Here is a 288,358-nt window from a genome sequence, read left to right as displayed (position 1 = left end):
AATAAGATCCCCTAAAAATACTTGGTCGTGAATCCCTATCTCGCAATCCTTGGCCATCTCACTCCCCAACAATACCGTCCCTCCCGGTGTCGAAACAGACAAATCATATGGCTAGGGGTTACACGGAATCGGAATCTTATGCAACAGATGGGGTGCTATGAAAGAGTGGGTAGAATCTGTATCAAATAAGGCACGTACGTCATGGCCATGGAGAGAAAGTATACCTTGTACTGTGTCACTGCCCTCAGCTGCCTCGGCGGCTGTCACCGCAAACGCCTTCCCCTGCATTTGTACTCCCTCTGTAGGCCCTGGGCACTATACTACTAGTAGAGGTAATGGTGCTCCTAGACCCTGCGCCCTAGGTGTAGACTGTCTCTGAGCTAGTCTGGGCCCTACTCCTCCAGTCCGTAGCCCTCCAATCTGTGCTGGATGGGTACACACGTTCGCTCGATGGCCCCTCTGTCCATAGCGAAAATAAATGATATCCCACCCTGTGGCCGGTGTAGCTGGTGAGGCCGGTGTAGCCGGTCTAGGCCCCTGTGGACAGTCCTTCTTCAAATGTCCCGGCTGACCACAGCGATAACACATGTCCCGACGTACATCTCGGCACTGTCCCTGGTGTCTCTGCCCGCATTGTCGGCACGGTGGAAGCCCTGAACTCTTACTGCCCGCATCCCACTTTCTCTTCTTATTGTTGCTCCCTGCGCCCTTTATGACTAACTGATCTAATCGAGCCTCCAATCGGTCCCGCTCCACTGCGTGGGCCAGCTGAACAGCCGTAGGAAAGTCGGGTGCCTTGATACTAGCCATGGCGTGGAGAATCTCTGGTCGCAATCCCTTCTGAAACTTGCTGACTCTGCGAGACTCAGGGGTCACTAACTTTGGAGCATAACGAGATAACACCACGAACTCGGTCTTGTACTGTGTGACTGTCTTGCTCCCCTGTTGCAAGTCAATAAACTCGAACACCTTCTGCTCTCAGACCCAAGCCAGTACATAAGTCTCATTGAACACCGCAACAAACTGTGCCCACGTCGGGCCCTCATCATCATATCGCTATCTGGTGGTCTCCCACCATCGCTCGGCGTCACCTTGCAACAGAAAGGTCTCTAATCGCACTCTCTGGGCCTCCACACAGCCTATAAATCGCAAATGCTTCTCCACTGCCAATAGCCAGTCCTCAACCTTTGTTGCTTCGGCGCCTCCACTAAACTCTAGTGGACGTAGGGCCATAAAATCTTTAAGCAATGCAGCGCCAGAACTATCCCCTGCCCCCGGCGTACCTGAATGTGACGCCTGCGCCGTAGCGGTCCTACCATCATGACTGCGTTCCTGACGTAACTGTGATGCACCAGTACATCCACGGCCCGTAGAATACTCGCCAATGTCTCCTGCATGTCCGGAGGCCCTGACTGTCTCTCATCTCCTGTACCTGTCGTCGGTACCTCAGAGTAGGAACAAGGTGCCCTCTACCTCGCGTCGGCGATCTACCACGACCTTGTCCACGACGTGCGTCCATGAGTCCTACATAACCAAGATTAATTAGAAAGCATTTCGAAATTACAGACACGACCTAACACTCTAACTCTACCTAACAGCCTTGGTGTACAGTTACTTGTCCCCCAAATTGACTCAATGACGCTCTGATACCAACATTGTAAGCACCCCCACCCGAATATCCCAACCACCCGGTCTATCTGAACGAAAACGCTTACGTAAGAGAAGAGAAATAAACACAAGAAAAAAATACCCAGGCATGCATACATAAGAAAAATATAACAGCGGAAGCAAAACGATATACATGCATGCCCACAAGTACCCCGCTGGAATAGTGGTCACGAAATATATAAATATATACAGACCCTGTGCCAACAAATAGGAGATACAAGGAACAACCTGGCATAGTCAAAATAAGAAACAAAAATCCTATCAAAATATCAGAGATAATGGGGGCAAGCTAAATGTACACCCTACCGACACGGCTGGCTGCGAGGTGGAACGATCATCGCCCTCGGCCTTCGCTTTACCATTATCTGGAATGATGGAAAGCAAGGTGAGTCGCAAGACTCAGCAAGTTTATAAGAAAAATGGAGGCTATAAATTAAACAGATGAGGAGATCACCCCAACACAGTCCCGCACATATACGCAAGTCATGTGACGCAACAATACAATAATGCAACATAATAAAAGCACATATCGGTCCTTGGGGCCTACATATGACACCTGGCACCCAACCTGCCGCTGCCCTGAAAGGCAACATAGATTTCCAACAAACCTGCACACGTTGTCCCGAGTCGGTACTCCCATCACCCGTATCTATGTCGGTACTCCCGACACCCGAGCCATAGGCTCCCTCAGAACGGTACTCTCGTCCGAGAACTAAATACTATCAGTAACCATGCAATGCATATAACAATGTAATGGCGTAGTGAGCATCAACGTGATATATTGGCGCCCATACATCCAGGCATCAAGCCATGCTCCGCCCACATAGTAAACCACACGCGATGCATATGCCCGTGCTGAATACATCATAACCAAGCTAGGATGTCCACGACCAAGCATAACCAGATCATGAAAACCCCAACATGCAGCCCGTACCCATGTGCACACCAAAACGTGCAACAAGAAATAAATGATATCAGTCATGCTATAATCACATAACGGCAGAGCTAGTCAACAGTGCTTGGCACCGGTCAACAGTCAGTGGATAGGAGAGACTAGCCGACGGCCTAAGATAGACCATACGACAGTCACTCCGTCACCGAACAGCCGATCCTTGCCCCCACTGCACAACCGTTCTAGTCTATAAACAACCAAAATCCATAATAATACCCGAACAGCTAAGAACCTAGCCTCGAGTGAGTACGACATCATTCCCACAAGCTTGGGGGTGGCACAAACCCCCGTAGGAAACCAACAAATAACATCCTCGAGACCAGTTTAATAAATTAAATTTTAAAACAAACCGTTTAAAATTCCATAATTTATTAACAGTCGAAACAAACGAATGAAGGTCAAATAAATTGACAACGAAAGAATCGACGAGGAGTGTATAAAGAACTTGCCTTTACGAAGATATCCTTAGGCTTGATTTGACCCAACACAGTTAAATTTATACAAACTACAACACCCAAATTATTTGCCAAAATTAACAAAATCGGACTCTAAACGAAATTTTGACCGTACAGAATATTAATTACTAACTTCTCTACATACTTGGAAAATTAAATCCTTGATTAAACTTGATTTAATCCTGATTTCCCTCCAAAATCTTCCAATTTTTCTCCCGCGCGCACGCTGCTTTTCTCCCAAAATTTTGGTTGTTTCTATTGCAAAAGAAACGCCCGAAATTGGGCTTAAATTGAAGCAAAACGAGCGGTGGAGGCGCAGCCACATGGCAGTGCTGGAGCAGCCGTTGGGGAGGCCACTGCCTCACCGAAACGGCGTCGTTTCGGATTAAAAATCAGCCAAAATCCAGCCCTCGGGGGCCCAGCCCCCACGTTTTGAACCCGCATCTACTGCTTGGCCACCTCGCGCGTGACTACTCACGCCTGCACGCCACCTTCAACATATATACACCTTACATTATATTTAAGGTGACTTTTCGGGCCCTTCTAAAATTCGCACCAGCACCTTCCAACTTCCATTATTCACACACACACCCCCTTAATTAATTACACTAACGTCCGAAACTTCTAAAAATCTCACAATTTAATTTATTCCAATTTTTTTCTTATTCCAGAATATTCTAAAATAATTAATTAATTACCTTAATTTCTTATTTTCTTAAAATCACATAATCTAATATTATTTATAACAATAAATTATTTTAATATTCCTTTTAATTTAAATTAACTCAATAATTAAATTAATTTTCCATTTACGGGTCGCTACAATGGCCGTTCAAGAGGGGGGTAAATTGAGTGATTAATTTTTTTTTGAATTTTAATAAATATTTTTGATTAATGATTTTATTGAAAAATATATATTTGATAAATATAATAAATTATATTTGAGATTAATAATAAATGTAAGCTACAAGATATAAGAAAAATAAATAATATGAAGCACAACACAATTTATAGTGGTTCGCTGTTTTCACACACACCTAATCCACTCTCCCAAGGTCTAACTACTATTGAGGTTCCAGTAAATCAAAATTACCAAGGTTTCCACACTATCCCACCTTGGAAACTAGATATATACCAAGATTACAATGGATTCTAGGCAACCACTATACCAAGATTTTCTCCCTAACTTACCTTGGAAACTAGATTTACCTAGATTTTAACGGATGTAGGAAACCTATACAATACTCAATAATAATTTAAATGTTACAAATAATTTGTCCACACTAGATATACACCTAGATTATAATGGGTTCTAGGCAACCACTATACCAAGGTTTTCTCCCTAACTTACCTTGGAAACTAGATTCACCTAGATTTTAACGGATGTAGGAAACCTATACAATACTCAATAATAATTTAAATGTTACAAATAATTTGTCCACACTAGATATACACCTAGATTACAATGGGTTCTAGGAAACCACTATACCAAGGTTTTCTCCCTAACTTACCTTGGAAACTAGATTCACCTAGATTTTAACGGATCTAGGAAACCTATACAATACTCAATAATAATTTAAATGTTACAAATAATTTGTCCACACTCGGACACAAATAAGCAATTAAGAACAAATGATACAAGGTAATAATAATTAAATAAATAAATAAGTAGTGACCTTAGTTTGAAAGGAAAAGATCGGATTCGGCTTTGCGATCTATTTTTCTTCTTTTGCCTTGTGACTTTTTGGTAAATGAACAATGAATCTTTGAGAGCCTTGGAATTCTTGAAAATTAGCTTAAGATCTTTTGGGAGATTTGGATGTGCAATATGTGCAATGGATACTCAAAAAATGATTTTGAGGGGTATTTATAAGCATTTTAACCACTAAAGAAATAGTTAATATGAAATTTGAAATTCAAAAAATGTTTAGACTTTCTCAAACAATAAGAAAACATGTCTCATCTTTAATTCAAAATAAATTTAATTTTTGCATGAGAAATCAAAATTTGAAAATTCAAATATAAACTTTTGAGACATAAATGATTAAAACAAGAAAACATATCTAAAAGCAATCTCCTTTAATTCAAAATAAATTAACTTTTTGCATGAGTAAGAGAAAACAAGTTTAAAACCAATTTTCTTTAATTCAAAATAAATTTACTTTTTGTATGAGAAAGAGAAAACATGTCTAAAAGTAATTCTCATTTAATTCAAAATAAATATACTTTTTGCATAATTAATAAAAACTTTTATCAATAAATGAAAATTCAAATATAGACTTTTGAGACATAAATGATCAAAAGAAAAAATATGTTTAAAGATAATCCACCTTTAATTCAAAATAAATTTACTCTTTATACCCACTTTTAATTCAAAATAAATTTATTTTTTTATATGAGAAAGAAATACATTTATATCGTACGAATATTTTTGTTAATCATCAAAACTTAAGTAATATGAGCAAGTTAGCTTAACATTCTTTCTCATTTTGATGATGACAAAAAACTGATTTCTGAGGTGATTAATGTGATAAAAATAAAATTGAACTCCCCCTTAATTTTATACTATAAGCTCCCCATTTCAAAAATACTAATAGCATAAAAATATTTTGCATATAGCTTAATAGATAAAATAATTTTTAAGAGTTTTAAAAACCAAACCTGATTGCCAAATCTGATTGTCTCGATTGCACCTGCTTGATGTCCTATCTCTCATATATACTATTTCTTCATATACACGAAAAAATATCATAATACATTTTTGTTCCCTCATATGAAAATAATATACAATTTACACTCTCATACATACAATCTCTCATCTCATAACATCTTATTCTTCTCCCATTTTTGTCATAATTAAAAAGACATTGTTAACGAATAAAATAAAGATATATGAACAATATAGCTTATGAGAGAAATATATCGAGCATAATCCACAATATTGAGAATAATTCAAGATTACACAACATCAAAGAAAGTAATCATAGTATAGTCAAAGGATATAGTTGCATTACAAAATTTACAAAGTAGTAATCTAAGGCACCCACGTTGATATCTTTGGATTTAGATTTTGCCGATGCTCAATGTTGATGATGGTTGTCAAACACGACAGATCCAAGTTCATCTATATCACCTGGGAATGGCCATTGGCTGCTACTTGTTTTGATTAGATAAGATTGCAAACTAGCCTCTTGAAAATAAGGAAACGATACAATTTTTTCTTGAATGACTGGGTTTTCAAAATTCCAAATAGGGTTTGGATCATCCATGAGGAAAGATCCTTTGTTATAATATGGGTTTGAATTGGTTTCTAGGTGAAACCAATTTTGAACATTGAGAGGGTTTGCAAATAGTAATTACTCCAATAAAATTAGATGAAATTGAAGATCGACGATTTGCTGTTGGAGGGCAAAAATGTAAGATACATCGGCATAAATAGGATCTTGAAGCCTAGCTTGTGCTTCATACAAGAGTGTGACGACAACCCCATAACGGTCACTAACCGAAAGTTGGTCAAGTAGCTTTGAGGCATTACTGGCACAAAAAACCTTATGAATAGCTACAAAATCAGTAGGTTCTTCTTCATGGCAGAAGAAAGGGACAAAGACGAATGATTGGGTACATCTTCTTCTTAATACTTTGCAGGCATCACATGGCGAACCAGGTCCTGACATGATTTTCTAGTTTTTTTTTCAAAGACTGGGTAGATCTGGCCGGATCTAAATACTAGGTAGATCTAGGTAGATTTAGCTAGATTTGGGTACTCGATAGATCTAATTGGATCTAGGTAGTGATATTTCACTCTTAGTAATAAAATAGTTTTGATAATGACTATATGAAAATCAATTTCTACTATATGGATTATATGAATGAGAAAATGCATTTTTAGTATATGAGTCTTAAAGCAAGATATGAAATTTTGAGTATGGATGAAAGAATGATTGGTTTCAAATTATAACTTTTGATAATCTCAACTTGCTTGTCAAGATTGATTTGTTTCAAATTTTAACTTTTGATTAATTTGTTTCAAATTAAACTTTTGATCATCTCAACTTGCTTTAAAGATAATCAAAATGAGTTTCTAACAGAATCAATTAAGGATGTATTAAAAATTCAAGATTTTCTATAGAATAGTCGACTATCAGGATCTTTCTGTCGACTATGCTTCAAAATAGTCGACTGTTTTTAATGTTCTGTCGACTATTTAAGCATCTGTCGACTATTTCAGCAACTGTCGACTATCGAGTAAAAATAGTCGACTATGCATTCTGATCTGTCGACTATTTTTGTTCATGAAATTCAAAAATTTCTTCACATTTCAGCATCTGTCGACTATTCAAGTATGTCTGTCGACTATTGGATTTTTGTATTAAAAATAGTCGACTATCAGTATATGTCTGTCGACTATTCTTAGTTTTTCTTGTAAAAATAGTTGACTAATCTTTTCTTCTGTCGACTATTTTGTTTCACAGATTTTATAACGGCTAGTTTTTGGTGCATTAAATGCTCGCCAACCACCCACAACGGTCCAAATTTCAAACATACCCACCATCAACTATAAATAGGTGGTTGAAGATGCATTAAAGGCTGTTGAAAAACTATTGAATATCTTGAACGATCGTGCCTTCACTGTTACATCGATTTTTACTTCTTTTCTCTCTGTACTCTCATTTAAGAGGCTTTGATATATACTGTTCTATTTCCTTTAAGCCTCGTTTATTTATTTAAAGAGAGAAATCTGTAACTAAGAGTTGTACTCTTAGATTCTCTAATTCATTGTTTGTATTTCTTCCTAGCAGTAGCTAGAGGGCCCATTAAATTGGGAGGTTGTACATTGCCTAGTCAAGGACTAGAGGACCCACTCATATTGAGTAGGGGGTTGATAGTGATATTGATTTTAAAATCCTTAGTGTATAACTAAGGTAGTGGATTAAGCTTGGAAGGCTGAACCACTATAAATCTGTGTCTTCACTGCTCTTCATACTTTCTCCTTTAAGCTTGCATCGTTGCACTTTTTGACTTTGTGTAATCTTCAATAAGACCACATCATTATTCCTCTTTACAAAAAAAATATAAATACTTTCACTTTCCAAAAGAAATTTTTTTTACTTACCAATTCACCCCCCCTCTTGGTGGATATCACATCAGCTCAATTCTATCAATTGGTATTAGAGCGTGGTTCCCATTGTTTTCAATTAGGTCTAACAACCTAGGGTCAAGATCCACATAATGGCATACTTTCCTAGCTCCTCTCATCATGAAGGACAGAGTACTTCTCGTCCACCTTATTTTGATGGTACTAACTACAATTACTGGAAAGCTAGAATGAATATCTATCTTATGCAGGACTCAAGTCTTATGCAAGCTATTAAGAAAGGAGTCACCTTGGCTGACATGGAAAAGATGGACAAATGGACAGCTGAAGAGAGAATGAACATGGAGACAAATGCAAAAGCAATGAACACATTGATTTGTGCACTATGCCCAGAGGAATTCAACCGAATATCAACATGCAAAACAGCAAAGGAAATTTGGGATAAACTAGAGGTAACTCATGAGGGTACAAACCAGGTAAAAGAAACAAAAATAAATATTCTGGTTCATGACTATGAATTATTTACTATGAAAGAAGATGAATCTATTAAAGACATGTACACTAGATTTAATGATATTGTTTCAACTTTAGAGTCTCTAGGAAAAACTTTTACAAATGGTGAAAAAGTTAGGAAGATTCTAAGAAGCTTACCTAGATCATGGGATCCTAAAGTCACTGCTATTACTGAGGCAAAAGATTTAGACAAACTTGAATTTGATAATCTACTAGGATCACTAATGACTCATGAAATCATGATGAAACGAAGTGATAATGCTGAACCAAAGAAAGATAAGAATGTAGCCTTTAATGTTGAAAAAGAAGAAAAAGACTCTCAGGACAGTGAAGATGATGATTTTGCTCTGTTAGCTAGAAAATTTAAGAAATTTATGAAGAAAGGTAGGTTTAATCAAAGGAAGACATTTCGGAAAGAAAAAGATCAAAAAGAGTCTAATCCATCTAATGAGCTTCGATGTTTTGAATGTAAGAAGCTAGGTCACATTAGAAGTGACTGCCCCCAACTGAAAAAGATGGATCGCAAGGAAAGGAAAATGAAGAAAAAGGCTCTAGCTGCATGGGGTGAAGAAGATCTCTCATCAAGTGATGAGTCTCAAGATGATGAAGTTGCCAACATTTGCTTTATGGCCAATATTGAGGATGAGGTAAACTCTCAGCATCCTAATCTATCCTCTGACTTTACTTTTGAAGAACTTTATGATGCATTTAATGACTTGCTATGTGAATGTGAGCATATGAATGAGAAAAATATTGATTTAAGAAGAGAATTAAATTCCTTAGAAAATGAGGTAAATAATCTGAATGTTAAAATAGAACTGTTAGAAAATGAAAGAAACAGTTTAAGTGCTGAAAAGGAAAACCTTTTTAAAGAAAACAAAGACATGAAGGAATCGTTAGAAAAGTTGGTTGAAGGTAAAAATAAACTAGAAATGATACTTGGAGCTCAAAGAAATTTTGGAAATAAACAAGGAATTGGATTTGATCCATTCCAAGCAAGCTCTAGTAAAACAGTGTTTGTTAAAGCAGCAAACCAAAAATTTATTCAAAGAAAACCATTTTTCAAACCAAAGTTTTCAAAAAGAGGTATTACCTGTCACTACTGTGGAAAAGATGGTCACTCAATTAACAAATGTTTCATACGAAAGTTTCCTCAAAAATTCAAACAAGTTTGGGTTCCTAAAGATGTAGTATCTTCTAACAAGAATGGACCCAAGAAGATGTGGGTACCAAAGGGAACAACGTGAATGATTTCTTGTGTAGGCTGCATTGGTTTCAAATGATCCAAGGAGCAAGTGGTTCCTTGATAGTGGCTGCTCAAGGCACATGACAGGAGATCAAGATCTTCTCAGCAATATTGTTCTCAAGGAAGGAGGTAAGGTTTTCTATGGTGACAATTCTCAAGGTAAGATTATAGGTATGGGTTCTATTTCTTTTGAAAATATTACTTTAGAGAATGTGTTTCTTGTTGATGGTCTTAAACATAATTTGATTAGCATTAGTCAACTGTGTGATTTAAACTATGAAGTTTGTTTTGATGCTAACTCTTGTAAAGTTGTGTGCTCTAAGTCAAAAGAAATAAAATTAAAAGGAAATAGAGTAGGGAACATCTATCTCACATTCCTAGAATCTCCCAAAATGGAAAACTGTTTAGTTGCAAATTCATCTCAATATTCTTGGCTGTGGCATAATAGGTTAGGGCATGCTAGTATGAACCTAATAAACAAGTTAGTAAAACATGATCTTGTTATTGGATTGCCTAAGCTTAAATTTGAAAGAGATCACATTTGTGGCACTTGCATGAAAGGCAAACAAATCAGTATATCATTCAAACCAATAAATGAAGTATTAACATCTAGACCTCTAACACTACTTCACTTAGACTTATTTGGTCCAATGAGGACTCTAAGCTTAGGAGGTAAACAATATGTTTTAGTTATAGTAGATGATTATTCTAGATTCACATGGGTAATTTTTCTTGCATCTAAAAATGAAACATTTAAGTCATTTGAAATATTTAGTAAAAGAATTCAAAGAGAAAAAGGCTTTTGTATTTCAAAAATTAGAAGTGATCATGGAGGAGAATTTGAAAATGAATCATTCAAACTATTTTGTGAAGAAAATGGAATAGATCATAACTTTTCTTGTGCTAGGACTCCTCAACAAAATGGTGTAGTAGAAAGAAAGAATAGATCTTTACAAGAAATGGCTAGAACAATGCTTTGTGATAAAAACCTTCCTAAGTACTTTTGGGTAGAAGCTGTGCATACTGCCTGCCATATTTTAAATAGAGTTTCAATGAGGCCTTTATTGAAAAAGACTCCATATGAATTATTTAAAGGAAGAAAACCCAACATAAGTCATTTTCATGTGTTTGGTAGTACTTGCTATATTCTCAACAATGGAAAAGAATCTCTAAGTAAATTTGATGCTAAAAGTGATGAAGGTATATTCTTAGGTTATTCATCTCAAAGTAAAGGTTATAGGGTATTCAACAAAAGAACCCTAGTGGTAGAGGAAACAATCCAAGTTATAGTTGATGATATTAGCCTTGAGGTTCCAAAACCTAGAGAAGATGGTGAAAATAATGTAACTCAAAATTTTGAAAAACTTTCTATAAGACAAAGTGAGTCTAATGCTCAAGAAAACGTTTCATTTGAAGAAGATCAAGAATATCAATTTGAAAAAGAACCAACATTTCCAAGAGAAAGGAAATATGTTAAAATGAATGAAATCTTAGGAGATCCATCCAAAGGCATTAGAACTAGATCTTCCATTAGGAATGAATGCCAATGTGCTGCCTTCCTATCTCAAGTTGAACCCAAAAATATCAAAGAAGCTTTAGAAGATGAAAATTGGATTATTGCCATGCAAGAAGAACTAAATCAATTTGAAAGAAGTGAAGTTTGGAAACTAGTGCCAAGACCAAAGGATTATCCTATTATAGGCACAAAATGGGTATTTAGAAATAAGATGGATGAAAATGGAGTTGTAACTAGAAACAAAGCAAGGTTAGTGGCTCAAGGTTATAGTCAAGAAGAAGGTATAGATTATGATGAAACTTATGCCCCTGTTGCTAGGTTGGAAGCCATAAGAATGTTGTTAGCATTTGCTTGTTTCAAAAACTTCAAATTATATCAAATGGATGTTAAGAGTGCTTTCTTAAATGGGTATATAAATGAAGAAGTTTATGTAGAACAACCCCCGGGATTTGAAAATCACAAATATGAAGACCATGTGTTCAAATTGTCTAAAGCTTTATATGGTCTAAAACAAGCCCCTAGAGCATGGTATGAGAGACTTAGTAAATTTCTCTTAGAAAAAGGATTTAAAAGAGGCCAAATAGATACAACCTTATTTATAAGAAATCATGAAAAGGACATCTTATTAGTTCAAATATATGTAGATGACATCATCTTTGGACAACGGAGAGGCAACAAATGAAGGGACGATGGAGAGGCGATGAGGGTGACAAAAGAGAGAGAGATCGATTTCGGGAGACAGAGAGTGAGAGAGAAAGAGAAAGAACAGATGTGTGAGGACGACGACTTCTTCTCCCTTTTATTATTATTATTATTATTATATTATTATTATTTTTATTATATATATATATATTTTAAGAACATAAACGAAATTAGCACAAATTTTCCTATTTCAATATTCTAAGCTATCAAAAGAGATTTATTATCCCTAATTTCCTTCTAATTCATTCTTGTTAAAAATTCATTGTGTTCCAAATATAAAAAAAAAAAATCTTTTGCTTTTGGAACTAATTTTCAATCTTTAATTTTCTTTTACAACATTGATCCAAAATTCATCTTCTAAGGCTTGATCCATGCAAGTTGGCTCAATCATTAGATATGAAGACCACATTGTAAAACATATAGTCCTTACACTTTGACTTGGTTCTCCAATTATTTGATCTATTGGATCATCTTGCACAAATTCATAATTCTTGGGAAGCATACCTAAATCATCCTCGTCTTAGAGAGATAATTTTATCATCTAATTCTCTTAGCTTTCTTTCCAAACATTTGAAAATTTTTATCATTTGAAAACAAAATCACAACCAAGTAATCCAAGAGAAATTATCTATTATAACATATAATGTAAGCACCCCCGCTCGGATATCCCAACCACTCGGACTATCCGAACGGGAGCGTCTACGGAAGGGAAAAAGAATGGAACACAAGACCAAAACCACCCCGGCATGCATACACAAGACTTAAAACAACGGAAGCGAAACCATATATACATGCATGCACTACGGGTACCCCGCTAGCACAGCTGTCACCTGATAAATAAATAAACATAGACTCATGTGCCAACATACATGAGACACGAGAAAAGACCTGGCACAGTATAAAATAATAGAGTAAACCCTACTTAGACATCAGAGTTGACCGGGACAAACGAGACTGCCTGTACACCATACCGACTCTGCCGCTAAGAAATGACTCCTTTGCCATGGCCCACGCTGACACTACCTGGAATGATGGAAAGCAAGGTGAGTCGAGAGACTCAGCAAGCATAAGGAAAAGAAAGGCTGAAGGCTGTACAAATCCAATAAACTCTTCCTAAAATAAACCCCCAGGTACACATAAACCATGAGACGCTACAACAAAATAACATAGCCTAATAAAGGCACATATCGATCATTGGGGCCCACACAAGACATACGGCACCTAAGTCCCATACCAACCTGCCGCTGCCTTGAAAGGCAACATGTATCTACAACAAACCTGCGCGCGCTGTCCCGGGTCGGTATTCTCGTCACCCGTCCATGTCGGTACTCCCGACACCCGAGCCAGAGGCTCCCTCGGAACGGTACTCCCGTCCGAGAACTATATACTACCAGTAGCCATGCAATGCACATAAAAATGCAATGGCGTAGTGAGCATCAACGTGATACAAGGTGCCCATACATCCAGGCATTAGGCCATGCTCCGCCCACATAGTAAACCACACGCGATGCATATGCCCGTGCTGAATGCAACCTAACCAAGCTAGCATGTCCGTGATCAAGCATAACCAAATCATGATAATCCCAACATGCAGCCCGTACCCATGTGCATACCAAACCATGCAACAGTAATATAATGAATCTAAACGTGCAGTAAATCACATACTGGCAGAGCTAGTCAGCAGTGCCCGTCACCGGTCAACGGCCAGTGACTAGGAGTGTCCACCCGACGGTCCACTTCAGGCCCGTACAATAGTCTACCCCACTGTCACCAACAATCGACCCCTGCCCTACTGCTCGATAGCTCTAACCGAACCATAAATAAATCCAAGAAAATCATAAATAACTCGCACGTTTAGGAACCTAGTCCCCAGGCTGGGTCCAACATCATTCCCAAATGGAGTGGGGGCGGTACAAACCCCCGTAGGCTCACAACAAATAAAATTCTAAAAGTCTCGGATTTAATTTAAATTAAAGCAAATAAATAATAACTCAACAAATAAGGCTATGTACCGAATTAAAGTAAGGGAGATGTTAAAATACGAGAAATCACGGGGTCTTTGACGGGAATTGAAGAACACGAGAAGAGGGTTAAGAGCTTGCCTTTACACGGCTGTTTCTTGCATTTCTTGTACTCACGCTACGAAGTAAAACGTTTAATAACGATTAACAAAACCATGGCTCACATTAATTAAATCTAACCGTGTAATATAAATAATTTAACCGCCTAAAATCCCACGTAGGCACACCGTAAATAAAACCCCAACGAGTCTCATATTTAATTTAAATTAAATCACGCTAATAACATTCCCAATTTATATATAATTAATACGCGATACTGAAATGAGTTAAGGGAAGACAAGGGGTTTATAAAATGGAAAGAAATCGCAAGGGTAGATGAGACCTTGCCTGTATCTAGCCGTTTACAGCGTTTTCACGCTTAAACACCACTAAATTAATACACGCTATAATATAGAATAATTCCCAAAATTAATAAAATTAGGCCCAAAATGAAATTTCAACCGTACAGAATAATTATTACCTATTTATTTACTTACCTGATTAATTAAATCAGGATTAAACATAGTTTAATCTCCAATTTTTTCTCCAAAAATTGGCCCTTACGCGCGCTGCTTCTTCTTCATTTTCTTTCCTCAATTTCTGCTCTGATTTTTGCTCACGAAATGGTCGAAATCGGCCTTAAAAAACGAGGCTCAGCGGAGGGCCCAGCGTGCGCCACGTGGCGCGCTAGTAGCCGCACATGGCTGCCACCGCCTTGCCCAAAACGTTTTGGGCAAGGTTTTGGCTGAAAAATCAGCCAAAATTCTCCAGCGCGCGCGCACACCCGCGGGGGCTCGAACCCGCAACCTCACCCAGCACACGCGCACTCGCGACCGCCCGCGCTAGCCAACGCATTTAACCATATAATGCCTTCACTTATATTTAAGGTGATTTGTGGTCACTTCGGTAAATCACATTTCAGCACCCAGAACTTTCATTATTTGCACACACACCCCGGACTCCAATTTCCTTTATTGCACTTACACCCAAAAACTTTCAAAAATCCACTAAATTAATTTATTTTTCTTTTTTCCATAAATACTCCCAATTAAAGTAATTAAACCTAAATTTCATATTTCCTCAAACTTACATAAATACACATTTTACTTTAAATTAACCTAATAAATAATTATTTTCCTTAAACAATAAACACTCAATAATCACCAAAATAAAATTAAATCAATATTTCCTTTAAACCCACAAATATTCAATAATGTCCTCAAATACCACTTTGAATAATTATTTTCAAATTTTGGGATATTACATATAATGTTTTCCACCAAACATTTAGTTTACGTGGATCCAAATAGATTTAAGTGTAAAAGTTGTAAATGTTTACTGATTGATATTTCACTCATAGATTTAGGCTCTACTTTGCTTACTTTAATAGCAAGCATCATAGAAATTTCTTCACTGATTTTTATTTTAGGAAGCCCAACAACTAAATCAAAATTTTCTTCATTAGGTTTGGATTTGCATGACCTAATATATCTTTTATGCCGCAAAAAAAAAAAAATCCTTATTCTTTACTATTAGGTATTATTTCTAGAAAGTGACATACCTTATTTCTTTAGGAGTGAGATCTATATATCTCTTTCACTAGTCATGTGATGTGAGCATCCACTATCCATATACCATTTTGCTTCACATTGTGGTTCTCACGCACGTCTACATATTTGATGAGATCATGTTTTAGATTTGGGTACCCATCTATAGATGGGTCCCTTGAGTCTTTTTTCATTGGGATCAAATGATTTAATTATTCTTGATGTATGTGGATAAGGAGCAATATTTAAAATTTTATGATCTAACTTATTCATTATTTGTATTACCCCTTTTGGTATCCACATTTGCACTATATTACTTCTCTTAGGTTGAGGTGTCCATCTAGGTTGATTCCATTCTCTTTTAGGTGCTTTATACCTTGGTTTGAGTTTTTAATTTTTTTTTTTAAATTAGTGTGGCTAAACTTTTCTCTATGACTTTCTTTTTTACTAATAATTTATCATTTTGAGTTTTTTAATATTTTATTTTCTTCTTCAAGATTAATTAATTTATCTTCATTTTCTTTCTTTAGTTCTTGTGATTTTTCTTTTAAATTCTTTGTTTCACTATTTAGTTTTTCATTTTCTTCTTTATGATTCTTCTTGATTGTTTTTACTTATTTCTTAATAGATATATATTTTATATATAATTCTTCGTATACTTTTTGTAATTCTTCTAACTCTAAGTTATTTTCCTCTTTTTTATCTTCTTCCATAGCCAAAAAACATACATGTGTTTTTTCCTTGTTAGCTTGGAATGACTCAGTAGAATCATCAATATCTCATGTGGGAATGACATTTTTCTTTGATTTCTTGACTCTTTTTTCTTCCTTCTTCTTTTTCTTTCTCCTTTTACATTTGAATGCTAATGTTTTCTTTTCATTATACTCTTTAGCATCTTTATTCATTTTCCTTAGCATTCTAAAAAATTTGAGGATTTTTCGAACCATCTATTCAAATTATTAATTGTCTTACTAAGCCATGACTTACATCTTTGATATTGAGACATAAGAAAATTCATTTTAGAATTATTGGTTCTTTCATGAATTCTCTCTAATTCTTTCCATAATTCATGAGATGTGGAGTATGAAGATAATTTTTTACACTCACTAGGCATTAAAGAACTAAGAATTAAATACCTTGCTCTATGGTCAATTTCTATTTTTATTAGTTCTTCCTTTGACCATTCTTCCTCATATTAAGATGATAGATCAAATCCATCCCAAACAAGTCTTCATAAAAGATAACTTATGGAAATGATATAGGATTCCATCCTAATCTTCCAAAAAGCATAATCTTTTTTAATGAGCATTGGAGGACTAGAGGGATTGGCTAAAATAAGAGGCCATTATAAGATCTTATCCTAAGATTTGATATTGATAATCACAAATATTTTAGGGCCCACTTTGATACCAATTGTTGGTCCCTTTGGGTATGACCGCTTAAGAGGGGGGTGAATTGAGTGATTAAAATTTTTCTCAATTTTAATGAATATTATTGATTAATGATTTTATTGAAAAATAAATATTTTATAAATATAATAAATTATATTTGAGATTAATAATAAATGTAAGCTACAAGATATAGGAAAAATAAATAATATGAAGCATAACACAATTTATAGTGGTTAGGTATTTCTACACACACCTAATCCACTATCTCAATGTCTAACCACCCTTAGGGTTCCACTAAATCAAAATCACCAAGGTTTCCACACTAGCCCACTTTGAAAATTAGATACACGCCTAGATTACAATGGGTTCTAGACAACCACTACACCAAGGTTTTCTCCCTAGTTTACATTGGAAACTAGATTCACCTAGATTTTAACGGATCTAGGAAACATATACAATACTCAATAATAATTTAAATATTACAAATAATTTGTCCACACTTGGACACAAATAAGCAATTAAGAACAAATTATATAAAGTAATAATAAATAAATAAATAGGCGGTGACCTCAGCTTGAATGGAGAAGATCGGATTCGGCTTTGCGATCTCTTTTTCTCCTCTTGCCTTGTGACTCTTCGGTAGATGAACAATGAATCTTTGAGAGCCTTAGAATGCTTGAAAATTAACTTAAGAGCTTTTAAGAGATTTGGATGTGCAATATGTGCAATGTATACTCAAAAAATGAGTTTGGGGGTATTTATAAGCATTTTAGCCACTAAAGAAAAGGTTAATATAAAATCTGAAATTAAAAAATGTTTAGATTTTCTCAAATAATAAGAAAACATGTCTCATCTTTAATTCAAAATAAATTTACTTTTTGCATGAGAAATCAAGATTTGAAAATTCAAATATAAGTTTTTGAGACATAAATGATTAAAATAAGAAAACATGTCTAAAAATAATCTCCTTTAATTCAAAATAAATTTATTTTTTGCATGAGTAAGAGAAAACATGTTTAAAACTAATTCTCTTTAATTCAAAATAAATTTACTTTTTGTATGAGAAAAAAAACATTTCTAAAAGTAATTCTCTTTTAATTCAAAATAAATATATTTTTTGCATAAGTAATAAAAGTATTTATCAATAAATGAAAATTCAAACATAAACTTTGAGACATAAATGATCAAAAGAAGGAACATGTTTAATGACAATCCACCTTTAATTCAAAATAAATTTACTCTTTGTACCCACTTTTAATTCAAAATAAATTTATTTTTTTATATGAGAAAGAAATATATTTATATCATAAAAATATTTTTGTTAATCATCAAAACTTAATTAATATGAGCAAGTTGGCTTCACACACGTATATGGTGATGCGAGTAAAATTAAAAATTTATACATCAGATATACACAACGGAACACAAAAAACACACACCATACACAACTTAGATATTTAAGCAACACGTTATTTCATCACATGAAATACAATAAATGAATACTTGATGTCTAATATTAGGCAGGGGTACAGAAACGATTTATGTACTAAAACCAAATTTTACCTCATGTTGTGGTGGCCCTAGGCTATTCACAGCTAGCATATTATTCGATACTATTTCGGTTATCTCTTCTTGTGCTAAACTAAGATTTTCGTATCACCAGCATTTGTGTGTCAATTTCTACACACAACATTCACACACTTGTAATTTTAACGAAAGCATAATATAGAGAAAGCAAAGGAATTACAGGCAAAAACCTCTAGTCAAAAGCCTTTGTAAACTCCAATTTTGTGCCTCAAATTAATTTGCCGCCTCACCCCACCACCTCTCTAATTTGTTACTACGAGAATAGCACTACAGTTGGTTGGGCCTGTGCAAGAGTTGACTAGCGACCACCAAGAGTCGATTGTTGCAATAGTCGACTCTTTAAGTTAAGCAATTGACTCTCTTAAAAAATCTAGAAGATTATGCAGCCCAATCCACTAATTCTTAGCAAATTGAATACCCGAGACACGTTTGATGCTTGGTGTCAATACCAAACGCAACACCATATGGCGTGTGTGACGTTCTGAGTTCACTGTTTTCTATCAAACATATAACACAAAAACCTTTTTGGCACCAGCTAACACCTTGACTCATCACAAGAATCTCTACATATCCTGCTTGTTGAGCCAACTTGCTCATATTAATTAAGTTTTGATTAGTAATAAAAATATTTTTATGATATAAATATTTTCTCTTACACATGTAAAAAGTAAATTTATTTAGAATTAAAAGAGAATTGCTTTTAGACATGTTTTTTTTGTTTTAATCATTTATATCTCAAAAGTTTATATTTGAATTTTCAAATTTTGAATTAAATGAGAATTATTTTTAGACATGTTTTCTCTTACTCATACAAAAAGTAAATTTATTTTGAATTAAAGAAGATTACTTTTAAACATGTTTTCTTGTTTTAATCATTTATGTCTCAAAAGCTTATATTTGAATTTTCATATCTTGATTTCTCATGCAAAAAGTAAATTTATTTTGAATTAAAGGTGAGACATGTTTTTTTATTGTTTGGGAAATTTTAAATATTTTTAAATTTCAAACTTCATATTAACCCTTTCTTTAGTAGCTAAAATGCTTATAAATACCCTCAAACTCATTTTTTGAGTATTTATTGCACATATTGCACATCAAAAGCTCCCAAAAGCTCTCAAGCTAATTTTCAAGCATTCCAAGGTTCTCAAAGATTCATTATTCATCCACCGAAGAGCCACAATGCAAGAGAAGAAAAAGAGATCGCAAAGTCGAATCCGATATTCTCCATTTAAATTGAGGTCACCGTTTATTTATTTATTTAAATATTATTGTCTTGTATATTTTGTGCTTAATTGTTTATTTGTGTCCAAGTGTGGACAATTATTTGTAATCAATTAAATTATCATCGTGAATTGTATAGGTTCCTCAGAACCGTTAAAATCTAGGTGAATCTAGTTTTCTTGGTAAGTTAGGGAGAAATCCTTGGTGTTGGTGGTTTTCCTAGAATCCGCTGTAATCTAGGAGTGTATCTAGTTTCCATGATGAGATAGTGTGGAAACCTTGGTAAAATTATTTTAGTGGAACCCCAAGGGTGGTTAGACCTTGGGAGAGTTGACTAGGTGTGTGTGAAGAAACCGAACCACTATAAATTGTCTTGTGCCTCAATGTATTTATTTTTGTTATATCTTGTGGCTTACATTTATTATTTATCTCAAATATAATTTATTATATTTATCAAATATATATTTTTCAATAAAATCATTAATCAAGAAAATTTATTAAAATTGAAAAAAAATTAATCACTCAATTCACCCCCTCTTGAGTGGTCATACCCTAAGGGACCAACACTGGTGATGATTCGATAGTTTCTAAATAATGCCTAGTAGCGATTCAATACAATATAGGTGACAGTGAAATTTTACTTCAAATAAACTTATTATAGTTGACGATTATCATTTGCTATAATCCTTTCATCATCTAACATCCCAACTGAGCGAGAGTCATGAAGTGATAAACGCACAAACTCAGCAACTATGTGTCTGATCTTATTAGAGTGACTAGATGGCACCTAAGGAAACACATTTCCTAATAATCAATCTATCTTGGTCAGGGACGGTCATGTTACACTAACAGTAGATCACATTGGATTTTCACCTCATCAATAACAACAAGGGTGACAGATCCTATTCTCAACATTTATCTTCATTTACCAGCAATACGGAACCACATAGATAAAGCTCTCCACCTCACAATTATCCATTAACAAATCCCGCACACCGATACACAAAACAACAGTTCTGGTTCAAGTCTAAGAATCAACTATACTATTACAACTTAGACGACATGACCATTATCTACAATGTTGTGTCATTCATCAACGTCACATTCAGTAGATTGTTCCCCAACAACCACCCACAAATTTACTAGAGATATCTCCATGTCATATGGTGTGTGATATACCACTCTCCCATTAGTATCTTATATTGGACAAGGTTCATAGTAAACTCTGAGTTATTCCATACTTGACTAATCGAAATCCTCATCCGAAGAATCTAAGAACTAGGAATCATTTAAAAAGTCCAGTTACCAGATAATCTTGTCACACATTCTCAACATCTTGAGAATAGGACTCTCAAACAGGAGATCTAAGGACTTATTCATATATTAAACTCGAGAGTTTATGAATTAAGATAAACATACATTTTATTAATATATATAAAGATACAACAAATATATTAAATACAAGCTCGCTAAACATCATCCAAATCTAGTATTAAGGCACGCAACACTAACAGTAATTAATAAAATTATTTTAAAAAATTAATGTTATATATTAATATTTTTTTGTGAAGGCAAAATCAAGCAAGGGATAAAAGGAATAAGATGAAGATAAAGAAAAGCAATGAGAAGAAATCATTGACAAGAAATAGACCTGGATTGTTGAAGTTGTAAGAAATAGATCTGGGTGGGGAGAATAAAATTTTTATTTATTTGTTTTCTAATTTTATGAATTTCGTTACATATGCTATGAGTTAAATTTTTTAACTAGGGTTTTGATGAAGCCTAAATTATTAACAATTTAAATTTATTTGAATAGATTTTCTTTATCTATGCAAAGAATTTCTTATTATTTTTAAAGCTTTTAAATATTTGACTAGTTTTTAATTGATTTGTTATCATGAAATGAGACAGGATGGAATGTTTCAATATGTTATAAGTGATATTTAGTAGTATGTCATGGTTACCAAATTTAATGTGAAACGAGTATTGTGAACCTTTTACTATGATACCATGTAACATGATCCCTCTATCATTCTATATCCTGATAACATATGAGATCACGGCCACCAGGTCAAATCTCTTAATCTTGACATATGACCAAATCCAAAATTAATCTTGACTAATATGACTCAATCTTTATGGAACACACATTCCACCGTCATATTACCTCGGTCAAGGATTTATCGTCAAGTGATTACTGGATTGCATAGGATATCCTCCTCATACATCTCGAGATGATAGATTCTATGTCTGATGCACACATATCTCATGCATAACTGAACTAGGCACATATATACGTATGATCGTCTCTGATTAGAACAACCATATACTATTTTCGATATCCTAATCCACCAATGCACATATATTTATGTCATCTCATGTCTAAGGTGTTGAGCCAACTTAGTGTAACTAAAATTTATTTCAGTATTTTTTATGAATTACAAGAACGCTTAATGGTTGGATATGCAAATTAAGGCTCCTAAATGTTTCTAAAAATATTTCTTATATATATCATATTATAAAAAATTAATATGTCTATGAAATTAATATTGCAAGGAGTTTTCAAGTAAGTTAAATGTTTTCTTTCAAAAATTGGACCAATAAGTCGATTGAATCTTAGATAAGTCAACTCAGCAAAGTGTGTTTTTTGCAGATTTTGGTTAAGTCGACTCGGTTAAGAGGCATTTTCTACTAAGTGGACTTAATAATAAATAAGTCTACTTATTCTGAAATAAGTCGACTCACCGTGAGGTTAAGTCGACTTAATTTGTTCCGCAGCCTAATTTCCTTTTACGTTATGCAGGTCGCCCTACCTTTTATATATCTTTAATATGCAAATCAAGAGAGCCACTTATGTCGTTCTGAACATTCAAAGCAACAAGAAAAAGCTCTCTCAAAGATCCATTACTAATCAAGGCTCACACGTTCGAATCATAATCAACTAACGAGCCACTGTTGTTGAAGATCAAAGTGTTGAATACTCTATTGCTGCATTTATAGATCTAATGGTATATTTATTGCATTCAATTCTGTTTTGTAACCCTCGCATTTGTTGATTGGTTTGTTCTAGTAAGGACTAATCTTATAATCTTTAAACTCGTTTGTGACTTGTATTGGTTGCCTAGATCTGGGTATATATCTAGGCGTGTATGTTGAACTAGTTTCCAAGGTAAACTAAGGGAAAACCTTGGCATTGATTGGATTTAGTGGAACCCCAAGGGTGATTAGATCTTGGGGGAGTGAATTAGGTGTTTATGATACACTGAAGAACTATATATCGCAGTGTTCATCTTCTTTTACTGGCTTAGTATTTATTGTGTTGATTTCGATTCTGCAAGGCTCATTAAATAAATCGATTATGTTATATTAAGATTGATTAAATAGTAATTCGTTTGATCTAAACTGTAATATCCTAGTCTTTTGAGAATGATAATAATTAATTTTTTTATTTTAAACATCAATTAGAGATTATAATTGAAAAAAAAAATTAATGGGTTTAAAGTTAGTGGGCTAAGTTGGAAAAATAAAGACTAAGTAAATGGGCTTAGAGTTAGTGGGATAAATTGGAAAAATAAAGACTAAGTAAATGGGTTTAGAGTTAGTAGGTTAAGTTGAAAAAAAATAAAAGGTTAAGTAAATGGGCTAATTAGTAGGCTAAGAAAATAGGTTTAAAATTAATGAATTAAATAAAAGAATAATCTATTTAGAAGAAGATTTAATGAAAAATAATTAAGATGACAAAATAATTTAAGATAGTAGGTAAAATAATTGAGAAATGTGGGAGACAAAGTAGAGTGTAAACAAATAATTAAAGATTATGAGTGAGATTTAGTGAAAAATAATTAAAAAAGATGAAAAAATAATTAAAGATGATGGGTGAAATAATTGAGAAATGTGGGAGACAAATTAAGGTGTGGACAAATAATCAAAGATAATGAGTGAAATAATTGAGAAATATTGGAGACAAAATAGAGTGTGGACAAATAATTAAAGATTATGAGTGAGATTTAATGAAAAATAATTAAGAAAGATGACAAAATATTTAAAGATGATGGATGAAATAATTGAGAAATGTGGGAAACAAATTAAGGTGCGGATAAATAATCAAAGATAATGAGTGAAATAATTGAGAAATGTTGGAGATAAAGTAGAGTGTGGACAAATAATTAAAAATTATGAGTGAGATTTAGTGAAAAATAATTAAGAAAGATGACAAAATAATTAAAGATGATGGGTGAAATAATTGAGAAATGTGAGAGAAAAATTAAGGTGTGGACAAATAATCAAAGATAATAAATGAAATAATTGAGAAATGTTGGAGACAAAGTAGGGTGTGGACAAATAATTAAAGATTATGAGTGAGATTTAGTGGAAAATAATTAAGAAATATAACAAAATAATTAAAGATGATGAGTGAAATAATTGAGAAATGTGAGAGACAAAGTAATGTGTGGACAAATAATCAAAGATAATTGGTGAAATAATTGAGAAATGTGGGAGATAAAGTAAGGTGTGGATAAATAATTAAAGATTTCTAGTTAGATTTAGTGAAAAATAATTAAGAAATGTGATAAAATAATTAAATATAGTGGGACACTATAATTATGTTAAGCTTAATTCAACTTCCTATAAATAGAGAAAACTTGAAAGGTTTGAGAACTTAAATTAGAAGGAGAAAGTTTGAAAGAAAGATTTGAGAGTGAGAAAGAGATTTGAAAAAGAGAAAGAAAAAAAATAGAGAGAGAGAGAGAGAAAAACACCAAAAAAATTCATAGAAAAATCCTATAAGCTGGGTTTAGTAGTTTGTGTGAAAATTTATGATAGAAGGCGTTGTTGGATGCGCAAATCAAGACTTTGTCGCAATATAAATGAATACCAAATCACTACGTGGGAAGATGAGTTATCTTCAAAAATATGAGAATGATATTTTAGAATTTTGATCATGAAATTGGAAGATAAATGCATAATTGGTATTTATTATGAATTTTTGAGACAATAAATGCTTGAAAATCAAAAAGAAAATGAGAAATAAATAGAATATGGATTCTGAAAATTATAAGGAAATTTATGGAGCTTAGGAATATTATTTTAGGAATTATTGTGAAGAGAAATTGAGAAAATTTTATGAGAAGCTACTTATTTCATAATATGGAGTAAATAATAAGAGAAAATTGGAGAAATTAGGAAAATTAGAGAAAATTATAAATCTGATTTTCTTAAGTAATTATGATGTCCATGATACGTCAAGGTTCATAATTGAGTATGATTGGAAGTCCGACGCGAATTTTGAGATAAAATTATGTTAGGGGCAAAATTGTCTTTTTACAAGGTAAGTGGTACTTTCCAACTGAATTTAGCTTTATGAAAATACTTGGTTTGTAAGTGGTTCGATCCAAAACCTGATTTTACTTAAATGATTTTATCATGTTGTCATGCCTTGATGTGAGTATGTCATGTAGATTGCATTTACATGTTTAATTTATGAAATATGCATATGAGTATGATGAGATTCACGGTCATACGTTACATGGGTTCGGGATTAGGTACTGGCTCCGTTACTTTTCCAATGGTGCATCCATACACCTCGGTCTAACAGGGAGACTGGAAAAATGATGGGTAATCTTAAGGTGCAGTCGACCCAAACATGAGAGTTATGATGTTATGTGCATTGCATACATACATGAGCATTAAATGTTTTGTTCCCTTACTTAGATGATTCATCATCTAACTTGGGTTTTGCCCCTAGAATATTCAAACGTTCCAAATGAAAATTGTAGCAGAAACGAGGATGAATGAGGCATGTAATGGCACTTAGCAAAGTGCATGATGAGTGATATGATCAGTTGAATGTATGTTATGTAGCTCATGTATTTAAGTTCTACTACTTTGAATTCTGAACGTTTGAGAAATGATGATGTAGAACCCTATTTAGGGTTAATGTTAGTTGAGAACTTATGTTATGTATTAAGTCATGTTGAGAAATTTATGTTCCCGTGATGTAAGAGCTGATTTATGATTAATGTTATGATATTAGGTCCAATTCTAGCTTCCACATTTAATGTTTACAATGATTCTCCTTGGAGATAAATGAATGAAAATTTTGAGATGGATAAAAGTAATAATGTGATTTAGTCTTAGTTTTAGTAGTATAAAAAAAATTATCCCAGAATTATCCTGAATTATAACGCACTTGAAAAATGGGGCGTTACATAAACAATAAGGTGTAATAACATAAAGACTCAATAAATATCTTTTATTATTAATTTTCTTAAGAAATAAAGTAAATTGGGCGAAGTTCAAAAAGTTTTTAAATCACTCAATTCAGCCCCCCTCTTGAGTGGTCATACATTAAGGGACCAACATAAGGACTAGTTACACATTCGTAGTTAACATTAAATCATTGACCTATGAGATAAAACCAATGTGATTAAATGTTAATAATTTCGTTTAGTGAACTAGTTCCTATAACGAGCACCCCATCATCTTTCTTCTATATCTCAAACAGAATGGCACGTGACTCACCAATGTTATTTTTCAGTATCTCATACTGAATAAGAAGGAAAACGATGTGCTGGCTTTTGTGAGTTGCTAATATCCAGGTTAGGAATTCTATGGTCAGAAATATATTTACAGTATAACAAATTGTGGATTATCCGTCACGCATATTCTTAACACTTAAGAATGGTATTCACTCTTTATTATACAAAAGAATATATATATATGTGTTTAATTTAAATAAAACATAAACTTGTTATTTAAGTAACATTTAAAGAATTACACGATTGAGTTCCTTTGTGTCACTAGAATTGGTCTTAAAGGCTTATATCTAACAGAAACTCCAGAAGAACATAGTTAAAACAAAAGTAAAAAAGTTGACTTGTGTGAAATTATATTAAATAACCATTGATCGTAATGAATTGTTTGATATTTATTATTATTATTAGAAAATATATAATAAATATTGATCAATATATTTGGTATGATTTGGGAAAAAATATTAAATATTTTAGAATTGTTCAACGATTACATAATAATTAAGATTAGATTACCAATCAAATAACTAAATAGAATTGGTTGAAGTGAAATCAAAATATCCAAGTGTTTAATTAGTATTAGTTTTTCTTGTTATTCTTTCATTCGTTGAAATTAAATTAACTAGTTCTATTTTCTTTAAGTTTAGTTTAGTTACAACTTTTCTAAATAGTTTTAAATAATAATAGAGTTAACACAGTTTTGGTAGTTAGTATACAATTTCTATATTAACGATATCTTATTCATTACTTTATTATTTGAACGGTTTCATATACTTGCAAAATTGTCTATTAGATCCCTTCAGTTAAAACCTAAAAATTTACCCTCCAAGAGACCTTTCTCGTAGGGTATTCCTATGGTAAACACACAAACCATTACCTTCGCAACATTCTCCATGAAAGTTAGAACAATTAAACTCGAGATGAACGTATACTCTACCACCTGTACGAATTTAAGATAAAAATAAATCACAATCAAACCATCAAACACATAATCGAACACAAAATATTTACGTGAAAAATTGATGGAGGAAAATATTTTGACTCATTGATAGTGTCCAAGAATTGAAACTTGCATAGGATAGGTAGGTGTTACCCTTTGAATCTTCCCTCATGAAATATGTTTACTTGACTAATTGTTCAACAGAAATGATGTCCTTGAACTGTCTTGCTATCTATGTAAATGATAACATATCACACAGGAATCTTCCTAACATTGTTTAGTTCTCATGAGTATGTTCATTTTGGCTATGAATATCAGCGTAGTTCTGCAAGAGTTTCTAAAGAATTGATCCCGATACAATTCTCCTCTGAAGAGACCCCATTTCCCTCCCACATAGGTGATTACTTAATTCGGAGTAACTCGCTTACTCCACTCAAAATTTTTGAATTTAAGAATCATTAAAGCAAATATAGCTATCATTTTTCCTTACGGGTATCATTGTTTCATTATAGGAATGGACAAAAGGATAAACCCCCTACAATGACCTAATAAAATTTTTACAATTAGGTTGTCCCTTTGAACCTAGATATTGAGATCTCTAGTTAACTAGGTTGGGTTTCTATTGTATCAACTTATTCTTTTATGGGTTTGAGTCTCATTCCCTTTGATGGCTTTTCAACTAATTCTCTATTTAACCCTTTGGATAGCGGATCTGTAATATTATCCTTTGACTTCATTGTAGTTAATAGAGATCACTCTAGTTGAAAGTAGTTGTCTAATGGTATTATGTCTAGACTTACCATTATACATGTTACTTTGTGCCCTTCCAATCGCAGATTGACTATCACAATGTATACATATTGGATGCATAAGTTTTTGCCACATTCGAATATCCTCTAAGAAATAGCGTAGCCATTTACCTTTTCATGGCATTTGTTTAAGGCAATAAACTTAGATTCATAGTGGATCTAGCTATAACAGTTTGTTTAGAGGATTTCTAGGCCACAGTTGCATCTACAAGTGTGAATACATATCCTTCCTGTCAATCTTAAATTCAACATATTCTTGGTAGATTTAATCATCTTGTCATCACTACCAATAAAGAGTATATCAGACACAAAATGACATAACTATTTCTCGTGTCTTTAATATAAAAACATTTGTCACGCTTATTGATCTTAAATCCATTGGTTATCATTGCATTATCAAATTTTTCATGCCATTGTTTAGCCACTTGTTTTAAGTTATATAATAATTTTACCAATTTATAGACTCTCTTTTTTTACCCTAGAACCTGTTAAACACTGATTGTCTAATAAAGCATGGTTGTGCATCATCAAAAATTAAAATACCTCTTAGGTGTATCCTCGTCATCACTACCAATAATGAGTATATTAGACACAAAATGACATAACTATTTCTCATGTCTTTAATATAAAAACATTTGTCACTCTCATTGATCTTAAATCCATTGGTTATCATTGCATTATCAAATTTTTCATGCCATTGTTTAGCCACCTGTTTTATGTCATATAATGATTTTACCAATTTATAGACTCTCTTTTCTTGCCCTAGAACTTGTTAAACACTGATTGTCTAATAAAGCATGGTTGTGCATCATCAAAAATTAAAATACCTCTTACGTGAAGTCATCAAGTTGCACCACCATGAAGAATAACTCCCCCCCTCTATGGACCGATAGAGATAGCCACTTGTGAAGCCATACCCAATACACTATGGGTTACGGAGTTCATTACCTTAAAGTGGTTCCGACACGGCTCGACCTGCAGCCCTAATACCATCGCCATTCGTCCTACCATGAAATTGTGCGAGGCTTCATTATCCACCATCATACAATAGTCTTTTCCAATAACAAAAATTTATACATGGATCAAGCCACCTACAAGAGTAGAGGCTTATACTACACCAACTAGCACTTGGAGAGGGCTCACCCCAACCTGCTCCTCCTCACCATCTCCATTAAGGCCTTGCTTCCTGTCAACAACCAGAGCATTCAACCACTCCTGCCTTGGACAATCACGTTCCCTGTGCAGCACATCATAGATAAAGCACCCACCTATCTTGGGTTTGCTTGTATCACCCACTACAACTTTGCCTTTGCCCTTATAATTGCTTCTTTGTTTCAACTTGCGGTCTTTGTCCCTTCTTTTCCCTTTGAACTTGTTCTTGGACACTTCTCTTTTAGGTCCTAGCTTTAGCCCGGTCTGCCTCAACCTTTTTGGTGCCTCACAAGCCAACCACGAGCCATGTAAAGGCAAGAACTGTGCCTTCAATTCTACCTTCAACTCCTCACACGTCTAGATCTAGGGTTGGTCCTTGCTATCTGCCGCAACCCTGGTTCGCCACCATAGCTTGGCATCTCCAGCAAGGAACATGTTAGCGATATCCACATTTTCGCCATCAAGAATGTAGGCAGTCTTAAAGTACTGCTCCATATCCCATAAAAAGGTCTTGAGGGCCTTTGAATCTCGCACTCCTATGAAGGCCTTGGGCTTAGGTACCTTTAACTTTAGGGTTGCCTCACCACCACCAAAGGGTCCGCTCAGCATGACACGCTTGAGCAGGGCAACATCTCCTTCCAAATAGGTGAAATGATCCTTTAGTATTGCCTCAGTCCCTCTACTTGTAGGCACAAGTCTACCTTAAGCTTGGCATGTTGAGCAGTATTTAAACTGTGATGCCCTGAATTTACCTCAATTTCTTTCTAAACATGCTCTAATACCAATTATTGTGATGCCCCTAATTTCTTTCTCAACTTCTCGTTTAAACAAACTCTAATAATTATAGTGTTCCCATCACCAAAGACCCCGCATACGAGGAATCCGAGAAGGGTCCATCAGAAAAGATGGCATATATGAAAAACCCAATTAGAAGCATCACACATAATCTTTGCTATTAACAACGGAAGTCATACTCATACATTCTTACTCATAGACATACATACATTAGGGTCCACATACACACCATATCCTCTCAAGGGCACAAGCTAGAACATAAACAAAACATAACTTAGTATTACACATCACAAAACACCCCTCGAATGGCCTTTTGGTTGAGACGACTCTATACACACACTTCTACCCCTCTGCTTTATCTTCACTTGACTCGCCAACCTCTTTAGCGCTACCTTTACCTGGAATGATACAAGCAAATATAAACCACAAGGCCTAGCAAGCATAATTAAAGAAAGGTGAGCAAAAGATTCATGGGTATCGAGAGGCAATAGGAATCATGAACAACATTTAAGGCACTCGTGTCTCACCTTTATACATCACTCCACATGATAACAAGATGAAACATGCGTTCATGCTCATATGCAATCTTTTAAAAACATAATCATGGGACCGAAGTCCATGTTTGAGTTGAAGCTTTCTTTACAGATATATCTTGCGGACTCGCCCACTGCCCACATCATGAAGCCTTTACACATTTTAAAATCGTTTTCATGCACATGCTATATGCATCATCATTACTATGCATATTATAATGACTTATCGTATATGATTGACATACAATGACTCGGGGCAACATGCATGAGAGAATAGAACCCATGCAATGCAACATCAAACCCTTGCATGCCCTCAATAAAGCATTATTCCCAAGGAAATATAGGGTGATACAAAACCCTATTTGAGACTTAGTAGGTACAAATGAGAACCATGAAATAATTTACTAGAAAAGGGGAATAACTTGCAAAATGACTTCTAAAATAGAAGTATGAACTTGCAAATTAGAAAATTAAGCGATAGGAACTTGCAACTCAGAGAATTTAACAATAGGAACTTACCTTAAATATTTTTCCTTAACTCTTGTAACGTACCAGGGTCGCTGATGTCATCGCTTAAGCCTTTTTTTGATAAAATTAAGCCTACCCACACCACCAAAATCTTCCAAATCTCTCTTTGATATTCTCAAACCTTCACCATATATATATAGGCCATGGAACCTAATGGAGAAATGATGTAGAAGCAATGTGGAGGCAAGGGAAATCAAGTTCTGGTGGCAAAAAAGGCAAGTAGAGTTGGCAACCGCGTGGCTGCATAGCAGGGCCCTGCATGGCACGGCTTGGCTGCGCATGGGCACGCAGCGGCCTGTAATAGGGTCGCGTTGTAATGCCCCACTTTTCAAAGCGTGCGTTAACTAAGAATTTTGACGATATTTTTTTTTTCAACAATCATTCAACATATACTCAACATAATTTAAACCCCGACAATCCCGATCTACTATCTCAGCGTATCAATTTAAAGGAATAAGTTAAGACTAGTAATAACATCACATCAGTGGAAGCAGAATCAAAACCTCGATAATACAAAGCCATCATTCCATTATTCATAATATAGAATTCATACCATCGATGTTCAACATGACATCACCAAAATAATATGTTTATAGCTAAATACATAATAAAAACTACAAAAGATCTATTATGTCACTGTCAGCTACATCTCGATAACGCCATTTCCTTTAGTGCCGCTGCTTTCACCTGGAACGTTTGAATATTCCAGGGACATAGTCTAAATTAGATGCTAAATCATCTAAGTGAGAGTTCAAAAATGTTTTCTTGAATATATGCAAGACTATGAAAACAAACCGATATATCTTGACATTTCCAAGCCCAAGAGAATCCCATATAGCACTTAACCCTAACCGGAGAAAACACAATCTCTCTAAAAGCATGACAACCTCATCGACACATTGGCATAACACAATCCTGCTTAAGAGGGACAACCTCAGCGCATAAACCCAAGTATCACCCTTTGACGCAGCGTGTAGCGCGAGTGTAAAGAAAACACACCAAAATAAACACTTGAAAGAGCAAACTTCAATGGCCGAAGCTTGGCTTTCAAGAAGACGCAAAAACAATACTGTTTTGCTAAGAAAACCCAAATAGGTTGCTGAAATTTGATTGATTAAAACTTGATTACAAACTCTAGATTCTAGGCATATTTATAGTATTTGGCTAATCCAAATCCATCTAATATTTGGAAAACAAAATCTAATTAGAATTCTAATAGAAATAAATCCTAAATAAAATTTAACTAGAATCCTAATAAAAATAAAACTCTAATCAAACATGAAGTAGAATCCTAAATCAAGTAGAAACATGAAATAGAATCCTAAATCAAGTAGAAATATAAAGTAGAATCCTAAATCAAGTAGAATTCTAAAACTTAAGAAGTATTAAAATAACATTATGACACTACTATTTTGGTGATACTATTCCAGTTTAGTTGGGTCGGCCTTGGGCCGAGTCTTGATTGGTGACCGCATCATTCACCTTCACTTGAGAAAAATTCGACAAATCCACATCCGATAAGTACGAAGAGATATTAGCCACTTTGAATGTTTAGAAATACCCATATGATTAGGCAAATCCACAACATAAGCATTGTCATTGGTCTTCTTTGGAATCTTGTAAGGACCATACTTCTTTGGCTTGAACTTGTTATGCTTTCCTGTTGGAATTCGTTCCTTCTTCAAAAAGATCATAACTTCATCTCCAATCTCAAATACCTTGTGTTTCCTATGCTTGTCAGCTGTTGCCTTATATTTCTTATTTGTGCAACTTTTGCTTGACATCTTCCTAAACCGCTTGAACTTTTCTGCTAAGAGAACATGAGTAAAGACATTCCTCCCCTTCTTAGCCATATCAGCATTGGCATGGGTCCAATCATCACCATGTTTGTTGCCTTCTGCCTCCATTGCATTATTACTGTTAGATTGAGGATGTTGAACCTTCCATCTTGAGCGCTTCTCTAATCTGGTAGATCTTATTGCCTTCGATTCAACCATGCCAGAGCTTGAATGAACTGTAGAAGGATTTGCTACCATGACCTCTATCTCCTTTACAGTCGCAAGTCGATCAGAAGAAACACCACCATCCTTGGGTTGCGAAGCAATGCTTGAGCCATCGGGACTGGAAAATACCCCAGTATGAGTCAATAACCTTGGAGTTTCTGTCATGTTAGCAACATAAATAAGACCTGAGTTTGCAAACGTTGAGGTTGCTGGCACAACATAATCTTCGAAATCAAGCTCCACTTTATAAGCTTTGGTTTGATTCTTTTCCACTATGGGTAACAAAGTATAACGCACACCTTCTTTCTCAAGCTGATATGTGTTCTTCCTACCCGAGTGCGTAGCATCCACATCAAATTGCCAAGGCCTCCCAAATAAAATATGGCAAGCATCCATATCAACAATATCACAATAGACTTCATCGAAGTACTTACCAATAGAGAAAGGCACTCTGCAACGTTCATCCACATGTATGCCACAAACTTCTTTGATCCATCCAATCATGTAAGGGCTTGGATGTTTTTCAGGAATTAACTGCATCTTTGCCACCACATCTCTTCCTATGATGTTCTCTTGACTTCCACTATCAATAATCAACTCAAAGATTTTTCTTTTCACCGTACACCTCGTGCGAAAAAGCTTATGCCGTTGAGTAGTATCTTCATTCTTTTGAGATAGCATTAACTTCCTCACTACACAGGTATATTGCTCATGTCCATAATCTTCTTTGTCATCCTCCCCATCAGGCCCGCAATATACTTCCTCTTCAGCAACATCTTCCTCTTCCTTTTCTACAATGTTAACTCGAATGTTTCCCCCTGTTGTAGCCTTATTAGGGTTGACTGTATGGGGTGGATTGGAGGGTTGCGCTCCTTGAATCGACTTGCCTTTATCAAAAGCTGGTTGTTTATTTTCATTCCCACTATACCGACGATAGTTGTCATTACGAGATCTCTCACTCAACATTAACTCAGCCTTTAAAGCGAAGTTCCTTGCTTCTTGCACACTCAGAACCATTTGAACCCCAATTTTATCACGAATAGTAAGCTTCAATCCATTCAAGTAACGAGCTGCTTGTTGATTGTCACTTTCTGACAATTGGTTTCTCTCTGCCAATCGCAGAAACTCAGAGGTATATTCATTCACACTCTTCATTCCCTGTGCACATCTTTGATAAGTTTCAAACATATATTGTTCATAGTCAGGGGGCAAAAACCTACCTCTTAACAGCTGCTTCATTCGTCTCCATGTCTGAACTGGTTGTCGGCCTTCCCTCAATCTTGTTTCTCTTAATCGCTCCCACCAAACAGATGCACCGCCCTTCAATCTGTAAGCCACTAACTTTACTTGTCGTTCATCTGGGATCTCCATGTATTCGAAAAAACGGTCAACCTCAGTGATCCAATCCAGGAACCCCTCAATATCAAGATCTCCACTAAAGGTGGGAATATCAACTTTTAGTTTATACTCATCCTTGCCCCAGTGGTTGTGCTGTTGCGCATTCCTCCTAACCCCTCTACCACCAGGGTTAGCTATTGCTCGACCAAAATCATCCTCTTCATCGCTATCTTCAATCACTAGTCTTCTAGGATTAACAAGGACATGATTAATGGGTGGTCTTCCCGCTCCGGCTTGATTCACCCCATTATTCAGGTTCCTGTCATCATCAACTCGTAGTAAGGTGCCCAATTGGTTGTTATGTTGCTCCAATCGTTGCTGGATAGTACGAGTTACTTCCCGCTGTTCTTCGATTGCTCTCCAAACTGCGAACAACCCCTGATCACCGTCACGAGGCTGGTTGCTACCGTTACCTTCAAGATTGGCCATCTGATTGGTTGATTAACCGCTCTGATACCACCTGACGCAGCGTGTAGCGCGAGTGTGAAGAAAACACACCAAAATAAACACTTGAAAGAGCAAACTTCAATGGCCGAAGTTTGGCTTTCAAGAAGACGCAAAAACAATACTGTTTTGCTAAGAAAACCCAAATAGGTTGCTGAAATTTGATTGATTAAAACTTGATTACAAACTCTAGATTCTAGGCATATTTATAGTATTTGGCTAATCCAAATCCATCTAATATTTGGAAAACCAAATCCAATTAGAATTCTAATAGAAATAAATCCTAAATAAAATTTAACTAGAATCCTAATAAAAATAAAACTCTAATCAAACATGAAGTAGAATCCTAAATCAAGTAGAAACATGAAATAGAATCCTAAATCAAGTAGAAATATAAAGTAGAATCCTAAATCAAGTAGAATTCTAAAACTTAAGAAGTATTAAAATAACATTATGACACTACTATTTTGGTGATACTATTCCAGTTTAGTTGGGTCGGCCTTGGGCCGAATCTTGATTGGTGACCGCATCACCCTTATATCATGTTAGGCATTACGCTCCCACACAAAAGCATTCCGGATCTCCACACAACCCTGGCCGCAAGATGATCAACACTATCCCCGGAATCAACGTCCACCTAGGTAATAATGTTATTTCTCAAAGGCACCTGGGCTAGTGTCCACTCTCAGCCCTTGCCACTTGAGCTAACAACCAGTGTGGTGTTCACTCTCAGCCCTGCTACTTGAGTACCGTAGGGTGAAGTCCGTCTTAGCCCCATCCCAAGTGTGTCACATAGCATTAATCCTTGGCACGCATCCTGAGTGCTATCACTCAAGTGCCACACACAGGTTGACAACCCACATCTCACATGGACCGCGCATAAACATTCCAATGCCACAACACAAAACATTCATCATATAAACCCAACATTTCAAAGCATGAATTTATAACGCACAAAATTCAATACACATGCATAAAATAATTTGGGACAAACCTTTCACATGAAAGTAACCTTCCACTCGTTAAACTATTCACATGCAACAAATCGTTTCCTTGAAATCATAACACGATTAGGTTGAACAAAGATAAAATTTTTAGGGTAAGAACGCTCACAAATCAAACTATTTGTATAAACAAGCCAAGTTTTGGTAGTAAACTACTCACAAATAAACAAGTTTTTCGTAGGAACATTCAACTAGAACTTATCTCAAACACCTCGATTCTCATGTCGACCTCGATTCTCATGTCGACCTCAATTTTCGTGTCAAATCTCAAGTAATCACACTAATGCTCAACCTCAGGCCTCAACGATCCCTAAACATCATATTCATTCAACAGACTATCAATATCTAATTTTCTCAATTTTTCATAATTTTCTTCCTATTTTCCCCTTGAAAATTTTAAAATAAATACCTCCTCAAGGTTTTTCCCAAATGTTTCTTCACAATAATTCATAAAACAATGTTCCCAATTTTCTAGGATTTTTTTGGGAATTTTCTAGATTTTTATCCTATTTGTTCTTTAATTTCCATAATTCCTTTTTTCTTCAAAATTGAAAAATAAATATTTCCTTTAGTATTTACCAGAAATTTTTCTGACAATAATTTATAAAATAAAATCCTTGATTTTTTGAAAAATTTTGGAATTTTTTCTGATTTTTTTCTTTTTTTTCTTCATTTTCTTTCTTTTTCTATTTTTTTGTTATCTTTCCACACGCTGCCACGGGCCTAGCGCGTGAGTTTCATGCGCTGCCTCTGGTCTTCTTCCCCGACGAGACGCTCGCGCACCAGTAGCCTGGTTTCACCGCGAAACCTTGATTTCTTTCTTCACCCTTGCCGTCCTTGATGATCCCATCATGATGACATGCCTTGGAGCTCGAAAAGCCACCAGAAAAACCCTCAAACGGTCGGCCAAAAGCTTGGCCATGGCATCCGTCGTGATTCCAGCCACCTTCGATAGTGGCTTCAAATCAACCCGAAAACACCCCAAAATCTCCAGAAATGCTCATCTTTTCTTGGGGAACAAAATCCCCTTAATCTCACCTCCAAAAACTTTCCAAAATGAGAGAAATTGAAGCTTCAAACTTGTGAAAACTCACGGCCAAAATTTGGTTATTTATAGCCAAATCCGTCCGTTCTTTGACTAACCACGACCGGTTGCATAGTACATACTCTTCCTAGGACGGTGGTGGCCATGCTTTGACGAGAGATGGCTATCCCATCGCCAATTTCAGCTTCTGCGAACGGCGATCAGTAGGCCATGCCTTGTGCAAAACTTTCAGAAATTGTACTTTCAAATCGACCCGAAAACACCCCAAAATCTCCAGAAATGCTCATCTTTTCTTGGGGAACAAAATCCCCTTAATCTCACCTCCAAAAACTTTCCAAAATGAGAGAAATTGAAGCTTCAAACTTGTGAAAACTCACGGCCAAAATTTGGTTATTTATAGCCAAATCCGTCCGTTCTTTGACTAACCACGACCGGTTGCATAGCACATACTCTTCCTAGGACGGTGGTGGCCATGCTTTGACTAGAGATGGCTATCCCATCGCCAATTTCAGCTTCTGTGAATGGCGATCAGTAGGCCATGCCTTGTGCAAAACTTTCAGAAATTGTACTTTGGCCCCTAGCTCATTTCTTTTATCATTTTGGCCCTTTCCTTGAGCCCCTGAATTTTCTAACAATTCCATTAAGTCCCACATGTTCTAAAATCTTCATTTTGCCCTTGAAGCTTCAAAAAATCCATCGTTTTGACCACTCTCAGTCAAAATCAATAATTTGCACTTAGACCCGAATATATGTTTTAATTGAAAAGCCCTTTTGTTTTATTTCAAAACCACTTAAGGTTATTCTAATCACAAAATTAAAGCCTCTAAAGGATTTTGTTGACTTCCTGGAAATCTCCTACAGCCATTCAGTTTTTCAGCCCGAATCGTAGTTGTACCGAAAACTGTCTTGATTTTGATTTTTTTTTAATATCATAAATCTTATCTCGGAATGCTCTTCAATGTCATATTATTTTCCTTACTCATCAATGTCCCAGGGCACTCCTTGTAGCCGATTCAACAATTTATTTTACTATCAAACCCACTTTTCAATATTTTAATCTCCTCTAAATTATGTGGCACCCTTATGCCAATATCAGGTTTTACATGCGTGGCCGTGTGCATGGGCGCTAGGCGACGCCCTCAAACAGCGTCATTTGGCGCTTGGGCTGGGTTCAATTTATTATATGGTCGCGGGTTTAATCCTGCGACCTCCTCCAACTCCCTCCACGTGCGCGATCATCTTCCCTACCAGATCCCTCATTTAATATTGCGTGCAACTTATATTTAAAGTGATTCGACCACTAGTTTCCAAAATTATACTTAAACCCCAGAACTTCTGAACACTAGCACTTTCACCCCTACATTAATAATTACACTCTTACCCCTAAGAATTAACCAAATATCTTCCCATTTCCTCAAAACAATGCAAATTAATATTTTCATAAATACTACAAAATAAAATAATTAATTGTCTTAATTACCTATTTTCTCAAAATAACATAAATGATTATTTCTTCATAAATTCCCAACTATTCAATAATTACCTCAAATACCGAAATTAACATTTATTATTTATCTTTAAAATTTAGAGATGTTATGTAAACAAACAATACAACGGTATTGTTAGGGAATACAATACATCATGAAGGAAAAATAAATGCACAACAATATATGAAAATGAACCAAAATAGTGTAGGTATGAAAAATCGAGGCTTGTGTGACACATAGTGCCCTAAAACATATTCGCTTCCTCCCGAGAGTGTTTGAGGTTGGTTAGGCGTCTATCTCTCAAGGTACAAGGGTATACGAGTTATGAAGTTAGCATAAGAGCTTTAAAGCCTTACAGTGAATAAGAACAATGGTCGAACACTATTAGAATTGGGCAAAAAAATAAAATGAGGGAACTGTAACGACTCATTTGTAGTTCTAGAGTGTTTATTAAAATTTTATTTCATATGTCATATATATTTTAGGGGCATTGGAAGTTTTTCCTTTATAAAATTAAATGTTAGAAATATTTTGAGTGTTGAGTAAGAGGCCAAATTTAAGGGAAACATTATCATATGTGGGAAAAAAATATTATTTGTTAATAAAAAGGGGTTGTTAATGGGGCCTAAGCCCATATGTTATTGTTATGTGTTTAATTTAATGGATTGAGCTTTGATATTTGGGTTGAGGCTAAGTGTAAATTTTGTTATGTTTTATTTGAAGTGAAGTTGTAAAGCCTATTGGGCCTACGGATATGTTGGGGCCATTGAGTTGGGTTGGGAAAATCAGCATTGGGCCCATGTGCATAAATTTGTGTATTTTATTTAATAAAAAAAAGGATTATGAAAAGTCTAATGAGGGCTTGTGATTTATTTATTGTGTGTGAAAAGGCAAGGATAAAGTGGAAATTTCATAAATGAGTTGAATAAAGAAAAGAGAAAAGAAATGAAAAATGAAGCAAATTACCAATAAGGGCATGGATATTTGATTGTGTATGTGTGCATTAATGAGGGGCAAAATTGGAATTTGGGAGAAGGGATGGTTGGAGAATGGACCATCTCCCCATTCTCCCCCGTGCCTCTCTTTTCCTTCTAACTTCTTCTTTTTCTCTCCATCTCCTTGTTCCTTCTTAGTAGCTTTCTTCCATCTTGTTCATCATCATCTTCTTCCCTTCTTCTTCCATTTAGTAGTGGAATTAAGCTTTCAAAATGGGTAGATTTCAAGCTCTTGAAGTGCTTCTTCTTCTTTTTGAATTTTCTTCATCAAGGCAAGTTCTTCTTACACCCTTTTTTATTTGGTTGTGCAAGCTTTTCTTGACTCTCTCTATCTCTCTTCATTTGATGCAAGATTTTATCTTCTTCATTGTGTTGAAACCTCTTTCGATTAAATGGGTTTCTCTCTCAATTGGTTGTAAATATTGTATATTTATCTTGTAAATTGGATAGTCTTGTTGAGAGTCTCCTTGGGATTTGTTCACCCCATTTTTACTTCAAGGAATGGCATTTGTGAGTTAGGAAGCTAGTGGTGGTTGTTTTGGGGTGTTTGTCATTCGTGGGTCTTCATTTCATGTGAGTTTGATCAACTATTTGAGCTTAAGATTTCGAAACCTAACTCCTATATTTCAAAACTTGATCGAGCAGAAACTTTGATTTCGAAACATAATCTCTGTATTTCGAAACTTGCCCAAATAAAAACTTATATTTCAAAACCTACCCTTTATATTTCAAATTTTGATCAAACAAAAACTTATATTTTGAAACCTGCCATCTATATTTCAAAACTTGATCAAACAGAAACTTATATTCGAAATTTGCCCTCTATATTTTGAAACTTGCTCAAACAAAAACTTACATTACACACTTTGTACTCTTTAGAGTATAACTTTTTGTCCTGAGATCAGAATTAAGATCTTTTTTTTGTTGGAACCCTAACTCGATAAGCTTTAATTTGGTATAAGATTTGAACTATTTGGGAAAATATTGAGCCTGTGGTCTTCCTTTGAAAAGTATACTTTATTCATAACTTTCTCCTTCCTTAAAATTTCGTTCAATCTTAAATTCTAAAATCGAATACTTCCACCTTGACTCTATTATTAATATTATCAAATAATTACGCTTAATTGATGTGGTGGAACCTATTTAAATGTTGAATTATGTGAAATAACTAATAATCTTAGTGGCAAAAATTGAGGGTGCGTAAATGTTATTTATTATAACTTTGTTTGTGGTTGCGTCGTATTGCATTGTGTTACTATATTGCTTCACAATATGATGTTGGGTTATGGGTTGCATTCATTGAGGGGTCATACTTTGTATGTGTTGGGAGCATAAGCATTGGCATGACACGGTTGGCTTGTTGAGTGCTAACTTGGGTATGTTAGGCGAGCATATGCATTAGAGCATTTATGTGTATAAATTCTTATGTGTGTGTGGCATGGTTTGATGCTTGGCTTATGGGGGCTTGCCATCACGTTAATGCTACAAGAGCCATTGAATTTGTTATGTGTTGCATTGCATGGTGGTGTGCCACGTAATTATACTGCATAGTGGTAGTAGCGATGAAAATTGGCTTGTGATGGTATAGTGTAAGACTGTAGGTTAGAGTCTCACTGCATCTGTAATTTGTACCTCGTGATGTGTAAGGCTGGGTTTGAGTCCCACTGCATCTGTACCCCGTGATATGTAAGACTGTGGGTTAGAGTCCCTCAACGTCAGTCATTGTGATGCATAAGACTATGGGTTTAACTCCCATAACAGCTTATAACCTCGATGTAATAGTGAGTACTTCAGCACGTGATGATGATGGATGTGGATATGATATTGATGGATGTGATGTGAGAACCTTGGGCTCATGTCATTGATTTGGTAGCCCGTCCTTGGCTGCTGACAGCTTTGTATTCAAGGTCTTGGGCAACAGTGTATGCATTTTATGTGAGCCCAAAGGACCATATGTGTATATCTATGTATTTATGTTATGGTTGGATAACATGTTATATAACCACATGGCATGGATTGTGTCATTTATGTATATATGATGCATGTGATTAAAGGGGCCTTGGGTGCAAATCTGTTACATATCTACTTGGGTACCTTATGGGAATGAAAATGTGTTTTGATAAAATATAAAAAATTATATTTCTTTGAGGATGTTATTGTCAAGTGTAGAAGGCATGAATCCACTTGATGTATAGATGTCACGTAGTGATTTTTCCTTGGCTCTGAGTTATTCATGCTTTCATATATTGATCTATTGATGCTTCTCTTTGCTATTTACTTGTTGAGCCTTACGGCTTACCTTTGGTTATTTTATCATTTAGGAAAGGGAAAGATAATTATTTGGGACAAGTTCCGATTAGATGTGTATAGAGATGCCTCGGCCTCAAGATCCATTGATATAATTTTGAGGGCTGAGTAAAGTGTTTCAATTTGTATTTAAAGTTTTAGTGCTCTTTTATTTTGAAAATGTATAGGTGGTAAGTCCGAGATGATAATGTAAAGAATGTTGTAATATTTATTTTGGCCCTATTGATAGTGGACAAATATGGAAATGAAAAGAATTTTTTTTTTTTTTTTTTGGCAATTTTGAGTGATTTTTTTTATTTGTATCCATTTTGAATGGATATTTTCTCAGACTTCCTATGCTAGCGGGTAAATCTAGGAGCGGGCCCTGGCAAGAACTGTTAGTAAAAGGCACTGAATTGTTGGTCCTTTAGGGTATGGCTACTCAAGAAAAGAGGTGAATTGAGTAACTAAAATTTGATAAATATAATAAATTATGTTTTTTATTAATAATTAATGCAAGCAACAAGATATAAAAAAAAAAAAAATGACGCACGACATAATTTATAGTGATTCAGTGTTTCCACACACCTAGTCCACTCTTCTAAGGTCTAACCACCATTGGGGTTCCATTAGATCAATTTCATTAAGGTTTCCACATTAACTCACCTTAGAAATTAGATATATACCTAGATTACAACGGGTTTTAGGCAACCACTACACCAAAATTTTCATCCTATCTTACCTTGGAAACTAGATTCATCTAAATTTTAATAGTTACAGGAAACCTATACAATCCTCAATGATAATTTAAATATTTTCAAATAATTTTGTCCACACGAGGACACAAATAAACAATTAAGCACAAAAATATATAAGACAATAATAATTAAATAAATAAATAAATTAGTGACCTCAGAGAGATTCGAAATAGATTCGAAAATATTTTTCTCCTCTTGCCTTGTGACTCTTTGGGTGATGTGCAATAATACTTTGTGAGTCTCGGATTGTTTAAATGATAGCTTGAGAGCGTTTTAGATTTGCAATGGAAACACTTAATATCTCAAAGTGAGATTGAGGGGGTATTTATAGGCATTTTGAACACCTTTTAAACAATTAAAAATCTGACCATTACAGGCAAGAATAGTTTAGAATTATAAGTTAAACTTAATATGTGCGCTGATATAACTAAAGAAGTTTGTAGATTAGTTAGCACACGCGCGCAAAGAAGGCTTTGGTTGGCTGGAGGTCACGGGTTCGATTTAAGGGGCATGCGCGAACATAAGGAGAAAATGTTGGAATTAATTCTAGCCAAAGGACACCAAAACGATGTCATTTTGGAGGCCCAGCTACACACATCCCTTTTTTAATATATATGCTATGAAAATATTTAATAAATTAATCTAAAAAAATATTTTAATAGAAAATAATATTTTTGGTAATACATATGCTATAAAAATATTTTATAAATTAATCAAAAATAATTCAGTATTACAATTAATATATTTAAGAAAAATATTCTTTTTGTAAATCACCAAAAATACTATAATTTGTATATTGAAAATTCTCTTTTTGTTAATCATCAAAACTTAATTAATATGAGTAAATTGGTTCAACATGAATGGCATTGGATGTTATGGCATTCATAAGGCCTGGCAGTTACAAGGATTAAAACCAATTAAATTAGGCTATTGCAAGAGTTACAATCAATTAATTAGTAGTTGTCACTGCTTATTAAACCATCAGTTGTTTGGCATTTAGGGCGGTTTAAGAGACCTGTAATAGCTATGCATTTAATAATGCAATCTATAACGACCTCTTTTTTCAATTTTCTATAAAAGTTACAGACTTTGTGAATTTTGGGATAAAAGTAAGAAGAATTCATAACTAATACAAAACAAATTTACACAATCGTTTTTAACCATTCTTTTGAAAAAAAATCATTTTTAGCTACTTAAATAAATTAATTACACTCTATAACCACTCAAAAAAACTAATTACACTATAGCCACTTTTATTTTTTTATTTTTTTCAAGAACTGTACTTAATTAGAAATGTGACAGGGTTAAAACTGGAAAAGTAAATAAAAGGGAAATAGAAAAACGTAGCTCGGCCCGAGTGCTCATTTCGATATTGCATTCGTGTACGCAGGTCGCGTGCTTGGACACAAGTTCAATTCACTGGGCCTATATAAATATCAAGAGGCCATGTTATTTTCCCAACGTGTGAGAAAAGCATTCCGTCAATATTTTTCCAACTCAACGAGTATACTTTGAGTATCAATTTCTTATTCACCCATTTACTTTTCAAACACATAAATACACAAAATCAATCTCCTCATGACGGAGAATATGAATCCACTTCGACCCGGTTAAAATATTTACTGGGTCCCACTTAAAATTTAACCTTAATGTGACATGCCACAATGCTAATTTGTGCCAATTTTCCAATATGCTATCCATCCTAAAAGGAAGTAGCACTCAAGAAATGCTGGTAATAATGACAAAATTCTAAAGAAAATCAACTTTAACTCCTATATTTGTGACTTGCCAAGTGATGTCGGTATTAACATTAATGCCTTTATGTGGAAGATTTAACTTGACATCAAGGCCATGGTGATAAATTGCAACAGGATTTCATAGAAACTAGACTACCACTAGCTCCACGCTTGAAAGACAAAACAGCAGACACGGTTGATCATCAAGTGGTTTCAACATTTGAAGGTGGTGGTTACTAGAAGCATCTCATCAAATGAAGGAGGCGTCCATTGTTAGAACGCACTTGGATCAATGGCCAAGAATTCAAAAGGCTTGATTAGGGTTTTCACCACAGGTCTTGTGCTTCTAACTTAACGAAGCCGAGTTATCTCAAGTCAGGGAGAGATAATGGAGAGTGTCAGCAACAACCTCTAAAGAAACGTAAGAGGCATTGTAAAATAGGTTCCAAGGCTCAAACATTAACTTGGGATGTTTTGGATGAAGAAATGCGAGCCCTCTTTTGCGCTTTGTTAGGCTTACTTTTGATAAGTTTCCTAAAGCCTTTTTCTTTTTCGGTAACCCTAATGTGTTGGAATTCTATTTATAGTGTTTCCTTAATTTTATAACCAATAGTTTTGCAGTTTGTTTAGTTTCTCATGTAGGAAAAGGAAGGATTTCCATTTTGTTTAGTTTCCTAACAAGAATTAATTTCCTAATCCTAGTAAGAATAGGACTACTAAAACTCCATAAATACTATTGCAATATTTCATTCGCATTAGTGAATGAATAATTTCAAGTTTTTCTAAGCGAGATTTTTTCTTTGAATTGCAATAATGTAATTTTAAACCTAGAATTGATGCTTAGGAGATCTTTCTTGCTCACTCTCTCTATTCTTTCAATTCTAGACTCTGACTCTTGTAAACCTACTTCTAGCCTTATTCTTAGCTCCAAATCTTATGTTTTGAGCTATATTTTGTAGCTAAATTGATCGCCAACCTATTATGCTTACCTAAACCTAGCCTTTTCTACAATTTTCCTCTACATTTTAACCCTCATAATAAGTTAATGTTTATAAGGTTCCCAAATTTTCCTCTCATTTTTTTTTAAATAAAGGCATGTGAAACCAATCACATCTTTTCATTAAGCAGCTGAAGCCAATATAAACATTTACATTACCATTAATAGACATTCAATTTAGGGCCTAAACGTCCATACATATCAACATAAAGGGCAATAAAAGCTATATACAAAAGTTAAACTATTTTCTTTTTCCCTCGAAACAAACCCCCGAGGACCTTTTGGTCAGGATTGTTTTGTACACATCACTACCTAGAGAACAACAACGCCATAAGATCCATCGTTGAACATTAGCTTCCATACCTAGAATGATATTAAAACAAAGTGAGACACAAGGTTTAGCAAGCATAATAGAAATAAATAGGGCATAAAGATAAGTGGTGGAGACAAAATGAAATACACATGTATAACAACATAGCTATAAAAAGGCTCCCAACCTACGTCCCCACGCCATGTTACAGATTATCACACATAACTATTATGCTTTACGTCAAATGCCCCATGTTATGTTTCATATCAATCATGAAAAACACATGCCAATGCTCAACAATATACAAGTGGCCCTTAGGCTCATGCAATATCAATATGCTCAAACTACGAATACATCCATTAAGGCTTACACAATATCAATAAACAACATCGGGGTCCCCAAATACATATCAAATCACATCTGTAAATACATCATCTCAGTCTCACTGTGGTGCCTGTGTAGTACACGCCTACCTTGCTAAGCCGTCACCTGCAACAGTGATAATAATACCCTCACACATCATTTATCAATTGCATGGAGTCCTGGTGCTTGTGTAATACATCCCTACCCTGCCAAGCCGTCACCTGTAGAAGTGGTAGTAGTACCCTCACACATCACCTATCAATTGAAGAAGAAGACTAGGATTGACAACTCTTATTCGAACAAATGAAGGAAAAACTTGCACAAATAAAGAAGAAGAAGGAGGAAGAACTTGCTAATGAGCAACGCCATCATTAGGTGTACCAATGCAAGGGTTTAAGCCATTTTCAAAAACATAAAAGATAGCAACGAAAATAAGAACGAAATCACCTTACAAGACACGTTTCCAATGTCCATATGCATATCAAAACCAAACCATGCCATAGGCGGTTTAGTTATTTTACCTTTCAACGGTTGAAGGCTGATGTAAAGATGAAATCAACACGAGGCAGCAACACTTGCTCCAAAAAACAGCTCCCAAACTCTTTTTTGGTTAGACCGAAATCATCCCCTGAAGCTACAAAGGGCCTATCGGGTCCACACTCTAGTGAGATAGTGAATCCCTCTACTTCTCTTTGTGTTAGACAGAAAAGGTAAGAGAGATCAGGGCTGAAAAGAAATGGGTTCAATGTAAAGAAGTATTTTCACGCTTGATATTCTCACTATTAAGGGAAATGAGCTACAATAGCTAAGGAAGAATCAAAAGAGTAATGGCTTAGGGAGCTAGGGTTTCTGGAGGAAGAAGAATAGCAAGAATGATCAAGAGAAAACAAGCCAAGACTCACTCTAATTGTCCGTTCACAACACAAACACAAGCATATATATTTCTTCCAAATTTAAAACCTTAGGGCACACCTAAAAAGAGGGAAATTTGACAAAGGGATTAAGAGAGGATAAGGGAGAGAGAAGAAATCATACCAATAAGGCACATCGTCCTCCTCCAAGCCTCCCGTCATCCGTGTTATTGCACGCCCAACTTTCGATTACAGAAGACAACAAAACGGTCTTGTAATCTACCAGCGTGATCGATAAAAACTATCGATAGTTTGTAAGGAATTATCGACAATTTCCAAAAAGGCTATCGACAGTTTTGCCCTATTTTTTAGAAATAGCATCTAGGCCTGCTATTAACTCTTAATAGCACTTTCATTATCTCATAATGACACTAAGGCCCCCGTTAACTCTTAACAACATACCCGTCAACTCTTAACGATTGCTCCTTATTAATTTGATCATTGAACCCGATCCTTTAACTCTTAACATTAACGTCATTAACTCTTAATGATGGTTTAAGCCTTAATCGCTTAGTCAACTATTATACTCGAATATGCGTGTGACATTCTAAATTCACTATTAAGTAGCAATCAGGAAACGTTAACTCTTTAACATTGACCAAATATTTTGGTCTACAACGAGGATCTCTCTATCTTTTCGATGTACCTCGAAAGATCTTGAGTGATAACCACCATTATGTTGGGACGATCTTACCACTAATGAAGTCTTACTTCAAAATAAAACCTATTTGGGCTTTTGATTCTCGTATATTATAATCCCTTTATCAGTTATCATTCCGATCAAGTGAGAGTCATGGATTGGTCAAACTCACTAACTCAATGACTATGCCAGAACCAGTGTGGTGAGATTGAATTGACACATTGAAACTTTTTCCGACATTGGACCATTTTTCAATCAAGTGTACCCTAGCTAGGGGTTTCTACAATCAAGACCACAACTGATCGCATAGGGTGTCCACCTCACACCGGAGGTCGATGGATCCCATTCGCAATCACCTGCCTCCATATGCCACTACACAGGGACCACAAAGTGCATCTCCCACCTTGTAACATGATGGTTCTTAGCAACAACAAATCCTTGGCACCGATACACAAGACAACTGTGTTGCCTCCGGTCAAAGGACCAGTAACACAATCGAAGCCTGTGATAGACTATAAATCCTCTAAGCCATGTGATTTATCACATGCGTGACATTCAGTAAGTGTTCCACTAACACCTATCCACCTGTATACTATATTCATCGGATGGATTATGGTATGCGACTCACCATTCTTTATCATTAGCATCTCATACTAATCAAATGCAGTATCCCATGTGTTAGTCCATACTCAACTAATCATAGTCCCCTTCTGAGAAGTCTAAGAATTGAGAATTTATCATTAAGATATCCTTATTGCAAAGGTCAGTTGTCACATATTCTTAATACTTAAGAATAAGACTTTTAATAAGAAATATAGGGATTCATTCATATATAATAATTGAAGAATTATGAATGAAGATATGACCTCAAAATATGAAAACACATTTTGTTATATATATTGCAAAAATTACATCATTAGTCCCATAATTATAAATGCCAGATGCCATCTAAATCTAGTATTAGGGCACCAACACTAACACTTGCCTTGAGGAATTTGATGCTTGAACTGAAAGAGGAAAGAAGTAACGAATTGAAGCCTCTGTTGAATCGAAAAGCCACCTGCTGAAATTTGTAACCCCTTCCTTTCTTTCAAGATCCAAGATCAGTAAGAAGAAGGAGAAGAAATGGAAGAACGAGAGAGAAAATGAAAGAAGAAGAAGAAGAAGAAGATAAGGAATAGAGATAACTTGCATGACAAGCTCAATCTCAACCATCCCATTTTGCTATTTTCCATTATACCCTCATCATTATACATATATACACATAAAAATCTCCTTTTTTTTTTTTGACTTTTCAACCTTACTTGCAATTCCTCTCTTTTGATTTTTCCACATATTACATCTTCATAGATCTTGTTTTTTCAACCCATTTGACATTTCCTTCTTTGACTTTTTTGCACAAATATATTTCATTTATTCTTACTTCCCAATATACATCAAATTTTATTTAATTTGACTCTTCAACATAACACAAATAATTACTCATTCTTTTATATAGCGACGTCTTAGAAAGACGAACCCAGTAGAAAACGGTCGACAAATTGAAGGAAAATGAGTGACTGTTCACCATCGGTCGACATCTTCTTGCCATTGGTCAACAGCTTGCTATGCCTTCTTTTCGCTGTTTTCTCCCCTTTTATTTTCTTTGACTTTTCAAGTATCCCTACACCTCACACTTCATTTATTTTGACCTTTCGCACTTATTTGATTTTTAATTCCATGGATTAATTAATGACAAATATAGCTCACATAAAAATATCAACAAAATCTCCTAAACTCGCTAATGGGTCGTTACAATGTTACTTTGAGAAGAAAGGCATAAAATTAAAGCAAAAATGTGTTACACAGACGGCGAAGTAAATGTGTGTAGTTGCTTTGTCTCACCTAATTATTAAGAGTGATGAATTCTTCAATTCAACTATGTACTCATGAAAGAGAGAATCGGGGCGTCTGTAGCCAAATGTTGCTTGTCATCATATACCCTCTACATTCATGAGTTTTAGGAAGTGAAGAATCATCACCTCAGGCTCATTGGGAAATAAGTCTGGACTGAAGAGGGCCAGGATATCTTGCCTTTTGCTCTGTCCAAAGGTAGAACAGAATCCCACTCTAGATCAAAGATACCCACCCCAAAAAATAAAGGCTTTGAGGACTAATGAATGGTCAACCATTTGCACTTAACCAAATTGTACGCGTAAAGAAAATTATTTTTCAATGTAATAAAGCACATCATCCATAACCACAGCTTTACATCGACTGAAGCTCCCACCAAATTTTGAATAATGGCATGACCATAAGTCCTGAAGCAAATCATAGGCGTGTATGGGAAGGGAATGAGGAGTTGCAACAAGAATCCGATGTTTGGATGAATCTAAGACCATGAAGTACTCAAGAGAATTCTCAAAGGAATTAAGAGAAGGAGGATGAGGATTAGTCAAGGATGTCCAAGTATTCTTGTTTGGATCGAAAACCTCCCCAAAATGACCTTTACAAGAAGCACCCCCAAATACGTAAATCATACCTTGGTGAGCAAAAACACTAAGAGCTGGGCGAGCAATGCTCATTGGGTAAGTGTCTAACTTTCTCCACTCATTGCCTTTGCCGTTGGCTCAAATGAAACACATCTGTAAACACGTGTTAGCTAAATCATGGCAACAAGTGTCAGCAAAATGATGGCTACGGCTTATCATGATGACCCCAGCAATAGCCGTCGAGGACGTAGAAAGTTTTGGAGTCCACTGCCACACCAACAGATGCACTATGAGTAGATGTATACATCACCATCTTAAGAATCGGAATCGGATTATTGATTAGGAATTGGACAACCCCCTTTTCAGCTTGAGTTTCAATTTCTTTCAGATCTAGCTCGTACCAATCATGCCCATGATTCCTTAAAATGCGATTGTAAACTTTCTTCTCCTTCTCCTTGGACTTGGACTCTTCATTGAGGAGCATTTGTGTTTATTCTGCAGGTGCCACCATGTCTCTGACACTCTTGCCGTCATTCTCCATTGGCAGGGGGAATTGCCTCTTATTTGGAATTTCTCTTGCTTATTGTTTAGCCCCCTAGGCACAGGTCAAGTGGTTAGGCCACGATAAGTTGGGATTCACACCAGTAGATCGTGGGTTCGATAAATTGTCTTGTACAGTGAGGTAAAGTCTCCACTTGCAATTTATATTTTCTGCCGAAATTGAGTGCATGAACGGCGGGGGACCACGCAAGAGTGGTAATCCTAAGGACGAAATTGAAAAACAATGAGTAAAGCATAATTTCACTACTGCTGTAGAATTTAAAGGTCTATTCAATTATAGAAAAAATATATTTTTTTATTAAATACTTGTGTTGTTGTCCAACTAAAATAATAAATTTATAATGCGAAAGAGTGAGATGCAAGTGACCCAACAAGCTAGGTATGAGTCTTTTAAATCAAGTGATCCTACAAGTTGGGTAACAAGAGAGGTTGGAAGTGATAATAGAGTCCTAAAAGGTCAAGAGATCTATTGAAAAAGAAATCGCTTAGAGGTGTAAATGAGAGTCTTTATGTGAATCCTTTAATGCCTAAATCAGTCTCTAAGAACATCAATTGTTGGAGCATAAAGAAAGAGGTTTGCGTGCTATAGTAAGCATATCTTGAATGGTCCTATTTATAGAGGAAAAGAAACTAATATGTGGCCTGTGACCTAAGTTTTTCAATAGACACATGGGGTTAGTTTGACTTTTTCAACCATGATTCTTGGGTAGCATTTGTTTATATGACTCAAGTTACTTGATTATTAGGTTTCTCGAGTCACTCGATTATTAGACTTCCACCTAAGTCACTTGATTATTAGCCACCCACCCAAGTCACTCGGTTGTGTGGGACTTAAGCTATCTAACTCACTCTATTATGTGTTGTGTACATTTTAGCTACAAGCCTTATAATGTGAATTTTCAATTAAATAACAAATAAATTAATTTTTTTAAAAAAAAATATTAAAATTAAAATTAACAATTAAAACATGCTGTACGACTGAAGGAACGAACTCCAAGATTTTTTATTTTTCTTGGGGTAAATCTGACGCCGTTGAAATGTTATTTACAACCACAAAGGTCCCAAAAAGAAAACCTAATTGCAGAAAAAAAGGGGTGAGGGAAATGTGAGGATAATTTGCAGCGGACGTGGCTCTCTGTGGAGACAGTAGACGACGAAAGGGGAGAGCAGAGCTTGTTGAAGACAATGAACTGCAAAGCAGCGCATTTTCCTTCTCCAGCGTTAACAATGAGGCATCATCCTCATCCTCATCCTCTTTTCTCCTCTTCAACTGCTGCTTTTCGTCCACTGTAAGTCGCCTTCCCCACTCCTCATGATTTGTTTCCTTCATATGCTTTAAGTTATCCTTTTTGTTTCTTCCTTTCTGAATCTGACCGGCCATTACTGTTTGCAATTCTTACCAATTCCCTGCATTGCTTGAGCGCCCCATCTTTAATTTCTTTTTCTTTTCTGGCGGTCCTTGTAGTTATTGTCTTGTAGTTATAGGTTTGGATTTAGATTAAATATTTTCAGTAGATGGTCTTTCGAAGAAAAACTGATGGTCTAGCATCCTCACATCATTGCAATTCCCTTGCCTTTCTAAAAAGAAAAAATAAAACAACCAAAGGAAAAGTAAAGGCCTTTTCTTCTTGATTTTGCCTTATTTTTTATGACTTCAACAAATGAAAAGAAATAGGGGAATGTTCAATTCCTTTTTGACATGCTACCAGTTACCTCATCATGTGATTGGTGGTGGTGTGGCGTCCAAATTCCTTGTGTTGGATTTCCTGTTGCCTTTTACGTGGACTCTTTGACCCACTATCTAGGTTCATGGACTTATACGTCAAAAATGTTCGGAACAGCTACAGAGACAACTGTGGATATTTTTAACATGGTGTGTATTTTATGGAAGATGATGCATCATGAACGTGTACCTGAAATTAAATGAATTTCAGAGAAAAAAAACAGATTTCTGTCTTTTACCCATGTTGAAGTCTTAAAAATTTTCTTTAGTTTTAAATTTGAGATTCCATTTCTTCAAATGTTGTTGAAAGAATCAAAATATCCTATTTGATTTGGGCACAAGCGTTGAACATGCATCCAATATCCTTTACTTCATTTCTTTTAAGTTATGTAAAGGGAATGGAAGATTTCTTGTAAGACAACTCAGTATATTTATTCTTTTTTTCTTTTTCTTTTTCTATTTGAAAAAAGGTGCTATATTTATTCTTCTTTTCGTGTTTAGTTATCATGCTTTGTTTCCTTTGAGCTCCTTTCCACATTTTATTTTCTGAAAATAATCATATGCCATGCAACTATGCAATTCTTTATTGATTCTATATTTTTTAGCTGTGCTGCCAATTATCAATTTCACCCTCCCTTATCATAATTTTACAACTTTACGTTTATTGGCCTTTTTCTTATATTTTGTTACTGTGCATACCTGCTGCAGTTTGATGAGACCATTAAATTGTCTTTTGGAAGTGCGTGTGTATTCAGAGAAACCAGAGTTCTCCTACTTTAGTGTTGCTATCAGATGATTGACATACTGATTGTAAAATTGTTGTATTTCCGTTCCAATAATATATTTTTCTATGACATGTTGGAATAATATTTGAAATGATTTTTATGAGCTTTTATGTCTTTGTCTCATAGCCTATTGCCTTGGACAATGAGTGCATCACGGAGAATATACTGTTGCTATGGGCTGCAAACTGATGCTTGTGCTGTTTCCAATCTACCAAAAACACCCCTCATCAACAAAACCTCCACAGGGTGGCGTGGAACACAATCTTTATCTTTAAAGCAACCAATCAACAATTACTCAATGCCTTTGGGAGCATTATTGACATCTAAAACTCAAGATGTATGTACTATGCCTCTTACCGGTGATGAGAAGATAGGAGTCTTGTTGCTGAATCTTGGAGGTCCAGAGACTCTTGATGATGTGCAGCCCTTTTTGTTTAATCTTTTTGCTGACCCGGTAAATTACTCTTTTATGTGCTGTGCATTTCATGGTATTTGTTTGAGCTGCGATGGAAGATGAATTTTAGCATTTACCATGCCTCTTTCTATTCCTTTGTTTCACCATTTTCTTTCTGAAATCAGTTTGTATGAAAGAAAAATTTGTGCTCTTTGAACTTGCTTTACCTATGCATGCTTCTTTTTGTTCCCATGCCAAACTGTAGTTAAAAATTGGATGCTCATTGAGTGATTAAAGGGTGGCAATGACATTGCAATCTGGATGTTATGGGTGTCTCAAATAATAGGTAAATGAATTATATAATGAAACTGGACAAGAAGAGCATGTTAGAATGTTGCAATGCAGACTATTGTGTGGTTGTGAAGTAAATACCTCGGGCTGAATGCCTCCAACATGTAGCCTCACTAACTGAAACCTCAAAAGGATGGTTTTTATCAAGGATAATGCTAATCATAGCCAGACATGTTCTATATATTGGTATGTCTTATCGTAGAACCAATTCCTAATAGGATTGTGTCAAGAAAGATGTGGGAAAGCTGGTTTTCTCTCAATCTTATTCCCCTTTGACGGGCAGATAAAAAATATATACAGACTTTCTTCCTAACTTAGGAAGTTTCTAAGAAACTAAATAAGAAAGCTCCCAAATATGGTTTTGGAAACTTATACAATTTTAGAATACAACAACTAATGGAAAGATACAACTAATAACAGAAGGATACATTCTTTGTTTAGGAAACATACGATACTAATGTCAATCAACTCTGATTTGATCTTGTCCAAGAACAAGGACAAGATCTGGTCCTTCATTGTTGACACTCCCCCTCAAGATTGGGAGTGGATATCTTACATCCCAATCTTGCTCACCGTCATGTGGAACATAGTTGCAAGAAGTCCCTTAGTTAGTACATCCGCTAGTTGATCATTTGAAGAGACATAAGGAGTACAAATCAAGCCACTGTCCAATTTTTCCTTTATAAAATGTCTGTCCACTTCAACATGCTTTGTTCTATCATGTTGAAATGGATTGTGGGGTAATACTAATTGCTGATTTGTTATCACAATACAGTTTCATAGGTGTTGTGCTGTCCACTTAATCTTGAGATCATCTAACAATATTTTCAGCCATAGTAGTTCACACATCTCTAGGGCCATGGATCTAAATTCAGCCTCTGCACTTGACTAAGCAACCACACTTTATTTTTTTTTTCTCCATGTCACCAAATTACCTCATAACAAGGTACAGTAGCTTGATGTTGACCTCCTGTCCACTATGGATCCTACATAGTTAGCATTTGTGTAAGTCTCAAGAGTCATGACTTATCTTTTCTTGAATAAAATGCCTTTCCTGGGTGTTCCCTTCAAGTAGTGTAGGATCCTATACATTGCCCTTAGATGAGTCTCCCTTGAATTGTGTATACATTGTGTAACACCCCCTCTCCTGGACACCCCAACGCCTAGGGAGCCCTAGACAGAGAGCGTTACATGGGAGAATAGAAACCTAAACGTTCACATCATAACATGCATAAGGGATACTAAAATAAACATTAGACTTTACATAGCATTCATTGTACAACCCAAGTTATGCATGGGAACTTCCATCATTTAGCAAAACATACATCCTCAAAATACTACATTCACTTAGAGAAAGGAAAATTCTAAGGCACTAGCCTCCCAAAACACTCCCAAGACCCTTTTTTTGAGGGCACCCCGACACACATGATTCTACCCAATCACCTTACTTGGACTGACATCCGCTACATCCTTGCTCTTACCTGGAATGGTGAGGAATATAAGAGTGAGCCACAAGGCTCAACAAGTAATACATAAAAGAAAGCATAGCTGAAAATAAGGAACTGGTTTCGAAACATATGGGTTAGGTTTCGAAATAAAACTCTCTATTTTGCTATGTTTCGAAATCCCCATCCCCAAACGATTAACTACTCACCCACTCAACGCAAAAATGCTATGCAACATGCATACAAAAGCTCATAACACATTCATGGCCACCCGACCCATATAATAATCATAATACTCACTGGCCCCGTGACTGAAAACTTGCATCCAAAGGAACTGTAAAACTCTGGGATCATTGGTGCTATAACATCTGTGGCTATAGCTAATATATATATATATATACATATACTCTCGCCCGCGGTCGTCACCAACAGACGCACTCCCCAGTCGTCACCGAAGGAGCGAAAACCCCAGTCCAGCTAGTGCCCACTGGTTTTGGGGGATATATCCTAGCGGAATCCTCCGCACCGCGTGCAGTAATGCTCATGCAATGCAACAATTTTAGTAGCCACATTCAGATGCTCGTGCAACAGATAAAATCTATGCTCCATGCTCACTTATGTGTAAAAATGTGAAATGCTCACACAAATCATGTCCATGATGCACAATTACCACTTTTTCCAAATCATGCCATGCCAAAGCTTAGCACACATAAAATTAAAGACATCTACATTCCAACACCATGGCCACGTTTTCTTTCAAAATGTTCATTAGAAACTTGGGACATTTAGAATTATAAAAATGCGTACTCTAGCATAGGTTCGACGCATTTCCGATCATTCGGGGCCATTTATGACAAGTATACACAAACACAAGGCATGGGAGAAGACCAATTCTCTACCATGCTTAATTTCAAGAACACACCATTCCTTAGGAACCGTAGGGGGATACAAACCCCACTTTGGCTCATAATAAACTTGCCCAATAGTTAGAGACCATCAAAATTCAAGAATTAACCAACATAAAGCTAAAACCCCTCTTTACCTAAAACTTGATTTCCTTTCCCCAAAACCACTACCAACACTTAAACACCATTTCTTACAACTTTTACATGCCTTCAAATTCTCACTTCAAGGCCTCAAATTAGGGGATTTGACAATAACCTAAAACCCCCCAAATCTAACACCAAAAAGCAATTAAAATGATCATGGAGGAGATATGGGAAGAGGAACTTGCCTTAATTCTCTTCTAGTTTGGGCACTTGATGATTTTGGAGCCTTAAGAGAGAGAGATTTTGCTTCAAAATTGGAAGGAGAAACTTGAACTTTGAAGGAAGAGAGACCCACGAGAGTCCTTCACGGTTTGCTTCTCTCTTTCTCTTCAATTTTCAGATTTTCTATGCTTATATACTTCCCCCAATTTCCTTTTAATTCCCACCACATAAATTCCTTTAATTTTATTTATTTAATTCCCAACTTAAATCTCCAACCTAGCCTTTAAGTCTTGGACTTTTCTCTTCCCAAGTCCATGCTTCTAGAAGTCATCTTCTATTGCCTTTTTTTGCCTTTCTAGAACACCACTTCCTCCATCCCAATTTGGCCATTTTTTTTTTTGACTTTTCAACTCTCCTCATACTTGACTTTTCCATTTCCCTCATTCTTACACTTGACTTAGACTTTTCCTCCAAGCCCACCATTTACTTTGCTTTGAATTTTCAACCACAGTTAAACTAACTCCCAATTTTCTATTCCCACATTATACCCACATAATTTACATAATTTATTGGAAATGCATTAAACAAGAAATTTACCTACTCGGCTCTTCGGATAAAAATCACCAGTTTTTCCCTCGGGCAACCCGTCGCTAACTCTCAATACTTGACAATGATTAGATTAGGCTTATTAACCCAAATATTCTAATAATTAAATTACCAAAGGAAAATCGGGACATTACACATTGGCTAACTACTCCCACTGCATAGGCTATGTTTGGCCGAGTATGAGCCAAATAAATAAACTTCCCAACTAGCTTTTGGTAGGACCCCTTGTCAACCATACCATCTTCTAAGGCCTCTCCTAACTTGTGATTTGGTTCAATGGGAGTTTCGACTGCCTTGCAACCAAGCAATCTAGTGTTGTTGAGGAGATCTACTATATACTTTTGTTGTGAGGTGAAAATTCCCTATTTTAAATGAGCCACTTCTATTCCTAAAAAATATTTCAACCTCCCCAAATCTTTAATCTCAAACTCCCTGACCAAACACTCATTTAGCTTATTCATGCCTTCCTCATCATTGTTGATGACAACAATGTCATCAACGTACACTATGAGAACTGTCACTCCTCCTGTGGCTAAGTGATTAATGAAGCGGGTATAATCCCCTTGGCTCTGCCTATATCCCATGCTAAGCATCACACTTGTGAACTGGCCAAACCACTTGGGGACTATTTTAGTTCATACAAGGCCTTCCTCAGTTTGCATACTACATTTTCTTGTGTTGTTGGGTCATATCCTGGTGGTATCTCCATGTAAACCTCCTCCTCTAGATCCCCGTGCAAAAATGCATTTTTCACATCAAATTGTTGTAATGACCAGCCTAGGTTAGCAGCGAAAGGTAGGAGAATTCTGATTATATTTAACTTTGCAACTAGTGCAAAAGTATCTAGGTAGTCTACCCCATACACTTGAGTATACCCCTTGGCCACCATTCTTGCTTTATACTTATCCAATGACCCATTAGATTTCTACTTTACACCCTATACACCCACTAGATGTTTTCCTTTAGGCAATTGCACAAGTTCCCATGTTTGGTTCTTCTCTAGGGTTGCCATCTCAGCCTCTATGGCATTTTTCCAACTCTTATCCCCTATTGCTTTAGAAAAGTTTTTGGGTATAGGAATTGTGTGGAGATTGGTAAGGAAGGCCTTTTGGGTGGATGACAGCTTAGAATAGGAAAGGAATAGGTGCATGGGATGTTTGGTGTTGGTTCTAGTTCCCTTTCTAAGAGCAATAGGCCAATCAAGATCACTCTTAGAAATATCAAGTGTGGGTTCAGTAGGTTCAACAGGGCTATCATCATGTATTAAAGGATTGGCAAAGGAATTACCTGGTGATTGCTTAGAAGAGTTGGTTGAATTGTCAGTGCTGTCTGTATTAGGGCTAGTCGTGGATGCTGAGGCTTGCATAGGAGTAGGTTCTGGCCTTGTCCTTCTTGAATGCACCTGCAGTGGTCGAGGAGTTTCTGAAGTATGCTTCTTTGGTGTCATACCTAGTGAATCCTTCAAAATAGAGAGTAATCCCTATTAGATGAAGATAGGTTATGTTCCTGTGCATTAGAGTGTCTAAAATAGGAATCATTCTCAGAAAAAGTTACATTTGCTGACACAAAGAGTTTCTTGAAGGAGGATGATAGCATTGGTAACCTTTTTGAGTAGAAGAGTATCTAATGAACGAGGATATAATTTTCCTCTATTGATTGTAGGGATATGAACATAGGCTACACACTTGAATACGTTGGGGTTCCAGGGAAGTGTTTGGTTGGCAATTGAATTGGACTATGAGACTCAATAGTATTTGAGGGCAGTCTATTGATAAGGAAGGTGGCTGTTAGAGTTGCTTCTCCCCAATAATGTTTAGAAACATTATGTTGGAATAAGAGAGCCCTAATAACAGCTAGGAGGTGGCCATTCTTTCTCTCGGCCACTCCATTTTGTTGAGGAGTGTAAAGACAAGAAGACTCATGAATGATACCCTTACGTTGAAAGAAAATAGAGAGAGATTGGTTGAAAAAATCTCTAGCATTATCGAATCTAAATTAGCTTTATTTCTACCCCAAATTGATTCGTGATCATCTTGTAGAATATAGGGAACACGTTATTGACTTCAGACTTTGTTTTCAACAAATATAATCACACTGTCCTTGTACAATCATCTACAAAAATAACAAACCATCGTGCCCCAGAAATATTGGGGACATTTGATGGACCCCAAACATCACTATGTATTAGAGTAAAAGGAAACCCAGTTCTTTTATTAGATAGAGGAAAAGATATCCTTTTATGTTTTGCAAACTCACACACAACACAATGGAAATTCTTAATGTCTAGATCTTTAAATAATTTAGGAAACATCACCCCAAGAGTTAGGAAAGAAGGATGACCAAGCAATTGGTTTCTGTTGGATTGAGCTAAGTATGACATGAGAGGAGTGTTCTCCTTTTTGTTCTACTCACCCGGTTCCTTAAGATAGTAAAGTCCAACCCTAGCCCCTAGCAAGCCCAATCATCCTCTTCATGCCCTATTCCTGCAACTCACAGACGTTTGAATGAAAAATAACACTATAATTAGTGTCCTCAATGAGTTTCTGGATAGATATGAGATTGGTGAATAGTTTAGGAACATGTAGAACATTTTTGAGGGTGAGATGTTCATTAAGAAGAACATCTCCTTGGCTAGCAATAGTGGTTAGAGAACTATTTGCCATTGTGATCTTTTTGGAGCTAGGACAAAGATTATAGGTGATGAAAAAGTGTGAAAAAGGGGTCATACGATTTGAAACTCCAGAATCTAGGACCCAAGAATTGTGGTACACAATTTCTGAAGCATGTAGGGAAAAAGAAGAGAAAGAAGTACTTGGAAGGGCAAGAGAGCAGATACCTTTTTTCAGACTTCTTGTCGAGGGATCCCAAAAATCTCCTCAGTCTTTCGATCTCAGCCCTATTGAGCTCAAGGGCATCTCCTTGATCTGGAATTTTTGGTTCAGGTTGTTGGTGACTGCTAGCCATATATACTTGCTCTTGTCCTTGGTTTCTTAATGGTCCTCCTTTGGGTAGCCTTCCGTGGAGCTTCCAACACTTCTCTATGGTGTGCTTAGACTTTTGCAGTAGGTACACCATAGAGAGTCTCTATCCACAACTTTCTTTTCTTCTCTATTTGCTCTAATTATGAAAACCTTTGGGGAAGATTCTAGCATGACTCCTTTTCTCCCTTCTTCTACACATGCTAGAGAAATTACTTCATTCAAGGAAGGCAAATCCACCTTATCGAGGATTTGTACCCTTACCGCGTCAAACTCTATGTTAAGACCAGCTAGGAAGTCATATGTCCTTTCCTTTTCCACAAACTTTCTATGCAATGCAGCATTTTCACTACACTTCATCTTCAAGCATTGGTAGTGATCTAGTTCTTACCATAGAGTCTGCAATAGGTTTGCATACTCTGTGATAGACTTTGTACCTTGCTTGGTTGCTGCCATTTTAGTTCTTATCTCATAGATCTGGGTTACATCACGAACCTTGGAGCAGGTAAGGTTTATTGCTTCCCAAATGTCTTTGGTTGTTGTTAAGAACATTATTGTATCACTGATCTCTAGAACTATGGAGTTCCAGAGCCAGGACATCACCAAGGAATCTTCCTCATCCCATGCTGCAAATGCTGGATCCCCTTCCTTAGGACCGGTTCCTAATAAATGGCTGAGCTTTTCCTTTCCCTTTAGAAAGGTGCGGATCAGTTGAAACCACTTCAAATAGTTCTTACCATTCAATCGGTAAGCTGCTTGAAGGTTCTGCAACTCTCCTCATGAGCCCCCATTGTTAGTCCCAGCAAACAGAATTTCTGTTGTATTGCTGGAATCAATCGAGTTTGGTATAGGGTTTTGGGTACTAGACATGATGTCTTGTGAAGAAGATTGAAAAAGGCCATGGGAGTCACAAAGAAAATGGCTACTAAGATCCTATGGCTCTGATACCATGTCAAGAAAGATGTGGAAAAGTAGGTTTTCTTTCAATCTTATTCCCCTTTGACCGCAGATCAAAAATATATACAAACTTTCTTCCTAAATTAGGAAGTTCCTAAGAAACCAAATAAGAAAGCTTCCAAATATAGTTTTGGAAACTTATACAATTTTAGAATACAACAACTAATGGAAAGATACAACTAATAACAGAAAGATACAACAATCTAAATCTAGAAGATACATTCTCTGTTTAGGAAACATATGATACTAATGTCAATCAACACTGATTTGATCTTGTCCAAGAATAAGGACAAGATCTGGTCCTTCATTGTTGACAGATTGAAATAAGAACATAGTACAAAGTCAAGTTGGCCTATTGGCACTAAAATGTCTATTTGGATGATGAGCTACGATGAATCTTAGTTTCAAGCCTTGTGCCACATGATCTCATAATTCTCAGTTAGCTCATCTTTTGGTGTTTGATACCTTCGTTGCCTTGTCTTGAAAAAGAATGCTTATCTTGCACCATTGCTATCCCCGGCTAAGTCGTTTGGCTCACAAACTTCCTAGAACATTGGTTGTGTCCTTGATCCAATTTGGTTAACCTCCAAACCTTTATTTATTGCTTACTGATAAAAACACGTGTTGTAATTCACTACCACCCCTTTCAATCCCAACCATATAATGCTTTGAATAAATCCATGGGCAATCAAGTGTCTATAGATGTCATAGGTTCAAACTGCAGAAGCGACCTATTTGAATTGTTTACATTCAACCTCTATATTACAAGGAGTCCTATGAACTAGGTTGTATATCAAGTTTGTGATTTCACTAGAAATATGAAATTATGCATTTAAACTGTTTTCTTTATTTAAATATATTAATTTCAAAGAATTATTTAGTTGTTCAATAATAGCATAACTTTTATGCATATATTGATTATCAGTCCTTGGGTTCAAAGATAGGTATGGAACTTTGTGATCAATTCCAAGATTCTTGAATAGCATAAAGAGTAACAAAATCATTATAACATTTTTTGGGAATTCAAGGAAAATTCTCTATACTCAATTGTGTCAACTTACTTTCTTTGTTCTTTTCAACAAGAAATATTAAGTTAATTTGCATAAGGTCATTGATGTTTATATCAAAAAGTGGAGGAGAAAAAAAATGATATAGAAGGAACCCCATGAATATATGGTGGGATTAAAAGTAAAAACTAAGTTATTTTCGAAGAAAAAGTGTTGCAAAAGAGATTGGATTGTAGAAGAAACATGTGGATAACAATTTAGCACATAGAACACCAGCCAGATACATCAAAGACTTCACCATGATTGTGTTGCACTCTTAACTTCTAGACATTTGCTAAAATCATTTATGTCGATGATCTTATCAGAGAAGGCTAATCAAGTTTGAATTAATTTTCTAACGTGTGCTAGTAAATTGACGAGGAGAATACTAACATTCCTACACTTCTTCACAAAAAGATGTGATTGCTTCTATAACAATATCAAATCAAACTTCTTGTTGGTGTTCAAGAGCTTAAGAAGAATTATTAATTAATTTTCTTACCAAGCATTTCTTTAATATTCAATTCAATGGAAGGTTTGAGGTCTACTTTGGAAATCAATTAAAGCTCAACAACGAGCTTGAATATATATATATATATATATATGTTATGCATTTACACTCAAAACTCATATGTGTTTCAAAAAACTGAAACTCATGCTAAACAACTAGAATTTCTTTGTATGCTAGAATTTCTTTTATGTCTTTGTCTCATTTTTATTGCACCTAATATATGAAGATAGTGTGAAATGAAAGTATGCCTTAGTTGATTGTCATTGATTATTTGCATATTGTTTTTCGGATTTTTTTTCTTGAGATAACCTTCTATTCATTTGCCAAATTTCACCTACCTTTTTTTTATCCAAACAGGATATTATTCGATTGCCAAGAGTTTTTACTTTCCTTCAAAAGCCGTTAGCTCAACTTATCTCTGTTCTAAGAGCACCCAAGAGCAAGGAAGGTTATGCCTCAATAGGTGGTGGCTCTCCTCTTCGACAGATAACCGATGCACAGGTATGGGAAACTAATAGCAATTTTCTTTTTCATTGTTTATCCAATCATATACATTGACTTGGATGTTTTATTGCTTCAATTCTAAATAATGTGGTGACTTTTATTATATCAAATATCAATGATTAATTTTTTTTTTTCTTTTTCTTTTATTTCTTTATTATTTATTTATTCTTTTGCAACTTGGTCTTTTCACCAGAATACCTACTTTCTTCTGATATATAGATCAACTAATTTACAGTTTATTTGATTGTTTTACATATGCTGGATAGATAAGCACATCCTAAGGAAGCTTTAACTATTTTGTTGTTTGTTGTTAGCTTGAGTGATACCTCCTGCCACCTCTAGGATTGCAGCTTTGGCTTAAATTATTTTTGATTCGTGGGTTTTCTATTGTAAACAAAGCTGTAGTTGCTTTCTCGTATATTCATCGTAGGGCCACCCCATATACAAGTAAGGATTTACAAAGAAGGAAAGATTACAAGAAGGAAACTATCAGAGAAAGGAAACCTAATCAAATCTGTACAAAAAGTTAACAGATAATTATAGAAAGATTCCCACAACCAATCCCACAATCACAGGAGTTTGATTGGGTTGAATCCATCTGAATTGATTCTTCAACACTCCCCCTCAAACTGGAGAGTATACGTTAACCATTCCTAACTTGCATCCAATCTCTTGAAATCTTGCCAGTGGAAGACCTTTGGTTAGGATGTCTGCTAATTGGTTTTTTATTGCATGTAAGGAGTAATAATTAAGTTACTATCAGTGTTCAAAAACGCGCTAGGCGCTAGTCGGGCGCCAGGCTGGGGCCTAGCGCCTAGGGCGCCTAGGCGGGGCCTAGGCGGCGACTAGGAAAAATGATTTTTTTTTTTTTTTCTAAAAACCTTTTGATGTAATTTGATATTATTTTCAGGTAAATCAAAGTTGAAAAGACAAGTGAAATAATGGAATTAAGATTCAAAAAATAAACTATTATATTAGTTATAAGTTCAAGAAGGTAGAAGTAGCAATAATACAACATAAACCATATCCGAAGAATCTAAGTCTAACTATCTAATTGGTCTTCTTCCTCTCCATATTCTTCCAATACACGATCTTCATCGGACTCAAAATCAAATTCATTGATTTCTTGCTCATCTTCTTCTTCTGATTGAAAATCATCTTCATGAAGCTCTCTTATCCTAGAACTTCTTCGAGCTTGAAGCATCTCGTCTGCTCCCGATGCTTCACCAACCACTTCCCAAGTGAGCCCCATACCAGGCTCAACTTCTTCATCATCTTCTCCATCAACGATCCATCCTTGTGCATTACTAGCATCACTAGCAAGTAGCACATCAACATTCCTTTCCTTCTCCCTTTTGTGCTTGTTCATCAATTTCGCATTAAATTGAACATAGACTAGATTGTTCAATCGATTCACGTCTAGTCTATTTCTTTTCTTCGTATGTATCTACATAAATAAAATAAAAGCAATATCAATATAAATGATAACTGAATAAGGATAACTAATTGATAGTAAATAAATATAATTCATATATATACTAACCCCTTCAAAAGTGCTCCAATTTCTTTCACAACCGGATGAACTAGTAGTTAACGAGAGAATCTTTCTCGCCATTCGTTGCAAGTTTGGAGTTTGATTTCCATAAGTCATCCACCATGTAACTACATAGGTCAAACAAGTATAAAGTAAACAAATTTAATTTATACACTAATACACAATAGAAAGGATTAAAAGAATTTTATACCTGGATTATAATTGTCATCATTTTTCGCACACCCTTGAGTTGCCCACGATTTTCCAAAAGCTCCATCTTTACGAGTATACTTTGGCAACTCAACATTTATAACATGGCCTTGCAATTCACCATCATAATGATAAAACATCTCCACACAGTTAAAAAGTCCATCCATCACTTCATTATCAAGTTGTATATCCATATCCTCGAAAAAGTAGTAGGGATTCAAAAGGTAAGCTGCAAAATGTAGTGGACTATCTAGCCTATCTTTTACCCTTGCTTCAATAATCTCCATAATAGGCTTATAGTTCTTTTCAAGATTATTTAAGGCCTCCTTAATATCTTCCTTTGCTTGCTTAATCTCTCCACATAAAAAGCCCATAGAAGGCTTTCTATCCGCATCAACAATTCGAAGCACCTTCACCAAAGGTGCAAAAACTTTAAGGCATATAGTCACACCATTCCAAAAAGCAATGCTCATCACAGTAGCATAGGCTGCTTTCCCTTTAACAATCTTTGACCATTTGCACTCCTCCCATTCGGAGCTAGTAAACATTGTCCTCAATTGGGCCTTTTTCTCCATCAAACTCTGTAAAGTCAAGAAAGCAGAAGCGAATCTAGTAACTCCTGGTCTCACTATATCCCTCTTCTTCGTAAATGACCTCATTAAGGACAAGGTCTTATGGTGTGCATAAATGAAGATTGTGAAACTCTTGGCCAGATCAATGACTTTCTTATACTTCGGCAGTTTTCCAATACTTTCAAGCATCAAATTGATGGTGTGAGTAGCACATGAGGTCCAAAAGATATTTGGCCTCTTCACCTTCAATAATTTTGCCGCTCCCATATTATTGGCAGCATTGTCGGTTACTACTTGGATGACGTTTTGTGGCCCAACTTGCTCAATGCATTTATCCACATACTCAAAGATAAGTTCACTTGTATGTGCTTCATCTGAAGACTCTCTACAAGAAAGGAAAGCAGTACCTGCATTAGAATTAACACATAGGTTCATGATGCTCCTCCTTTTTCTATCTGTCCAAGCATCTGTCATAATGGAGCACCCAGTTCGTGCCCACTCTTCTTCATGCTTCTTCAATAACTCTTTTATTCTGTCAACTTCCCCCTTTAATAGTGGTTCCTTCAATTGGTATTGACTGGGAGGTTTGAAGCCCGGCCCAAATTGACCAACCGCCTCAACAAACAATTTGAGGCTATCATTGTCAATCGCATTGAAAGGTATACCAGCTTTATACACCCATCTAGCACAATATTCACGAACAGACTGTGTTCTCTCTTTAAATAGTGCTTCACTAATAGTTTGTTGCCTTTGGCTCATTCTCGCACTCAAACAAGTTTCAGGGCTGATGGAGCTTGCAAACTTATCGATAGGGCCAAGAGTACGGGACGTTTTTCTGCTACCTAACTCTTGCAATTCATCTTCATCATCCCCTTCCACTCTTTTGGAGATATTAACAGTTGATCTCATCAAATCTTCCTCCTTCTTCTTATTTTTCCTCTTATTCTTTGCCTCGGCAATAGCATTCTTACATTTGGCTTGATCAGTTGGAGAAGATTTTGGACATGCAGAAACATTTCCAGAAATGTGACCAATGTGTTCTTTTACTCTGTAAACACCTCCAGACATAATTTTAACACACAACTTACATTTAATTTTATCCATATTTTTCGGATCAATTAACATTTCATACTCCCATCCGACATCATTTGACTTCCTTTTAAGAATTGAGGAGGCCTCGGACGATGCTCCCGTACTTCCAGTCCTATCCGAATCATTCATTTCACTTCCTGACTCCTGTTTTTCCCTGAGTATTGAATAATTTCAATAATATACATTAAAATTTAACTAAAACTCATCAAATGAAATGAAATCAGCGGCTGCTTGAAGTAGCAAGCTTGCGTATTGCTTGCTTGCTGCTTCAACGAGCAGCAAGCAGCAGCAACTTGCTGCTAGCAAGCAGCAAGTTGCTGCTGCTTGCTGCTCGTTGAAGCAGCAAGCAAGCAATATGCAAGTGAGCCATGAGTAGCTTTGCGTTGCTGCTGAGTTACTGCAGAAAGGCAAGCTTGCGTTGGCGGAGGAAGATGGATGGTTGGATACATACCGCAGCAAGACGCGAACGGCGACGAGAGAGAACGACCAACAGGCAACAAGTGAGGTCGGCAACAACGAGAGAGCAAGACCAAGAGAAGAGATCAATGGCGGTGGCGAACAACCAAGAAGAGATCGAAGGCGAGAGAGAGAGATAGAGGAGCCGCGATGAACACAACCAGAGAGAGAAAGGGAAAGGGGATTGGGAAATAGAGAAAGGGAGGGGGAAAAAAGGTTGGCCCAAGACGCGCACGACCTAGGTGGCCCAAGTCGTGCGCGACCCAGGCGGCCGCCCAGGCGGTTAGGCGCCGCCTGGTCCGCTTAGGCGGCGCCGCGGACCGATTAGTCGGCCATGGCGCATAGGGCTACCGAGTAGCCCTAAATCGCTGCGGCCGGTTGCCGCTCAGCGCCTAGACGGCGCTTAGGCGGCCGCCTAGGCCGAATTTTCGAACACTAGTTACTATCCTGTTTTTCCTTGATGAAATGTTTGTCAACCTTTATATGTTTGGTGCGATAAAACTGCATTGGATCAAGGGCGAAGCCAAGTGAGGCCCGATGACCATTCCTAGCTTGCATGCAATCTCTTGAAATCTTACTGGTGGAAGACCTTTGGTTAGGATGTCTGCTAATTGGTTTTTTATTGCATATAAGGAGTAGTAATTAAGCTACTATCCTGTTTTTCCTTGATGAAATGTCTATCAACCTTTATATGTTTGGTGTGATCATACTGCACTGGATCAAGGGCGGAGCCAAGTTGCCCCCACTGGGCCATATCTTAATTTTTTTTATTTTATATTATTTTTAATTAAATCCAACTCCCAAAATCAATTCAAAATTATTGTATTAAAGCTTTGCCTAAATAGGTCAAATGGTCCAAATCCACTAAGTCCTAAGTCCTAATCCATTTCATTTCCAAATTTATCCTATTTCTTGCTTTATTTCCCAATACCCACCCAATTTTCTTTCTTTCAGTTGCTATTGCAACAATTGAAAGAGTATTTTCTGCAATGAACATTGTGAAGAATCAATTACGTAATAGGATTGAAGACCAATAGATGAATGATAGCTTAGTTGTGTATATTGAAAATGATGTATTTAATAAAATTGATAATGAAGTCATTATACGCCGTTATCGAAGTATAAAAAGTTGTAGGGAACAATTGTAAAAAGTTTTTGCATTTTAATATTATCATTATTGTCTTATTTTTGAAATTATATTTTTTGTATTCAAGTTCGCCCCCACTGAATCAAAATCCTGGCTCTGCCCCTGCCCCTGCACTGGATTGTGAGCAATGCATATAGCAAACTTGTTATCACAATACATTTTCATCATTTCTTTCGATTTGATCTTGAGGTCATTTAAGATAATTCTCATCCATAGAAGTTCACATACTCCATGAGCCATAGCTTTAACCTCTGCTTCGACACTTGATCTAGCAACCATACTTTGCTTTTTACTCCTCCATGTGACCAAGTTTCCTCCTAGAAACGTACAGTAGTCTGATGTTGATTGTCTATCCATAGGTGAACCTAGAGTCAACATCAAAATAGGCTTCGAGAGTCATACCCCCATTATTCCAAAACATGATTCCTTTTCTTGGAGTTGCCTTCAAGTAATGCAGGGTGCAGTTTACAGCTTGTAGGTGTTCTTCCCTTGGGTCATGCATAAATTGACTAACTTTTCCAAAGGAGTAGGTAATATTGGGCCTGGTATTAGACATATATATTAACTTGCCAACTAACCTTTGGTAATTGCCTTTATCGACTGTACTGCCGTCATCTCTTGACCATATTCTGTGATTTAGGTCAATGGGAGAGCTTGCTGCCTTGGTATTAAGTTGCCCTGTTTCCTTATGTCGGTCCAAAGTTGTAGAAAATAGATTAAAAGATGTAGGAAGAACAAAGAATTATATTACTCTCGATACTATGAACTTGAATATTACACTCTCTATTCTAGCAACACATTGACCACCTAAAGACTACCTTGGTCCTCAGATTCAATCAGTTGTTTATTAAGAAATCTAAGTGTGCCTTTGCACAGCCACAAGTGGAGTACTTGGGACATGTGATATCTAGTGTAGGGGTGAGCACTGATCCTAAGAAGGTGGCCGATATGATAGCCTGGCCAAGACCTACAAATGTAAAGGTCCTGAGGGGATTTTTGGGCTTGACAAGGTACTACAGGAGATTTGTGAGGGATTATGGGGTGATTAAGCAAGCCTCTAACTAACCTATTGAAGGAGGAGGGGTTTTCTTGGAATGAACAAGCAGAGGAGGCCTTTGTACAACCGAAACAGGAAATGAGTGAAGTGCCCACTCTTGGGCTGCCTGATTTCCTTAAACCATTCACCCTGGAAACTGGTGCAAGTAACACAGGGGTGGGGGTAGAATTCACACAGGAGGGGAGACCACTGGCCTTCATTAGCCAGGCCCTAAGTCCGAAACACCAAGGGTTGAGTGTGTACGATAAAGAGCTGTTAGCTGTGCTAATTGCAGTTGAAAAGTGGAGACATTACTTAGAAGGTGGGCAATTCATCATTAAGACGAATCACGAGAGCTTAAAATTCCTCTTGCAACAGAGGTTGCACACCCAACTCCAAAAGAAAGGGATGGCAAGGTTGATGGGACTTGATTATGCCTTCTAGTATCAGAAGGGAAGTGAGAATAAGGCAGCAAATGCCCTATCTCGTTGTACATAAGAGGGAATTATGGCATCCATCACTTTGGTTGTTCCTGATTGGTATTAGGAAGTCACCGCTAGCTATGAACAAGATGATTGGTCAAAGGGATTAATAAAGTACCTCATCCTAGACCCTGTAATACCCAGGAATTTTTTAAGGACATAAATGGAATTTTATGAAGGGTAAAATTGGAATTTTCAAAAGAATGAGACTTTAGGGTACACTATCGCAGTCTTAAGCAACCAAATCAATCGAAAGGAGTACCTCGGACCTTAGATAGCCAAAGAAGATGGTATAGCATCGACGAGAGATTCGAGTTATGATTTTTGGAGATGAAAGAAATTGGATCGGGAACAGTTTTCGGTACAACTGTCGATCAGGCTAAAAAAATCGAATCGACGTAGGGGACATCTGGAGAGTCAACAGAGCAAGCTAAGGACAAACATTTTATGTGTAGAACAACCCTTCAGTGAATTCAGGTTAAAATGAAGAGATTTAAGGTCAAAACGAGCAATTGGGCCAAAGTGTAATTTTCTAATTTTGCCCGAGAGAAGTCAAAAAGGTAATTTTTCAAAAGTTTTAAGGGTGAAATGAATAATACAAAACTTGTGGGCCGTAGTGGTATAGTTGGATTTAGCAGGGGTGTTATGGAAAGGGAATAAATGTCAATTGAAGAATCTGGGGGGTTGAAGTGCAAATTGTGAAAATTGCACAGTGTGAACGCAACAGCAAAAACGGCCGCCGCAAATGCATGCACGTGGAGACTGAATCTAGCTACGAGACGGCCGAGGGAGAGCTGGGGAAGGTGCTATACGGCGGTAGGAAGGCTTGGGGGCCAAGCTTGGCTGCTGATTGGCCGGATTTTGACCGGTTTTCAAGTATAAAAGGGAGGCTGAGGGTTTTGGTTTTTTGTCATCAAATCGGCCGTGCTTTTGGATGATTTCGAGAGAGTGAATAAGGGGGTTTTGATCTTTGCGTCAAGGAGAAGGGATTGGGAGCATTTTGAAGTGTTTTGGGGTACGTTTGGTGGCCATTCGAGCGTCAGCCGGAAACTGGAGGCGGTCCGTTTGCCGGACCTGCAACTGGCCTTTTGGAGGCCTTGCCAGTGTTGTTTCGGCCGGAAAAAGGTACCATTGTGATCGACGTTTAGAAGGCTTCAAGGGGGTATGCTCAGATCTGTGATCGGAGTAGTCGCTGGCATCGGAAAATTGGGGAAGATGATCAGCGCGCCTTCCTTCACGTGCAGCCACGCGCAGGGCGCGTGAGGGCGTGTGTGATAGGGGCAATTCGGTAATTTTCTTCCAGTATTTTTCTTAATTTATTTTAGGAATTATTATGTGGAAAAATTGGGAAACATGTTTGAGGAAATAATTATTTTTGAATTATCAAGGTGAAAAATGGGAGAAAAAGAGAGAAAATTATGGAAAAATTGAGGAAAAAGGATTTTAATGCTTCCTTAATTAAATATGGTGTTTAGGAAGTGTTGTTGCTCGAGGTTGAGTAAAAGTTCAAAGGTTTCCGATTTGGCACGCAAATCGAGGCGTTGCACGAAGATCGAGACATTCCAAATGCCTTCGAGGTGAGTGGTTTGACTCTAGTTTTACCATTGTTTTGGAAATGTCTTGGTGTGAGTGTAGTGAGTTCAGGTGAGCGGTCTTACCAGAACTCGGGATGCTATGCTTATGCGTTTTACTTATGTATTTGTGGAGTCATTTGCATATTGATCATGTGATATAATGCATCAATTGTTTTTACTTATAAAAGAGTCGGTGCATGGCGTGTGATTTTCATATCATCGGGGTGTTGGTTTTCGTGTCGTTGTGGGGTCCATATGGGATGGGATGAGGTCTTTTTGAGAATGGGACAAGGTTAGTTCAGGTGAACGAGTGACACGGTAGGGCACTCGAGAGATTAAGTATGTTGCGGCAAGGTCAACTCTAACGGTGTGTGGAATGGATTTTCCACATGAGGTTGAGTATGTCAGGGAGATTTCTCAAGATAAACGTGTTGTATGTTGTTGTCTTTGTATGCCATGCTCGTATGTCTTTAATGCATTATGTAAACTGTTTTATGCCATCACTTAGATGTTTTATCATGTAACTTGGGTTATGCCCCTGGAACATTCAATGTTCCAGCCAGGGACTGCTGCGAGGGCGAGGACGTGGCCGGTTGAGGCCCAATGGTGTTTGGTTTGATAGTCATTGTATCTTGCCGCAGGCTTTAGTAAGTAATTCGGTTTGTGTGAACAGTTGTAAGTTAATGATATTGTTATTTGGTAGTTTGTAGTACGTGGTTCGGTGTAGAAACATCTTGTATGGAACTCGTGGTAGGTCACGGTATTAATGTTAATATATTCGCTGCGTTATAAAATGTCTCGTTTAGTTGTTAAGATTATTGATCTTGTTAGTTAAACGGGCAAGATTGAGGTTCTCGGGATTCGATATCTGCATGTGAAGGTTGTTCTTGAAATCATCGCGCGTGATGAACTTGGAAAAAAAAAAAAGATTCCTGGAAATACCCTTATAGTGACACGCCCGGTGAAGCGGGGTGTTACAGACCCAAACAGCCGACCTAGGTTTACTTTGAACACTGGATGATGAGGTATCACGGAAGGTTGGTAATTGGGAATAGTGAGGTATTAAAGGAGAAAATATTGGATACTCTGCATGGATCACCATTGGGGGGCCATTCAGGTATGCAAAATACCCATTAGAGGGCTAAACGACTGTTCTATTGGCCAAAATTGAAGAAGGGGGTGGTTGACTATGTGATGAAGTGTGACACATGTAGGAGGTGTAACCATGAGATAGTAGTAGCTCCAAGGCTACTACAACCCCTCCCAACTCCTACTCAAGCTTGTTCCTTTGAAGTTGCTCTTTGTTGCAGTTTACACAATTTTCAAAAACTAGTCATGTTAAAAAAGGGTTAATGTTGACATGAAAGGGAAGGAAGGAAGAAAAGGCGGCAGTGCAACCTATATTGGAATGCTTTATTTAAGGAATGATTTATTTAAGATTTTATCTTGATTAGATTAGTTTCTTAAACAGATTAGGAATCTTTCCTAATCCTACTGTATCATAATCTGTCCTAAATGTGTTGTAATCATTCCTATTATAAACTTTCTATAGCTGTAATTTCCAACCTTATAACTAGGGCTGCACATAATGAATATTCAAGCTTTATGTTCAAAATCTTCATGGTATCAGAGCCACTTCCAATTGCCCTGTGATTTTTGGCCTTCATTGTCTTTTGTATTTCAATCCATTCCCCGGGCTTCATTGTCGATTCCTTGCTCTTCTTCCTTGACTGTTTATGGCCGATTGTTGCCATACTTTCAGTCGCTCAAGCCCCAAAATTCCTTCTTGTCTTTACCTTCATTGCTAGACATTTTCCTTTCTGATCATGTCAGAAATATAAAAAATAACGCTAGTTTCAACCATGACATCCGGTGAGAATAATGGAGTTGATGCTCCAACAGTAGGTTTTTCTTCCAACGATTTACCAAGGGTGCATCAGTCATACAGGCTGGACGACTTTCCTAAAGGGGAAGGAACATATTCGCCACTTGACAAAGCCTAGTCCACAGAAATCCGACCTAGGTTTTAATGCTTGGGATATAGAGGATTCCACGATCATGTCATGGCTATGGAACGCCATGCAACCAGAGGTTAGTAAAAATAATATGTTCTTGTCCTTTGCTAAAGATACATGGGAAACGCTTAGGTGTTCCTACTCTAAGATTCAAGATGCGTCAGTTATTTACGAGATTAAGATGAAGTTACATAGTACTAAGCAGGGGGTCTCAACAATCACTAAATATTACAACAAAATGAATGGTTTTTGGTCGGAACTTGACCACTACCAGAACATTAAAATGGAATGTGGGAAAGATGCAACCACTCTTCATTCAATTTTTGAAAGGGGTAGAGTTATAGAGTTCTTGGTTGGACTTAATAATGAGTATGATCAAGTTCGAGTGCAGATTCTTGGAAGGAAAAAACTTCCATCCCTTAATGAAGTGTTTTCAGTTGTTCGAAGTGAAGAAAATAGGAGGACAACAATGCTGGGTGATATGACTTCTGAAGGATTAGCAATGTTTACAAACAAAGGAGCAGGGTCCAGATTTAAATCACTGCAAGGAAGAGGCAATGTGCAGGGTAGGCTGCATGGAAAGGAAGGTATGTGGACTTATGGACAGAACACAACGCATAGAACAGAAGGATTATGGTGTTCCCATTGCAAGAGGCCGAGGCATACTCAAGAGACATGTTTTAAGTTGCATGGAAGGAGGCTTTGTTGCAGAAACTAGGGGGCTTCAATAATATGACCTCTTGAAATCAGGCATATTTTTCAAATAGGCAAGAAGAGCCAGTGGAAAAAACCGAGGCAGCACCCGAGTTGGAGCAGAATCAGCTGAAAGCTGATGAAATCAGCAAGCTTACTGATGAAGTTAGCAAACTCAAGATGTTCTTAAAAACTTTTTAGGATGGATCATGCTCTATTGCTCAGCAAGGTAATCAGCCAGGTAACAGTTTCCATTTGAGTTCTTTAACAGCCTCTAAAACCAATAGGAATGATATCTGGATTCTAGATTCAGGAGCTATAAACCATATGTCCTCTAATTCAAATGTTTTTGATACCTATCAGCCTCTTGTGACACCTAAACAGATTGTTATTGCTAATGAGACTTCTATTCCTATCAATGGTCAGGGACAAGTCACTCTTAGTCCTAAACTTTATGTTTAAAGAGTCTTGCATGTTCCTAATTTGTCCACTAACTTGATTTCGGTTCATCAACTCACTAAGGATCTAAATTGTCGAATCATTTTATCTCCTTATTTTTATGAGTTTCAGGAAATGGCTACTGGGAGGATGATTGGAGCTGCTGAGGAGAAACATGGGCTATATGTTTTGAGAAAGGAGACCTTGCAGTCTCATCACATTTAGTCCAGATTTCAGCCTAAATCAGCCTGCACCTCTCAGTCTTCTAGTAGTGACATTTGGCTTCATCACTACCGCTTCGGGCTTCCACCTTTTCCCTTACTCAAAGCTATGTTTCCTGTTTTATTTAAACATGTGTATCCTAGTGTTTTTCATTGTGATGTATGTGAACTTTCCAAACATCATCGTGTTTCCTATCCGATTAGTAATAAAAGATCCTCACGTCCTTTTGCTCTCATTCATTCGGATGTTTGGGGTCCATCTAGGATTCTCAATTGTTCTGGGGCTAGATGGTTTGTTACCTTCATAGATGATTGTACTAGAATAACGTGAGTTTTCCTTCTTAAGGATAAGGCTATTGTTAGCACTGTGTTACTGCACTTCTATTCCATGATTCTAACTCAATTTGGTACTCCTATTCAGAAATTTCGAATTGATAATTCAAGGGATTATTTTAATCAACACTTGCATAAGTTCTTTCAAGACAAAGGGGTTATTCATGAGTCTTCCTGCATCAACACTCCACAGCAAAATGGAGTGCCTGAGCGGAAGATGGGACACCTCCTCATACTCCGGACAAGTTGGAAGATGGGACACCTCTTCCTTTTAGGGTCTTTGGTTGTGTAGCCTTTGTTTATGTTCCATCTCATACTCCGGACAAGTTGGATCCTAGGGCACTTAGGTGTCTTTTCCTTGGTTATTCTCCTACACAAAAAAGCTATAAATGCTATAATCTGCCTACTCGAGAATTTCTTATTTCAAAAGATGTGACTTTTGTTGAGTCACAACCCTACTTCGGTTATTCTACTCTTGGTCTTCAGGGGAGAATCATAGGATTGAAGACCAAGTGTCCAATCTCCTTCCTAGTCTTGACCTTGGTCCACATTCTTCAACATCAACAGACCCTAAACATTCTATTCCTAATCCTATCTTGCATACTGGTTTTGTCTCCTTATCTTCGAGTGATCACTCTCTCACTGTCCCAAATGAGTACCCAAGCGCTAAGCAAACTCATCAACCTGGATTATCAACATCTCCAATAAGGTTCAAGCGCTCTCTTTTTGTGTATCACAAGAAACAACAGTTCATGTCTCATTCTCAGCATGAAACAAGATCCGATCCCCAACTAGATTCTGTGAAGGTTTGTTCCCTTGATCCTGTTCATTCATTTGCTATTGATTTGGATATTCCTATTGCCATTAGAAAAGATGTTAGAAGAAGCACTCAGCATCCTCTAACCAACTATCTCTCCTATCACAGGCTGTGCTTCTGACATATAAGTTTTTTGACCACTCTAGATACCATTGTTATTCCTAATTTGGTGGAAGAGGCTTTAAAGGATAAAAAATGGGAACTAGCCATGCAAGAGGAGAAGCGGGCATTAAAGAAAAACAACACATGGGATTTGGTACCTAAGCCAAAAGGAGTGGTTACAGTGGGCTGTAGGTGGGTGTTCAACCTAAAGTACAATGTAGACGGCCCATTGGAGAGGTATAAGGCTCGATTGGTGGCCAAAGGCTACACCCAAACATATAGAATTGATTACTTGGAGACTTTTGCTCCAATGGCCAAGATGACCACGATAAGAATCTCTTCTCCTTAGCAGCTCACTATGGATGGCAATTACACCAACTAGATGTGAAGAATGCTTTTCTTCATGGTGATTTAGAAGAAGAGGTCTTCATGGAGCAACCACTATGATTTAAGGAGGGAAAAGGAGATGAGGCGTGTAGACTTAAAAATGTACTATATGGCCTCAAGCAGTCACCAAGAGCTTAGTTTGACAGGTTCTCTAAAGCTATGTAGTGTATGGGGTATCACCAGAGTAGAGGAGACCATACTCTCTTCTTCAAGCACTCGGGAAAGGGAAAAATGACTGCATTGTTGGTTTATGTGGATGACATCATTGTGGCAGGAAATGATATGGATGAAAAGCGAGATCCGAGCAAATTGGCCCAACATTTTGAGATCAAAAACTCGGGATTACTCAAGTATTTTTTGGGAATAGAGGTAGCCTACTCTAAAGAAGGTATATTTCTATCCCAACGTAAGTATGTATTGGATCTTTTGAAGGAGGCAGATGTTATGTCCCCAGGAGGATTAGACGGGTAATATTGTGATAGGGATATAATAAATGGGTAATATTGTAATAAACTTATATTAGTTTGTTAGGAGATATTTGGTTGTTTGTTAGGAGCACATGGGTGCTGTTAGAAATTAGTTAAGCAGGTACTTGATGTGAACCCCACAAAGGAAGGTGAGATACGACGATCAAAAATGGTTCCTTTGCCAAGGATCATTCTAAAACAGATTCGTAATAAACAAACAAAGGACCTTGACCCGTTATCTATAAAGAGATAAGAACCAAAGGTATAAGAAGGTTAGGGTTGACGCCACACTCAAGATAGAAGAGAAGAGTTGTGAGTGATAAGTTAAGGATGAACGCCACAAGATGAAATCTTAATAAGTTCAAAGTAGTTCGTTGATGAACCAAAGAGAAAACTCTCACTATTAATATTGTCCAAAAACTAAATTCCTCTCGAGTTTCATTGGCTTATATAGCCGAACACAAATCCTAAAGTAGAAGGAAATAAATCAAATCCTAGGTATAGTAGGAATTGATTACAAGAAGGAAATAGCATAATCTGATAATAAAGAAACAAAAATTATCTAAAATAGAAAAGATTTAAAAACAAAGTAGGAAATAAGGGAAGTGGTCAAATATTCAACCATTCCTTTTTATGCGCCTAGATCTTATCAATCAATCATCCCCAAATCTTGCAAATCTTGTCACTCAATCAATCATCCATAAATCTTGCAAATCTTGTCAATCAATTAACCAATCAATCAATCAACCCCAAATCTTGTAATCTTGTCAATCAACCAATCAACCCCAAATCTTGCAATCTTGCAAATCTTCTCAATCAATCAACCCCAAATCTTGTCAATCAATTACTCATTCAATCAATCAACCCTAAATCTTGTAATCTTGCAAATTTTGTTATTGGGCCTCCATGAATGCTCAACAGATCTTGTGAGGCTTTAGTAACCTGATTCACATCACTACCTATGCCTATAAAAAGGCCCATTGTAAGAGGAGATGATTATGCTTGAATTGATTAATGAAACTCTCATTTTCCTCTCTAAATTTCTCTTCATTCTCCCTCTCATTTCTCTTAACTTTCTCCCTAATTCTATTCAATCTCCCCCTTCATTTCTTCTTTGTTCTTCCCCAAATTCCTTCCAATTCCTTCTAAGACCCTAGCTAAATCCTAGGGTCATGACAATTGGTATTAGAGCGGTCATTCCTCGGCCGTGAGTTCGGCAATCAAGTTAGTGTGTCTGACTTTTGAAGGTGAGTCCGACGAATACCGTTGAACATCCATAGCCTTCGCTTCTTATGTGTTTGCAAATTTCTACTATCTTAGCGGCAGAATTCAGAGAAGATAGTAGTGGTAGAACGAACACCAATCCACAATAGGTTTTGATGCTGACCAACGATTGGTGTCGAAAAGTAACAAGTCGTAGGAGGCGATTCCGGAAATAGCATAGTCGAACCATTTTGGTGGTGCATTTGGAGTCGATGCATTCAGGAGTCTGTTTTAGAAGCGACTCATAGAAGTAAAACCTGAGGCAGGAAGGTGATTGATGGTAGGTAAGTGGTTGCTTCCGATTTGATTTTGGAAGGAGTCGACGGGGAATACGATCGTTGAATTCACAACGATTGCGAGCAGAGTAGATCGAAGAAGGTGATCGAGGAGATGGTTTGACTTTTGGAGGCGAGAAAGAATCCGACTCTGTTATCAATCCCCAATGGTGATTTGCATTGGTGATTAGGTGAAGCAATTCCTATAAAGTACAAAACCAAGCCAGTGGTCGCGGCCAGTGGACGGTGATTGGGTGGGTCGCGATTGTTGCAAATTTGGCTTGACGGTGGATAGGTTGAGCTTCTGATCTGATCTGGAAAGTATCTATCGTGGCTGCAATTAGGTTCGGAGTCTGGAGAAGGACTTCGATGGCGAGCTAGCCAAGAGAATTCCAAACGGGTTACCGAATATTACTGCCGACGTGGTTAATTTCCAACAGGCGAGCAACCCAGGAATTTTCGGAAGACAATTTCGCTGATTCAAGAACTCTGTTAGTTTCAATTTGGTTCGGTACTGTAGGCGAGTAAGACCAACAGTTCTAATCGGATGTTGGAGTTGAACAAAGGAGGCGAAGTAGGTGTGCAAATCGAGATGAGATTTTTTGTGATTCAGAGTAGTAGAGTTGATTAATTTGATAGGCGATTCATAGCAGCGATTTAGTGTAATGGATTCAAGGTTGCTGAATTGAGAGGAGATCGATTCTTAATTAGGCGAAGGCATATCAACTATTTTGGAGTCAATTGATTTTCTGGATGTTGTTTATCCATTGTGTTAGTCGGCTTAAATTGGCAACTCAGTTGCAAATTAGAGTGGCGCAGTGGATTCGACGGATTCCGTGTGAGAAGTGGATTCTTCCAGCTTATCCAGCTTGTTGGTTGTTGGTGCTTGAGGCTGTGAGTAAAGGGAAACAAAGGTTAATTTTGGCTTTGCATTTTGAGTTAACTTGTTTGAAGAAGAACTTTATGTATATAGCTCTTTGGTCTTTAAAGTATGTTGCTGGTGAAAAGGCGGCCATGGGGAGCAGTGCATCTATGAGACCATTAGAGTCTCAATTGCAGCAAAAGAATGCTGCATTTTCAGTGGAAAATTTTGCTTGTGAATCCATGGAAGGTGGTGGAAGCATGAGGCAATTGGAGCCTCAATGGTAGCCAAAGAAGGCTGCATTTTCAGTGGGGTATCCTACTCGTGAAGCTAGGGGTGACAGTACATAAATGAAGCAGAATGCTTCATTTTCAGTTGGAATGGAGCCTTTATGGCAATCAAAGAAGGCTGCATTTTCAGTTGACCACAAGCATCAAACATGGAGAAAGGATTTTGAGAAGGAGATCAGCTAAGGGGACAAGAAAAAAAGAAGTGGGATTGATGAAAAGTGCGAGGAATTTGGCTATACGTTCCGCGAGAAGCTACAGGAGTTTGCAATGATACTAATCCAGAAGTATCATTACAACTTTTCCGTTGAATACTTCGATGATTATCGCGGGAGTTTTAACAAAGACGAATTCCCTAAAATAGAGCTGCTGAAGAAGAAATTGAGGAGGCGGGAAGCAGATTCATTGCTCACCTCCAATGTTGAGCAGAAGAAGTATACTGGTTTAGGCGAAATTGACAAGGAAGATGCCAACTCATTACCCTCGTTGGCTAGTGCATGGGCTGGAGGATTTGGGGGTGTTTTGGATCAGAAGTTTGTGGGAAATGGAATAGCATTGGATCAAGAAAATCTGACTAAAGGACCCCCAATTTACACAGATATTTGGGCTGGAATTCTTCTTCCTATTTTGGACCTACCAAAAGCTAAGGATTCTTTGGCTTGGGGTAAAATGGGTAGCGAGAAGGTGGAGAGGGCTGAGGAGTACATGAAAGAAGAGGGTGAGGAAGAGGAATTAGAGAATGACAGTCTCTCAAGCACTCTTACTAGTGCTGAGACACTTGATTCTATTGATTTCTGGAAGCAACAGAAGAAGGAGCCAGAAAAGCCTCTTCACCAAGTACTTGAGGAGAAGGAACAAGGGATTGCACCGGGCTCCTCGCTTGGAACATCTCACATGTATGTCATTGACACGAGCACACAAGACAAAGCAAAGGTAGCATTGCAACAAGAAGAGTTGGAGGATGGGGTTGTAGGGCTGACGGCACATTTGGAACCATTTTTAACGGCACTAAGGAAGAGGTAGATGGCTGAAATTGGTGTGGCAGCAAGACATAATGTTGTTGCTGCTGAGGAGAAAGAAAATAGAAGGCAAAAGAAAAGGGAAAAACTAGATAAAAAGAAGGAAAAGCGAAGAAGAAACCACTGGGTGAAGATGGACATTGGATAAAAAAGCAATGGCTAGGTGGTAATAAGTTTTGTGGGGACAAGAAACATTTCAGGGGGGGGGGGGGATTGTCATGTCCCTAGGAGGATTAGAAGGGTAATATTGTAATAGGGATATAATAAAGGGGTAATATTTTAATAGGCTTATATTAGTTTGTTAGGAGATATTTGGTTGTTTGTTAGGAGCACATGGGTGCTGTTAGAAATTAGTTAAGGAGCTACCTATGCCTATAAAAAGGCCCATTGTAAGAGGAGATGATTATGCTTGAATTGATTAATGAAATTCTCATTTTCCTCTCTAAATTTCTCTCCATTCTTCCTCTCATTTCTCTTAACTTTCTCCCTAATTCTGTTCAATCTCCCCCTTCATTTCTTCTTTGTTCTTCCCCAAATTCCTTCTAAGACCCTAGCTAAATCCTAGGGTCATGACAACAGGTTTATTGGGAAGCAAAGGAGTATGTACTCCAGTAGAGCCTAATGTGAAATTAGGAGAAGACACTAGCAATCCACCAGTGGATAAAGGCAGATACCAGAGGTTAGTAGGACGTTTGATTTACTAATCACACACTAGGCCAAATATAGCCTATGCAATGAATTTAGTAAGTCAATTTATGCATTGCCCGACAGAGAGTCATATGTAGGCTGTAAGGAGAATATTGTGTTACTTGAAAACACCCCAGGTAAAGGAATCTTATTTAGAGTGGGGGGTGTTTTGGATATACAGGGATATATAGATGCAGACTATGTTGGATGTATAAGTGATAGGAGATCTACTATAGGGTATTGCATGTTCTTAGGAGGGAACTTGGTCTCTTGGCGAAATAAGAAGCAGAGCATAGTGGTAAGGTCAAGGGCTGAAGCTGAGTTTAGGGTTATGACACTTAGCCTATGTGAGTTACTATGGATGAGGATTGTACTGGAAGATTTCAAGATTGATGTCAAGGAACCAATCAAGTTATTTTGTGACAACTAATTAACCATAAGCATTGCATATAATCCTATATAGCATGACAGAATCAAGTACATTAAGATTGATCGACATTTTATAAAGGAAAAGCTTGAAAAATGTATCATTCAAATTCCCTATGTTTCTTCTGAACAACAGGTAGCAGATTGTTTGACAAAAGAATTGGCAACTAGAAGATTTGAAGATCTAATATGCAAGTTAGGATTGATAGATATTTATTTACCAAGTTGAGGGGGAGTGTTGACATGAAAGGGAAGGAAAGAAGAAAAGGCGGCAGTGCAGCCTGTTTTGGAATGCTTTATTTAAGGGATGATTTATTTAAGATTTTATCTTGATTAGATTAGATTCTTAAATAGATTAGGAATATTTCCTAATTCCATTGTATCATAATCTTTCCTAAATGTGTTGTAATCCTTCTTATTGTAAACTTTCTATAGCTGTAATTTCCAGCCCTATAACTAGGGCTGCACATAACGAATATTCAAGCTTTCTGTTCGAAATCTTCAGTTGAGCTTGTCAAGCATGGTCAGTAATCAATGGTGATTAGTGACAAATGGTCATGCTACCAAGATGTTGATATGATTAAGGCAATATTTTTGAGGGACAATATTTTGGATGAACTTTGGTGGGACAGTGTTGATTATATACTTAATAGTTCACAATATTTAGATATGACATGCTTAGAACTTGTGACACACAGATAGACCTTGTCTTCATTTAGTTTACGAGATGTGGGGGTCTATGAATGAAAATGTGAAGGGTAATATATAGGCATGAAAAGCTAACTGAATTACCTATCTATGAGGTGGTGTATAACATACTCATTGATTGTTGGACAAAAAATAATACATCACTACATTGTTTGGCTCATTTTGCATCCAAGATTCCAAGCTAATTCTTTTTATAATTTTTTATTTTAATTTATATTAAGGTTTTGTTTTTATCATTCATATTCAAACTGATTTTAAATTTTTTTCCTTTTCACTGTATTTTTTACTAAAGGTTTATAGTGAAAAGTGGCTCCAAGAAGATCCAAATCAAGTTGCTCCACATAAGGATTTGGAAGTATTGACAAAGAGTAGGGAAAGTGTATGAAAATATATTTTTCTAATAATGAGGAACATGTTAGAGTTGCTACTAAATTTATAGATTTTTAATTGATGAGAGGGGACATTGTAGATTGAAGTGTATAGCAGACAGATACTTGATGGATCCCATTACATGGTGGAGCCTCCGTGGTTCTTCAACTCCTTTGCTTCTGGGGTTGACATTTAGCTTGCTTATGCAGCCGTCATCCTCTTCATATTGTGAAATAAATTGGAGAACTTACTCTTTTGGGCATTCCAGGAAGAGAAAAAAATGACTTAAAAGCATGCTGGAAATTTGGTTTTCATTCATAGTAACCACTGTCTTTTTGTCAAGAGAAACAGGATGACTTCAAAGTGTGCTGAAAATTTGACTTTCATTCATAATATATGCAAGGACAGACTAAGATGTGAGATATAGCTGGAGATTCTTTTGATTCATTTTGGGATATTGGGATGCTTGAAGTTGCTAATCTTTCTCCTGGTGAACTAGTCTTGGAGGGTGTGGATTTTGCATTTCTATATTTCCTAGCTCTAGTCTTTATTATCTTTGAATCCTAGATACTTGTTTTAGATCTTTTTAAATTCGAAATGAGTTATGAGATCAGAGTTAATTTATTTGGAATTTTGTATTTCAAATTTTAAATGCATATTTATGAGTTTGGAATATAGTTTTGATATTTTATTTTGTCATTAGAAATATACAAATTTTGTTCATTAATTAATGCATCCCAACCATGTCGTGTCCAACTTTTTTGAAAAATGTCATCACCTTGTGTCTCGTGTCCCTGTCTCTATGTTTGTGTTTCAGTCTTTCTCTAGTTTATCCTCAAATTAAGTCTTGAAATCCTCATCCCTCCACAACTATTATAGTCCCTCTCATTTCGATCTCCATTTAGAATCTAAACCCAATCTCAATTTATTCGAAACTATAATTAAGTTATCCTAATCTACAATGGCATTTTTTTTTTCCCAACAATTTGGGTGTTGCAATTTCTCCCCTCACTAAATTAAGTTTTGTCCTTGAAAGTTACCTCAATCTAGCTTAAGAGATGGGAGTACTTCTTGGATTTACAGAAGTCTCTAAATAATTTTTGACAGTTTCCAAATAATTAGACATCCAATAACCACCAAGGTTATTCTAATCCACTATACATTATGAATTAGGTAAATATAACTCGATAAAATTCTCTAATAATGAATTCTCTAATTGTCCCTTTAGAAGGCAACTAAGAACCATCTTAAATCACCAAAATGAATATGAACTAAATGCTCAAGTGTATAGGTCACTCTATTTTAAGACCTTAATTGCACTCAATGTAATTGAGGGTCTCAACTCTATCTATATGCCATCCCTAGGTTTATCCCAAGAATCTTGCTTTGATACCACCTATAACACTATGGGTCCTCACTTGAAAGTGTTAGCTAAAGGTGATTTACAGACTCATGGGACCAAACAAAATACATTAGGCCTCCCCAATTGACCACCGATATGGGATTGGTTTGTGACGAACTCCCCTTTTTTAATACCCGATGTCCTCGCTAGGCTAGAAATCCCCCATTAATCAATCTGACCCAAATTAGATTTAAAACACTTTCTTTGCCTGCACCCACTTGGTAGTGTTCCTAGCTTAAGCTTGACACCACTTATAACATCATGAGTCCTCAACCAAAAGTGCAAGGCGAAGGTGGCTTATGGGCTCAAGGGATAGTAATAAATCGAAGACCTACCCAATAGACTCCTGATGTGGGATTGGGTCATGACAATCTGTTTCTGGTTTTTCTTCAAATTAAGTCTTGAATCCTAACCCCTCCACAACTGAGATTATGCAAGCCACTGACAGTGTTGAATAGGGATGGGATAAGGGAATAAAGTGAGCATACTTCGAGAAGCAATCCACCACCACAAAAAAGACACTCTTTCCTTGAGATTTGGGCAATCCCTCCACAAAGTCCATGGAAATATCAGCCTAGATCTGTTGTGGCACTGGAAGAGGTTGTAACAACCCTGCTAGCTTTAGGTGCTTGATCTTATTGCGTCAGCAAATGGCGCAAGACCGAACATACTTTTGAATGTGAGATTTCATCCCTAGCTAATAAAAGTCTGATTGCACCCAATGGAGGGTTTTTTGGTATCCCTCATGTGTTTGATCATGGAAGATGGAAACCATTATATGCCTGAGAGGTGAGTCAGAATGGAGATACACTCGTTTCTTAAACAGAATCAGGCCATTATGAACTTCCCATGGTAGGCCGAGCTCCCCATGCTGGATTTTAGTCAACAATTCCCCTTACACTGCTGATCCTTGAATTTTGTCTCAAACGGAGTCAAAAATAGTCAACTGAAGCATAGAAATGTCCATACAACCCCCCAACTAATGGAACAAAAGTTTTAGCCCTGAAATTTGATTTTTATTATTTTGTTCTCATTTTAATGACATATGAAGAAGAGCACATTGTTTGCAAGCACCGCCTTGTTGCAGCATCACAACATATGTAGTACTCATTGTAAGAGCTAGTTAGGTCATGATTGGAGACTCTTAATTTTCTGCAATATTGTATATAGTCAGATTCTATTTATGCAATTTTCAGAAAAGTAGACCACTTGCTCCAATCCTGTTAAGGACATTCTGAAATCTTTTTTCACCCAATTGAAAAATTTTGCATTATCCTCATTTTTCTTTTACATTTGCTTGTGGTTTACTGCAGGATTTTCTATTTAATTATTTCCTTCATTTTCTTTAATATTTGTTATGCAGGCAGAAGAGTTGAGGAAGGCACTTTGTGCAAAGAATGTCCCAGCAAAGGTGTATGTTGGTATGCGTTATTGGCATCCATTTACTGAAGAAGCTATTGAACAGGTATCTTGAGAGCTTCAAACTGCTGCCTTTTATCATCAAATATTTAAGGTACTGATGTTCATGGTGTTTGATTGATTTTCCTACATATACGTTCCATACAAAAGATGAAGCATACATCTTTTTGAGCTTATCCCTTATTATTGCCAATAAGAAATAAATGGCGTAGATAGTGAGATTACTTTCCCTTCTTAATTGTGCTCTACTTTAGTAATGTATGTTTGAACATGTTAACAATGTCTTTATGTTTCTTACTTAAGGTTACAAGTATCAAGTGTAAATATAGGGGTATCAAAATAGATAAAAACTGACACAATTCAACTTTTCTCATTTTTTCTACCCTGACATGATATGACAGAGTTTTGGTCCTTCATGTTTTGACCCCCCCAAGTACGTGATGTGACACTCAGCCTAGACAAGTGCTTGTTGGCAGCTAAGTAACCGTAACTTGATTTTTTTTCAAGGTAGATAGGAACAATCACGAGAAGAGAGGGGGGGAGGGGGAGATGTCATGTACCTAGGGTTGTGCTAGGGTTTTTATAGGAAATGAGAAGAATACAAGGGAGAATTAGAACAATAAGGGAGGGAAACAGACAGAAATTAAGGAGGACTCAGATAGAACAGAGATAGAGAATTAGAGGGAATCGGAAGAGAGATTAAAGAAGTTGAGAGAAAAACAGATTTCAATTATCATTCATTTATATCATTCTCTAACTGATCTAGTCGATTTATAAGTTGTTCTATCCTTTTAGTTACAAATACAACTAAAAGGTACAACTGTTACAACAACAATGTACAACCAAAGGAGAAATACATATAATACACAATTACTATTACATCATTGGGGATCTTTGGGGTTGTGACTATTCCCCCTCCCCCTTCCTTGTGAGAGTTCTTGTTCACAAGAACTTACGGCAATTGGCCCTATTCTTGATCCAATCCTTGCTTTCTTTATTTGGTTTATCCTTCTTCTCTTTTTCTTTTATTTCTTTCTCCTTCTAAGCCTTTTCTTCTTTTCTCTTACGTTCATTTTCTTTTGCTTTTCCTGCAAACCTAAAATTTAAACCTCAAATATCTCTTCTTGCATTGATCTGTAAATTTTAGTAATTTCCTTATCCTTTGCTAAGACTAGGTGAACTGCCAAGATATCTACAATATCCTGCAGATGCAGTAATTGAGAAGCGTAGACTTGCTTCACTTACTCAGACAAAAACTGTCCAAAAGCTACAGTTCTATGATTTGTTGCAACACCAAGTCTAGCCATCCACCTATTCCTTGTTGCAATTGAAAGTAGTTCCAATTGACCTGTCATACCTCCAACCATATCATCTCTAATAGTAGAAAGGAATTCAAACTTCTCTGTAAGCCAAGACCTGATTTGACACTACAGCTTGCCAACTGGAATATGAGCAATCAGAATAGCAAGAGTCATGTTCCCAATAAGAAAAAGCTCTTTCACCATCTTTTGAAACTCATCACATTTATTCTGTTCATCTTGCTTTGCTAATTCATTCTCTGATAAAACCAACATTGGAAATCAGTCCTTTTTGTTGTCTACTTTAACCAAAGCTATGTACTCCTCAACCTTCTCTGGAATCAAAACCAAAGAAGCAATTTTCTTAGGACCTTTGCTAGTGATTTCTTTGATTTTCATGCAGTCATTACGCCTTTTTTCTGTCTCCATAAAAAGAGGCTTAACTGAGATTGTGATAGGCTGCCCATAACTTTCCGCTACCAAAGACGTAAGAAATAAAGGCAGAATGAGGATACTGAAATAGGAGAAGGCCAATTGGTGCATGTGCAGACAACACATTCAGTTAAAGGGTAGAATGAGAAGAGTGAAGGAGGGGGGGATGTGCGGGCAACAGATTCCTATAAATAGAGAAGCAAATGGAGTAGAAGGTAGGGAATATTTTGGTGAATATAGAGGGAGAGTGTGGACTTCTCGAATGTCCAATTTTCTTTCATTTTGTTAATTTCCAGCCTTGTAATTCCTTTCGATTATCAGTAATACAAGTAATTTAAGCTAGACTATTATCAGTATCCTATCATTTGGTATCAGTATCCTCCTTCCAATAGGAGCAATTGCCTCCTGCATTGGTGTCCGAGGAAGTACTTATCCCCACACTTGTAACAAGCCCCCAAGGGTCTCCTCTGTTCGTTCTCTCTGCTTCCTTGTTGCGCCATGTTAGTAGGTGGTAGTATCACTGGTGGCTTTGGCATTGCCCCAACCCTATACATTTCCCTTCCTGACAGTGGGGAACCCAAGCCGTTTCCCCTACTCTGATTCCTCTGTTTCTTTATCAATGCCTCCACATTTAATTCCTGAAGCAGAGCACTCTCCACCGCTTCCTGGACCATCCTAGGCCTTGTCATCTTGACCACGGATCAGAGTTCCTCCCCCAGTTCGCTGATAAAACTTGACATGAAATAGTATTCGGTCAAGTATGGATTCCTACTGAGCATCAGCGATTTTAGCTCCTCAAACTGGAACTGATACTCCTTGCATTGATCCATTTTGTTGAACTCCTCAACTATATCCATAGTCCTCTTTTCGCCGAACCTCTCACATAATCCCTTCACGAAGTCATTCCAGCTACATTCTTCTCTCACTCTCGACCATCCTTGATACCATACGTCTCCTATGTCATTCAAGTAGGCCCCCACCAGATTAATCTTCTGCTCCTCGGCCACTTGATGTATTCCGAACAACTTCTCACATCGTCGGATCCACCACTGTGGCTTGGTTTTGTTAAACACTGGTAGTTCCAATTTCGGAACTAGAAAGTTGTGGTGGGTCGAATTGACTTGGATCTCCTGTTTCCTATCCGCGCAATTTTTCCCTATTGCCACTGGATCAATCTCCATCTTCGATGATCCCACCATCCTCTGACCAGTGTCGACTCCCAGCAATATCGGCTCTGATCTCTCTCGTGGGGGAAAATCTGGAGACATCCTCATCTGCGCTTGGCTCGAAAACATGAGCATAAATTGTTGCATTTGATCACGAAGCATATTGCTTTGTTCTCTCATCTCATCTCTGATCTGATTGTGCATATCCCCACGCAATCATTTTGAGGCTTCCTCCATCCTTCGGTCCACCACAACTCCAATCGAGTCCTCTATTGATTCGACTCTAGCCTGCACATCCATCACCTGTGGTCATCACCTGCTGAAGCTGTAGTTCCATTTGCTTCATATGAGTGTCGTCCGCCATTGATATAACTTGTCAAAGTTATGGGGCCAAGATCGGGGCTCTGATACGAATTGTTGAATCCTCTGGATTTAGCTAGGTGTTCTCTCGTTTTGTAAAGAGAACTTGGCGGGAATTATATAGGGGAGAGATGAATTAGAGAAAGAGGGGGAAAATTAGAAGTTGAAATGAGAAGGAGAGAGAATTGAGAGGGAAATAGAGCAAGAAATTGTTCTAATGATATTTGATATCCTCTAAATAAGGTAGGCCGAGCTTATATACTCAGCCCTAGCGGAAGTTGGGGCCAGAAACGGTTGCCACTTTCGCATGTAAAAGTCTCAATTCCTCACAATTACAAATACCTACCAGCCTTTACTGTTTATTACAATTAATCCCCCTTAGGTACACAACATATCCTTGGGGTCGTGAAGAGAGAGAGAGAGAGAGAGCTCCTAGATTTTGCCTTACTTTACTAATGAACTTTGGAGATTGTTAGATCCTTGAGATTTGATAGTAATCCTCCAGAATTTGGGGGAGAATTTTAGAGAATTATAGAAGCCGTTTGAAGAAAGAGGGGGAAACGAGAGAATTGGGAGAGAGAGAGAAGAAAATTGAGGGAGAATTTAATAGGATTTCAATTCAAATTCTCGATGCCTCAATACAAGGGGGAATGGGTCCTTGTATAGTGGATCTCGCGGCTAGTTCCTGCTTCTTGCCAATCCATGCATCTTATTTACATTATTGTCCCTTCTAGAATGAGTCTAACTACGTCTAACTACCCATACATGCAATTCCTGACTCTACCTCTGTCTCTAGATCATGACAAATTCCTCCCTTCTTGAGATATTTCTTGTCCTCAAGAAATGGTAAGGAGGCTGGCTGCTTGAGAAAATTATCGGAATAGATTCAACAAGTACTCTCAAGTGCTATCATCCAAGTGGCAATTTGTCCACTTCACCAGCACCTGTATTAGAGGTGCACCATGTTTGTATAAGACCCTACGGTCCAAGATGGAGTTGTGCTCTGCAATCACATCCACTTCCTTAGACAATTGAGTCAAATTAAAAGCCACTTGCTATGTTCCCACGGATCTCTTAAGTAGAGAGACATGGAAAATCGGGTAAATACTTGAGTCTTCGGGTAGCTGCAACTTGTATGCCACCTTGTCAACCTTAGTTACAATGGGATACGGCCCACGGCCCATGGTACCTAGGGCTTAGCTTGGTCACTTCCCCTTTTGCAATAGCCTTAAGGTGAGCTGGCCTGAGCTTCAAGTACACGTTCTCCCCAACCTTGAAATTCCTATCACTCCTCTTGCGATCCCTATATTGCTTCATGCGGTTTTGGGCTAATGCCAACTCCCCCTTCAATTGTTGCAACACACGTTGCCTCTTTTCTATGTGAGCTTCCACTGTGGCCACTGTGGTTTCTTCTCCTACAGCTGGAAGCAGTGGGGGCTTGTACTCGACTAGAGCCTCAAAAGGAGATCTCTTAATTGATGTGTGGTGGCTGGAATTGTACTGCCACTGAGCAAGTGAGATCCGTCCATGCCACCCTTTGAGATGTAGGAGACATAAACACCGCAAATAACTCTTCACACACTGGTTCACCCGTTCGGTTTGACCATCCATTTGTGGATGGTAGGTTGTGGACATCTTAAGTTTCACCCCCAAAAACTTCATCAACTCCTGCCAAAACAGGCTAGTGAATCTTTTATCCCTATCAGGAATTATTGCGTTTGGCATCCCATGTAGCTTCACCACCTAGTCCAAAGAGACCCTAGCCACTTCTTGGGTTATGTAGGGATGAGTAAGGCTGAGGAAGTGTGCAAACTTGTTGAACTGATCCACCACAACTAGAATACAGTCCCTCATTTCTGACTTAGGTAAGCCCTCTATAAAGTCCATAGTCACACTTTCCCAGGCCTGTGCAAGGATGGGCAAGGGTTGTAATAGGCCGGGTTGAGCTATGGTTTCATACTTACTCCGCCTACAAGTGCCACAAGCCAACACAAATTCAGTAACATACCTCTTAAGTTGGGGCCAATGAAAAATTTGCTTCACTTTATGGTATGTATTCTAAATTCCCGAATGACCCCTCAAAGGGGATTCATGAAGTGAGCTCAATGTCTTCCGCCTTAATTCCTCATTGCTGCCAATCATTATTCTTCCTTTGTACCTCACAATTCCCTTATTCAACGTATAGTTAGGCCTCCCATTGGGATTCAAGACTAGCTATTCTAGCAGCTCCATCTTCTCATCACCTTCATAACTGACTTCTACTTCCCTATACCAGTCTGGTATAACAGTAGTGATGGCTGTCACTTGCCCCTTTTCTGTATACCTGGACAAAGGATTCGGGGCTATATTTTCTCTCCCCTTCTTGTACTGAATAATGTAGTCCAAGCCCATAAGTTTAGCCATACCCTTCCTTTGAAGGTGTGTGTGGAGCTTTGTTGCAGTAGGAATTTTAGGCTTTCATGGTCAGTCCTGATTATGAACTGGCCCCTTTCCAAGTAGTGTCTCCACCTTCCCACTGCTATCACCACAACCAACAATTCCCTTTCATAGATGCTAAGCCTAAGCTGCCTAGGTGATAAGGCTTGGCTTAGATAGGCCAGTGACCTTCCTTCTTGCATTAATATTGCCCCAACCCCCACACCACATGCATCACTCTCTAGCACAAAAGGTTTACTAAAATAGAGTAAACCTAATATAGGGGCCTATGGCATTTTTTAGGTGCTTGAATGCCTTCTTTGCTTCTGCATTCAATTTGAAACCATCTTTCTTTAACAACTCTATTAAGGGGCGGCTAATTATTCCATAATTTCTCACAAATCTTCTATAGTATCTTGTCAACTCAAGAAATCCCCTCAATGCCTTGATATTACCTGGCCTTGGCCAAGATACTCACCTCTGCACTTGAAATCACATGCCCAACATACCCAACTTGCTTTTGACCAAAAGCATACTTAGATTTCTTAATATACAATCGGCTGGATTTGAGTATCTCAAATGTAGTCCTTGGGTGTTGTAGATGTTGGTCAAAGGACTGGTTGTAAATCAAATTGTCATCAAAGAATACCAAAATGAATTTACGTAGGAAGGGTTCAAAGACTTGGTTCATGAGTGCTTGAAAGGTGGACGGAGCATTGGTGAGCCTAAATGGCATCACTAAGAATTCATAGTGGTCGTGATGGGTTCTAAAGGCCGTTTTGTGGATATCCTCGGCATTCATACGAATTTGATGATACCTTGAACGTAAGTCTAATTTAAAAAAACAGTGGCATTGTTTAGCTCATCAAGGAGATCTTTGATTATGGGAATTGGGAATTTGTCCTTGATGGTCAAGGCATTGAGTTGATGATAGTCAACACAAAAACATCATGTACCATCCTTTTTCTTGACAAGTAGGACAGGAGAGGCAAAGGGACTCTGGTTGGGCCCGATTAAGGATTTGTTTAGCATCTCCTTAACCATTTTTTTTATTTCAGTTTTCTGGTGAGGAGGGTATCGATAGGATCTTATGTTAACAGGTTCTGAATTGGGTTTAAGATTAATAGTGTGATTAAAGGATCAGTTGGGAGGTAAGGTTTCAGGCTCTACAAATAAGTATTCATAATTAGCCAAGAGCATATTAAGATTAAGTGAGTTTTGTACCTCCTCATCATTCTGAGTTGGTGTAGAGAGTGCCAACTGCAACTCCCCCGTTCCCTCATCTTCTCCTTCTGTCTCCTCCACTGTATGAATAGAGAATAACTGGGCAACCTGTGCTCACTTGCTCTTGAACACCCTTTGAAGCTTCCTACTCGTAATCATTTTGTAGGCCCCTATTTCCTTGCTTCCCGTGAGAGTCAACCTCCTTCCCTCCTTCTCAAAGGTTACTTCTATCTTGTTAAAATCAAAGCTAATAGGGCTCACGTTCTTCATCCACTACTCCCAACACCACATCATAGCTCCCCCAATTTGAGTAACCTTAAATTTGCCTCAAATAACTCTCCTTGCATCTCCCAAAAAAACCCCATACATGCGAATTTACTCGACACCTTGTTACCATTGGCAACGATAACTGTCAATGGTTGTGTTCCCGTGAGCTTGCAGCAAAGCCTCCTAGTAGTACCTTCATCCAAAAAACTATGGGTGCTCCCACTATTAATTAAAATCATTAGGCTTATTTTAGGTACCTCTCTACCTTAATGATCTTGTTATTGGCTAGCCCTTTCAAGGCATGCAAAGAGATCTCCCCGTTGTCCTCTCCTTCTAGCAAGAGCAATTACCTTTTGCATTGGTGCCCTGGGAAATACCGATCCCCGCACCTGAAACACTATCTCCTTTGCTCCAACAACTTCCTATTCTGTCTTGTCGAGGAGTTAGCAGGAACAAGCACCATCATCCCCTTTTGCCCAACGTTCACCCTTACTATCTCCTTCCCATAGCTCGCTCTTATAGGGGTTGCAAAGCTCATCCCCAATCCCCTGTTTTGCTGCTTCTGTTTCTTAATTATGGTCTCCACCATGATCTCTTGTAGCCTGGTATTTTCTACTGCTTCCTCTATCGTTTCTGGCCGCAACATTTTCATTATAGGCCTGAGTTCCTCACTAAGCCCACTCAAGAAGCTAGAAACAATGTAGGCCTCGGAAAGGTGGGGATTCAAATTGACCATAACTGTTCTCAATTCTTCAAAACGGGCCTGATAGACCTGTACTCCAACCTCTTGCTTAAGCCTATTCAACTTTTCAACCACATCCATCCTATTCCTATCCCCGAACCTCTCACAAAGTTTGTCTGCAAATTCACCCCATGGGCAATCTCCTCTCACCTACGACCACTTTGGATACTAGGCATCCCTAGTATCATTTAGGTAGGCAGCTGCCAATGACACCCTCTGCCCTTCTGTAATATTGTACCACCCAAACGCACGTTCACACCTCCTCACCCACCATCGTGAATTGTTCCCATCAAACAGGGGTATCTCCAATTTGGGCATAGGGAACCTCGATTCATTGTGGCCAACCGATTCCTCTCGCCTCTGTTCCACCTCCTGATCTCCTCCTCCTCCTGGGATCACCTCAACTTCCAAGGGTCCTACATTTGCATTCCGCACCCCAGGGCCGGTAAGGACCGACTCTGTTCTCACAAGGAAATCAAGCGATAAACTTACTTGATGTTGGCAGGTGAACATCACCGTGAAGCTCTACAGTTGTTCCCTAATCTGGGCCCCTACTTCATCTCTAATTCCATCCATCTCCTCTCCAAACCTCCCAAGGAGGAATCCAACTTCCGATCCACCGCCACAATCGCCTTGTGATTGCGGTTGGATCCTATCTCCAGAAGCTCCACTCGCGCCTGTAGATTGGTGACCATTGAATGAAATTGCTGGACTTGCGACTCCAGGTTCTTCATCCTTGTTCCTTTCGCCATCGTTGATCTTGCAGAATTTGTTGGCCCAGACTTGCTCTGATACCACAATTGTTAGATCCTTGAGATCTGATTGTAATCCTCCAGAATTCGGGGGAGAATTCTAGAGAATTATAGAGGCCATTTGAAGAAAGAGGGGGAAACGAGAGAATTGGGAGAGAGAGAGAAGAAAATTGAGGGAGAATTCAATAAGATTTCAATTCAAATTCTCGATGCCTCAATACAAGGGGGAATGGGTCCTTATATAGTGGATCCTGCGGCTAGTTCCCACTTCCTCCCAATCCATACATCTCATTTACATTATTACCCCTTCTAGAATGAGTCTAACTACGTCTAACTACCAATACGTGCAATTCTCGACTCTACCTCGTCTCTAGATCATTACAGAGATTTGGACTCCTTGCTAGACTAGACCCTCCATAAGACTTGTCTAGGAATTTTGTTATAAGCCTTTTTCAAATCTACAAAGGAAGGCATCGGTAAATCTTTTTTTTTCCCAGTTAGACACCTCATCAAATATACAGATTCAGAATTAGGCATGAGACCAAATTGGTTTTCAGACGCATTGGTCTCTCTTAATATTTGTTCAATCACTTTGTCCCAAAGTTTCATAGTATGTCCAATATGCTTGATTATTCTATAATTTCCACAACTTTGTACATTTCCTTTGTTTTTGTAAATAGACACTAAAGTGCTTTTCCTCCAAAATCTTACTGCAAAAGCAGAAGATGGTGCTGGGAAAGAATCTTTATATCTTTATATATATAAAAGTAGATAGTCTTGAAAAAGTAAATTTCCCCCAAAAACTTGCATTAATGATTTGCAATTAATACTTATTGCATTAATAATTTGCATTTTGTAATTTGCATTAATAATTTAAATCTTTCAATTGCTTTGAAATAATAAGTAGTAATAAAATTTTCTCCCAAAACTTGCATGAATGATTTGCATTTAGTACTTATTGCATTAATAATTTACATTTTGTAATTTGCATTAATAATTTAAATCTTTCAATTGTTTTGAAATAATATGTGCTAATTATTGTAAAATTAATAATGGATTTTAAATACACGAGTTTTTCAATGCTAATCATGGGATTTTCAATACATTATTATGTGAATATTAAATATTTAATTAATCCATCAATCAATCAAAAATAAATACTATTTATGAGGAATATGAATAGACATTTAAACTATTAATTAAGTCATAAAAAATTGTTCATTTATATAAAATTCTATCTTTATATTATATATAATATATAATATATAGTAGAATAGTATGCAAATATTTCTTCCCTCCAAAAATTTGCCAAACTATTTTTTACATCTAAAATTTGTGTTAAACTTGCATGAATTTTTCAATGCTATTAATTAATCAAAAATAAATATTTTATGTTAGATCTTCTCATCAATTAATTTGTCAATCAATCAAAAATAAATACTATTTATGAGAAATATGAATAGACACTTAAAGTATTAACTAAGTCACAAAAAATTATCCATTAAATAAAATCTTATCTTTGTATAATATAATAATATATAATACATTATATTAAAGTAGAATAGTTTGCAAATTTTTGTTCTCTCTAAAAATCTACCAAGCTATTTTTTGCCTCTAAAATTTATATTAAATTTGCATGGGTTTTATGAGAAATATTAATAGACAACTTAAATTATTAATTAAGTCATAGAAAATTATCTATTTATTTAAAATATTATTTTTATATCTTTATTCTATATATATTTATATAATATTAAAATATGATAGTCAAACAAAGTATTTTGCCAAGTGTCAATCGATGGTGAATTTTTTCCCTCAAAAACTTACATTAAATCAAAGGTACTAATTAATTAATTATTAATTACTTTAATAATTATATTATAGTCTTGAAAATGTGATATCTTAACAAATTCATAAAAAATTATTTAAGGTTGTCAAATGCTAGGGTTTTTCAATGCTAATTAATATTTAAGGTATCACATTTTTAAGACTATGGAAGAAATCAAAATTCATATTTTTAAAATTTTGTTATTATTGAAAAAACGTATTCTTACTCATATTTAAGAGTTCTAATTTATATTTATAATTATAATATAATAAATAGAAAATAACGAACGTCTTTGAGTGGATATATTATAGATTTTATAATATTTATTTATAAATAAATATAATATAATAAAGAAAAAATTTTATAAGTATTTTTTCAAGTGACTTACATAATATGTTAATTATTCTTTAACACATTGAATGGCAGTATATTGAATTAAAAGTGTTCTTCATTAGCAAATTAAATAGTGAATAATTAATTAAACTTAAATTTTGATAAATGATTAAAGATTAAAAAAAATTATAATTATCAATTCTGTTAAAATTATTTAAAATAACAAATTTATTTTTTTATTTTTAAATTAAACTCTCTTGTGTATCACATGGGTTCACCACTAGTTAGGGATAACAGTTGACTAGGTAGAGTATGCCTGATGATCTGTTTTTATTGAGAATATATTACCAAATTTTGTTGAAGATAAAAGAATCAAATGACACAAAATTAGCAATAGGATATGAAGTGCAATAGTGTTTACTTTAAAACAGCAATAGGGAGGTTGGTCTAAATCATTGGTAACTACATTTAATGATATGATGGAAGTAAGCAGTTGGGATGGATTTGTGGGGATTGGCTGGTCTACCCAACATCTGTGATACACTAGTAAATCAGGACGGCAGAAATGATAGGATGGGAGAGAAAATCAGGAGGAACTAACCAGAGCACTTGGCATTAGGTACAGATGGTTGGAGGAGATTGGCAAAGGAAATATATCCTCAAGTTAGTGAATGAATGAGACTTAGCATAATCTACTGTTGTTTCAACAAAAAATGTAATATTGGCACTAATAAAAAATATGGAGGATGGCACAGGAACAAAAATGCCCAGTTTTTGACTTGAGCATAATCCAAGAAAATACACTTAATAGCATGAGCAAGAGTGTACATGTAACTACTTTTCTTTTCTTTCTTCTTCCACTTTTATTGGATGTCAAGGTACATCACCGAGTCTTCAGCTTCTTGTTGAACTCTGAAAGCTAGCCAATGACATCAAGTCTGTTGGCTTGCTAACATATGCATTTTCTTTTCTTTTCTCTTTTAATTTATTGTTTCTGTAGATAAAAAGAGATGGAATCGCAAAGCTCGTTGTCCTTCCGTTATATCCACAATTCTCAATATCCACTAGCGGTTCAAGCCTTCGATTGTTAGAAAGCATATTCCGGTAAGGAATGCAATTAAGCCTTTTTCATGTATTGATCTAAAACATTAGTTTCTAATGATGGTGAATGCTTCATTGAATTGTTAGGGAGGATGAATATCTGGTAAATATGCAGCACACAGTAATTCCTTCCTGGTACCAGCGTGAAGGATATATAAAGGCTATGGCAGATTTGATTGAAAAAGAGTTAGGAACTTTTGATTTCCCTGATGAGGTATTACATTATTCTAGCAGCTATAAATTTTGCCGCTTTACTCAATTATTTTCAAAATCTCATGGTATACTTCAGTCATTGTCTAGAGATTGCAAGCTTCTTTGGTGTTAGTAATACATAATGATTTCAAAATATCAAAAGTCTACTGTTTCAGACACTTGGACTACTTTATGGATGCATGCTAGCTAGCCCTCAGGATACCATATTCACCATGTCATTGAACTTTAAAAATGTTCAGAAGATTTAGTATATATTTGAAACAATAAATAACCTCAAATCACGTTTTATTTTTTAATCAAGTTAGTGAAAGATTGCAATGGGTTGGCTGGTTGTGGGAGACTTATGGAAGTATGATATACATGTGGAAGACACAGGCCTGGCTGAACTTTGCTTGGTTAGACTCGATAACCCTAAGGGATGAGGCAGCCTTAGGAGGAGATATAATTGCAGTAATAGACAGATAAGGTGTAGCTCAAGTAGGCTATTTATAGATATGTCCACAGGCTGAACACTAAAGATCGGTTCATCACAAGTGTTTGGGCACTTAACCCCATGGGCAGATAAATATGTGGCCCCCTATAATGAAGCCTATTGCCCTGCCAGTTTTACGTGGAGTCTTCTATTTTGTCTTACATCCACTAGATATGACACAGATGACGGTATTTGAAATGTATCTGTTCGTGTTCAGTATTATCTAAATTGGACACTTGAATCATTTAATTTAAGGATACATGAAAAAGAAAAGGTCATATTTGATTTGAGGGAAAGAAAAAATTACAAGGATCTCACATGGATAAGAAATAAAAATCTCATTTTCACTCTTTAATTTCCATTTAATTTCAAGTTCATTTCTAAATAATAATATCTAGGAATCATGAAGACTTCGTTTTCAACATGGTGGTGTTCCAACACATGGTGGACACAGTTATCGATTAAACGCATTACGTGTGTGTGAAATACACTCAATCTATGGCCTTAATTTTTTTATATTATTTTCTTTTGTAGATACATCTAGAGCACACAACAAACACCATCTCCACAGGTGATGTAGAACAAGTTTCTAAATAGAATTTTCAAAATATATTTTGGGGTAAATATGCAAAATACATAAAAATTTTTGTAAGGAATATTAAACAAAAAATCTGCCCTAATTTCACTAGAATGATAGATATCAAATAATAGGGAAGGCAAGAGTAGAGTGTTTTTTCTCTCCCTTCCTCCTCTCCCTTTTTCAACAAAATTATTCTTCCTTTGTCTAAGAAACCCAACTCTGATGAAACAACATTTCCTACACTAGTCTCATCCTTGCGCAACCCTAATCACAAATTTTGCAAATTTGTTTTTCCCTTTTCGTCTTGTATGTTTAGTGGTATTTTACTATCATTATTGTGGATTGAATGGGATCTTCATGTAGGATTAGTGGCAGTTTTTTTATTTTTATATATTTTTAACTTTGATTCATTGGTACTTTTTATATTGGAACAATGGTATTTTTTTGAATGTTTGGGTTCCTTTTGTAGTTATTTCTTAAAAAGTATGCTAGGGCATAACCCCTAGCAACATGTAATGTTGTTGAAGTATGATGAGAAATGGGCAAGGGTTAGTACATGACTGCTCAAATGTAGTGTTGACCTTCTAAGGTTCTCGCATTTTTGTGAACAGTTATTTGTAAAGAAGTTAGTCTAGAACCAGAAGCGCAGGAATGAATCATGGAACAATGGGACCTTGAAAGGAAATCCATGGAAGTGGCAGATGTGATGATTTGGAATAGAATTAATATTGTTTGCCTCTAAGAGATGGGAGAATTAGTGAGAAAGCTAAACTAACATGTTAGTTTATTACTTAGGGAGAGACCACATAAAATTAGAATGGGGATTATCATGGATAAGACTTGGAGGATGAAGTAGGTGTAAATAGGTTGGGAAGAGATGAAAACAAAATTTTGAGAGGTGTTGCAAAAAATACATTGTGGAGAAAAGATCAATATAAAGGGTGACTTGTGGGTAGACAAGTAAATCAGTATAGTGATGTGAATGGAGGTAATGGCTTTGAAAAAATAAATAATTAAGAAGCTATTAGGGATTTTTTTCCTTGGATATTGAAAAGAGAATGTAAATTTGTATACTGAATAGGATGATATACAACACTTATATACATGAACCTATACTATCTCAAAGGAAAGTATATATTCTATATATCATATAAGATGTATGGTTGCTATAACATAGAGTAGTAGTACATATACAGTTGTCTAATATATATGTTGAAGTATTTAAGTAAGGGTATCAATGTAATTAGGGTACCTAATATACTATTATTATACCTTGCATTATACATTGAGAACTACATAATATTTTATTCCACTACATGGTATCATAGAAAGGATCCAAACCCTAACCCTAACCAGTACTGCTGATGCCATCGACATTAGTAGTGCCGCTTATTGACTGCCTTGACTCCACCATCTCTGCTTATCGGCCATGCATCCTCATTGGTTGTGCAACTCGCTCACAATTTCTTGTTTGAAACTGACCATTGTCGATTTCGCCAATGTTGCTCACCGACTGTGCATCCTTATTGGTCATGCAACTTACTCATGATTTCTAGTTTGAAGATTGCGACTTCCAAGTGCATGATTCAGCCATTCCTTTGCAATTGCAGAGCTGGTTATAATCCTTGAGTTTAGTTCACAGCGTCTTGGCTTCTTGGTGATTTCTAGACTCAATTCTTGGCTCTCTTGCTGATTGTTTGGTTAGAGTCGTGTTTTGATTATTCGATTAGGGTTTGTAATTGTCGTCATGTCTTTATCCATTACACAGTCTTCATCAACAACTATCCCACCAACATCAACAATTGTTACCATTCCCTAATTCTTAAACACACTAGTTATTACCATGGAAAAATTGAATTGGAACAATTATTTTGTGTGGTCTACAGTTGTGGAGATCTAGTTTCTTGGATATATGGACTTCAATATCACTTAACATAAACCATCTCAACCATTCTCGAGGGCAATCAACCTTTTTGGCAAAAGGTGGATGCACAATTATTTAGTTTGTTGTGGTAGACTACTGAGCCCAATTTGATGTCTATTTTTTGAACTCTTTGTGAGTTGATGTCTATTTTTTGAACTCTTTGTGAGTTGATGTCTATTTGTTGAACTCTTTGTGAGTGTAGAGGTTTACGGATTCGGGCTTGCTAGCTATATATGAGTGGCATCACTTGTATCTATAATGTGATTTGCGCTTTATTTTGTCGTCGACATAATGATTTTGACATGACTACCTATCTTGGTAAGTGGCTCATTCGAAGGAAGGGATCTTTATCTCTTAGGAGAAGTACATAGTAGACCTACGTACTGAAACATGAATGCTAGGTAGTAAGGTTGTTGATACTCCAACTGAACTTAGTCACAGGTTAGGGGAGGTTCCAGAAGATAGTATAGTAGATAAGGGATCCGATCAAAGGTTGGTTGGGAGGCTCATTTATTTAGCTCATACTCGGCCAAACATTGCCCATGCAGTAACTGTGGTTAGCCAATTCATGCACAACCCAAAAGAAAGTCGCCTAAAGGCAGTGTATAGGATTTTACGCTATTTGAAGGGAATTCCTGGGAGAGGAATTCTATTCAAGAAGGGAGAAATTATGTCTCTTGAGACTTACATAAATGCTGATTATGCTGGGTGACTGGGTCTATGGTGGATAGGAGGTTTACATCTAGTTATTGCACTTTTCTAGGGGGTAATCTTGTGACGTGGAGAAGCAAAAAGCAAAGTGTAGTGGTTCGGTCAAGTGTTGAAGCTGAATTCAGGTTCATGGTTCTAGGGATGTGTGAGTTATTATGGCTGAAAATATTGTTTTTTTTTTTGTGTAAGTAAGAATTATATTAAGAAAAAAACCAGCACCAGGAGCGTCTACAAGAAGAAAACTAGGGCATACCCCAGTGCACAATGAAAACTAAAAAAAAAAACTAATACTAAGCTCAACATGCCAATAAATGACATAGGATCTAAAAACAAAAATACATACCAACCAAATCTAACCAAAGCTATTCAAAGCATAAGAGGAGATGAACACACTACTCCAAAAGCAAGGTAGCAAATAGCATAAGGAGCAGCAAAGGGCTTCAAAGCGTCTCTTGCTAAAACAATTCCAGAATCAAGCAATCACAGACTAGATGCCATGACTAATCAATCACAACGGCAATATGTACACAGTAAAAGCTTGAACCAGAGGAATAAACCAGCTTTGATCTCCAAAGTTCACTGTGGTGCAGCCAACCTCGAGATACTCACTGGCACAAACACTTACGCCCATCACCATCAATTTATAACTTACTCAAGAAACCACCTACCTTTTGACTATGAAGAAGTCCAAGGGGGCCTGCCCGCTCCAAGTTATTAAGCAGACCGACATACATAAGCAAGAAAAACTGGGTGGCTGAAGATAATGTTAGACAACTTTAGAATCAAATGAACAGCTCCTATGAGGCTCTACTGTGATAATAAATCAGCAATAAGCATTGCTTACAACCCAATTCAACATGACTGAACAAAACATGTTGAAGTGAATAGGCATTTCATTAAAGCGAAATTGGACAGTAGCCTAATTTGTACCCCATGTATATCCTCAAGTGACCAATTGACAGATGTGTTAACTAAGGGATTACCTGCAACTTTATGTCAAAGGTTGATCAGCAAGATTGAAATGCATGACATCCACTCACAATCTTGAGGGGGAGTGTCAACGATGAGTAATTAATCTTGTCCTCATTCTCAGGCAAGATCAGATCACTTGATTGGTTTTCTTTCTAAATGTATTGTATATCTTCTAGAAGATAGGTGGCTGTGGTTTCTTACTAAATTTTGTTGTATCCTAAATTGTATAGGTTTCGAAATCTGAATTTGGAAACTTTCCTATTCTGTTTTAGAAACTTCCTAGTTTGATAGGCAGCCTTGTACATAATTCAGCTATCCCTTCAAAGGGAAATAAGATTGAACACTCTTTCACGTCATTCTTCACAGTTTCTTGTGTGCATCATTTGTCCTTCTTGTTTATGAACAAACTTATCACAAACTTTGCATTACAGGTGATGATATTTTTTAGTGCTCATGGGGTGCCGCTTGCTTATGTGGAAGAGGCTGGTGATCCATACAAGGCTGAGATGGAGGAATGCGTGGATTTGATTATGGAAGAACTAGAAAAAAGAAGGATAACTAATCCATATACTCTTGCTTATCAGGTGCTTAAGTTATATGTTCTTTCATTGTCATCCAACACTTTTGCTTCAACAATATCCATTAGTGGCACATATCTCAAAAGATGACAAATAAAGCCAGTGGAACCAGGCTGTTGTGCAGCCAGGAGGAATCCAACATCTTCTGAAAGATTGTCATAAACATTTTAAAATGTGAATTTTAACTAATAATTTCTGTTCCTTGGTATAGTACTGGAAATATAATGTGCAAGAAGGCATAATTTCATGATCCATTATTTGTTCCAACACAACTATAGTTTGACCTGGAACTGGCTAGATGCTGTGGAAATATAATAAGCAAGGAACAAATTTTCATTTTTCCTTCAAAATGGTTGAAATGTTTCCATTTCTAAGAATATGATACAAAGCATTACTAGAAACTTGAAATTCTAATATTTTCATTGAGATGTTTTGAAACTCAATTATGCTCATTTGAAACAATATATTTGAGAAAGAAAATAGTCTTATTGGAAAGTTTGAGACAATGTAGAGTAGATGAGATACAGTGTAGAAGAGAATATGGGATCACTTTTTCTCTTTCTTTGCTATTGCATGTGCATATTTTCCATGAGTTATGACCTTAAAACAGACAATACCCTTCATATTTTAAAAAATATATTGCCCATTTTTGGGTTTGGATGGTGTATCAAATTCTCTACTATCATATTTTGTCTACCAACGAAGCTACCAATGCATGTAATTTTACCATTTTACCCACCCATATGTTATAAAATTCATATTTCTAATTAAAGAAAAAAAGACTAAGATGCTTCTCCTTTTTTTTCTCCTCCTCTTCTCTACTTCTGTTTTTCTTTGGCCAGCACCAGATCTCTTGGTTCACTATGAACCTAGATCTCTAGGCTTTGGGTTCCAATTGTCCAGGTTCTCTAAGAACCCAAATTTAGGTTCACGATGAACCTAGATGTGAAAAACCCAGAAATCTGGTTCACCCAACTGCCAACGAACCTAGAGATTTTGTTCACCCAACTACTAGCTAACCTATATCTAGGTTCACCAAGATGTTGGTAATCCCAAGCAAAAGAAGACAGATAGAGCAAGAAAAAGAAAAAAAGTCGTGAGGTGGTTAATGGTGTTTGTGGTTAGGTTCTCCTTCTGGGTTCTTCTTCCTCTTCTCAACTTGGATCTAGGGTTTGGCCAGTTGAATGAAGGAGAACAACAAGAAAAACGTTCAATTCGTCAACCAAATATGTTTTGCTGGCAATGAGATGGGGATGGTTGGAGTGGTTTTTACCAGAGAAATTATTTTGGCCAGCAATAGGAGTATTGATGGAAGATGAAATAAGGTGAATCATCATCATCACAAACCTTAATCTCACTAGGTAGAGTCAACAACATGTTCTCAAATCATCATCATAATCTATACCAGTTATTATCTTTTGTGAGGCTATTACATGCCATGTCATCTCCAAGGGTTTCTGATATAGAACAGTGTCAAGAACAGTAGCGGTGAACAGTGCGTCGGTGAACAGTACGATGAACAGTAGCGGTTAACAGTTCCGTGAACAGTACAATGAACAGTGCACAGAGACAGAACAGTAATTACATCATAATTCTATTTTAGATTATGTCTATTTTAGTCTTTTTTTCATGTTAGGGTTTGCTATTATGATTGCTTGTTGCTAGGGTAGTATTTAAAGTCTTTTTCTTTTCTCTTAGTGGCAGTTTTTCTAATAGAATTCTGGAAATTTCTTTAAACTTTCTGGTGGAATCCAGTTCCCTTTGATTTCTTAGAGATTTCGCTTGAAATCTTTTCTTCTTGCTGCGTCAAGTGGTATCAGAGAACGGTTTCTCCGTCTCCATATCATTGACTGCTATCTTTCTCCATCAAATCAACCATGGGTCATGAGATTGCTGCCATGAAGGCTGAAATTAATGCCCAAAACCAACGGATTGACAATCTGTCCACACAACTTGGAGAGATTCGTCAATTGCTGTTGCAGGGTGTTGGAAATAGCGGAGGAAACGACGTTGGAAACCCTCCACCAGCCAACATTGGCAATCCGCAGCGTCCTAACCAAAGGAATCATCGCGATATAAATGCCCATGGTGAGAGACAACGAGGAAACAATAGGCGGCCTACAATTGAAGACAGTGAATCAGATTCTGGAGAGGATTTTGAGGATCCACCTCAATACCACAATCGTCAACACCAACACTGAGGCACTTGTGACGACTATAGGATTAAGGCGGATATCCCACCTTTCTCAGGAAACTTGAGGATTGAAGAGTTCCTTGATTGGATGGTGGAAGTTGAGTGATTTGTGGAGATTATGGAGGTCCCTGAGGATAAAATCGTTAAGATGGTAGCTTTTCGTTTGAAATCTGCAACTGCTGTTTGGTGGGATCAGTTGCAGAAAACTCGCCAGAGACAGGGAAAGAATAGGGTTCGAACCTGGAGGAAGATGAAACAACTTATGATGGATCGGTTTTTACCCGTTGACTATGAGCAGATTTTATATCGCATGTATTTGGGATGCACACAGGGCAACCGATCAGTGTCGGACTACACCCATGAGTTCATGAAACTAGCCGAGCACAACAATTTGATCGAATCTGAAAATCAGAAAGTAGCCAAGTATATTAATGGACTGAAAATTGCTTTATAAGATAAAATTGGGTTGCAGAATCTTTGGACTTTACAGGAAGCCATTAACATGGCATTAAAGGCTGAGATGATTGGAGTTGAGAGAGCGGCGACCAACTATCGTAGGGCTGCCACACCTATTGAACAACCACTAAACAGTGCTATTGACAAAGGAAAAGAGACTGCTAGCTCATCTAGTTCCCAGAACAAGGCTAATATAGAAGGAGGCAACACCAAATTTGCTAATAGAGGAACAGGGCGAGTTCCACCTCAAAGGGAGAATCTGTATGCCAGACCTTCAGTTGATATTTGCTACAGGTGTCAAAAATTTGGATATCGCTCCAATAATTGTCCAGAACGAAGACAAGCTAACTTGGTGGAGCGTGAGGCGTTTTCAGAGGTAGAAGAAGAAGTGGCGGATGAAGGTGATTATGATGGAGTAGAGTTTGCTGTTGAGGAAGGATTTGAGAGACTAAACTTGGTGCTGCAACGAGTCCTCTTGTCACCAAAAGAAGAGGGACAGAGACATAACATATTCCGTTCACTTTGTTCCATAAGAATAAAGTATGCGAAGTGATTGTGGATAATGGAAGCTGTGAGAACTTTGTATCAAAGAAATTAGTAAGTATGTTACAGCTACCAACTGAGAACCATCCCAATCCATATTCCCTTGGCTGGGTGAAGAGGGGGCCTTCTGTTCAGGTTACTGAGACGTGTAAAGTACTGCTCTCCATTGGAAAACGTTATAAGGATGAGGTGATATGTGATGTCATTGACATGGATGCATGCCATATTCTTTTGGGTTGCCCTTGGCAGTTTGATGTTGACTCTACTTTCCGAGGACGTGACAATGTGGTGTTATTTATGTGGGACAGCTATAAGATCGCTATGGCTCCTCTCAAACAGATGGGAAGTGCGAACAAACAAAGGTCAGAAAGTTTTCTTACTCTCACAAGCAACGAACAAGAAATTGTGAATTTTGCAAGGCACTCTGACTGCATTTGCCCAATAGTGGTAAAAGGGCTTATGGTGGTTGGGAAGGAAGGAGACATGGTTCCAGTTGAAGTACAACAAATATTAAATGATTTTCAGGTTTTGATTTCAGATGAGCTCCAAATGAATTGCCTCCTATGCGAGATATCCAGCACCAGATTGACCTCATGCCAGGAGCAAGCCTTCCCAATTTGCCTCACTACAGAATGAGTCCGAAAGAGAATGAAATTTTGAGAGAGCAGATTGAAAACTTATTGAAGAAGGAGTTTATCAGAGAGAGCATGAGTCCTTGTGCAGTACCCGTTTTGTTGGTGCCTAAGAAAGGAAGGACTTGGCGCATGTGTGTTGATAGTCGCGCCATCAATAAAATAACTGTGAAGTACAGGTTTCCTATTCCACGACTTGAAGACATGCTGGATGTACTTTCGGGGTCTAGTATGTTTACAAAGATAGACCTTCATACCGGCTACCACCAAATTCGAATCAAGCCCGGGGACGAGTGGAAGACTGCATTCAAAAGTAAGGAGGGGCTCTACGAATGGTTGGTAATGCCCTTTGGGTTGACCAACGCTCCTAGCACCTTCATGAGATTAATGAACCAGGTACTTAGACCTTTCATTGGCTCTTTTGTTGTTGTGTATTTCAACGATATTCTCATTTACAGCAAGAACAAAGGAGAGCATCTCACCCATTTGGGACAAGTCCTGGACGTGTTGAAAGAAAATCAGCTTTACATCAACCTGAAGAAGTGCACATTCTGCACCAATAAACTCCTATTCTTGGGCTATGTGGTTGGTGAGGATGGTATACATGTGGATGAGGAGAAGACAAAAGCAATCTGAGATTGGCCGACTCCAAAATCAGTGTCCGATGTGAGAAGCTTCCATGGCTTAGCCACTTTCTATAGGCGATTTGTACGACATTTCAGCACCATAGTGGCACCACTCACTGAATGTCTAAAGAAAGGAAGATTCAGTTGGGGAGAGGACCAAGATAAGAGCTTCGCCCTCATCAAGGAAAAGTTGTGCACTGCCCCAGTACTAGCCTTGCCAAGTCTTGACAAGGTATTCGAGGTTGAATGTGATACCAGTGGTGTAGGTGTTGGAGCAGTACTCTCTCAAGAAAAGAGACCTGTGGCTTTCTTTTCTGAAAAATTGAGTGAGGCCAGACAAAAATGGAGCACTTATGATCAAGAATTCTATGCAGTTGTGAGAGCCTTGAAGCAATGGGAACACTACCTTGTGCAGAAGGAATTTGTGTTGTTCACTGATCACCAAGCCTTAAAGTTTATTAACAGCCAGAAGCATGTTAATAAGATGCATGCTAGGTGGGTAGCTTTTCTACAGAAATTTCCTTTTATGCTCAAACACAAATCTGGGAGTTTGAATCAAGTTGCTGATGCCCTTAGCCGAAGAGCCTCTCTATTAATCACACTTTCCCAGGAAATTGTGGGATTTGAATGCTTAAAGGAGTTGTATAGAGGTGATGATCATTTTGGGCAGATTTGGAGCAAGTGTGTGAATCACGAGCCTATGGCAAATTTCCATATCAATGATGGGTATTTGTTTAAGGGCAATCAGCTTTGTATTCCTACCTCTTCCCTGTGTGAGAAGTTGATTCAGGACCTACATGGTGGAGGTTTGAGCGGACATTTGGGGCGTGACAAAACCATAGCTACTTTGGAGGAACGATATTACTGGCCTCAGTTGAAGAGGGATGTTGGCAGCATAGTCCGAAAATGTTATACGTGCCAAACGGCGAAGGGTCAGGCCCAAAATACAGGATTGTACATGCCACTTCCCGTTCCCGAAGGCATATGGTAAGATCTCCCAATGGATTTCGTGTTGGGATTACCACGGACTCAAAGAGGAGTTGACTCAGTATTTGTGATAGTCGATAGATTTTCCAAGATGGCTCACTTCATTGCTTGCCGGAAAACTTCTGATGCCTCGAATGTAGCCAAACTGTTTTTCAGGGAGGTTGTTCGCTTGCATGGGGTTCCCAAATCCATTACTTCTGACAGAGATACAAAGTTTTTGGGGCACTTTTGAATTACATTATGGAAATTGTTTGGGACGAAATTAAATAAAAGCAGCACTGCCCATCCTCAAACAAATGGATAGACAAAGGTCACAAATCGTACACTTGGGAATATGATTCGAAGTGTGTGTGGAGACAAACCAAAACAGTGGGATTATGCATTATCTCAAATTGAGTTCGCGTATAACAGTGCAGTTCACACAGCTACAGGTAGATCTCCATTTGCTATCGTGTTTACCGAAGTTCCCCATCATGTTGTTGATTTGGCAAAGCTACCTAAGGGTAAGAGTACGAATAAAGCTGCTAAACAGTTGGCTGAAGAAGTGGTTTCTATTCATGATGAGGTAAGACAAAAGCTGGAAAAGACTAATGCAAAGTATAAGACAACAGTCGATTCTCACCGTCGAAATAAGCAATTTCAGGAGGGCGATTCAGTGATGGTGTTCTTGAGGAAAGAGAGGTTTCCTGCTAGTACCTACAACAAGCTGAAGCCTCGAAAATATGGTCCTTTCAAGGTGCTTAAGCGGATTAACGACAATGCCTATATCCTTGATTTGCCAGCCTCCATGGGAATTTCTAGTACCTTCAATGTGGCAGACTTGTATGAGTACCATGAAGATTCCGAACCCCTCTATCCAGAATATAACTCGGGGGGTCGAGTTCCTCGGAGGTGGAAGGGACTGATATAGAGCAGTGTCAAGAACAGTAGCGGTGAATAGTGCGTCGGTGAACAGTGCCGTGAACAGTAGCGGTTAACAGTGTCCGTGAACAGTATAATGAACAGTGCACAGAGACAGAACAGTAATTACAGCATAATTCTATTTTAGATTATGTCTATTTTAGTCTTTTTTTCATGTTAGGGTTTGCTATTATGATTGCTTGTTGCTAGGGTAGTATTTAAAGTCTTTTTCTTTTCTCTTAGTGGCAGTTTTTCTAATAGAATTCTGGAAATTTCTTTAAACTTTCTGGTGGAATCCAGTTCCCTTTGATTTCTTAGAGATTTCGCTTGAAATCTTTTCTTCTTGCTGTGTCAGTTTCCCACCAAGTTTTCTTTGTTCTTCCTTTTACCTATTTTGCTACAAATTTCTTCAATTCCATGCAGTCACCTCACAATTGAGAATATTTCTCTAATTTTTGCATGTCTGAACTATTTTAATTGCATCCTACATTTTATCTTCAATGGGAACCACTCTACTCTATTTTAGTTTTCTTTGTTGTTCTTTTCATTACTACTATATAATTACAAAAATTGTTCATAGGAGGCTTCTTTTAAATTGTTCATACATAATTGTTAGAGATTATTTGATACCCTACGTGGATAATTCACCTTATTAGTATAAGATACCTTATTTGAAACTGATGTTCTCAAATAAATTAGTTGTTGAGCTTGTATGAACAATTATATAGAACTTAGATTTTGTTCCCAAACATTGACATGTTTTCCAATTTTTTTCTCATTGCCCTTGTGTTTGGAAAAAGATTTTGCAACATTACTGTATCTAAAGTTTCAAAAATATCAGAAACCTTGGTCCTATTAGATGGTTGGCTACATGAATTTTAGACCTCTAGATGTCTCTATTGATGACCATTATATCCTATGTCATGCTTGTTTCCCATCAAATTTCTTTGTTCTTCTTCTTCCTCACCTTCTTTTGCCACAAACATCTTCCATTTCATCCACTTGCCTCGCATGTACGTCTAATGATTTTCTTACATGTCCAAATCATCTATTGTGTCTCCCTGTCTTATCTTTAATGGGTGCCACTCCAACTTTATTAGGCATAATCTCTTTTCTTATTTTGTCTTTTCTTGTATGGTTGCACATCCATGGGTAACATCCTCATCTCAATTATGCTTATATTTTGCTGTATATAACTACCTAACATTCTAACCATATAGCCAAGATAAAATTATCGATGTCCAGTAAAACTTTCTTGTTAGTAGATAATTGCCTAACATTCTAACCATTCAACAAAGATGATCTTATCAATGTCCAATAAAACTTTCTTTCTTGGCTTTAAGGGGATTTTACAACATGCCTTGATTCTCTGTATCACACCCTACTCAATGGGTTGCATGACAAGCTATGAATCCTAAGCTAAACTTAAAGTTCACAAACCTTGAAAATGCTTCCACAATATTATCATTGAGAAATAATCTTAAAAAATAAATAAGACTAAAACACAATCCTCAATATGCTCAAGATTTATGTAACGAATCAATTGAAAATAACTTGACAATAGCTATCTTCGATTGAGTACATTGATATCCCTCGATTTGAGTCCATGTCTAATCTTGCTGATCCTGCTCACCTCAAAAATGTTATGCGAGGGGTGAGCTTAAAGTGTAATGAAGGTTATCCCGCATAATAAATCAACGTTCAAAATTAAAAAATTCATATGTATATGATAAAAACAAATTTCAGTTTCAAATATTCACAACTATTCCCAATGCAATATCATGTATCAAGAATATAAATCATGCCACATGGTGCAACATTCAAATTTTCACTATGTAAATAAATCATCATTTTAGCAAACATTCCAATGTCAATATAGCCTAGATTCATTGTTGCAAGAATGGACCCAGTACTCTTCCCAATTCTAGGCAGTACCCTTACCCTTAATTTTGGATCTAACCAGTACACCTAGTTCCTTGAGTCCATCAATGTGTAAGGTGACCCAGTACTCTTCCTAGATCTAGCCAGTACCCCTGGTTCTTGGAGTACACTAGAACAAGATAACCTAGCACTCTTCCTAGATCTAGCTAATACCCCTAATTCTTGGAGTCTTACCATTATAAAAAGTTTCACAACATTGTGTAACCATGTGCTAATAGCATTACAAAAATATTTTCATGTTTAACAACATAATTTCTCAAATCCATGTTCTTAATTTATTTTCGAATCATCAGCTTAGGTATGTATATTGAGTAACATATATCATGTTTAAACAATTTTTCAATCATGCGTTGAAATGATTTTGTAAAAATACTAGTGTGGAAATAACCACTCACTTGATTCCTTTCTAGAGATAATCCACAAATATCTAGCTACTTTACATCTCACTAATTCTCATAGCTAAAAGTTTGATGATTTAATCCTCCTCTAAGCTTTTATTTATAAGCTTCTTAGGGTTCACCATTCCTCTTTAGTTTTGGATTTGATTTCCTTTTTTGTTTCTAATTCTCCAATTAATCATAATCCTTAACAAATCCTAATCAGATAACACAGGTTTTTCTTCTAATTTATCCTTAAAAATTACATCTTTACTCCTAATCCTTCTTCAACGAGGAATTGGTTTGCTTCCAAATTCAAAAATAAAATATATATTATAATAAATAATAAATATATATATTCATATTTAGATTTAAAAATAAAATATAATAAATATATATTATCCAATTTTCTCTTTGCAAGAAATTGATTGGTTCCCAATTTTGGTTTATCATAATCCTCGCCAAGTTCTTTTTAATTAAAATTTAAAATATACGTCTCTTTCTGATTTATCTTTAAATTAAGTTTTCAAACCTAATAGCTACACAACTATGATAATCCTTATCATCTCAATTTCCAATTAGAATCTGCACTCAATCCCAATTTCTTTGAAACTATGCTTAAATTATCCTAATTCACAATGGCTTCAGAAATCCTATTTCATCTTGGGATTTTTTTTTTCTTCAAAAAATCGGGTTACACATTGAGTCCTCTATAATCTCCCTTTTTTTTGAATATTTGATCCAGGATATCTAAACTGACTTTTTGTTAGGATAACTTGTCTCCAAGTCTTATAATGGCATTAGTTACACATTTTTATTTGCATTCCACACATTCAGTTTTCAACCTACTTAGCTTGAAATTTTTAGATTCTAAGGTGTTTCTTTCCATAATTTAAATTTTTTATTCATGTCTTTTTTCATCTTATCTACCATGACAATGTCATCCACAAATAGAATGCACCATAACACTTATTAGATGTATTTTGTGAGTTCATCCATCACGAGAATAAAGAGGTAAGAGATCAGTGCACATCATTGATTGAATCCAATAGTAATTGTGAAAAGCTCAGTATCTCCTCTCACAAGTTGCCATGCATATTTTTGCTTGATGATACATGTACTTGTATTTTCATATCTTTTCCAACATCTCTAACAAGAATTCTCTACTATCTCTAGGAACTTTGTTATAGCTTTTTTTAAATTTTACAAATACCATAACAATTTTTTATTCTTGTTTATCTATGAATCTTTCCATTAGACGTCTTAATAAGTAGATCTCTCCTATAGTTAATCTACAAGCATAAAATCAAATTGATTTTTCAGAGACATTAGTGATAGAACTCTTACTCAATTGATTGAACTTTAACTCAAAAACAGTAGGAATTCCTCAATTACAGTAGCTTCAACAATGGATATAGCGAAAACAATGAAAGAAAACAAAATAGGCCTATTCGAGAGGACCTCACTCTTCCACAACTCCTTCAACAATTTTCCAGATCTCTTCTCTCTCCTCCTCCCTCCCCTTTTGTACCTCTCTCCCATTCTGTTTCAGCCACGTGAATGAATATTCCCCTTTAACCAACTTCTAACTCCTTTTTCCCCTAACTCAATTCCCTTGGCTGCCCCTATTGTTCCTCTCCTTTTATACCTTTGATGGGTGAGCCTAATAAGAGTCCTAACAATACTCTCGCCCACAAGTTTCACCTTGTACTCAAGGTGAAATTCTGGAAATTGATGCCGAATATGATGGTATGGCAAGGGTGGAAACCCCTTCCATTGAATAAGAACATCAATGCTTCTCAAATTTGTTCCCCTGCCCGGCCTTACCCCCAGTAGGAATTCTGGTTCTTCCACTATCTCCAGCTCTGCAGTCCCAGGATGCAGTGTGATACTGTGGTCATGCCTCACTTGAAATTTCATAACCAACGGTCCCCAATCCACCTGTGTCAACCCAAGGGTGGCTAACCATTTCATTCCAAGAATAACATCTAAGTTGCCCCATTCTAACAGTAAGAAATCCTCAACTACCCAAGAAAAAGATGCTAGCTGGGTAGTCCCTGGCAGCTTGCAAGAGCTGCTAGCGGAGTTCAGGCATGTTTTTGAGGAGCCCACTACCAAATTTAAGGATAGCTCCACCCTCTCCCTCATTTTGACCGTGTCCCCCAATTCCCCTAAATTCTCCCCTGCTTTAGCTTCCTCTGTGCCTTCTTCTTCGTCTTTCCTTTCCTCCTCATAAATTACCATTACCTGCAACTCTTTGTTCTTGCATTTATACCCAATCGAATACTTCTCATCACAATAGAAACACAAGCCCTTAGCCCGTTTGACTTGCAACTCACTCTCACTTAGCTGCTTGAAAGGGGGGTTGTTCCACTTACCGACAGCTGGAGGCCAGTGTGAGGAGGCGGGGCTGGGCGTCATTGATTTTTGTGCCGTCAGCGGAGGAGGCGATATCACTACCCGCTGGTGATTCGAAATTGGGGACGAAGGGGCTTGACCTCTGTTTGGGCCAGGTCCAAAAATACTTCCACGAATCACCACATTCCTCTCCTCAATTGGTTGGGCTAGGTCCATCATCTGCTGAAGCCCGATCAGCCTCAACACCCTCATCTCGGCTCGAATGACCGGCTTCAATCCGTTGATAAAGTGGCCCTCCAGCAATGCCTTTGACATGCCTTCAAGCGGTGAGGCCAGAGTCTCGAAGCAGAGGCGTTAGTCCTTGACGAACCCCCATTGTCGAAGCGCAAGGACCCTCTCTTCCACTGTGCCTTCCTGCGTGGGCCTGAACCTATTCCTCAACATCGCCTTGAGCTCCTCACCCGTTGTTGTTTTTGCTCCCACTGGATCCAAGAAAGAGCAGCTCCTTCAAAACAAAGAACTGTTGAGTCCAGCTTCTCCGCATCCATTAAATGATTCATGGAGAAGTACTGTTTGGCCCTAAAAACCCAACCATCAGGGTTGTCTCCCTTAAACATGAGCATCGCCAAACGTCGACTTCTCACTTCTGACCTCCCAAAGATCTCAAACCCACCGCCTACTTCCTTACTCCGTTCCCTAAGTTCCGACGTGACCTCCCCGATGAGGGACTAGCCCACTTGTAGGTTCTCCTCACTCTATTTTCCCTTCCTCTCTTTCTCCTGGTCCTCCCATTTCTCCATCAGTAAATTCAATTGGTCCAACATCATCACTATGTTCTTCTCTATATTTTGCACGCACCCTCTGGAGCTCATTTCTGATCGACTCCAAACTGACCTCCAAACCCTCCATCTTCCCTTCGATTTGCTCTTGATAACTCTCCAATCTTCCCTCCAATTCACCCACTCTCTCAAAGACGGTCACCCCCATGGATCGATGCTCTGATACCAAAATAATAAAACTCTTACTCAATAGATTGAACTTTAACTCAAAAACAATAGGAATTCCTCAATTACAGTAGCTTCAACAATGGATTTAGCGAAAACAATGAAAGAAAACAAAATAGGCCTATTCGAGAGGGCCTCACTCTCCCACAACTCCTTCAACAATTTTCCAGATTCCTTCTCTCTCCTCCTCCCTCCCTTTTTATACCTCTCTCCCATTCTATTTTAGCCACGTGAATGAATATTCCCCTCTAACCAACTTCTGACTCTTTTGCCCCTAACTCAATTCCTTTGGCTGCCCCTATTGTTCCTCTCCCTTTATGCCTTTAATAGGTGAGCCTAATGGGAGTCCTAACAATTTAGTTTCTTCCTTAACCTTTGCCCAATTATCAACTCCCAAAGTTTCATAGCGAGCTAGCTTGATCTCTGTATAATTTTCACAATTGAACATCCCTTATTGTTATAACGAATAACTGAAAGTGCCATTTTCTCCACTCTTAAGACGTCCCTCTTGATTTGAAAACCATATTAAATAATTTCGTTAACCAAAAAAATGACATCTTCTGCCATACATTTTCATGCTTCTATTGGGATATTATCCGGTCTAATTTCTTTACTATTCTTCATTTTTTCCATAGCTTGTTTTATTTTGATTTGATAAAAACATCTATAGAACATGTAATTTGTATGGTCTTTCGATTTGCTAAGATGCCTCAGCATAATACTTGTTGGTCACCTTCAATGGACAACTTTGAAAAACACTACTTCCATCTCTTCTTGATCACCACCTCATTTTCTAGCACCTTTTGATTTTTGTCTTTTATGCATTTCACTTGGCTCAAGATTTTTGTTTTTGTCTCTTGCATGGCTAATTTGTATATATTTGTTTCCCCATCTTTTTTGTGAAATTGGTGGTATGAATTTTTGTAAACATTAGACATTGTTCCACCAACTGTCTTCTTTCTTTCTTTTTTTTTTTTTTTTTAGTCAAAATATACTTAAGAGGTCCAAAGATCATTATGAGAGGGACTTAAACACAGTGATAGGGCAAAGAAGTATATAGAAATGTACACGGAGGTCATGGAATGGGACAAAAAAATAACAACAGTAAAGCTATGCTGGATTTTGCCATAGCATATATTCAAGTAGCAGGATGAACACTTTGTCACCTATAAAAATAGCTTATCATGTCAACTACCCAAATAGACTACTTTTTATGAGAAAGTTAAAGGAGAGGTCTAACCACTTAAAATAGGCTTTTAGTTCTAGACGTCCATATTGAAAAATAAAGAATAATACAAAACAAAGTATAAGAATCAAATGGTGGAATTTAAAAGATGAAAAACAAGCTATTTGAAGGAAAATGTATGTTGCAGAAGAGATTGGATTTTAGAAGGACAAGCTAACCAATTTTGGATTGATATGGCTACTTCTATTTGAACTACGACAAAAACTGTTCTAGGAGACTCAAAAGGGAAAAGCTCCAAACCAGAAAGAGTGTTGGTGGTGGAATAAAGCAGTACTAAAAGAATTCAAAGTCAAGAGTTTGCAATAAGATTTTTCCACAAATGCTTGCACCAACCCCTCTAAATCTTCCCAAATCTTTTGTCTTGTTCTCTTTTCCTCCCCCAACTTGTGGTGCATATGTACTAATAATAGTTATGGTCTCTTCTCCTACAACAACTTCAACTGCAATAATCCAATTCCCAACTGTTCTCATGTCCACTGCCCCATCCTTTAAAGTCTTATCCAAACATATCCCTATGCCATTCCTTGTATAATCCTTCTGAGTACTGAAGTTTGTATCCAAATTTAGTCAACATTTTAGCCTTTTGGCCAACCCATCTTGTCTCTTGGAGTTAAATAATATTAATTCTCTCATGTTCATAACGTCACCACTTCAATAGATTTTCCTGTCAAATTCTTATGTTTACAACCCAATTCTTAATCTTTGATCTTGGAGTAATTTATTTACTCATATCTGTCCACGAAAATATGAGAGCCTTTGCTGATTTAACATTACATCTGGGCATCTTTGAGCCCTTTTTCATTTTTCACTGTACTTGGGTAAGATTACCAAAATATTGTATTGAAATAAAAGTTTTGATCTTTTCCTTTGCACTTCCCTAGCCTCGATGTACAGAAAGTCTAACATTGTGGTTGTGGTTGACATCACTTGCTACACACTGAATTTAGAATAAATGGAGCTTCAAACCTTTCGAGCCATAACCAAAAAGGTGGCCAATTAATTTGCTATGAACCCATAGCCCTTACTCATGTAGAAACAACCTTGTATAGCAAGCCTCACTTCATTTTTGTTAAGAAAAACCTTTATACCAACACAAGAGGAACTACCTTAAATAGGCAAACCTTATAGATAAGAACTACGGCCCATATACCTACAAGAGCATACAAATCATCCAAAAAAAAAAAAATTATACACAAAAGAAAATAAGCACCCCTCTCTCAACCACTAAAAAATAGAAACGAGAATGCTTCCTTGTGCAATTGGGTGCTCAACTTCACAAACTCTGTTGTTGCCCTTTCCAAATTAATCATATCAAATGGTAAAGATTGCTTTATGTCAGGCATAGAATGCAAGCAAAGCTTTTATAAGGAAAGTAGCTTGCCTATAGTCAAAATTTTTTTTTTTTTGCAAAAGGATCAATCAATGAGAATGCCAAAATATTCCTTTGATATCCTTATTAAAACAGGTTTGTTGGAGAGATTTCTGTTTTTTATCAAGTTAATGAAGTGTCATGGGATTGTAGTTCTAGTAGCCGAGTGAATTGTAATTAGTTGATTAAATAGGCGGGAATATTAGTTAGGTAGTTAGGCCTAAATTTCAAATTCAAACTACTTTGTAATTGTTGAATTATGACTTAAGATACTGCTAATTCTAGTTTGAATAGGTCAAATATTAGTTAGACTATGACATGTTATTTATGCTATTTTGTAGGAAAATATTTTCTAATTTGTTAGTAGAATATTTTGCAAATTTGTTTATCTTTTGCTATATAAATAAGTGATATCAATACTCAATAAAACGATTAGCTTCATCGCTTCTCCCAATCTATTCTTGTACGTTCATTCCCTTTTTCTTCTATCTCCATAAAAAACCAACAGTAATGACTAATTGTTGATCAAGTAGGGTAGTGGCTCCTATTCTGGGAGCCGGATCGGTATATAAGGGACACTGATACCGCTCCAAAGGCATTGAGAGAAATATCAATACAAAATTTCTACCGCCTCTCTCTCTCTCTCTCTCTCTAACTCTCGTTTCCCCCTCACTTCTCTTTGTTCTTTCCCCTTAATTCCCCAATTCTCCTCAATTCAAGGAGAATTTCCCCTATCAGAATTCAATTTTGACAATTTGATATTAGAGCACGATCTCGGGCAAAGATCACCCCCAGAATTCACCTTGGTCGATGGCACCCGCATGAAGAAGATGGAGGCACAACTGCAACAGATCACTACGACAGTGGTTGATTTTCAAATTCGAATGGGGAGTATGGAATTGTCCATGGAAACGGTGGTGGAAAGAAGAATTGATGGAGCTATGGAGCAATGGTGGGAGGAGAGCAGGGAACAACATAACCAATTGAAGGATCAAATGCAGATATTCATGAGGATGTTTACAAGCCACCACCAAGTAACTCTCTCCAGAATTCCCTCCCAGAGAGAGATCTGACCCGATCTTACTGGGACATATCCTGGCCTCACGAATAGAGGATGCCTCTGAATTTGAGGCAAATCTGTGGGCAGTAGGGGAGAACACTACAGAGAGGAGACAGGGAATTTAGGCTACTCCTCATCAGCCTGGTTTTCCATTCCTAAAGTTGGAGATTCCCATATTTGATGGAGTGCATCCAAGATGGTGGGTGTGTAGGTATGAGAGAATGTTCAGTTTCTATCATGTGCCTGTATAGCAACGAGTGACTCTGTTACGACCTGGGGATAGAATTGTAATAGGGAAACTATTGTAGCCGTTTGTAACAAGCTAATGGTTAGGTAGTTTAGAACAACTTAACTAACTTTGGCTGATGGTTAGCCTTAACTGAAAGAAGCACCTTTAAAGGCTGTGGTAGAAGGAGAAGACATTAATTGAGAATAATAGAATCCTTTCTCTCTCTTTTCTCTCAATTTCTCCCTCCATCTCTCTTGTTCTCTTCTCTTTCCTTCTCTCATTCTTTCTCTTTCCCTAAAATTTCTATCTATTCTCGGAATTCTACAATTGCCCAACCCTTATTTTGAGGGCTTACAGACTCTCACCGCTGTTTACCTTAATGATGCTGGGGATGCTTGGTTCTAGGGGTGGATAGGTGCTAAGGAAGATTGTCGGTGGGCTGAATTTGTGGAGGATCTTTGTGAACGATTTGGTGACAGAAATATGATGAGCATAGTAGAGGAGTTCAATAAGCTACATTAGGAGGGTCGGTGCAGTCCTATCAATTGAGATTCAAGGAGCTTAAGTCACTTATGTTAATCTTGAATCCACATCTTACAAAGGGGTATTTTGTTTCTAGTTTTGTGAGTGGATGAAGTGAAGTGTTGAGGCCTATTGTCAAGATGCAACAACCTAAAAAGATCAAACAAGCAGCCGAGTGTGCACAGTTGCAAGAATTGACAGTGGAAGCGTTAATGAAAAAGCAGAGATGGAAAATGAGGAGTATAAACACTAGAACACTCCAGCTTGGTGGCAAGGGTGTAGGAAGGGAAGGAGGGAGGAATAATGATGGAGGCAAGGGAGTGAGCCATTCAATTGCAATTGTTCCCGTTCCTATAAATAGCGTAAAGCTTGCAGAACAGTAGAGGTAGTTTGGCTTATGTTTCCGTTGTGGGGATAGGTATACCCCAGGGCATCAATGCCAGAGGTAGCTCTTGTTGTTGGAAGGAGAAGAAGAAACAAAGAATGATGATGGGACAATCACTCAAGTTGAAGGGAAGGAGAGGAGAATGTGGAGATCTCACTTAATGCCCTTAGAGGTCTCGCCAACTATAAGATCATTCGAGTAGAAAGGAAGGTGTAGGACATCAGGCTTATGGTGTTGATTCATAGCAAAAAGCACTTATAGTTTCCTTGATGAGGGGATAGCCAAGAAGCTAAAGTGTGAATTAACAGGGACCCAACCACTGTCTGTGACTGTAGCAAACGGTCACAAGGTGATGTGCCGATCTGCTTGTGTGGGATTTTGTCGGGAGATGCACGGGGAGACATTTAATATAAATTCTAACTTCAACAGAATGGAAGTCACGTTTGAGAAAGAAGGCAAGAGGATGACCTTCACTGGGAACCCTAAGACCGGGGTATGTAAGATGATAACTGGGAGGAAGCTACAGAAAATTTTGAAGTCCAAATGGACTCAAGTGGCTCAACTTTTCTCAATCCCTGCAGTGGAACATGAAGAGGAGGAGTTGGGGCAGAAAGGAAAAGGGGGAATCTTCCTTGACAATCAACAGTGGAAGTTACATGAATTAGGTTCACTTAATAAACTCCTGCTTGAATTTAGGGACCTATTTGAAGAGCCCCATTCACTCCCTCTCCATAGACATTATGACTATTCCATTATTCTTGAACCCAACACTGAACCTATTAACATAAGAGCCTATAGATACCCCCCTAAACAAAAAGTAGAAATCGAGAAATTGATTAAGGACATTCTGACAAGGTCAATCATTCGACCAAATCAAAGCTCCTATGCATCACCTATACTTGTTAAAAAGGATGGGAGCTAGCACTTTTGCATTGATTATTGCCAGCTGAACACTCACACTATAAAGAACAAATTCCCAATTCCTATAATTGAAGATCTATTAGATGAGATAAAGCATGCAGTTGTCTTCACTAAGCTAGATCTTCAATCAGGGTACCACCAGATTTGTATGAACCCTGATGACATACCAAAAACTTATTTCACCACTCACCAAGGGCATTACAAATTCTTGGTAATGCCCTTTGGCCTTAATCAATGCTCCTACCACATTCCAAGCTCTAATGAACCACATTTTTTAGCCCTACCTCCATAAATTAATACTTGTCTTTTTCAACGGTATCCTTGTCCATAGTCCCTCATTCTAGCAACACATTGACCACCTAAAGACTACCCTAGAGGTCCTTAGATTCAATTAGTTGTTTATCAAGAAATCTAAGTGTGCCTTTGCACAACCACAAGTGGAGTACTTGAGACATGTGATATCCAGTGCAGGGGTGAGCACTGATCCTAAGAAGGTGGATGCTATGATAGCATGGCCAAGACCTACAAATGTGAAGGCCTTGAGGGGATTTTTGGGCTTGACAAGGTACTACAAATGGCTTGTGAGGGATTATGGGGTGATTAGCAAGCCCCTAACTAATCTACTGAATGAGGGGTTCTCTTGGAATGATAGGGTTGGATTACGGCAAGGCTAATGGGGTTGGATTATGTCATCCAATACCAGAAGGGAAGGGAGAATAAGGCAGCAGATGCCCTATCCAGGTGTACAAAAGAGGGAACTGTAGCATCCATCACAACTGTTGTTCCTAATTGGTATCAAGAAGTCACTGCTAGCTATGAACAAGATGACTAGTCAAAGGGAGTAATGGAGCAACTAATTTTAGACCCAAACAGCCAACCTGGGTTTACTTTGAAGAGTGGAGTACTGAGGTATCAAGGGAGGTTGGTCATTAGGGATAGTGAGGCATTGAAGGGAAAAATTTTGGACACTCTGCATGGATCACTGCTTGGGGGCCATTCAAGGATGCAAAATACCTATTAGAGGGTTAAGCAACTGTTCTACTAGCCAAAATTGAAGAAGTGGGTGGTTGACTATGTGATGAAGTGTGACACCTGCAGGAGGTGTAAGCATGAGACAGTAGCTACCCCTGAGCTACTACAACCCGTCCCCATTCCTACTCAAGCCTGGTCTAATATATCCATGGACTTTGTGGAAGGGTTTCCAAAGTCCGAAGGGAAGGATTGCATCTTGATGGTGGTGGATAGATTCACCAAGTTTTTCCATTTTATAGGCTTGACTCACTCTCTCACAGCACAAGAGCTAGCCCGCCTCTTCCTTGACAAGGTGGTACAACTTAATGGGGTTCCTTAATCTAAGTATCGGATAGAGACAAAGTTTTGCACCAACCTCTTCTAGAAGGAGTTGTTCAAGAACTTGGGAGCTAAATTACACATGTCCTCAACCTATCATCCTAAGTTAGATGGGCAAACTGAACGGGTGAACCAGTGTGTGGAGACCTATTTGGGGTGTCTATGCTTCCTACAGCCTAAGGGGTGGCATTGGTGGTTGTCCTTGGCCCAATGGTGGTATAATGCTTGCCACCACAGTTCCATTAAAATAACCCCTTTCGAGGCTTTGTATGGATACAAACACCCTCTATTTCCTACCATTTCAAGAGATACTATAGTGGCTACTGTGGATTCTTACCTACAGTAGAGGCAACAAGTGCTTAAGGTATTACAGAAGGAATTGGCCAGTGCTCAAAACAAAACCAAGCAATTTGCAGATCGGAGGAGGAGTGATAGGGAGTTTGTAGAAGGAGAAGAGGTCTACCTTAAGCTTAGGCAGGCTCACTTGAAGGCTTTAGCTCAGGCCAACATTCTAAACTCAACCTCAAGTATTATGGGCCCTATCCTATTGTGGCAAGGATAGGTAAGGTAGCTTACAAGCTCTGACTACCCCAGACCCCCAGATGCACTCGACGTTCCATGTGTCATTGCCAAAGAGGTCAACAAGAGCCAATTTAGCGAGCACAACTTTGCCCCTCCTTTCGGATCCTAATGAGGACTTAGAACCTGTGGCAATCCTTGATAAAAGGATTATATATTGACAGGGAGCCCCTCTAACGCAAGTATTGGTAAGATGGTCTAATCTCCACCCGGAGAATAGCACGTGGGAATATCTCCCCAACCTGCTCAAGCAATTTCCTAAGGTGGCTGGATTACTCTAAATTTCTTGCGGACAAGAAGTTGTTGAAGAGGAGGGGAATTGTCATGGGATTGTAGTTATAGTAGCCAAGTGAATTGTATTAGTTGATTGAATAGGTGGGAATATTAGTTAGGGAGTTAGGCCTAAATTTCAAATTCAAACTACTTTGTAGTTGTTGATCAAGTGGGGCATTGGGAGCCGAATCAGTATATAAGGAACACTAATATTGAGAGAAATATCAATACAAAATTTCTCCCGCCTTTCTTCTCTGTTCTCTCTCTCTCTTAATTGTTGTTTCCCCCTCACTTCTCTCCGTTCTTTCCCCCTTAATTCCCCAATCCTCCTCAATTCAAGGAGAATGAAGCTCCAAATTCAAGTTGTTAATGACTGAGGTTACCAAGATAGAATTATGCATAGCCATAAAGCCAGCCTTTAGGGAATAGGACTGCAACACTATTGTCTCTGTCTGAAATTTCTTAAAGAATAAAAGGATCTGGTATCACAGGGTGAATTTTCCCATTAAATTTTTTGCCGATCCACTAAATGGGATTATGGCTTGTGATTATTATTGTTGTTAATCGCACTAAGGTTTCATTGTGTCTTGGGCAATTTTTCTTGCACAATTCACAAATACAACACATGCACAAAGATTATAGGAAAAGTTTCCTTACCTTTATTAATCAGCCTTAGATGTCTGGGAGACGAGATTTATATCTTGACAACTTCCTATAACTGAACACAGCTAATCACTAGCATGTGTCTGCACACAGCTGTCTCATGACACTGACATTCTCTAGTGTGTGGCACTGGCACTGACTGCAACCTCTGGCTTCTTTAACTGAGGCACTTCTCCATTGACAAGGGACCATGCAACTGAATGGCTTTGTCTACCACAAAGATGCATCTTGCCTTGCATACCTCTGTTACACTGCATGGTTATCTCATATGCCACATTCTTTACAATAAACTCAAGGGGGAAGGGGGAGCAGCAGAATAGAAAAAGACCATTGTGCTCGCCATTATTTGTAAATGTTTGATCTTGTCTAGTTGGCTTACGGTTTCCTTGCTTTATAGATTGTATAAGGAATTTTGATTCATTCAATGAGAAGATTGGAAAATTCTAGATTAAGCAAACATTAGCATCAATTATTGTAAAGCCTATTGCTTTCATAATTAAGTTTTTGTTTCTACCCCATAATGCCACTTATCACTTTCCTTTTTTCATGGAAATACTTAATTAGTTCTTTTTTGTAGTTCTTTTCCCTTGAGAGTATGACATGACTGTCACGTTGACCTTTGGTATGATTTATGTTCAAATGCATGTATAGAGCAGAGTTGGGCCGGTGGAATGGTTGAAACCTTATACTGATGAGACAATCATGGAGCTAGGGAAGAGAGGAGTAAAAAGTCTCCTGGCTGTCCCGATTAGGTACTTTTGTTTCATCCATCTTTTTTTTTTTTTCCCCTCTATTTACTTAGGATGCCTAGAAGATTCTTTACCATCAGTGGCCTTTATATTGGATTTTGTTGCATATTTATCTTTAAATAAATTAGTTCACTGGTTAGGGTTTTGTCCTTTACATACTTCCTTATTGCTGCAGCTTTGTCAGTGAGCATATTGAAACATTAGAAGAAATTGATGTTGAATACAAAGAGTTGGCTTTAAAATCTGGTATAAAGAAATGGGGACGAGTTCCTGCACTTGGTTGTGAACCCACCTTCATTTCTGATTTGGCTGATGCTGTGATTGAAAGTCTTCCGTATGTTGGTGCCATGGCTGTCTCAAATATTGAAGCTCGACAGGTGTGGCTTGAAAATCTATAAATACTAATAAAATCATGTGTATTATAATATTATTAGCATTTATTCTTATAATGAAAATATTACCACTATCTTGTTACATGGGATAATAGTATTACAATACTATAACCATATCATCATAGTTATATTATTACCACTGGGAAGATATTGAAAATAACAATGGTAGGTCAATACTCTTTTGAAAAAGCAGCATTATTATTTTGTATTCAACGGAAATTTCCTTTTCCTAGGTTCATTTGTTGCCTGGTTCTTATTTCTGTCATGTTTTCAGAAACATAAATAGTTACCAAGTAAGGTTTCTAGTTTTACTTGCAAAAAAATGAAAACAAAAACAGAAAACAGAAAAAGAAAAAGAAAATTTCTTCTTCATATATGGCCTTTGTTTTTTCAATGTCAAAAAATATCCTACAAGTACTTGTTTACCTTTTTTGGTTAAAAAGATTTGAGAACAATATATATATATATATATATATATTGGATAACCAAACAATTACTGAAGTGAAATGAGGAACAGAAAACAAAGGTGTTTAAGCACTTTCTTTCTTTGTGCTTATAAGCAACTTTTTTTAACAAGTACTGTTACTCTTTTAATTTGTTTTAAATTTCATTGTACTACTGTTAGCATCTAGCATCCCTTATTTCTTTTCTTATGACAGCAAGTCCCTTCCCTGATTAACCTTTTCAAAACTTTTGAATATGAGCTTGTAATATTCATTGCTAAATTGAACCTTTCTTAACCACAAAGAAGAAAAAAAAAAGAAGAAATAAAACTTGACCTTTATTTTCCAAAATATTCTTCTTCACCATGGGTACCCCTCTACCATTGCATGGTACAATATTGATACTCTTGTCATTTTTGTTACAATTGTTTGAACTTCAATGATTGTAACTTTATGATTTCATGACAACATTTATTTGATTATTCTTGGTTTTTCTTGAATTTACCTCCACATCATTCTTGTTCATTATAAATGTTATTTTTATCAATTTGTTATATAATTTTGCAAGCTTAAATAGTTGGCCCATTATACACATCTACAGTGGTTTGTGTGTGATAAATTACTTGGTTGAAAACTATAGTTTGTGTAAAAGGGTTATAGTTACTCTGGCAGTTGTCGGGTTGGGTGATGACAGCATTTGTTGGATCTCTTAATGATCATCTTATTGCCAAATGGAAGAACAAGTATTTATGGTTTCCACTAGGAGGTACTTTAATCATACTGCAGTATTCTTTGTAGCCCAGTAAGAGCTCCTTCCATTGCAAAGCATCAGTGGAGATCAAGGCCTCAGGTTGCACTTTGTCTCTAGATGGCCTCACTTGGTCTCTCCAACTTCAGATAACATGAAGCAGAGTCTTCTTGTTTTTGATTGTTGCTTCATGTGCAAGCACATGGGCAATCAATCAACCTGCCTTCTATGGCTATGCCTCTAAACCTTTGGAGTTCTCTTTCATTCTGTCTTTGTTGTATATTGAGTGATCTTAGCCTCAATGTTAGATTTTTTGCTCTCTTGGGGCCAGAGGATGCCAGGGTTCTATCAGAGGTAGCATAGGTTTCCATCTTATTCTTTGCCTGGTGCGTCATTTCCCTTGTGAGGAACAAGAGAGTTTCTGAAGGGGTTGAGAGCTTGACTCATTGCATGAAACAACTAACATTGTATCTTTTTTTTTCTTTTATCTGGATAATATAGAATGTTCTGTTTGTTTATCTTCCTATGTGCATTTTTCTTAATGTATCCATTTTCTTGTAGATAGATTTTTGTTTGTACTGTCTTCTTTTATGGAGTTTGTCCCCTTGTTGATTCCTTATGATATACTCATACTTATCCAAAAATATATGATTAAATAAAGACATGCCCAATGGTTTGGATCATGAGTAAGTATTAATATGGTTTCTCTTTGCATTTTCATATATTATAAAATATTTTAATTATTATTGCTCTTATGTTTCTGGATCAAATTTTAATTCCAATCCAACCAAAACAATACATTAAATGAGAATTATTAGTCACTTTGATGGTGCAAAGTTGGTCATAATTCCACTAAATAAATTAATATTCTATGCATGTGATTTTATCTTCTAGTTGACTCTTTTCATCCCTTCTCCCCTTTTCCTTAAGTTGTTTGGATTAACTCTCATTACCATATGACCTAGGAATATTTAGAGTGATAATTTGAAAATATCTGTATTTTTTTGTTTTGTTTTGTTACGGTCTTAATTTTATTATGATAAAAGAGTTGAATGAGGGCATGGCATCTGTAATAGGAAATTATCAAAAAAGAAGTATACCATGTGAGAACCATGGATCTGATGTGAAAGAGGCATGTTAGCCTCAGGTCACATGATGAAGGTTCAAAGACAGTTGATGTGTCCTTTGAAATTTCCTACATTAGGTATTATTTATTTTGTTTCTAAGGGAATAGGCATGACATCTTGTGGAAAAGAAAATTTGAAATGATTTGACCTGGAAACTGCACATAAGCTCAAATCGAAACATGAGAGCTCATAGAGGGTGGAAGTGGCCCTTGTAATCTACCAATGTTTAGGCACAACCCCTTGTTTCAGTGGATGGTGGAACCCTTACTCATGGTACATCCTTATTTTACTCTTTTATATTCAACTATCATTTACCTAAAAGATGTTATGTAAACAAGTACGTAGAGACTGAATGGAAGTATCAAAATAATGTTCCAAATAAGAAGATAGTCACGCTCATTTCCAAGAATAGGATTTAAAATTCTTAATAAGAGTTGGCTAATAATAGCAACAATAGAGCACAAAAAAGTTTGAAGAAAAGACAGAAAAGGGGGAAGAAAACAAGATAAGAGAAGAAAAACACTGAGGGAGAAGAAACATGGGAGAAAAATCAATTACAATCTCCATATTTGATAATCTATAAGTCAATGCTGAATAATTCCTATGCTTGTGAGGTATTTAATACTCACAAGCCCCTGCAAAAGTAGGACTCCAAATTAAATCAGCCAAAAACATATCATTATTACTCCTTGCCAAACTATAAATCAAACGTAAACAAATTGTTCAAATTAAAGTGGGAATAAATACTAAATTTATAGTCCTCCAGAATTCCTAATCAACTAAAACCTTACATAACCAGAATTATAACATTCTAAAGTAATTTGACTCTTGATCTTCATTAAGGAAATTCTCAAATAATGTGTGTTCAACCTATTTTGACAGTTCGTAGGGTTCTATTTTTGGCTCAATGTTGCAACTATACAAAAGTTACGATTTTGTGATCCTAAGATATTGGTGCATACTATAATTTGAGCATTCATGGTCATCAAAAAAGTTAAAAGTGTAGCAACTTTAACTTTTGACTTTCTATTGAATCCTACACAACACACTAGTTGCTAATTGAACTTTCAAAATCTTTCAGCTTCACCTCCATATTGAAGCAATCTAAGATGGTAATGTTGTTAAACAGTATATGTTTTTAACATGAGGTTGCCACAATTACATTTGTCGCCATCTAAACTAGGGTCTCCTGCATCCCTCCAATCTAATAGGAAAACTGAGCGACAATATGGTCATGATAACCCTTGTAGTACACTACTGACTAATGCAAGAAGACGTGTTTCCAAATATTACAGGTATGGATAAGGGTAAAAACTCTTTTTCCAAGGCAAGTTGGTCTCTTAACACTGGTTGTGGTTGGATGAGATGCTACCATGACCCTCTTTCTTAAGCATCAAACTGCAACACTAACATCCTCACTGTGCATGTTGATGTCATTTGCAATGTCTAGCCATATCATAGAGGAAAATATCATGAACTCCTTCCTCTCTTGAGACATTTTGGTCATGGAAATTGCTCTATCCTCCAGGGCGAGGAATAATTTAGGAAAATGGAAACAGTTTACTGCATATGGATATTTATTTTGTCATCCAAACGAATATTTATTTCCTTAATCTCCTACATACCCCCTTGTGGACTAACAATTGGAAATGCTAACATGCCAAGGATATGGGAGTTACATCATACATAGCCACACATATGGGGCAGTTCTCATTCGCAATTTACAAGGAAGGTTGGCAATGCTTATTCCCCTATGGTGAGATGCAGGATGATAGGCTTCAACAATGAAGAAGAAATTAAGAGGTCTAAAAAGAGACTTTGAATAAGAACTAGGAAGAAGAAAAGAATATCATGGAAAACTTTGAAATTAGTTCAATGCTGGACATCTTACAATATGTTTGTTTTTTGTCCTGGGTTTATAGATTTATTTCAGCATATCTTGGGCCTGATGCAGTACTCCACTTTTGTATTGATTGCTGATTCGAATTTGTGGGGATGAATTCTGCAGTCTCTGGTGCCTCTTGGCAGTGTAGAAGAGCTGTTGGCAGCATATGACTCACAGCGTCGGGAGCTTCCACCCCCGGTCACTGTGTGGGAATGGGGATGGACAAGAAGTGCTGAAACATGGAACGGGAGAGCAGCTATGTTGGCCGTGCTAGTTCTGTTGGTATTAGAAGTGACTACTGGTGAGGGGTTTCTGCACCAATGGGGTATATTACCCTTGTTACACTGAGAAGACTCTCCCCTCCTGTCTGTATCTTCTTTCTATTGCCGTCTTTGCCCGCTGGTGTATGGTACAAAAAGGATAAAAGAATATGAATTTCCAGGTAAAAGAAGCAAAAACATCCAAGCTGAGTGAGATACAGTGACCTATAGTAGCCGCCGCCGCCCCTATGTCTTTGAATGGGTAAGAATACATGCATCTCTACTACCAAGCAAGGATGTATTGTTGGAGGATGCCACATTGGAGCCCAACCCAGCAGCAGCTGGACAGAAGGGTGGGATAGGTTTCTCCATCCCTCCCTTCCCCTCGGTAACAATATATATATACACACACTGATTGGATTGGGTTGGATTGGATAGGTGCCTTTAAGTTTTGATTATTTGCCAAATCGTTTGTTGTGGACTTGGTCTGAGAGTACCAGTACGTGATATTCCTATAGTCAGCATTAACAAACTTCCTCTGTAAATTATTAGTCGACAATATGATATGAGCATCATTACGCTGCAACAAACTTTCATCTTTATTATGTATTTTTGTGGTCTTGTTACATAATTTGTTTACATCCATGTATTAATGTACCAATAACAAAAAACAGGAATCTATTGTTACCTAGATTGTTGCTTGTTAGAGCACAAGAACGGTATTCCATAATTTGGCTGTACTGGTTATGTTTTAATATCGCATGGTCAGAGCTCAAGTCAAGTCCACCTCATCGGGAGAGGTGATGGCATGATTGGTAATAAACCCAAAACCTAAGGGAAATTTTATTCACAGCCAGTTTTTTACTTTTTGTAACTATAATTAAAATAAATTTAACAATTATTCTTCACACCTACTATTATTACTTGTTACAATCATCTATATTTCAAAATTATCCTCATATATCTCATACATCACGTTGTCGCCTTCTCTATAGCCACTCGTTGTCGTTCCCTTCTTTACAACATTTGTTGCTTTTCTGCAACCCCCACTCGTCGCCGTCGCCGTCGCCTTCGCCTTCCTTACAAGTGCGTCTCTCTACTCTGTGCTTGGTGATAACATAAGTAATTTTTATATGTTTGAACTTGGAGGCTAGAAGGGGAGAGGTTCGATAGGCAAAGGTGGTGACCGCCTAGGTTCGAAGGTCGTGGTCGTGGCGGCGACCTTCGAACCCTGGGTTCGAATCGGTCACCGCCATTGAAACTAGAGGCAGCATCATCTTCGAACTCTAGGATTCAGAGGCACCTAGCGCCTCCGAAACCTGGATTTCGGAGGTAGCCCATGCCTCCGAACCCTGGAGTTTGGATGTGCTGGAAGCCTCCGAAATCAGGAGTTCGGAGGCTCTTAATTTCTATTTTATATATTATATAATATAATATATTACATATTTCAATTTGCATGGACCCTCCACTATTTTAATTTGTAGTTAAGTTAACATAATACTATAATATGTATATAATATATATTATGATAATAATAATAATATTATTATTATTATTAATATTAACATTGCTACCTCTGAACTCTGGAGTTTGGAAGCGCTACTCTAGAGTTCGGAGCGCTCAATCTCTGTTTTATATATTATATAATATAATATATTACACAACACGGACCCTCTACTGTTTTAATTTGTAATTAAATTAAGTTAATGTTTTATTATTCTCTCTAACTAAAATAATAATTTTAAAAAATTTATAAAAAATCTATCATATCTCATTAGTAGTTAACTGTTAAATAATATTAATTGATTGGTGAATTGCAAAATTAATTTTTTTGAGATATAAGAAAAAAAATAAATAAAATAAAATACCAATTAAAAATCTGAAAACCCAACTTCCCAAATCCCAGGGTTCGAGAAGCACGGTGTTTCCCTGAATCCGTTCGGGAAGCACGGTGTTTCCCGAAGGATTCGGGAAACACCGTGAAACCCTGGGATTTGGAAATACATGCATTTCTTGAATTCTGGAATTCGAAAAATCCACTAATACATACAATATTTACTTACACACTAATTTGGAAAATTAGGGATTCTCTGGAGTCTCCAACTTCCCAAATCCTTAGAAACACACACTAATACATACAAGATTTAGATTTACTTGTGTGTGATGTTATTTTTTTGAGTAGTTATCTTCTTCGTCAAACTCTCCTCAATTCGTCGTAAACATTTGAGTGTAGTAATCCATAGCTAACTTCGACTTATTGATATTCTAAGAGAAAATGGCTGAGTAATGATGGGTGTGAAACAAGAGAAATGAGTGACCTAGAGGAGAAAATAGATTTTCAATTTTTGATAGTAGGTATGAAATAATAAGTAATTGCGACGGATGACGGGTGAGAGGAAATTACAAAGTTTGTCAGTGGAAGAAAGTACAATGTTAGGTGGCTATTTAACGTGGGTGGTTTAGTATTGAAGATGAAGGGTAAAATTGAATTTTTCTTGAGGCTATTTTAGGTATATTGAAAAGTGGCTGCAGAGTGTAAAATTGTGGTTGCGAATAGAATTTTCCAAACCCTAATCTTTACCCTTTCAGATCTAAACGTCATCTTCCTTGTTGCATCATCTTCAACTACACACTTTTTGTAGCTTCCATTGCCATCCCTTTGGCCCTCACATACTTTACCCACTTGAGTGTGGAAGGACCTTTTCGAGGATTGGCCCCAAACAGTCCTAATCATTGTCTTGCTTCTTCTTCTCAATTATATCCTTTCTTTGGCTCAGTTGGCAAATGCAGAGCCAACCCGATAGTCTCAAGAGTATGTAGAAGGAGAATATAGTTTCAAGTCAAAAGGAAAAGTGGAAGAAAATGGAAGAATGACTCAAGTCACTATGGCTTCATTGGTCGTGAAGACTAGCAACAACACTTGCTTCTTCTTTGTTTTTATTCCTCTTTATCTTTTGATGAAATGATATTCCACATGAGCCACTAGTCCTTCCCTTCTTTCTTCTCTTTTCTTCTTTGCCTCTTTCTTTTCCTCTTCTCAACAAAAATGACTGATAGAATGCTAACTTAGGTAATGTTTGTTAAAACGAGTAAAATAAAGCTCTATCAAGATAATTTATATATTAAGTTCAAGATAAGTTATCCAAAAAAGGGAAATGGATAAATTTATCTTGAAAGTTTAAGATAAGAAGTCATATAATTTTTTTCAGAAAATTTAACAAATACAATGGAAAACACTTTTGTCTGAGATGTTTTTCATATCACACTTTTTTCAATCTATATCTTAGTTAACAAAGGCTACTTTAGTGTAAAATAAATTTTCAATTCAAATTCAATTGTGATTCTCACCAACCAATCAAATCAAAAGATAGTTTGAATTTGTAGTTTTTGACCAAGCAAAAAATCTCATTTTTGTAGATCAAAAATGAACCTTAGTTATTAAAAATTGTTCTTGAATCAAAGGATTCATCCATTTTTTTATTGGAGGCGAATTCAAAATTGTTCGAATTGTGTAATCATCAATTATTGACATTGGTAAACTACCCAAGGCAATTTGATTATAATTCAATTCGTGACGATCATAAGTGGAAAGTTCTGATTCTTCAGTCATTGATAAACAATTTGTTGGACAATATTCAATGCAATTGTCACAAAATATACAGATTTCGAAATCAATACTGTAATTAAGCAATCAATTCTTTCGAATATCAGTTTCCAATTTCCAATCAACAACAGGTAGAGTTTTGAACTTTGTAATTGCATTAAGCTAAGTCTAGCACTGTGTGGACTTGACTCAAGTTGATTATAACCCTAATTTCATTTTTTTTTTTAAATAACCCAAAAAATCGTCACATATTTATACATTTGAACCCATACAAATAATACAACTGTTATAATATTTGGCCTATTTACAAATCGTCACCGTTAAGGCATCACTATTGCCATTATATTCAGCATTTCAATCACACAAATTTTTCATCATAAAAGTTTAAAAGTTTAAGTAATAATAGACTAACAAAAATTTTAAATAATGATTTGTAATGAAAGAGTATATAGTTTAGTATATTTATTAAAAATACTTAATAAAACTTGCAATTAAATAGAATTTATAGTCACATGTCATTAAATTACAAAACATTTCTCATAAAAGTTATAATATTCTATCTTATATGATATCTAATCTGAGTAGATTAATTTTTTCTTTTTGTTTTGTTGCTCATCTTAATCTTCATTGTCCAGGTCCGGGTCCACTTTGTCCTTCATTTTTTGTTTTGAAATATTTGAAATTTCCAATTGATGCTAGAAATTCTGTAATTTTTTAATTAAAAATTTTGTAAGTAACTTTTTGGATTAAGAAAATTGAGTTTAATAAATAAAGAAAAGAATTATCTCAAACCTTTCAAGCTCCTAAAGCTCATATCATTTTCTTTTTTTGACCTGATGATTAGTAATGTACATTTTTAAAGTAAAGGATTTTTATCATAAGTTATCTTGTAAAATCTTGAGAAAAGCATATTGAACTTTTTTTATCTGTTGGAAGCTATAGTTTGATTCTAATTTTTCATCTGGTTCGTAAATTTTCAAGATGGTATAATTTTCCAATTCTTGCTTTAAATTATAATGATTGAGTTTTATTGTGAACACAAAGGTTTTTTCTAATAATTTTTGGATTTGCACCAGCAAAGTTAAACTCTATGAATCTAATCTGCTTAGAAGTTTATAAGCAAAGGTGTCTAGTAATCTTTCTACTTCTTTATTGAAGGGCACAAATGTTGTATCTCCAATGTTGTTAGTCACTCTAAGATGTATTTTGTATTTGAAATATCATGATTAATTTATTTTATTTTAAAAAATAGTTTAATAAAAAAATTAGCTTAACTTCCTTTTTCTTTTTACCTGATCAATGGATAATTATATTTTTCATTGCACCCATTACATATATATGCACCATTATTGGGTATCAACTTCTTGATACAAATATTGCATGAAATATAACACCAACCAAAAAATATTTCAACATCCGTTACTTTTGCTCAGATTGTGAAGGTATGTTCCTGGTAATAAAGATAATAATAAAATTAGAATCATTTTAAATGGTGTTTAAAGTATTATATTCAATCATTTTTTTACATATTCTTCAATAGTCCATTTCATCTTCAAAACTTCTGAAATTGTCTTTCTGTAACACCCTGGACTTTGAAGAATAATTAATTAGTGAGTTTATGATGATTTGTATGATTATCGGTTAATTATGAGGTTGAGATGAATTAATTGCAATTTATTTAGAAGTTGTGGTTTTGAGGAAATGGACAATTAAGATAATTAATTATTTTAATTGGAAACATTTATGGAGATAATGAAAGAATAAAAATAAATCGATTTGATGAATTTTTGAAAATTTTTGGGTGTAGGTGAAATAAGGAAATAAGGTGTGGGGGTGTGCATGTGAATTCTGGAAGTTTGGGGGGTTTAGTGCGATTTCCAGAAATGGCATTGGATTGCTTTAAATTTGATGAGGGAAGTTTAATAAATGATGGAGCAACCAGCCCAGCCGGTTGCGCGCGTATGGGGCCAGCTGGGCGACCCGGGATCGAAGGGAGGGAAGAACGCGCGAGAGGGGAAAAAAAGGGTGGAATTTTTTTCCACCCACATGGGCGCCAAACGGCACCGTTTTGGGGCACCAGGCAGTGCCCATGCGCACGGCCATGCGGGGTGTGGGTTAACCCCAAATGTTAATAATGTAATATAACTACTGTGTGTTAACTTTGAATGTCGAATATGGCTTAACTTAAAGCAAACTGGAATCAAGTTAAGGTTCCCACTATGAGTAAACCTAGTAGGGTAGGGAACTTGTACCTGTTGGCTATGGCCAAAAACTGGGATATGTTTAATTATGTTTGGTGGTTGAAGTAATTTATTAGGCTTGTTGATATTTGTTTGAAATTGGATTAATGCTCCAAGGGCTTAATCAGGTACAAGGCTCAGGTGAGTTTCCGCTGTCCTCGCAATTTACTCCTGAGCTCTCGTCCGATCGAAGGCCGCAAAGCCTAGACCCCACCCAAGGCACCCATATTATTTTAAAGCTTTATATTGGCAAGGGCATAACCGTCATTCGCGCAGGCCGAGATTGTAATATAGGTTATGGTGGCACTCGTTAGTAAGGTCGGAGCGTCACACTTTCTGTTGATGAACATTTGCTCCTCTAATGGAAAAAGGGTTGGAAAATGAAAATCATACTCATCTACAAGTACATGGAGTTCCTTTTTTACAATATTTCTTGCTATGTGAACGTGATCAATATTACCGACTCCCACCAAGTAGTCAATGATATCTATAATTTGTGCACAAAAATAAAACTGGAAGTTGTTTTTAAAATATTGGTAATTATAAAATATTTTTAAATATTTGATTAATTTCTCATACCTATTAGTGTTGTGTTGTCATTTGTTATTTTGCTCTTGGTTTTGGTTTTGGTTTTGATGATGAAAAATACTATTTTTATCTATACCCTAATTCAATTTATAGGAGATTTGTTTTGGTCTCAAATGAAAAATGAATTTCAACACTTCTTTAAATGCAAATCATTTCTTAATGAAGATTGAAAGAACAAAATTTTATGTCACAAAAGAATCTCATAAATGTGTTTCAAAATTGGTTTTAAAGTATTGGAGAAAATGGAGTAAAATGCTTTAAAAAGTGAAGGAGAAACCGTTGATTGGTTTTCAGATAGCTCTCAGCCAAGTGCGGTCGACGACTACTGCATAAAATTCTGTTGACCATTTTATAAGATGTCGACCATTTTAGCTCCAAGTGTCGACCGTATTTTAAACTTATGAACTAACTTGTCAATTGATTCTATGAATTTGTCGACTGTTTTTGTCGTAGAAACCTTGAACGGCTAGTTTTGACAAGCCATAAATGCATCAACTACCCACCAATAGCCAAATTTTTAAAATGGCTCGTCTTCCTCTATAAATTCAGACTTGATGAAGCATTTATGGGGTTAGAAAAATTTATTGCAAGTTTTAAGTAATCCAACTACTCTCAAGTGCTCAAGTGTTGTAAAACTTTTCTCAAAGGCTTTGATATTTATTTGTATTTACTAATTCAAGTCTTGTATTTAATTATTGAGAGATCATGTAACTAAGAGATTTATCTATTAAGCTCTACTTTCTATAAATTCTCTTGTGTTTCTTTGCAATATTGCTAGAGGGCCTACATTAATTGTAAGATGTTATAATTCCTAGTCTTGGGGACCAGAGGGCCTACTTGTGATTAAATAGGAGGATATAGCGAAGCTTTTAAAATCCTTAGCAAGAAGCTAAGGGAGTGGATTACGCCATTTAGCTAAACCACTATAAATCTTAAGTATCCCATTATTGCTTTCAATTTTCATTTCATCCATTGCGTTAAGCATTTCCTCAAATTTTCATTTTTCTCTCAAAATTTTCATTTTTTCTAGCAAAAAGATTTTAGTTTCAAACAAAATTTTAAATAACCTAATTCACCCCCTTGTTAGGTTGTGGTGCCATTTCTATAGAATTATATCATCATTGACCCTTGCATACATTCTTTCTTGAGTCATGAATACATGTCTTGGGATTTGAGTAGCTTCATCATGTAATTTTCTCACAGATGTTATAACCATGAAATAAATCTTGTATTCATTAAGAAGTGATTGATATTGTCCTATTGTTGCAAATACAAAGCCTTCAATTAGTAAATGCTTGTATTTTATTATTTAATTTTTATAGATTGTTATGTGCATTCTATTCTCCTACAATTCAAAAAAAAAAAAAAAAAAAACATTTTAGTTTTTGTTTGTAAACATTTTACAATTCTTACAACAAACTCAAAATTATATGATTGGTAATTGCTAACTTGCCTTTTCATTGATGAAAATCATGTCCAAGCTAAGTAAATCATTATTATTTTTTAAATTAATTGATTCCCGCATTCTTGATATTTTAATCCTTATTATCCAATCATCTTTTGTTGGGTTCAAATATTAAAGTAGTGTACATGGCATATTTGATATAAAAGTATAACAATGGCATCAACCCAAGAAGGTGGGTGAATTGGATTATTTTAAAAACATGATTGAACTTGAAATCTTTTTAATTGAAAAATAAAAAATGATAATGAATAAAAAATGGTTTTACGGATATGCTTGGAACAATGAATGAAGCAAGAATTAAAGCAATAGAACACACAAGATTTATAGTGATTCAGCCAAATGTCCTACATCTACACCCTTAACTCCTCACTAAGGAATTAAAAAAACTTTCACTAATACCTCCTACTTGATCCAAGAAGGCTCTCTAGTCCCCAAGACTAGGAAATACAATCATCTTATAAATGATGTAGGCCCTCTAGCACCCTTGTTAGGAATTACATGAATTTTTACAAGATGATATAGTCTGAGAGATGACCTTTCAGTTACAATTTCTCTTGAGAAAAATACAAGGCTTTGAAAGATTAAATACGATGAAATAACACATCCTTAAGAGAGAATAAAATTGAAGAACAAATTGAGCACTTGGACGCTTTGAGCACTTAGACGCTTTGCAATAAATTTTCTAACCCCATAAATGTTGCACCAACTGAGTATTCATAGTTGAGGATGAGTGCTTCCAAAAATTTGATCGTTTGAGGTAGTTGGGTTGCATTAAATGCACTCTAGAACTAGCCATTGGACGTTTTTGCAACAAAAATGATCGACAAATTCAATGAATCAGTCGACAAGTTAGTTCAAATTTAAAAATCGATCGACAGTCTATGAAGAATGGTCGACACTTCCTAATGCAAATATTCTATCAATCGATAGATTATAAAAATCGATCGACAATTGTAAGGTAAAAACAAACTTCTAAGAACATGCATTCTACCGATCGACGACCCTAAGATGAATGGTCGACAGCTAGAAGCATACCAAACAAAACAATCGGTAGTCTGATCCAATCTGTCTATAACTTGGACCAAAATAGCAAAATGGTAGATAGGTTTCTAGAATTGGTCGACATAAGGTCTTTTTGCCTTTGAAAATTTTTGCTCCATTTTGAAAATAATTTTGATCCATTTTGACCCACAGTTCAAAACTAATTTTAAAAATATCATTTAAGAGATCAAAAAACATATTGTTGCAAATCTCCATTTAAGATATATATGTAGAGAATCATAGTTCATTTGATTTTCATTTTAACAAAATCCTTGAAATTGATTTGTGTTGAAAACCATGAACTTTGACTTAGGGTACAAAATCAATTGTTTTTCATCATCAAAAACAACACAAGAGTAAAATATTAATATTCACCTATATGAATTTTAGGTTAGTATAGTTGGCAATGTATAATCATGAAGATGGAAATTGCTCTATATAGATGAGTATGTATATTAATCATGTAAGGATGTGCTGGAATGAAGTCATTTATCCAATGTTTGTTTAATAATAAATAAGTATAGATTTAGTTAATTATGTTTGGCTTATTAGCATTTGAACAAAGAATGAAACAGGAAATTACCGAATGATGGAGTGTGTGGCTTTAATAGTAATAAATATTTATGAATACGAAGAGTTACTTGGAAGTGTAAAGTTCAAGTGAAATAAAAAATTATTATGCTTAATAATATTATTATATTATATTAGACTAGATAAATTCAATGTATACACCTAGCTACATTCAAAGAATGCACATATAGTTAATTAATAAAAATAATAATTTTAAATTTTAAAAACCTAGAAATCACCACAAAATTAGAAAAATAAATTACTCATCAAAGAAGATGTTAGATTCAATGAACAAAGAATGAAATAGAAAATTACCGGATGATGGAGTGTGTGTCTTAAAGCAACTTATGTTTTGTCGTTAAAGTTTCTTTGTACCATTGCAAATGATAGAATAAACATTAGCATAAAATTTGATGTGTTGGACAAAAATTATGTAACACATATGCTTAATGAAACTTTAATGAAATTCAAAGAGAAAAAAGAAGAAAAAAAAAGAATTTTATGACCCTTACCTGTTTCAATTTTTCATATGATTAGCAACACCCAACTAATCTTTATATATATATATATAGGTGCATCTGACTTTAATTGCAATAAATATGAATATAAAGTGTTATTTGAATGTGTAAAGTTCAAGGTACAGCATCCTTATTTTGTTGTTAGGTTCGTTGCATTAGACTAATAGACAATTAAATTTATGATGATAAGATAAGTGTTGTTTCCAAAATACAACATTTGAGACTACTTGTGCAGGAACACTACAATTGTGGCGGAGTGAGGCGAACAGCTGGTAGGTGTCTGCTCATGGAAATATGCAATGGGTGGCTCCGGTCTCCGATTATCTGATAAGAGTCTCGAATAAGCCCTCAGGTGCATTTCTGATAAAGGATTAATCTATTCGGGAGTATCTTCCTATGTGTTCGGGGCATAACTGCCCTCAAAAGAACAAGTTAGAAGGCACGCAGGGATTTCTCACCCTGTGTATGCCCTCCTATTGTTGCAAAAAATACAATAAATCAAGATTTATAATGTGGGAAGGGTTGTTGTATATTTGTGGTTGACTTAAGCGGATGATATTCATGGAGAAATCAACTCCAGGAGGTGGAAGGATCCCTACAAAGGAGCTTGTGTCCCCGATAGAATTGAGTCTCTCAAAATGAATAAATTACCCAAGAAGATTGAGTCACTCGAGAAGATGGAGTCTCCCAAGAGAAACGAATCACCTAAGATGTAACGCCCCACTTTTCCAGATACGCAATCACTTGAAATATAATTAAGACATCACTTATGGGCGTTATGGAAACTCTTACCAACGGAAGTATTGGATCGAACCTGCAAGCTTAACCAAAGCTAAATAAAGAGGTTTCCATTAGATTTCATTACCAAGTACAAGAAATGCTTATGACTTCCATCATTCAAAAAATATGACTCAACATATCATTGTAGGTACAGATGTAGGACACCCACATACACACACCTCTTACAACCCTGAGTACCATAGCTATTATTCACAGTACATTACTTAGGTTATAAGGGTACATAATGAAACCAAAATCCCAAAGCTAGCGAAGCTCCACCTCCTTGCCCACGTTTTGATCTAGAACCTGAAACACTTGATACTTCTAATAAATCTGGGACGTTGAATGTCCCAGGGGTACGAAACACCCGAGTTAGATAATTACATCTAAGTGAGTGACTCAGAAAAAGAAAGTACATGCGTGCAAATGCAATAATGCCATTATGAAATCCACCCCTGTGGTAGCAATGCCAGGGTGTTGCAATCACCCCCGCGGTCATCATAGTCACCCCTTGGGTCACCGCAAGAGCACGAGTTCTTCCATGATGGCCCAACAACTAGCCACAGTCACCAACATGAACATGATATATGACAAAGTAAAAGGAATATGCATAATCAAGGGAAAATATGACATGTAAACCACCAAGGCATGATATGCAATCCGTCATCCACACACAAGTGAAGCAAAAAATGCTCAAAGTGTCACAAAACATGCAAGAATCACTCACCTTGATCATTTCCTTTTGATAGCACTATTTATAGCCCGGTTTCAAGCACTAGGGGCTGTTTCTGTAGAAATCACGAATTTCAGTGAACCAAACCTTAAATATTTTTACATAGAATTATAGGTAATTAAAATAGGAGAAAAATGGTGAAAATTTTAGGCCAAACGGAGGCCGAACGCGCCCTCACGCGCCCCCGGAAGGGTGGCCACGCGCCTCCTCCTTTTTACGGATTTTGCAACCCAAAATTAAAAATGCTATAACTTGCTCATTTTTGCTTTGATTCGCTCTCCGTTTGAACCTACAGACTCCACTTTTCATGATCTATGACTCTATGGAAAGAAATTTGACTTACCTCTTTCATTTCCCTTCTGTTTTTTCCACTTTCCGACTAGGTATCTCTATCTTCCCTTCTTTGCTTTTTCTTTGGGTTTCTTGCACTTGTTTTCTTTCTTACACTTTAGCTTCACGTGGCCTCTCCTCCTCCCCTTTATATAGCTTCTCAAATCATCTTCAAGATTTCTCTTAACCCTTAAGTTAACCCTTTTTTTCTACCCTAATCATTATTACAATATTTGAAATTCCCTTGATTGTTATCTTCCTATTTAAGCTTCTCCTTTCTTCCAATCCCAAACCTCCAAATCTTATCTTCACATGGCTTCTAAGGTAAGAACCCATCATGACCCTTATCTCTTTCCTCCCAAGCCAATCCTAGTCTTCCAAGCTAAGCCATTCCAAGACTTTTGGGTAACATTCATTATTACAACTTCCAAGCTAAGCCTCCTTAAGACTTTTTGTGTAAGATTAATCATTCTTCCATAAGACTTTAAGGTGATGTTCCAAATCCAATCCTATCTCTCCAAGTCATGTCTTCTAGGGTAAGGAATCATCATTGTAATCATTTCCTTTATTACGTTAATGCCCTGAATCAAAATACCATTCATTTTGCTACTACAATTTCCATTACAACATCTAAGGTTTATATCAGGTTTCGGGGTATTACATAAGAGGATCGAGTCACCTGAGAGAATGAAGTCTCTTGAGAGGAATGAGTCACTCGAGAGAACTGATCACCTGAGAAAGTGGTTTTCTCAGGGGTAAGTTGGTTTGAAAAGGAATATGACTCCGGAGAGGATACTTCTCGTGGTTAAGACTGCTTCAAACGAAGGGCTTCTGAGAAGAGTTAATGTGCTTCTGTGAATGAGGTATTTGGCTTCCGGGAAAATGCGAGGCTTTTTTGGGAAGGAGATATTAGGCTACCGAGAAGATACAAGGTTCTTCCAGGAATGAGTGCGATGGCTTCCAGGAAGAACAGATTTCTTACTTGAAGGAGTTGGATGGATTCTGGGAAGAATTGATTTCTTCTGGGAAGGACATGTGCTTCGACTAACTTTCTTTGAATCACTGTTAATACCAACAAAAGGTTAGAAAGCTCGTGGGGATCTCTCACCAACAATGACCCTCTGATGCTTAAGTCAATATGTGAAGGAAAATAGTTATTTGGGTGAACTCTTAGAGGTTTCGTCGGGTGGGCAATAAATAAAGGGTGTAATTAATGAACATAAAAGATGTACCTTTCCCGACAAGAGATGGGCAGTTTATAGTGATTTTAACCATATGTCAAGGATGAATATGCACGTTGTGAGCATGTGGACTATGGTCCTTGGTTAAATTTGGATGAGCTTAAAAGGAATCCCACCCAAAGGACTTGCGATACAACGTAATGCCTACATCCGCGATTTAGAAGAAACATCTATATTTTGTTTTCGCAGTTTGGCGTGAAGCTTACGTCCGCAATTAAAAAGCATCAATATTTTATTTTTGTGGTTCAACATAATGCTTACATCTACAATTAGAAAGAATATCCATATTTTGTTTTTGTAGTTCGGCATGATGCCTACGTCCGCAATTAAAGAGCGTCAATATATATATATATTTTTTGTGGTTCGGTATAATACCTATGTCTTCAATTAGAAAGAATAACCATTGCTGGGTTACATGTAGGACAATGTCTTATTTTTTCCCCATTGCTAAGGCTACGTGCAAGACAATGTCTTATTTTTCCCCCATTGTTGGGGCTATGTGCAAGATAATGGGCTTGTTATCTTCCTCGTTGTCAGGCTATGAGTAGGGTAACAAGACTTTAGATTTCACCTCATTGTTAGGCTATGTGCGGGGCAATGGACTTTTATTTTCTCCACATTGTTAGGCTATGCGCAGGGCAACGGGTTTGTTGTCTTACTCATTGCTGGGTTGTTAATGAGACCACGAGTATTTGGTTTTTACCTCATTGCTAAGCTATGTGCATGGCAACAGTCTTTTTGAAGAGAACTTTTGATTGATCTTTTCTTTCTTCCCGAAAAATGAAGACAGATTATAACTGACATAATAAGGAAAATGTATTGCACGAGAGAGTACAAGCATTTCTTTTTTTAACGTGGTTAAACCAAATGTGCCTACCTCCACGGTCCCACCTTAGACTCATGTTATTAACAATTGTCAAGCATGCAATTCAGGTAAATGGGACAACACAAGTTAGGGTTTTGCCACCTGAAATTATGTGTATAACCTGGTGTGTCGGTTCATTATCCAAAGGGGAATTCTGTCTGTAGTTGCTCCCACTCTCTTGTTGTCTCTGATTATGTCTCTTCTATTTTTTAGGTCTCTCTTCCTTCTTTGTGGCTCCTTGTCATTTTCCCCTTCTTTCCGTGTGTATCTTCGTAGGTGTCCTTCCCGAATAAGCATTTCAATTTGATTTTTCAATTTTCGACATTGATCAGTGAAATGGCCACAAGTTCTATGGTATCAACGGTACTTATCCTGATTCTTTCCTATAGGTAGATCCACCATTTTTGGAAGTTTGATAAGGCTTGATCCTTCTATGGCTGATAATATGGTAGACTGAGGTTGGGTGAGCTAAGTGTAGTGATTGAATTGGGGCCCGACATCTCCAGCCTTCGAGCCCTCTCTTGTTGTCGATTACAGTCTTCTCCAATATCCCATTTTTTTTCTTTTTTTTTGCTCCTTGTCCTAATCTATTATCACAGTCCTCATTACTTCAGTATGGTGTATATATTTATTTGTTATGACAAACAAGTTTGTTAGGGATTTCGGGGGATCTAAAGACAGAGATTCTTGGAAGGAAGTTAGTTGCATCCCTTGGAACATAGCAAATACTGCCATTTCAATTGATAGATTACCAATGTCAAGCGTGGCATTCCAGAACCTGTCCACATAATGGCATAGTGTCTCTTTGCTCCCTTACCAAATGCTAAAGAGATATGTTGCGTCTTTCTTCCTCTAACTATTGATAATGAACGCTTGAATGAATTCTACTTTTAGTTGCCCAAAAGAGGAAATGGATGCTTCGAGTAAATTATTAAACCAAGTCCGAGCATTCCCAGCCAGGGTTAATGGGAAGACCCTACACATTATCTCATCGTCCCACCCATGGAGTATCATCAAAGACTCATAATTCTGAACGTGATCATAAGGATCATCTTTGCCTGAGTAAATGGTTATTTGGGGCATCTTAAACTTCCTTGGGAAGAGTTTTTCCATTACCCCTACCATAAATGGCAGTCTCCCTCCAGATTGTTCCTCTGGAACTAATAATAACTTATTTTGTTGCAATACTCGCTCAATTATTTTCTTCATGTCTGTAGCCTCTTAAGCACTAAAGGCAGTAGGGTTGTTGTTAGGCTCATCATTCCTCCTTGTTACATGTTTAGGCAAATTTCGACCTCCGTACATGAGCGTGTTGGCCATTGTTTTAGAGTATCTCCCCTTTTGAGGGCTTCGCCTATCTACCCTTCAACAATCAGTCCTTCTTTGATTTCCTCGATGGTGAGAAACTTGGGTATGAGCCTTTCTCATAGAAGACCTTGGTTGATTGTTTCAAGGAGAGGCAAAGTAAGCATGAGTCTCGGGGGTGGCCTCTCAATAAGAGTTGTTTCCTAGTACCTCCTGACAAGCCTTATTGGATGAAGTTATTTTTGGTATAAACTCTCTCAAGGTGGCTAGGATTAATCCATAAGGAACCAAGCCTTGCAAAATCTCAGCCATTTCACGAAGAGCTTGTACCCCCTCAACATATTGCTACCACAGTGCTTCGTATTCAGCCCAAGGAACCATAGATGGGGCATGTATACTTGAGCCAATGTGACCTGAAAAATAGGGTCCTAGAAGGGCATGTAAGGTGTTAAGGGGTTGTGCTTTGAAGCTGAATCCCCAATGGGTGAGGAGGCCTCAGACATGGAAGTTACTGATGAATGGGGGATGGATGACCCTCGCGAAGGGACTGATGGATGAGAGGGAGCTGACCCTCATGGGTGAGGGGTGGCTGGCCCTAAAGGATAAGGGGTAGCTAACCTTCTCGAGATGACTGATGAGTGGGGGGTAGCTGGCCCTCATAGGTGGACTGATGTTGATCTTCTACGCGAGAGAGAATCTCTTGTTGGGGTGATTGAGCACCACAAGAAAATGGTCTAACAATTGCTTTGAGTTTGTGCCATGTCGAGCGAGTTGTTTCGTGGTCTTTTATTGGTTTCCCATAGACGACACCAATTGTTGTTGCTCAATTACAACAATGAATTTATAGATAAAAAACTGCATTAGGATGACTCATGTGTGGATTATCCGAACGATGGATGACAATCTGGAATGATAGATGACTCTCTTAAGGTGGAGTGACAACGATGGATGAGCCTCTTGGGGTGGAGCGATAGTGGTGGATGACTCTCTCAGGGGTAGCAACTACGATGGATGAGTCCCTCAGCTAAGTTGAGAAAGATGAATGAGTCTCTTGGGTAGGTGGAAAGTAATGTATAAGTCATTCTGGTAGGTTAAGAGCGATTGATGACCTGTCCAAAAAGAAGATCGGTTAGGGGGCGCAGGTAAGGATCCTCGCGCAAGCCCTCTGATGCTTAAGTTAGCCTCTCGAAAGTGTAGAGTAGTCGAATGCAAGAAGAAAATGTGAGTGTGAGAGATCGCATACCAAATGGGGGGGGAATGAGCCCTCTATTTATAGCGATGGAAGAGACTATCAGGTGTTGGGTGTTTCGATTTTGTCGGCGAGTAACTCAAAGGTAGTTTTGACTAGGGTGCAAGGGTGATGGCAAGCGGAGCATAGGTATGGGCACAAGGGCGCGCCTATGGCACCCTCGGGTGAAGGTCACTCGGGGGGTGTGGTGCGCGAGGCATCTTCGAGTGATGTCACTCGGTGGTGCGATCATGGAGAACCCCCAGGTGAAGGTCACCTAGGGGTGCGAGCATAGGCGTAGGCGCATGCATAGTCGCCCGGGGGTTACGCTGGTCCGTGTGGGGTCACCCGGGGGTGCAAGTGCGTGTGTGCGAGGCTGCGTGACTATGTGTACTTAGGCGCATGTGAGGGTGTTGTAGCAACTGCCAGTTAGTCGCAGCCATGTGCATGGCGGCTTCTACCTGGCCACGTGGCGCCTTCTCAGTTTTTCAATTTTTTCATTTATTTTCGCTAATCCACTTCATCTATTTATTTTTGCAGGGCACATCAAATATGAATATAAAATATTACTTGAATGTGTAAAGTTTAAGGTACATCATCCCTATTTAGTTGTTAGGTTTATTACATTAGACTAATAGATAATTAAATGTATGATAATAAGATAAGTACAATAATTTTTTAAATAAATGATAAAACTTAAATCTAATATATTTTATTGGTTACATAGGTGCAATTTACTTTAATAATATAATAAATATGAAGTGTTATTTGAATATGTAAAGTTCAAGTGAAATAAAATAATATTAGGCTTAATAATATTATTAGATTAAATTAAATAGATTCAATATGTGCACCTACTTACATTCAAAGAATGTATATATAGTTAATTAATAAAATAGTAATAATTAAGTTAAAAATAATTTAAAATTTTAAAAATCTAGAAATCACCATAAAATTAGAAAAATGAAATACTTATCAAATAAGATTTACTCGGATAGTTCTTAATTTTCTTCTTATATGCAAATCGTAACTAATTAAGCATGTGATATATTTTGTTTCAATATTTCAAATAATTATATAACTTTAATAGTAAAAATTTTAAAAATTTATAAATCATTACGAAATTAGAAAAAAAAAAACTTATCAAAGAAGATTTACTTAGACAACTTATTTTCTTCCTGTATGCAAACTGTAACTAATTAAGTAGGTGGTATACCTTATATCAATTTTCTAAATGATTATATAACTTTAATAGTAATAAATAAATATTTATGAATAAGAAATATTACTTAAATGTATAAAGTTCAAGTAGAATAAAAAAATTATTAAGCTTAATAATATTATTATTTTATATTAAATAGATTCAATATATACACCTAATTATATTCAAAGAATGTATATATAGTTGATTAATAAAACAAAATTTAAAAACTTAGATATTACTATAAAATTAAAAAAAATAAAATACTTATTAAAAAGTATATTAGATTCAGCCTTAATATCTAGAGAGAGAGAGAGAGATTTGCTACCCTACCAGGAAGGGTATTTTTGGAGGCCATCACTTGCTAGATTTTGAGATTTTGAGGGTAACTTCATTAATTTCAGAAGTCCAAGGCTTCAGTTAGCTGCTGAATATTTTGGCACCACACTTGTAAGGCCCGGCTTTGGGACCGGGGAGCCGAAGCCCATGTGGCAAAGAGAGCCACTAGGGCTCCAAGCTCCCCTCCAGTCCTCTTCTCTTCTCTGCAACAACCGCTGACTCCCTTCCTTAGGGGCGTGGATCAACGTCCCTTTCTCATCCCCCATTCACGATCGGAAGTCTCGCGACTTCCTTCCATGGCAGCAGTGACCCCGTCTTGCAAGATTTAGACCGCGGCCGACCCTCTCGATCTGTCTCTTTCGCTACTCTCTCTCCCTCTCTCTCTCTCCCGCGGTATCACCTTGCCTCCCTCTCTCTCTCTCGCTGTCTCTATCTCGCTCGACTTCTTCTTCTTCGGTGCTGGGGTGGCCGAGATTTGCAGGTAAGAAGATGCCATGAACCTCCATTCCATCGATTTTGATTTTTGGGTGGGATTGCGCCATGGCCAAGATGGGTGGTATCTTGGTTCATGGCTTCGGTTTTCCTTTGCTCCCCCTCGGTTCGGTCTTGTCTTGGACTCCCGGATGCCATATCCGATCTTGCTGGAACTCCCCTACCCTAAATCCCTATCGGCCCTAACCCCCAAGCAGAAATCGGCCATGGCTGGGCGGCTCCGACGATGGTGGTTGGAAGCCACCGCCGCCGGCCAACGTCCCTCCCCCAACCCTCACACACGCGCACACCTTGGCTGCCCAACTTCCAAACCCTAAATTGACAATGATAATTGGGATAGCCAATTCTAATGGTTATCCCCTAGGTTTGATAATGTTTTGCGTGTGTACGTTTAATCTGTTGTGAAAACAATACAATTTAGTTTTGTCAAAAAACACAACATCATATGTGTTGCTTTCTTAACCCAGCCATAGCAAGTCGTGTGGTGTAGGTATTGTTTTCTTGTCAACTTCAACTCAACTGTGGGATCTCTGTAATAATAATCTGTTTGTTGAAGTAATTTATTTTTAAATCCAATATGTTATTGTGACCACATTTTGACAATCGACATAAAAAATCTTCAGTTAGGGTTGCAAAATAAGAGGGAATGGAGACAAAGACAAGAAGAAATGAAGGAGGAGAAGAAGGGGGGGAAGAAAAAAGGGTAGAAGAAGTGGAGGGTGGGAGGTGGTTGGAATCTGAGATGAAGATAGATTACGTGAGCTACGGAGGTGAACATCATTTACCACTTATCATGCGCCTGGTCGACCAAGAACTTAGCGAACCTTACTCCATCTTTACCTACCGATATTTTGTCTACTTATGGCCCCAGCTCTCTTTCCTTGTAAGTTATCTCTCTCTCTCTCTGCATCTTTTATCTGCTACCTCACAAACGTCCATTCTTTGAATTTTAAATTAAATAGGGGCGCTGGGATGCATGTGTATTTGTGAATTTTTTCAGGCTTTCCACAACGGCAAATGTGTTGGAACTGTAGTCTGTAAGATGGGAGAGCATCGCAATATTTTCAGAGGTTATATTGCAATGCTTGTCGTCCTCAAGCCTTACAGAGGTCTAGGCATTGGTATATGCCCCATCTTTTATCTCTCTTTCTATTGGGATCTTCCTTTCATACAAGTCCATGGTATTTTTAGTTTCATTTTTCTCTTTATGTTTCTCTATTGTGAACATGATCCCTCATGCTAATGTATTTCCAGACCTTGGAACCCCAAATAACAACACACATCTAATCACAGCCTATGCACCACAATGCCTTTTACATCATTTGAGGGATAAATTAAATGTTGCAATAATTGTGTATATATAAATGCTATTAGGCATAATCAGAAATAATGGTAGATGTACTCTTATCTGAGCAAAGTAAAAAATATGAATACTCCTTTCTCCTTGTATAGAATGTGAGATGTACAATATTTTCACCCTTTCTCTTTTGCTCAATATTATTTCACAAATATTTAAGCCAATCTGATCATGTTTGCAGCTACAGAACTTGTGACCAGATCTATTAAAGTCATGAAGGAATCAGGTTGTGAAGAGGTATGATCTCAATGTAGATTTTTATAACTCTATTTTCCTTTATGGCAATTAATCCTTCTCTCTTTCTTTATCTCTTTATCTCATGTAGTGAAACTGATTGCTGTTGAGAGAGAGAGAGAGAGAGAGAACCAGTCATGCCTCCTCCTTGAATAGTACCAAGGCTTCAATTGTCAGGTTTCTATACTTAAGAGGCCTGCTTAGAATCATAAATTACTGGAGTAGAATATAATGTTGCATAACCTCAATTAATCAGGTCATTCTCTCTATTTTCAAGCCTAGTCTCAGCCTGGTCCTTGTGATGTAGTATGGGAGGAAGGATAAGCAAAACAAGTGCAAAAGTTGGGCGAAAACAGTGTAAGATCAATTCTGGAATGGAGATTTAAAATTAGGGTATAAGAAATCTGCAAAGTTTAAATAGAATAAAATGGATGCCTGCAAAGTCTCTTAAAAGACTATTTATACTAGTTTACAGTTACAATAGATCCTAATCCTTGATCACAAATGAATCCATCTAATCTTAGGAATCTATCTATTTTAAAAGTCACATGAGTACTTATTAAAGCTAAAAAATAAAAAATAAACAATTAAAACCTAATAACTTAAATACTAAGCAGAAGTAAGCAAATAAAAATAAAATAAAAACACTAATAACAAAAAAACTGCTACTGCATCATTCTCCTCAAGTTGAAAACAAATTCAGCTCTAACGGGAAAACTTGGCAGCTGCTGATCATAAATGCTAGGATCAATTTTCTGCAACTCTTCTTCAGAGAACAAAAGATTGCCTTGTTGAGAATGAGCCCTTTTAATATCAAGAACTTGAACTCAAAGTATCAGGTCTCTCAACTCAAGATGCTTCGCAAACTCCTGGATCTGTTGTGAATGGCATGGATATAGTGTATGTTCTAGCACCATTGCCTTGTTTCCTTCTTTTTGAACAATTTGCCTTCTAGAGCGTTGCTGCTGTTTTAAACTCAGCAGCGCCTGTGCCTAAGGTGCAACAATCCTTTGAAAGGAGAAACCTGGATCTAGGGCATAGCCCATACTTTCAAGTATGGAAAAAGCCCTTAGCCCAAGGATTAAAGGGGACAGAAGCCAGAATGACTGATCTTTTTCTATAGCAAATAAATCCTCACAGATTGCAGCCAAATTTTGTTGTTGATCTGGTCTTTGGTTCATCAAATTATCCAAGAAAAACTGCACAAATCTCCTAATTAATGCTAGATCCTGTGGGCTGAAGTAATCTGAGATCTATGAGACTGCACATAACCCTTTTTGTGTCTTTCTCATAAACTGCATAAAACAGATCCAACATTCCCTCCCACATGAAAGACTTAATCTCTTCCATCATACCAAAGTCATAATAGATGAGTGATTCATCTACGCTGATAGCAAAATTTCTGTGATGAGGATCAACATGAAAGAACCCAGTTTTCAGAATCTGAATTAAGTGTGCTTCAATAGCATGGGATGAAATTTGAGATTGGTTGTAAACCCAAGGATCTGTTTGTAAGTTATCACACTATACCTCATCCTTGTAGACTTCGCCCATGTTAAATTGAACCAAACATCATAAAGTGATTGGTATCTCATTATCCTTCTGGATCCATGAGATTTTGAGGATGGGGATGTTTTTCTACTTATACAGGCAAGGCAATACATCAATTTTCTCCTAATTTTCAACGTATTCAGCATGAACAGGTTCTCCAATATCTTCCTCATTCTCAGTTTCAGCTTATGGTCTTTTCTAATCTTCCTGTTGCACTACCTTAGGAGTAGATTAAACTTGCTGTAAAAGAAGACTTTTGCCTTGGACAGGTAATAAGTCAATTTCTTCCTCATCTTCATCATAAAGAGGTTCTCCAATGTCTTCTCCATACTCAATTTCTGCTTCTTGTCTTATTTCAATCCAAATAGTTCCAAATAGTCCTTGGCATGCATCTTTCCATTAAAATCAGCAACTTCTACTTTGATTCCACCATCTGACAAGTCAAGTTCATGTACCGACCAAATCTGCCTTGTGCCATAAAATCTGCGGTTTCATCATCATGAAAGGGGTTTTCATCTTCTCCATCATCAAGTGTCCCTCAAGACTATCTTCTGGCATGTTGAAAGGGTTGTGGTCACCTTCTAGAATCTCCATATGGGTTCCCACGTGTTGATGTTGCTGTAGACCATGTACAGCTTGCGACAAATCTTCAATCATATGCCACATCCCAACCAGTTCTGTGTCTTGGGCTTCATTGCCTCTTCCACGTCCTCTACCACCTCCAACCATGACTCAAAACTGAAAATCCCAACACAATTACAGGATCATTTCACTCTGATACCAATTTAATGCAGTATGGGAAGAAGGATCAGCAAAAAAAAGGTGAAAAAATTGGCTGAAAATGGTGTAAGATTAATTTTGGAATGGAGATCTTAAAATTAGGGGATTTAAGAAATCTTCAAAATTAAAATAGAATAAAATGGCTGCCTGTAAAGTCTCTTAAAAGACTATTTATAATAGATCCTAATCCTTGATCACAAAGGAATCCATCTAATAATATTTAAAGAATTACAAGATCAAATTTATTTGTGTCACAAGAATTGATCTTAAGGGCTCATATCCAACACTTTTCTCTTAATTTCCGTTGATTTCTCCCCAAATACCCCTTGTCAGATTTAGCAATCTGACAACTTTCATTACATCCGTTGTTTTCACAAGAACGTCTATCTGATTTTCACATTAGTTGGTAATAGAACATGATCCAAGAAATTGGATACCATCTCCTAAAAACTTGACATCAAGAAGTTGGGAGAGTTATCCTAATAATTGACAGAGAAGTTGTGACAAGATTATTTACAGTTAAGAGTTGATGTAAGTTTCACGAATGAAACTCTTTTAACAGGGGGAAGAACGTAATCATTTAATTTAAATCAGAAAATCCTTAATAATATTAATAATAATAATAATAAAAGTGAAACACAGGTTAAAGGAGAACAGGTGGTTAAAGGGGATTGTGAAGTGTGTGCACTAGTCATATAGGTTAGGGTTCAAAGAAAAGGAGAAGAGAAGATAAACGAGGGGGATTGTGATAAGAAGGGAGATATCCAAGGAATGTAAAGAATGGGGACATCAAACCAACAACAAGAACAACAACATATTCAGCCTTTATTCCACTATGTGGGGTCGACTACATAAATTCTAGACTTCCATGTATTTCTGCCTTTTGTCATATCTTCATTTAGGCCTATATACTTCATATCAAACTTTAATGTCTCTTTCAAAATTTTCTTGGGTCTGCCTCTATCTCTCTTTTTGATTAATTGTTCCATTTCATCAACTCTCCTCACAGGAGCGTCTCTTGGTCTTCTTTTCACATGACCAAACTATCTTAGTCTAGTCTCTCTCATCTTCTCATTGATTGGCACTACTCTTACCTTATTACAAATAACCTCATTTCTAATTTTATCTTTTCTTGTATGGCCGCATATCCATCTTAGCATTCTCATCTCCACTATGCTCGTCTTTTGCTTGTGCTAGTATTTGACTGCCCAATATTCTCAACCATATAACAAAACTGATCTTATAGTTGTCCTATAGAATTTTTCTTTCAGTTTTAGTAGGATTTTACCATCACATAACATTCCCGGCGCATTATAGTTGTCCGGGCTTGGGATCAGCAGACAATAATATCCCCAGGTGGAGTTAATGGGGACATCAGACCAAGAGGAAAAAAGAAAGGCAAAAGAATTTGGGTGGGGAGGCAAAAGGAGAGAGAGAGGGGTACGTGGAAAGAAAGAGAGAGAGAGAGAGTTGAGAATAGAAAGAGAGTCAGATTGGGAGATACAGAAAGAGGGTTACACAAAACAAGAGTGGCATAGGAAGATTGTACTTTCTTTTGCCATCGGTGATCTATGGATTGTTAGGTACGCAGCCCCTACTCAAAACTGGTTTCTTCGAGTTTGGCCTTTTCTTCTCCCATCTCCTGCTGCTTTGGATCAGTTCCACTAGCCTTCACCAAAGTTCCTGCTTCAATGGGGAAGCCTTGTGATCACTGCAACAAGGTCAACTAGTGGTTGCCTCTTGCAGTTTTGGTGTGGGCTTTCTGGCCTTTGTTGTCTTAGACCTTGGTTCATGTACATTGGCCACAGCTAAAACCTAAAACGGTTTTGGCCGTTAGGGAGGGTTTTTTAAGTTTAATGCCAACTTGACCTAATTTTTTAGCCTCGTTCTATATATATAATAAGGTGCCCTTGCGTGGTGGGTGTATGCCCTATGGGGAAGGGAGGTTTGGTTGGAATTTTGATTAGTTGCTTGAATTTTTAATTGAAGGTAACACTGGAAGCGGAAGTTACGAATAAGAGTGCACTTGCATTATATGGGCGGCTTGGCTTCGTTAGGGCGAAAAGACTTTTCCGGTACTATCTTAATGGAGTCGACGCTTTCCGACTGAAGCTATTATTTCCCCAAAACAGCCCAAATGGTAATCATCATAATGCTGCACCATCCGAGGAGGAGGGAAGCTTGTCTTGTAATAATTAATTTTTAATTTAACGTCTCTTCTTTTTTTAATTGTTTTTTCCTTAATTCTATTATTGATTATTGTAAAAACAACTTTTATGACAAGTTCACCAATCACTCAAGTAATGTAGAAATTTGTAGGAGAATTATTTTTGCCTAACTTGATAGAAGGCTTGCTTGTCATGACGAGTTTGTACATTCTTAGCTTGTTATTAGAGGGTCTATCCGGAGTGATAGGAAGAGTATAGTGAATTGGTTTTAAATTCTTAGTTAGGAGCTAAAGGAATGAATTAGGCTTGATTTAAACTGAACTACTATAAATCGTTGTCGTTGTGTATCTCTTTTTTATTGTGTTCATTATTTCATTTATTAGATTTATTATTCTTAAACATTTCAATAATCCTCACTTGCATTAAAATTTTATTTTTCATAAAAAGAAATTCAAGGTTTCAGATAAATTTTTAACTAACTCAATTCACCACCTCCCTCTTAAATTTTGATGTGATTGCTATACAATTATATCATGGTGAATACTGATTTCCCATACCTTTAATTTAATTAAAGGTCGCATGTCCGTCCTTTGTAGTTTAAATTGTTGTATACGATTAAGTAGTGGAGCAAAAACTAACCCAATAAGTTTGCTGCACAGCTACAATTGGTTTCATGAATGATTACTCTTTTACTGGAACTGAGTTCTTAAATTATTAGTAGTAGTTATGCATCTATAATAGCCTGCTGCTGTTGAGTAGAATGGACTACATACAATCCTTAACCACAAAGCATAGCAGAATATAATATTAATAGGTAGGGATTCTGTGATCTTTCTTGTCATGAATTATAAGTAAAGTTGATGCGTGTACAAGTGAGTCAAGTAAGGAAATGTTATTGGTACTTTATAGGTTATACCATAAGTTATGTAATGTAGTTAAAATATTTAAAATACCTTTCATTTAAGGTAATGAAGTGAGATGGTGAACCAACGTGAAGTGGTGAGGTGTATGACTAAAATACACCTCACAAGAAGTGACAGACAAAAACTGAAGTGGCGAGATAGTAAGACGTGAGGGATATTTTTATTATTTATGATATATTATATAGTCCATAAAATACCTATAGGATGGTCACTCAAGTAAACTACAAGTGAAGTTAAAAAGCTTGCACTGCTTACAAGAAGAAGTGCCAGAGAAAGCTTTATCTATCTTCATTATTGCAGGATCCCATGCAACTTTAATATTACATTTTCTTCAACAACAAAAACTGGAGCAACACTTTGTAGCAATATTATATAGGAATGTTGTAGGGCACAAAAATGAGCATATCTGTAAGATGATGATGATCCACAACCACAAAGACAGTGGTTGGTTTTACCTTGAGATAGTGGAAGGCAGGCAGGCCATCGATGATAAAGTCCATGGATATATATTTCAATTCAATTCCAGCATCATCATTTGGGAAGAAAATTAGGGGCAGAAATTGTTTCACTTTTTTGACGTTGCCAAACTTCTTAATGGTATTTTTATAGCCAGCCTTTCAATAGAAGTAGCAGCACTGACAAATGCCGAAGAAGCCCGCCCAGAATGACTTGCAGCTAGCTGGTGATGCATGAAATTCCTGCAAAAGAACGCGAGTGCTTGAAGGATATTTTTGCAACCAACATAGGTCTGTAGAATCCCAGCAGCTGTAATTATTATGAACATAAATTGGACCCGCTTCTAACCTTGTAGTAATTTCCTGGATTTCAGGATCGTTAACTAATATAAGGTATATATTGGATGACATTAACACTGCTCCAAAATCCCAGTCTCAAGACATTATAGAGCCAACTTATTAAAATCTGGCAAGGTAAGAACTGGTGCAGTAATGAACACAAATAGCCCTAAACCCGAAATAAACCAAACTAGATGATAGAGATGAAGTGAATCAACAGTTGTCTAATAAGTATTACAGAAATCCAGAATAGATGGGGATTTGGTAGAGATAATAATAGAGAAATTAACCCAAGTTAGGAAGGATTAGGATTCAAATTTCACAGAGAATTTGGACTCTGAAACAAATAAAACCCATCAAGCCAATACAAGATGCTTGCTACCTACAAACAATCACAGAGACAGCAAGAGAGATTTCAAACCCACCAGAGTTTTCCGCCACCGTCGATGACTGGTAAGCATTCATGTCCTCCTCCACTTGATTTTCTCCCACGTTTAACCAGAGAAGGCATCGATGGAGACCATACAGCTCTTTCCTTCAGTTCCCTCGTCACCGACCGCAGCCCTCCGACCATCAATCCTCCCCCCACCCCGACCCCCACCCATGTTAATTACTCATATTTTATAACTGTTGCTCATATTATTTATTCATCATTACTCCACATTAATTTGACTATGATAGTTTTAATGTTAAAAAAAATACAATGATTACTCATTATATAAAAAATTGTTATAATTTTCTTTAATTATTATTAAAAAAATTTCTAAATATAATATATATATGATGTAGTTTCAACTTATAATAATTAAGTTTTATTATAGATTTGGTAGCTATAGCTAATTAATTAATCAATTAGAAGTAAATTATTCTGTTCTATAATTAAATAATTCTTTTGTTTTCCCAAGTGGGGTGGTGGTTGAAGAAGAGAAGAGATCAATAATCAAAGGCAAGATGGAGAAGAGGTACTTGACTAGTTAGGATGTTAAAAACATTGAGATGGGCCCTAACTGTTCCTCATTCTGGTACTTGAGACGGATATCAATGGCTGCAAATTGCTTATACAGGGAAGAGAAGAACTCCATCAAAGTATTGGATAGCCCACAAGCTCAGTCTACTTGGTCTGATTCATCGTCCAAAGACAGCCAGCAGCAAGTCCTAAACCCCAAGATTGGTGATGAGAGGTTCATCTTCTTCTGCCGATTCCGTTAGAAAAGTAGAAATGATAAGAGGTCGTCCGTTGTTGGGATGATGACAAACGAACATTAGTGCTGTCAATAGAAAAGAGAAGAAGAAGACGAAGAAGAATAAGAAGAAGAATGAGAGTGATTCCAACAATGGCATCGAGTCCGAGTTCCCCAGGGAGTTCATAGATCGGATCAACAGGTTAAACGGAAGCGAGGTGAAGCTGGTGATCCAAAAGGTGCCGTCGAAGACTGACTTGAGCGAGGGCCATAATAAGGATAATGAAACATACATTATTAGTGCCAACAGAGAGGAGAAGAAAAAGAAGAAGAAGAAGAATGAGAGTGATTCCAACAGGGATGCTAGCAATGACAAAGAGCCCGAGTTACCCAGGGAGTTCATGAATCGCATCAACAGGTTAAAAGGGAGCGAGGTGAAGCTGGTGATCTAGAAGAAGCTGTCGTAAACGGACTTGAGTGAGGGCCACAACTGGCTGTCGATGCCATTAAGCCGCCAAGTGAGAGCAAGGGACTTCCCAAGGGAAGCAGAGGCGGCGGCGCTGGGGTTGCACGAGGGTAGGAGTGTGAGGACATGAAGGTGGTGTTACTAGAGCTGTTTGGGGAGGAGCAATGCACGTTGACGTGGAAGAAGTGGATATGAAAGAAGAGGGGGGGGGGGGGGAACACTACTTCTTCCTATGTCTTTGTGGAGGAGTGGAAGTGTTAATTTGCAAGAGGAATCGGCTCAAGCCCGGCATGTTCATCCAGGTCTGGTCCTTTCACCTGCCCCCTGGGGACTTGCTTTTTGCCCTTGTTGTCCTAAATCATCATCATCATACATGAGATCCAATTTATTTGTCATTTTCTACGAAGTGTGTCTGATTTGATTTGAGACAGTCAGGTTGCGTTCTCTTTACTTTTCAATTTTTAGTTTTGAGTTTTGAATTCATTTTTAGTTTTTTTGTTTTGATAGTCTATTTTTAAAAAATTAAAAACGTGTTTTTTTTGTCATTTTGAAAATCATTTCTTAAAACAGAAAATTAAAAAATGCATTCTCTTTAAAATTTTGAAAATAATTTTTTAATAATAATTTATTCAATAAATTTAATTATTCAGTAAATTAGAAATATTTAATATTAATATATTATTAAAAATATATATACATTTTAAAGTTAATAAATTTTATAATATTTTTTTCCTATTACAATAATAAAATATGAATAAATAAATAAATGTATTTTGAATTTAGAGTTTGTTTTGAATGAAAACACTCAAAATAATTTTTTGTTGTTTTGAGTTTTCTTTATAATTTTTTTTATTTTTAAAAATATATTTTTAAAAACAGCAAAGAGAACACATTTTTATTATTTTCGAAATTTGAAAACTAAAAATGACTTGAAAATAGCAAAAAAAATGCAGCCTTAGTTATTCTCTATTTCCTGTAATAAGTTTTAATTACTAATTAGAGTCAGTCTTATTTATTCTTTGTTTTCTATAACAAGTTTTAGTTACCAGGTATGACATTAGTATGAGCATTGAAATTTGACATTGTTGACAACATCATATCTCAAGATGCAATAGCGGAAGAGTCTCCATACATTGAACTCCTTGCCAAGAGTCAGTGCATAGGTCTCCACCGTTAGGAACCACAACAAAAAGCATAATGGAAATGTTATTTTATGACTCAATCTTGACACTTATGATTCCATTCTGTGTTGATGTCTCGTATTATGTTACAAAGTATCAGTAAAAAAAGTCAAATATAAGTGTCAGAATCACATTTTTAAATGTATAAACACCAATAAATAATTTTGCTTTGAAAATATTATTAACAAGAAGTATGAAGTGTATTCAATTGCTACTAATAATATTTCTCCAACAATGCTATTTGTATACTAACTTTTGACACTTAATTTTGATACTCACAAAATTATAAATATGTTCTCAAGGAATTACAACATATTTTCATAAATTATCAAGTATTTTTCAAAAATTATAAACATTTTTGTTATGTAATAAAAAGTGTTTATAATTTTCAAAATTTACAAACACTTTTTATTTCTAAAGTATTCATAATTTTTGAAAAGTAATTGATAATTTACGTAGAAATGTTGTTAATTTTTTGAAAACTCATTTATAATTCTATGAGAGTCAAATGTAAGCATACAAATAGCATTACCTTATTTTCTTTACCCCCTAAAAAAAGAAAAAAAATTGCGAGTAATATTTTAGGTTGCGTTATCTTTGTTGTTTTCAAGTTATTTTTAGTTTTTAATTTTCTAAAATAATAAAAATACATTCTCTTTACTGTTTTTAAAAATGTATTTTTGAAAATAAAAAAAAATTGTAAAGAAAACTCAAAACAACAAAAAATTGTTTTAAGTGTTTTCATTTAAAACAAACTCAAAACATATTTATTTATTTATATTTTATTATTATAATGAAAAAAATATTATAAAATTCATTAACTTTAAAATGTAGATATTTTTTTAATAATGTACAAATATTAAATATTTTTAATTTATTAAATAATTAAATTTATTGAATAAAATATCATTAAAAAATTATTTTCAAAATTTCAAAAAAGATCGCATTTTCTAATTTTCTGTTTTTGAGAAATAATTTTTTAAAATGACAAAGAGAACGCATTCTCAATTTTCTAAAAACAGACTACCAAAACAAAAAATTGAAAATTAATTCAAAACTTAAAATTGAAAATTAAAAAATAAAGAGAACGTAGCCTTAGTTGTTGACTATATATTTTGTTCACTTTTACAAATTATAAAAGCTCTATATTAATATAAATTTTACCATCAAATATATCTATTTCTATTGAAACATTTTAAGACATTATTTTGCTTTTATTTTTTAATAAAGATAAATTATACTAATCACCCTCAACATTTGATAAAAATACACAGATACTCTTGACATTCAAGAAATGCCAAAGATCCTCCTACCATTAATTTGACGTGTAAATGGTTGATAATGCTTACTTTTATACATATTTTTATCTAATTTTAATATTAAATTTATGCTATATTTTCTACTCAAAATGTGACTTTATATAAATTTTACATAATTTAAATTTTTACAAAAAAATGAATAAAAGAAATAAATTGATCATCTCACTGTACTCTTTTTTTACACGTTAAAGTTTATGAGCTAAATTAACTCATAAATAAAGATATAGAGGTGTAATCGAAATAACGAAATGTTTAAATTTGTATATTAAAAAAATGTCAAAATAAATGACTTAAATTAATTCAAAAATATAAATATAAGAATGAAATTAAAATAAGAAAAAACATAAAAATACAAAAACAAAAGTATAGATTTTGCCCGCTCCAAATCATTATCAATTAACTTAGGTGAATAGATTTCAACTCATTGAGTAAAGAAAAATATTATTAGTACATCATACCTTATATTTTAGACTACATAATATAATTAAAATATCTAAACTATCTTCCACCCAAAGTGATAAGGTGAGATGGCGTGAAATGTATGATTAAAATATTCCTTGTCTAAGTTAGTGAAACATGAAAAATATTTTTATTATTTATAATATATTATATAACTCAATGTGTAATTCAAAAAGTACCAATTGGATGTTGGTTGAGGAAATAACCAATGTCACGTATAAAGTGGCAATAGACCAAATGAATAACGTGGAAGAAAAAATAAATAACTACATAAAGAAACGGCTGGCCCACAAGTTCCCGATTTTGGCGGGAACCATATATTGTTGAAAGGAAGGAATAACAGATAACTGATTCGATTCAAGTCTTGTAACTCTAACGCAACTCGGTCCATAAAGGAATGAATGAATGAATCTTCAAACCCTAAATCGGACCAGAAATCGTCATCGTCGTCATCATCAAGATGAACTACTACTGCACCCAAACGGAGAAGAATTGAATCGAATCGAATAGAATATTGGGATGGAAGGGCATCCTCCGGCGGCGGCGGCGGCGAGGCGGAAGGGCATCGGGACGCGAGTGTGGCTGGTGGTGTCGGAATCGGGAGAGTCGCACATGGAAGAGGTCGGGAAGCACTCGATCATGCGGCGGACGGGGCTGCCCGGCCGTGACCTCAGAGTGCTGGATCCGATGCTCTCCTACCCCTCCACCATTCTCGGCAGAGAAAGGGCCATCGTCCTCAACCTCGAGCACATCAAGGCCATCATCACCGCCAAGGAGGTTTTGATGATCAATTCTACCAATCCTCTCCTCGTTAACTTCATTCACCATCTCCAGGAACATGTTTCTTCTCCCAGGGACTCAGCCCAGCAGGAGAAGGTATTCATTCTTTCTTTCTTTCTTTTTATCCCGTTTATGCTCTGTCAGAAGCAATACTTTGTCCGCATATTTCCCTATTTTAATTGATTTCTAGAGTTAGATTTGTATGTGTTTGTTTAGAGTCAAAACTACAAGAATTTTGTGCGATCGCGTTCCAGCCTCTTCCGAAATCTTACTTTCTCTCTCCTCGAAGCATCTTTCCTTCTGAAATTGTTTCCAAACCATTGTAGCCCCTCTCATGGCTATTCCTTTTTCTGTTAAATTAGTAAATATCAATTAAATTTATTACTACACATGCCTTCTCTCCAAAATGATTTACACTAGGCATCTTGATACGATAAAAATTACACACCACCCAAAATCCAATGCGCTACCATATCTATAGAAGACCATTGTTGTCACGGTTGCAGTCATTGAAGATGAATGTTTCTCGTGCTTTTTTATTACTTGCTTTAAAAAATATCTTATGACTGTTTTAGCCTATCTCTTTGGCTAATTATTTGAGTACATCCCATTTGTGTATTTCTGAAATTTGTATAGAAGCAATCTATATGTGATCCTCTAAATTTTCTAAAAAGGTTATTGTTTTTGTTGTATAAGTCTGTGTAGGTATATGCTTTATTCTACTTTTAACTTTTGTCTCTTCATAATCTAATTAAGTTTTCTTCATTACATAATTTAGTTGGTATTTAGATACTTCTTTACTTTTTTCTTCATTACATAATTTAGTTGGTACTTGGATGCCTGTGGGACCCACCTTATCTCACTAGACCTTGTGGGGCTCGCTTGACCTCATGGGACCCACTTGACCCTGAGGGGCCTGCTTGGCTCCATTTTCCTTGCCAAGCCCTTACCAATATATCTCAACTATCAAATTCTCATGAAATAATTATTAACTCCCAATTTCATGGGAAACAAATGATATGCTGAGGATTGGGGTATTACAAAAAGCATTACAATTCTATGTAAATGTATTACACAAAAATTATAATCTAAATAGATTAAAATAAAGTTGTGAATAACATGGATACAAACTACCCAAGGCTCGAAGTACTACACAACCCACATGAAGAACTGAAGGGAAACACCAACTATTGGTGTATCATGCAAGGGTTTTACTGGTTTTCAAAACATTTTCGAAAACACATAATAAACATAGCGGAAATAAAAATGAGATCACCTTGCAAGACTCGGTGTCAACAACCATATGCAATACAAAACTGAAACCATCAATAAGGGGTAGGAAGGTATACCTCACTAGAAGTTCTGATTTGATGTAGAGGTTGAACATCCTCCCGAGGTAGCAATCGTTGCTAACTGCACAACTCTTGAACGGCTGCCTTGAACAATCAAATTGTTCTACACAACTGACCAGATGGCTAATCCGACCCTTGAAAACACGAGAAGCCTAGTTAGTTCACGCTCCGAGAAGGAATTAAATCCTACAACTTAGCCTATGTGCTAGCCAAGCTAATTGCAGGATGATGAAGCTGGAAATGGGTTCAAAGAAACTGATTTCCAAATCCAATATAAACTCTCTATATGGATTGGGTTGCTACTCTAGGAAACTAGAATCAATGGAGCAATGGGAACTAGGGTTAAAAGGGATTCAAGGCTCTGGAATGAAGATTATGTAAGCTATGGCCGAGAGACAATGAGCTAGCAAAATGCAGCAAGCCAAAAAGCTCTTTTATTCTTCTCTTCTTTCCCTTTTATATCAAGCCCTAAAACCCTAAACGCTCCCAAATCTAGACAAACGACTAGGAGAGAGAGAGAGAGAGGAGACAAGGCTGAGGGGGGAGAGGCGTTCCCCAGGCACGCCGTCCTCTTCCATGAGTCCCACTGAAACCGTTGTAGAAACGACAAAGAAATGGTGCCGAATCGCGATCTCGCTTCAAGAAAACGATCAACCTAATTCGAGGAATCGGTCAACCGGTTTGCACCGGTCAGCAAGGTCCGGTTAACTAGTTCTCAACCTTTGGACCGGTTTGGCCACAGTCCAGTCGATTACCTCGAAGGTCGGTCAAACAGTTCTATTCCTTCATTCCCAATTTTTGCAAATCGCATCTAAGCCCACCATTAATTTTAATGGCCCTTTCACTATCTCATAATGAAATCGAGGCCCCCGTTAACTCTTAACGGCATGCCTGTCAACTCTTGACAATTGCTTCAATTAATTTAAACTCGATCCGTCAACTCTTAACGACAATCATTAATTACAGCCTTACATCATTAGTCAACCACTACACTTGAATATACATGTGACCTTCTAGATTCACTACTAAGTAGCAATCGGGACACATCAAACACTTTGACGCCAACCAAACACTTTGGTCTACAAAAAAGATCTCTCAATCTCCCTGATGTACCCTAAAAGGTCTTGAGTGATAACTAGCATTATGTCAGGATAATCCTACCAGTAATGAAGTCATACTTCAAGATAACCTTTTAGGGCTTCCGATTCCCATGTACTATAATCCCTCCATTGACTAACATCCTAATCAAGTGAGAGCCATGGACTGATCAAATTCACTAACTCGATAGCTATGCCAATATCTAGCGTGGTGTGATTGAGATGACACATCCGAAGTCCTTCCGACATTGGAAACACGTTTCCAATCAAGTGCACCCTGGCCAGGATTTTATACAATCACATCCACCACTGATAGCATAGGATATTCAGCTCTCATCGGAGGTTAATGGATCCCATCAACAATCACATGCCTCCATATATTACTGCACAGAGACCACACAATGCATTTCCCAACACAGTAACCGGGTGGTTCTTAGCAATGGCAAATCTCTAGCACCAACATACAAGACAACTGTGTTGCCTCCGATCTAAAGACTAGTAACACAATCGAAACTAGTGACAGATCATAGATCCTCTTAGCCATGTGATCTATCACTTGTGTCACATTCAACAGATATTCAACTGACATCCACCCACATGTCTACTATGTCCATCTCATGGATTATGGCATGTGACTCACCATCCTTTAATCATTGGTATCTTATACTAATGAAAGGTAGTAGTTCATGTGCCAGTCCATAATTGATTAATGATAATCTCCTTCTAAAAAATCTAAGGACTAGGAATCACTTTAAGAAATCCTTAATCCAAAGGTCTTTGTTACATATTCTTAACACTTAATAATAAGATCTTCTTATTAGGAAATCTAGTGACTCATTCATATAAATAAATTGAGAGATATGACCTTAAAATATGAAAGCATATTTTATTACATTTGCAAGATTTACATCATTAGTCCCATAATACATTTGCTAGATGTTATCTAAATCCAGCATTAAGGGCACTAACACTAACAACCCAAGGCTCGAAGTACTACCCAACCCACATGATGAACAACTTGGGTTATCCAGGTACGTGTTCCACTATAACCAAAACTAACCACGTTCATGAAGAAAATCTGTTCTGTCATGAAAAGGACGGTGCTTATTGCTGAGATGATGCATTTAAGTTGTTTTCTTGTTCAGATCACAACCAATTTCAACTTCGGTTTCAAGGTAAGGTTTAAGGCAAGAGATATTGATTAAATAATTCTTGTTTGACAAGAAAAGTGGAAAGAATCTCCACCAGCAGCATCAGCTTTCAGCTAATGATGGGTTCTGTCAACAAATGTATCGAAGCTGCCATGTGAACTCTAGATTTTAAGAATACCAAGCATAAGCAACGGTCTGATATTCATCTTATGTTATACTAATACTATATTTGTGGTCATGATATTGATGTTGGTGACAATTTTGCAACATGTTTTCCCTAGAGTCCTAGTGAAGTCTTTCACTGATAGCAGATGGATACTTGTGCATATTCAAGCCATGTCTTGACTAAGAGAGATGTGGATTGATGTTGCTTCTTTTACTAGCAGTTCTTAATTACTTTGTCTTCAACATAGTTTTTATATTGTCGTTTCAGATATGTTTTGCACATCCTAAGTTTGTAATGAATTTCTTCTATATACTATAACATTCAGAATGGCATTCCAACTTCTGTGATGGTTCTATTCAAGATGGTTACCCTTTCGGGTTTGATTGCATTGAAGAACTGAAAAGCCTACTTGAATTTTAATATAATGTCTAGATTGTGTAACTATGTCATCAGCTTGTAATCTTATTAATGTTTCTGCTTGTAACCTCCAAGGAATGAGACTTCCTTTCTGTAATTTAGAGGATGCATTGTAATAGGAACAAGTAATTAATTTCATGGTGCTCATGTATTAAAAGTATTGTCCTACTTATTCTTATTGCAAAGGCCATGAAAAACACTCACACAGACTTTGAATATTGATTTAAGGGTACTTGGGGTTCACCCTCTCTGAATCCTCATGTTATGACCAAGCAGAATGCTGAAAATGACAGCCCAAGTAACATGGCACAGACACTGGTACCTGCTGGCTCAAAGTCGTTACCTTTTGAGTTTAGAGCACTTGAAGCCTGTCTTGAGTCTGCTTGCAGGTGCCTTGAATCTGAAGTATGTATCTTGCTGAATAAACATCCTTCTTTTGTTACAATTACTTTTCTTAATTTTCATACTTTTTTCTACAATTCTCCTGATATAGTCAAGAGCACTTCATACTTTTATCAGTCTCCCTTTTCATTTGTAGATATGCTAGTTATTTTCTTGTAGGTTGACTAGTGAATACTATTTCCTCTATCTTTAATTTCTAGTTTACATGTCCTTATATGATTAAGTGGAGCAAAAACTAACCCAATAAGATTGCAATAGAGTAGAATGGACTACAATTCTTAATCCAATAAGATTGCAATAAACTGGAACAGAGTTCTTAAATTATTAGTAGTTATGCATCTATAGCCTGCTGTTGACGAAAGCAATAGAGTAGAATGGACTACAATTCTTAACCACAGAGCATAATAGGGATTCTGTGATCTTTCTTGTTATCAATCATAAGATATAAAGTTGATACGTGTACAGTATATATTTCAGGAAGATTGGAGTGGTATTTAAAAACTGGCACTTAATATCTTCTTTCTTCATATTGAGAGTAAAGAATTGGTTGTTGAGGTGCAACTGATTTTCTCAATTTGTTTAATTTCATTAGTTAGGCTGCAATGATGTGTGTTGTTGTTGTGTCAAGGATGCAACTAATTATTTTTCTTCTTATCTTTGCATTTTGTTAGCTCAATTTCTCTGTTATTCTTGATATCTTACTGAAATTTCTGCATTAGACTCAAACACTTGAGCAAGAAGCATATCCAGCATTGGATGAACTGACTTCCAAAATCAGCACACTTAACCTTGAACGTGTTAGACAGATAAAGAGCCGTCTTGTTGCAATATCTGGTCGTGTACAGAAGGTAAATGTGAATGAGCTAATTGTGAACTCATGTTCTGCAGATTTGTCCATAGTTTGATCAAGTGCTTTCCATTGAAAAAAAAAAAAAAAAATGAATTCTTATTGTTTTTGTCTTAACAATTGGTTAAATAGGATAAAAAGCTTCCCCTCATGATACTACAAAGATGTCATGATCATTTAGAAGGCAACCTCAGTTCAATCATTTATGTAAATTAATATCTCTATGTTGAGGAGGAATTCACGATGGGAAGAAGATAAAATTCGAAATAAGAGGAAGAAGATCAGATTGAATAAAGGAGGATAAATCTACAGCCGTTTCTAAGAAATAGGAAAAGATGAAGCTTTAGCTATCCCTAATAAGTAGGAGAATTTCTCTCCTTATCTGTTGTTGTATTTGTAATTTAAATTCCTAGATTTTAGGTAGTTTTTTTGTATTTAAAGGCTGCATGTAACATAGTTAGGAGTGTGAAACTGAGATTTCCATTCACCTGTAAACTCCATATCTTTTTTATATCTCCATATAGACGGCTTCGAGATGGAGAGTTCTTCCCCAACCAGTGGAACATCAACGACCTAACCCCTTAGATAACCACAACTGTGACACCCGTAATCTTAAGAGCATGATTAACAATAATAATATCCATATGAAATTCAAAGTTTAGCGCAGACGAAAACTTGAGAAACAAAACTTTAATAAACTTAAGTAAAGTTTCGAACATAATAAGATTCAGAGTATTTTTCGTGTAAATATAAAGTTTGATACTGAAAACATGGCTTCAATAGAAGAGAGAAGGACTTAGCAAATATCATAGCATCCATACTGAGAAAACCGGACTTAAAATGAGACTTGGCTCTATTCATAAACTTATATAAGGTTTAAGAACATATGGTGTAGCAATAGTGTACATCTATCATAAGAGTGTAATATTGAAAATCTTTCTAATACAAGAAGAGAGAAACGTCATTTTGACTATTAAAATTTATCTTCAAATAGCCACTAGATTTACATAAATCCTTTTTAAAGGAGCCACCATGTTCCACGTCCTTTCTCCAGTCTCCTCATTCATAATCACCTGGGGGGGAAAATATGGGATGAGATTCTTGCGAGTCTCAGTAAGTACAAGAGAACTATCATATGTATTTAAACAAGTCATGACATAACGTAACATAACATATCATATGGAGACACGAGAGGTTCCACCAACTACGGGGGCATGAACCCTCGTGCGTAGCGCTACCGAGCTCCAGTCCCGAAACTTGCGTGAACATAACATAACATGAGGGACCACATAACATAATTCATGGGCATGCTTAAACATCATAAATAGTTCATAATGTACTTACCTCAACTTGGTTGGACAAGATTTGAATGTTTAAGGTTTCACACCTTACTGGGTTTGTATTTCTATAGACAAAACGCGTATTTTCATGAACTAAAACTCATGTAATCTTATATTGGATTGTAGGTAATCAAATAATGGGTTCATATGTGAAATTTAATGAGAAAAGAGGATTCCACGCGCCCCAAGAAGAGGTGGCGCCTATTTTCACGTCTTGGGGGCAGATTTGACACCCTTTAGTATTTTTGCCATATCTTTCTCATTTTAACTCCGAATCGACTTCCGTTTGAACCTACAGACTCCTATTTCAGTCCTCTACATGATTATGGGAAGAAATCATACTTACCTCTCCAATTGGAAGACTCTTATGGCAGATCCTTGCGACTGTCCACTTTCCGTCAAGCCTTTGCCTTTCCTTCATTTTCTTGGATTTCTTTCATTTTCTTGTTGCACTTGCTTTCTTTCCTCTTTTCTTAGCTTCTCGTGGCCTTAATTCCTTCCCTTTATATAGCCTTTAAATGCCCAAATCCTCAAGATTTTACTTGGCCTCCAAGTTGCTCATTTTCTACCCTAGTAATTATTACAACTTTGAATTTTCTTCCAATCTTCCAATGCAAGCTTCTTCTTCTTCCAATCCTAGGTCACCAAATACACCTTCAAGATAAGCCACCTTAAGACTTTAATTGAAATCTGGCCAATGGATTTGTGCCACGTCATCGTTGATCTTATCCTTAAACACCCAATAGGATGCTTCCACCTCACAAGGACACTTGGAGAGTGTTCATTGGCTAATCCTTGATATTTTTGGTTGATATTTTGGCTAGTTTACCAACATTACACTTGTGCCCGAGTTTCTCCAAGAATTTCGCTTTTACCCGGACTTAGTATTTACAGTTTTGCCACTACTTTGAAAACTAAGTTTTTGTCTTAGGATTTTTGTAACCACTTGAAAGTGTCTCATTTCATCATATATCTGAACTTAAATATCCTTGGTATATATCACAATTGAAAGTTCTTGGATATTACATATTTGAACCGAGAAAGGAAATAAACAAAATCTCGGGTGTTACAACAACCTTCAAATCACTCAACATAGGCTCAATGGGACTAACTTTTAGGAGTAGTCCCAATTAGTCTTGTTGGTGATGAAAGGAAAAGGTAAGGTGGGGTATCTAACCGGGAGAATCCCAAAGCCAGATTCTGCAGCTGTAAATTATAAAGCATGGGATGCTAAAAATTCCCTAGTTATGGCTTAGCTTATCAATTCAATGGAGTCAAAGATAGGGAGGACCTATCTGTTTTACAAGACAGCCAAAGCTTGTACTCAGATATGGAAAATACAGCACAATGCTTTAAAGTTCGATCAGCCATATGGAACACTTGCCAAGGTAATCTTTTAGTAACCGATTACTTTAATGTGTTATTCGAATTATGGAAGGAGATGGATCTGTTTTATGACATCAGTTGGGAGTGTACAAAGGATGGGGTAAAGTACTCTAAAAGGATAGAGAAAGAAAGGGTATTTGACTTTCTACATGGCCTAAAGTCTGACTTAGATGAAGTTAAAGGAAGGTTGTTAGGAACTGCAAAAAAATACTTAGGGAGAAGAATCATCTATCTTGTTCATTCGAGTATGGCACATATATATACACGAGTATAAGACGTCTATACAGTGTAGAAGTCTATTATAGTTTACAAGGTATCTATGCTGTTTAATAAATACAAAATAGCTATCTCTAAAATTTAAGAGTACAATTAAATCTAAATGAATTATCTTGAATTATCTCTTGTCATGACTCAATGAGCAATAAAAGGGTAATATGATAATAGACTTATGATAGTTGTTAGGAGATATTTTACAAGTTGTTAAGAGTACATGGGTGCAAGTGGGAGGCTGTTAGACTATATATAAGCCACAGCTGAGGATGGAAGATTTTATGCTTGAAATGACTGAATGAATATTCTCATTTCTCTCTAGAATTCTCTCCCAATCTCCCTCACATTTCTCTCTTTTTTCTCCCCCTCCTTTCTCTCAATATCTCTCCCTCAATTCTATATGTTATCTTCCCCCATTTCTGTCCAAATTCCCCCCTAAACATTCTATTCTTAATCCTAAGCCTCTCGGATCCTTCCAAATTCCAATCTAATCCTAGCTAAACCTTAGAGTTGTGACAAATGGTATCAGAGTTGTTGTTCTTAGACTGTGGTTCATGCAATTTCGATAAATTGATTCCAAAAACTCTTGTTGGAATTGATTGAGCAACCTAGGTGATTCCAATAGCAATTTGGTTGAATGACTGCATCCCAACGGTTCTCAGCTCTTGGTAGGTGAGTGCAAGCAACGATTTTGATCAAATTTCGAGGAATCAAAGGACGAGTCATAACCGAGACAACAAAACAACTTTCGGTACGAAATTGAGAAGCGAAGTGCAGCGATTTAAGAAGTTATGCATCGTTTTGGTGAATTCAAGTAGCACCAGAGGTGACTTGAACAGAGGAGCATTCGTGATTAGTGTGGGAGTCTGTCGAAGGTGGTGACGCAGACAACTAGGAGGGTCGCAACTAGAGTGAACGACTGGTGCGGGAGATCCGCTGAAGTTGGCGACACGAACAGACAGGGAACCTTTCGATTGGTGCGTTGCTGGTGGTGCCACTTGATAAGTCAGGTGATTCCTCGCAAGTAGATAGCGAACAGTGCAGGGGTTTAGGTGATCGATTTGGATTGATTAAGACGAAGGTGTCAATTCCGATGAGGAAGGACGGCGTGAAGTGGGAAAAGGTCTGGGTGAGCAGGAACCCAGCTATTACACTGGCCGATCGGTCTCGAGGGTGATCAAAGTTGGTTCGACGAAAGTTTTGCAATTCTTGTTTGTCGTTGAGAGGTGAAGTAGGTCAGGCGAGTCCTCCCTCCTCTGACCAGTTTTTGGTGGCTCTGAAGGTGGCGGAATAGGTTTGGGTCTCGGCTAAGAAGTGCAGCAATTTCGGTATCTAATTCCAGCAAAGCTCGTAACAACTAGGAGTGGAGTTTTAAAGGCAGTCTTAAGCTGGTGATCCTCAACCATTGAGTTGCGGAAGCTTGACAGAGCAGTGGAAGTGTGGTGAACCTTGTTAAAGTAACCAAGCAGTGGTATCAAAGCCGACCCCATGGCTCTCAGTGCAAGCAAGCGGCGACGGAGGTAACGCCGGCATTGCAGTGTTTACCCGGGACTAGCAGTAGCTAGTGCACAACCTGTTGTCGTGGGCACCGGGCTGCGGAGCGTGGTGGTATGCTATGGTCCACTGCAGGGTATGAGACTTGTCCCACATTAGAAGTTCAGGCTCCTGGTGTGGGGTTTATAACCTCTTGGGCACCCTCCCCTTAATAGCTAGCTTTTGAGGGTGAGTTCTGCCCAAGGGTTGTAACACTTGTATCACTTTTGAGTGTTAGAATAACCAAGAAATATGCATTTAAGTGCTTTAGGGTCAAGTTTAGTGTGGTTGATTTTGTGGATATGGACAAAAGCGATGCAGCCAAAGACCTTGAGAGGTAAATTAGTCAAATATAGTAGGTAAGGGTAGGAAATAGAGAGTTTTTGAAGGGAACTTTGTTAGTCAAGGATTCGAGATGGGGTTCGGTTTGATAAGTTGTGTAGCAGTTAAGACTGCTTCGCCCCCAAAATAAGATAGAACATGGGTGTCAAAGAGAAGGGCTCAAGTCACATTTAGAAGGTGACGATTCTTCCTCTCAGCAACCCCATTTTGCTAAGGAGTGTCAACACAAGAAGACTCATGAATGACCCCATGGGATTGAAAAAAATGATGTAGGGTATGATTAAAATATTCCTTCCCATTGTCTGTCCGAATACGCTTTATGTAAACCCCAAATTGAGTATGGATGAGTTGAAAGAAATGTTGAAGGATCTTTGGAACTTCAAATTTTTCTTTCAGCAAAAATATCCAAGTGACCCGAGTATAGTCATCAATAAAAGTAATGAACCACTTAGTCCCATTTAGATTAGAGACTTTGGAAGGACCCCTTATATCGGAATGAATTAAATCACAAAGAGCTTAAGTTTTTATTGATGAAGGTGGAAAAGATACACGATGGTGTTTAGTAAGTTCACACACTTCACAATGAAAATTAGTACTAGAGACATTTAGGAATAAAGAAGGAAACATAGCTTTCAAAGAACCAAAAATGAGATGACCTAAATGTCTATGGTGAAGCCAAATATCAGACTGTTTAGGTGATTTGGGTTGTGTTTCAGCAGGTTGTTTCTCAAAAAGCAACAAGAGCCTGCACATTATCAAGAAGATATAGCCCATTTTGGACTTCAACAGCTCTAATCTTCCTCCTCGATGTCCAATTTTGAAATACACAATGGTTGTTAGAAAAGTTAATAATGCAGTCTAGGTCTTTGGTTAGTTTAGAAATAGAGATGAGATTAGTAGTGAGTTTTGGCACATGAAGGACATTAGTTAAATGAAGAGAAGGTGTTAGGGTAATGTGGCCTTCACCAACAACAGTAAGAGAGGATCCATTGGCAATAGTGATTTTGTGATGCCCTGAACTTGGTGTATAGGAAACAAATGAAGTAGAATCATGGGTCATATGGTCAGTAGCACCAGAATCAAGTACCCAATAGTTAGGTGGAGATGTTCCAAAAGCATTAAAAGAAGAAGAAATAAGACACTTACCATTATGGGAGAATGAACAAGAACTAGAGGACTTGGAGAGTGTATTAAGGAGACTTTTCAGTCGTTCAATCTCTTCTTTGTTATGTTTAGGAGCACTCTTGACAACTCAATCAATGATTCCTAATGCCAACAATTCTCTCAACTCATCACCCGAAATCAATCCAACCAACAGAAAACAAAAGACAGAAAGCAAGAACAGAATTTAAATGAAAGAAAAAACAGAAACAATCAAGACACAAACCAAACAATAGGTGCAAGATATATCCTGGTTCGGATTGCTTTAAAGCAACCCTACATCCAGCCTTCAAACACCCCAAAAGCAGTCTTCTTATTACCAAGGATGATCAGAACAACAGCTTGAGAAAAAACCTCCTATTCTTCGAGTACAATCAACACTCACTCTCCAAGATTACAAGGTAGTCTTGAACACTAGCCTTTCTCTCTAAATGAATGTTCACTCAGTACAATAGAATAGAATAGTAAAATCTATCCCCTTGCCCTCTATTTATAATAGGAGGCGGAACCCCAATGAAGACTTTCAAATATTTACAGATTACACCCCCAACTTATCACTAATTACAGTTTGGGTTACAACTTCTATTTAATACCTCATTGGCCCTCAAAAAACACTGCTATAACTGATCTTATTTAACCTATACTCTAGACAACATTTTAACATTCTTTGATATCAATACTTGATGAGGAAGTTTGCCTTGGCTGAGAGTTGTCTTGATTAGTAAGATTGGTTTGGCCATTGGGAATTCCTTTAAAACCTCCTAATCTGCTAAGTATTTGTTCTTTTCCATGATGTTTGAAACAATTTTCTTTGTGTGTCTTGGTTTCTTGCAGTAGCTACACCATAAATCATCTTTGTTGGACTTAGATCTTGTTTTAGTTGCAGCTGGAGTGGTTTTGTTTACCACCATAGCAGATCCAACAGATGTTGGTGGATCAAGCATGGCAGAGCACCGTGTCTATTCTCCTCGAACAATAGAGAATACTTCTGAAATAGGAGGCATACGATCCTTTCCTAAAATCTGCACCCTTACTTGGTTATACTCTAGGTTAAGACTAGCAAGAAAATCAAAGATTCGATCTCTCTCCACAAATGCAGAGTGTGTTTGAGTATCTTCAGAGCAAACCATTTTCTTATTTTGGTAATGATCGATCTCAGACCAAATACTAGTAAGAGTGTTGTAATAATCAGTCACTATCATCCCTCCTTGCTTCATAGCAGCATCCTTGGTCCGTAGCTCATAGATAACTATTGCATCTTGCTTCATTGAATAACTTTTACGGAGTCTCCCAAATGTCATGAGCAGAACAAAGAAACATACAGTTTCTACTTATTTCTGTTAGCATGGAGTTCCAAAGCCATGACATAATCATAGCATTTTCTTCATCCCATGCCCCAAACCTTGGATGGGTAGAGCTAGGGGCCTTGCCAGTTAGGTGAGACAGTTTTCCACACCCCTTTAGATAGGTAGAGACTACTTGAGACCATTGTAGATAATTCTTTCCTTGGAGTCGATAAGCTGAATTGATAGGATGGAGATCACTATGATAGCCAGGTGTATTTTTAGCAGGCTGAGAATTACTCGAGAAATCAGTGGGTTGATCCCCTATTGGAAGATCAGAAGGATTTGGAGTGATTGCTTCAGAAATTGTAGGCATGGTAGTGACAATATTTGCTAAATAGATGCAGTGATGAAGACTGAAAAAAGGGGGGAGAGGGTTGAAGGTAGTGGTTGAACAGCAATGAAGGCTGTAACAACACCAAAAAAACCTTAAGGATGGCGGCAGAAAAATTAGGGTTCCAAGAAAGAAGCCTTGATACCATGTAGAAGAAGATGAAACAAACTGAAAGAACTGTATATTAGAGTAGGCAAAAGTATTGAGTTTAAACTTCATTGCCAACCTAATATTTAAATTGTTGCATGTTGTTGGACCATTTATTAGTGAAGCCTAGCCACATGTGAGGGGGTGTGTTGAGAGTGAAAATAATAGTAAAAAAGATAATGTTAACTCTCTATCTAACAGTTTAAGCTTTTAGATCAAATGGTGGCTAAAAATTCAACACTTTATTTATGCTTACACAACAATCTTATCTTTTGTTTGTGTGGCTTAGGAAGTTATCCTGTTCTGGTGTAGTCATAATGACAGTTACTGAATTTCCATGCTTCCCATTTAAGGTCGGGATTATTTGTGGAGAAATCATGTGTGCTATGGAAAACTACAGAGATGATATAATCTAAACTTTTGTACATTCAATTTGAGATGAAATGATAAAAAATTAGAAATTTTACCTATCAAGTCTTTTTGTGTACCACCAATAGTTTGACTATGTTCTAAAATCTGTGATTGTAACTAGTTGGCATTCTTTTTGCAAGTTAAAGTGATAGATGTGGTGCTTTTGGATGTTCTTATAGTAGATACTTATCAGAAGCATGAAATTTTTTTATGATATATTGAAAAAGAAATGCTCTTATTTTTCATATGTTGTCTCTGCTCATTAATTCATTGGCCATTTACCTCTGTTTATTTTAATTATATTTTTTTTCTTTTTTCCAAAATTTTCAGGTTAGAGATGAACTTGAACATCTGTTAGATGATGACAATGATATGGCTGAAATGTACTTGACAGAGAAGCTCGTAGGTCACTCAATGGAACACACATCAAGGGAGGAAGTATATGATGAGGCACCCGAGGATGGTAAAGAAAGGTGATTCTTATTTGAATAATTATATAACAGACAGATATATCAATTTTCATGTTTCTGCAAAAGATTATTCTGGCTATGTCTATGAACCTATATGGTATATCTGTATGGTAGTAAAACATCAAAGATAGTTTTCTAGGCATCTCTATTTTCCACTTCAGTCTACCATCTACTTGCAGGTGATAACAAGTAGTACTCATGTTCAATTGAGTAAACTACAAGTGAAAAAGTTGCTTACAAGAAGTAGCAGTGAAAGCTTTATCTTCATTACTAACAATAGATTGCGGGATCCCATGTAACTTTATTACATTTTCAACAAAAACTCGAGCAACACTTTGTAGAAATATAGGAATGTTGTAGGGCACATAAATGAGCATATCTGTAAGATGATCCACAACCACAAAGACAATGGTTTTACCTTGAGATAGTGGAAGGCCATCGATAAAGTCCATGGATATCTCAATTCCAACATCAGCTGGAATGGGCAGAGGTTGAAGAAAATTAGGGGCATTAATTGTTTCACTTTTATAATGTTGGCAAACTTCACATTGTGCTGCAAACTTCTTAATGGTATTTTTTTAGCCTTCTAATAGAAGCATTGACAAATGACGAAGAAGCCCAGAATGATGTGCAGCTGGTGATGCATGAAATTCCTGCAAAAGAATGTGATTGAAGAAGATTTTTGCTGCCAGCATAGGTCTGTAGAATCCCAGCTGTAATTGTGAACATAAATTGGATCCGCTTCTAATCTTGTAATAATTTCCTGGATGTTAGTATCATCCAACCATTCACTCCTAATCAGCTCCAGTGTTTGGCAAGTAGGATGGATGCCACTAGTTCAACTTGTTCTAGAAGTCTAGAGAATGCATCTGCAACCAAATTCTCACTCCCTTGCAAATAATCTCATAGTCAAATCCCATTAGTTAGTGATCCACTTTTGCTACTCTAAAGAAGAAGTCCTTTTCTCTTGAAATATTTATAGCTTTTGTGATGGGTATGTATTTGAAAATGTCATCCAATTAAGGTCTCCACTTAGTAACTCCACAATAGCTAACATCTCTGCCATAAACAGATAAACCATAATGGGACAAAGACAGAGGTTACTAATATAAACTATTGGATGACATTAACACCGCTCCAAATTCCCAGTCCCAAAGCATTAGATTCAATCACAATCAACTTGTTAAAATCTGGCAAAGTAAGAATTGGTGCAGTAGTCAAAGCATCCTTAGGAGAGATAAAGCCTAAGTAGCTACTAGCTTTTTCATTTACTTAAATGCATCTTTCTTCAGAAGTGATGTTAAAGGAGCACTAATTTTTCCATAGTTCTTGACAAACCTTTTTGAAATACCTAGTAAGTCCTAGGAATCCCTACAAAGCCTAGATTGATTATGGAATTGGCCAATCTTTCATCGCTTGAATTTTTGAAAGATCAAGTGCAACTCCTTGAGAAACAAGATGGCTAAGATACTCTACCTCAGGTTAGCAAAGCTGTATTTTGATTTCTTACAAAAAGACAATTCTCATGAAGAAGGGCAAAAATGATCTATATGTTAGTGATAGTGCCCTAGATGCTAGATTTACATTACATGGGATGTATGTGAATGGCACTCTTGATGTATTCTTGATATTAATTAAAAGGGTCATATCTTTATTCATACCTCTCCCTCTAGCTTTTATGAATAAGTCCCTAGATTTCCTGATAGAGTTCCAACTCTTAAAGGGTTGAGACTATGTGACATGGATCTCTAGTTCATGATTTCTTAAAGGTATTCTCGGTCCTTAGATTTATCAGAAAGGGATTATGATATATCGATTAGTGGATCGGTACATAGGCTACTACCATTGTTAGCATGTGATACTAATGGGAATGGGGTGGTGAGCCACACACCACATTGCATGGGATGCATATAGTAGGCATGTAGGTGGGTGTTGAAGAACATCTACTGAATGTGAGGCCTACGACATATCATAAGGCTTGAGGATTAATGATCAGTCGCTGGCTCTCGATTGTCTATCTAGTCCTTGGACAAGAGGTGACATGGTGTCTTGTGCACTGGTGTCAGGGATTTACCGCTAAGCGGAACCATCTGGTGTAAGAGGTGGGAATCCTTATTGTGTGGTCTTTGTACAGTGGTGTATGGAGCCAAATGTTCATTGATGGGATCCATTAATCTCCATAGATTGGAGGCGTACATCGTATGTAATCCGTATTGGTTGTAATGGTTGAAAATCCCCTGGCCAGAGTGAGCATGAGATTGGAAAGAGTTTCAATGTCTGATAGGATTTGACATGCTATCTGTTGGCGTAAAAGGGGATGGAAATCAGTCTTCTAGAAGGAAAGGAGAAGAGGCGGCAAATCCTTATTGCTATTCTTGTTTAGTTTCCTAAATCAGATTAGAATACTTTCCTAATCTTTCAATGTATAATCTTTCCTTAATTGTTGTAAATCATTCCTATTGTATACTTTCGAAAGATGTACAAAATTCAACCCTATAATTAGGGTTACATATCAATGAAATATTCTATGCTTTTCCATGCAAGTTTTCATGGTATCAGAGCCCAGCACCTAAGATTGTTTTCGAGTATTGTTGCTTTCTTGTTTCCGGCCTTCATTGCCAATAGCCCTTTTTGATTCTTCTACTTTGTTAACCTAGATCTCACCCTTTATATGATCACTCAAACGAAATCTCTCTCTAATTCGCAAATGAACAGCAATCAGAAAACAATCAAGAACTGCACAACACACACAAGAATTTACCCTGGTTCGGTCTCAATGAAAGACCTACATCCAGCTTGGCTTTCGCCCCTACTTTCTCCTCTATCTTGAATATAAATGCAAGATTACAAGTGCACCCAAACTCAACTCTCACCTAGCCTATAAACCTGAAAGCTATATAGAGTTGTTACAAGAAAGATATTCACTCTTTCTCACTACACAATCTCACCCCAAGACAGCTTGCTAACCCACAAAAGAAAGCATACCATAAAGACTTCCCCTCGGCCTCTATATATAAGCAAATAAAGGTAGGAGACTCTACCTGACCGACTGCCCAAAGAGCAGTTACAACAACCTCGGTCAGCCCTAGAAAAAATAATAAAACTCTTTCTATAAACATAATAGCAGAAATATTACATGAAATATCCCTCACATTACAAGCCCTAATCTAGAACAAATGCTTTAACAAATTCTCCACCCATTTGACTTGATTAGGCTTCTCCCAATTCCAGAAATCTTCAGTTTCCTGCTAGCCCTAGCTGAATAATTCAAACAATGATGAAGCTTGGCTGCTGGAACTGATTTTGTAAACATATCTGCTGCATTATTTTCACCTGCCACTTTGGATAAGAAAACAGATTTATTTTCAATCATTTCTCTTATAAAATGAAATCTAACATCTATGTGTTTTGTCCTTTCATGTTGTGCCTGATTTTTAGATAAATGTATGGCACTTTGACTATCACATAACAAGGTTGCTTTAACATCTAAACCTAGGAGTTCACTAACTAAACCCTTAAGCCATATAGCCTCTTTAAAAGCTTCCGAAAGGGCTATATATTCTGCCTCGGTTGTAGACAATGCTACTACATGTTGGAGACTTGATTTCCAACTAATTGAAGAGTTCCATAATTGAAATACCCAAACAGATGTGGACCTCCTCTTGTTTATATCAGCAGCATAATCTGCATCCGAATAACCTAGAATACTAGGTTGAACTCCTATCTTAGCACCACCATATGTTAGGACATGATTTAGGGTTCCAGCTAGATATTTAACCATCTATTTCACTGCATTCCAGTGAACTTTCCCTGGATTGGCCATAAAACGGCTCACAACACTCATAGGATGAGCTAAATCTGGCCGAGTGCATACCATACTATACATTAGGCTTCCTACCGCACTAGAGTATGGGATATGACTCATTTCCTTTCTATCTTCCTCACTTTTAGGGGACTGGTCTAACGACAACTTAAAATGAGGTGCAAAAGGCACACCAACTGCCTTTGCATTTAACATTTTAAACTTGGATAAAACCTTGGCTAAATAGGACTTTTGAGATAGGTTTATCTTCCTATGTTGAGTGTCTCTAGAAATTTCTATTCCTAGAATTTTCCTAGCTTCACCTAACTCTTTCATTTCAAATTCAGCTTTTAATATTTGTTTTAGAAGCTGGATTTCTTGATGGGATTGACTTGCAATGAGCATGTCATCCACATATAGGAGTAAATACACTGAAATGTTAGGGGTAACATGCTTATAGTACACACAACTATCATAGGAACTTCTCAAATACCCTTGGCTAATCATAATCATGTCAAATTTGCGGTACCATTGCCTTGGGGACTGCTTAGGTCCATATAAGGACTTCTTAAGCAAACATACCTTCTCCACCTCTCCTTTAGCTTCAAAACCCTTAGGTTAATCCATTAGGATCTTCTCTTCTAAGTCCCCATGGAGGAAGGCAGTGGTAACATCCATCTGCTCTAATTTTAGATTTAAGTGGGCTGTTATGGCTAAAAGAACCCTTATAGATGTATGTCTCACAACAGGGGAGAAAACTTCATTGAAATCAATGCCTTGAACTTGGGTAAACCCCCTAGCAACTAGCCTAGCCTTATACCTAGGCTTAGGGTTAATTCCTACCCCTTCCTTGATTTTAAATAGCCACTTGCAGCCTACTATGCACTGCCCCTTTGGTTTTTCAACCAATTCCCAAGTCTGATTCTTATTTAAAGAATCTATTTTCAACTTCATGGCTTCTTTCCATTTTCCAACATCCTTTGAAGACATTGCCTCTTCATAAGTGAGAGGTTCTTCCCCTCCTATTTCGGTTGCACTGGTAAATGCATATGCTACCAGATCAGAATAACCGAATCTCTTGGGAGGTTTTTGGACCCTAGGTTGCCTATCCCTAGCAACACTATATCTATCTAAATTTGGTTTATCACCTAAGCTAGAATCTACATCACTGTCTTCCTTATCTTCATCACGATGGGAAGGTTCTTGGGCTTGATCAATAGCCTAATCATTTTCAAGGTTACTTTCCTGAAAATCATATGCAGTTTCAGGTTGTTCTGGGGTGTCTGCTGGGTCAAATCCTGATATTTCAACTTGGACAACTCCTTTATCCTCTCCTAGACTATGTTGGGATTGAAGGTTGCTAACCTTAATGGTAGATGACTCATCAAATGTCACATCTCTTGTGACTATAGTCCTAGGACCATCTGATTCTAGATTCCAAAGCTTATAACCCTTAACACCTGAGGGATAGCCTATAAATAGGCATTTCTTGGCTCTAGGCTCTAGTTTCCCTTGTTTCACATGGGCGTATGCTAAACATCCAAAGATTTTAAGGTGTGATAGGCTCGGTTTGTGTCTTGTCCACCTTTCATATGGAGTTTGGAAGTTAATGGCTGCAGAGGGTGATCTATTAATGATATGGGCTGTTGTAGACACAGCCTCACCCCAAAATGCTTTTGGCAAACTTGCATGAAAGAGCATGCATCTTACTCTCTCTAGCAAGGTGCGGTTCATTCTCTCAGCCAACCCGTTTTGCTTAGGGTTTCCGGGGGCTGTTAAATGTCTAACTATGCCTCCCTCCTTGCACATTTGATCAAAATCCCTATTGCAAAACTCTAGCCCATTATTAGTCCTAATAACCTTTACTTTTCTGCCAACTTGATTTTCTACCATTTTCCTCCAAGTCTTAAAGGATTCAAAGGTATTATCGTTAGACTTTAGAACATATACCCAAAGCATTCTTGAGAAATCGTCTATTATGGATAGGAAGTATCGGGAGCCCCCATGAGTCATGGTTTGAGCTGGGCCCCATAGATCTAAATGAATGTAATCTAGGGGAGCCTTTGATGAGTGGATGGTTGTTTTGTTAAATTTAATCTTGGCTGCCTTCCCATAAATGCAGGATTCACATTTACCTAGGTCTAGGGACTGACCTATCTCCAATATCCCTTGTTTGGCAAGTTCCTTGAGCCCTTGCTCACTAATGTGTGACATCCTTAGATGCCACAACTTTGCCTTATCATGGGAATTAAAACTTACACTGGCAGCTTCACCACTTAGAGTGGTTGCTTATAGGAAATAAATTCCATTTCTTAAAGCAGCCTTCATACATACTAGGGAGCCTTTATGTATTTTAATTACTCCACCCTCACCCTTGTATTTATATCCGCATCTGTCCAATTCCCCAAGAGAAACCAAGTTTCTCTTAAGTTCTAGGACATACCTTACTACAGTGAGGGTTCTATGTGTCCCATCATGCATCTTTAATTTCACATCTCCTACCCCTTGGACCTTACATTCAAAATCATTTCCTAACAGAACCTTTCCCCCATTAATTTCCTTGAAATTTTGGATCCATTGCTTCCTAGGAGTCATGTGGAAAGAGCAGCCTAATTTCAAGACCCAATCTTGGTTGTCATAAGTGTCACTAACAGTTAGTGCATTAGCACTATCATAACCGGTATCACAAACATTTACCCCACCATCAAATTTTTCCTTTTCGGCGTAGTCCTTCTTCCTCTTAGGACAATGCCTCTTGATGTGACCCTCTTGTTGACAATAATAACACTTAATTGGCCCTTTTCCATTCTTAGATTTAGATCTTGATTTACCTTTGTTCTTAGAGTCTTTCTTAGGATTTCTAGACCTTGCAGTTAATGCATCTGCTGGAGATGATTTACTATCCATCTTTATCCTCAAATCTTTAGAATTTAAAGCCCCTATAACATCTTCTAAAGATAGTTTATCCCTACCATGCTGAAGAATATCTACAAAATTCTCGTAGGACTTGGGTAAAGAATATAGGAGAACTAAGGCTTTGTCTTCTTCTTCATACTTAACATCTATGTTCTCTAGGTCTAAACATAGCTTGTTAAAGTCATCTAAATGATCCTGAAGTTTCTGGTTTTCATGCATCTTGAAATTAAAAAACCTGGCTTTGAGAAATAACCGGCTGGAGAGGGTCTTCTTGAGGTATAGATCCTCCAATTTCTTTCAAACTTCTGCCGTAGACTTCAGCCTAGATACTTCCCTAAGCACTTTATCTCCAAGGCTCGGAATAGGCCTTCTTCTTGATCTGCACCCACGCCTCACTCTGTTCTGCGGTTAAGGCTTGAAGTTCTTTCCCGGTTGATTCTCCCTTTTCTGTTTCTTCTTGTTCCAGCGCCTCTTCCAGACCGAGACTGCAGAGCAGTGCCTCCATCTTGATCCTCCATAGGCTGAAATCATTGCTCCCATCGAACTTGTCGATATTTGACCAAGAAGCAATCGACGCCATTTCTTGATTTTCCTGAGATCGCCTTCTACGATTTGAGATTCTTGAGGCGTTGATCCAATCCAGAGGTGACCAGCTCTGATACCAAGTTGTTAACCTAGATCTCACCCTTTATATGATCACTCAAACGAAATCTCTCTCTAATTCGCAAATGAACAGCAATCAGAAAACAATCAAGAACTGCACAACACACACAAGAATTTACCCTGGTTCGGTCTCAATGAAAGACCTACATCCAGCTTGGCTTTCGCCCCTACTTTCTCCTCTATCTTGAATATAAATGCAAGATTACAAGTGCACCCAAACTCAACTCTCACCTAGCCTATAAACCTGAAAGCTATATAGAGTTGTTACAAGAAAGATATTCACTCTTTCTCACTACACAATCTCACCCCAAGACAGCTTGCTAACCCACAAAAGAAAGCATACCATAAAGACTTCCCCTCGGCCTCTATATATAAGCAAATAAAGGTAGGAGACTCTACCTGACCGACTGCCCAAAGAGCAGTTACAACAACCTCGGTCAGCCCCAGAAAAAAATAATAAAACTCTTTCTAGAAACATAACAGCAGAAATATTACATGAAATATCCCTCACATTACAAGCCCTAATATAGAACAAATGCTTTAACATACTTGTTTTTGCTAGCCTCCTATTGCCTTAGAAATTCTATTCTTGAAAGAGATAGAATCGTGGAATTTTTAGCCAGCCTCAATATTGAATATGATCAGGTACGTGTTCAAATCCTTGGAAGGGAAAATTTTCCATCCCTTAGTGAAGTTTTTTTAGTGGTAAGAAGTGAGGAAAACAGGAGAATAGTGATGCTGGGAAATATCAATGCTGAAGGATCAACAATGTTCACTAATAAAGGTGAAGGATCAAAGTTCAAAATGCGGCAGGGAAGAGTAGAAGGACAACCCCGAGTGCACGGTAAGGAGGGCTTGTGGTGCACCTATTGTCAGAAGCCAAGGCATACTCATGAGACATGCTTCAAGTTGCATGGGAAGGATATTGTGTTGCAGAAGCTAGGAGGATTCAAACATATGTCCTTCAGAAATCAAGCTATGCCTAAAAATCAGGCTTATCTCTCAAATAAGCCAAGAGATGTGGAAAAGACTGATATGGGGGCAAAACTAGAGCTGCAACAACTTAATGCTGATGAAATCAGCAAACTCAAGGAGTTTCTGAAATCAATTCAAGGAGGATCATGCTCCATTGCCCAGCAAGGTGAACAATCAGGTAAAAGTGTTTTGAGTTCTTTAATAGCCTCTAAAACTAAAAGGAATAACATGTGGATTTTAGACTCGGGAGCTACAGATCATATGTTTTATGATTTCAATGTTTTTACCACCTATAAGCCTCTTGAAATACCCAAACAGATTGTGATTGCTAATGGAACTTCTATTCCTATCAAAGGTCAAGGACAGGTGACTTTTAACCCTAATCTCTCTGTTAAAACAGTTTTACATATCCCTAATTTGTCCACAAACCTGATTTTTGTTCACCAACTCACTAGAGATCTCAATTGCCAAGTAATTTTCCCTCATCATTTGTGTGAATTTCAGGACATGTCTATGGAAAGGATGATTGGAGCTGCTGAGGAAAAACATAGACTGGATGTCCTTAAACAGGAGCTGCTGCAACCTGTCAAATTTCCAAATAAAGCAACGTGCATCTCCCAGTCCTCTCATTCGAATATTTGGCTTCACCATTACCGTCTTGGGCATTCTCCTTTCTACTTACTAAAAGCTATGTTTCCTTTTTTATTCAAACAATCAGATCCTAGTGTTTTTCATTGTGATGTATGCGAACTTTCAAAACATCACCGAGTCTCTTATCCTATTAGTAATAAAAGATCTACTCATCCTTTTGCTCTTGTACATTTAGATGTTTGGGGACCATCTAGGACTCCCAATTGTTCTGGGGCTAGATGGTTCATCTCTTTTATTGATGATTGCACTAGAATGATTTGGGTATTTCTCTTAAAGGATAATGCAGTTGTTAGCACTGTGTTACCTCACTTTTATTCCATGATTATGACTCAATTTGGCTCTCATATTCAAAAATTTTGGACTGATAATGCTAGGGATTATTGTAATCAGCATTTGCAAAAGTTTTTTCAAGACAAAGGAGTTATACATGAATCTTCTTGCATCAACACTCCATAACAAAATGGAGTTGTCGAGTGGAAGATGAGACACCTCCTAAATATTACCAGATCTCTTCTTCATTCTCGTAATGTCCCTAAAAATTTATGGGGAGAGGCTATTCTTAACTGCAGCCTACCTAATCAATTGAGTGCTATCTAAGCTTCTTGATCATTGCAGCCCATTTCAATGTCTTTCCTCATTTTTCCCTTCCATCAGTTTACATACCCCTCTTCCTCTTAGGGTTTTTGGTTGTGTAGCCTTTGTTCATATCCCTCAACAGGCCTGTGACAAGCTAGATCCAAGGGCTCTTAAGTGTCTCTTCCTTGGTTACTCTCCTACCCAAAAAAGTTACAAATGTTATCACCCTCCTACTAGGAAGTTCTTTGTTTCGAAGGATGTGATTTTTGTTGAATCTCAAACCTTCTTTGGTCCTCCTAATCTTAGTCTTCAGGGGGAGACTCCTTGGAATGAAGTCTAAGCAGCCACAACCCTTCCTAACCCAGATCTTATTCTTCCCACAAATTTGATCGATACTTCCAGAGTTATCCCTGCTACTCATCCCACTATAGCCACTGATCAGCCAGTTACAACCATTGATCAAGATAGTGACCATGCTCTTCCTCTTCCCAAACTTAGCCCAAACCAAGCCAGGCCATTAGATTTCCCATCCCCCATCAAATTCAAGGGTACTCCTTTTGTCCATCACAGGAGACAACAGTTCATGTCTTCACCTCAGCATGAAGCAACATCCTACTCCCACCCAGGTTGACTCTCTTGAGCCTATTTATTCCTTTTCTACTGATTTGGATATCCCTATTGCTATTAGAAAAGAAGTTAGGAGATGCACTCAGCATCCTCTAGCCAATTATCTTTCTTACCGTAGATTGTCCCCAAGACATAAGAGCTTCCTGACTTCTCTTGACTCCACTGCTATTTCTAAGTCGGTGGAAGAGGCCTTAAAGGATCAAAACTGGAGGATGGCCATGCAAGAGGAGATAAGAGCATTAAAGAAAAACAAGACATGGGATTTGGTGCCTAAGCCAAGAGAAATAGTTCCAGTGGGTTGTAGATGGGTTTTCAACCTAAAGTACAATGTAGATGGTTCCTTAGAAAGATACAAGGCTCAGTTAGTAGCAAGGGCTACACTCAAACTTATGGGATAGACTACTTGGAGACGTTTGCACCAGTAGCAAAGATGACCACGATTAGAATTCTCTTGTCTTTGGTAGTGTGCTATGGGTGGAGATTACATCAGCTAGATATGAAGAATGTATTTTTCCATGGTGAGTTAGAGGAGGGAGTATTTATGGAGCAACCACCCGAATTTTAGGAAGGAAAAGGAGGAGAGGTGTATCGATTTAAAAAGGCACTTTATGGTCTCAAGCAATCACCAAGAGCCTGGTTTGACAGGTTCTCTAGAGCCATGAGACATATGGGATATCGGCAGAGTAGGGGGGATCTATTAGGGCTCCCATTAAACAAACGTATCAAAGGAGAAAGAAGGAAAGGGGTGGGGGACCACAGGGGGCAACCAAGTAAAATGACCCAAGGCTAAAAAAGTCACAAGTTAGTTAGAAGAGAATAATCTAGCATGTGGCTGGAACAAGTGGGGGGGAGTAGGTATATAAGGAAGGAGAGAAAGAGAGAGAGGGGGGGGAAAATTCTATTGGAGAAGTCGTGGGAGAGAGAGGCCCTCTCGAATAGGCCTATTTTGTTTTCTTTCATTGTTTTTCTGCTACTTTCATTGTTGAAGCTACTGTAATTGAGGAATTCCTACTGTTTTTGAGTAAAAGTTCAATCAATTGAGAAGAGTTCTACCATTTGGTATCAGAGCGCTGGTCCATGGGGATATCCATTTTTGAGAGAGTGGGCGAGTTAGAGGGGAGGTTGGAGACTTATCAACAGCAGATAGAAGGACGAATGGAGGGATTACAAGTCGGGTTGGATTCTATGAGGAATGAATTCCAGAAGGTGCATAACATAGAGAAGAACATGACGATGATGCTGGACCAATTCAACTTACTGATAGAGAAGTGGGAGTCGCAGGAGAAGGATAGGAAGGGGAAACAAGGAGAGGACAATGTACCCATGGGTTCTTCCTTTACCATGGATGAGACGCCGGGGGTGAGAGAACGGGCAAGGGACGAAGGCAATGTGACCGAAGGCTTCGGAAGGCTGGAGACTAGGGGTCGACGCTTGGAGATGCCCCTGTTTGAGGGAGACAACCTTGATGGGTGGGTCTTTAGGGCGGAGCGATACTTCGCTGTGAACCGGTTGGCCGACGCAGAAAAACTGGACTCGGTCGCGCTCTGTTTTGAAGGGGCCTCTCTCGCCTGGTTTCAATGGGAGCAAAGGCGACGGCGATTGAGGAGTTGGGACGAGCTCAAGGCGCTGCTGGTAAGTCGTTTCCGATTGACTCAAGAAGGCACAGCAGAGGAGAGGTTCCTCGTGCTTAGGCAGACCGATTCCGTCAAGGACTACCGTCTCTGTTTTGAAACGTTGTCTTCTTCCCTTGAAGAGCTACCAGACGCGTTCCTTGAGGGTCATTTTATAAATGGCCTGAGGTCGGATATCCAGGCGGAGATGAGGGTATTGCGGCCAAAAGGACTGGAGCAGATGATGGAGCTGGCCCAACAGATCGAGGAGAGGAATTGGGTGGTCCGTGGGGGTTATTCGGGATCAAACCCAATTCGGGTATCAGCCCCTTCCACTCCGACAACAAACCTTCAGCCGAAATGGGCGACAACCAGCGCTGTCGCCTCACATCGACCATCAGTCGTAGGTAAGTGGAGCACTCCCCCTTTCAGGAAGTTGAGTGAGAGTGAGTTGCAAGCCAAACGGGCGAATGGGTTATGTTTCCGTTGCGACGAGAAGTATTCGGTGGGTCATAAATGCAAGAATAGGGAGCTGCAAGTAATGGTGATTTATGAGGAGGAAAGGGATGAAGAAGAAGAGGATGTACAGGAGGCTGAAAAAAGGGATGAATTAGGGGAAGGGGAAGACCAGGTCAAATTAAGGGAGGTGGTGGAGCTATCCCTTAACTCGGTAGTGGGATTAACTCCTCCACAAACCATGAAAGTAAAAGGGGAAGTGGGGGGACAAGAGGTGGTGGTCTTAATTGATATTGGAGCTTCCCATAATTTTATAGCAGCTGAATTAGTGCAGAATTTGGGACTGACCAGGACACAGACAAGAGGTTATGGGGTGATTATGGGGTCGAGTATGGCTGTTCAAGGGGCGGGGGTGTGTAAGGGGGTGGTCTTAAGGCTGCAGAATATGGAAATAGTGGAGGATTTTCTGCCATTGGAGCTAGGGAGTTCAGATGTGATCCTTGGAATGAAGTGGTTGGCTTCCCTAGGGGAGACACAAGTTGATTGGGGCTCGTTGGTGATGAGATTTAAGGCAGGGGGGGCTACAGTGACACTGCATGGGGATCCCAACCTTAGTAAGACCTTGGTAACATTGAAATCAATGATGAGGGCATTCAGGGAAAATGGGGAAGGGGTGCTACTTGAATTGGGCAGCTTGATTGCTGCTGAAAGCAAGGCTGGAGGGGCAGTTCCAGACAGCTTGCAGAAGCTGCTCATGGAGTTCAAACTTGTGTTTGGGGAGCCGGAGGGTCTACCCCCGCATCGAAAGCGAGATCATGTGATTACACTGCAATCAGGCGTACCACCCGTGAATGTTCGGCATTATCGGTATCCCCACTTTCAAAAAAATGAGATCGAGAGGTTGGTTAAGGAGATGTTGGCAGCAGGGCTGATCAGACCGAGTGTAAGCCCATTTTCCAGCCCGGTGTTGTTGGTTAAGAAGAAGGATGGTGGCTGGAGATTTTGTGTTGACTACAAAGCCTTAAACAAGGTAACCATTCCTGATAGATTTCCCATTCCAATTATTGAAGAATTGTTGGATGAATTGAATGGGGCTGCAGTTTTTTCCAAGTTGGACTTAAAATCGAGGTATCATCAAATACGAATCAGTCCTAAGGACATTCCTAAGACCGCTTTTCGCACACATGAAGGACATTATGAATTTTTGGTTATGCCATTTGGGTTAACCAATGCCCCCGCCACATTTCAATCCTTGATGAATGAGATCTTTAAGGAGCAGCTGAGGCAATTTGTTTTGGTATTTTTTGATGACATTTTGGTTTATAGCAAGGATATGGCTGAGCACAAGGAACATTTGAAGTGCGTTTTGGGGCTGTTAGCAGTGCACCAGCTGTATGCTAATGCGAAGAAGTGTCAGTTTGGGCAGCGGAAGATTGAGTACTTGGGACACGTCATTTCTCACGAAGGGGTGGCTGCAGATGATTCAAAAATTAGGGCAATCATGGACTGGCCTAATCCTAAGTCCTTACGAGAGCTTCGGGGATTCTTGGGCCTTACGGGGTATTATAGGAGGTTTGTGAAGAATTATGGGAAGCTAGCGTGGCCATTGACAGACCGCCTTCGGAAGGGGAATTTTTTTTGGGACGAATTAGCAGAACAGGCCTTTCAATCTCTTAAAAGAGTGATGACCAAATTGCCGGTGTTGGCCTTACCAGATTTTTCCAAAGAGTTTGTGGTAGAGACTGATGCGTCCGAGCATGGGTTGGGGGCTGTTTTGATGCAGGAGCAACGACCTATAGCTTTTTTCAGCCATTCCCTAAATCCCAAAAGTCGACAAAAGTCCGTGTATGAGAGAGAGCTGATGGCCATGGTATTTGCAGTAAGGAAGTGGAGACACTACTTGATTGGGAGGAAATTTGTTATTCGGACAGACCAACGAAGCTTAAAGTTTTTAATGGAACAAAGGGAGATCAGTCCGGAGTGCCAAAAATGGGTCATGAAGTTGATGGGATATGATTGTGAGATTCAATATCGACCCAGGTTGGAGAACCGGGCAGCGGATGCCCTTTCACATCTCCAATCTTCCGTTTCATTATTGATTCTTACCGTTCCTCAAGTGGTGCAACTTGACCAGCTTAAGAAGGAGGTGGAGGAGGATGTGACACTCCAACTAATAGTTAAGGAGGTGAAGGCTGATCCCACGCGAAAGCCTGGTTTTACTTTGGTGGATGGGCATTTGCTGTTCAAAGGGAAGTTGTATCTACCTAAAGGCTCCACCTTGATTCCGTTAATACTGAAGGAGGGGCATGATGGTCGGATTGGAGGACATTCCAGGGTCCTCAAGACCTATAAAAGGATCTCTTCGAACGTGTTTTGGGTGGGGATGAAGAGGGATATTCAACAGTATGTGCGTGATTGCTCCGTGTGCCAACAAAATAAATATGAAGCATTATCACCTGGTGGGTTGCTGCAGCCGCTTCCATTTCCAAGCCAAATCTGGGAGGATGTGTCTATGGATTTTATTGAAGGGCTGCCAAGGTCAGGGGGAAAAGATACAATATTGGTGGTGGTTGATCGGCTAAGCAAATATGGACATTTCCTTGCTGTAAAACATCCCTTCACAGCAGCAAGCATAGCAGGGATTTTTGTGAAGGAGGTTGTCCTGTTACATGGGGTTCCAAACTCTATTGTCTCCGATAGGGATAAAATTTTTGTTAGTCATTTTTGGGAAGAGTTGTTTCGATTGCAGGGCACTAAATTGAACAGGAGCAGCTCCTACCACCCACAGTCTGATGGTCAAACGGAGGTCCTAAACCGCACCTTGGAGACCTATTTTCGTTGTTTCTGCTCGTCCAAACCTAAGGCGTGGTGCAGCTGGTTGCCTGGACTGAATATTGGTACAATACTTCCTTTCATACATCCTCAAAATTAACTCCATTCCAGATTGTCTATGGGCGTGAACCGCCCCCATTATTGAGATTTGAGAGAGGTACGACAGCAATTTCAGCAATCGAACAGCAGCTGTTGGAGCAGGACTCCATTCTTGATGAATTAAAGTCCCAACTGTTGAAGGCTCAAATTCGGATGAAAGAGTTAGCAGATAGGAAGCGGCGAGAGGTGCAGTTTGATGTGGGAGATATGGTTTATGTAAAAATTCGGCCCTATCAACAAAAGAGATTGGCAAAGAGATTGAATGAGAAGTTATCACCAAGGTTCTATGGACCTTTTCCGGTGGAGAAGAGGATCGGGAATGTGGCCTACAAGCTGTCCTTACCCTTTTCTAGTGCTATCCATCCTGTGTTCCACGTGTCACAGCTGCGCAAGGCAGAAGGAGCAATTAGGGAAACCCTCGAAATCCCTGATCAGCTTTCAGCTGAGCTGGAAATGACAGTGTCTTCGGAATTTTTGTTGGGAATAAGGCTAGGCATAGGGAACAATCTAAGGAACCTTGATGTCCTTATTCAATGGAAGGGGCTACCCCCATTGGAAGCAACTTGGGAGCCATACCATCAGATTCTTCTTCTATTTCCAGAATTTCACCTTGAGGACAAGGTGCGACTTATGGGCAGGAGTGTTGTTAGGGCTCCCATTAAACAAACGTATCAAAGGAGAAAGAAGGAAAGGGGTGGGGGACCACAGGGGGCAACCAAGTAAAATGACCCAAGGCTAAAAAAGTCACAAGTTAGTTAGAAGAGAATAATCTAGCATGTGGCTGGAACAAGTGGGGGGGAGTAGGTATATAAGGGAGGAGAGAAAGAGAGAGGGGGGGAAATTCTGTTGGAGAAGTCGTGGGAGAGAGAGGCCCTCTCGAATAGGCCTATTTTGTTTTCTTTCATTGTTTTTCTGCTATTTCCATTGTTGAAGCTACTGTAATTAAGGAATTCCTACTGTTTTTGAGTAAAAGTTCAATCAATTGAGAAGAGTTCTACCAGGATCACACCCTTTTCTTTAAACACTCGGGGAAAGGGAGGGTGACAACATTATTGGTGTATGTGGATGACATCATTGTGATAAGGGATGGTGTGGAGGAGAAGCAAGATCTAAAGAGGAAGTTGTCTCACAATTTTAAAATCAAGGATCTTGGGTCACTCAACATTTTTTAGGAATAGAGGCCTACTCCAAAGAAGGTATATTCCTATCCCAATGCAAATACATATTGGATTTTTTTAAGGAGACAAGGTTACTAGGAAGTAAAGGAGTAAACACTCCAGTAGAATTAAATGAAAAAGTAAGAGGAGGCACTGAGAGCGCACCAGTGGACAAGGCAAGGTATTAGAGGTTGGTGGGGAGGTTGATTTACTTATCTCACACTAGGCCAGATATAGCCTATGCTATGATTTTAGTAAGACAATTCATGCATTACCCTATTGAGAGTCATATGCAAGCTGTCAGAAGAATACTGTGCTATTTGAAGACAACCCCAGGTAAAGAAATTCTATTTAAAACAGGAGGATCATTGGATATACAGATGCAAATTATGCTAGATCTCTATCTGATAGGAGATCTACTACAAGCTACTACATATTCTTAGGGGGCAATTTGATCTCTTGGTGAAGTAAGAAGCAAAGCATAGTGGCAAGGTCAAGTGCTAAGACAAAATTCAAAGCTATGGCACTTGAGTTATGTGAACTTCTATGGATGAGAAATGTGCTGGAAGATTTGAAGATAGCTATCAATGAACCAACCAAGTTTTTTTGTGATAACCAATCAGCTATAAGCATTGCACATAATCCTGTACAACATGACAAGACTAAGCACATCGAGATCGATCGGCACTTTATAAAGGAAAAACTTGAGAAATGTATAATACAAATTACCTGTGTTCCTTCTAAGCAACAGGTGGCTGATCAAAGGATTGGCAACTAGAAGATTTGAAGGCTTAGTTTGCAAGATGGGAATGATGGATATTCATTCACCAGCTTGAAGGGGAGTGTTGGTGTAAAAGGGGATAGAAATCAGTCTTCTAGAAGGAAAGGAGAAGAGGCGGCAAATCCTTATTGCTATTCTTGTTTATTTTCCTAAATCAGATTAGAATACTTTCCTAATCTTTCAATGTATAATCTTTCCTTAATTGTTGTAAATCATTCCTATTGTATATTTTCTAAAGATGTACAAATTCAACCCTATAATTAAGGCTACATATCAATGAAATATTCTATGCTTTTCCATGCAAGTTTTCAAGAAAGATTAGGAAAGAGTTTTAATGTCTGATGGGATCTGACATGCTATCTATACCAAACACCTTATTGGATCTGTCATAGTTACTGAGTCCTATGAGTTTAATCAGTCCATGACTTTGACTCAGTCGAGATGTTAGTCAATGGAAGAACTATAGTGCACGGTAATTGAGGAGCCTTAATAGCTTCATATGAAATTGAACTTCACTGCCATTAGGATCGTCCTGAGTCCTGGCCAGTGGATACTTAAGATCCTTTGGGGTGCTTTGGGGATTTGGAAAGATCCTCTTAGTAGGTAGATGGGATCGATCGACGTCAAGGAGTTGACGTGTTCCAATTGCTACATGGCTGCGAACCTAGAAAGTCGCACGTAAATCAAGTAATGCAAGGATTAGTGATCCATTGCTCTTAGTGTGTTTCTCATCATTGTGGGACAATGATTATGGTTGCTATTGTATATGGGAAATTGCTATTATGTGTTGGACACATGGATCTAAGGTTTTGGGAGGTTGCTATTGGATAAAAATGGGCCTTGGTTAAGGCTATTTTTGGATAATAGCAAGGCCAAAATGCAAAATTGACGAAGCAGTGCAGTCTAGACAACTTAGGTCAACCGAATTTGATCAAAAGGGTTCTGGATAATTTAGATCGGCTGAACCTCACAGTTCAGTCGACCGAAGTTCCACCGCTTTGTTGCATCTCAGTATTTAATACTCGAACAATTTGCTTGATTAAAGGGATATGGAAAGGAAGAAGCGTGGTCAGCAAGTGGGGGACAAGGAGTTAAATTATGAGGGATTTTGGGAAAATAAAGGGGCACTTTCATGAGTGCATCCCTTCATTATTTCTCTCCCTCTCTTGGATCTCCACATAGGTGCTTGTTGGCATTTGCTTCTCCTTCCTCCATAGTTGCATCTAGCTTGTTCTTGCTCTAAGCTTCTTTCGTTTTCTCCCTCTTGTATTCTCCCATTAAGATCCGACTATTGGATAGTCAAGAAGCAACCAAAGTAGGAACACCCATAGAGCAACAGTTCACCCCAATTGAGAGAGTTCTAGCCTAACTCCATTGAAGGGTTCTAGTTGCATCTCAAGCGTGGACTGACTAGGTCCTTCCCAAGTGAGAAGGCTGGCTAGTCACCTGGAGTAGTAGCTTGCACGAGGGAGATCAAACAACCGACAACAGATATATCCGAAAAAGTATATCAAAAAACCCCTTATGACATGGTTTTTCATTTGTAGCATATGGATGAAATATATCGAGTCTTGCAAGGATTATTTTCACTTCCGCATTGTGTTGCTCTATTGTTTGTTTTGGTTATGAAAATATTTTTAAAACTCGTAGATCCTTACATAGATCCACACGCAGTTGGTTTTTGGCCTTGGGCCCTCGTTTCCTTTCACTATAAATGTGATAAATCTCCCAAAAGACAGATTGTATATCAAAGTAGCATCAAGGAAAAAAAAATTAAGTAGATGAGCTTAAAAGAAATCATTGTTCAAGCTTTAAGAAATGGATGGTGCATGGATAACCCAAAGGGTAATACCGAAAACTCACAATGGATGTTATCTTCATGCACTTGAATCTGGTGAAATCCAAAACGTAGATCAAATTTGGTGAAAAATTATGCACCTTCCAACTCATCAAGCAACTCATCTACCATTGGAATAGGATATTTGTCCATTGTGATATTATTATGTCCTTGGTTCTTCACCCACATTTGCTAAAGACCCATCCTTTTTCTGGACTAATGAATTATGAGAGGAATATGGACTAACACTAGGCCTCATAACACTTGTTTCGAGCATCTCCTTAACAAAGTTCACAATTTTTGACTTTTAAAAATGCGGATATTCATAGGACCAAACATTAGTAGGTTTACTTCCTGCCAATAAAGGAATCCAATGATCTTGCGACCGTGGAGGAGGAAGTTCTTGTTGTAGCACTCCAATTCTTTGGGCATGTTACTAACCCAAAATTTGGGGAATTTTTCTTAATATAAATATATTGTCATGTTCATAATTGAATTCCTCTTCCCATCTAGAGGTTATCCTATCTAGGGGTGTGTGAAAGGCCAGTTCGGTTACTGAACTGAACCTAATCGAAACTCAATAACTGAAAAAATCGAACCGCTGTGCAAAACCGAACTAAACTGACCAAACAAACCCAAAAACTAAAAAAACGAAACAAAATTCATAAAAATCGAAGTGACTGAATAAACCGAACAAACCCAAAAATAACCGAACATACTGAACTAATTTTTAGCCTTATTGTTGTTGTTGGCCACCTAGCTGGCTGATGATTCCAATGATTGAAACTGATCATCAGATTCCCCCAACCGTAGTGGTTCTTGTATCCAAAAATGAGTTTGATCCAATGGTTGATTTTTTGTAAATCTAAAAATTAATTTTATTATCAAAAGACTCAAAACTCATTTTTAGAAAAACATCGCCGACCACCATCCACGGCGGATTCCAACGTTCGGAATTGACCATTAGATTTGTCTTGGCTCAGTGAACCACATACCTAAAAATCAAAAGGATCTAATGGTTGGATTTAGTAGATCTAAGTTTTAATGTAGAATACCCACCCTCAATAAGGTTACTGAAAAACTTACCGAAGGGGCCCAAGCCCATATGCTATGAATATCAAAAGAAAATAGAGGTGGTTTGAGGCAATGGTGACTGCTGAGGTGGCGTCAATGGGTGAGCAAGGTGGTGCAAATCGGAGAGAGAGATGCGCTGGTAGCAATGGCTGATGGGAATAGAGCTGGCCTTTGTCGGCGTCAGAGGTAGAGAAGAAGGGTTGGCGTCGGCATTGGCATTGGAGGGAGCGATGGGATCGCTAGAGAGTCGGAGACGAAGGGGAAGGGAAAGGGAAAGGGCCGAGTGAAGGCTAAGGCAAAAGGACAAAAGCATCGGTTCGGTCCTTTCGCCATTTTGTATGTTTTTCTTTTATACTGCACCCAAAACGATGTCGTTTTATAATTTATGTCGGTTCAGTTAGTTAGGTTATTTCAAACAAAAAACCGAATCGAAAATTGAAAGCTGAATTTTTGAGAAAAACTAACTAAACCGAACCAATACAACAAAAAAATCGAACCGAACCAACCAGTTCGGTCAATTTAGTTTGGTTAGTTCGGGTAAACTGAACTTTTGCTCTCCCCTAAATCTATCCCAAACATTCCATTGAAATTTCCTCTAGTGGGCCACTCCTTAATTTAATTTTCACTCCTTATTAAATTATCTTGGTGGGTTAAATAAGAGTTAAATGTTGAAAGCATTTGGATTGAACCTAATGTTTCTTCTTATCATCTAAGAAACATATAATTTCCTTTTAGGTTGTCCAAGCCAGTTCACAAAGAGAATGTCACAAAAATCCTTATTTTAAAAAATGACCTAGTATGTTTCAAAACCTCACTTCCATGTTTTGAAACTTGCTATTCTAGAGAGCCGTCCAACTCTAGATTTCACATGCATCTTGCACACAATTATTATGATCAACTACTATTACAGAAATTTTGGACATTTATTGAGTACTGATCGTTTTTAACTTTGAACTTGTCAAAATATTGAAATGATGACATTGAACTTTACCTTGGTAACCATAACTGGATTTGTCTTCCACATAAAATAGAACTTCTTGTTTTCTGTTAGACCTCATTGAAAAATTGAGATTCATTTCAGCAAGATTTTTTTTTTTTTTGTGTGTGTGTGGGGTGGGGGGGGTTAGTTCTTGAAGCAAAATATTTCATCTTTTTTCTTTCTATATTTCTTTTTCCTGGCTGTTTTCTTTGAAAGAACTGCATACTATCTAATTACAACTTCAGGATGTATAAGATGCACAAAGCATTAACTCTCTCTCTTTCTCTAACTTTTATGACTGCTTCTATCCCCACAAAAAAATAGGAGCAGACAAAAAACACAAGCAGGTTTTCTCTGGTAAAGAATGGATTTTACCCTTTTTCTTTTTACTAACAAAGAGTATTTCTTAGAGTTTAAGAAAATGATTCAACAGGTGTATTTAGACTCAATTTAAGAACAAATGACATGTGACACTAGCTAATTCTTTTATCTTCAAAATTTCTCTCTAAACATCTTCAAGTAGAGGCGCTATGGTGTATGCTATTTTTGGATGACCTAATGCTAGTGGATGAAACAAAAGAAGGCATGAATACTAAGCTCGAGTTTTAGAATCAAAAGGATTTAATGTAAGCAAGTGAAAACCAAATATAAAAATTGCAAGTTTAGAAAGCATATAAGTGTGGATAATGTTATTGTAAGATTGGAAGATCAAATTATACCAATAAATGACTAATTTAGATATTTTATATTAACCATTCAAAAAGATGGGGAGATTAGGATGTGGCTCATAGAATTAAGTCAAGTTGGTTATAATGGAAAAATGTATATGGAGATTGGTGTTTTATGTGATAATAAGATTCCACTAAGGCTAAAAGGAAAATTTTATAAGATAGCTATAAGACCAACTTTGTTGTATGGCATGGAATGTTGGCCAATAATGTACCAACATGTGCAAAATATGAGCATGACAGAGCTGAGGATGTTAAGACTTAAGAGGGATGCATGTCTATACAAGAAAAGATAAAATTAGAAATGAGGTTATTTGTTTTAAGGTTAGACTAAGTCCTATTGAAGATAAGTTGCAGGAGAGACGATTAAGATGGTTTTGTTATGTGAGAAGAAGACCAATAGAAGATACTATGAGAAGAATTGATTAACATGGACTAAGTAGTTAGCAAAAGAGGTAGAGGAAGACCAAAAAAAAAAAAAAATTGATGGGATACACTTAGGTCTGAAATTAAGTACATGGGCATTACTAAAGAAAAGGCAGTGGATAGAAATGAATGAAAATCTAAAATGGATGTAGCAAACCCCACATAGTGGGATAAAGGCATGATATTTTATTATTTCTATATATGTGTGTGTATCGAAGAATAGAATATTTACTAGGTATACAATGTGATAAAAGATACCTAGCACTACAATGTTATTTGATTGCAATAAGATATCCATGTGAAATGTTTAGATAATTGATGAGGAATATCTTTTTGTGTGTCAAACTCTATATCCAGTGGTCAAGATTCTGAGTCTGAGCACAACTCTGCTATCCTTACTGCAATAAAACCCAATATTGAGGAGCTGGAGATGCTATTGGAAGCCTATTTTGCACAGATAGATGGAATCTCACAGAAACTATTCCATGTATGAACCTCTTCACTTTCTCATTTAAATTTTGTTTCTCTTTTGCTGTTTGGTATAATTTTCAAAATGTTTCTAAGAATGCGTAAAATTTTTAACATTACACCCTTCAGGTTTTTGAAAATGATAAAAATTAAACTAATAAGCTTATCTTAAACACAAAGAGAGAGACAGAAAGAAGAGAAACCTAGAGAAGAACACGGCTATTTGTGGAGACTAGTGAGCTTAAAGCCTAGTAAAGGTCACCTTGCATAATAGATCAATACCAAAATAAAGAATCTCATACATATACAATGAAAATAAATTTCAGATTTAAATATTCACCAATATTTCCTATGCAACAACAAGTATTACCAAATAAAATCACATCATACAACATGGTGTAGCCCATAATTTTCACAATGTATATTCAAGGAATCACAATATTTAATAATCAATTCAAACCCCAATAAATATCTCAATGGGTAGTATAACCTCGGATCCAACAATGTACAAAGGGACCCAATAATTTCCCTAGGATCTACCCCTAAGTACTCGATGGAGCATAACCATAATATATCATACCATCTCTTCTCGTTGAGAAACTAAAATGACACCATGTAGATATCCAAATTTTAGATGCCAGAGTAACCTCTAGACATCCCCAATGGTTCCATAATAGTTTATATCAACGTGTAGTCACACCCTTAGGGTTGAGCTAGGGTGTGAAAAGGGATTTGGAAGTTTAAGAAAAGAATTTGGGGAAGAGACCAGATGGGAGGGAGAGAAATAGCAGATGAGATAAGGGAGAAAAGATAATTGAGAGAAAGAGAGAGATAAAAATATTAAGAGAGCAGCAGCAAGAAGATGGGAATAGAATAAGGGAGAAAGGAGATCACAAAGAGAAGAAGAAGATAAGAGAGAATTACAGAATAGTCATTGATTCCATTCATACCATCCAACGTAGGCTGTAGCTCAATATATAAGCTCACAACTGCAACCTCCTTAGCTACAAGACAAGGCATTGTAACTGCCTTAGCTACAGGACAAAAGGGGAAAAGTCAAAAAGAGAAAATATCCTAATAGTCTCTAGCTACAAGACAAATAGCCCTAACAAAAATAGAAATTAAAAACAGAAAATAAAATCAAAATTACAAATACTACCATTGGAACATGACACATGCTAACACCATCAATAATCTTTTTGAAATAGTTTTTACAAATTCTCATTCTAAATTTGTTTTCAATCAATGGTTCTTGTACATCAAGTAACATAAATGAGAACATATATCTTTTTAAAACAACTTTTCAATCAAGCATGGGAATAATTTTCAAAACATACTAGTGCAAGAATAATCACTCACCTAACCCCTTTGTAGAGAAAATCTATAACTATCTAGTGATTTTTTCTTCTCACTAATTCCCATAGCTCAATGTTTGATTATTTAATATTTCTATAATCTTGTATTTGTAAGCTTCTTAGGGTTCATCCAATTCCTCTTTGGTTAAGATAGGGTGGTTTGTATATAGTATATGAACAAACTTAGAGAATTTAGGAATAATACCGTCTAAGTAATAGGGTTGTAAAATACCAACTGCTTCACACACAAATTCTTGATTATATGGTTCCTTTAAATACAACAAATCTATCTATCATCTATCTCTAAATTTTAGGAGATTAAAATACAAAAACAACAACTAATAAAGAGAGAAATTTTCTCCCAATTCTTAGGCTCAGCTGTAATCTTTATCTTCTTTCATTCAGCCTCATCTTCTTCCTCTTTTTTCGGATTTATTCAACCTAATATGCTTTCTCTTTTTTCAGTTTTATCTCCTTCCCATCGAGAGTTCTTCCCTCAAACTGGAGAATAAATATCTTTCATTCCCAACTTGCTTTTAATCAGCTCAAAACCTTGTTTGTTCATTACCTTGGTAAGGATATCAGCTTCTTGTAAACCTGTAGGGATATACACCAGATTGATTCCACCATCTTCAATCTCTTAATGAAATGTCTATCAATTCTCACATGTTTCATCCAGTCATGATGGACTAGATTGTTTACTATACTAATGACAGACTTTTTGTCACAATATAGCCTTGTAGGGTTAGATATTAGGTACCTTCAAGTCTTTCTTGAACTTCCCTAGCCATATTACTTCATAAATACCTTGAGCTATAGCTCAGTATTCTACTTTAACACTACTTCTAGCTACTACACTTTGTTTCTAGCTCCTCCACATCACAAGATTACCCCATAATTTTGTGCAATAACTAAAGGTTGATTTACTGTCTTCTAAGGAACCTTCCCAATCAACATCCACAAACCCTTGAATTCCTCAGTCTTTGTTCTTCTTGGATAAAAACTCTTACCAGGAGTTCCTTTAAGGTATCTTAGGATATGATAAGTAGTGTTAAGATGTTTGTGTTACAACTCTCGGGTAGAACTCACCCTCAAAAGCTAGCTGTTAAGAGGAGGGTGCCCAAGAGATTATAAACCCCATACTAGAAGCTTGAACTTCCAATGTGGGACAAGTCACCTTGTAATGGACCATAACATACCACCACGCTCCGCAGCCCGGCGCTCACGACGGCAGGCTGTGCACTAGTCTCTGCTAGTCTCAAACGAACACTGCAATGTCGACGTCACCTCTGTCGCCACTCGCTTGCACTGGGAGCCATGGGGCTGGCTCTAATACCATTGTTACAACTCTCGGGTAGAACTCACCCTCAAAAGCTAACTATTAAGAGGAGGGTGCCCAAGAGATTATAAACCCCACACTAGAAGCTTGAACTTCCAATGTGGAACAAGTCTCATACCTTGCAATGGACCATAACAATTTGCTAGTGGGTGAATGCATAAATTGACTCACTATACTCACTGCATATGTAATATCAAGCCGTGTAAGAGATAAATAAATTAGCCTTCCCACTAACCTTTGGTATTTACCTTTATCAACTGCTTTTTCTGTCCCATCTTCCTTCGCTTTCCGGGTTCCAATGGTGTGTTGGCTGGCTTACAACCAAGTTTACCTGTCTCCTTTAGTAGATCCAATGTATACTTTCTTTGAGAGATAAAAATTCCCTCTTTTTTTCTTGTTACTTCCATCCCTAGAAAATACCTTAGTTGGCCAAGGTCTTTAACTTCAAATGCTTGTTGCAACTGTCCCTTTAGTGCCTTTATTTCCTGTTGATTGTCACATGTAATTATAATATCGTCCACATAGACAATTAAGATAGTTTTCAGACCATTAGCAGCATGTTTGGTGAATAAAGTGTGATCAGACTGCCCTTGTTGGTACCCTAGTTGGTAGTCTGCAAACTTTCCCTTTTTCTTTAAAACCAGGAGGGATTCTCATATATATCTCCTCTTCTAGATCCCCATTGAGAAATGCATTCTTTATATCAAGCTGGTGTAATTCCCAATCTAAATTAGTTGCAAGAGATAATAACACACGTATAGAATTGAGCTTTGCAACTGGTGCAAAAATCTCTTCATAATCTATACCTTGTGTTTGAGTGAAGCCTTGGGCCACTAACCTAGCCTTATACCTCTCAATACTCCCATCAGCTTTGTGTTTTCTTGTTCTGAGGCAGATTCACCACTTCCCATGTACCATTCTTTTTCAATGCATCCCTTTCCTCCATTACAACCCTTTTCCAGTTTGGTATTTGTAAAGCCTCGTTGATATCTTAGGTATTTGCACTTCATCAACCTTGGTAGTGAATGCCTTGAAATTTGGAGACAATTGAGAATATACCAAATGGTTAGAAATAGGATATTTAGTCCATGATCTCACCCCCTTTCTCCAAGCAATTGGAATATCCAAATCCTATAATTTAGGCTTTGCATGTTCTGCATTTTCAGTTCTGTTATTCTCCTTAATAGACATTGTTGTTTTAGTCCTTTCATCCTCTTCAGGTACTGGACCTTCTTCCGAGGTTAATGAATGGTTTTGCTTTGGTTCAAGAGTCCTTTTTCAAGAGTACACCTAAATTGCTGGTTGTGACTTTGGAATTTCTTCTTGAATTTGTTGAATTTCTATTCTCCCTTTGATTAGTTACATAATTAGGAATATGAGTATGTTAGGATTAGGAGCACTTTAGACAACTCAACCAATGCTTACAAATGCCAATCTCTCACACTCCTCACCTGAAATTAACCCAATTAACAGAAATAAGAAACTGAAATTGAAAGAACAGAATTAAAGGAATGAAAAACAGAGAATGAAACAACCAAACCAATCAAGAAGACAGGCGATATATCCTGATTCAGGCCGCGGAAACGACCCTACATCCAGCCACCAAAACGAGAGCAATTCCATTAGAAAGCAACTTTGAACAGTACAAGATATCCCTTTCTTCTTCCCTCTCTTTCACACGAATTCACTGCTCACAGAGATTACAAATGACTTTCTCTCTCACAAGCCCTTTCTCTCTTCTTTCAGCGATATCACTCGTATGCAGAAAGGATAGAATGATCAATTTGTCATTTATTGCCTCGCCCTAAGCCTTCTATTTATAGAGGGTTGGAGGCGATAATTACAAGGCTTTATATTTTTCCTACACAAAGACTAAAATACCCCTTATAATAAAATGCCTAAGCTAGCCTCTTCCTAACTTAGAATATTCATCCTCTTCCATTCACTCGGGGGAACTCCTGCTCTTTTAAATCTTCTAGACAGATTTCTCAATGCAAAACCCAACAGAGTAGAAGAAGTAATTGTCTCAGGAAAAACACTAACATCCTAGCCATCCCTACCTTGCTCTGCACTAGGAATCTCCTCTTGCAAAGGTTTAGTAGAGTAGTAATTTTGATTCTCAATAAAAGAGACATCACAAGATACAAAAAAATTCTTAGTGTTAGGGAAATAACACTTGTAGCCCTGTTTTGTGAGAGAATAGCCAACAAACACACACTTCAAAAACTTGGGATTTAATTTTGAGTGGTAGTGGTGAACAAATGCTGTACATCCAAAGATTTTTGGGGACAAGGAATTTAGCATGCGGGTAAGAAGAAGATAGGAAGTAATGAGAGTTTTGAAGTTGAGAACCCTAGTTGGGAGTCTATTAATGAGGTAGGCAGTAGTGAGAATGGTTTCTCCCCAATAGGAAGTAGGAACCGAGCTAGTAAACATTAGGGTTCTAGTTGTTTCAAGCAAATGCCTATTCTTTCTTTTGGCCACTCCATTTTGTTGGGGATTATAGGGACATGTACTCTGATGAACATTGTCATTCTCACTCAAATAGGTCTCAAATTCGGTTGAAAATTATTCTCTTCCATTATTCGATTGAAGGATAAGGATTGAGGTTTGGAAAATGTTAAGAACCATTTGATGGAATTTTCTGAATACTTTGTAAACTTTAGATTTTTCTTTTAGCAAGAATACCCAACACACCCTAATATGATCATCTATAAAAGTGACAAACCAATGTGTTAGTTAGATTTGGGACTTTTGTTGGTCCCCATACATCACTATGTATTAGGTAGAATGGTTTGGTTGGTTTATGAGAATGAATAGGATGAAAATATTTTGTTTGTTTAGCAAGAATGCATTGCTCACAATTGAAAAACTTACTCATTTTATTGCCAAATAAACGAGGATACAAGATCTTTAGATCTCTAAAGTTTGGATAGATTAATCGTTTGTGCCATGCTAGAATCTGAAATAAAAGAAGATAAAAAAGAATTATGTAACTTAATCATTTGTACAAGATCATTGCTCACAATTCTGTTTTGTTTTCTCCCTCCATTATGTTCTTTCTTCTTCCATTTCTTCCAAAATTCCATTCTAAACCCTAGGGTCATGTCAATTGGTATCAAAGCCAGTCAATCCTTGGATGTGATTCTAGTAATTTTGGGGAAAGAAAGATCTTAAGCAGTGAAATTAGGGTTTGATCCAACACACAGCTAGCAGTGTCAGAAGTGACCAAGCTATAAGGAAAGTGGTAATTGAGTCCGTTGATTTGGGGATGTTAAATCCCGTCCTCGATTCAGCGAATGAGAGTCTAGCAAATTTTGGGCTGTGATTCTTACAACAACTATTAAATTACAACAGAGTCGAATGAACGAAAAAGAATTGAGATTGGCCGATTGGTCTCGATGGTGATTAAAGGTGGCTTTCGGCGGAAGTTTGGGCAATTCTTGTTCATGGTTTGAAGGTGTAGTAGATTAGGCGAGTTGCTCAGATCAATTCTTGGTAGGCTAGAAGGTAACGGTTTAAGTCTGGGTGAGCGAGAACCTTAGTGATTGCAACTGGGATTCTAGCTAGAAGGAAGGTGCGAAGTGGGCACAGGTTCAAGAAGCAGTCTTGATTGAAGTTCAAGAGTGATGATTCTCGGCTAAGAGTTCGGAAATTTCAATAGATGATTGCAACAAGCTCGTAGCAGTTGGTTCGAATTTTTAAAGGTTAATTCTGATGGTTGATTCTTGGCTACGTTGGCGATCTTAAGGAAAGACTAGAAACCAAGGGTGATAATTGGGGGAGGACAGCAGCTCAAAGCAAGGAAGGCGATCAAGACCAGGTTTCCAATTTGATCAAAGAATGGCTAAAGGGACCCAAATGAAGCAATTGGAATCAAGGATGGATGCGTTGGAATTTGGCATATCTCAAACCCAAGAAGCTATGATCCAGAGTCGGGAGGATATTGTGGCCATCAGGGAAAGTGTGTGAGAATTGGAGAAGAACAAGGAGACGATGGAACAGTATGGTCAAAAGATCAACAGCATGTTTAGCATGCTAGCTGCACTCCCCTAATTCCGTCAACAACCTGATTTTTTTCCCAAGAACGAGTTTAAACCAAATTTTAATTTGAGATGGCATTCTTCTTAGACCTATTGACGGGCTGGAAGCAGAGGATCAGCCTGCTTTGGAGCAAGGCAATCATGTAAAAGGAACTCATTTCCAAACTATTATATATATGCCTACGCCCCAACTAGAAAATCCAATGTTTGAGGGGGTGAAACCAACGTGGTGGATCCGCCACTGTGAAAGATTTTTTGAATTCTATCGTATTAATGAGGAGTAGAAGGTAACTTTGGCAGCAGCCTATCTCAATGATATGGCTGACTCACGGTATCAAGGTTGGACACAAGCCAAGGTTGGAGAGCTAGTTGGCTGAATTTTGGGGGGAATTATGTGACCGGTTTGGAGAAAAGAGCATGGTAGATGTAGTAGAAGAATTTACCAAGCTAAGGTAAGAACGTTCAGTGATAGAATACCAAAGGCAGTTTGAGGAACTGACAACATTATTGTGGACGTCTCAACAAAGCCTAAATGAACCATACTTTGTGTCCAGTTTTATTAGTGGATTAAAAGATGAGTTTAGACTGATGGTTAAAATGATGATGCCTGTAATGGTGAAACAAGAGGCTAAGAAGGCACAGTTATAGGAGCTTACTCTAGAAGCAATATTCAAAAAGCACGAAATGTCGTCGAGTAATAATCAGTGGCAGAGGCAAGGGGTGGGCAAAGGGGGCTAAAGCCCCCCCAATTTTTTTAAAAAGTAGATTTTGAATACTAAAAAATAATATTTTTTTATTACAAGCCCAGGCCCCCCACCCAGCTCCCCCCCCCCCCTCTTCCTCCTCCTTTTCTTTCCCAAATTCTGTTAAAATTCTAGTTTCACCCATGACTGTGGCAATTGAAAAAAAAAAAATTCTATTGTTGAAGTTGACGATTGAAACAAATTTTTTGAAGCCCCCCGGTAAAAAAATCCTAGCTCCGCCCCTGGTAATAATTCTCCCACCAGTTAGTAGTTGGAAGGAAATCCTAAGATTAACCCTAACCATTATACAGTAAAAAATTCCATGCTAGAGCAAAGGAGGCAAATAGGATCGTGCTATAAATACAGAGATAATTTCTGCCTAGGCCACCAATGCAAAAGACTGTCGCTGAACATCAAAGGACTGGATGAAAATGTGGAAGAAGAAGAATAGGTTGTTTTCTATGAAGAAACCAGTGAGTGCAAGGTGATCACCGGGGAGGAGTCACACTTGCATTCTATACAGGTTGTTGTGTTTGAAGGAAGGGTTGAGGCGGAGGCAGAACATTCAAAGGCTGTGAACGCTGATACACTTCTACTACTTAAAGGGAAAAAGCAAAAGAGAAAGAAGGAGAAATTGAGGCAACAAGGATTTGAAAGCAGGGATTGGTTAGACCATAGTCATCATTGTAAATTCTTGGGGACAAGAATTTTCTCATCGGGAGGGGAAATGTCATGACCCAAGGGCATTAGTTGTAATTGTTTCTTGTTTGTATTTTCCCTTAGTGTGTAGTGTGTACTTGAGTTGTTAGTTGGGTAATAACTGTATGGATGTAAATAGCCTATAAATAGGCTATTGAATAGAGAATAGGGGCTCGATTGATTGAATGAATCTATCATGTTTCTCTCTCAAGTCTTATCTTTCTCCTGTCTCATCTAAACCCTCCCCTTTCTTCTCAATTCCTCCTCCTTTCTGTTCTATTTTCTCCTTCGATTATGTACTTTTTTCTTCCATTTCTTCCAAAATCCCATTCTAAACCCTAGGGTCGTGTCAAAATGCTATGACAATATCTCTAGAAAGCAACTTTTCTTTGATAAAGTAATAGTCAATTTCAATGCATTTGGTTCTTTCGTGGAACATGGAGTTAAAGGCAATGTGATTTGCAGTTTGATTGTCTTACATTAACTGCATAAACTTGATTTGAATTACTCCCAACTCCCGAACAACTTGTTTCAACCATATCAACTCATTCGTTGAACACGGGGTCAAATGCAATATGCATTACAATCTAATTGTCACACATTAACTACGTAGACTTGATCTAAATTACTCCTAACTCCCTAACAAGTTGTTTCAACCATATCAACTCACATATTGCTAGGACCATAGCTCTATATTCAGCCTTGATGGTAGATCTAGCTGATAATACTTTTTTTCTTACTTTTCCAAGAGACTAGGTTGCCATCGATGAATACAAAATATCCAAATAGGGACTGCCTATCAGTAGTAGAGCGTGCCTAATTAGCCTTAGTGTATCCCACAATCTAACTATGACCATGATCCTTATACAATGTACCATGACCAGGGACACCTTTTCTCCTGTGGCCAAAATCTCATCTAGTTGGTTGCTTGTGTTTGGTTGCTATGTACAGCTGGCCTCTCCATCAAGTCGATATTAAGAATGTCTTTCTTAATGGTGATTTACAAAAGGAGGTTTATGTGGAGAAACTACCTGGCTTCATTGCTTAGGGGGAGTCTAAGCAGGTATGTTGTCTACGAAAATCCCTTTATGGCATTAACCAATCTCCTCGAGCTTGGTTTGTAAGGTTTAGTTTAGTTGTCATGAAGTTTGGGTTAAGTCAGAAAAGAGATGATCATTCAGCTTTTTATCGCTCTAAATTTGGTTATTGCATTCTTCCAGTGGTGTATGTGGATGATATTGTTATTACTGGGGATGATGATGTGGGCATCATTGAGTTGAAAACACATCTTCAACAACACTTTCAAACCAAGGATTTGGGTTTCCTAAAATATTTTTTAGGTATTGAAGTGGCACGATTAAAGATTCATATCTATCTCTCAGAGAAAATATGCGTTGGATGTGCTTGAAGAAACATGAATGCTTGGATGCAAGCCATTAGATACTCTCATGGATCCAAATATCAAGTTGTCACTAGGATAGGGGAGCCTATTTCTGACCTTAGGCACTATCGTCGATTAGTTGGCAAACTCAAATACCTTACAATCACTCGTCATGATATTTCATTTGCTATCAGTGTAGTAAGTCAATCTCTAGGTTTGCCTTATGATAGCCACTAGGATGCATTGATCCATGTAATACCCCGAGAGCCTAAGGTCAGGTCCAAGAAGGGACTCTAGAGAAGTTAGTATATATATCAAGGATAGTAAGAAAGGAAACAACACCATCTGGATACCTTTTAGACTAAATATGGATAAAAAACTCCCAGTTTGAGCATGCTTGAGCTAGGGTAGCTCAATGATGGGTGACGCTTGGGAAGTTCGCGTAGGCCTATCAGGGCAAGTTGATTCGGTTCTTCCTATTGCTCGATGCGGGATGTTACAAGTGGTATCAAAGCCAACCCTTGGAGAAGGCGGTCCGATGAGGACGGGGAGTGGCGTCAGGGCGCAAGGGCTTGAACAAGGAGTTGCTCTTGGCAGGCTTCTAGAATGGCAGCTCCCAAAGGGAAGAAGATCTGTGATCAGTTGTAAGGTCACATGATGAGAACGTTATGTGCTCAAAGGGGGGGGGCGGAGAATGTAATACCCCGAGAGCCCAAGGTCAAGTCCAAGAAGGGACTCTAGAGAAGTTAGTATATATATCGAGGATAGTAAGGAATGAAACAATTCCGACTGAATACCTTTTGGGCTAAATGTGGATAAAGAACTCTCAGGTTGAGTGTGCTTGAGCTAGGGTAGTTCAAGGATGGGTTCTTCCTATCACTTAATGCAGGATGTTACAATCCACATCCTACGATTATTAAAAGTGCCCTTGGTCATGGTATATTGTATAAAGATCATAGTCAAATTTTGGGATACATTGATACTAATTGGGTAGTCTCATCTAATGACAAGTGGTCCACATCTAGATATTGTGTATTCATTGGTGGCAACCTAGTCTTTTTGAAAAGTAAGAAACAAAGCAGTATCACCAGATCTAGCGCAGAGGCTGAATATAGAGCTATGGCCCTAGCAACGTGTGAGTTGATATGGTTGAAATAACTTGTTAAGGAGATGGGAGTAATTCAAATCAAGTCTATGCAATTAATGTGTGACAATCAAACTACAATGCATATTGCGTCTAACCTCGTGTTCCATGAAAGAAACAAACACATTGAAATTGACTACTATTTTATCAGAGAAAAGTTGCTTTCTAAGGATATTGTCACAGTATTCATGGGTTCTTATGACCGGTTAGCTGATTTGTTCACTAAGTCTGTTAGAGGTCCTCGTGTGAGCTATATATTCACCACGCTAGTCATGTTTAACATATAGGCCTTAGTTTGAGAGGGAGTGCAAAAATATGATGATTTATATATAGTATCTCTACAATACAGACAACTGATGGTGGCTGAAGGCTGATGCTAGCATCGCCCGCATTTGATATTTAGCAAATTTTGTAAATGATATTGCTTGCAGCTTGTTGAGGCATACATATGAATTTAGAAGGTATCTTCTGCCACTGTTACTTCAGTTCTGAGAAAACTATATCTCTAAATGTCACCAGCTTGAGTTTAATTTGTGAATTGGCAGCCAGTAGGGTTATTAACTGTTGAAATGATTTGAAGGGCCACCCTTATGATGCAGTGAGAGATTGGTTTGCCAAGCATAATATTGCGGGTTTGAGCCAAAAGTAGCTAGAAATCTGCATATGTTTTACTAGAGATCAATCTGTCTGCAGTTGAGCCCATAAATTATTTTTTTTAAGAAAAGAATGATTTCCAAAAAGAGTGGTTATTATGATTTGCAGGATACAATTGTGAAGCATACAAGTTATTATGCTTTTCGAGTTGGGCTAAATACTGATTTTCTTCTTTGTTCAGTTCTGGTGGGGGCTTTGAGGAGCATGTTTCAGTTTCTCTCCCCCCCCTCTTTCACTCCGTATTTTCATGGAAAGTTGAAGCACTATATTTTCATCTTTTCCTAGCGTAAAATATAATATTACCCCTTTATATACTCATGACACATGTCCATTCTGTGTCACTCACTGTTCTGATTGTCCTAGCACCTTTGACAAGACCTAAGTCACTATATATATATATATATATATTTTCTCTCTCTATTCCCATTTTATGGCCTTGTAATATATTTATGTTTGAACCCCAGAAATGATTGTTCATTTTTTTATTAAAAAAAAAAACATTTTTAGCATTCTCACTAACTCAGCTCTGGATTGAGTTCCTTGCGATATAATTTTATTTTGCAAGACGCCAATCTAGATTTTTTGAGGTTTCTCCAAAAGCTCCAACAACCGTATGCCAATTAGGCTTACTATGCATGTCTCTGTGTTTCTAGTTTTACGTCTATTACAATTATATACATAAGGACTTAGGTCTTGTCCTACATGTCTGTCCAAGGACAATAGTTTCGAAGTTTTCCAATTTGGTAGATCAGGCACAGAAACTATAGTCACGCCTCGATTTTCCTAACTCATGCTGTAGTTACTTTCTAGATGCAACCGCTGGAATTAGCTTGTGTACTGAAGTAAATGAATAAAGAACAAGAATTGATCAGTAACATGCTAGAAGAACTTTTGGTCCATAGTCTTTGCTGATTTGAGGTTTCAAAGCATTGACATTACCTAGCAAAAAAAGAAAAAGAAAAAGGAACATCCAAATAGCCATCCTAATGAATGAGAAAAAATCCCATGGAAAATACAGATGTAATGCCACCTGCTGGTTGTAATTTAGCTGTAAAACTATAATGAATAGAGGGCACTGTAAACTTGCAAAATCTAGACCCCAAAGATAATGTGAAAGAACAAAGGGAAATTATATGAACTCTGGATATGGTAGCATATGCAGGTTATTTTAATATGTGATGGCTTAATTATAATGATTAGAGGGGCAAAAACAACACCCAGAAGTTGAAATGAAGGAGCAAAGGTGAAATTATCAAATCAAATGGCCATTGAATATAACCACAACTATGATTTTAAATTAATCAAAGAATTTTAAGATGGAATAATGTGTGAATTTGGAATTTTGTTTGATATTTGTTGATGATATACGATATAGCTAGCTAATGAAGAATATGCTTGACTTGTGATTTTGTGGAAATGAATGAAGATGAGCGAGTATGTGGATGACACGGAGGACTTCATTAACATAATGCTGGATGAAAAGCAAAATCAGCTACTGCAGATGGGAGTGATGCTGAGTACGGCAAATATGATACTGAACGCCGGCATTGTGGTGGTGGGGCTGTTCGGGATGAACATTAGTATAAGCCTATTTGAGGGCAAACCCATCCAGTTCTGGGAAACAACCTTTGGAACAGTAGGAGGTTGTGTAGCTCTTTATTTGATTGCTATTGGGTGGGGCAGGAAAAAGAAGCTCGTTTAGACTCAGAGATCTTCCTTTCATTCATGAATCATGCATTATTCATAGATAGATAGATACATACATACATACATACATGTTCTTCCTTCCTGCTATATATGTATATATGTATGTTTGCTTGGCCTTGGCTTTGGCTTAATTTATTTGTGCCTCCTCTTTCTTACCAGTAGTAGTGTAGTAGTAGAATATGGTCTTGATTGACTACCACTACTGAAAGAAAGGATTGCTTGCTGCTAGTGACATTGCCATTGGCCTCAGCCAAGAAACACTTACATCTTCTTATCGTACCATGTAATATAAGTTCGGTACATTTCATTTTACACAACCGGTTCGTAATAAGAAGTTTGATAAATTGTCCTGCATCACCAATTTTTATTCTAATAAAAAGACCCAAGTTAGGATTACATCTTTCATGTCTCTTTTCTCTCTTTCTACAATTAAATTATCGTATTTCCTCTCTACAATACTTGCATGCGCTGTTCAAAATTACCAATTGCATGTTTGAAGGGGTTGGACTTGTTAAGAAAGTAATAAATTTTATTTTATTATTTTTTCTTTTTTTCATGGCTAACTAAAAATCACAATTCTTTTAGATTTTGTTTGTTAAAATGAGTAAAATAAAATTACATCAAAATAACTTATCTGAAGAGAGGGGATAGATAAATTTATCTAAAAAATTCAAAATAAGAATTCATGTGATTTCTTTTTAGATAAATTAAACAAATACAATGAAAAGCACTTTTGTTTAGAATACTTTTCATATCTCATTTTTTTCGATCTATATGTTGGTTAATAAACATTATCTTAGTAAAAAAAACATAATTCTTGCTTGGTATATTAAAAAGAAAACATAAGACTTTGATGGTTATAAACTATGATGCGCAAAAATGCCTTGGGGTGTCGTTTTATCATTTTCGAAAGTTTCTTGTATTGAAATGTAATGAAACATAAAAATAAAACATATTTGGGTCATTTTTGTAATTTTATAAATATTTTGGGGTCATTTTTTAATATTAAAAAAATATCAAAAATGAGTTTTCATCCACGAAACTAGAGAGAGAAAAAAATTCTCTTATATTAAAAATTATATATTATATATTAATTTCAATATATAATTTTTTATATTAAAATTATATTTACAAAAAGATCTTTATATTTTCTTATTTACACCTTTTTTCGTGTTTTTGTTTTCTATTTTTTTAAAAAAGTATTTTTTTCATTTTTATTTCATATCATATCTATTTTTCGTTCTCGTTTTTGTGCGACCTAGGTTTTAAAGATATATTCTAAATGATATTTGATAATTTGTGTAATATCTTTTTTTAATAACTATATTGATATTGGCAATATCAATATCATATATACATACCTTATGAATAATATAAAATTAGACTCTTTGATCTCATTATTATTATAATATGTAGAAAACCTAAATTAAGTTCAATTTGATATGCATATATATTGAAAAGTAACAATTAATTGGAGTACAAAAAGAATGGTGGTAATTTGATCATTTACAAAGTCTGATAAATTTTATTTTTCTCTTTCTTTTATTTATGAGAGGTAAGGGTCAATCTTATTTTAGAATCATATACAATGCACAAAAATGTTCATACGGTTGTTCAATCTTATTTTTCTTTCTTCTTATTCCTTATCTTTATTTTTCCTTTTCCTTCACTTCATTGTATTGTGATTGTGCGAGATGGATGAATCTTTATTTTGTTATATCATCAGGGTAATGATTCATGAACTTACTAGTTCTTTTTATGAAGCACACAAACATGAGAATTTATCCTGGAAACAAAAAATTGCGAAAATTGAGATCGTTCTCCTTCTCGTCAATGGAAGTTGTTGCTACAAGAGTTCCACAATCTAAGCACACTCCAAGTCCTAATTCAGGATTTGGGTAAACGATGCCCCATTGAGTAAGCCATTATAAGGATATTAACTAAAGAATGGTTAATCCACACTCACAGTACACTACAAACAACCCTTATTTGTAGCCTAAATAATAATACATGCCCCTTCCCTCCCCACTGATAAGCTTTCTTACTAAGTCTTTTTCTCTCAATGGAGATTGCCAACCGATTATAGATAAGGTAAAGAATAGGGTTTGTTCTTGGAGTAGTCGGATGCTCTTCTTTGGGGGCTGACTCGAGCTAACTCACTTTATTATTTCTACCATTTATGTGTATTGGGCCTTAGTCTTCATTTTTCATAAGCGTGTGATTCGAGAGTGATGTGTTAATATTTTTTACATATTTTCTATACCATAATTATTTAATTTTAGGCTTAATGCATTTTTTAGTCCCTGGACTAATCAAAAAAATGACTTTAAAGATATTAAGTAAATTGTGCTCACTATTCATTCCTAGACAAAATAATTCATACATTTTTAGTCCCTGAGTTAACTGACATTATCTTTGCCTCTTCATTCTGCCATGTCACTCCTCAGTACTGTCACGTCACCACTATACACACATGGCTTAATGCATTTTTTAATCCCTGGACTAATAAAAAAAATGGCTTTAAGGATATTAACTAAATTATGCTCATTATTTATCCCTAGACAAAATAATTTTATACACTTTTAGTCCCTAATTTAACCGATGTTAACTAAGACTTTAACTTGCCATCGTCACTCATAATATTCACGTCTATTGTCCATATTTTTATTTTAAAAAAAAATCAACAAAAACATCTTCATAGTTGGGCTCCCCGACCACGGCCACGGGGAGGCTGGGTTCCTCGACCTAGTCGTGGCTAGGACTGAGAACCTAGCGGTTAGGCAATTGGCCGTCAATTGTTGGGGGTCGGGGAACCCCATAACCTTAGTCCCCGACAACTGGGGGGGTCAGGAACAGATCTAGGCATGAGAGAGAGAGAGAGAGAAAAAAATCAACTACTGCAGATGGGAGTGATGCTGAGTACGGAAAATATGATACTGAACGCCGGCATTGTGGTGGTGGGGCTGTTCGGGATGAACATTAGTATAAGCCTATTTGAGGGCAAACCCATCCAGTTTTGGGAAACAACCTTTGGAACAGTAGGAGGTTGTGTAGCTCTCTATTTGATTACTATTGGGTGGGGCAGGAAAAAGAAGCTCGTTTAGACTCAGAGATCTTCCTTTCATTCATGAATAAAGCAAATAAAATGGTACTGTTGCAATCAGTTGCATGATCCCCAAATGTACATATCTACATATGGTTAGAAGAAGTTAAAATCATTTGTTACATATGTATTGAACTTCAAATTTTTTTTTATATATGAGTTTTGGGGTTCATTTCAGTAGTAAATCAGTTGTGTCTTGGCTGGATGTTACTCCCCCTCCTCTCGTCCAGGGTTGGTTGCCTTAAGCCATTCTTCTTTTGTATTAATCTTTACTTATATGGCTGCATGCATCCCTCAATATTAAGTTAGCCATGTTGGGATTTTGTTTTTCAGGTTAAAAGTGGGTTATGAATTTAATTCCAAATCAAATATAGTCTTAGTGGTGGTGGGGTGTTGATAGATTTTAATATGTTGTTCAATACTAAAAAAACAACATATAATTAAAAGAGGGTTAAGAAATATTGGATTCCACATTTATTTGAATTTTTCCTTTAGGTGGATTGTTGGTCACTACTGAGATTGAATTAATATGAAAAAATTTACATGCTTTGAGTAAGTGTTCCCCCTCTCTCTAATAACTGTATGGATGAATCATTATAATTTTTTATTTAAATTAAAAACTGATGAATCTTGGATGAAAGAAAACCTAATCTTATAGATTTGATTCTAAAGTGCATTTGGGCATGGATTCAAGAAAGATTAATTTTGTTATTTTTATCAATCTAATTATGATATTTTTTTGCCAATGTTATGAAATTTTTGTTAGGCTGTGAAATTATTTATGTAATAATTATTTAAAAAAATTAATATTCCACTAAGTTATTCATAAAATATTATTACTGAATGGCGGCGAGTAAAGCAGCAGTGACCGAAGCAATCGGAGGCGGCGGTGAAGCAACAGTGACCGATGGCAGCGAAGCAACGGGTGGCAAAAGAGAAGTGTTGATGGCGACGAGTTCAACGGTAATGGTTGTGTCGGAAGCGATCGACGAGGGGTTCAACGGCGACGATCGGCAACCAGAAAAGGAGGGCAACAAATGAGGGCAAGAAGAAAGAGAAAGAGAAGGGAGAGAGATGTAGGGGGAGGGAGGGAGAAGAATGGGTTTTGTGCCTGGTGACACATTTTCATTGGTAGTTTTTGTAGAGTGCGATTTTGTTCACCCCCTTTAACGGGGTGAACATAACCCTCATTACTTTGGGGTTAAAAATTACCTTTTTACTAACAGAGTTTAGTAAAAAGGACAGCCAAATATTACAATATTCCCTCATTGGAGTCTTCATCTGTCTCTCTCTCTCTCTCTCACCAACAGCATTGGCGTCCTCACCAGCAATAGCACTGACATCGGTCCTCCGGCATCCCTCCAGAAGCGGCACCTCTCTCTCCACCGTTACCGTCTCTCTCCACCGCGACGTCTCTCTATTCTCATCACTTCCTGCCTCGCATTCGACTACCGTGACCATCGCTTCCTCTCGATCCTGCTACCGCTGTCGACATCTACCACCGTCACCGCCTCTTCCTACCTCGGTTGTTCCAAACATTTCCACAGCTAAGCAACCTCGGTTTTCAAATACAGGAGATTTCGTTACTGCTTTGGTTCCTTAACTAGGTTCCATCTCCACACAGCTTTTTTTTCATTACAGTATGTGCAAATTAAAAATTATGTCTGTAAGAGGTTATAATTGTTTTCTACAGTTAGGATTTAATTTTTTTTTTTAGAAACTAACTCTTCATCTTCATCGTCTGTAATTAACTCCTAGTTGTTAATTAAAGTAATTTTGGTGGCTTTCTTAGCTGCTATTTGGCAGTTTTGCTTTGGATAGTTCACGAGCAAGCCAGGAATGAACCCTCTTGTACAATATGTTCTTGCTTGTGCCCAGTTCGTTCTTGTATAATTTCTGAGTTACAAATATGGTATAAGATAGTCAAAAGATTCTATTATCTTGCTCGAGAAAAAATTTTACTTTAAGATTCCGCTCAGGTTACAGTTCTCGTGCAGTATGGGTCTGATTTGGGCATAGCTACATATGAACAAATGTCGTCAAAAGTATGGAAATATACTAAATCAAGGTCTAATTTGGTTGCATCATATGGAGATAACTATATTCTTCAACAAATAAGCCTATTTGATCGTTAACAGGAAATTGATATATCATTACAAGAACAGGAAAACATTTGTACACTATTCTTACGTTCCCATCTTACAAGAGCTCCCTGGTCATTCCTCAGGCAACCTACAAGGCTGATTTTATCTGTAAATCCACAGTGAAAAAAGACAAGGAAATCGGTATCATCTTCCTCATCACCTTATCCTTTTGCTAGGAGCAGCAGTAACTATCTCATCTTCTCTCATTCGTTTCAAACTGTCACCAAAAGGACTGCAACGGAATTGGATTTTTGAAAAGGTACTGGAAGGACCATTCTCTGCTGCATTTGATCCTGGAGAAGAACAAGAAAATGCATCAGTTAAGATTAAATATTGATATTAAGAGATATAAAAGTATTTTCTGAACATCAAAGAACATAACCATGGGATATCAACACAGGGAAAGATGGGCCTTTAAACTATAAAAAATCCAAAATGCACGCGCTGGGTACCTGTGTTAATTCCACTTATTCTCATCCTCTTTAGGGGACTGCCATCATCCATGCATTGCTTTCTCTTCAGACACTAATATCATCGCATTTGATGATATTCCTATTATAATCAATAAACCCTAAAAAATAAAACCATAAAATCAGTTATAGCATTCGCATTTGTAAGCTTGTTATCCTGGAAAAGCAGAGCTTGCAGTTGTTAAAGGAACATCAGTGTTATTATGTTCCATACCTTATAAAGTAAATTCCACAGGGCTACAGAACAATTATGGTGATGTTAACATATGTATCAATACGTTAATGGATGTAACTGAATTTTGTATGATAAATTTAGGCTTGTGATTGTTATTGTTGTTGTTGTTGCTTGTATGGTGAATAGCACACTTCTAGACCGTTGGAAACCCAAATGTGTTGCGCAACATAATAATGTTGCAAGTGCAGAACCACATAAACCTTGTGTGCACTTATTTTTTCTGGATTTTGTATTTGTGTTGTTTTCTTTCCCGACAATTGATATCCAAAGGTGGAGAAGACATGGTGGAGAGAGAGACGGTGACAGTGGAGACGGGCGGATCCAAGGGGAGGGCTGCTTTAATTTAAAGGTTCCTGGGCATATATATTTATATATATATAAATATTTTAGTTGAGCCCGGCATGGACTCCTCATTGGATCCGCTAATGGGTGCAGGGACTGTCTAAACACCGACAATTAAAGAAACCCGACATAGATCTCGGCCATTTACTAACAAAATAAGTGAAACAATGTAAAAAATATCCGTTTAACGCAAACAAATCGTTAAAATAGAACAGAGTGACGTCAGAGCATTTCCAAACAAAAAAACTAAAGCAGTATTTACTTGAAGAAGGGCGAGAACAGAGAGACATCCGGAGGTGGAGGAGATGCAGTAGAGAGAGACGATAACAATAGAGAGAGAGAGGTCACTGCTGGAAGAGACGCTGGAGGATCGATGCCAGTGCTGTTGCTGGCGAGGACGCCGATGCTGCTATTGAGAGAAATGCAAATAGAGATGATGGTGGAGGTTGAGAGAGAGATGAAGACTACAATGGGGGTAATATTGTAATATTTGGCTGCCTCTTTTTACTAAATTTCGTTAGTAAAAAAGTGATTTTTAACCCCCAAAGTAACGGGGGTGAACAAAATCACACTCGTTTTTGTACATTCAGCATGTGACTGATTATTTGCCACATCATTGGAACAACAGCAACTCCGGCGAAGGCATACGAGGGAAGTCTTAAATGCGATTACATTGCAACGTATTTCTAGAGCTGTAAATGAGTCGAGTCGCTCGACGTTCGACTCAAAAAATGCTCGTTTGTGTTCAACTCGGTTCATAAACGATCAAGCTTGAGGCTCAATTTAAAGTTCGAATAGTTAAACGAGTCGAACTTGAGCAACCCAATACTCGGATCGTTAGTTCGCGAGCTATCTCATTTGTAAGCTCGTGAACCAACTCGCGAACTAGCTCGACAAATGGGCTTGTAAACAAAGCTCATGAGCTGGGTCAATAGTATGCTCGTGATCAAGTTTGTGAATTGGCTTGGAAATGAGCTCGCGAGCTAGCTCGATTATGAGCTTGTGAATAAAATAAATTGAGTTAATAACTAGAGTTAATTATGTAAATTTAACAATATGCCAATATGTATAAAATAAAAATATATAAAGAAATAATATTTTATTTCTTCAAATTAAATGACTAAATAATATCAATTTTATAAAATTTAATCTTATAAAAATATTAACATTATATTAAAAATAATCTTTTGACAACCACATAAATTTTTATATAATAAATTAAATATCAATATGTATAATTTTTAAATAAATAACTCAATAAGTAAATAAATATCAAAACATTACAATTTCAAAATATATATATATATTATTTTTGTGAGGTTTCGAACCTACAATATTTAGATTTTTATATTTTGAAGAGCCTTTTTACCATTAAGTTAAACACATTTGGTCAATATTTAATTTTATATATTTTTACATAAAAATATAATATACACTTGGTTTCACAACATTTGTTTATAAACAAATATATCATATATTATATTCACATTTAATTGGATTTGGATATATATAAATATAAAAAAAATTAACTGAATTAACTATAGAATTTCTTGTCAGATACATATATATTAATTGAATCAATAAATGTTAGTTATTATTTTTAGTGGGTTAACTATCAATAAATACATTATGTTTAATTAATCAAATATTGTTATCTTATATATTTATTAAATAATTATTAAATATTAGAACAAAATTTATCATTCTCCTTATATACTAAAACATTAAATTGTAAGTAAAACTAATGCTTTCGTATTTTTATATTTGTACAATCTACATTTTAGTTCTCTTAAGAAAAATATTGCTTCCTATATATGTTTTTAAGTTTTGAACTTAAGGTGTAATTAGTTTGTTCATGAATCAAAATTTAAAGACCAAAGTTGATTTATATATATATATATATATATTTTGAATTGAATATTAAACACTACAAATTATTTTTTATTTTTTATACATTTTATTAAATATTTTCCATTGCTAATCTTATTTTTCTTATATTTTTCATTTTTATGCATTAAATTATTTTTGTGACATTTTTATTTAATATTTGTTTAAATATAAAAAATAAAAAGATTAAATCCCTAATTTTTAATTTCTAAAGTTCCTCTTTTGCTTATCAAGCTCTTTTGCTCATCTACTCATTTTTAAAATTCCTAAAATTTTATTAAATATACAATATCATTAATCTCATAAAAAGTTCCTATAACAATAGAGATAAAGTTGTAAAGTTTTGGATATTTTTTCATATTTTGTAACGTTTCTCATATCGATTAATTTTTAATTTTATTTCGGTCTGTTTTAATCTTATTTATGATCTCTTATCATCCATTTTTTTTTTTATTTTCTTGTGTTTAGGGCTATATTTACAGTTTTTTTTATTGAATCTATTTTCAGTAATTGTAATTAGAAAAAAATTATTAAGATTTAAAGTAACACTATTATAAATAATTTTTAATACAATTTTGTAAATACACGAATATAATTGTTATGCTATTATAATTAATTAAATATTAATTATTTATTAATAATACAATATATTAAAAATTACTCACATATTAAAAAGAATACAATATATCAAATTAATTTATTATACTTATTAGATTTATTTTATAATTAAATTTTTAAATAAATATTAATTTGATATAATAATTTAAATTATTTTATTATTATGTTTGAGATAATTATCATAAATTATAATTTAAATTATTTAATAATTATCATTATTTAAATAATTTATCAATTTTCATAATATTAAATTATTTTATTTTTATCAATTAAATAATTATTAATATTTTTTATAAATTATTTTATTTTTTATTTAATAAAAAATATTTCAAAAAAAATTAAAACAACTATTTCCCTCCCCAAATTGCCAAATTCCCATTTCTCTCTTATCAAATCTTTGGCCAAAACGTAAAACCCTAACTCACCCACTCTCCCCTCTCTCTGAACTCCCGCCGCAGCCGTTGACCCCTCCGCCTCCATCTCCGGTCGTCGCCGCCGCCTCCAGATCTGCTTCCGGTCGTCGTCGCCGCCTCCAGATCTGCCTCCGGTCATCGTCGTCGCTCCACAAGGTTCGGCTCTCTCTCTCTCTCTCTTCCGGACTCGTTGCACCTCCGGTCGTCGTCGCCGCCTCCAGATCTGCCTCCGGTCATCGTCGTCGCTCCACAAGGTTCGGTTCTCTCTCTCTCTCTCTTCCCCTCTCTTCCGGACTCGTTGCACCTCCGGTCGTCGTCGCCGCTGCTGTTGTTTGAACCTGGAGGGATTTGATTTTTTTTTTCCTGTGCTAAAATGAGTGGTTATAATCTGGAATTTTCCAATTTGATTTTGTCTTGTCTTGATAGGTTTGGGCTAATTTTAGTATCTCTTCCCATCTTGTTGGTTAATCTATTAAATTGTTATTATCTTATCTAATTATTTTGGTTATCTCAATCGTCAGTAGCATTTATGCTTGATTTTCAGTAGATTTTATTTCAGATTTGGACGCAATTTATCTCTTCATAGCCGGCCTTTATAAATAGGTTGCTAGTGCCGACACTGAGAGTGTTTTTTGTACAATGCCTTGGTTCTGGATTGTGGGTGCAATGCTTAAATGAGGTTCTTTTTTCTTTTTTGCTCTGTTAAGTATGGTTTTTTCAAGAACTGTTATAAGTCTTGTGTATTTTCTTGTAATATGTTTGGATCCAGAACGATTGTGTATAAATCTATAGCTTGCTTGTGCTTATTCATGCAGTTTACTTGTATTAAGAATTTTATTTTGGGGGGGGGGGGGGGGGGGAGTATTAAGAACCTGTTATAAGTCTTGTGTATTTTTTTGTAATATGTTTTAATGCTCAATGCAAACAACTATACTATTATAACAGTTAGAAGTCCAATTTGGTGCTTTGAAGTCCTTTCAGATTTACTTGTTATTTATTTGGACTTTAGAATTACTTGTTATTTATTTGGGTATATTTGTAGTATTTTTTACATAATTTGGTTAATGGTTATGCTATGAAAAGTTATTTAAATTTGAGTTTTATTTTATTATTAGTTTAAACTCGAGCTCATAAACGAGCTTTTGTCGAGTCGAGTTCGAGCTCGGCTTCCGAACAAAATAATCATGCTTTTAATGATCCGAGCTCGAGCTTGGCTCGTGAACGGATCTAAATGAATTTTAAGCGAGCCAAGTTCGAGCTCATGAAGAACAAAATGAACCCGAGCTCAAACAAGATTTCGAGCTCGAGCTCCAGACAAATAGATCAGGCCAAGCCTAAGCTATGCCAAGCTCAGCTCGATTTGATTCGATTAAAGCTCTACGTATTTCAAACTTTTGTGATCAGTTTGCAAACAATTGAAGTTTAGTGACCACGTTGCAAAAGATACTAAAATTTTGTAACTTTTAGTGTGATTTACCCCCGATTTTGCTCTTCGAAACTTCCTGACTCTTCATAATCCCAAAATCAATTCAAAAGATATTATTGAAAGTGGAGAGACCTTGAAAATCTAATTGGACCCACCTATTTGGCTGTATTTGTTTTTTCAGTTTTGACTTGTATTTTTTTTACCAGCTGTAAAATGAAAATTCTTTTAATTTTATTCATTTCATATTTCCTATTCATCAACCCAAAATTATCATACTAAATTAATAGGTAATATTGTTCATCAATATTTGTTCTCTTTCTAAATTTTACTTGTAGAGAATGTTTGCCTTTGATGTTTTAACATCTTGTATAGTTAGAAGTATCATGTTAAAGAACCAATCTTAGTAATATACTTGGGTCATCATTTAATATTGATTTAATCTTTTTTTTATTATTTATTTTTCACATCTTTGGTATAATGTGCTGATTATTAAAAAAGTATAGCTGGCTATTTTCAAGTTGTGGAGGGCATTTTGATAGGACTTTAAAAAAAAGTGGAGACTCATTGGAGTACTTTTCCCATTATTTATTTTATTAGCACATCAACTTCTAGCAATTGTGTGTGTGTGTTTTTCTTTTAACAACTTTCGAAAAAGAAAAAAAAGGGGGGGGGGGGGCGAATCCACATGAAGACCCGCAAAAGCAAAAACATTAAAGGCAGAATCTAGCTTAAAAATAATTAACACACACTAATAATTTAAAAACTATTTTTCAATAACAATGATAGACAGAGTGTTTGAACATTTTATTTATTTCCTAAAGAAGCTGTAAATATTGATCATAGACTTGTTTTAACATGTTTACATAATTGAAGGACTCTGGGGGAGTGACATAATCAAATCCATCAAGAAATTGAAATTCTGGAGATCCCCCACAAACTCCATGTTTTGCATCCTCCAATTCCAGCAATAATGGCTAGTCAACACGCACACGACCCGCCCGTTGCCCCAAATGGAGCATGTTTTTCCACATCACAGACACACAAACTCACACTTGATGATGAGCCACTAAATAAACTATCAACGCTGTTACTTTTTGAAAATACTGAAGAAGCCCTTATGGGTTTTGGCAGATAAACTCTAGTCTTGGCAGGTTCTTCAGTTTTGGAATCATTTGAATTTTCATTGCTTTTCTTGATCTTTGCTTCTTTAATTTTTTGCTTGTCGTTGGCTTCTGGATCTGTGGATTTCTTGTATTAAGTCTTCTTCCACATTTAAGGTGATGTTTCTTTTTGTTAATCCCATGCATGCCTCAATCTGCAACTCTTCCCACATCTTAGTACCCCTATAAATAAAAGTATTACTATTACCAAATATTAGACAAGAATATTATTAAGAGATCAAAAGGATATATGCTCCTTATGGAAATTTCAAGAAAACACATATATCAGCTTTCTTGGGGAGAGATCTCCATTGGCTTTTTGTGATTGGAAGGTCAGAGGCTCGAGTTGCAGAAATCTCTTTGTAAAGTAAGGATCTTTCTAGATCCTTGTAAAAAGAGGGAGTGGTGCACTTGGAGGAGGGGAATGGGGGGAGGGAGAGGAGTTCAACAGTTTGGAGTAAGGAAGAATTTGAGCTCTTTACTTCTGGAAGATTGATTTTATTGTACACCAAATGTGTTATTATATCTATAATAGATAAATTTGGAATTTTCTATTCTATTTATTTGTTGTTAGGAGTGGTACCTTCTATACAAATTGTATCATAATTTCACCTTCTTCTTTTGTCTTCCTATTACTTAGGTTTAGGTTTTATGTGGATTGTGCTCCACAATTAATGAAGTATAATACATTTGGCTCTAGGTTTTAGTAGTCACAGTCTTTCATTGAATTTTACTCTTAATGCTTTTAGAGAGAAAAAAAAATATGAATCATGCTTACAAATTGTTCATTATTGTTACAACAAAATGATGACTAAACGATTTAATTTCGAAGTTTTTCATGTTATTGTCAATCTGATCTATTTAACATGATTTTGTTGTATTTTCTCTAACTTACACCCATTTGTGATGGATTATTTTTGATGGGTAGCCTTCCATTAGGATCTCTGAATTAAAGTTAGAAATTTTCACTCAAAATTTTAATGAATTATTTCTGATATTTGATATTGCCATTGGTTGGGAGAAATTTTCACTAGAGATTTTCGGTTGATGCATTATTTCTGATATTTGATTGCATGGATAGCATTATTTCCAATATTTGTTGGAAATTTTCACTCGAAATTTTGATAGTTTATTTATGATATATCATACTATGGTTGCATGGGTAGCATTATTTCTGATATTTAATACTGTGGTTGCTTGAGAGAAATTTTCACTCGAAATTTTCATGATTGATAGATTATTTCTTATATTTGATACTATGATTGCATGGATAACATTATTTCTAATATTTGTTAGAAATTTTCACTCGAAATTTTGATGGATTGTTTTTTATATTTGATATTGTGGTTGCATGGATAGCATTATTTCTTATATTTGATATTGTGGTTGCTTCGGTAGCCTTCCATTGGGATGTCAAAATTCAAATTATAAATTTTTACTTGAAATTTTCATGATTGATGGATTAAAATGGCATTTTATTGAGATTAGAAATTTTCATATTCAGTTTAATTCCATTGTTAGTGTTTGGGTTGGATGAAGTGTCTAATTAGTAGCATGATTCCTAGTATTCTTATATTCTTGTTGTAAGGGTCCACTCCTGGATATTCTCACTAGCATAGGATATCTAGAAGGAGATCATCATAAAGATGATATAAAATAATAAAATTCAACACCATATTTCTATCTATAGATAATATCAATAAAAGCCAAAATAAAAGTTTATATCATCCTCAGTTTATATCATCTTGGCACCATGGCCTATACAAAACGTATACAAGGGCATTAATGCAAATAACAAAATAAGATCTCTTCACAGTATGCCCTCATCAAAACGAAACTACTGACAAAGACTTTCTAGTCTAGGATGTCTTTATACACCTCTAGACCCTGAGCTCTAGTTCTATCGGACTTGTCCTCAATAGTTGTTTTACCTTTACCTGGAATGACATGAGAGTAAACAAAGTGAGCCACAAGCCTCAATAAGTATATGTATAAAGCATGAAGAGATAGAATCAAGGGCACAGATAACCAAGATAGAGTAAATAATGACTCTAGGAAAATGTGTAAATAGGACACAACTCATATGTTTCCACTAGAAGCTTACGATGCACCAACACCACAAATGAGTGAAAGCAATTAACTTCAATGCTGGTGGCGATGTTCTTGTATCGGGCTTAGTCAGTGGGAATATCATATTATAGAATTGGAATACTCATCAAGCTAATTTTTCTTTTGATTCAAGTCACAATGATTATGTTTTTCAAGTAAATATCGTGCCTTACACTAATGATCGAACCATTATTTTACTTGATTCTTATGGAAAGGTAATATGTCTGACTTATTTTCTTTCTATAAATAAATGATAAGGTTTATTTGTACCATTAAAGTTGAAACAATTTGCTAATAGAAAATATTTTAAAAAAATTAGATTATATATGCATGTATGTAATTTCGTGCATTAAATTATAAAATTTTGAAAGATCATGTTCTTATCGAGGAGAAATCTTAAGAGATGAGGATTTCTTGAATTTTTAAGGGAGATGAAGTGCATCAACATTGGTCATTTTTTGGAGATCGTGGATTTCAAACTAATAAGTATGCCATTGTGCTTGGAAGCCCTTACCAAATGTATAAATGTGGTAATGCGGGACGAGTTTTCCATGTAATACGATCTATTATTATTTATTTATTTTTTGTTTATGTTGTTGCTTCTTTCATTACAAATGATGGATGGGTTTATCATGTATTATATTTGATGTCATTGTATATTTCACAAGTTGAGATGAGATTAAAACCTGATTTTAGAGTTTTTACTTTACCACGTATCGAGGTCCCTAATTTTGGTCAACTCACCCAAACAAAAATTGCAATAGATATGAGAAATATTGAAATCTTTATTGTTGGTGGATCAAATGAGTTTGTGCGATTGTTTGACGTACGTCAAACTAATAGAGCTTTTGAATTGCTTAGTGCCAATCATTTAATTGATGAAGATGTGTGCATAACGGGGGTGATATTCTCCAAACACAGAGAGCTGATTGTGTCTTACGATGAAGAGTTCATATATCTGTTTTCAAGGGATAAGGGACCAAATGTCAATAGATAAGCATCTTCCCAAGCCTACAGAAGGCATAAAAACTGTGACTTTAAACCAAGTTTGAACTTCTTTAGGCCAAACTCTGATTATGTTGTGAGTGGATCAGATTGTGATCGAATTTTCATAATTAGAGTTTGACAATTTGATCCAGTCACAACATAATCAAAGTTTGGCTCAAATAAGCTTAAACTTGGTTTAAAGTCACAATTTTTATGTCTTTTGTGGGCCTGGGGAGATGTTTCTCAATTGGCATTCGGTCCCTTATTCCTTGAAAAAAGATTGATGAACTCTTCATTGTAAGACACAAGTAGCTCTCTTTGTTTGGAGAATGTCACCCCCGTTATGCACACATCTTCATCAATTAAATGATCATGATTAAACAATTCAAAGGGTCTATTACTTTGATGTACGTCAAATAACTGCACAAACTCATCTAATCCGCCAACAACAAAGATTTCAATATTTCCTAGTTCTATTGCAATTTCTGTTTGGATGAGTTGACCAAGGTCGGGGACTAGATACGTGGTAAAGTAAAAACTCTAGAATCAAGTTTTAATCTCATATCAACTTGTGAAATATACAATGGTATCAAATATAATACATGGCAAACCCGTCCATCATTTGTAATGTAAGAAGCAACATAAAAAAAATAGATAAGAATAGATCATATTACATAGCAAACTTGTCCTGCATTACCACATGTATACATTTGGTGAGGGCTTCTAGGCACAATGGCATACTTATTAGCTTGAAATCCACGATCTCCAAAAGATAGCCAACGCTGTTGCACTCCACCTCCCTAAAAAATCCAAGAAATCCTCATCTGTTAAGATTTCTCCTCAATAAGAACATTATCTTTCAAAATTTTAAAGTTTAACGCACCAAATTACATACATGCTTATATAATCTAATTTTTTCTTTTAAAAATTTTCATTAGCGAATTGTTTCACTAATAAAACCACAAAACTTTCAGATCAATTCCAATATTAATTAAGGAGCACAATGCCACAACTTTAATAGTACAAATAAATCTTATCATCTGTCTATAGAAAGAAAATAAGCCAAACAAATTACATTTCTATAAGAACAAAGAGAAATAATGGTTCGATCGTCAGTGTAAGGCACGATATTTACTTGGGAAACATAATCATTATAACCTGAATCAAAAGATAAATTAGCTTGATTAGTATCCTAATTCCATAGTATGATTTTCCCACCGACTGAGCCCGATACAAGAACATTACCACCAGTATTGAAGCTAATTGCTTTCACTCGTTTGTTGTGTTAGTCCATCGCAGGCTTTTGGTGGATATCAAGACGAAGCACAAAATCCCGATATCAAAATGCAGCAACGAAATGTGAGAATATTAGAAATCATGTTATCAATTAGACACTTCACCTAACTCAAACACTAACAATGGAACTAAATTGAATATGAAAATTTCTAATCACAATGGAATGCTACCCTAATTCATCAATTATGGAAATTTCTAACTTGAATTCTGATATCCTAATGGAAGGCTACTGAAGCAACTACAGTATCAAATATCAGAAATAATGTTATCCATGCAATTACAGTATCAAATATTAGAAATAATTCAGCAAAATTTCAAGTGAAAACTTTTAACAAATATCAGAAATAATGCTACTCATGCAACTACAGTGTCAAATATCATAAATAATCCATCAATCATGGAAATTTTGAGTGAAAATTTCTTCCAAGCAACCACATAATCAAATATCAGAAATAATACTACCTATCCAACCATAGTATCAAATATTAGAAATAATTCATCAAAATTTTGAGTGGAAAGTTTCAACAAATATCGAAAATAATGCTATTTATGCAATCAAATATTAGAAATAATGCATTTACCATGGAAATTTCGAGTGAAATTTTTTCCCAAATAACCATAATATCAAATATCAGAAATAATTGATCAATTATAAAAATTTTGAGTGTAAATTTCTAACTTTAATTTTGAGATCCCAATGGAAGGCTATCCATAAAAAATAATCCACATCACAAATGGGTGTAAATTAGAGAGAATACAACAAAATCATGTTAAATATATCAGATTGACAATAGCGTGAAAAACCTTGGAATCTGCAAGACGGCGAGCGAAGTTTTGAGTGGATACGATGCGATTTTAGGGTAAATCACTCTAAAAGTCACAAAGCTTTGGTTTCTTTTGCAATGTGGTCACCAAACTTCAATTATTTGCAAAGTGATCACATTTAAGATTTTTTGGCCTGCCCTCGTAGGAGTTGTTGTCGTTCCACTGACGTGGCAAATAATCACAGTCACATACTGAATGTACAAAAACTATCAATGAAAATGTGCCACCTAGCACAACCCCCAAATCCCCATAAAACCCATTCTCCTCCCCCCCCCCCCCTCTCTCTCTCTCTCCTTCTTCCTCTCTCTCTTTTTTCTTGCCTGCCTTTGTTGCCCTTCCTTCTAGTCGCCAATCGCCACCATTGGATCCGCCGCTAATCGCCTTTGAGGCAGCCGCCGCCTCCATTGTCGTTCGATGCCGCCATCGACGCTTCTCCTTCGTCGCCTCCTCTGACTACTTAGTTCACTGTTGTTTCACCCGCTGGTCATCGCTTCGCTGTCGCCTCCACCTCTGGCCACCTGCTGCTTCGTCGCTGCCTCTGGTCACCGTTGCTGCAAACAGGGAGGTGAAATGGCTCTGTTAATTTTTTTGTTTCGGATTGACTGTTAATTTTTTTTTATGTAAAATATTATTGTTGGTATCATTTTTTGGTTTCTATTAATTTTCCGCCTTTGTCGGCATTCTCCTCAGACTACTTCACCATCACCTTCGCTTCCGATCACTAGCTGTTTCACCTCCAGTCCCCTGTTAACAATGAGGTACCATTTTATGGTTCTACTAATTTGTTTAGGCTTTGTTAATTTTTTGTTTAGGATTAACTATTTATTTTTTGTTTTGACAAATATGATTGTTGGTATTATTTTTTGGTTTAATCTAATCAAATCCAAAAGCTAAGGTTCACATTGAAACAAATTGCAATTCAAAATAGGGTCTAGAAGAAAGCGACTACTGCAACATTATGGGTGGATTGGGTATGTAGAGATTTAGACGGAGTGGAACCAAAATATGGTAAGCTTAATTTTTCGTTTCCTTCTTCATGTTTTGAAGTTGTTTTATATACATGCAATTGTTTGTTGACCGGTAGGTGTAGTTAAATACACATGATAAATAAGGGTACCAATTAGAAAGTGTATAAAGTAATTGAATATGTTATTTAATCAACCTAATTAATGTGATTTTTATAGTTAATACTTTTATAAATTTTGACCTATTTAATTGTTTTACATCGTAGATACATACTCAAGAGTATTTCACAATTGTCATGCATCATGGTGAAAAGCATTGCACATGGGTTATGGGGGGGGGGGGGGGGGAGTTTATTTTTTTGACTTTTGTTATGTGATAAACTGTCAATATTAGAAATTGAAAGAATGGTTAAAGAGAGTGGCATCACTGGGGAAGTAGAAACCTTTTGGCAAAAGCCAAATAGCATATACAGTGAGGGTTTGTGTAAATTAGCATTTGATAGTGACTGTTTGGATATGGGATTCAGTGTGGATAGTTTGAAAAGGATGCATGTGTATGTCAGAAACATTGATGACATGTCTAAGGCTTGCAACAATGGTAGCACTAGGAATGTGAATGTGAGGGAATTGAAAGGAAAAAATATATTTTATGAAGAAGCAAAACATGAGGATTGAGGGAGAGGATGGTAGTGATAGAAATGAGGAGGATGAGGATTATATTAATCTAGAAACGATGTTGAATGACAACGATTATGACGTAGACGATGAGAATGATGATCTCTTTGATGTGCATGTGGATGAAGGAATAGAGAGATGTTTTGAGGAGAGAACATAGAGTGCAAGGTTACTGTTGACAGAGATATTGGAAATGTTGAGTGTGATTTCAATGACTCTAATTTGGCCTCTTTTGATGAATTGCATAGTATGACTGAGAGTGACAGGGAGGGTGAGGAGGTGAGTTAGATACCATGAATTTGTTGCTTCGAGGGATATGAGATATCATACATTAAAGGTTGGGATGATGTTTAAATCATTTGATGAATTCAAAGAAGCTTGTAGGAGTTGTTCTATTAAGAACTGGTGGCAAATCAAGTTCAAACCAAATGACAAGAAAAGATGCAAGGCATTGGTGTGGCAAGGGTTGTGGGCGGTATATTTGGTGTGTAAGAGACCCTTACACATTTCAAATCAAATCAGGTCAATTTGAGCACAGTTGCACAAAAGAGCACAACATCAGGCAAGTTACATCTAAATGGTTGGCAGAGATACCTAGAGATGTTTAGAGCTGATCCTGGCTGGAACTTAAATGAGTTCATAAAATGTGTAGCAGAACAACACAACATTGAAGTAACCATAAGTAAGGCATGGAGAGCAAGAAAAATAGTTGTCGGGATGAAAAAGAGCAATTTGCAAATCTGCAAAACTACAAAGAAGAGATTTTGAGAACCAATCCTGGTAGTAGTAGTGTGTTTTTGTCAGATGAAGATGATGAAGCGATTTTTGCTGGAGTGTACATATGTTTTGGGTCTTTGATTAATGCATTTAAAGCTAGATGTAGAAGATTAATCGGGGTAGATGGATGTTTCCTCAAAGGCATGTATGGGGGTCAGTTACTACTAGGTGTTGGCATTGATGCTAATGATTGCATATTCCCACTAACTTGGACAGTTGTGAGAAAGGAGAATAAGAAAAATTGGGTGTGGTTTTTGACAAATATGAGGTGGATTTTGAAATTATTAAGAATCTAGTGAAGTGGACTTTTATATCTGATAGACAAAAGGTAAATTCTTACACTTATTTCAACTACAATTAATATTATTTTCATATTATTAAATGTGAGAATATTTCAAGTACAATCATTTGCATATAGCTGTTGTCATTGATGCTAATGATTGCATATTCCCACTAGCTTGGGCAATGGTGAGGAAGGAGAGTAAAAAAAATTGTGTGATTTTTGATAAATATTGGGGTGGATTTTGAAATCATTAAGAATTCAGTGAAGTGGACTTTCATATCTGATAGGCAAAAGGTAAATTCTTACACTTATTTCAAGTACAATTAATATTATTTGCATATTGTTAAATATGAGAATATTTTAAATTGTTGGTTCTATTAGTTTGCAGGGGTTGATTCCAGCCTTTAATCAAGTATTCCCTACATTAGAGAAGAGGTATTGTGTGAGGCACATTTATACAAACTTGAGAAAAAATTGGAAAGGAAAAGAGTTGAAGGACATGTTATGGGATTGTGCTAGGTCAAGCTATGTCTAAATGTTCACCAAATGCATGGGAGAAGTTGATAAGAAGTCACATGAAGCGTATGAATATCTAAATGAAATTTCACCTTAGCGTTGGACAAGGTCACATTGCCAAACTCATTGTAAGTGTGACTTGCTGTTGAATAATATTTGTGAATGCTTCAAGAGTTGCATCTTAGAAGCTAGGGATAAGGGCATCATCACATCCTTAGAAATCATAAGGTGTAAGTTGATGAAAAGGTTTTGGAAAAAAGGGATGCTATGAAAAAAATGCCCGGTCCATTGTGCCCCAAAATTAAAAAAAAAGAAGAAGATAAAATTAAGGTGCTCAGCTTCAACTACATGTCCACTTGGTCTGGGGGAAGTAAATGTCAGGTTGTCGGACCAGAAGGTCAATTTGTAGTTGATATGAATGAGAGGAGTTATAGCTGTAGGAGATGGGATCTCACAGGGATCCCATGTGAGCATGCAGTCAATGCATTGTTCATGAATAGAAATAAGCCAAAAGATTATGTGGATACGTGTTACACTATTGAGTCTTATTTGAAGATCTATAAGTATTGTATCAACCCAATAAATGGATATGAAATATGGCCCATGAGTAAGGAAGCTGCTCTTTTACCCCCACTAAAACCAAATCCAAAGAAAGGAAGAAGGGCAAAATTAAGGAGATTAGATGCAAAGGAGTTGGAGAAATTGAAGACTGGAAGGGTTTCAAGGAGATGATCTGTTATGACATGCACAGTGTGTGGTGTGAAGGGTCATAATAAAAGATATCATGGCAAGCAGGTAAATGATGGTGATGCTAGACAACAAGAGTCCACTACATTTTCAGCTCCTACATTAATCCCCACAAGAAGGAAATTGCAAGTTAGTCTAATTCTCATCCCTGTCAATTTAATTTAATTTCATTTCATGCACATTTGTTATGAATTTTATTTAACAGGTGAAATAACCCAGAGTGACAAAGACAAGCTATACTGGTACGAACAAGAAACTCATTTCATGCACATTTGTTATGAATTTTATTTAACAGGTGAAATAACCCAAAGTGACAAAGACAAGCTATACTGATATGAATTCACAAACAAGAAACTCGAGCCCACTAGTGAACCCAACTCCTCAATTCTGCACCTTGCCTGATGTAAGTCAATTATTATATTTTTCCCATAATATTATTATGCAACTAATGATGGTTAATATTTGTGGATAGAAATTGTTGATTTGTGGTAGTTTCTGACTCACAAGAGATTATACAGGTCACAAACTATGAGGCACCTGTTAATCAACAAGAAATTGATGTATCACAGGTAATGAGTTTTCTTGTATTGTCTAAAGCATGTAATGAGTTTTCTGTTACTCTTACATGCATGTTGATTGCGTAGGTGAATCATTCAGAAAATAAAGTATGTACCCACATATTGCCACCATGGTCAAAGGTAATTTTTAATTTCTCAGGGACTTTTTTCTTTTTGACATCCAATATCGAGATGGATGAGAAATTTATTGTAATTGGACATAATTGTGAGTTCTTGATTAAAATATTTTATGAATTTAATTAATGAGTTTAGGATGCAGCCTATACATCCAAACTACAAAGACCCAAATCTGGACCGAATAATTGATGAGTTAATGTCAAAGGTAGATGAGGTATTTTTTGAACTAATGATGTGGATAAAAATAGGATGAACTGATTTTGGTAAAGGAAAAAAATATATGAATTTCAATATTACAGGATAAAAGTCCTAGCAGACATGTGTTGAGTAGGAGAAGTTACCAACCTGTAAAATTTGCAAAGCTGGATGAAGTTACTAGATCCAAACTGAAGTGAAGGTGTAGACATTTTTTTCTTCAGACGTCGATTTGAGTAGATATTTTTTGAGTGTTTATGACAGGTAAATTATTTTATTTGACAAATAGAATCACAAATAAGATTTATAGCTATTAAGCATGGCATATTTTTATTTGACACAGGTATGCACTGAAGGGCGAAGATGTCATAAAAAAGATGTTCGGGATTCCTCTAGATCATTCCAAATAATGGGACTTGTTTGCTGTGCCGGTCATCCTTTTATCTTACAGACTCACTTCCTTCATTGTCCTCAAGCTCAAGAAGAGAGTTGTGCCGCATCTTATTGACTTGTTTGCTATGCTGGTCATCCTTTTATGTTGTAGCATATAATTAAGATGGAGTGGAGATTCATTCATATATTATATGCCTATGTTTAGACACTGAAAGAGTAGTGTTGTTTGGTTCAATAATATTTACTATTCTTTCAATCAAGCAAATAAAATGGTATTGTTGCAATCAGTTGCATGATCCCCAAATGTACATTTGTTATATATGTATTGAACTTCAATTTATATATATATATATATATATATGAGTTTTAGGGTCCATTTCAATGGTAAATCAGTTGTGTCCTGGTTGGATGCTACTCTCCTTCCTCTTGTCTAGGGTTGGTTGCCTTGAGCCATTCTTCTTTTGTATTAATCTTTTATTTATATGGTTGCATGTGTCCCTCAATATTAAGTCAGCCATGCTAGGAGTTTGTTTTTCAAATTAAAAGTGGGTTATGAATCTAATTCCAAATCAAATATAGTCTTTGGTGGTGGTGGGGTGTTGATAGATTTTAATTTGTTGTTCAATACTAAAAATACAACATATAATTAAAAGAAGGTTATGGATTTCACATTTATTTGATTTTTTTGGGATTTGCTCCCTGGCGAGTGCCCATCCACTAATGCCTCATTCGTGTGGAGATGAGTTAAATCTTAGCACACCCGGGTAAGTGGCCGCAGTGGGGATTTGAACCTAGGTTTTCAAGCTTTCTCACCCCCTACGAAAGTTGCTCGGGCGCTCGGGGGCATTTTATTTGAATTTTTTTTTAGGTGGATTGTTGGTCACTATTGAGATTGAATTAATATGAAAAAATTTACGTGTTTTGAGTAAACGTTCCCCCTCTCTCTAATAATTGTATGGATGTTATTGATGGGGCGAATAATTATAATTTTTTATTTAAATTAAAAATTGATGAATCTTGGATGAAAGAAGGCCTAATCTTACAGATTTGATTCTAACGAGCCTTTGTGCATGGATTCAAGAAAGATTAATTTTGTTATTTTTATCAATCTAATTATAATATTTTTTTGCCAATGTTATGAAATTTTTGTTAGGCTGTGAAATTATTTATGTAATAATTATTTTAAAAAAATTAATATTTGACAAAGTTATCCATAAAATATTATTACTAAATGGCAGCAGGTGAAGCAGCAGTGACTGAAGCAATTGGAGGCGAAGAAGAAGTAGGGATAACTGGTGGCAGCGAAGCAACGGGTGGCAAAGGAGAAGCGTCAATGGCAGTTGGTTCAATGACAACGGTTGTGTTGGAAGCGATCGATGACGGTTGCTTCAGAAGTGATCGACGGCGGGTCCAATGGCGGCTATCGATGACCAGAAGGGGAGGGCATCAGACAAGGGCAAGAAGAAAGAAAGAGAGGGGGAGAAAGAGATGTGGAAGGAAGGAGGATGGGTTTTATGGAGATTTGGGGGTTGTGCCAAGTGACAAATTTTCATTAGTAGTTTTTGTACATTCAGCATATTACTGATTATTTGCCATGTCATCGCCACATCAGCGGAATGTATGGTGACCCCACCCTTGGACACCCTGACCGAGGCAACAAGGGAAAGGTGTCAAAAAGAAATGGTATCTATTGGGGTTAAGGGGAAACACATACACACAAGGCTGGGAAAAAGACAACAGGATTTTTATACATAACTAGGCAACATGCTGCCATGTACAATGGGTACATCTGAAATAGCACAACAAAAGACAACATAAGGCCCACAAAACTATATATCTACAGTCTAGGCACACGCCAAAACTCCCGAGGATCTTTCAATCATGGACAACTTTGTACACACCTAGACGCCGGACCCTGCCTGACTAGGCTCCTCGTTAGGCACCACCTTGCCTTTACCTGGAATGATGTAAAAACTAACGATACAAAGCTCAGCAAGTACATAGAATAAAAGGGCAAGTAAAGTGAGGAGCACCATACGGGGATAGTCATCAATATTCCACCTATGCACGAAATGGGAGGGTAATCATGCGCATGCGAGATTCAGGCCATCACAACATATATGTATACAAAATGCATGCTTTCACATCACCATCATAGCACATACAACAAATGTAGTAAGGAAATTTGGGTCCCACACGAGTTCGGCCTACGGCCCACTCAAGCTTACACGAGTCCAGCTCACAAGCCACTCGAGCTTGACGGTGTAGCACCGTAAGGGACATTGTACACTAATAACATGCCTTATGCTTATAACCACACGGAATAAAATAAATAATATACACATGATACAGGCATAGGATCTCCTCACATTAGATGTATAAGACTAGTACACTTATTTAACCACGGGTGATATGCATAGGATGCGCTTATGAACAAGGAAGCCCAAGCCAAGAGGAAGAAACGGGAACCCAAGCTTGCAGGAAGCTTTTAAACCAAAACAAGGGGCTGTCGGTCGACAGATGCCTTGGCATCTGTCGACAGATCACCCTAAAAAAAGAGATCTGTCGACAAATTGTCCTTAATCTGTCGACCAACAGAATCCAAGAATACTTGAAGAGGAGAGTCAATTGACAAATGCGTTGGCATCTGTTGACAAATCACCATTATAAAGGTAATCTGTCGAATCTGTCGACAGATTACCTTTAATCTATCGATCGGTAGAACCCGATCACACCCGACTCCCCTGCTCTTCTCACATGAAACCTAGGCAAGATAGCTCAAACTCTTGCCTAATCTTTAATCCAACAAAACACATCATTCCCAAGCAAAGTTTGGGGAGAACAAATCCCCTTGGAAACATTAAAAAAGGGAATAAACGAAGAAAAGCAAGTATGTTACAAATATGTAGAGATTTATTCCAAAAATAGAGGGTTTTGATAGAAATCCTTTTCAACAACTGAAATTCCGGATTTAAACCCCAAATAAGAGTTAGAACTTGCCTTAGATTCCTTGTCTAACACTTTCTAGCCTTTCTTGACCCTTAACACCCCTTGTAAGCTCCCCTACATGAAGATTCCCAACTTTGTTTTTAGCTACGAAACAGGGGAAAGTAGAGTTCTAGGCCGAAGAAGAGCTAGGAATTGAATTCCTTACCTTGAATTTCTTCCTTGAGACCTCTAGCAACCACAAGAAGAAAAGAGTGAAGAAGAGGAAGAAAACCCTAACTGTTGGAATGCTCTCTCTCTTTCTCTCTCTTGTAGCTCCACCGCCTCAAACTCCCATTCTTCTTCAAACTTCTAACTATTTATACTCATATTGCTTTAGTTTAAATGTTAATTTCCAACCCACTTAAGTCCCTTAATCCTCTTTTAATTAAAAGCTCTCTTATCTCACTTTACATTCCAACTTACCCTTTATGTTGACTTACTTCCTTCTCCATTGACTTAGAATTTTCAACCTCTCTTGCTTAGTCCCTTGACTTGTTAACTCCTCCACTTGGCTTCTTGTTCCTCTTTAGCTTTACCACCTAACACCTATCAAATTAAATTCCAAGTTAATACCATTCACATAGGAGAAATTTCCCCAAAATAATAGTATAATCGTCCCATAATAATGGGGCGTTACAGAATGACAACAACTCCGATGAGGGCATGCCGAGAAGTCTTAAATGTGATTACATTGCAACGATTTCAAGGGCTGTAAATGAGCCGAGTCGCTTGACGCTTGACTTGAAAAAAGCTTGTTTGTGTTCGACTCAGTTCATTAATGAGCCAAGCTTAAGTTTGGATTTAAAGTTTAAATAGTTAAACGAGTCGAGCTTGAGCAACCCAATACTCGGCTCGTTAGCTCGCGAGCTAGCTCATTTGTAAGCTTGTGAGTTGGCTCGATAGTATGCTCGTGACTTGGCTCGATAGTAGACTCGTGAGCTGGCTCGATAATTGACTCGTTATCAAGTTTGCGAATTGGCTTGGAAATGAACTCGCAAACTAGCTCGACTATGAACTTGTGAATAAAATGAATTGGGTTAATAATTAGAGTTAATTATGTAAATTTAGCAATATGTCAATATATATAAAATAAAAATATATAAAGAAATAATGTTTTATTCCTTCAAATTAAATGACTAAATATTATCAATTTTATAAAAATTAATCTTATAAAAATATTAACATTATATTAAAATATAATCTTTTGACACCATGAATTTTTATATAATAAATTGAATATCATTATGTATAATTTTTAAATAAATAAGTCAATAAGTAAATAAATATCAAAACATTACAATTTTAGAAAAAAAAATATTATTTTGTGAGGATTCGAACCTACAATATTTAGATTTTTATATTTTGTAGAGCATTTTCACCATTAAGCTAAGTACATTTGATTAACATTTAGTTCTATATATTTTTATATAAAAATATGATATACACTTGGTTAAGTAATATTTGTTTATATAAAAATATATCATATATTATATTCACATTTAATAGGATTTGGATTTGTTTAAGTAATATTTTTTTTTCATATATTTTGAATTAAATATTAAATACTATAAATTATTTTTTATTTTTTTATATATTTTATTAAACATTTTCCATGGCTAATCTTATTCTTCTTATATTTTTTATTTTTATGCATTAAATTATTTATGTGATATTTTTATTTAATATTTGTTTAAATATAAAAAATAAAAGATTAAACCCCTACCCGATTTCTAATTTCTAAAATTATTTTTTTACTCATCAAGCTCTCTTGCTTATTTTTAAAAATTTAAAAACTTTAATAAATATACGGTACCATTAAACTCATAAAAAGTTATGATAAGAGTAGAGATAAAGTTACGAAGATTTGGACATTTTCCCGTCCGTTGTAATGTTTTTCTTACCGATTAGTTTTTAAATCTATCTGTGTCTCTTTTAATCTTGTTTATGATATCTTTTTATTTGTTTTTTTCTCTTATTTTTTTTTATTTTTTTCTTATTTTTTTTATTTTTAGAGTTATATTTACATTTTTTATTATTGAATTTATTTTTATTAATTCTAAACAAAAAAAAAATTATTAAGTTTTAAACTAACACTATTATAAACAATTCCTAATATAATTTAGTAAATGCACCAATATAATTATTAAGTTATTATAATTAATTAAATATTATTTATTTATTAATAATATAATATATTAAAAATTACTAATATATTAAAAAGCATATAATATATCATACTAATTTATTATAATTATTATATAATTAAATTTTTAAATAAATATTAATTTAATATAATAATTTAAATTATTTTATTATCATATTTTAGATAATTATCAGAAATTATAATTTAAATTATTTAATAATTATCATATTTTAAATAATTTTATCTATTAAATAATTATTAGTATTATTTTTATAAATTATTTTATTTTTTATTTAATAACTAAATATTTCAAAAAATTAAAAAAAAAGCCAAATTCCCATCTCTCTTATCTAATCTTTGGCCAAATTCCCATTCAACTCACCCACTCTCCCCTCTCTCTGAGCTCCCGCCGCTGCCGTCGACCCCTCCGCCTCCGCCTCCGTCTCTGGTCGTCGTCGCCGCCTCGAGATCTGCCGCCGGTCGTCGCCGCCGCCTCTAGATCGGCCTCCTGTCGCCGCCGCCGCCTCCAGATCCGCCTCCGGTCGTCGTCGCCGCTCCACAAGGTCTGGTTCTCTCTATCTCTCTCTCTCTCTCTCTTCCCCTCTCTTCCGGACTCGTTGCACCTCCGGTCGTCGTCGCCGCTGCTGTTGTTTGAACCTGGAGGGATTTGATTTTTTTTTTTTCTGTGCTAAAATGAGTGGTTATAATCTGGAATTTTCCAATTTGATTTTGTCTTGTCTTGATAGGTTTGGGCTAATTTTAGTATCTCTTCCCATCTTGTTGGTTAATCTATTAAATTGTTATTATCTTATCTAATTATTTTGGTTATCTCAATCGTAAGTAGCATTTATGCTTGATTTTCAGTAGATTTTATTTCAGATTTGGACGCAATTTATCTCTTCATAGCCGGCCTTTATAAATAGGTTGCTAGTGCCGACACTGAGAGTGTTTTTTGTACAATGCCTTGGTTCTGGATTGTGGGTGCAATGCTTAAATGAGGTTCTTTTTTCTTTTTTGCTCTCTTAAGTATGGTTTTTTCAAGAACTGTTATAAGTCTTGTGTATTTTCTTGTGATATGTTTGGATCCAGAACGATTGTGTATAAATCTATAGCTTGCTTGTGCTTATTTATGGAGTTTACTTGTATTAAGAATTTTATTGGGGGGGGGGAGAGGGGGGGGAGTATTAAGAACCTGTTGTAAGTCTTGTGTATTTTCTTGTAATATGTTTTAATGCTGCAATGCAAACAACTATACTATTATAACAGTTAGAAGTCCAATTTGGTGTTATGAAGTCCTTTCAGATTTACTTGTTATTTATTTGGACTTAAGAATTACTTGTTAGTTATTTGGGTATATTTGTAGTATTTTTTTACATAATTTGGTTAATGGTTATGCTATGAAAAGTTATTTAAATTTGAGTTTTATTTTATTATTAGTTTAAACTCGAGCTCATAAACGAGCTTTTGTCAAGTCGAGCTCAAGCTTGGCTTTCGAACAAAATAATCGAGCTTTTAACGATCCGAGCTCGAGCTTGGCTCGTGAATGGATCTAAACGAATTTTAAGTGAGCCAAGCTCGAGCTCATGAAGAACAAAATGAACCCGAGCTTAAACAAGATTCCGAGCTCGAGCTCCAGACAAATAGACCGAGCCAAGCTTAAGCTATGCCAAGCTCAGCTTGGCTTGGTTTGATTACAACCCTATGTATTTCAAACTTTTGTGATCAGTTTGCAAACAATTGAAGTTTAGCGACCACGTTGCAAAAGACACCAAAATTTTGTAACTTTTGGTGTGATTTACCCCCAATTTCGCGCTTTGAAACTTCCTGATTCTTCATAATCCCAAAATCAATTCAAAAGAAATTATTGAAAGTTGAGAGACCTTGAAAATCTAATTGGACCCACCTATTTGGCTGTATTTGTTTTTTCAGTTTTGACTTTTATTTTTTTTACCAGCTGTAAAATGAAAATTATTTGGCTGTATTTGTTTTTTCAGTTGACTTTTATTTTTTTTACCAGCTGTAAAATGAAAATTCTTTTAATTTTATTCATTTCATATTTCCTATTCATCAACCCAAAATTATCATACATGCACGAGCGTTTCCTTTTTTTTTTTTAATGATAATGATTGCTTTATTTTCTACATTATGTCTATAAGTCATAATGTGTTTGAAAATAAAAATTATTAATATTTATTTGACATAAGATGATGCTTATGAAACGAGCTTATATGTGTATTGTTCATTATATAACCACTTTTAAGGTATAAGTTTCCATTTAATTAATAGGTAATATTGTTCATCAATATTTGTTCTCTTACTAAATTTTACTTGTAGAGAATGTTTGCCTTTGATGTTTTAACATCTTGTATAGTTAGAAGTATCATGTTAAAGAACCAATCTTAGTAATATACTTGGCTCATCATTTAATATTGATTTAATCTTTTTTTTTTTATTTTACGCATCTTTGGTATAATGTGCTGATTATTAAAAAAGGATAGCTGGCTAATTTCATAATTTGCATCCTCCAGTTCCAGCAATGGCTAGTCCACATGCACACGCGCCGCCCGTTGCCCCAAATGGAGCATATTTTTCCACATCACACACACACTTGATGATGAGCCACTGAATAAACTATCAACACTGTTACTTATTGAAAATACTGAAGAAACCCTTATGGGTTTTGGCAGATGAACTCTAGTCTTGGGAGGTTCTTCAGTTTTGGAACCATTTGTATTTTCATTGCTTTTCTTGATCATTTGCTTCTTTTTCTGCTTGTCGCTGGCTTCTGGATCTGTGGATTTCTTGTATTAAGTCTTCTTCCACATTTAAGGTGATGTTTCCTTTTGTTAATCTCATGGATGCCTCGATCTGCAACTTGTCATGACCCTGAGGATATGATTGTAATTGGGGAAAAATCCATAGTGTATAAGTTGTATACCTAATTGTAGAAGTCTAGAGGTTATGCGAAAATAACAAACTCTTGTATAAATAGTTTGCAAGGCTGTTATAGTAGTTAGTTGGTGGTATTTTCTGTTATTTCTTTCAATTGTAAGCCTATAAAGAGGCTGGCATAGTTAGAGAAAGGCATGATTTGAATAACAATTGAATTCCATTTTCCCTCTCTCAAATCTCCTAGTTTTCCCTCAGTTTTCTCTCTTCTCCCACCATTCTCTCTGTTCTCTTCCCTCATTTTTTGCTCTTTCTTCCTCTAATTCTTACCAATTTACTTCCTAAATCCTAGCCAAACCCTAGGGTCGTAACATTTGGTATCAGAGCCGGTCGTCCTCGGCTGTGATTCCGACGTCAGGCCACGTGTTGATCTGTTTAATTGAAGCACGCCAGAAGGTGTTCGGAATGGCGGAAGGCGATCGATGAATCACTTCGCGGTGATGATTCGAAATTGAATGTTGTTGTTCCAATGATTCGGAAATTGAAGCGAACGTTGCTGTATGGATGAGACAGAAATTGAAAGCGTACTGGAAGGACTCTTGACAACAAGGAACGTGACTGGAAGAGACAAGGCGTGGAAGTAGACCAGGCGAGTTCTTCGATTAACTTTTGGTGGACTTGAAGGTGCGAAAAAGGTCTAGGCGAGCGCGGAACCCCAATGATTTTGATTGAGATTCTAGTGAGTAAGGAAGGCGGTCGATTATAGATCAGTTGCAAGTGGCGAGGCCAAGCAAAGCAATTTCGGATCGGAATTGGAGACGAAGCAGCTAGGTGAGTTCCAACAGTGACTCCGAAGAATCTAAAGGTAGTTCAGGGTGGTGTGGTTGGAAGTGGACGCAGGCTTGGGCGATTACAAGCGATTACCATAAGAATCCAGGCGATGCGGGAATCCACAACAAATCTGATATAGAACAGGAGGATCGTGATCTACATGCGGCCATAGGCTATTGCTCTCAGTGACGAAATCAAATCAGGTAAGGAGGAGTTATGTAGCGGAAGTTGCTTCAAAAGCAAGACGGTGGACGGTGATTGGGTGCCGACTCCGCTGGAGCTAGCCTTGAATCACTTTGATTTCGGCAACTTGCTTTTGAATCATAAGAATCCAGGCGATGCTGGAATCCGCAACGAATCTGATATAGAACAGGAGGATTGTGATCTGCATGCGGCCATAGGCTATTGCTCTCAGTGACGAAATCAAATCAGGTAAGGAGGAGTTACGCAGCGGAAGTTGCTTCAAAAGCAAGACGGTGGACGGTGATTGGGTGCCGACTCCGCTGGAGCTAGCCTTGAATCACTTTGATTTCGGCAACTTGCTGCATGTGGTTGGGGCTCGGAATTGGATGGAGAATACAAGAAATGATTGCAGCAAGTAACGCGAGAGGTGCTATTCAAGTCGATTCCTCAAAAGACTGCAATGGAGCAACTCCGTGACTTTCGGCCTCTCTTGTCCCAATCATAAGAGGTTCCTAATTGAAGGCGAGGGCTGGGTCTATCACCAAGCAATTCATTTCGATCGGAAATTAGAGGCAGGTGGTTGGTTGGTGTCGTGAGCTTTGGCAGTAAGCAAGGCCAAGCTATTCAGGCGATAGGACTCAGATTTGAGGCGTTGCGATTCAGATCTAGGTGCGTTGCGGTGGCTGCCACTTTGGTGAGGTGAATCTGATTGGGCAACCGGGTAATCGGCCATGGCAGAGGGGATGAGAATGAAACGATTGGAAACCAAGACAGACAATCTAGTAATTGGTGTCAAGCAACTCCAAGTGGAGGCAAGTTGCTATCGATCGGAGTGTGCGGCCCATTTGGATCGAGCCTTTAGTGGACTTCGGAAGAAATTGCTGGATTAAGCCAGCAAATCAGCCAGCAGTTGTATGTCGCCTTGAGCAGGTTAGTTCAACAACCTAATGCCAGTCCTCCGATAAATTTCACTCCCAAGGCTTCATCGGCGCTAATTCTAACGACGCCAAAATCTCGGCAAGGGCCTAATGATGCTATGGAAGCAGGGGAGAGGTTGGAGGCAGAGGAGGGAGATGTGGTCAGAAGAGTTGGAGGAAGCCCTTCCACATCCCCAGCACCGCAGATGGCGATTCCGACGTTTGAAAGAGATAGACCTAAATGGTGGATTAGGAGGTGCGAGAGGGTGTTCTACCAATACCGAGTAGCTGAAAGGGAGAAAGTGCACATGGCTGCAGTTTATTTAGATGGCGTTGCAGATGCTTGGTTTAAGAATTGGAGCTACGGTAGGGTGGAATTGAGCTAGGCACAGTTTGTGATCGACTTGTGTAATCGGTTTGGAGAAAGGACCAAAACCTATGTTATTAATGGAGCTTCTAAGACTGCTAATCAGGTAGTGCAAGAAGCTGATAAAGTAGCAGTGGAAAAGGAAGATGATGTACATGCAGCTGATGAGAAGTATGAGGCTGATGAGGTCCTAAAAATGGAAATGGTAGCTGCAAAGAATGAGGAAAAACCTAAATTGGATCAGCCAATTCAGAATGACAAGAAAGGAAAGGCAATTGGTAAAGAAGAGATTGAGGTTCCCCTTGAGGAAAAATCTGCTGAAAGTGAGCCTGTGGTGTACTCCAACAATCAGCAAGTAAAAGTCTCTCCACTTGAGGAGGTCCCTACTGAAGATGAGGAAGGAGCTTCAAAGGTTGGATTTGGTGTTGCAGCAAGTAATAGTACTATTACTGTTAAGGAGTCACAGGTCAAGGAAATTGCAGCCAAAGAAACTAACCTTGCCGTTTTGAGGTATTTTGATCCTGAGCCGTATGACAATATTTGTTGGTATTTTATGAAGAAAGAAGAAAAGGGAATGAAAAAAATACCAAAGCAAAAGTCATATATTTTATTCAATCGTAAACTCCAATTTATACAGCTAAAATGTAAACTGAAATGAGCATAAAGTGAAGAATGATATGGCATAATATCCAGCCAAAACAACTAACAAACAATATCAGATATTTGCTAATTTATTGGTTATGGATAATCCTAATTTATTTTGACTTCTTCAAATCACATCAGCAGCTACTAAGTCAAAATTCAACAATATTGCTGTCATTTCACCTGGTGTGGACCAGATTCAGATGATGAAGGAAGAACAGGTTGCAGCCATTTGGTTAGGGAGTTTTGATATTGTGGAAGAGGAGGTTTCTGCATCTCATCTGGTTTGGGAGATGTGACCTTGGAGAAAAAGACGTGGAAAGGCAAAAGAAAAGGATACGAGATAAGCATAAGAAAAGCCGAAGAAGAAATCAGATTGTTAAGGTCGGTATTGGATGAAGAACAAGTTAACAGCTGTCAATTCTTGGGGACAAAAATTGTTTGAAGGGGTGGGGATTGTCATGACCCTGAGGATATGATTGTAATTGGGGGAAAATCCATGGTGTATAAGTTGTAGACCTAATTGTAGAAGTCTAGAGGTTATGCGAAAATAACTAACTCTTGTATAAATAGTTAGCAAGGCTGTTATAGTAGTTAGTTGGTGGTATTTTCTGTTATTTCTTTCAATTGTAAGCCTATAAAGAGGCTGGCATAGTTAGAGAAAGGCATGATTTGAATAACAATTGAATTCCATTTTCCCTCTCTCAAATCTCCTAGTTTTCCCTCGATTTTCTCTCTTCTCCCACCATTCTCTCTGTTCTCTTCTCTTTTTCCCTCTTTTTTTGCTCTTTCTTCCTCTAATTCTTACCAATTTACTTCCTAAATCCTAGCCAAACCCTAGGGTCGTAACACAACTCTTCCCACATCTCAGTAGCCCTATAAATAAAAGTATTACTATTACCAAATATTAGACAAGAATATTATTAAGAGGTCAAAAGGATGCTCCTTATGGAAATTTCAAGAACACACATATTGGCTTTCTTGGGGAGAGATCTCCATTGGCTTGCCTTCACCGCACGTACGTACGTGTTCTTGAATATAATTTTTTTAGCAAGGTGTCTTCTTTGGTTGACCATGGCCCGCTCCTCAAGCCCACTTTGGAGCAACAGTGGGATCCTCCCATTTTCCATTTCCATTTTAAAACAAGTAACAACAACAACAACAACATATTAAGCCTTTATCCCACTATTTAAAACAAGTAATAATATCTTAGCAATAATGTTGTACTTCAATAGATTAATTATTAGCTAACATGTTAATAAATATCAATCTTTATGCAGTCTAATTGTTTAATGTAATTAATTAAATTGGTTTCCAACAAAATATATTGATCATACATTTTAATTATGTACAAACACAACGCATTATTAGTTAGGCAAGTTGGACCACCTAAAAGGTAGAAATATTGGCCAAAAAGGAAAAACATGAACACGGGACATTGAAAAATTTCATACCATGTGTACGTAGCATCCTAATTTCAAAATTTGTTGAAATTATACATAAAAATGTGAATAATTTTAAAACATATAATAAATGGTGTTGTTGAATTTTAGTGAGAGCATTGAGGTGACATCTTCATACGATTGACCCTTACAGCTTCTGTAGAGAAGGATGACTTTTTGCTCGATTTCCATAGATGACGCCAAATTATTGTTGTCAAACTATAATAATTAAAATTATTTGTGTTAGGATCAGTCAAAGCAGAGTCCTTCAGCGAGACAGAGGGTTTGAGATGTTGCAACTGGATCGGATCCACGGTCCTAGAAAGGTCAAATCTTCTAGAGCCTGGATGGGGTTCTCGGGGTCTTCAGGGTTGTTATCCTGGAAGGGTCTTTAGGGTCATTGTCTTGAAGAGAAACGCGAAAGTCTTCCGGATGACTCTTAAAGAATGAGAGAGAGTTGGGGTCCAAAAGATCAAAAAATGTTCGTTTGCCTTGAAGGAGACAGATATTTATAAACACTAGGTGGGGCCCACAGATGAGTCCTCAAACTCTTTCGGGAGATGTATCGGGTGAGGCTGGAAGCCTGGAGATATCTTTGGGATGAAGGTGCCCCGATGAATATCTCTAGGTTGTCCCGAAGAGCTCTTCGGGGCCATTAAGTAGTCTTGGGCCTAGGAGACTCTGAAAGAGTCTTTGGGCCATGCAGATAAGAAGGCCAGACCATCCTAGGGGACTTTGGAGGCCTTGGGTGACTCACGCCCTGGAGACTCTTCGAGGACTTCAGATCTTAGCGAGAAACATCTTGGGACATAGGAATTTTTTAGGACACCCCACAACAATATGAATATATATGTATAAATATCTTTGCATAAGTATGTATATCTAAATATGAATGTATATATGTGCATATAATTATGTACATATAAATTAGATATGTACACGCATATATATAAATGTATGAAACATACATACATATAGTGTTATTAAAGGCGCACCAAGGAGCACCTTGGGTGCCTGAAAGCCTTCCAGGCGGGCGCAGACCAAAAGGCGCGCCTCAGCCCAAGGTGCCTTGGGCTTTTTAGCTGTTTTTCAAGCTTTTTATTTCACTGTTTGGTACTTTATTTAATTTTTTATTGTTTAGCGTTTAAATTTATTACTTCAACTACAAATTTGACTTTAAGTAAAAAGGCTACTACTTCAAATGCTCCAATTGAATTTGAACTAGATGAAGATGGATAGGGAGAATTGAACAAATTCAAAGCATGCAATAACAAAATGCAACATTAAGTCACCAAAACAAAGAAAGATGCAAATTCAAGTCTAGTATATTACCTACCAAAAAAATGTATGAAACTATTATCACACTTCTAAACCATAGAAATCATCCAACAAGAGGAGTAGATGATGTGGAAGAAGATATTAGAGATGATGCTTCTAATGATGAAAATATAGAAATGTTTGGTTTTTAGAGTGGTTTTTTTTATAACATGCTCGTTAAAATATTATTAGAAATTAGGACTTATTTTATACATTTTTCTTCAAGTAGGACATATATTTTTATTTATTTATTTTTTTAATTTGCGCCTAGTTCCACCAAGCTCGCGTCTCACCTTGCGCCTCAGGCTCCAAGACTCTTATGCACCTTGGGCCTTTAATAACACTGCATACATATACTTGTATATTTATATATATGTATGCATATATGCGTATACATATACTTATAAATTGTTTTTATATTATACATATAAGTATATGTTTATATATAAGTACTTATATGTACATTAGTGCATACATGTGTATATATATGTATGTATGAAGAATACATATGTATATGTGCTTACAAATATGTACATATATATATAAGTATATATTAGGGTCGTTTTAAGAATATTTGAATATTTGTGACGCTAGACGAAAGTTATTTTGGTGGCCCCTTAATAATATAAATAAATATTTAAAATTATTTAAAATTTATTTTTTTTGCCTTTTGAGATGCAAAATCACTAATTAAATTTTTATATTTAAATTTAGAAAATAAATCATTTTCAATTGACAATATAGGCGAAAAGAAAAAGATCTAGAAACGTAAAACTTGGATAACAAAAAATATGGAGAGTCCAAGACCAAGTCCTGCAAATTAAAAAGTCATCTGTTTGTTTTTGCTTTTTTTCTTTAATTCCTAGATTAGTATGGATTGCCTAAATGAAATTTATACCGTTCAAAGAATCATTTTATCAAATTGTCCTCATAAAATAACATCATTTCTTATTTTTTTTCATTGTGTTAACTACTGATTTACACCTCACTATTCATTGTCTAATATTGAAAAATGATCCGTGAACTTAGGGAGTTGGGAGGCCTCCTCGTCTAAATGATACCTTACTATTTATTGCTTAACATTAAAAAATGATCCATAGACTTGAAGAGTTGGGGAGTCTCCTCGTCCTAATGACTCCTTACTATTCATTGCCTAACATTAAAAAATGATTTGTAAATTTGGATAATTGGGGGCCCTTCTCATTCAAATGGAATAATAAAAAAAATAGAGCATGAATTCAAACAAAAAATTGTCACGAAATAAAATTAGTGATTTTGCATTTCAAAAAATATTTTTTTTAAATAATTACTATCAAAATTAATGATTTTGCGACCCCTATTTTTTTGGGGCCCTGGGCATATGCCTTAGTGTCTATGCCTTAAGCCGACACACACTAATATACATATATGTGTATACATATGAATGTACAGTTCCATATGTAAGCAAATATATGTATTTATAAATTTTTATATACTTATGTATTTACATGTATATATGTACACATATACATATATCTATATATACATGCATCATAAATAAGTATGCATCATAAATACAAATATATAAGTATATGTGTACTTATATTGTAAACCCCCCCCCCCAAAAAAAAAATAAAAATAAAAAATAAAATAAATAATAATAATAAATATGAAATATATAAAATGATATATATATGTATATATATAATAAAAAAGGAAAAAAAAGGCAAGTGGATCCAATCGGATCCGCCCACCAAGAACGGAGAGCCAACCCGTTTGGAAATGGGTCGACCATAAATGGGATTATGGGAAAGGGGGGCATGGGGAGACAGAAGGGCTCCCCCACCACTTCCTGCTCTCTTTCTCTCTCTCTTTCATTTTCTCTCTTCAAGTTTCTCTCATACACCCATTGTAAATCACTGATTTTGCAAAATCTAACCATCCGATCTTCGATCCAACAGCATTTTCACTATGAAAGTGGCCCCGATCTAGAAGTAGGTAAGTCTTTTAGTTTCATCGGTAATTTTTTTAGTATAGATCCATGATATATACATTTATGCGCGCGATTTGAGTGTTTGGCCAGAAATTAAAACTTAGATCTACGAAGATCCAACCGAAGGATCTTGCTGATTTTTGGGTATGTTGGTCGATGGGGTTGAGGGCGTCGAGTGGTTGCCTCGGATCACCAGAAAACTGGCAGTATGTTTTCAATTGTGGGCGAAACTTAAAAATTAGATCTACGAAAATTCAGTCGTTAGATCTGCTCCATTTTTGGATATATTAACCCCCTTGGCTTGGTGTTTCAAATGGTAGGCTTTGATCATGGAAATCGCTAGCCGGCGTGTCTTCGGTGGCTGCTGGTGGCGGCGGTTATGGCTGGGTTGGGTTGGGTCTGGCCCAGTTGTGGTAGCCCTTGGGTTAGCCTAACCCCTTTAATCTTGACCGTTGATTTTGATCTCGTATTCTGTTTGTTGTAGGGCCAGATTTCTAGGATTTTACTCAACCTCCTCCTAGGCTCAGAGTTGAGTTACTCCTTTCCAAGCGAGTAGAAATGCATGTTATGTCTAACTTATGTTCTTTCACGTATATACTGCTTCATGCATAACTTATACATGATCTTTACATGTGATTTCTTGAATAATATGCAAATTGTTCTAAATGCATGAAATTTTCATTCTACTAGGAGAAACATACGCATGGTGATTATGATATGATACCCTAAATGTTTCTTATTCTTGGATTATACAAATTGTTGAAAAATGGTGCATTTTAGGCACCAGGTATGATGACAGATAGATTTTGGGATATGCATAAGTAGGGTATCACTTGCATCTTAGAGGGACAGACTATTAGATTCTCTGGTGTTCACAGCAAAAGAAGATCATGGAACTATGAACCTTGACATGTCTTGGCCATGGAGCATTGATAGTATGTTTTAGAACTACTATTGGGTGAGGCATTACGGTGCTACACGAGTATTATATTATGTATTGTGTGTATATATATGTATATAGGGTTTTGGGTTATTGGGGTTGAGTATGAGGGTTTTAGGGTTGAGGGGTTGGATTATCTTTCCATGTGATTTCTTCCTTTTTGCGTCTTGGTAGATGACTGGACTTATTGTGTGTTTTATGAAGCCTAGCTCTTCCTCTTCCTTTTCCTTACCTTAGTTAAGTAGAAAAAAATGTTTTAGTATTTAATTTCTTATATTAAAATAAAATATTAACTTCCTTTTGCTTTCTTTTGAAGAGTATGGTAATATGAGCATATTTTTCTTAAATTTCTTCTTGTATTTTTGGCTTCATTTGTTGTTAGTGTATTTGGTGGCCCCTCATGAGAGCATCATTGCTTGTGCTTGGGGCAAAATTAGGCTGATTCCTGCCATGGGGGTGGCTTTTCTTGGATTGTTTTTTTTCCTTATAGCTGTGGGGTGCCCATCTAGTGTTTCTGCATAATAAGAGATTACCCTATTTTTATCACATGGTAATTGAAATGAAACCTAAGGCTGCCTAAAGATCTAAAAGGAGGCAAATCTTGAAAGTATTTTTTAAACATCACCTGCTAGCAGTTTAAACAGAAGAAAATTAGAACTATTTGAAAGCACAAAAATAAAATTCTTTTGCTCAGTTGAGTTTGGGAATGATATATGAGTATTCATTTATCTTACATAAGCATTAGTTAAATGCAACAGTAAAAGTATTCTGAGAGCTTATTTGCTGAAAATCTATTTATGCGTTTGGATAAAATGTATTACATGTGGGAAAATGTTTAGAAGTACCAAAGGCCTTTTCTGTGAGCATCAAAGCAATCCTTGCGCATCTATCCTTGTTTATTAGGGGTGTCGGTCATTTCTTCCTTGGGTTAAAATCTAGTTGCATGCCTAGATTAGTAGCATACATGAAGATGGCTAGAATGATATAAGAGGGGCAGCCAGCACCATTCTTCACAAATTTGGAAAATCTAATTTAGTCACTTGAGTTAATATTATCTTATCTCAGTTTATGATTTCCTAAATTCTCTCTTTCTGGAACAGGTAGAGTATAAAATTCAATCTGGTTGTTGTTGTTAGCATGAAGTGGAAATTGGATTTTGCCTAGTCCAATCAGAACCAGGAGAAGGGTGCTTGATGGAAGAAGCAGAACAAGAAGAAGAAAATGCTCTTTTATGGGCGAGGAAGAAAAGCAACCTCCTGTACTTCTGCTTTTCTTGCCATCACTAGAAAAAAAATTACCATTTCTGCCTCCACTACCACTGGTACTACTGCAGTTGAACTTGGGAACCTGTTACTGATTGCTGCTGTTGTCAGAGCTCTTTACAAAAATGGAGGAAGTCGAAACCTAGATGACTCCATTCCTATCTCTGAGTCTCTTGTCCTACAAGTCCTTAGAAGGAGTTCTCTTGATGTGTCAAAGAAAGTAGATTTCTTTCGCTGGTGTTCTCTCAGGACCAACTACAAACACTCTGCGAAAGCTTACAACCAAATCTTTCATGCAATTTGCCATTGCTACCATGGCCACCATTATCACGAGATCATTGATTTGTTGAGATCCATGAAGAGAGATGGTGTTGTCATTGATTCTGGGACCTTTAAGGTGCTTCTTGACACATTCATCCGAATGGAAAAATTTGATTCTGCACTTGACATATTGGACCTTGTGGAGGAAGAACTAGGGAGAACCACTGATTCCTTGAATTTTGACTTGTATAACTCTGTGGTGGTCGCGCTTGTTCGCAAAGGGCAAATTGGCTTGGCATTATCCATATTCTATAAGCTCTTAGAAGCATCCAATGGTAGCAAAAGTGGTGGGAATGACGATGGATATTGTGAAATTCCAGATGTCATTGTCTGCAATGAGTTGTTTGTAGCTCTTAGAAAAGCAGACATGAAGGCTGACTTTAGAAGAGTTTTTACCAAATTGAGAGGGAAAAAACATTTTGGGCTGGATTTATGGGGCTACAATATATGTATTCATGCATTTGGGAGTTGGGGTGATTTGAGAATGGCCCTAGGCCTCTTCAAAGAGATGAAGCAAAGGAATCAGCAATGTGATGGTTCATTTGGTCCAGACTTGTGCACATACAATAGCCTTATTCATGTGCTCTGCTTAGCTGGGAAGGTGAAGGATGCACTCATTGTCTGGGAGGAACTGCAGGGTTCTGGTCATGAACCTGATGCCTTCACCTACCGCATCATTTTGCAGGGTTGTGCGAAATCATACCATATAGATGATGCAATTAAGATATTTAATGAGATGCAGTACAATGGGTTTTCTCCAGATACTATTGTATATAATTCACTCTTGGATGGGTTGCTCAAGGCAAGGAGGCTTACAGAAGCATGTGATTTGTTCGAGAAAATGATACAAAATGGGGTAAGGGCATCCTGTTGGACATACAATATACTGATTGATGGATTGTTCAAAAATGGAAGGGCCTTAGCTGGATATATGTTGTTTTGTGATTTGAAGAAGAAAGGGCACCTTGTAGATGGGGTTACTTACAGCATTGTCATTTTGTACCTTTGTAGAGAGGGTCAGCTGGAGGAAGCTTTGCAGTTAGTGGAAGAAATGGAAGCCAGGGGCTTCGTTGTTGATCTAGTCACTATTACAGCACTCTTAATTGGACTTTATAGGCAGGATCAGTGGGATTTGACAGAGAGGCTAATGAAACACATTAGGGATGGCAATCTGATTTTGACTGTTCTCAAATGGAAAGCCAATATGGAGGCTTACATGAAAAGCCCACAGAGTAGAAACAAGGATTTCACAACTATGTTCCCATCTAAAGGTGACTTCAGTGACATCATAAATCATATATGTCCAAAGGACATAGGGATCGATTCTGGCCCTGGTTCAGGGGTTTCTAGGCAACAAGATGAAGAATTTGCTTCATGGGACACTGATCCGTGGTCTCCATCCCCACATATGGATTTCTTAGCCAATCAAGAGAATTCCAGTGGCCACTTTCCAATATTCTCTCTGTCTAGGGGACGACGAGTTCAGGTGAAAAGTGTTGGCTCTTTTGATATCAATATGGTGAACACCTACTTGTCAATCTTTTTGGCCAAGGGAAAGCTAAGCTTAGCCTGCAAACTGTTTGAGATTTTCACTGATATGGGTGTTTACCCTATGAGTTATACTTACAATTCCATGATGAGTTCATTTGTGAAGAAGGGCTACTTTGATGAGGCTTGGGGTATGCTTCTTGAAATGGGTGAGAATGTATGCCCAGCAGACATAGCGACATACAATGTCATTATCCAAGGCCTAGGGAAGATGGGAAAAGCAGATCTAGCTAGTGCTGTTCTGGTTACACTAATGAAAAACGGTGGTTATCTTGACATTATAATGTATAATACCTTGATTAATGCTTTAGGAAAGGCTGGTCAGATTGATGAAGCATACAAGCTTTTTGATCAGATGAAGACTAGTGGAATAAATCCTGATGTTGTAACTTATAATACACTTATTGAAGTTCATAGTAGGGCAGGTCGCTTAAAAGATGCTTACAAGTTCTTAAAGATGATGTTGGATGCTGGCTGCCCTCCAAACCATGTCACTGACACAACTCTGGACCTCTTAGAGAAGGAAATTCAGAAATTGAGATCCCAAAAGGCATCAACAAGGAAAAGCAATAAGGATGATATTTTTGAAGAATAACTCTGGGAAAGGTTGTAGGTAAATGAAACTATGTTCAACATTTGGGATATTTAATTACCCAAAAACTTGAATCTATTGGCAAGGGGATTTCCATTGAAACAATTGATATAGTCTGATATTATGGTTTTTACACTCAAGTTGGTTCTTGACTTTGTTGCAGGAATTGCACCTGGAGGGGAGAAAAATGAGTTTGTTTATTGGATGTATGTCTACAAGTGTAGGTATCATGTGGACAATTATTTATTCCAGAAACTGAGATCAGCTACAGGTTCAAGCATTTCAGTTAAGCTTTTTGTTTTTTTTTTGTTTTTTTATTACAATCACTTGAAATTTTTTGACAACGTGATCTATTTTCATTTTATTCAATTATTTTTTGAGCATATTATTAGAAAGAGTCTTATGGTATACCCCTGTATTCAGGAAACTGTAGCAGCAGATATGCTTATGAATCTTAGATTCATTTATCTTATTGTTTTGTGTTACTCATTACTAGTAGCTCTTCCACAGGAAGCATAGCAGCAGATATATCTTGATTATTGCTCCAAATCTTTCCAGTGATGCATTTGTTCATGCACGTGCAAGAAAAGGGTTTTTCTTGCTATTGGAGTCCATTGAAGATTTGGATTTTCGAACGTAAGCGCTCTTCTTTCATTATGCTAGTCCATTTTTGAAGTATTCACCTTGCCTCAAGTGATTTTATATCAAATTGATATGGGAACTTATGAATATTTATCAGCCTCTTTTATTTCACTTTGTTTTTCTGTTTTGATTCTTTTGGAGCCTATGCATCACTAGGGTTTTTGGATTTTTTTTTTTTTTCCCTTTTGAGAGGAGGAATAATTGAATAAAATGAATATAAAGAAAAGCCCCCCGATTTTGTATAACTCTATATTATAAACTAATTAGGAATCTAAACTTTATAAAAATCTAAAGTTAAAGAAAAGAAAATTATAAAATTGACAAATTATATCTTATAATTTTTTTTTGATAATTTAATTCTTTTATATTATTTAATTTATAAATTTTGTAATTAAGTAATATTATTAGAAATAGAATATAATTTAAATATCTATTATATATAACAAAATTTTTAACTTCCTAACTTTTTGAAAATTCGATCTTCTTAAATTTTAATAGGAATTCTAGTTTCCTAACTTTAACAAAATTCTGCAAACTTTGTGTGTCTCTCTCTCTCTCTCCATATATATATGTATATATACCAAAAAAACCCCATTAACTAAATAAAAAAGGTGATAAAAATTGTAGTCTAAAAAATTTACAATGAATAAAAACAATTAATATAATACAGAAATTGAATACAAAAACAAACAAAAGAAGAATAAATTTTGTGTACAAAAACTTAATTAATAATTTTTCCATATCAAAAAAGCAAGAAAAATAAATTTTGAATAAAAAATTATATTTATTAAAATATAAAAGAAGGTCCTTATTTAAAGTTGTCAGCTTTAGGCCTTAAATTCTCTTGATTGAGCCGACCCTGTTTGTTTGAAACAAACACTGGTTGTTGAATTATAAATAAATTTGGATTTAATTGTGAATCTCATATATATGATTAAATGTATGCTTGAATTTTATTCTCAGTCTTTGGCACCTAACCATATATCTTACCGGTAGAAGTATTTGATAGTTTCACAAATAATTTATTAAATTGCTTGTGCCTTATCACAGGAAAAATTGTAGCCTTAGTCTTATTGACTATTGAGTTAGTTTTTAAATTCATTTTATATTTAATTGAAAGTTTTTTCCTGTCAGATTTTGGAAGTTGCAAGCAATAATGACATCTTGGCTAATTAAGTGGAGTATAGTAGCTAGGAAGATATATACTTTAGTAACTGAATAAAATTTTATTTCTATTTATATTAGATTCAGAATTTTGTATGGACTATATATGTATTAATTGGTCTTTTGAATTAGAGACATTGTTTTTGATATTTTGACCGTTTACAATGATAAAATTTAGTTGGATCATTGTTTATTGTGAAAACAAGGTAAAAAAATTATAGGTTGGAGCCTGTGCAGCAGATTATAATCTCTTAACTCGTACATTTGAATTTGGGACGTGAGAGTATGTCATTCAAGGGTCTCTCTCCATTGGGCGTCTGTCATTTGCTATTCTTGATCTTGAATGTTTTTAGTTTCCGAGGGATTAATTTGGGTGATTTTTATTCGTTTTTTCTTTGTTCTTTTTAGTGTTCTTCAAACAGCATGAACATCTGATATCTGATTTAAATAATTTATCACTTATTGAGGAAAAGGAGTTAGCAATTGATATGACTGGCAAGGATACCCAACTGGGCATCCAGGGGTGCGAGGTGAGGGTCATCACTGGGCGGGACAAATCTTACCCAGATTCAGAAATTCATCACTGATCGGTCTGTCAATCTTTTTGGTTTGAAAAAAACCATGTCTGTGATGTGGGGGAATCCACATAAGCTTCTGCTGTGCTTTTGGGGAAACCTTTTTTCCAGTTTGTCTTTGATAATGAGTGAGTTGTAGCATGTGCACTATTTGGTAGCTCCTAGCTTTTTGAAAATGCACTTTTCATACTGTATAAGTGGAAAAAGGGGATTGGTCTGCAAGATCCTAGCTTCAGTTATTCCCATTTTGCATTCAAATTGGAAATTTGCCATTGGAATTTGTCACTTATGTGGTTGGCCAAAAAATGCCATGTTTTTTGGTCCTGAATCTAGAATTCTATGATGGATAATGGGAAAGGAAGGCCAAAATGCCTACTACTACTAAATGTGCATGCAGCAAAGCACATTAATCCAGGAATCATCTTAGTTAATAAGACTGGCGGGCTTTTAAGTCTAGTCTAATCTGATCATCTTAGTTACACCCCTAATAAGAATTCTAAATTCCAAAAGTGAGGCATTTTTAGCGACTTCGAAGTTTCGCTATTAGTGGATATGGTGAAATTTGGGAAATTCTTTGACTGGCTGAGGTCTTTGAAACAATAAAATTTCAATTTATAATTTGACAATCCAAAACTTTTAAAGTGACTTAATGAGTATATGATAACGAAACTATTTGTAATATAGTTTTATGGGCCAAGTGCCTTTACTTATCAAAATAATAATAGAAATTGATGTTTCTTTCAAGCACATGAGAACATTTATATAAAACTCACATATTTAATATTTTTATCAAATTACATTGATCAAGAAGTCAATAGAGAAGGAAATCCACAGAGGTACAAGAAACTCTACTCCATCTAACAGAAATTCATCTTCAAGAGGAAGGAAAGTCCATGCTTTAGGTTTAATAGCTTTCACTGAAAAGTCAATGCCAGCTGAATCATGTTAGATGTACACTCATTTTGTACACCTTGGGCTACATAAGGGGGTATTATGATTAAAATACCCTGCGCCTCACGCACTTCTATGCGTCTCATGAGGAGTTTTTTTGTCATAATACTTTCTTATATAGCCCAAGATGTACAAAATGGGTGTACTAATAATATTTTTCATGCCAAAAATAACAATTAAAACAATGTTCACAACAGTTTAATGAAAGCAAAACTAATCAGTATTTACTAGTTTATAAATAAGGAAGTGTTTCATATTCTTGCATGGTGCTGCACCTTCTTGACGTGGATTTAGGCCAAGTAAGTGGAAAAGTGTTTGGTATTGCCGGGGAAACCCTTGTCTCGGATCCACCCTGGTTTGAAAAAACTTTTTTCCACACTTGGCCTTGCCTCAACTCACCTCAGATGGTATCCCATACCCGCCTGCCTCAATTGTACTAAACCCTTACCTTTCTACCTCGCGCCGATTATAACAAAATTTATAATCCTCATTTAAAAAATTTTAGAAAAATTGAAGAATTTTTTTCTTCTGTTTTTAGTATTATTATTATTCCAAAATTATATATATACATGGGCAGGTTAGGTATTTTAAAATATAAGGGATATTTTAGTAATTTTATACTATAATCAATTGGGTTGGGTTTAAATCCCTCTTTCCCAAGTTTGTTCCTAACTCTATCAAGCTTCAACATTTTTTTTTTTTTTCCTCTAAACCCACCCTAACCTGTTTACATACTTTCTAAACTCACTTCATTGAGAGCACAACAGTACAAGTTAGCCGGAAAACCAACCCTTTTGACATTCCTATTGATGCTTAAAGCAACATATTTAATGTAGTTAACAGGAATAAAAACATAATGTTTGAGCTAATCAAAATTTTGAAAAGAGGAAGAAGAAAATACCATTTAATTAGTATTGAAGTTGCCTCTTCAATCTGGCAGCATTCACTGCTGTTGTCACGTAAAGCCAATCTTTTATGTTGTCCAACAACTTGAAATAGGCATTCCTCCAAGAACCACTGAGTATCAAAGTGCCACAAACCCCCCAAAATCCAAGAGGGAATCCCAACACCATGCTAACAATAAATCCTGTGGTTATAAACTTATCCTCGTGCTCTTGATTACCGACGCCATCGTTGCCACCAATAATGGTTGGATCCCGAGGTGTTCCATCTCCTGGGCATGCTTCTGTAAGTGGAGGCCCACAAAGTCCGGGATTCCCCATATATGCTGAAGCATTGAAGCTCATTAATTTGGTGCTTGGTGGGATTCTACCTGACAACAAGTTGTTTGACAAGTCTAAGACGCCAAGAAAACTTAATTGAGAAAGACTGATAGGAATTCCACCAGACAGTCGATTTCTAGACAAGTCAAGAAAATCTAACAATCGCAACTGGCCAATCTTTGGAGCAATTAGCCCAGTTAAATTGTTTCTTGAAAGGTTCAAGGCCACAAGAGTTACAAGACTCGTAATTTCATTAGGAATTTCTCCTGTCAATTTATTGCTGGAAAGATCAATGCTTCTGACGAGTCCCAATGTTTTCTTGTACTCAGATTCTCTTCCTTTCCATATGAGGAATAAACTGACAACATATCTACCATTACCATACATATCCTGTTCACCATCTCTGTCTCTTGGAGGTTGACCATAATAGGCATATGCAAGGCTCGCCCCTGAACTCCCTTCTTCAGCCATAGAGGTGAAATTCTTGATGCAATTTGGTATGATTCCAGAAATGTTGTTTAAAGAGAGGTCCAAGATTCGAATATGTTCCAGATGACATATCTGTGAAGGTATGCTTCCATAAAATTGATTAGACCTTAGGCTAAGAACAATCAAATCTGATAGGCCATGTCCGATCCATGCGGGCAGTGTACCAGACAATCTATTGTCACCAAGATCTATGATAATCAACTCTGTGCAATTCTTCAAGGAGACAGGAAATTCACCAATCAAACTATTGTTCCTTAACTGTAACATTAGAATAGAAAGTAGGGAGCCCATCGAACTGGGTATTTCCCCCGAGAAATTATTCGTTTGCCAAATTAAGAACAACTAATCCATCCAAGTGCATCCAACAATCTGGAAGGTTTCCTGATAGTTGGTTATCTGAGAGGTCAAGATAAGTCAAATCCCCACCATTAATTGCACATACTAAAGTAACTGTCCCTGAAAACTTATTCTTGGAGAGATTCAGTGATGAAACATTAGGAGGAAATACTGGTATTGGACCCTCAAAAAGGTTTGTACATAAATCTATATTTGTAACATCAGTGAACTCGAATGATAAATTGGGCAACAGACCATTGATCTGGTTATAGGATAGGTTAAGATACTGTAATCTAGGAGGTAGGTCCCAAAACCAATTAGGTGTAGTGTCTGAAATTCCAGCACTAGAAATATCAAGCTCAGTAAAGTTATTTTGATTCTGAAGCCAGTTTGGGAAATGAGGTCCCAACTTGCAATATGCCAATCTCACAACACCTAGTTGAAAAGGAGGAACCCACTCAGAACTAAAATCCAGAGACAGTGAGTTGAAAGACAAGTCTAAATACTGTAGTTTGGAAAGATTTGACAGGTGGACTTCAGAGATCACACCTTCCAGGAAATTTGAAGAAGCGTCCAAAAACTCAAGGTGGGAAAGCCGTCCAAGACTGCTAGGAATAATTCCTGTCAATTGGTTTTCAAATAGATTTAATTTTCTCAATGATGGAAGTGGTGTTAGATCAGGCAATGACCCTCTCATCTGATTCCGATAGAGTACCAAAACTTCAAGACGAGAAAGTTGTCCAAAACTTTCAGGGAAAGACCCATTCAGTTGATTATATTCAACATATAGTTCCCTCAAGAATGAAAATTTTGTAATATCAGGCAATGAACCAGAAAGTTGGTTCTCCCTTAAAATCTCCAATGAGTTCTCTGCGTGCCCGTACAAGTTCTGCAGAAACTTAGGAAGTGATTCACTAAACTTGTTCGATGACAAATCTAATGATCGTAAATTACCCAAATTTCCAAAAGATTTTGGAATGCCACCTTCAAGTTGATTTAGAGAAAGATCAAGATTTTCAAGGGATAAAATTTTCCCAAAAGCATCGGGAATCACACCTTCTAATTCATTACCCGCAAGGTTGATATCAGTAAGGCTACTACTACAGTTAAACAACCAATAGTATATTGAAGAAGTGAGAGAATTGGTAGAGATATCAATGACCACAAGGGATGTAGAACGATTAATTGAAGGAAGAGCTGAAGGAATGATGTTTGGGAATTTAGACTCGTGCAATCTTAAGGTTACTAAATGAGGAAGCTTGCTGATTACTTCTACCCAATCTACTACTTCACCAAGGAAAACACCACTCAGGTCAAGGTGTCTTAAAGAATGAAGACTAGAAAGCCAGTCAAGGTTTTTAACATCATAATAAAATGCCGTGCTGCCACTGATATCAAGGGACCACAAATTGGAAAGGTTCCCAAGCTGTCTAGGAATCTCTCCACCAAATTCAGCATAGGAGAGGTTGAGATATCGTAATTTGCTGAGGGAACCAAAGAACTCTGGGATGTGGCTAGCTCCAAATTCGTTATAACTGAGGTCTAGATAATTCAAATGCTGTAGTTGAAGCAGGCAAGGACTAAGCATACCTTTCAGAGGTTTGGAACCAAAATTTGAGTTGAACCACGGGCCACGAAGATCGAGCATGATAACATGACCGGTTCGGTTGCTACAGTGGACTCCTCTCCATTTGCAGCAGTCTCTTTTATTATCTTCACTGCCCCAAGAATCGAGACGACCATAGTCATCTATGAGGCCTTGTTTGAACTTGAGCAAAGCTTGTCTTTCCCTCTCTATACACTCATCCCTACCAAGGGCTGGTTTCATGTATAGCAAAAGTAGAGCAACCAACCCACGAAAGAGAAGAACAGATCTTCCCCCTTCAATCTTCATTCGTTTCTCGATCACAATCAACCAGCCAACCAACCAACCAACCAATGAAGATTTGAAGTTTTGTTTTTTGAGCCTATGTACTGAATATTATTTGTATATCTCAACTCCTCATCAGGCTCAGAGGGTATCTTATCGTTCAACCATATATATTTGTTTTATTTATTTTTAGCAAGTCAAAGTCCACGCATGCAACAGCTGGTCTTTATGGAAATTAGTGGCAATATATCTTCGCCGGTCTAATGGCGGTGGGAGTTCAACCGAGTCGACCATGTGTTGCTGTTTAGCTCTAGTGGAAGTCAACATGTTGTGTTTAATAATTATTGTCTTGGCCTGATCAGATATATCTTGTTATAAAAAAGCAACCAAATTTTCCTTCAATTTGGGTGTCTTTCTATTGGAATTTCCAATGGTTCAACAATATCAAATAATCTTTGTTGTCCATAAGAATCAATCTTTGACACAAAATGGGTACGGAGAGGACTCCCTAGCTAGCTAGCATAACCAAAAATATATAATAAAAAAAATTATCCAAGTACTTTAAGACACTACTAGTTTAGGAACATGTGCGTGCGTTGCATGTGAAAATTTGCCATTATAAGTATCATTTTTATAACATTATTATTTAATGGAAGAGGTTGTGGCTTTAGAATTATAATTTTATTTTATTTTTAAATAAATTGAGAGATAACATGGATGGATATTGATGATGCAGAAGTCGATCACCCTCTCCTGTTATACACCAAGTACCTGCAAAAGATGAAGTTGGGGATTTGCTCCCCCATGATCACTCCAACAATCAAGTCAATTCATCTATCTATCACAAGTTTTTTTTTTAGTATGCAGTAGGCACTACAAAAAAATTGATTTTTAGCGGCGATTTTTAAAACCATAGCAAAATACTATTTTAGCGGTAATTTTTTTAACATTTTGCGACGATTTTGAAAAACTGTCGCAAAATTCATTAAAACATTCAATTTTGTGGCGGTTTTTAAAAAATCGCCGCTAAATTTAGAAAATAATTAAATAATTAAAAAATTAAATTAAATTTAGCAGCGGTTTTTGAGAAAACGCCGCTAAATTAAAAATAATTAAATAATTTAAAATTTAAAATTAAATTAATATTTGCGGCGGTTTTCAAAATCGCCGTAAAATTCATTAAAAAATTTAATTTAGCGGCGATTTTTGAAAAATCGTCGCTAAATTCAAAAATAATTAAATAATTTAAAATTAAAATTAAATTATAAATTCATTAAATAATTTAATTTAACGACGATTTTTAAAAATCATCGCAAAATTCATTAAAAATTTTAATTTAGCGATGTTTTTAACCGCCGCTAAATTTAAAAATAATTAAATAATTCAAAATTAAAATTAAATTGAATTAAATTAATAAAAAGAAATATAAAATCTTAAAAAGAAATTAAAATTTTAATTTAAATTAATTACAAAAGCTTTATATATTACAATTAATACTTATTGTATTAATAATTTACATTTTGTAATTTGTATTAATAATTTAAAATTTTCAATTGTTTTGAAGTAATAAGTAGTAATAAAATTTTCTCCCAAAACTTGCATTAATGATTTGCATTTAGTACTTATTGCATTAATAATTTATATTTTGTAATTTGCATCTTTATATATATAAAACTAGGATAGTATTGAAAAAAGAAATTTCCTCCTAAAACTTGCATTAATTATTGATTTGTAATTAATATTTATTATATTAATAATTTACATTTTGTAATTTGCATTAATAATTTAAAATTTTCAATTGTTTTGAAGTAATAAGTAGTAATAAAATTTTCTCCCAAAACTTGCATTAATGAGTTGCATTTAGTACTTATTGCATTAATAATTTATATTTTGTAATTTGCATCTTTATATATATAAAAGTAGGATAGTATTGAAAAAAGAAATTTCCTCCTAAAACTTGCATTAATTAATGATTTGCAATTAATACTTATTGTATTAATAATTTACATTTTGTAATTTGCATTAATAATTTAAAATTTTCAATTGCTTTGAAGTAATAAGTAGTAATAAAATTTTCTCCCAAAAGTTGCATTAATGATTTACATTTAGTACTTGTTGCATTAATAATTTATATTTTGTAATTTGCATAATTATATATATAAAAGTAGGATAGTCTTGAAAAAAGAAATTTCCTCTCAAAACTTGCATTAATCAATGATTTGCAATTAATACTTATTGTATTAATAATTTAGATTTTGTAATTTGAATTAATAATTTAAAATTTTCAATTGCTTTGAAATAATAAGTAGTAATAAAATTTTCTCCCAAAACTTACATTAATGATTTGCATTTAGTACTTATTACATTAATAATTTACATTTTGTAATTTACATCTTTATATATATAAAAATAGGATAGTCTTGGAAAAAGAAAATTTCCTCCAAAACTTGTATTAATAATTTGCATTTTGTAATTTGCATTACTAATTTAAATCTTTCAATTGCTTTGAAATAATAAGTAGTAATAAAATTTTCCCCCGAAACTTGCATTAATGATTTGCGTTTACTACTTATCGCATTAATAATTTACATTTTGTAATTTGTATTAATAATTTAAATCTTTCAATTGTTTTGAAATAATATGTACTAATTATTGTAAAATTAATAATAAATTTTAAATATACAAGTTTTTCAATGCTAATTGTTTTTTATTAAATTTGCATGAGTTTTATGAAAAATATTAATAGACAACTTAAACTATTAATTAAGTCATAGAAAATTATTCATTTATTTAAAATATTATTTTTATATCTTTATTCTATGTAAATTTATATAATATTAAAATATGATAGTCAAATAAAGTATTTTGCCAAGTGTCAATCAATGATGAATTTTTTCCCTCAAAAACTTGTATTAAATCAAAGGTAGTGATTAATTAATTATTAATTACTTTAATAATTATATTATAGTTTTGAAAATGTGATGTCTTAACAAACTCATAAAAAATTATTTAAGGTTGTCAAATGTTACGATTTTTCAATGCTACGATTTTTCAATACTAATTAATATTTAAATTATCACATTTTTAAGACTATGGAAGAAATTAAAATTATTTTTTTTAAAATTTTGTTATTATTGAAAAAACTTATTCTTACTCATATTTAAGAGTTTTAATTTATATTTATAATTATCATATAACTAAAATTAAATAAAAATCTTAAATATTAAAATTCATTATTTTCATTAAAAAAATTAAATTTAGCTTAGGAAAATAATTAAAAATTAAATATAAAATCTTAAAAATAAATTTAAAATTGCATTTAAATTAATAGCAAAATTAATTAAAAATCTAATTTAAAAAAATCTAATTTAATATTTTTTTGATAATTTATTTAATTTAACTCAATTAATTTATTTTTAATTTATTCTATTATTATTTTAAAAAATAATCAATTAATAAATGTTTTTAATATATATTAAAAAATATAAAATATAATTATGAAATTTTAATAAATATAATTCTGAAATTTATTTATAAATAAACTTATTAAATGTTAAAAATCTATTTATAAATATAATTCTAAAATATAATTATGAAATTTAAATAAACTTATTTTAATAAATATAAAATTAGTTGTTAGAAACTTATTTTCAGAATTATGAAATTTTAATATAGATTTTTAATAAATTAAAAATCTATTTTTAATTTATTCTATTATTCTTTTATATATTTGTTTTTAAAATATATAAAATATAATTTTGCTAATGTATATAATATACATATGTCCACATATGTCTAAAGGTGTGCAAACGGTTATAACCGAATCGAACTGGCAAAAAATTACTAACCGAATCAAATCGGCCAAAAATTACTAGCCGAATCGAACCGAATCGGTTGCTATAACCGAACCGAACCGACCGACAGCCCAATATAACTGAACTAACCGAAACCGAAAATAATCGACTCTAAAATAGGCTACCCGAACCGAACCGATAACCGAAGTTTTGCCTATAATAATAACCGAACCGGTAACCGATCACTATATAACCGAACCGAACAGGCCGGTTCGGTTGATTTGTTCAGTCTAACCGAACCTTTGAAATCTACTGAACGTGGATTCCTACCCGATCACTATAGAACATTTTATGTAGGAAGAAAGCATAAAACAAAGTACAAGTGTCAAACAAGTTGGTTCACATAAGAAAGCATAAATTGTACTCAAACTTCTATTCCAAAAAATAAGGCATGAATAACTATCTCTAATTTGTAAATTAAATTGTTCACAGTGGCTATTTTCAGTATTTTGATTACTCTAATTATAAGTAAACAAAGCATGAATAAGTATCAAATGAACAAAATACAATTTCAGGAAAAAAATCACTTAACATCAAGGACCTAAACCCATACCACTGCACTGCAGCTGTAGTCCAAATTTCGTGAAAAATGATGCATTGACATTGAGGTTGCTAAGACCAAGAGGCAAGAGCTGGTAAATTAACCACTCCATTTTCCACCACAACGGCACAACCTGCACAAATTATATCATAGTTTCAAAATAAAAAAAACTAGTAAAAAATAATGAGTTCTGCTAACTAATGAATGCATTTTTGAAGCTCAATAAATAATAGAGAAGTTTTTGTGTAGTTGTACAAGTTCATCCAAGTAATGTACTAATGTAAATGGACTGGAGGCAACAACTCTGGGTGTGCTAATGATTTTTCAAAATAATCAAAATAAATACACAATCCTAGGTGATGAGTGTGCTAATTATTGTCAATTTAAAAGACAACGTGCTATGTTCTATCATCATCCAAAATAAGCAAAATAAATAAATAAACCCAATACAATATATGTATTGTATTGATTGAGAAAAATCACTTATTAGCATCATACTTGTAAAGATCCAAAAAAAAAAAAAAAACTAAATTAATTAATTTAATTAAATTATATATATAATAGCTAATTAAAAAAAAAAAGAAAATATAAAAAGAAAAGGGGGAGGCGCTCGGCAGCCTCCCCCCCAAAATCAGAATCTCTCTCTCTCTCTCTCTCTCTCTCTCTTATCCTCTCTTGCTCCTTCTCGAATTTCCTTCGATTTCAACCGATCGAACCGTTCGATCGTCGATCCGACTTCGTTTTCACCGTTAAAGTGCCCCCGATCTACAAGGAGGTAAGTGCTTTGGCTTCATCTTTTCTATTTTGCTTGTTGTTTTCGTGGAATGTGGGTTGAGGCGCGATGGGGTTTGTTGGCCGAATGTTTGAGGATAGATCTACGAAGATCCAATCGTTGGATTTTTGTGAGTCTTGGATATGATGGTCGGTTTGCTTAAGAGGGTTGGGTGGCGGTCTTGGATTGCCGGAAATCGCCGGCTACGGTGGTCGGCGACGTTGGCAGTGTTTTGTCCCATTTTGGCCGAGACTTTGACTCTAGATCTACAAAGATCTAGCCGTCCGATCTTTCTCATTTTTGGGTATGTTGCTCTCCTTAGTGTTGCGCACCTCGGGGTAGTTTCTGATCGTCGAAAAAATGGCCGGCGGCCGGCGAACGACGACGGCCAGATTTGCCCCTATTTTCGGCCAAAAATTAATTTTCAGATCTATTAAGATCTGACCGTCCGATGGGTTTCATTTTAATATATGTTGTTATTCGTGGCGGGGGCTTCGTATCGGTATATTGGTCGGCCATTTTTGGCCGGCCGGCGGCGGCAGTTTGATGGCAAGGAAAAAGGAAAAGAAAAAGAAAGAAAAGAAGAAAATAAAATAAAAATAAAAATAAAAATAAAAATAAGGAAAAAGGAAATGAGGGCTTTTGGCGGGTTGGGCATGTCGGGTTAGGTTTTAGCCTAGGATGGCGGGGCCCGATTGGATTTTAGGATGGCCCAATGTGTTGGGCATGACTGACCCAGTTGTGGCAGCCCTTGGGATAACCCACTCGGCTTGTTCTCCCTATTAGATGACTCGAGACCGAGTATGACTGACCCCGAGTGCGTTTTAGGCTAGCCTATGATGATGACGTGGGTTTATTTCGAATCCTGATTTCTGATGGATTCCTTTTATTCTGAGGCTAGAATATTGCAATTTATTCATTTTAAACTATTTATTAAATTATTAATTAATTATTAAGTTTTTAAGAAAATTTATCAAGTTAGTTATAAATATATATATGTATGTATTTTTGATAAAGGAGGAATTTAGATAAAAAAATATATTATCTATAGTAAAAGAAAACTAGTTTATGGGTATATATATATATATATATATTATGTTATTGCAGCCTATAAGTGGGTGTGTAGTTCCACTATACATTTACGCGTAGCATGCAAGGCGAGGCATGATGACGTAGTCGATGGCTTAGCTCGACGAATTCCATGACGCCAGATTTGAATATTGCGCGGGACAAGGTATTAAATAATCAATTTAGGGTGTTAGGTAATGGTTAGGGTTTTTGGTAAAATTCCATTTTATCGTTACTCTTGTTACCTAAATGTGACCCACCCCATTCTATTTATTGTAGGCTCAGATTCTCAGGATTTTGTTCGGTCTTCTCCCCAGACTCGGACTTGAGTCATCGTTTCCTAGGCGAGTAGACAGGATATGTTATGTTTACCTTATATTATGCACGTATATATTGTTTCATTCATAAATATTATAAACTTGTATAAATTTTTATATGCATAACTCGTACATGATTTTTATATGCGGATCATAGAAAAATACCCTTAAATGTTTCTAACTTGCATGAAATATTTTCATCCTACTGGGAGAGACATAAACTGAAAGATACCCTAATTGATTTCTTGTTTTGAGAATGTGAAATATTGAATGATATGGTGTATTTTAGGCACCACATGAAATGATAAATGATTATGACTTGTGCATAAATTAGGGTATCATTTGCATTATTATTAGAGGACTATCTAGTAGATTCCCTGGTGACTTACAGCAGGAAAAGATCATGGTACTGTGAGGCTTGGCATGCCAAGGCCATGAGAGACACGGATAGTATGTTTCAGCACTGCTATCACGTGGGCCTTTATGATGATATTGTGTGATGATGATGTATGTGCCGATATATATACTTGTGTGCATGTGTATATAGGAGTTAGGCCAGTTTCTACTAGTGTGTCCTCAGAATCAGTGCATGCATCTCATACAAAAGTATAGGGGACTTAGGTGGTTAGGGAACAACTTATGGGGGTTGTCTTTAGGCACCTATTTTTCCTACACTATGTTTTCTTTTGAAACTTCAAATTATTTAAACTTATGATTCATATTTCCGCTATTTATACCGTTATTATGTTATTGTACTCATAATGATCATCTTAGCATTTTTATTGTATACTCTCCTAGTGGGCATGACATACCTTATACTCGCGAGTCCACAAGACTCACCTCGTTTTATTAAAAATATTTTCAGGGAATTCTCCTTTTGATTATTGGTCCAGCAGATCTTCTGGTATGATATCATACCCTATTTTGATTCCGGATGTATTATAGGATGCTCTGTGGAGACATACATGTATTATAGAGTCTGATGTTTTGTCTTTTATTTTTGTTGGCACATAATTGTGCTAAGGGCCCGAGATACGGGATCGGGTATGTATTTTTGACAGCAGTGTGATAGATATTCTTATTTTGTACAGCTGCTGTATATGGAATATTGAGATATTATGTTGGAAGGTGAATTGGTATTTTATTCATGTTCTATATCTTGTTAGTAATATTGTTTTATTCAAATCGAGCTAGAGAAGAGGCTTACTAGTCCATTTTGGGGCTGCTGGGCCTAGGGATTAGTGCTGGTCATGACATATTAGATTTCGAGTCATGACAGATTGGTATCAGAGCACTAGGTTACTCTTGAGTTATGCTTGTGTCTTTTGATTCTATTCGATTCTTTAGCCTTGTCTAAGGTCTTGTCTCCTTGAGTCCCACAGAGCCATTCTTAGCTGTGTTTTAGATCGTGGTGTGAGCCATGGCACATTATTGATCTAGCTTTTGCTAAGGGTGTTAGGGTCTAGTATCATTTGATCTTTTGCTTTCAGATTCTATTGCTACTCTTATTGACCTATCAGTACGATGATAGGGACGATGCCTTCTGGTTCTCGGACAGCATCCAGGCAGACAGATTCTTTAGGGGGTGATCAGGCTTCGCAGCCTTCACCTACCAGCGGTAACATGGTCAGAGGCTGTGGACGAGGTCGTGGCGAACGACGTGGCCGAGGCCGAGGTAGAGGCCGGGGTCGTGGTTTGGGTCGTAGTGGAGTTGACTTTGATGGTAGTACTCCGGCGAGGGATAGGGACCAGCTGATTATTGACTCCTTGGCAAACATCACGGTGCTGTTGACAAATATAGTTAATTCTCAGAGACAGCCAGAGGCGCTAGAGGGTGTGAGCCCTGATACTAGGGTTGGTGGTGGCACTAGAGATGGCACCGAGGACGGCACTAGAGGTGGCACTAGTGGCGGCACTGGCGACGGTGCTGTGGCTGGTGGCGCTAGGGGCGCCATTAACGGTGGCGCTGCAGGTGTTGCCGTCGGCACTAGCGATGCAGGCGAGATTAGGGGACAGCCTCCAGTGGACCCTGAGGCTGTTGGGATAGACTATGAGTTTGAGCTGTTCATGGGTCTGAAGCCGCTCCAGTTCAGAGGTGCGAGAGATAAGGCTAAAGAGTTTTTGGATCAGTTGGATAAACTGAAGAGAGGTTCTCGCATACATGGCTATCGGATGGTGGAGCTCACCTCTTTTTGTCTTCATGGTGAGGCGAGCGTGTGGTATGATGTACTGAGGAGACGGTGGGGTGATGCCCCGTTAGGATGGGCTGAGTTCAAGAGATTATTTTTGGCAAAATATGTCTCTAGCACTATGAGATTCCAGAGGGCCCAGTAGTTTGAGGCCCTAAGACAGACTCCAGATATGAGCGTTGAGCGTTATGATGCATTATTCACTGAGCTCTCACAATTTGCACCTGCTTTGGTTCCTACGGAGCAGGACAGGATAACACGCTTCATATCTCGATTGATCGAGCCGTGGTTCAAGAGTTTGCACGCCACTCGTTTTGGCACGTATGAGGAGGCAGTTGATAGTGCCTTAGCCCTTGAGGCACGTGCAGTAGAGGAGAGGGCAGCTAGAGATTTGAAGAGTGTTAGAGGCGACAATGGTACTTCCTTCTCTTTTGGGAAGAAGGGGAAGGGCAAGACAAGTTCGCAACCGTTGGCAGTAGCGCCACCATTTCCTTCATTGCCTGCGCCCCATTTCTAGAGACAGCAGTGGCAGTGGCAGTGGCAGTGGCAGTGGCAGTGGCAGCAGAGACAGGAAGAGAGGCCCCTATGTTCGACATGTAAGAAGAGACATTCAAGGGTGTATAGGTACGCGAAGGCCCCGATTACATGCTTTAGGTGTGGACAGCCAGGTCACATACAGAGGGATTGTTCACAGCTAGGGTGAGGCCCTCTAGGATGACAGGCTCCAACACAGCAGTCGACATCTAGAGCTCAGAGCAGCGCTCCCCAATCTCGAGGTGGACATGGCCCACAGAGTCAGCCGAGGGTCTATCATATGACGACTCAGGATGCCCAAGCATCCAATCAGGTGGTGACAGGTACGGTTCATATTTGTGGTCATAGTGCACACGTGCTATTTGATCCCGGGGCGACGCATTCGTTTGTATCGTGACAGTTTGCTCCCTGTCTGGGAGTAAGTGCCATTCCTCTGGGCGAGCCCATGTTAGTGGGGACTCCTGTGGGTGATGCCCTACAGGTAGAGCGAGAGTATCGGGCTTGTGTTGTTTCTCTCGTGGGTAAGGATACGCTGGCAGATCTTATTTTACTCGGTCCTATGGAGTTTGATGCCATTTTAGGTATGGATTGGTTAGCTTCATGCCACGCTAGCCTAGATTGTCATCAGAAACGCGTTTACTTTAATATTCCCGGAGAGGATTTGTTTTATATCCAGGGAGATAGGACTCGAGGGGCTAGCATGTTGAAATCAGCTATAAAGGCGCAACGTATGTTGGGCAGAGGTTGTGAGGGGTTCTTGGCAGTCGTGAGAGAGTGTGACCGATCAGTTGGGGAGGTTAGTGGAGTCCCGGTAGTGTGTGAGTTCCCAAACGTTTTTCCCGAGGAGCTTTCGGGATTACCACCCGATCGAGAGATTGGGTTTTGTATCGACCTAGTACCGGAGGCTCGACCTATTTCGATACCCCTGTATAGAATGGCCCCAGCGGAGTTGAAGGAGTTAAAGGATCAATTACAAGAACTCTTAGATAAGGGCTTTATTAGGCCTAGAACGTCGCCATGGGGTGCGCCGGTGCTATTTGTGAAGAAGAAGGATGGGAGTTTGAGACTTTGTATCGACTATCGTCAATTAAACAAAGTCACAATTCGTAACCAATATCCGTTGCCACGCATTGATGACCTATTTGATCAATTGCAAGGCGCGAGGCGATTTTCTAAGATTGATTTAAGATCAGGATACCATCAATTGAGGATCAGGAATCAGGATATTCCCAAGACTACCTTTCGCACTCGGTATGGGCATTACGAGTTTTTGGTGATGTCCTTCGGGTTGACGAATGCCCCGGCAGCATTCATAGATTTGATGAACAGAGTATTTCGACCTTTCTTGGATCGATTTGTCATCGTGTTCATAGACGACATATTGGTGTACTCGAGGAGTGATATTGAGCATGAGCACCATCTTAGGACGGTTTTACAAGCCCTTCGTGAGAATGAGTTGTATGCCAAGTTTTCAAAGTGTGAGTTCTGGCTAGAGAGTGTTGGCTTTTTGGGGCATGTTGTGTCTAGTCAAGGGATTCAGGTGGACCAAAAGAAGATAGAGGCTGTGGCTCAGTGGCTTAGACCCACTACAGTCACTGAGATACGTAGTTTCCTAGGTCTAGCAGGATACTACCGCCGCTTTGTAAAGGATTTTTCTAAGATTGCAGCGCCGATGACGCGTCTCACCCAAAAGAATGTAAAGTTTGAGTGGTTAGATGCATGTGAGCAAAGCTTCAATGAGTTGAAGCGGCGTTTTACTACAGCGCCTGTGTTGACCCTACCATCAGGGAGTGGGGGTTATGCCGTGTATTGTGATGCGTCGAGGGTTGGATTAGGATGTGTGTTGATGCAGCGGGGGAGAGTTATTGTATATGCTTCTAGGCAGTTGAAGAAGCATGAGCAGAACTATCCTACTCATGACCTCGAGATGGCTGCCGTAGTATTTGCTCTCAAGATATGGCGGCATTACTTGTACGGTGAGACCTGCGAGGTGTTCACAGATCATAAGAGTCTTAAGTACATTTTTGACCAGCGGGACCTGAATTTGAGACAGCGTAGGTGGATGGAACTCCTTAAGGACTATGATATCCATATTTTGTACCACCCAGGAAAGGCTAACGTAGTAGCAGATGCCTTAAGTAGGAAGTCTATGGGTAGCCTTGCTCATATTTCTAGTTAGAGGAGACCGTTAGTAGAGCAGTTGCATAGTTTAGAGGGGAGTGGTGCACGTTTAGAGATATCCGAATCTCGGGGATTTTTGGCGCACATCGAGCTTAGGTCTGCTTTGATGTAGGAGATTAAGGTGGCTCAAGTCAAGAACCCTAGTTTAGCTAAGATCATTAAAGATGTCGGAGAAGGTAAGGCATTGGATTTTTCTATTGACCCTTCTGGAGGGTTGAGATTTAGGGCTCGGCTTTGTGTCCCCGAGGTGGACGAGTTGAGGAGTAGGATCCTTACAGAGGCTCATCACTCTCGATTTTCCATTCACCCAGGGACTACTAAGATGTACCAGGACCTAAAACAGTTGTTTTGGTGGCCGTGCCCTAAGGGAGATGTTGCTCGTACGTGTCTAACTTGCCAAGTCTGTCAGCAAGTGAAGGCAGAGCATAAGAGGCCAGGAGGTTTGTTGGAGAGCATCCCAATTCCAGAATGGAAATGGGAGCATATTACCATGGATATGGTTACAGGATTGCCGAGGTCCCCTACGGGACATGATTCAGTATGGGTAGTGGTAGATCGCCTAACGAAGACAGCTCGTTTTATTGCTGTATGTACGTCATTTACTGCTTCTCAGTTAGCTCAGAAGTTTATTCATGAGATTGTATGGTATCACGGAGTACCCATTTCTATTATTTCTGATCGAGGGTCCATATTTACCTCTCGGTATTGGGGCTCATTTCATGAGGCTTTGGGTACGCAGTTAGCATTGAGTACTGCGTTTCACCCCCAGACGGATGGCCAGTCAGAGAGGACTATCCAGATATTTGAGGACATGCTTAGAGCGTGTGCCCTTGATTTCAAGGGTAGTTGGGAGAAGAATTTGCCTATGTCGAATTTGCATATAACAATAGCTATGAATCTAGCATTCAAATGGCACCGTATGAGGCGTTATATGGTCGACGATGTAGGTCACCCTTAGGTTGGTTTGAGGTTGGTGAGAGACGACTTATTGGCCTAGATCTGGTTGGCCAAAGCATGGAGATCGTCCAGGTAGTTCGTGATAGGCTTTTGACAGCTCAGAGTCGTCAGAAGTCGTATGCAGATTGTAGGTGTCGACTCTTAGAGTTTGCAGTTGATGATTTGGTGTACCTTAGAGTATCGCCTATGAAGGGGGTAGTCAGGTTTGGGAGGAGAGGTAAGCTCAGTCCCCGGTATGTTGGACCTTTTCGAGTCCTTAGGCGGATTGGGAATGTAGCTTATGAGTTGGCACTACCACCGTCGATGGTTGGAGTGCACCCCGTATTTCATGTGTCGATGCTATGCGGGGTTATTGGAGACCCCTCTCATGTTTTGCCCCCGACAGCACCCACTATGATCCAACCAAGCTTGCAATATGAAGAACAACCTGTTAAGATCTGTAACGCCCCGCTCCCACTTACGAGTGTTACTCGTGAACAATCACCCGAATTGTCCACCTGCCCGGCCTTTGGCGAAGGGTGGACCATGTTTCAAGATGAAATGCCCTAGGTGGGAACTAGGCTCGTCCTTCCCTTCGCTGAATCCCAGGATTCACTAGCAGAATTGGGCTTTAGCCACACCGCATTGGCTGTAAAGAAAATCTCCTTCAGGCGCCCAATCTCCATTTTCTCATTTTATTTGATTCTTTTCCATCGAAGAATTTTTTTTTCGGGCTCCAAAAATCACCATTTAAACCAATCCATTGATGGATCACCAATTTTTGGAGGAATAACTCATCATTTCAAATTTTTAAATTTTTGGCCTTTTCTCCAAAATGCCCGAAAAATCCATTTACTTTGAAAATTCCTCCGGGGCCCAAAATCGATTTAGAAATGCCCCTTAATTTCCCAAAATTCCAAATTTTTTAAAAAATTTGGCCGGCAGGCCCGCTAGCATGCCCGGGGCCCGCGCGGGGCCCCGCTAGGCGCTGGTCGCACCCACGCGCTGGCACGGCCGCCCGTGCGCGGTCACCTGCCCGCGCGCGCGGCTGCGGGCGTGCCCGCGTGCACGCCAACGCGCGCGCGTGCCCGCGTGCGGCCCCTGCCCACACGCGCGGCTGCCCGCCTGCCCGCGCGCAGGCTGCAGGCTGCTGTTTTCCAGCTGCTCTTTCACTCATTCTCTCTCTCTCTTTTTTTTTTTTTTTTCTTTTCTTTGGGCTATAAAACCCTAAATTTTTCCAGAAATTCTACTAAAAAAAAATGCATTGAAAATTTTCACATTTCCAATTTCCAAGCCTATTTTAACAACAAAAATTCTTTTCTCCAACCTCACAATTTATTCCAAATAAATTACATTCATGGTTCTAGGCCTTCACAAGCCCTTGCAAACCCTTAACATACATCACATGAAGCACTTACCAATAATAGGCTTCCCTAAGCCATTAAACCACAAATTAAACACCACAAACCTAGGCTTCTCTAGCCATAACTTACATCAAAACAAAGAAAAATATACCAAGAGCTTCCAACCACAAGCTTGCTCTTTCCCTTTTCTTCTTTAACATAAAAACAACCTACAAGGGGAGGATAAAACCTCATGAGCCACAAAGCTCAGTAAGGGTGCATATGCAAGGTAAATAAAAGCATAACAAGTCTATGTAATAACAAATGCATGCAAGTATGGTTAGATCATTCCATCCTCACAACCCAACATGGTTTGAGGTATCAACCTACCACTTCTTTCTCACCCCCATGGCCATAGGTCTCATGAACAAGTAAAGCATGCAAAAAGATACATAAAGATTTATGCAACCTACTTACAATGCAATGCAAGGCCTCCACCACTTGGGGCCATCCCTTACCTTAACAATCTTCTCTTTGAAGCTTTAATTCTTCTTCTCAAGAGATCTTCCCTCTTCATTTGCTCCCATCTAAAATGGTATTTCAACAAGCCACTAAATTTTTGCATACAAGCATACCAAAGAAATGAAGAGAAGAAAGCATACTTACTTTGATTTCTTCATTATCTTCTTTCTTTCTTCACTCTTCCCTCCATGGAAGACTTCTTTCTCTTTCTTTCTTCATTTCTACAAATGGCCAAAAGGGAGACAAGTCTCCCACACTTGCCTTTTTATACTACCATTTTTCAAATTTCAAGAATGGATCTTCACCATCCATTTAAAGCACAATCCATGTGCTTATGGGAGACTTGATCTCAACCATCCATTTTAACAAATAAGGCTTCTCTCTTGAAAAAACACAAGAAGCACAATCCATGTGCTCTTTTCTTGGTTAATCTCATCCATTGGATTACCTTTGCCTTTACAAGACTTCATCTCCACCATTAAAAGAAAGCACACTTTCATTAGGATGGCAATCCATGACATTTCTTCTCTTTAAATCCCCACCATTGGATTTATTCTCTATTTCAAGAATACATCTCATCCATTAGATCCCTTGAATTTTCCATTTAATTCTCATTTACTTAATGAGACTATTATATATCATTTTCAAGACTTAATCCAAGCCATTGGATATATTTCACCCTTTTCAAGACTTGATCCTAGCCCTTGGATCACTTGGAGATTTCTATTTATTTCTCATTTAAATAAATCCTCCCATTTTCACTCATAAATGAGTGACTAATTTCCATTTCTTTCCCATTTAAATTAATGGGACTAACTTCACATCCATCACACTTGAGAGACATAAATAATTTCTTTCCCATTTAAATTAATGTGACTAATTTCCAACATCACCTTTGAGAGACATAAATACTTTTTTATGTATTTAAATAACTCTCATATTTTCCAAGGCATTAATGGTGACCATTTACTATTTTCTTTTGGATTTTCTTTAATCCATATAATCATGCCTCTTATTAAATGCTTGAAAGATCATTTAACATTTCTTTTGCATTTAATTAATTCCTTCTCCAACTCATAAATCCACATATATAATTTCTCTTAAATTTCCAAGATTATGCCAAGTGTCACTCTAAGACACAAACTTGGCTTCCAATTCTTTATCTTGGTCCTCCATGGGGCATTACCACATTAATTCACTAACTTAGGGAAAATTTAATTATTCTCCTCAAATAACTTATTATCCACCATTTTCCCTATTTCCAAAATTAATTTCCTTCATAGAATCCCCCAAAATTCCCAAATACTATTTGTGAATTTATTAATCCCACATATCTCCTCATAAATACCAAATTGGGATTTTTTATTCACATATACACCTAATTCCACATAGGAATTATTTTTAATTTATCAAAATACCCTTTATTGGATTTCTCTATCCAAATTACCGAAATACCCTTCTCATGGGCATTCTCAATCTCAAGGATCATCACTTCCTCAAGGGCATTTTTGGAAGTATACTTACTTGCTTTCCTATTCTCTTAACACCGGTTACACCGGGTGTTACAAGATCTTAGATAGGCAGGTCAGAAAGCTTAGATCTAAAGAAATAGCTTCTGTTAAAGTTCAGTGGAGCCACAATAGTGAGGATGAGGCCACTTGGGAGATGGAAGATGCTATGAAAGAGAAATATCCTTATTTGTTTCCGTGAAATTCGAGGACGAATTTTTATAAGGGGGGAGAATGTAAAGATCCAAAAAAAAACTAAATTAATTAATTTAATTAAATTATATATATAATAGCTAATTAAAAAAAAAAGAAAATATAAAAAGAAAAGGGGGAGGCGCTCGGCAGCCCCCCCTAAAAATCAGAATCTTTCTCTCTCTCTCTCTCTCTCTCTCTCTCTCTCTCTCTTTTATCCTCTCTTGCTCCTTCTCGAATTTCCTTCGATTTCAACCGATCGAACCGTTCGATCGTCGATTCGACTTCGTTTTCACCGTTAAAGTGCCCCCGATCTACAAGGAGGTAAGTGCTTTGGCTTCATCTTTTCTATTTTGCTTGTTGTTTTCGTGGAATGTGGGTTGAGGCGCGATGGGGTTTGTTGGCCGAATGTTTGAGGATAGATCTACGAAGATCCAACCGTTGGATTTTTGTGATTCTTGGATATGATGGTCGGTTTGCTTAAGAGGGTTGGGTGGCTGTCTTGGATTGCCGGAAATCGCCGGCCACGGTGGCTGGCGACGTTGGCAGTGTTTTGTCCCATTTTGGCCGAGACTTTGACTCTAGATCTACAAAGATCTAGCGGTCCGATTTTTCTCATTTTTGGGTATGTTGCTCTCCTTAGTGTTGCGCACCTCGGGGTAGTTTCTGATCGTTGAAAAAATGGCCGGCGGATGGCGAACGGCGACGGCCAAATTTGCCCCTATTTTCGGCCAAAAATTAATTTTCAGATTTATTAAGATCTGACCGTCCGATGGGTTTTATTTTAATATATGTTGTTATTCTTGGCGAGGGCTTCGTATCGGTATATTGGTCGGCCATTTTTGGCCGGCCAGCGACGGCAGTTTGATGGCAAGGAAAAAGGAAAAGAAAAAGAAAGAAAAGAAAAGAAAAAGAAAGAAAAGAAGAAAATAAAATAAAAATAAAAATAAATAAAATATAAGAAAAAAGGAAATGAGGGCTTTTGGGTTGGGCATGTCGGGTTAGGTTTTAGCCTAGGATGGCGGGGCCCGATTGGGTTTTAGGATGACCCAATGTGTTGGGCATGACTGACCCAGTTGTGGCAGCCCTTGGGCTAGCCCACTCGGCTTGTTCTCTCTTGTCGCTTGTCCGTGGACCTAGGATGACTTGGTTAGGTTGGTCTTACTCAGGATATCGAGGTTGGTCTAATTTGGGTTCTCTTTAGGTCTCTTAGAATTGACGATATGATTGGCGAGTCATTTTGTTGATTGGAGTCTTAAGGACGAAGCCCTATTAGATGACTCGAGACCGAGTAAGACTGACCCCGAGTGCGTTCTAGGTTAGCCTATGATGATGACGTGGGTTTATTTCGAATCCTGATTTCTAATGGATTCCTCTTATTCTGAGGCTAGAATATTGCAATTTATTCCTTTTAAACTATTTATTAAATTATTAATTAATTATTAAGTTTTTAAGAGAATTTATCAATTTAGTTATAAATATATATATGTATGTATTTTTGATAAAGGAGGAATTTAGATAAAAAAATATATTATCTATATTAAAAGAAAACTAGTTTATGGGTATATATATATATTTATATTATGTTATTGCAGCCTATAAGTGGGTGTATAGTTCCACTATACATTTACGCGTAGCATGCAAGGCGAGGCATGATGACATAGTCGATGGCTTAGCTCGACGAATTCCATGACGCTAGATTTGAATATTGCGCAGGACAAGGTATTAAATAATCAATTTAGGGTGTTAGGTAATGGTTAGGGTTTTTGGTAATTCCATTTCATCGTTACTCTTGTTACCTAAATGTGACCCACCCCATTCTATTTATTGTAGGCTTAGATTCTCAGGATTTTATTCGGTCTTCTCCCCAGACTCGGACTTGAGTCATCGTTTCCCAGGCGAGTAGACAGGATATGTTATGTTTACCTTATATTATGCACATTATACTATTTCATTCATAAATATTATAAACTTGTATAAATTTTTATATGCATAACTCGTACATGATTTTTATATGCGGATAATAGAAAAATACCTTTAAATGTTTCTAACTTGCATGAAATATTTTTATCTTTCTGGGAGAGACATAAACTGAAAGATACCTTAATTGATTTCTTGTTTTGAGAATGTGAAATATTGAATGATATGGTGTATTTTAGGCACCACATGAAATGATAAATGATTATAACTTGTGCATAAATTAGAGTATCATTTGCATTATTATTAGAGGACTATCTAGTAGATTCCCTGGTGACTCACAGCAGGAAAAGATCATGGTACTGTGAGGCTTGGCATGTCAAGGCCATGAGAGACACGGATAGTATGTTTCAGCACTGCTATTACGTGGGCCTTTATGATGATATTGTGTGATGATGATGTATGTGCCGATATATATACTTGTGTGCATGTGTATATAGGCGTTAGGCCAGTTTCTACTAGTGTGTCCTCAGAATCAGTGCATGCATCTCATACAAAAGTATAGGGGACTTAGGTGGTTAGGGAACAACTTATGGGGGTTGTCTTTAGGCACCTATTTTTCCTACACTATGTTTTCTTTTGAAACTTCAAATTATTTAAACTTATGATTCATATTTCTGCTGTTTGTACCGTTATTATGTTATTGTACTCATAATGATCATCTTAGTATTTTTATTGTATACTCTCCTAGTGGGCATGACATACCTTATACTCGCGAGTCCACAAGACTCACCTCGTTTTATTAAAAATATTTTCAGGGAATTCTCCTTTTGATTATTGGTCCAGCAGATCTTCTAGTATGATATCATACCCTCTTTTGATTCCGGATGTATTATAGGATGCTCTGTGGAGACATACACGTATTGTAGAGTCTGATGTTTTGTCTTTTATTTTTGTTGGCACATAATTGTGCTAAGGGCCCGAGATACGGGATCGGGTATGTATTTTTGACAGCAGTGTGATAGATATTCTTATTTTGTATAGCTGTTGTATATGGAATATTGAGATATTATGTTGGAAGGTGAATTGGTATTTTATTCATGTTCTATATCTTGTCAGTAATATTGTTTTATTCAAATCGAGCTAGAAAAGAGGCTTACTAGTCCATTTTGGGGCCACTGGGCCTAGGGATTAGTGCCGGTCATGACATATCAGATTTCGGGTCGTGACAATATTTAAACTAATTAACTTGATCAAATTGATTGTCTATATATTTCCTGTTCCAAAATTCATAGCATGAGAAACTAACACAACACGTGCACTATCATTGGAATTCAACAAAGAAAACATATGGAAAGAAACAACTATCATTTTAGCAAATCCCATGCCATAATTTTCAAGATTAAGTGAACATCGCAAATTATGAAAGGAAATAAACAAATTGAAATCAAACATATGGAACCCTAATGCTTGTTCACAACCAAGTCAATAGGATTAGATTAAAAAGATGAGGGCACAGTGGGGTATGATGAGGCAAGGCATAAATTAGGTTAGGTCAAGGATTCTAAATATCATCCTTGCCTTGACCCCAATTGAAAAAAAAAAAAAAGGGATTTCTTGAACTTGACTTGACTATAGTGTGGTGAAATAGCCTTTGACTTTACCCAATCAGTGTGGGCAAGGTTAGGTCTCTGCAAGTTCAAGCCATTTTTCCAACTCTACTTCCATGTTTGTCCTCTGGACGGATGGCAAAATTAGGCACTAACTCCAATTGAATCAACATTTTTTTTTTTCTTATTTTAGCAAGCATTATGTATAACTATGGTCAACTAACTAAAATTGAGCCACTGTTGATGTAAGCGCCCAATATTAGCAACACTGAGTTATTTTATCTAAAACGTTTTTATATACAACCCAAACATGAAGGGGTGTACCCAAGCAACACAAGGGTAAAATGTAGAGGTTTTCAAGATGAACTTGGGGATGGGTTTGGATTGAAAACTAGATGCAGAAAATGAACATTGTAAATTCCTATGTGCTCAAGGAATACCAAAAAATTTACAGTGTCAACTTTGTAACTGTAATCCACCAAGAATTGTCAAGTAACATACAAAAAGTCAACTACTTAGTGACCCTAAGGTACTATGGGATTCGAGAGAATAAAGGATCAAAAAGCAAATAAGAAGAGGATGAATAATATTGTTTATTCCATAAGTTTGGACTGATTTATGTTCAAACTTTGTTAAGCGGTGACCATTAGTAGGAAGATAATGATGAGAAAGACAAAGATGAAATGTAGGGAATGAGGAAGAGGGAGAGTGTCAAAAACCATGATTATCACACCATAGATAGACAGAAAATAAACATGCATATATGTGGAGAAAACAAATTCTATAACACAACATTCAATATACAAACATAAAACCAACAAAAAACTTAAAATCTAATAAATGAAAGAGGTGATACTAAGAGATTAAGGTCTTGAAGAAATACAATCTCTAATGTAAAGATTAACAAGGTCTGCATTACCTTCTCACAAAAAAAAAAAAAAAAAAGGGTGAGCAAATCAAACTCATGTAAAAAAAGTGAATTACATACCTCAACTAGCGAAAAACCTTGGTAATTGCATAATACAGTACAAAATAAGAAGTCATAATTGAAATCCCATCCTAGAGAACCAAAAAGCAAATTAGGTACATGTAAAAAATAGGGAACCAAAAATGAAAAAAAAAAGTGTAGCATTACCTCAGTCCAAAATGCTCATTCCATCAATTTTGCCAGGTTTAAGAAAATAACAGAACAGAACGCACAACAAAATTAACATACCACAAAAACTTATAAAGTAAAAGGATGGTGCTAGTCCAAACATTTGCAGAACAACGTAAATCAACGTTGGAGGTGAAAAGTAAATGAAATTGATATTTTTAAAATTTTCACCTCTTGGTGTGAAAAATAAAGCCTGTAATCAAATATTTTTGAAGAAGAAGAAGAAGAAGAAGAACAAGAAGACAAAAATCCTGTAATCAAATATTTTTGTTGAAGGGTCATGGTAATAACTAAGATGACGAAGTGAAATTGGTCTCAACCATAGAGCTTGTTGGAACTAGAATGCAGAATCCTTGAGACAAATGAACTAAAATGCAAACCAAATAACCAATAGATAACAATACATGTCATATTGGAGAAGTCAACTGTCTAACCTTCTAAAAACACATAAGAAAATGGCCAGATACTTCTAAAAACACATATTGGAGAAGTCAAATGAACTAAAATGCTGTATATATTCTTCATTCTAAATCTGTAAAATAATACAATAAACAAATATTAACTAATGCATTAAACACATCAAAACAGATACTGAAATTGAAATATTGAGAGGCACAAATTCTTTTACTTACAAATGCATGAGTCTTTAAAATCTAAATTTCCATTGGTGCGGGGCTGTCAACGGTAACCTTTGCTAATTCTAAAACAAACAATACACAAAATTAATTAAATAATTTAAAAGCAACAAGTATTGAACTAAAAGTAAAAAAAAAAAAAAAAGGGTAACAATTAGTTTACCTTCTTCAAGTCGTTCAACATGATCCAAATCTTCTTCAACACTCATTGAGGTGGTAGATGACCAAATCCAATCTTGTGTACAAATTAAACTTTCAACCACTTTAGGAGAAAGAGAACTCCTAAATGGATCAAGTACTCGACCCCCTGTGCTGAAGGCAGACTCAGACGCAACAGTAGAAACTGGAATTGCCAACACATCCCGAGCCATAGAAGATGGAATAGGAAACCGATGAGAATTCACTTTCCACAAATTCAAAATGTCAAAATTATCAGTTTCTTCCTCACACACTTCACTGAAATACTTATCCCATTCCGAAGGCACAGTTGTAGACCCACTACCACTAGCATACTTAAACTTTTTGAAACGAGAACTAAGTAAATTTGGTCTGCCAGATTTTCCCTTCTCAACATTCTCCACAATAGATGGAGTAGACACTTGAGACTGTTCTCCTGCTTCACCTTGAGGCGTCAATTTTTTTTTTATATTCTTCATACAAAACATATATGGCATCTTTTAAGGACAAAACTGCAGCAACCCCTTTCTCACCTGGATACATCTCCTGAAGTGCATACTCCATAAACTCTAACTTGTGCCTAGGATCAAGTACCACAGTAATGTAAAGCAAGTGATTTATTTTTTTTGGATCCCCCCCAATATTTATCAAACTTTTCTTTCATTTTTCTAGCCATCTCACTCAACTCAAGATCATCACCCTCCTGCCACTCATGTAAAAGACAATGAACGGTACTAATCTCATGGAAAAAAGTGTTGGAGGTGACATATGAAGTACCCGAAACCCGCAAAGCAAGCTCATAAAACTGTTGCAACACTCTAACAAACATTTTGACCATTGTCCAATCCTCTGGCTTGGGTCTCCCATCAATAGTAATAACCTATTGCAAGTCATTATTCCAACTACTTGTACCAAGATCAAGCATAAAACATGGCTCTTCCTCATCAAACCTCTCAAAAGCCCTCTCAAACTTTTGAGCAGTCTCTAACATCAAGTATGTGGAGTTCCATCTAGTTGCAACATCCAACGCCAATAAGCCCTTACACTCTATTTTTTCCATTTCCACACATTCTTTGAATTTTCTTAGTCTTGCTGGAGATTGCCTAATATATCTGACTGCATCCCTAACTCCTGTTATTGAATCATCTAGCTCTTTCAACCCATGTTGCACGACTAGATTTATTATATGAGCCACACACCTAATATGCAAATAATGGCCACTCATAATGCTAGCATCCCATTTTGCCATTTTTTTCTTAAAGTTACCCACAACAACATCATTTGAACTAGCATTATCTACTGTCAAACTCAAAACTCTATCAAGTTTCCATCCCATTAAACACTTCTCAATTGCCATAGCAATGGCATCACCCTTGTGACTATATATTGGATAAAAATTTAAAATTTTTTTCTTCAATGTCCAATTGTTGTCAATATAGTGTGCCGTCAAGCACATATAATTAATCCTTTGAATGGAGGTCCATGTGTCAGTGGTTAAGCAAACTCTTTGACATGAATTTTTTACCTCATTCATCAATTTTAACCTCTTTTCATTGAATAATTCAAAACAATCACGAGAAATTGTCCAACGTGAAGGAATCCGAAATTTTGGATAAATCACATTAATGAAGTGCCTAAACCCCTCATTTTGGACAAATTTGAAAGGCATCTCATCCACTATCACCATGCGAGCTAAAGTCTTTCTAGCAAGCACTTGATCAAATCTCCAATTCACCAATCCCATACTATCCCCCTCTCTCTCAACCCCCGTTGAAGTTGGTTGCAAGTTTAATTGCATTTGGTGGGTTTCCAAAGCATGAGGGTGTTTTTTACATGTTCCCATATGATTCCTTAGAGCCGTAGTCCCATTTTTTTTGGGATCACAATGGAACTCCCTAGAACAATAGTTGCAGCTCGCTTTAATTTGACCCTCTGAATTTGTAAACTTTGTAAAATGATCCTACACATCTAACCTAGCTCTTAATGTTTTTCTCTTTGCCTTTCCTAGTGATGTTGCACCTCTATCAGCTTCAGATTGACTACCTTGACTTGGTACTATTGGTGTAGGTCTTGAACTATCATCCATACTAGGGATATTTGTTGTGTGACTGGTGTCTTCTTCTCTTGCCATCTAAAATTAATACAATTGTAAATTTATATTTAATATGTATTGTATTTAAAGAGTGATTTTAAATATATTCTAGTTGTTGTCATTTGATTTATGTCTTAGGGAATGAAAAGATCTCACATCATTTATAAGTAAAACAATTGAGGAATTATGCAATCTGTTGGCAGATTGTTTTTTGCTTTTTTTTTTTTTCCTTTCATTTTGATTTCAGTTTCAGTGGATTCCTGGATTGAGGCATTATGTGGTTTAATTTAATAATTTGAGCTCGATAAAGGTATTTTCTTTAATTTGACAATCTGTTGACAGATTGTTTTTTATTCTGTATACTGTATGTGGTTTAATTTGAGCCCAATGAAGGCATTTTCTTTATTTAGGAAAGCTTTGGTTGTTCTAATACGTGTGTTTATTTTATTCTGTTATTGGTGTTTGTTGTGCTATCTTTTGGTAAAGCCTTCATATTAAAAATCAAGCATGGAAAAATAATCATATATTATATTCTAATTGTATAATTTGTATTGTTCCCTTACATACAACATACATTATTTTAATAAACACACACACTGCTAAAGAAGGTAATAAAAACTATACAGTTGATGTAAAAAGTATCAGCCAACTATATCATTTTTATAAATGCACACAATAAGAGACATGCAGTTTGAAAACTTGTGGTGTTTATGAAAAAGTAAAAGGGGAAAGAAATAACTAAATTATTATTAAATTTGTTGGATTACTACTTTATTCATATTTTGACATTTTTTTTTAAAGTTGTTAATGCATGTGACATGACATTATAAGATAAGATTTCATTATTGTTTAACTGCAAAAAATTCAAGATCACAACATAAGAACAATGCATTGGTTGTGGTAATTATTTTTAAGAGTGACATCCAACCAACCACATACAATATAAAATCATTTACACAAAATTTTTTCAAATTAGTGGACATCAACAGATTCAACACAACAGTGCATCCAACCACATATATACAATATAAAATCATTTACACGCTTATTAGTTATTGCTCAAATTAGTGGACATCAACAGATTCAACACAACAATTACATGATGACATCCAACCACATACAGTACAAAATCATTTACACGAAAATTTTTCAGATTAGTGAACATCAACAGAACAGATTCAACACAACAGTGACATCCAACCAAAAAGATACTTAAAAAATAATCGAATGTTCCATTGACTCATCAGAACAATTTCAGATTAGTGAACAGACAAAAGAGAACAGAACAACAGTCAACAAAGAACAAAATAAAAGCATTTACACGAAAATGTTAAACAGTCAACAAAGAACAAACTAAGATAAGTTACCTTTAACCTTTAGGAGTGGACGGACGGACGGCTAAATCGCTTTAGGAGTGGATGGTGGACCGTGGACGGACGCTAGTGATATCTGCAAAACAAAAGAACTAAATAAATATAGAGAGATAAAGCATAATAGCCGCATAGAGGCTAGAGCAACTAAAAAAGAAAGAGAGAGAGAAAGAGAGGGAGAAAGAGATCGCTCGAGAAAGAAAGAGATCGCGCGATGAGTCGATAATAGAAGTAGAACTAACTTGTTGGATGGCGGTGGTGACGAAGGACGACCGAAAGCAATCGACGACGATGGTAGATAGTGACGGCAATGGCGACAGTAAGGTTTTGGTAGGGGGTTAGGGTTTCAATTTCGAGCCCCTCTCTCTCTCTCTCTCTTTCTCTCTCGTCGATTAGAAATCTGGAGAAGGCTCGAGAATGCACTCGAAGTCCCCTCACGCACGGTTAACCGAAGCCATCACAAAACGACGTCGTTTATGATACACAAAAACGACGTCGTTTGATCATTGGTCGGCTTTGATTAATCGGTTAACCGACCACCAAACCGAGTTTATATTTAACTAACCGAACCGAACCTTTCTAACCGAACACATAACCGAACCGACTCAGGGGTAACCGAACCGACTCAGGGGTAACCGAACCGGTTACCGAGCCATATTTAACCGAACCCCTGCACACCCCTACATATGTCAAGGGGTGTTTCGCAGATCAAGTGGTTCGCGCGCGCGTGTGCACAGTAAGGGTTCTGGGTTTGAAACTTGGGGAGGGGGAAAGTGCTGGGATTTAATTTCCAGCATCGCCATGTGGCACGCGCACAGATGGCCACGTGGCGTGCAAGGGTTGGGCGAGGGCCGGGTGGGCGAGGGCAGGGCTCTCGGGAGTGGGTCGAGCGGCCGGGCGCGGGCTGGGCTGGCCCGCGCAGGTAATTAAAAAATTAAATTTTTTATTTTAGAGGCGGTTTTGAAACCGCCACTAAAATTAAAAATTTAATTTTTTTATTAATTTTTGCGGCGGTTTTGAAACCGTCGCTAAAATTAAGAAATTAATTTTTTTTATTAATTTTAGCGGCGATTTTGAAACCGTCGCTAAAATTAAAAAAATTAATTTTTTTTATTAATTTTCGTGACGGTTTTGAAATCGCCGCTAAAATTAAATATTTTTTTAATTTTTAAAAATAAAATATTTAAAAAAATTAAAAAAATAAAATTTTAATTTTAGTGGCGGTTTCAAAACTGCCGCTAAATATTATAGAAACCGCTGCTAAATCACTTATTTAGCGGCCGCAAAATTTAAAATTAGCGGCGGTTATTCTAGCGGTTGCAAAAAACTGCCGCTAAACGCTCCGCGACGGCTGACTTAGCGGCGGTTTCGCTAAATGCAAAAAAAATCGCCACTAAATGCTGATTTTTTTGTAGTGAGAGAACTCAACAAAAAGAGAGAAAATTCCTTACCCATATTGGTTACCTTCTTTTTTATCCTCTTGTCGAGATAAGAATTCCCTTTTCGAATCGCCGGGATTCCCTTCTCGCCCTTTACAGAGCCGTGATCTTAATGATATGGATATGATTATCGTTTCCAAGGAGTTTGGGATAGCCCCTATCTCTATGATCCTCAGAGCGATGATTGATGTCGTGGAATTCGGAGAATCTTTGTTGAACAATAGGCTTAACTGCTTTTGTTGAGACGCCTCTACCACGTGTCTTTCTGAAAACTCGGGATGAATGGCGGGCTTAGATTGATCCCCCGATAAACACATGTCTTTATCGTTACTAGTTGTATAGGAGTGATTATGAACCCAAAGGGTTCTCCCTCATCACTTTCCCTTCCAACTCCTCGAACCTTTTAATTTAAATGGCTCAAGGAGTGTCAAAGTCTTCGAGGTTTTCAAGCACCAAGTGTCTACTACCTCCGAGGGTTTGAGCTCCCTTCTCCTCCGAATGTTAAGACTTACCTGGACCAGGGAACTAAGGAGTTTCTTTATATATGAATATATGGTGTCGCTACCAATTTTTTTCGCTTTTCCTAATGTTGTCCAAACCTTTCACGTCTCGAGACGCGTAATCCCTGAAAAATTAATGCTCATCATTACTTGCCTCTTTCTTTTTCCGCCTAAGAGGCTTTAATAAGCGACTCTCGCCCTTCTATTTACTTCTTCTCCTGATTCTCTCTCTACTTAGCCTGTTACCATGTTAGCGTGTGTTCCCTTATGTTCTCGCATCTTCCTTATTGATCCATTCTAACTTTCTCTCATGGCGATCACCGGATTCGGAAGGCTTAACTCGGCTGGCGTGAAACTCGTTAAGTGGGAAAACCACACTGCCTCTTCCATTCCCTGCCAATGGATGAGCGAGTTGGAGTTTCAATAGTTCAGGGAGAAGTATAGCATTCCTGAAGAATGGGAGGTCGAGTTTAACACCCATTTGCGGGCATGTCACCCTATCGCCGACCGTCTTTGCGTCTACAAGTGTGTCTTTGATAGGGGCTTTAATCTGCCCCCTCAAGGGAGGGTCATGTCCCTTCTCCAGCATCTCACCATCATTCCAACCCAATTGTCCCCATTTAGATGGAGTTACTTGATGGGTTTTATTGTCATCTGCAGCTTCAGTCGAGTAGAGCCTTCGGGGGAGCTTTTCGACTACTTCTTCACTACCAACCGCGATCCAGGTGGTTGGATTTCTATTTCGCCAAGGATTGTGAAGGAAGGCTACCTCCTTAGGTCCAAGGAGTGTCCTGACCCTGAGATCACGGTCACATCACTCATGTTCTCTGGGGGGGTTTAAAGATTCAAATGACTGGAAATAACGCTTTGTCTTCATCCACCCCAGGACATCTAGTTCTGCGCAGGAGATTTGGTTCGTGCACAATGGGTGGACCTTAGATACAAAACACAAGCGTCCGAGCGTCGAGTCAAT

At 36.8% G+C, this 288,358-nt stretch overlaps 8 protein-coding genes and 2 long non-coding RNA genes across 32 annotated transcripts; 5 read left to right on the top strand and 5 right to left on the bottom strand.

Annotated features, from left to right (window-relative positions):
• Positions 1–315: 315 nt before the first annotated feature.
• On the bottom strand, positions 316–1,519 carry LOC127804464 (uncharacterized). The gene is made up of 3 exons (XM_052341328.1): positions 1,433–1,519; positions 1,120–1,341; positions 316–972 (listed from the first exon to the last, which is right to left on the bottom strand). Exons 1-3 carry the CDS (start codon positions 1,517–1,519, stop codon positions 316–318), a joined length of 966 nt encoding a protein of 321 aa, XP_052197288.1.
• Positions 1,520–51,725: 50,206 nt separating this feature from the next.
• Positions 51,726–129,734, top strand: LOC127803487 (ferrochelatase-2, chloroplastic). Of its 2 annotated transcripts, XM_052339732.1 has the most exons (10): positions 51,726–51,941; positions 53,287–53,614; positions 63,017–63,160; positions 85,401–85,502; positions 97,274–97,377; positions 97,462–97,588; positions 102,678–102,830; positions 124,091–124,191; positions 124,364–124,565; positions 128,907–129,734. In XM_052339732.1, the coding sequence occupies exons 1-10, from the start codon at positions 51,838–51,840 to the stop codon at positions 129,129–129,131; spliced, it is 1,590 nt and encodes a 529-aa protein (XP_052195692.1). In that variant the 5' UTR covers positions 51,726–51,837; the 3' UTR covers positions 129,132–129,734. The 2 variants fall into 2 exon arrangements, with proteins under 2 accessions (XP_052195692.1, XP_052195693.1); XM_052339733.1 differs by lacking the exons at positions 124,091–124,191; positions 124,364–124,565.
• LOC127803488 (uncharacterized) lies at positions 64,124–65,059 on the bottom strand. The gene is made up of 3 exons (XM_052339734.1): positions 64,909–65,059; positions 64,707–64,825; positions 64,124–64,610 (listed from the first exon to the last, which is right to left on the bottom strand). The coding sequence occupies exons 1-3, from the start codon at positions 65,045–65,047 to the stop codon at positions 64,206–64,208; spliced, it is 663 nt and encodes a 220-aa protein (XP_052195694.1). The 5' UTR covers positions 65,048–65,059; the 3' UTR covers positions 64,124–64,205.
• Positions 129,735–147,156: 17,422 nt separating the features above from the next.
• Positions 147,157–153,843, top strand: LOC127804242 (N-alpha-acetyltransferase MAK3). Its single transcript, XM_052341064.1, has 5 exons — positions 147,157–147,572; positions 148,207–148,466; positions 148,584–148,704; positions 149,122–149,177; positions 153,495–153,843. Exons 2-5 carry the CDS (start codon positions 148,230–148,232, stop codon positions 153,702–153,704), a joined length of 624 nt encoding a protein of 207 aa, XP_052197024.1. The 5' UTR covers positions 147,157–147,572; positions 148,207–148,229; the 3' UTR covers positions 153,705–153,843.
• Positions 153,844–160,293: 6,450 nt separating this feature from the next.
• LOC127803136 (magnesium transporter MRS2-F-like) lies at positions 160,294–210,802 on the top strand. 3 transcript variants are annotated; one of them, XM_052339174.1, is made up of 6 exons: positions 160,295–160,872; positions 165,236–165,364; positions 166,081–166,209; positions 174,806–174,948; positions 197,492–197,621; positions 210,387–210,802. In XM_052339174.1, exons 1-6 carry the CDS (start codon positions 160,516–160,518, stop codon positions 210,660–210,662), a joined length of 1,164 nt encoding a protein of 387 aa, XP_052195134.1. In that variant the 5' UTR covers positions 160,295–160,515; the 3' UTR covers positions 210,663–210,802. The 3 variants fall into 3 exon arrangements, with proteins under 3 accessions (XP_052195135.1, XP_052195134.1, XP_052195133.1); XM_052339173.1 differs by having other exon boundaries at positions 160,297–160,872; positions 165,188–165,364; XM_052339175.1 differs by lacking the exon at positions 166,081–166,209 and having other exon boundaries at positions 160,294–160,872; positions 165,188–165,364.
• On the bottom strand, positions 167,077–168,011 carry LOC127803137 (uncharacterized). The gene is made up of 3 exons (XR_008023457.1): positions 167,895–168,011; positions 167,553–167,613; positions 167,077–167,281 (listed from the first exon to the last, which is right to left on the bottom strand). It is a non-coding gene; the product is annotated as an uncharacterized LOC127803137 (long non-coding RNA).
• A 9,042-nt stretch (positions 210,803–219,844) lies between the features above and the next one.
• LOC127803666 (uncharacterized) lies at positions 219,845–233,215 on the top strand. Of its 12 annotated transcripts, none has more exons than XR_008023548.1 (9): positions 219,845–220,035; positions 220,134–228,247; positions 228,373–228,440; positions 228,611–228,690; positions 230,764–231,774; positions 231,941–232,048; positions 232,164–232,214; positions 232,290–232,343; positions 232,879–233,215. It is a non-coding gene; the product is annotated as an uncharacterized LOC127803666 (long non-coding RNA). The 12 variants fall into 12 exon arrangements; XR_008023547.1 differs by having other exon boundaries at positions 219,845–223,258; positions 227,611–228,247; XR_008023557.1 differs by having other exon boundaries at positions 219,845–228,247; positions 230,771–230,817; positions 230,902–231,774.
• Positions 233,216–238,458: 5,243 nt separating this feature from the next.
• LOC127803665 (pentatricopeptide repeat-containing protein At4g01570) lies at positions 238,459–255,962 on the top strand. Of its 9 annotated transcripts, none has more exons than XM_052340080.1 (5): positions 238,459–238,622; positions 250,660–253,296; positions 253,446–253,553; positions 253,793–253,918; positions 255,562–255,962. In XM_052340080.1, exon 2 carries the CDS (start codon positions 250,781–250,783, stop codon positions 253,283–253,285), a length of 2,505 nt encoding a protein of 834 aa, XP_052196040.1. In that variant the 5' UTR covers positions 238,459–238,622; positions 250,660–250,780; the 3' UTR covers positions 253,286–253,296; positions 253,446–253,553; positions 253,793–253,918; positions 255,562–255,962. The 9 variants fall into 9 exon arrangements, with proteins under 9 accessions (XP_052196040.1, XP_052196036.1, XP_052196032.1 ...); XM_052340076.1 differs by having other exon boundaries at positions 250,660–253,303; XM_052340072.1 differs by having other exon boundaries at positions 250,660–253,303; positions 253,446–253,567; positions 255,562–255,961.
• Positions 255,963–257,522: 1,560 nt separating this feature from the next.
• LOC127804463 (receptor-like protein EIX2) lies at positions 257,523–258,617 on the bottom strand. The gene has a single exon (XM_052341327.1). The coding sequence runs from the start codon at positions 258,615–258,617 to the stop codon at positions 257,523–257,525; it is 1,095 nt and encodes a 364-aa protein (XP_052197287.1).
• Positions 258,618–258,642: 25 nt separating this feature from the next.
• Positions 258,643–260,556, bottom strand: LOC127804462 (receptor-like protein EIX1). The gene has a single exon (XM_052341326.1). It carries the CDS (start codon positions 260,554–260,556, stop codon positions 258,643–258,645), a length of 1,914 nt encoding a protein of 637 aa, XP_052197286.1.
• Positions 260,557–288,358: the final 27,802 nt, after the last annotated feature.

The sequence above is a fragment of the Diospyros lotus genome, chromosome 6 (genome assembly GCF_014633365.1).
Source record: "Diospyros lotus cultivar Yz01 chromosome 6, ASM1463336v1, whole genome shotgun sequence".
In the NCBI taxonomy this organism is placed as follows: Eukaryota; Viridiplantae; Streptophyta; class Magnoliopsida; order Ericales; family Ebenaceae; genus Diospyros; species Diospyros lotus.
This window is presented reverse-complemented; position numbering and strand designations above follow the sequence as displayed.

Excerpts from the sequence above, each read along its gene's own strand:
- LOC127804464 (XM_052341328.1), bottom strand. The coding sequence starts at position 1,519 with ATGGACGCACGTCGTGGACAAGGTCGTGGTAGATCGCCGACGCGAGGT. Across the intron at positions 1,342-1,432 it reads CTCTGAGGTACCGACGACAG|TTACGTCAGGAACGCAGTCA; the intron begins GTACAGGAGATG and ends GGTGCATCACAG. Across the intron at positions 973-1,119 it reads GCTGTGTGGAGGCCCAGAGA|AAGGTGTTCGAGTTTATTGA; the intron begins GTGCGATTAGAG and ends GTCTGAGAGCAG.
- LOC127803487 (XM_052339732.1), top strand. The coding sequence starts at position 51,838 with ATGAACTGCAAAGCAGCGCATTTTCCTTCTCCAGCGTTAACAATGAGG. Across the intron at positions 63,161-85,400 it reads GACAGATAACCGATGCACAG|GCAGAAGAGTTGAGGAAGGC; the intron begins GTATGGGAAACT and ends TTTGTTATGCAG. Across the intron at positions 85,503-97,273 it reads CTGAAGAAGCTATTGAACAG|ATAAAAAGAGATGGAATCGC; the intron begins GTATCTTGAGAG and ends TTGTTTCTGTAG.
- LOC127803488 (XM_052339734.1), bottom strand. The coding sequence starts at position 65,047 with ATGTTTTATCATTATGATGGTGAATTGCAAGGCCATGTTATAAATGTT. Across the intron at positions 64,826-64,908 it reads TGATGACAATTATAATCCAG|TTACATGGTGGATGACTTAT; the intron begins GTATAAAATTCT and ends TGACCTATGTAG. Across the intron at positions 64,611-64,706 it reads ATTGGAGCACTTTTGAAGGG|ATACATACGAAGAAAAGAAA; the intron begins GTTAGTATATAT and ends TTATTTATGTAG.
- LOC127804242 (XM_052341064.1), top strand. The coding sequence starts at position 148,230 with ATGGAGACAAAGACAAGAAGAAATGAAGGAGGAGAAGAAGGGGGGGAA. Across the intron at positions 148,467-148,583 it reads GGCCCCAGCTCTCTTTCCTT|GCTTTCCACAACGGCAAATG; the intron begins GTAAGTTATCTC and ends GAATTTTTTCAG. Across the intron at positions 148,705-149,121 it reads TTACAGAGGTCTAGGCATTG|CTACAGAACTTGTGACCAGA; the intron begins GTATATGCCCCA and ends TCATGTTTGCAG.
- LOC127803136 (XM_052339173.1), top strand. The coding sequence starts at position 160,516 with ATGGAAGGGCATCCTCCGGCGGCGGCGGCGGCGAGGCGGAAGGGCATC. Across the intron at positions 160,873-165,187 it reads ACTCAGCCCAGCAGGAGAAG|GGTACTTGGGGTTCACCCTC; the intron begins GTATTCATTCTT and ends TATTGATTTAAG. Across the intron at positions 197,622-210,386 it reads TCTCACAGAAACTATTCCAT|ATGAGCGAGTATGTGGATGA; the intron begins GTATGAACCTCT and ends AAATGAATGAAG.
- LOC127803665 (XM_052340080.1), top strand. The coding sequence starts at position 250,781 with ATGCTCTTTTATGGGCGAGGAAGAAAAGCAACCTCCTGTACTTCTGCT.
- LOC127804463 (XM_052341327.1), bottom strand. The coding sequence starts at position 258,617 with ATGGGCTCCCTACTTTCTATTCTAATGTTACAGTTAAGGAACAATAGT.
- LOC127804462 (XM_052341326.1), bottom strand. The coding sequence starts at position 260,556 with ATGAAGATTGAAGGGGGAAGATCTGTTCTTCTCTTTCGTGGGTTGGTT.